Here is a 208,668-nt window from a genome sequence, read left to right on the forward strand (position 1 = left end):
AAGAGTCTGGCCAACTCCATCGTCATTTCCAGTTCCTGTGTCCAAGTTGTCATCTCCAGTCTCTGGCTGGGAGTGTCTCCCCCTTTCCCAGAATCTGACATGCACTCCCAGCCTGGAGAGATCATCCTGCAATGTAATGAAGGATCTGCTGCCATGTTTTATGGTTCCCTTGGCTACATGGGCTTCTTGGCTGCCATCTGCTTCACAGTGGCTTTCCTAGCCAGGAATCTGCCTGGGGCCTTCAATGAAGCCAAGCTGATCACCTTCAGCATGCTGGTCTTCTGCAGTGTTTGGGTGTCCTTTGTGCCCACCTACCTGAGCACCAAGGGGAAGTACATGGTAGCCGTGCAGGTCTTCTCTATGTTGGCCTCCAGTGCTGGGCTCCTGGGCTGCATCTTCCTTCCCAAGTGCTACATTATTGTACTGAAGCCTCATCTGAACACAAAGGAGCATCTCACAATGAAGACAAAAGCTTCTATCTGATCTTTCCACTAGCGTTAGGGAAATAAGGCCCATAAGCAACGTACAGCGAATGTGAGGATAGCCATTTAAGAAAACAATGCTCAAGGTTATGTGTAATCATATTCCTCTAGGCTGCTACAGCCTCGGCAGAGGCCAGTCATCATATTCTGTTTATAGAAGTCCACTGTAGCATTGATGTATTTGAACCCGCAGCCACATAACACCCATCCCACATTTTTAAGAACTCAATATTTTAGGTTGGAGCAGCTACATTTCAGAACTTCTTGCCAACTGATATCAAGCAGGTCCCTTCACTGTACGGTTTTTGGCTCCTACTAAAACCATTTTTCTTTAGAGGAGGCTACCCAGCTGTTCAGAAAGCTGATGGAAGTTTTAATCTGTTTTTAATCTGCTGTTATATTAACTTCTTGAAAGTCTTAAATTATGGATATTGGTTTTTCTTGTTGATAATTTTCTTGTTTCATCTTTTTTTGCAAATAGCTTTGAGTTTTTTAAAACAACCATGTGGTGTATATGTTTTATTAAATAAATAAATAAATAAATAAATAAATAAATAAATATCAAACCGTGGCTGTTAAATTTACATCCTGCTCTTCATCCGAAAGGATCCCAGGATAACAGATGCATAAGTGATTGTCAGGGAACTGACATCAGAGCGAGAGGCGAAGGGGAGGCTCCCAGATTCTGCAGGCGAAGGACCCAGCACCAGGGGGAGAAGCACTCGGTAGAGGAGGAAGGAAATCAGCGCAACACCAGGGATAAAGGGGGGCAAATGGGGGAAGCGGAGGGAGAGCTCCGGGATTCTTCTCTGGACATCAGTGAGGAGAGCACAGGTCCTCCACTACCCACGCCCTCCCTGCACAGAAGACTGCCGCGCAGTGAGAGGAGGAGGCGACTGGGAGTCAGACAGTTTCTATGCTGGAAACGCCCACAGACAGATTCTGCTAGCGACTGAGGCAGCCACGTGGAGATGGGCTGTGCAGTCAGAACGGTTTAACCAAGGCAATTAAGCCTAGAAAGGCGGCAGTTTACGCACGAGTAACTCATACCCATTACAGTGATAAAACCATTAAAAACTTTATGACTTAACTCAGTTTTTGCCTTGGCTACTTTTTCTGGTATAGATAGATAGATAGATAGATAGATAGATAGATAGATAGATAGTCTGCCAGTTCTGCGACGCACACCAAGGTTTGACTTGCTAGCCAAGAGATTTTCCATGGCGGGGGGCTGGGTTCCTTTGTGCTCCCCCCGGCCTGCTTTTCTTTGCGAATTCCTTTGTTCAGTTGGAATCCCATGGAAAGGAGTGCCTTCGGAAGCAGCAGTTTTCTTCTTGTAGTTCTGATAATCTTTGGTTTCCATGCTCACTGCTTCTCTCCCCCTTTCACTTTCTCTCCAGCCACCTGCTGGAATAAAGAGAAGGATGATGAGTAGGAGACTCAGATCGAGAACCAACCCTAATTAATTAAGGTAAAGGTAAAGGACCCCCGGACGGTTAAGTCCAGTCAAGGGCGGCTATGGGGTTGCGGCGCTCATCTCACTTTCAGGCCAAGGGAGCCGGTATTTGTCCACAGACAGCTTTCCGGGTCATGTGGCCAGCATGACTGGACTGCTTCTGGCGCAAGGGAGGACAGTGACGGAAGCCAGAGTACATGGAAAAGCTGTTTAACCTTGCCATCACAGCAGTACCTATTAATTCACTTGCAATGGTATGCTTTTGAACTGCTAGGTTGACAGAAGCTGGGACAGAGCAATGGGAGCTCACCCCAACGCAAGAATTTGAACCACCGACCTTCTGATTGGCACACCCAAGAGGCTCAATAGATCACAGCACTGCCCACATTCCTAGAGCTGTGTGTTATTGGCATACTGGAGACCCCTTGATCTAAAACTCCTCAGGAGCACACCCCATGACTTCATATAGATGTTACATAGTGTATTGATCTTAAATAGCTCTGGGGAGAAAATAGCATGTTGCAGAACCCCATAGCACAAAAACTGGGGGGTGAGGAACAATAATCCAGCTTTACTTTCTGGACACGACATTGAAGATACAAACATAATCAACAACGGCAGCAAGAGTACTATTGGCACAGAAATGGAAACAAGAAGAACTATTGACCAAAGAAGAATGGCAGATGAAATTAATGGACTATGCAGAATTAGATAAAATGACAGGAAGGATTCGAATCCTGTGCGATCAGAGATTCTCAGAGGACTGGAATAAATATGTGAACGATTTGAAAAGCAATTGTAATCAACAGATTATGCTAGTAGGACTACACTACAAGAAGTTTTGTAAGGAGGGCTTACAGAGAAAAGCATGAAGAGAATTATTAGTGAAGGACTATTAAAAGTAATAGTGAAACTAATGAAATGCAGATTAAGTGATAAAGACTGAAAAATCTTCAGACCTGGTTGATGGAAGTCCAAAACATTGTATAAGATAAGAAAATATGTTGCATGTTTTTTTGGAAAACTTTACGTAAAAAATAATAAAAATATATTTTAAAAAAGAAGAAGATACGAAGAGAATCATTGTAATACAATGCCTCTGACACCCACCTCACTAAGCCAGTCCGGTAGGATACCGTGATTGATGGCATCAAAATAATAAATTATCATTCTTATGGATTTCTGAAAAATAAGTCATGTCAGACTAACCTGATCTCGTTTTTTGACAGAATTACAAGCCTGGTAGATGAAGGGAACGCAGTGGATGTAGCCTACCTTGATTTCAGCAAGGCATTTGACAAGGTGCCCCATGATATTCTTGTAAAGAAGCTGGTAAAATGCGGTCTTGACTATGCTACCACTCAGTGGATTTGTAACTGGCTGACTGACCGAACCCAAAGGGTGCTCATCAATGGTTCCTCTTCATCCTGGAGAAGAGTGACTAGTGGGGTGCCACAGGGTTCTGTCTTGGGCCCGGTCTTATTCAACATCTTTATCAACGACTTGGATGATGGACTCAAGGGCATCCTGATCAAATTTGCAGATGACACCAAACTGGGAGGGGTGGCTAACACCCCAGAGGACAGGATCACACTTCAAAACGACCTTGACAGATTAGAGAACTGGGCAAAAACAAACAAGATGAATTTTAACAGGGAGAAATGTAAAGTATTGCACTTGGGCAAAAAAAATGAGAGGCACAAATACAAGATGGGTGACACCTGGCTTGAGAGCAGTACATGTGAAAAGGATCTAGGAGTCTTGGTTGACCACAAACTTGACATGAGCCAACAGTGTGACGCGGCAGCTAAAAAAGCCAATGCAATTCTGGGCTGCATCAATAGGAGTATAGCATCTAGATCAAGGGAAGTAATAGTGCCACTGTATTCTGCTCTGGTCCGACCACACCTGGAGTACTGTGTCCAGTTCTGGGCACCACAATTCAAGAAGGACACTGACAAACTGGAACGTGTCCAGAGGAGGGCAACCAAAATGGTCAAAGGCCTGGAAACGATGCCTTATGAGGAACGGCTAAGGGAGCTGGGCATGTTTAGCCTGGAGAAGAGGAGGTTAAGGGGTGATATGATAGCCATGTTCAAATATATAAAAGGATGTCACATAGAGGAGGGAGAAAGGTTGTTTTCTGCTGCTCCAGAGAAGCGGACACGGAGCAATGGATCCAAACTACAAGAAAGAAGATTCCACCTAAACATTAGGAAGAACTTCCTGACAGTAAGAGCTGTTCGACAGTGGAATTTGCTGCCAAGGAGTGTGGTGGAGTCTCCTACTTTGGAGGTCTTTAAGCAGAGGTTTGACAACCATATGTCAGGAGTGCTCTGATGGTGTTTCCTGCTTGGCAGGGGGTTGGACTCGATGGCCCTTGTGGTCTCTTCCAACTCTATGATTCTATGATTCTATGATTCTATGATTCTATAAAAATAATAAATTATTACCTCCGCACCAGCCCCCTCCCAAGGCCCTTGGCGCACGTGGGAAGCCAACATGTCCGAAATGTCCAATTCCCCATATACCAGATGAAGAGCTCCGTGGGGAAGAGGAGTAAACGCAGCTATGCTGGAGCTGGAAAGGTGGGGAAAGTTTAGCATCCACACAGAACTAGGAGGGAGAGGGTGTTTTCTTTCCATGGGAACCAGCGGGAGGGGGGAGAGAGAGGAGGGGCATCATTCTCTCTCATGTGCCCCCCTTCCTGTGGCTCCCTCCACGCACCTCATCTTGACCCCCTCTCCGCCTCCCTGCCCCGGGGCTGCAGCTTGCAAGGGGTGGAGACAGGCACTTCACACCTTTCTGGGCCTGGCCAGCTGTCTTGTTACAAAAGAATTTCAGAAATAGACTGGAAAGAGAAGTTGCTGAATTGCAACTGGTTGTTGTTTAGTCGTGTCCGACTCTTTGTGACCCCCTGGACCAGAGCACGCCAGGCACTCCTGTCTTCCACTGCCTCCCACAGTTTGGTCAAACTCGTGCTGGTAGCTTCGAGAACACTGTCCAACCATCTCGTCCTCTGTCGTCCTCTTCTCCTTGTGCCCTCCATCTTACCCAACATCAGGGTCTTTTCCGGGGAGTCTTCTCTTCTCATGAGATGGCCAAAGTATTGGAGCCTCAGCTTCAACTTATTACCAAACTTAAAACCATGGAGAGACCTGGTCTGAATAGAGACATTGGATTCTTATCTCATTATACATGATATAGCTATTTTTTGCCATCTCACCCCTTGCTTTTTCCTGTAAGACCAATTGCAGTCGTTAACTGTCGTCAACAGATTTACCACACCTATCAGCCAATCTCCCATTTCCACCACCCTTCTGAGTAATACCCCTCCCCACCCTCTCACTATATATAAGGCTCTGGTGACTTCTGTTTCAGTGTATCTGAAGAAGTGTGCATGCACACGAAAGCTCATACCAATAACAGACTTAGTTGGTCTCTAAGCTGCTACTGGAAGGAAATTTTTTTATTTTGTTTCGACTAAAGGATATTGTTGAATTTAAAAAGGGGCAACCCAAATTATCACGACATCACTCTTCCCCCCCTCCCACTTCCTCTACTTCTCATGAAAACTCAAAGGATTTGTCCAAAGTTCTCCTTTGAGTTCACAAAAAATGGAGCCCATTTTTGAGAGGAATGTGAAGTGACAACCTGCTTCTGAACCAGGAAGGACTGGTGCATTTATAACTCATAATCTTTTGAAGTAACAAAGTCATGCTCTGGTGGGCCATACACCCAGATCCAGGATTGTATGATGGTGTTTCTATAAATAAAGTTTTCCCCTTTTCCTCTCGCTGCTCCTGGCTCTGGTGAGTTCTCACAAACATGTTTTTCTCCAACTCTGCCCCAAGAGCCACACAAGAGATCCCATGAAGTTGCAGGTGTGAACTTGCTTCCCCTTATAATTCTCCAAATCACAGTGATTTATTTCTCCTCACTCAAGGGATGAGTCCAACGGCATAAGCACCAGAATCTAGGGCACCATGAGGCAATTTCTTGCATGAGCCTGAAAAATCTAATGCATAAAGACTTTCTCTTGTGCCACTGAGAAAGTGAGCTGGGATATAGGACAGGCTCTACGTGTGTTGCTCGTGGGTGGCTGCATGGAACCTCTGACAGAGCACTGTTTGCTATCACTTCCTTCATCTCTCAAGCCCTGGCCGGACTCTGCAAATGCTTGCAAAGTCACTGCAGCTTGAGTCTATGGTTTTCTGGAGCTGAGGTTAAGAGGAGCAGCTATAAGGGAGATGATTGTGGCAAGCAGACTCAGAATAAGACATCTATTCACATTTTTCTTGCTGGGCTGTATAACCTTTGGGATGTTGAAGGGGAAATGTTTACTGAATTTCATAAGGGATCAAAATAAGCCACCAAGCTACTACAAACCAGGAGACCACCTCATCAGTGGGCTCACATCTGTAATACCTGTCCGATTTCTACCATTCAACTTCTCCAAGCCTCCCTACACAAGACTTAACTTGTGAGTAATTACATGGTATAAAGAGCTTAATGCTTTTTGTGTTTTTAACTTATATTTTTATGCGCTGAACCACCTTGAGATCTACAGATGAAGGGCGGTATACAAATTCAATCAATCAATCATGCTCTCTGACTGATTGAAGGCTTCTCCAGGCCCCCTCCTGATTCAGCATTCATCCTGATTTTCTTGATTATGTGGTCATCTTTACTGAGCATTTGTTGTGATTTGTGGGCAGGGAGATCCTACAACAATGAATATTCATTGAGCATCCATTTGCATATGAGGAGTTCACATGCCTTCCTCCTAATCATGTGATCATTCTACGCTTTTCTATGCATTTCTGGGTAACTTTCAAAATTGCAAAGCATTTTTAAAAGTTGCAATTCTTGCACTATGGCAGAAACCTTTAACTGCAGGAAAACAAAGTTCTGCCATGTGCTGGAATCCCTCCTGCAAAATATTGACTCTCTGGAGGCACACTCTGATTTCATAGGTTCCAGTTGCCCCCATAGGCCAGGACCATGAACTTAGGTGCTTCTCAGTTGAAGGTGCAGAAGCAGCCGATGCTGAAGTCCTGACTGAAAATGAATCTGCTGCAACTGAGAATGTTATGATTGTGCAAACTGGCATTTAAAAACCCAAACCTACACGGGGGTAAATAATGCAGCTGACTGTAAACACAGCTGAAACGCAATCTCATGAAATGTTCATGATGGTGAAAGTTGTGGTCACAGTTTCACTATGGTGTCAGTCCACTTTCAGTGATGGGCCTTTGCTCTCTCCTACAGGTTGCTAATGGAAGGTAGTTAAGCATCTCAGGGTGGACTCGTTTTATTTTCTGTGCTGGAAACAGCTGAGAGTTTAGATGCAGAAAGAATTAGAAATGTTTTCATTCAATGTAGGGCACTTTTTCATTCCAGTGGCTCTCGTGGGAAATTCTGGAATATCCTGTCCTTCCTGGCTGCCATTCGTGAAATCAATCAGGACCCCAGGCTCTTACCCAACGTCACCGTCGGCTATGTCATCTATGACCATTATTCTAATGCAAGGATGACTTCTGACGCCCTGCTAGACCTGCTCTCTACTGGGCACGCAGACATTCCAAACTATGACTGTGGGAAGAGGAATAACCTGTTGGCTGTTCTTGAAGATGCTGAAGCTGATATTTCTAGATATGTGTCAACTGTGTTAAGCATCTACAAAATCCCACAGGTATGGCTGGTTTGGTGTTAAGACGGAATTGTGCCTCTGCCATGGGCTTTCCTTTTTTTCTTTTTTGGAATCTCCCAAAGGTGAGGGTGGGATGGAACCTGGAAGCAGGAGCACTCAACACTGGTGTCAGATGCTTGCTGCTTTTTACCCTTTGCCACCCCATCACTGCTTTTTAAAACCATGTTGCGTTTTTATAATGCATTCAAAACACGGTTTTTTGAGTAATGTAGCTGAGTCCCTAGTCTAATGTTCTGGGATGTGATTCAACCCTACAAAATATTGAGAGTCTGGCGGTATTCCTGGAAGACCTCCTTCCATTCAACAGGATTAGCATTTTTTCTTGTTCTCTCTCTCTCTCTCTCTCTCTCTCTCTCTCTCTCTCTCTGTGTGTGTGTGTGTGAGAGAGAGAGAGAGAGAGAGAGAGAGAGAGAGAGAGAGAGAGAGACTGTAGTTGGTCAACTGTCTGAGATTTGTCCTAGAACCAGATCAAAGCACTCACCTCTTCCTTTCATTTCCTAGGCGAGTTATGGATACACTGTTCCTGCTCTTCATGATAGAACCCAGTCCCCCTTTTTCTACCAGATGGCCCCCAAAGTAGACCCCCAGAATCTGGGGATTGTCCAACTGCTCCTACACTTCAGATGGACGTGGATTGGTCTCTTTGCTCTAGAGAATGACAACGGAGAAAGGTTCCTGAGTATTCTGACTGCTCGGATGATCAAGAGGAGTATTTGTGTTGCCTTCTCAGAAAGCATCCCAAGGCAGACCACCGCAATGTTTGCCATCCCTGCCACTTCACTTTTCATGTGGGCACAAGTCAACGTATATGTCTATTATGGGGAGATGCGCTCCTTTCTTCCTCCACTAGATATTATACAACAGATAGTTGTACAGTTGATGAAACCCATTGTGGGGAAAGTCTGGATCACAACAGCTATATGGGACATTGCCTTGTCTATGGCTTACAGCAGTGTGAATTTCCGGCACATCCAAGGGTTTTTTTCCTTCTTAGTCAGGAACCAAAGAAAGGCAAAATGGGGCAAGTATGAAGCCCTTGTTTCTGCTATCAGAAAAACTGTGGAGGTAGCCTTTCCCTGTGTCTACTTAAAACCAGCGTTGTCTGTGAGAGGGCGTACGAGGTGCAAGGAAAAGAAGGATCTGGAGACCCTGGACCAGGATGCATTGAAAGAAAGCCTGTCTTTTGAAAGCTACAACATTTACAACACTATCCAAGTTGTGGCCCATGCCTTAAATACTGCTTATTCATCTGGATCCAGGTGGAGGAGGCTGATGGGTGGAGAGAGGCTAGAATTTCAAAGGCCAAAGGCCTGGCAGGTACTAGCTTTTCTTTTTACACTTGTAGCTCTGTCCATCACCATCCCGTCAGGAGTAGGGGTTGCTTTCTCCTCGATTCACACAGGAAGGGAAGATGAGCTTGCATGATGGCTTTATATTTCAAATGTGCCATATGTAGACCTTTTTCTTCTGTTAGAATTAGGCCCCTCTTACCAAGCGCTCTTCTTCTGGCAAAAAAGGTGCCAGTACTGCACCCTTGAGTAACCTCCCCCCCCCCCAGAAAAAATCACAGTTCATACTCTTAATCTAGGGACTTAACTACATAAGTAAAGAAAAAAATGTTTTATATGCGTTATAACACTGTGACACCAGGTGGTGGTGTTCCATCTTTCACCAACGTGATTTCCCAATATGAGGTTTACAACGTGTTTTCCTGAAATGATTTTTTTGGTGTGTCTCGATCCAGCCTACATGTGCGTCTGTGTAAGAATGCGTAACCACACCAGTGCAAATGATGTGCAGACTGCAGCTGCGTGCACACTGTAGATTCAAAGCACATTGCTTCCTCCAGAGAACTGAGGGAACTATGTATAGTTTACCCCTCACAGAGCTACTATTCATGCCGGGGCCAATAAATCAGGACTCAAAAGAAGCAGGGCTGAGATACCCAACTTATTTTCCTATTTTCTTAATGCTGGCATTTGCTTCCCATCATTCTAGCTCCACACTTTCTTGAGTAACCTCCAGGTTTACAATACCTCCAGAGATGGCATGTATTTTGATGAGGACGGCAACCCAACAGCGGACTTTGATATTATGAACTGGGTGAAGCTTCCCAATAACTCTGTTCTTGGACAGAAAGTTGGGGCTGTGGAGAGGCAGGCATCCTTAGGCAGGAAAGTTTCCATCGAAGCAGCATGGCCTGGACTATTTAACAAGGTGGGGAATGACCATTTGCTGTCCTCCCCTCCTGTACTTTCATATTTATGTCTAATAAAATTAATATTTGGGTTGTGGGTTTGTAGGTAAAGTGATGACATCCTGCTCTGTAAAGATGAAAGAGAGAAAATACTTAGCAAAAATGTTCAAAGACCCAAGAGATGCTTGAAAATTACTGAGGGTCTTAGTGGAATTACTCTTCTGCTGGTTATAGCAATTGTGCTGCGCTAGACGGTGTATGATTATTAATTCTATTTTACTGCTTCTTTAATTTCTTACCTATTGTATTTTATTGTATGACAAGTTTATCACAAATGGATTTAAAAATCAATATAAATATTCAATGTAAAAGGTGCTGTATCTCCCACCTTTCGCCACCGATCCAAAGAAATATCAATCCCCAGAAGGAACATTTTGTATGCCTTGGAAGTTTCTGAACATTTCACAAGGGTAGCCCCACGCAGAGCATGTTATAGTAGCTATTCTCTATAGCAGTGTTTCCCAACCAGTGTTCCGCGGCACACTAGTGTGCCGCGAGATGTTGCCTGGTGTGCCGCGAGATGTTGCCTGGAGGGAGGCGGGCGAGTCCAAAAAAGGTTGGGAAACACTGACTTAAGTTTCTCTTTCAAAAAGGAAACGTGGGTTAAAGCGGCGCCGCCGCCTCCCACTCACTTTCCTGCTCTGGCTTCCCTAACAGTTTTCCGAGTTGCGTCACTGGATCCAGCCCCCTTTTCCACATGTGACACGGGGCTGGAGGGAGGGAAAGAGGGCTTTACGTCGCGCACAAAGGCAGCCTCCTAGAAGCGCTCTGGGCCGGCACCGTTTCGCCGAAGGCGCCGGAGGACCCCCACCCTCAGCTCCTTCTGAAAGGAAGCCCCGCCCCTCGGCTCCCTACGCCACCAGGCAGCTCAGCTGACTGACGAGGACATTCTGCGGCGGCCGCCGCCACACAACCACCGCAGTTGCTGGCAGCGTCCGCAGCGCAATAAGTAACAGCGCCTGGTGCTGCCAACTCTTTCTCTCTCTCTCCCGCCCCCCCCGCCCCCAAGCTCTCGCATGCCCCGCGTCAACATCGCCGTGCGCAGCTTCCCGAGCTCGAGGCCAGCCGCTGCACGCATGCGCCGGCTCGTCATCGGCTCCGGTTGTTGCCTTTCTCCGCCGAGGTCGGTGGACCCCGAGCCTAGGCTTCCTTCCCGCACCCCGCTTTCCGAAGACCGCACACCAGTTGGGCCAGTACATATTCCCCTCCCGTGACTGGAGCGGAATAGCCCTTTCTCTTCTTCCCCAACCCTTGTCGTTGGAGGAGTCCTTCAGTCCCTCGCTTTGCTGCCTCCTCCCCCCCCCCACCCCCAAAGCTTGGAGGTTCCCCGGCAAGGGGGAGGAAAAAAATTGAAACTTACACTTTCGTGCGTCCCTCCCGGCGTGACGCTGCGCGCTGACGTCACGGGGCTGTAATGGTGGTGTGCCTCGAGATTTTTTTCATCAAACAAGTGTGCCTTTGCCCAAAAAAGGTTGGGAAACACTGCTCTATAGCTCTCCATCAAAAGAACTACTTCTGGAAATGTTAATGTCCCCCTGGGTCTGTTCAAACCATATGAGTCATTTGCATGACTCCTAACATGTTTTGCTTGATTGTCCTTGTCTATGCGATTTAGACACTTCCTCAGGCAAGGTGCACTGAAATCTGTCACCAGGGATATTCCATGGAGGTTCGGGAAGGAGAGCCAATTTGCTGCTATAATTGTGTTGCCTGTGCAGAAGGGACCATCTCCTTTCAAGAAGGTAAGCCTCTTTAGAGGTACCGTATTTTTCGCTCCATTAGACGCGCCGGGACCATAGGACGCACCGGACCATAGGAGGGGGAGAACAGGGAAAATTTTTTTTCTTGTTCTCCCCCTCTAAAACAAGGTGCGTTCAAGGTAAATTCACCAGAGCTTGTGGGGCTGGCGGTGGGGGGAAGCGCTGCTTTCCCCCACCACCAGCCTCAAAGATCCCTGAAGCCTTTGGAGCGCAGCGCCCCGCTGCCCTGCAGAGGTTTGCGCGCAGCAGTCCCCAAGCTAGAGCAGCGAGACGGAGCCCTCCGTCTCGCTGTTCTGGCTTGGGAACAGCCTTGCTAGCTTCTGCAGGACTGCGGGGTGAAGGCACCGTCCCCAAGCTAGAGCAGCGAGACGGAGCGCTCCGCAGTGCTCCGTCTTCCTGTTCTGGCTTTGGACTTAGCGGCGCAGCCTGCATTCGCTCTATAGGACACACACACATTTCCCCTTAATTTTTGGAGGGGGAAATGTGCGTCCTATAGAACGAAAAATACGGTAACCCTTAGTGGGGAATAAAGTTTCATTCATTCATTCATTCACTGAGTCGCTAAGAGGCTGTAGCTCCATGGTGGAGCAATTGCTTTGCAAAATATCCCGAGCGCACTTCCTACAAATCCTGGGATCTTCCATAATGAATTGGGATTTCGCAGCCAACAGTCAGGATTTCCTTGATGGATGTGGTGACATGATGGAAATGATTCACCTAAGTCAGAGTACACAGCACTAGGCTGGATGGACCAATGGTCTGAGCCAATGAGGAAATGGTACTTTGCTACTCTAAAATAGGACAAATTTATATGCTAAAAACCACTGGTCACCACAAAGGTACAATCATGCTGCGGTAGAATGATTTGGCCAGGAGAAGAAAGTATATTGTCTTTCCAGTGGGTGTTTAAATCTCCAAATGTCAATTAAATTAAAACTTTCCACCAAATTAAAAAAAGGAGTTGGTAGTTTTATATGCTAAAAACCACAAAGGTACGATCAAGTTCACAAATGTTTTTTAATATACACGATTCCCAGCATATTATGTACATCATCTTGCCTACTCTGTTGTTTGCAGATGCAGAACACTGCAGCAAATGTCCAGAAGACCAGTATCCAAACAAGGATCAGTTTCAATGTCTTCCCAAATTGATCACCTTTCTGGCCTTTGAAGGCTCTTTGGGAATAGTCCTGGCGTCCATTGCTCTATTCTTGTCCTTAACCACTGGTTTTGTGTTAAGAGTCTTTATTAAATACAAACACACTCCCATCGTCAAAGCCAACAACCAGGATCTCTCCTACATCCTCCTGGTCTCCCTCCTGCTCTCCTTCTTGTCCTCCTTCCTGTTCCTTGGGCAGCCAAGAAAAGTCACCTGCCTTCTCCAGCAAATAGCTTTCTGTGTGATCTTCACAGTTGCAGTTTCTTCTGTGTTGGCCAAAACCATCACTGTGGTGCTGGCCTTTCTGGCTACAAAGCCAGGGAACAGGGTAAGGAGATGGCTGGGGAGGAGTCTGGCCAACTCCATTGTCACTTCCTGTTCCAGTGTCCAAGTAATCATCTGTACCATCTGGTTGGGATTCTCACCCCCATTTCCAGACTCCGACATGCACTCCCACATGGGAGAAATTGTTCTGCAATGTAATGTAGGGTCTGCTGCCATGTTTTATGGTGCCCTTGGCTACATGGGTTTCCTGGCTGCCATCTGCTTCACGGTGGCTTTCCTAGCCAGGAAGCTGCCTGGGGCCTTCAATGAAGCCAAGCTGATCACCTTCAGCATGCTGGTCTTCTGCAGTGTTTGGGTGTCCTTTGTGCCCACCTACCTGAGCACCAAGGGGAAATACATGGTAGCCGTGCAGGTCTTCTCTATGTTGGCCTCCAGTGCTGGGCTCCTGGGCTGCATCTTTCTCCCCAAGTGCTACATTATTTTACTGAGGCCTGATCTGAATACAAAGGAGCACTTGACAACAAATGCTTAGGATAGCATCTGAATCTTGAAACATTCCATTTTTACAACAGATGTGCACCACAACAGCTTTGAAACCCATATACATGTCATGAGCATATAGCTTCTTAGATGTAAACATTTCTTCCATTTACATAAATCATGAATGATGAAAGTAAGTTCAGAATTATTGTGTAGGTGGCCACATACAGCGAGCCTTGTAGTCAAAGTAGAGATTGCTATTGACAACAGTCCCAAGGGAGCTAGACTGTCCAATAACTAAACACAGGTTCAGGTCCAATGAACTGAGAAAGGTTCAAAGTCAAATGGACATTCGAAACCTTTGATAAAGATCCAGGATTGGAGTTCTAGGGTCGGTTCCAAAACGACAGTCAAGTGGAGCTCCTGAAAGAACCATACCATCGTCCATCAACAGAGACAGTTGAGCAGACACTGAGTCTCTGCCTTGCTTCCCTCCCAGTCTTAGTTGATGGTGTCAGTATTTTCATCCCTTCCATTGCAAGGATCACCAGATCATGTTTGTTTTACTTTCTGTCTGTGAGAAAGGAGGGGGTGGAAGCTACTCTTCCAGACTTCCGTCTCCAGTACTATGTGCTTTTCCTTTGACCTGGCAGCATGAAAGCTGCTTCTCTCGTGCATGTCTGTTATGTTCTTTTAGTTGTTTAATCAGCAGAAATAAATTAGGTACGCTACAAAACCTCCACAGCTTTGCTTCCGTTACTCTGCTGTATTTGAGGTGCTCACATGAGCGAGTCCACAGCACCAGGACCTATTCCTCAGGAATGCTGTGCTGCTGTTCCCGCGTTCCTGCGATCGGAAGGTCGGAGAAGGTGCTTCCGTCACCCAGCCCATGCAGGCACTGAAGACGTGGGCTGAACATGGGTGTACGGAAAGACGGACCTGAGCTTGCCCTAGCTGTCTCTCTCCTCTTAAGAAAACATGTGATTGTCACCTGCCCTGAACTCACAGAGAAGGGGGCACCTCCGGTTCTGGTGATGTGTCCACTTCCCTTGGCTCCTGTGAACTGTTGGCTGCCCCTTCAATGTCCTCTGAGGTCCAAACAGTACCTCCTAAGTTGCCAACCTCCCCTTCCTCTTCTTCGGCTTGCTTCTGTGAGTACCAATTACAGCTATACCCCTCACTGGGACCCTCTTTCCCTTCCTTGATGTCCTGCCAGTTCATGACACTAATGAACCCTACTGATCTTTAGGCAGCTAGTGCCTCTCTGAGGTCAGTGTGACTGCTTTTGCAAATAATGTGCAGTTGAGGTATGATTGTACACCCACAGATATTTTTTCAAAGGGCCAGTCAAACAACATCTAGTCCAACTGTTGTTAGGCAAACATCTTCCTCTGCTTCTTCAAATCAAATCAAATCAAATACATTTATTGGTATCATAGTATAAAACGTTTCAGGTCACTGGAATAATTAAAAGGACAAGGGTGAAACCCCAGAAAGCTTCGGTAGCTGAACCATTACATAGACTGTTGCAGAAAAAGAATGTGTGGCGATGGGGGCAGGGGCAGCAGAAGGCTTTTGACTCCTTGCGAGGAATGCTGAGTAGCAGGATCGTCCTTGCTCATTATGATGAGTCAAAGCCGCTGGTCCTGGCATGTGATGCCTCTCAATACGGCCTGGGGGCGGTGCTGAGTCATAGGGAACCGGATGGGTCGGAAAAGCCCATCTCTTTCTTAAATGAACCAATAGTAGCTGTACCCTTTGAAACCAAAAGGCAGTTACTTTACCCTAATGCAAATACGGACAATAATAATACAGATATAGAATCCTTTGACTCAATACACAACAATAAGGTCACGCCATAATTGTGTGCACTTAGATATTCTGCTACACCCTAATTCCCAAAAGGATGGTTTGTTGGGAACCCTTTCAGGTAAAATTGTGGTAAAAAAAGAAGCGACTGGAGCAGTGATATCTTTGTCCTGATCTGCCAGGAGAAACTTCATTTGAATTCTTCTGTGTGCCGGAGGTCCAACATTTTGCTCAGCATCAGTTGGCGACGTCTGCTGTGTAAAGAGCAATCTAAAAGAATGTGGTCCATTGAATCAGGTACTTCTTGGTTGCAGGCACACAAACAGGCTTGATATGTGTAATGGGAATTGGGGTTGCTTGTGCGTAAACTGCAAACTGCTCCAAGCTAGCCGTGTAGCTAAAACTTTCCCCGGTCGACAGCCCTTGAAACGCGACTGTCTTAGTCACTGGCAGAATCCGTCAGTGGGCAGGACCTAAATTTGCGCCAACATAGGAGTTGTTTGACTCCAAGTCTCCTCCTAGATTCTCTGCGTGGAAGCCTTCTGCGCAGCGTGGGCGTGCCAAGCGGAGGTCCTGTGCTCTCTCCGCTGATTTCACTGGAAGAGTCTCTGAGCCTCCCCTCCGCCTTGCTCTCAGCTTCCCCTTTCTCCCTGGTGTCCCCTGGATTTCTTTCCCCCGTGGGAACCCTCTCTCTCTCCTTGCTAGTTCCCTCCCCTGCATCACTGGAGCGACTTTCCTCTCCTCTTCCCTCTGATGGCAGTTCCCTGACAATATGGAATATGTGAGAATCTGCCTTTAGTCACTGCAGAAGGGAAAGCATTTAATCTCGCGAGCATAAAGGTTCTTCGATGGGAAGGGAGTAGTAGATCCTTTAGATATTTGGCACAGGTTCCGTAGGATGTTGGAATACCTAAGGCCTCCGGAAAGCAAGATCTCAGGTTCTGAGGTAACAAGTGCCGTCTTTCGTGGCCGTAAAGCCACTGCTTGATTAATTGTAAGTTTCGTCACATGCTTCAAGGCTCTCGAGAGAAATGGCCAGACTATGAATTTTATCTTGAATTGCCCTATACCAGGCAAAGGCAAACTCGGCCCTCCAGATGTTTTGGGACTACAACTCCAATGATTCCTAGCTAACAGGACTGGTGGTCAGGGATGATGGGAACTGTAGTCCCAAAACCTCTTCCCTTGGAGACTTCTTCCCTTGGAGTTTTTCCCCAGCTGGTTCCTCCCAACATTCCTCTGCCTCAAAACCAGTCCATGGCACTTAACTTGCAGGAAAAAGCACATACACAAGAGTCACGGTCAAGGTTTCCTTTTTGGGCAGTGGCGGGAACTTCCAGCCCATGAGCCACCTTAGGTAAAAGGTAAAGGACCCCTGGGCAGTTAAGTCCAGTCAAAGGCGACTATGGGGTTGTGGCACTCATCTCGCTTTCAGGCCGACGGAGCCGGCGTTTGTCCACAGACAGTTTTCCAGGTCATGTGGCCAGCAGGACTAAACCGCTTTGGGGGCAACGGAACACCGTGACGGAAACCAGAGCGCACGGAAGCGCCGTTTACCTTCCTGCCGCAGCGGTAACCTATTTACCTACTTGCACATTGACGTGCTTTTGAACTGCTAGGTGGGCAGGAGCTGAGACAGAGCAACAAGAGGTCATCCCGTTGCGGGGATTCGAACTGCCAATCTTCTGATCGGCAAGCCCAAGAGGCTCAGTGGTTTAGACCACAGCACCACCCGTGTCCTTGTAGCCACCTTAGTGTTGGGAAACTGCCAGGGAGATAGTGTCCATCATGAGCCCCCAAGCCGGAGTTCTGGACGTCCATCGGCCTCCCGTACTCACGCAGATCCAACAGTTAGGGGCACAAAGCCTTTGGAAATTCTTGGCCACATTCCTAGGCTGGTGCACCCTCTTTATCAGCAGAAACGCAGCCGAAAGCTTGCATCACAGAAGAGCAGAAAAGCATAATTTACAGACTTTATTTAGCGTTTAACAGAACAAAAGAAAACACGTCCATTCTGTCAGCGTGTCTGAGCCGACTGAGAAAACGAAAGGAATCAGCAAACATAAACATCCTGTGAATAGGACATGCGCAGACTCTGTGATTCTCAAAGCCTGCTCCCTTTTAAGGTGGAACGGAAATATCCTAACATCCTCCCCCTTTCCGTGTAACCTGTTGTACCTGTGGTTCACCCAATTGCAACTTTTGTACATAAACCTTAAGTTGTTCTTTGTTAACAACCTTCGACAACAGATCAGCAGGAATTTCATTTCCTGGCATGTAGGACACCTGAATCAGTCCTTTCTGAATACACTCTCTTGCACGATGTAGCTTAATCTGCAAGTACTTGGTTCTCTGCTTGCAACTCTCGGAGTTCAGCAAAGCCAAACACGATCTATTGTCTTGATACACTTGTATAGGACATTTCACAGACACCCTGATGTCCTTAAACAGTTGCATCAACCATTCACAATCCATGAGTGAAAATGACAGAGCATTGAGTTCTGCTTCACAGGAACTTAGGCTCACTGTTGTCTGCTTCTTGCACAACCAGTCAAACAGGCAGTGGTTGTACATGTAGCATACTCCAGAAGTGCTTGTACCATCTGTGGTGTCACTTCCAAAACTTGCATCTGCAAAGATTTCAAGACCTCCAGTCTTCTGACTGGTGAACCTCAGCCTGTAGTGCATAGTCCCTTTCAAATAGCGGGCTATGCGCTTCAGAGCTTTCCAATCCTGAACCGTAGGATTGTTGGCATGTCTGCTAAGCAGATTACAGCTTACAGCTATGTCAGGTCTTGAACATCTGGCAATGAAATTCAGCTTGCCTAGAATGCATCTGTATAGCGTTGTGTCAGAAAACGCTTCAGCAGTACTGTCTACCTGGTAACCTGTCACCATCGGTGTGTCTGCTGGGTTTGCATCAACCAAATTCAACCTGGTTAACACATCAGCAATTTTCTGTGTTTGGTGTACCAGAAAATTACCTGCTTGGTCCTTCTCCACCTGCAGAGAAAGATAGTTGGATACCTCACCAAGATCCTTCATGTCAAAGTTCTCCTTCAGCTGAGCTAGGGTGCTTTGGTAAAAAGCCTGATTCTTCCAAAACATCAGAAGATCATCAACAAAACATAAACAATACAGTTTGTTTTGCCCCTCCTCCTTGACAAACACACATGGATCAGCTTTGCCCTGGTGAAAACCTAGAGAAAGCAATGTCTCAGTGAGTTTTGTGTTCCAACACCTGGCACTCTGCTTAAGACCATATAAGGATTTCCGCAGTTTACAGACCATACCCTTCTGTATCTCCATCCCATCAGGTGGAAGCATGAACAGCTCCTCCCCCAAAACCCCGTACAAAAAAGCTGTATTAATGTCGTGGTGGGAAACATGCAGTTTCTCCTCCGCAGCGACCTTGAGCATCAGCCGAATGCTCTCATATTTGACTGTGGGTGAGTAGGTCTCGTGGTAATCCTGTCCTGGTACCTGTGAAAAACCTCTGGCAACCAATCTGGCTTTGTGTCTGACTACCTTGCCATTCTGGTCTGTCTTGGCCTTGAAGACCCATTTGCTGCCAACCAGTCTCATTCCTGGGACTACCGGTACCAGTTCCCAAGTTTGGTTCCTGTTCAAGGAATCAACTTCAGCCTTCATGGCATTAAGCCAAGGCTCAGCATCTTTAGAGGTTAACTCCTGAACCTCTTTGAAGCTTGAAGGTTCCCATACCTTCTCTGAGCTACTAAGAACAGCAGTTGCTGTCTTAGCAAACTCATCAGCATACCTCTTTGGAGGTCTGCCTTTGGTCGCCCTTTCAGATCTGCGTACTAGACGCAAGTCTTCTGGACTCATCTCCTCTTTCTTAGGAGAAAAGTGACCAATGGTGAACAGTGGTTCTTCCAGTTCATTGTCAGACGCATCAGATGGTCTGACTGAGGCCTTTGCGCTTTGGTAGTCTGCTGTGTCATCACTTTCACTGACATCAGCAGCAGCGCCGCCCACTGAACTGGAATCCGAACTCTGATCATCATCATCATCATCATCATCCTCATCATCATCAGCAGCTTCCTCAGCTTTAGCTGCTTGCTTGACATCACCTTCATCCTCCTCTGGGTAACTCTGGAAAATTCCCACATTTTCCCCCCACTTAGGATTGTACTCAACACTCCTTGTGAACTTTATGGATTTAGAGTCAGTCATCCATACCCTGTATGCACCTTTTTCGTACCCCATGAACAAACCATGTGCCCCACGCTTCCCAAGCTTGTTGGTTTGTTGTGTGCGTACCCACATGTCAGAACCAAAAATTCTCATGTGTTTGGTGTTGGGTTTCTTGCCAAACATCTTCTCATAGGGGGTACAACCAATGGGTGATGACAATCTGCGATTATAACTGTAAACCAAATTCCCCAAAGCCTCCCCCCAAAACTTATCAGGGAGATTGGCATCATGCAACAAGGTTTAGATTCCTTGCAGCAATGTTTGATTTGCTCTCTCCGCAAGCCCATTCATCCATGGCGATCTGGGCGTTGACATGTCATGCTGGATTCCCTTCTCAGTCAGGAAAGCTTCAAACTGCTGAGAAGTAAACTCCCCGCCCCGATCAGTAAACAAACAAGAAATACGTTTACTGTGCACATTCTCCAACCAAGCACAGAATTCCTTAAACTTTGGAAACGCTTGCGATTTCTGTTCGAGCAAATACACATGAATGTACCTGGAAAAAGAATCAATCAGAATCATGAAGTACCTTGCTCCTCCTAAAGAGGGCGCAAGTGGACCAACCAGGTCCGCATGCACTAGCTGGTAGGGTTTGGAAGCCTGCCTGCTAGACTCCTTGCCTTTTGGAGCAACCTTCACCTTGTTCTCTGCACAAGATACACATTTCATGTGAAATTTACAAGGTTTGATGTTCAAACCTTCAACCACCTCTGGCATTTTGGCCAGTGCCTTCCAAGAGAGGTGACAAAACCTTCGATGCGCATCATGAATGCAACCTGCATGAAGAACTTTGTTAGTTTGTGCAACACAACAAGAATCAGCATTAGATACAGCAACAGTGTCATCATAAGTTATATGGAACAAACCATCCATAAACTTTGCATGCAAATAGTCCTCTTTGCCTTTACTGATGACACAGACGCTCCTCTTGAAGGAAATCTGAAAACCACGCCCAGTAAGCTGCGGGACGCTCAACAAGTTGCTTGCAGCGCCTGGAACATATAGTACACCACTGATGGTTGTGTGCAAACTTGCAAGTTTCACAGTCCCTTCTCCTGCAATTTGCAACGTCCTTCCATCAGCCAGGTGGATCTCACCTTCCTGTGGCTTGAAGGAGATAAAGAGATGCCTGTCCTTGGAAACGTGGCGGCTGGCACCTGAGTCCACAATAAACCTGCCTTTGGCAGTTGGAGCAGTCTTTACAGCAAGCAAACCCTTTTGCAGCTTGCCCCCCTGCTGCTCCTGGCCACCAGACGTGCCTTTAGCCTTTGGTGAAGCTGTGCCAGCAAGCAAAACCTTGCTTTCCACTGGCGTGGGCTTTTGCAGCTTGCCCCCCTGCTTCTGGTCAGCAGACGTGCCTTTAGCCTTTGGTGAAGCTGTGCCAGCAAACATCGCTTTGTTTTTCCCTGGCGCCGCGGGCTCTTCACCCTCCCTCTGCTCCTGGCCATCTGTAGGCATCTGTTTACCTTTGCCTTTCCGGCCTCTGCAAAGGCGATGACCTTGGTTCTCACGAGAACCAGAGCTCTCAGCTGCCGACTCCTTGGCTCCCCCTGGATGCTGGAATGCTGCCTGGGATGACGTGACGGTCAGCTCCCCCTGCAGCTTGCAACCGGTGCCCTCAGCATCCCTGGATTCATTCGCATTCTGGGAAACAGCTAGGACCTCCGATGCAGTCAAACTCTGGGCTGGGATTATTGGCTTGTGAGCTTTCAACAAAGCAGACCACATTGCACGTGCAGTGGTGTTGCCAGCCAGCGTCTTAATTTCCTCAAGAGATACGGATAGGACTATTATGTCAACCGCTTTCGAATCAGCTGATCTCCATTTCTCTGTCAGAGGAACTGGGGGGGCTTCAAAAACAACATGCCACACCCCAAACTGACGCAGTAAACTCTCACACCATTTTGCCCAGGGTTCATAATTCTGCCCATCCAACTTAGGACACGGAGCAGTTTCTGAGGTCTGTAAGAGATCCATCTCAGCCTTTTACTTGAGCCGCGAGTCTATTTTAACTTGAAAGACTCCTTATCTTGGCAGCCATTAATCACGAAGCCTTTTTGGCTCAGCTCCCAGGCCAATTAAGCCTTGCCGGAGATCAAAGAGGTAAAACAGAAAAGCCAAATGCCTCCCTCATTTCTTTCGCTTTTCCCACCATACCTCTTTAACGCAGTCTGTTGCAGCTTTACTCTCCTGTAGGTGCCGTGAATCTGGGCCCGAAACCTGTTGTTGGGAAACTGCCAGGGAGATAGTGTCCATCATGAGCCCCCAAGCCGGAGTTCTGGACGTCCATCGGCCTCCCGTACTCACGCAGATCCAACAGTTAGGGGCACAAAGCCTTTGGAAATTCTTGGCCACATTCCTAGGCTGGTGCACCCTCTTTATCAGCAGAAACGCAGCCGAAAGCTTGCATCACAGAAGAGCAGAAAAGCATAATTTACAGACTTTATTTAGCGTTTAACAGAACAAAAGAAAACACGTCCATTCTGTCAGCGTGTCTGAGCCGACTGAGAAAACGAAAGGAATCAGCAAACATAAACATCCTGTGAATAGGACATGCGCAGACTCTGTGATTCTCAAAGCCTGCTCCCTTTTAAGGTGGAACGGAAATATCCTAACACTTAGGGCTGCCAGGAACTTCCCATTTGACCCACAGGGCTGCTGTTTTGATCAATCCATACACACCTGCTTTATACTTGACACGCTTTTAGGGTTTGGATGCCATCTCAGAGCAGTCCAAACTCACTGCCAAAGGTTTGCTTCTATACCACAACCCTCACCATGCATGTACAGTGGTACCTCTGGCTGGAAAACAGGATCCATTCCGGAGGCCTGTTTGCAACATAAAAAGAGTGCAACCCACAGCAGCACGTCTGCGCACACGCGGATTGCGATTTGCCACTTCTGCGCATGTGTGAGCGGTGAAACCCGGAAGTAACCCTTTCCGGTACTTCCGGGTCGCTGTGGGACATAACCTGAAATAATATAACATGAAGCAGACGTAACATGAGGTATGACTGTAGATTCCCCTCCCCCATATTTGTTGACCTCTGGAGATGAAAATGCAGGGAAACCTGTTCTCTGGCAGTGACAAAACAGAGAGCCAATGGGATGGAGCAGAGGGGAGAGAGCCAATCGGGGAGGTGGACCCTAAGGCCTACCTTCCATGCTCTGAGGAAATTTCGGAAGGAATATCCAGATGGAAGATATGAATACAGCTGATGGAAAGAAAAGGGGGGAAAGTGACTGCTGAACCCGTTTTTAAATTCAAAACTTAGCTGCACAAGGAAACATTTTATGTGGAAATTTGTGCTCCAAGCTTGCCCTCTGGAAGTGTGTGTTTTGAAGCACCCTCCACTCATGGCATGTCATGGTCCGGTTCATGGGCGATCAAAGTCCTGGCTGGGGACATTGGGACCGGGGGCAAGATGGCGGGGTGGAAGCAGGAACGGGAGTCCAGAAGCCAGGAGTCACAAAGCCAAGGGTCCGAGGATCAAGAAGCAAGGAGCAAAACACAGCAAGACAGGAAACGTTGCTGCGGCAAAGAGCCGAAGGGAAATGCTGACCTTATATCCCTTCCCAGCTCTTCCCACCAGGTGCTGTGAGTTACCAATTGGCCTCACCTGTGCGGCCGCGCCTTGCCTCTTCAGAACTTAGGAAGGCCCCAGTTCTGGTCACAGGGCCTGGCTCCTGCACGCACTCCTGACACGGCAGGTATCAAGTGAGGCAAAGGCCAACAGGGGCTCTGCCTGGGACCCATGTTCCCTCAGCCTTACCGTACACACAGGATTATCTGCACCTGTGCCTCTTTATGCAATTTCTATCAGAATGCTTCAAAGCCTCCCAGTATGGCGTTTATTAGGCTTGGACATGGAGTAACTTAAACTGGTTTATTAAGTGGATTCTTTATATATAACTCAAAGGTGAGTTTGGGCAGTTTCCATGGGCTCACCTATTTATTTGATTTGTTACCTGCCCCTCACAATAAGGTCCCAAGGCAAATTCCAATGGCATAGGTAAAGGTAAAGGGACCCCTGACCATTAGGTCCAGTCATGACAGACTCTGGGGTTGCGGCGCTCATCTCGCTTTATTGGCCAAGGGAGCCGGCGTACAGCTTCCGGGTAATGTGGCCAGCATGACTAAGCCGCTTCTGGCGAACCAGAGCAGCGCACGGAAAAGCCGTTTACCTTCCTGCTGGAGTGGTACTTATTTATCTACTTGCACTTTGACGTGCTTTCGAACTGCTAGGTTGGCAGGAGCTGGGACAGAGCAACGGGAGCTCACCCCGTCACGGGGATTCGAACCGCCAACCTTCTGATCGGCAAGTCCTAGGCTCTGTGGTTTAACCCACAGTGCCACCCGCGTCCCTTGTTATTTGGCAAATCTCCAGTGTCACTCTTAAGTAACTCTTAGCCTTCTCCCTTCGTGTAACTACTTGTTGGAACTGGTTCCATGGGGTGGAAGCGTTGCCCCTCGCCCGTTCTGCTACAGCCAGCAAAAACAGTAGGACTTATCTGCCCTGTTCCTCCCCAGCCAAGGCTAAGACCGCTCAGCCCAGTCGTTCGGTCTTCTGCCTTCCCACCAAAGGAAATATCACCAGCACCCATATAGCACAATGTATACATTTCATCATAAAGACGATCTCCCTAAGCTGGTTTGTCCCAAGGAAGGATATGGTGGATTTGCAGGGACAAGAATGGCGTGGGGGTTGCCTGTTGCAAAGATCCCCGAGACAAAAACACCTTGCAGCATTTGAGGAACTTCAGCAATAGTTGCAAGGTAGATATAAGAAATAGATATATCAAGGAAAAGTTTAATTATGATAAAAGTGTGTATGGCAATAAGTAATATGAAATCAAAATATGGAATAGATGGGAGGTTGGGTCTTTAGTGTTAAGACCAATTTATGCTTTATTGTCTGTTAAGAAAATTATGTTTCTATGGTTATTCCTGTGTGTAATTTGGTATTCGTGTTTTTTCTTTTTTCTTGCTGCATCAAAAAAAGAAAAAGGGGGGGGGGAGGAGGAAAGAGTTGGGCATGTTTAGCCTGGAAAGGAGGAGCCTGAGAGGAGATAGGGTAGTCATCTTCAAATATCTCCAGGGCTGTCACATGGAAGAGGGAACATGCTTCTTATCTCCTGCTCTGGAGGGTAGGACTCGAACCCATGGCTTCAAGGAGATTCCAGCTAAACATCAGGAAGAACGTTCTGACAATAAGAACTGTTCCAACAGTGAAACGGACTCCCTTGGGAGGTTGTGGACTTGCTTTCCTTGGAGGTTTTTAAGCAGAGGCTGGATGGCCATCTGTCACGGATGCTTTAGCTGAGATCCCCCCTGCATTGCAGGGGGTTAGACTAAATGACCCCAGGGGGTCCCTTCCAACTCTAAGATTCTATGATGTCCTCCAACCACTAGCCATTCTTTTGCACCAGGTTCCACTTGGTGGACCTGGGGGTTCAAGCAAACAAAGAAGATCCTGCAAGCCTGCAGTCTGCTCAATTCTGACGTTCTGTTTATTTGACTGCTTCCCTACCCTTCACCACAAGTTCCCAGGGCAAGATACAACAATATAAACGTACAAAATTATATATATATAAAAAACAAGCAAAACCTTTCATACAATTATAAAAAAGTAAAGCAATAGAGCAGTTCTAAGCAGAAGCAGAGCTGCATAGATTAAACAAAACAGAAAAGGGAGTGGGTCCCAACAAAACATACTTTTAACTCTCCAGACGCAACCGTGAAGAGAAGGAATTCCACAATTTATGGCTAACTACAACTACCACTATTTACGGGACCGCCTCTCCTGGTCTGCCCCACAGAGGACCTTAAGGTCCACGAATAACCATAGCTTAGAGGTCCCGGGCCACAAGGAAGTCAGATTATCCTCCACCAGGGCCTTCTCAGTGATGGCTCCGACCTGGTGGAATGCTCTGTCCCAGGAGACCAGGGCCCTGCAGGATTTAACCTCCTTCCGCAGGGCCTGTAAGACAGAGCTATTCCGCCTGGCTTTCAACTTGAACTTAGCCTGATCTTTTATTCCCCTTCCTTCCCTCCCCCTCCCCTTTTTATGAAGATTACCCGCTCTGGGATCCCACAGCTAATTCTCCCCTGGTCTCCTCGCTGGCCCATATGGGACTAATTTAGCCAGCTAGCCCTGATGATCATCTAATGTTTATTGGATGGATTTCCCCCCTAAATTGATTTTTGAATTCTGAATTTATTGTTATTCACGTTTTATACTGTATGTTATGCTGTTTTTTGTTGCACCAATTAAGTGTTTTAAATTTGTTGTTCGCTGCCCTGAGCCCGGTTTTCTGAACCGGGAAAGGCGGGGTATAAATAAAAAAATGTTTTTTCATTTATCCCTGAAAACAGGTCCTGTAGTCCAACACCACCTGGTGAGAAAGGTTGCTTTAGGAGCTACCCCAGAGAAAAAACTCCTCTGAGCCGTCTCCATAACTAAAGTCTTCAAACTGAGCTATTTCTTAACATGGCCGTTGCATTGATGACACTTTACGTCCCTTCCAACTCTTCAATTCTATGACTCTATGAACCAGTTAGCCACTGTAAGCCAGCGCTACTCTAAAATAGCAAGGCTTCTTTAGCCAACTGCTCAGGTGGGATGGGTCCTGCTTGCACCTGAGCAACAAGCGGGGTCTGCCGAGTAGCACATCTGCACTTACTGTTTCCAGATGTGAATATTTACAGTTATTTATTTAAGGCTGAGGTGGGAGACATTTTTCTAGCCCAAGAGCCACATTTCCCTCTGGGCAAACTTTCAGAGGTGAGAGACCAGTGATGGAGGAAGAAGAAGAGGAGGAGTTTGGATTTGATATCCCGCTTTATCACTACCCTAAAGAGTCTCAAAGCGGCTGACATTCTCCTTTCCCTTCCTCTCCCACAACAAACACTCTGTGAGGTGAGTGGGGCTGAGAGACTTCAGAGTAGTGTGACTAGCCCAAGGTCACCCAGCAGCTGCATGTGGAGGAGCGGGGAAGCAAACCTGGTTCACCAGATTACGAGTCTACTGCTCTTAACCACTGCGCCACACTGGCCATGTGGCCAGAGGTGAAAGTGGGAAGATCAGGAAATGAACATTTTACCTTTTGTACAGTAGGCTAGTTTCTGCACAGCCCTGCTCTGCCTTTAATCCAAGCCAAGAGGTGGCATTATCAGAGTTCAAGGATACACCCACGTGTGGCAAAAACACTCAAGGAAGAGTGTGAAACAGGAGCATGGGCTGATGGGAGTTTCCCACAGGTCAGACAGTGCTCTGATGGTGTTTCCTGCTTGGCAGGGGGTTGGACTCGATGGCCCTTGTGGTCTCTTCCAACTCTATGATTCTAAGAGACAGAGTGCTTTCAGCTCTTGTACCAGAGGTTCCCACTCCTAATTTAAGGGATCTTGGGACAGGCTACATCAAATATAAAATCAAACTAATAACGAAATAATAATAATAATAAACATTAAAACCGTATAAAATCAATCTCCATAACCTCCTTCCTACAAAAATAAAGAGCGGAGCTCATCGCCTGAAACTTCTACCTTCTCAGAAAAGAAATGTCACAATGTCATCATGAAGTTATCAGATTAAAATGGCACAGGACAGTATAGGAACCATCTTTGCAACTGCAGATATCCAGCGGGATCTTTCTCCATGGTAGAGGGGTGGTCACTTGGAAGAATTAGGAAAGTTTATTCTGCCCAGGTGGCCAGAGGAGCCTTTAATCAGAAGATGTCATGGATGATGTTGGCTCCTGTAGATGCTTGCTCACCATAGTCATCCTCTCATTAGCAATCTTGGGGAGCCAACATACAATTTGTCAGATCGTGAATATTTATACGGTTTCTCTGTATTTCCTCTCAAGGATCGCAGATTTGATTAGACAGATAAGCGCTTAAGTCATTTAGATTCCATATCCGATGTACGGATCCTCTACTTTGAAGGCCTGTTCCGTAACCGAAATTCTTTCCACATTACAGGCATCGGCAGAATTGACAGCAATCACCCCTTTATGAATTCTTTCGTGTACGTTAAGGTTTGACCTCTGGCTGCAGCTTTTCCCGCACACCGAGCACGTATATGGTTTCTCCCCCGTGTGGATTCTTCGGTGTACATTAAGGCTCGAGCTCTGGCTGAATCGCTTTCCACATTCCGAACATTTATATGGTTTCTCTCCTGTATGGGTTCTTTGATGGCTTGTAAGGTGTAGTCTCCGGATGAAAGTCTTCCCGCACTCTGAGCATATATATGGCCTCACCCCCGTGTGGATTTTCTGATGTTCGGTAAGGCTAGAGTTGTGACTGAAACTCTTCCCACACTCTGAGCATGTGTACGGCTTCTCTCCGGTGTGCACACTTTGATGACGTATGCAGCTGATGTGGTTACGGAAGCTCCTTCCACATTCGGAGCACTTATATGGCTTCATCCCCATGTGGATCTTCTGATGCGAAGTAAACGAGGTCCTCCAGCTGAAGCTCTTCCCGCACTCCAAGCACTCATACGGCTTCTCCCCTGTATGGATTCTCTGATGTAACTTAAGGTTCATGCTGTGGTTGAAGCTCTTTCCACACTCTGAGCATTTGTAGGGCTTCTCGCCTGTGTGGATGGTGAGGAGATGCCGTGTGAGGCTTTTGCAGTGAGTGAAGCACTTTCCACACTCGGAGCATTTGTGTGGCTTCTCCCCTGTGTGGATTATCTGATGTGAGCTAAGGTGTATCCGCTGCCTGAAGCTCTTTCCGCACTCCAAACATTTGTAAGTCTTTTCCTCGGTGTGGATTCTCTGATGCGACCGAAGGTGTGCACTGCTAACAAAACTCTTCCCACACTTTGAGCAGTCATATGGTCTATCTCCTGTATGGAGTTTCTGATGTGAAGTAAGATACGCCCTCAGGCGGAAGCTCTTTCCACACTCGGAGCAGTTATGCGGTTTCACCCCAGTGTGGATCGTCAAGTGCCGTGTAAAACTCGTGCTGTGCTGGAAGCTCTGTCCACAGTCCCAGCACTGATATGGCTTCTCTGCTATGTGGACTGTTAGATGTTCACGAACATGTGCACTACAGCTGAAGCTCTTCTCACAGACCGGGCATTTATAGGCTTTCTCCTCCATGTGGATTCTCATGTGAGTATTAAGGCTTGATTCACAACTAAAGCTTTCCTCGCACACACTGCACTGAATACTTTTCTTCTCTTGGTCTTCGGCTGGGATTTCACACAAGTCACTACACTGAGAAGCAAAGGAGTTGTCCTTCTCTTCTGGTTCCATTTGCCTTCTCTGAGCTTTCCCGTCTATACAGCCAGCTCCTTCCAAGAACGTGCCGTGTGCTTCGCCCTCAATCTCACTTGCCCATTCAGCACCTGCTATAACAAAGAGAGGAAAGTAGACATAAAGCAGAGGTGCTAATAATAATAATAATATTTGTATCCTGTCCATCTGACTAGGTTGCCCCAGCCACTTTGAGCGGCTTCCAACATATATAGAAACAAAACAAGACATTGGACGGCCTCAGTCCAGTATTATCTAATGGAGCGTCTCCACACCCATCGTTCTACCTGGACACTGAGGTCCAGGGCCAAGGGGCTTCTGGTGGTTCCCTTACTGCGAGAAGCCATGTTACAGGCAGAGGGCCTTCTCAGTAGTGGCACCCGCCCTGTGGAACACCCTCCCACCAGATGTCAAAGAGAACGACAACTACCAGACTTTTTAGAAGACATCTGAAGGCAGCCCTGTTTAGGGAAGCTTTTAATGTTTGATGCATTGCTGTATTTTAGTATTTTGTTGGAAGCTGCCCAGAGTGGCTGCGCGGGGTATAAATAATACATTATTATTATTATTACTATTATTACTATTACTATTATTATTACTACACATTGAAAAGCTTCCCTCAGATGTCTTCTAAAGGTTATTATCACCTCTTTGACTTCTATTCTATTCTATTCTATTCTATTCTATTCTATTCTATTCTATTCTATTCTATTCTATTCTATCTGATGGAAGGGCGTTCCACAGGGCGACTACTGAGAAGGTCCTCTGCCTGGTTCCCTGTACTTGGTTCCTTCCCTGAAGGAACAAGATGGTCTAGATACATTTCAGTCTGGTTTTAGGCCCAGTGTTGGCTCTGACACAGCCTTGGTTGCCTGAGGAAGAACCTTTCTTGGGATTGAAGGATGGGTGGAACCCTGTTGGCTTTCCTTGACCCACCAATGACTTTTGAAACCACTGACCGTGGTGTTCTTCTGGAGTGGCTCAAGAGGGTGCCAGATGGAGGCCCTGTCTTATAATGGTTTCACTCCTACCTGCAGGGTGCCTACCAGGAAATAACACTAGGAGACTGTTGCTATGCTCCATGGTTTGGGGGCTGCAGGGTCCCACAATGACTCATTCTGCCTCCTATGCCGTTTAACACCTATATGAAACTGTTGGGAGTGGTCATCTGGCAATTTGGAGCATGATGCAGCTCAGTCTTCCAATTCCTTTGGAATTGGGAGAGGCTGTGAAGATGTTGGACAGGTATCTGTGTGGGAAGAATTTACTTCTCAACCACTTGGTTCATCTCCCAGGCAAGGGGAAACAACTGAAACAAAACATGAAGCCAAGGAATAAAAGAGAGTTCAGTATCCAGTTAGGGATACAAGTAATAATAATAATAATAATAATAATAATAATAATAATAATAAAATTATTTATACCCCACCCATCTGGCTGGGCTTCCCCAGCCACTCTGGGTGGCTTCCAACAAAATATTAAAATACAGTAATGCATCAAACATTAAAAGCTTCCCTAAACAGGGCTGCCTTCAGATGTCTTTTAAAGACAAGATAGCTACTTATTTCCTTCACATCTGAAGGGAGGGCGTTCCACAGGGTGGGTGCCACTACCGAGAAGGCATTCTGCCTGGTTCCCTGTAACTTGGCTTCTCGCAGTGAGGGAACCGCCAGAAGGCCCACGGCACTGGACCTCAGTGTCCAGGCAGAACGATGGGGGTGGAGATGCTCCTTCAGGTATACTGGGCCGAGGCTGTTTAGGACTTTAAAGGTCAGCACCAACACTTTGAACTGTGCTGGAGGTTTGCAGAACCTCCAGTTAAGCCAAAAGTCTGCTCTGAGCAGAATTCGAAGGCATGTTACATAGGCGCACAAAGAGCCATAAAATATCAATTCTCTAGACTTAAAAAGGTACGTCTGGAGGAATCTCTGACTCCCTCAGAGGGAACCCCGGAAAAGAAGAGGATATCTTTCAATAAAAGGACCTCAATCAAAATTTCAACCTCCAACATCCGCCACACAAGGCAGAGAGGGAGCCTTACCGACAGACTCCAGGTTCCCCCAGTTCTCCTCCATGACTTCCCCGTGCAAAGCTCTCTGGGCCGGATCCAGCAGATCCCACTCCTTCTCTGTGAAGTAGACACCCACCTCGTCAAAGCTCACCGGAGCCTAGAATAAAGAAGAGAAGACAGCTTGTCCGTCTAGGTAATCCAAAAAGGAGGACCCAACAAGAAAGAGAAGGCAACATGTCTGACGGTTCTCCTGGAGCGTGAAAAGCATTCAAATAATAATAATCATAAATAATAAATTTTATTTATATCCCGCCCTCCCCAGCCAAAGCCAAGCTCAGAGCGGCTAACAACAGTAAAACGATAAAACATTCTAAAACCATTCCATGATCAAATTAATTCCAATCAAATTAATGGCAACCATTGGGCTAGACGTTCTGTGAAGATTGCCAAAGGAGGGAGTCAGGCTGTGCCCTGGCCAAAGGCCTGGTGGAACAGCTCTGTCTTGCAGGCCCTGAGGAAAGATGTCAAGTCCCGCAGGGCCCTAGTCTCTTGGGACAGAGCGTTCCACCTGATCGGAGCTACAGCCTAAAAAGCCCTGGCTCTGGTTGAGGCCAGCCTAACCTCTCTGTGGCCTGGGACCTTCAAGATGTTTTTGTCTGAAGACCGTAAATTCCTCTGTGGGACATACCAGGAGAGGCGGTCCCATAGGTACGAGGGTCCTAGGCCGTATAGGGCTTTGAAGGTTAAAACCAGCACCTTAAACCTGATCCTGTACTCCACCGGGAGCCAGTGCAGCTGGTATAGCACTGGGTGAATGTGATCTCGCAGTGAGGACCCCGTAAGGAGTCTCACCGTGGCATTCTGCACCCGCTGGAGTTTCTGGGTCAGTCTCAAGGGCAGCCCCACGTAGAGCGAGTTACAATAATCCAGTCTGGAGGTGACCGTCGCGTGGATCACAGTGGCTAGGTCAGGGCAAGAGAGGTAAGGAGCCAACTGCTTAGCTTGGCGGAGATGGAAAAATGCTGCCTTTGTTGTAGCTGCAATCTGCGCCTCCATGGAGAGGGAGGTGTCGAAGATTACACCCAAACCCTTAACAGACGGTGCTGGCACTAATTGCACCCCCGCAAGAGATGGGAGTTGCTCCCCCAATTCCATATCGTCCCGCCCCAGCCAAAGGACCTCTGTCTTCGAAGGATTTAACTTCAACCGGCTCCCACGTAACCATCCGGCCACAGCTTCAAAACATCTGATTAGTGTGTCAGGGGCCGAGTCAGGATGGCCATCCATCAACAGACAGAGTTGGGTGTCATCAAAGCCCACCTAGCTAACAATATTGGTTAGAACAGTAGCCAAACAGACGCCCAGTATAAAAAGCAGAGAAGCAACGAGGACTCGAGAGCAACAGGAGAAGCAACACTCTTCCCTCCTGGCAATTGGGATTATTCAGAGGCATCTGAATTGCTTGGACTGAGAAGGCAGAACAAAGGTATCGTGGCTGGAGGCCAAGGAAAGCCTTCTCCCTCCATGAGTCTGTCTAACCCCCTTTTAAAGTTGGCAGCCATCACAGCAACTCGTTGGAGCGAATCCCGTAACTCAGGCATAGGCAAACTCGGCCCTCCAGATGTTTTGGGACTACAACTCCCATCATCCCTAACTAACAGGACCAGTGGTCAGGGATGATGGGAACTGTAGTCCCAAAACATCTGGAGGGCCGAGTTTGCTTACGCCTGCTGTAACTATATGCTGGTGCCTAAGCACTTTTTTTCGCCACTTCGGGAATTCCCAGCATTATTACCTTATTCGACTGGACAGCAACTCCTTCTCCTCCACCAACCGCGGGAGAAATTGCCAGGGTTGTGCCACTTCCTGGGAGGGAGAAAAGGAGACGTGGAGATGCTTAATCCTGTTACCTTCTTGCCAATTAATTGTTACTGAATTTCACATTTTAAAAAACAAAGTAAAATCATATTTTATACACATTTAAAAGTTGACTTCCCACCCTTCTTGCTTAGTGTTTTCATTCCCACCTTTCCATGATATGTTTTATCTATTCCACATTTTTTCCATTACAATCACAACCATTTCCCTTCTGCTGCATTTATTTTAATCCTACTGCAATTCCATTTAATATATGATATTTTCTAAATTGTCTGACTAAGGCTCTCATTCTTCCATATAAAATTCATTACTTGATCACTTCCTTTGCTATCATCCTTGCCATTTCCACATAGTCCATTGGTTTTTAAAACCCTTCCCTTTTTTGTTCATAATTCTTTCTGTTCCCTGTTCCCTTCTTGACCCAATTCAAGGCCCTCCCCTAGCCTGGGACTTGCACACCCCAAAGAGTCGCTTTCTCCCCAATGCCCCTTGCCACTCCCTAAAGCCACCTGAAAAGACCTTCCTTCATGTCCACCATTTATGGTAGGTCAAAGGGCCTCCTCTGTTATGGTTTTCTCCACCCTTCTAGGGTCAAGCACACCAGCCTGCTACCTCTGCTGAAGGTGAACATTTGGCTTCCCATATGCTGCTGAGCAGCAACTTAAAAAGTAGAGAGATCACGTTGCCGACAAAGGTCTGTATAGTAAAAGCCATGGTTTTCCCAGTAGTGATGTATGGAAGAGAGAGCTGGACCATAAAGAAGGCTGATCGCTGAAGAATGGATGCTTTTGAATTCTGGTGCTGGAGGAGACTCTTGAGAGTCCCATGGACTGCAAGAAGATCAAACCTCTCCATTCTGAAGGAAATCAGCCCTGAGCGCTCATTGGAAGGACAGATCCTGAAGCTGAGGCTCCAATACTCTGGCCACCTCATGAGAAGAGAAGACTTCCTGGAAAAGACCCTGATGTTGGGAAAGATGGAGGGCACAAGGAGAAGGGGACAGCAGAGGACGAGATGGTGGGACAGTGTTCTCAAAGCTACCAGCATGAGTTTGACCAAACTGCGGGAGGCAGTGGAAGACAGAAGTGCCTGGTGCTCTGGTCCATGGGGTCATGAAGAGTTGGACACAACTAAACGAATAAACAACAACATGCTGCTGAACTACAGCTCCCATGAGGCCCAGCAGTAAGCATGGCCAATGGGCAGGGGTCGATGAAAGTTCACCAACATCTGGAGGCCTGAAGGTTCCTTACACCTCCAATAGTCATCTGGAAACCATTTTCTTTGCTTGTTGGTGTCCAATTTCTTCGCACACCGAAAAGTCCTAACAACTTAAGAAGAGCTTCCTGGACCAGGCTACTGTCCCGTCTAGTCCAGCAAAAGAACACTCTCCCTTCCTGTGGTTTCCAGCAATTGATATTCAGAAGCATTTCTGCCTCTGATTGTGGAGGCAGGGCAAAGCTATCCTGGCTAGTAGCCATTGATGGCCCTTTCCCCCTAATTGTCTAATCCTCTTTGAAAGCCATCAGAGTTGGTCGCCATCACGGTTTCCTGTGGGACCGAGTTCCATAGTTTAGCTAAGAAATATTTTCTTTTATGTGTCCTGAATCTTCGAACATTCACCTCCACTGAGCGTCCAACGCAGGCTGAGACCCTACCTGCCCGCAGACTGTCTCGCCAGAGTGGTACATGCTCTCGTCATCTCCCGCTTGGACTACTGCAACATGTTCTACGTGGGGCTACCTTTGAAGGTGACCCGGAAACTGTAACTAATCCAGAACGCGGCAGCTAGACTGGTGCCTGGGAGTGGCTGCTGGGACCATATAACACTGGTCCTAAAGGATCTTCACTGGCTCCTCTTCAAAGAGGAGCTGATCTGCCTGAGAATGCATCCCCCAATCCTCTGATTCAGACCATACCCTGACACAGTAGAATGAAAGCAACCAAGGCGGAAGAGGAGGCCAAGTTGAACTGGGCCCCGCCATGGACAAACTGGAACGTGTCCAGAGGAGGGCAACCAAAATGGTCAAAGGCCTGGAAACGATGCCTTATGAGGAACGGCTAAGGGAGCTGGGCATGTTTAGCCTGGAGAAGAGGAGGTTAAGGGGTGATATGACAGCCATGTTCAAATATATAAAAGGATGTCACATAGAGGAGGGAGAAAGGTTGTTTTCTGCTGCTCCAGAGAAGCGGACACGGAGCAATGGATCCAAACTACAAGAAAGAAGATTCCACCTAAGCATTAGGAAGAACTTCCTGACAGTAAGAGCTGTTCGACAGTGGAATTTGCTGCCAAGGAGTGTGGTGGAGTCTCCTTCTTTGGAGGTCTTTAAGCAGAGGCTTGACAACCATATGTCAGGAGTGCTCTGATGGTGTTTCCTGCTTGGCAGGGGGTTGGACTCATGGCCCTTGTGGTCTCTTCCAACTCTATGATTCTATGATTCTATGGTCCTTACCCAGCAAGGTGGCACCTCCACTGCCCTCCTGCACGATCCACCTGTAAGGCGGCCTCAGTGTTGTGGCCGAAGGGGCTGCCTCTGCCAAGTTGGTAGCTGGGTCTGCCACCATTTCTTCCACCTGAAACGGAATTATAAGGATCCCAGACAAGGGACAGAGAAAGGGATTAAGAAACGGTTTATGTGAAGGCCATCACTGTCTGGCCTGTGAATTACCATATTTTTCACTCTGTAAGACGCACCAGACCACAAGACGCACCTAGTTTTTGGAGGAGGAAAACAAGAAAAAAAATATTCTGAATCTCAGAAGCAGTGAAAGCAGCAATCCCTCTTGCTGTTCTGGCTTCTGTGACAGCTGCGCAGCCTGCATTCGCTCCATAAGACGCACACACATTTCCCCTTACTTTTTAGGAGGGAAAAAGTGAGTCTTATAGAGTAAAAAATACGGTAACCCACAGTACTAAGACAGCCTCTCCTCTCATTTTTAAAAATAGTTTTAAAAATGCCCGCAGGTCTCAGGGTGGTTCACAACATAAAAACACAAAATACATAATAAAAACAAGAACAACCCAATAATCTCCCCAACACAATTTTTAAAGGGCGCTGGATGTCAATCAGCCAAACAGGAATGTTTTTGCCTGGTGCCTAAAAGTGCATTATGATATATTGGTGATTTAAAGGGAATTGGGGTTGCTTGTGCATAGATGTAGCTGATGCTCTAGGCAACGTTCCCTGGCTAAACCTTTCCCTGGCTGGACAGTCCTGATTCCGCGTCTGTCTCAGTCACTGGCAGAATTTGTCAGTGGGCGTTTCCTGAACTTCCTCCAACATAAAAACTCCTTGACACCAAGTCTCCGCCTAGACTCCCTGCGCGGAAGTCTCCTGCGCAGAGTGGGCGTGGCCAGCGGAGGTCCTGGACTCTCCCCGCTGGTTTCTGTGGAAGAGTCCTGGAGCCCTCTCTCCAAAGTCCTTCCCTGCTCCCCTTTCTCCCAGGTGTCACGCTGATTTCCTTCCCCAAAGGAAGTGTTCTCTCTCCCTCTGCTGGTCCCTTCTCCCGCATCATTGGGGAGCCTTACCTCCACTCTTGGCTCCGATGGCAGTTCCCTAACAGGTGATATAGGTGAAACTCGAAAAATTAGAATATCGTGGAAAATTTCATTTATTTCAGTAATTCAATTTACAGCTGATGAAAACCCCAAATTAACAATCTCAGAAAATGAGAATATTAAATGAAATCAGCAAAACAAGGATTGCAAATAGAGCAATATTGGACCTCTGAGAAGTAGAAGCATGCATATGTACTCAGGACTTGGTTTGGGCCCCTTTTGCATCAATTACTGCCTCTGAACCAGACTGAGAGACCATTGAAAGGCTCAGGAACTCATTGCAGGTGTTATGGATTGAATAGCTACTGCACCTTTCCACAATATTCTAATCTTCTGAGATTGTTAATTTGGGGTTTTCATCAGCTGTATGCTATAATCATCACAATTATAACAAATAAAGGCTTGACGTATCTCGCTTTGCATGTCATGAGTCTATCTTATATATTAGTTTCACCTTTTAAGTTGAATTACTGAAATAAATGAACTTTTCCACGATATTCTAATTTTTCGAGTTTCTTTTTAAAAAAATAATAATGTTTTATTAGGTTTTATCAATAGAAAAGTTTAGAAAAATACAAAAAACGAAAAAGATACAAAATTACAAAATACAAAAATACAGACATTAGACACAAAAAAAGAAAAGAAAAAAGCACATATAAAAAGACAAAAATTCCCTCTTTCTTAATTTCTCCTCTTTGATTAACTTATTTTCCTGACTCCCTCGCGTCTCCCATTTTTGTATCCCTTTTAAAAATTAGTTCAGCAAATTCATGTCCTGTTAGTCTATCTATTTATTAATCCAATCTTGCATTTTCTAATTTTTCGAGTTTCACCTGTATATCACCAGCTAAACACCATGATATAACACGGATATATCACAATGTCTGAAATAAGGATGGAGCTATGTAGAGACATCACCTGGCTTCAACTTTCCCCCACGTCATGGTTTTTGCATAGCACACACACACATCGTGAATGTTGTGATGTATTGCCAGGTCAAAAAAAACCAGTTTTGGGTGATATATCGCTGTATCGCCCATGTTGCGTATTTAGCAGATTAATTGCACTGCGAAAAGCGTGCTGGGGAGACCGCATGTTCAGGAAACAATGAAAAATGCAAAAATATATTTTGCTTGGCTTTAATTACAAAAACAAAAACTCCTGTTACGTTAAATCTATTAAGTATGACCCATTCACCAGGGGACTGAGAGAGGTACATGCTGCTCTTAATATACTATACCCAACTGCTGACACAGCTTAATTAACACAACTTAACAGCACCTGCTATACTGCTCCACAGCTGTAAAACTAGGTCTGTCCTTTAAAGAGATACACATCTTGTGAAACAATAATGAACCTTAATATTAAGAAACCATTCAACAGCCCAGCCCTATGAAGAGCTGGAAAGGACTCCCTGCCTGAAATCACTGCCTGCCAGTGTCGACAATACTAGGCTAGACACATCAATGAACTGACCAGCCTAAGGCATTCCTGTGTTTCCGTTGTACAACTAGGATGAAACACACTCTTACCTGTTTCCGCTTCTTCCCCTCCTCTTGGCTCAGGAGGAAGCCTTCGGCCAGGGCCACCGCCTGGGAGCTGGTCTCCGCTCCGCACTCCCTGACCCAGTTCTCCATCTCCGGGGGAAGGACAGCCAGGAACTGCTCCAGGATCACCAAGTCCAGCATCTGGGCCTTAGTGAACCTTTCCGGCTTCAGCCACCGACGGCAGAGACTGTGGAGTTGGCTGCAAACCTCTCGGGGTCCCTTGGCCTCTTGGTAGCCAAACTCCCTGAAGCGCTGACAGTCAGCGCCTGAGCTGGTGTTGTCATTGCCCGGAATCTTCTGCATGGTTCTTTCCCAGAATCCTCCACGGTTCCTGATCTTGTGGCCCCTTTGTGTTTCAGGACTTCCCTTTAATCCGTGCTCTGCATCTTGTTCCAAAAAGGCCAAAGGCAAACAGCTGGGGTGTGCAGTATTGAAAGCCAAGAAGCTGCAAAAGGTGGGGGTGGGGTTAGAGAGAGGCAAAGCAGTGGTTCCCAAACCTTTTCGGGCTCCCACTCTCCCGGTTCCAATTATAAAGTCTCAAACTGGCCATCCAGCGCCGAGGGCCTTCTGGAGGTTCCCTCATTGTGAGAAGCAAAGCTACAGGGAACCAGGCACAGGGCCTTCTCGGCACCTGCCCTGTGGAACGCCCTCCCATCAGATGTCAAAGAGATAAACAACTACAGTCATACATCGGGTTACAGCCGCTTCAGGTTGCGTTTTTTCGGGTTACAGACTGCCGAAACCCGGAAGTACTGAAATGGGTTACTTCCGGGTTTCGGCAGTCGCGCATGCACAGATCCGCTGGATTGCAACCTGCACGTGCGCAGACGTGGATTGCAAACGTGCATCCCGCACGTGAGTTTGCTGGAAATCATTTAAGGTTTATAATGTTCTCTTAAATAGGGCTATGTTTAAAATTTGTCATTGAGGTTTTTATACTTTTTTTGTAAACTCAAGGAAGTGTTTCAGCCCTGCTCTTGAGTTTGTTTGATATCACTTAAAATCATTTAAGGTTTATAATTTCTTTATTTCCTTCTGAGGAAACTAATTAGCTCAGTGAAACGAGTTTTGTAGCCGGCATCTCATTTGTTTAATTCTAGGTTAACTTTTCCTTAATTTTTTAAATTTTTGTTATTTAATTCGATTCTATAGATTACTTCTCGTTTCAAGGATTTCCATGGCAATTCTTTTGTTTTGTGTAATTTCTTGGTTCCATGACTGTCTTTTTTTCACTGAGTCCAAACCAAAGGCCAGGCAGAACAGCTCTGTCTTACAGGCCCTGAGGAAAGATGTCAACTCTCGCAGGGCCCTAGTCTCTTGTGACAGAGCGTTCCACCACGTCGGGGCCAGTACTGAAAAGGCCCTGGCCCTAGGTGAGACCAATCTAACCACCTTGCGACTTGGGACCTCCAAAATGTTGTCATTTGTGGACCTTAAGGCCCTCCGTGGGGCAGACCAGGAGAGGCGGTCCCGTGGGTCCTGGGCCGCATACCTTATACCTCCAGTGTTCCCTTTCCTCTTAGTGCCCCCCCAGGTGGCACTATTGCCCACCAGGGGGGCGGGCAGTGCCACCTACCTTGGGAACCACTGGTGTAAAAGGTTGGGGGGTTTCAGACCAACTTGCTCTGTTGCCTTTTGCTTACCTGTTTTTCTTAAGGATGCCATTTGCATCGGCACAGAAAGTTACTGCATTTATTTAATAAAATCAATATGTATTCTGATTTTAAGAAAACCACCCTACCCCACGGGCATAAAAATAGCTGAGAACTGTCAGGTACCACAAGTCTATGCAAGCATCTTGATTCAGTACAGCTCAAGGCTATTTTTCTTTTCTTTACAAAAAAGGGGGGGCAGTTGTTTTAATTTAGACCTTGGAACCCTTTGTAATTACCGTATATACTAAGCATCCCTCTCCCCTTGGTATATTATATTATTGACTCAGAAAATTGCATAGCTGGATCTTATGCTTCTTTATTTGCCATTGTGACAACTGACATAATTTTGTTAAAAAAATAAAAACAACTATTTTTTCTTTCATTTCTTTTTTCTGCAACTGGTTTGTTGTCTATAAAAATAAATAAAAACATATACGAGGGGAACCCCTCTATGTGGTTTTCAGAAATATAAAATAAAGTGGGGGGGATTTGATTTAAATCACGATTTAAATATCTAGTCAGTAAGACTTGGTTTAAATCATTTTTTTACAGACAGACTCATTCTTGCTGGTATAATCTTAATATTTACAACCAGATGAAGGTTTCATTTTTGGAATAATAAATTTTCAGGAGTTTTTACGGTTATATCAAAAATTTCTGATTTGGTAATACATACGTTATGAAACTATTGTGAGGTTTAATAAGTTAATTGTTTATATTTGGACAACTTTTCTGCTGTACTTTATTGGAAGGAGAAAAAAAATAATTTCCTTAATAACAATTTAAACAATTTATTAAACTTAAACAATAACATTATAGCATATGTATCCATGTTTGTTAGTTAACCGATGTAGTTAAACAATTTTTTTAAAAAAACAAGAACCATAGACTGCGTTTTAGCACACATGAAAAACTTAAACAAATCCTTATTTCCTGATGAATAGCCTTTGGAATATAATGTAACTTATATTCAATTATTTGAATATGATTTTTTTTTAAATCAGGTTATTAAAATTTGAATTGGATTTTTAAAATAAAATGCCTTTGGAGGAAAAATCATTCTAGAGGTAGTTTTCTATTTAACTATCTTTAGAATGATTTTTCCTCCAAAAGCATTTTATTTTAAAAATACAATTTAAAATTTAAAAATCTGATATATATTTTATTAAAAAAACACATTGATTTTTTTTATCCACCCTTAAATAAAGCATTAAAATTATGAATAGAAAATTAAAATAAAGTAGAGTCAGTAAGCATTTTTCACATGCGCAGTTGATGTGCGACCGGGATCGTTTTGAACCCAGAAGAGGGCAGAATGGGGATGGAACAGGGTGGGCTTCGGTGCGCTCTGCTGATGCGCACAGGAGCCAAGAATGTAATCCCCCCAATAGGGGCCTGCCTGTATTTAGAACATATTCAGAAAATTAAAATCAACAGTAGAGATAAAGCACATGTGTTTGGGTAGGGCTTGCTTAAACGAAAAATGTTTTAATCAGGCACTGGAAAGCCTGGGTGTCACCACACTAAAACAGCAGCTCCACAGCGACCTGCAGAAAGTAAGGTTTCCCCCCAGGAGGTGCCTCAAAGCTGCCCCCTCTTTTCCCACCAGGAGAAAGTGCAGAAACGAGCAATATGCGGGCACAGTGCCAGTCCCGCAGACTGGAGTGGTCAAGCAGGCACATAAAGGGGGTATGGCGATTCTGTAAGTCAACTGGTCCCAAGCTGTTAAGGGAAGAGAACGCGTGTGTTTCAAAAGGTGTTTCCCCCCTGAATATTTTGTTATATTTATTCATTTTTTATCTATAAAAGGTAAAGGTACCCCTGACCGTTAGGTCCAGTCACAGACGACTCTGAGGTTGCGGCGCTCATCTCGCTTTATTGGCCGAGGGAGCCGGTGTACAGCTTCCGGGTCATGTGGCCAGCAGGACTAAGCCGCTTCTGGCGAACCAGAGCAGCACACGGAAACGCCGTTTACCTTCCCGCCGGAGCGGTACCTATTCATCTTCTTGCACTTTGACATGCTTTCGAACTGCTAGGTTGGCAGGAGCCGGGACCCAGCAACGGGAGCTCAACCCATCGCAGGGATTCGAACCGCCGACCTTCCGATCGGCAAGTCCTAGGCTTTTTTTATTTATAAAAATATTTATATGCCCTCCATGTCGTAAAAGAAAATATTAAAGAGGTTTAGAGCAACAAAACATAAAACCGTACAATAAAAATAAAAAACAGGCATCAATTACCGTAGTTTTCTCTCCATAACACACGTTTTTTTCCTCCTAGAAAGTAAGGGGAAATGTCTGTGCGTGTTACGGAGCGAGTGGTTTCCAGCGGGAGAAGAGCCGCTGAATGGGGAGTAGAGAGTGACAGAGTGCCTGCTTCTTTAAAGGAGCAAAGTGGGAGGGGAGGGGAGCCGCTTACACAAGTGTAAGCGGCTCCTGTCCAGTAGGCTCCTTTAAAGCAAGCAGGCTCTCTGTCCCTCCAGCAAAGTTTTTCAGCTTGCTAAGGGGGGGGGGGGAGGGAGAGAAGCAGAGCCTGCTCCATGCGTGTTCCTTGTCCCTTGAGTGCTTTTCCTTCCCTCCCCGCTCAAAACGTGGTTACAAAGCACAGATCCACATGGATCCTCAGGATTTTTGCACTGGGTCACCCCAAATTCACCATCAGATCACATAGCATGTCCATGGCTACAGTTTGCACCCAAAAAATCACGCACCCACTGTTGCCTGGGGCCGCAGTGGTGCAAAAACGTGGTTACAAACATGGATCCTCAGGATTTTTGCATTGGGCTACCCCAAACTCATCATCAGATCACATGTCTGTGGCCACAGCATGAACCACAAAAATCATACACCCACTGTTTCGTGTAGAATATTTTTTTTCTTGTTTCCCTCCTCTAAAAACTACATGTGTGTTATGGTCGGGTGCGTGTTATCGAGCGAAAAATACGGTAACTATGGGTTCTTAACTGCATGCATTGTGAGATTTCTGATGGCAATTCCCGAAGGTTCTCGGTTTCAGAGTTTTGAAACTTGCCTAATAAGGAGTTATCAAACAGAAAGGCAGAAAAAGTGGGATGCGCACACACAACACACACACATTTCGGCATTGCAGGGGGTTGGACTGGACGACCCTCAGGGTCACCACTATGGTTCTGTGAAATTAATATCCATTCATAATAATAATAATAATAAATTTTTATTTGTACCCTGGCCAGAGCCAGGCTCAGGGCGGCTAACATCCTAAAACCAACACAGTGTACAAAGAACATAAAAACATAAAAACAGGCAATCAATTAATTAAAATACATCTGAAAATTAGTTCAGAGCAAATTAAAATCTGGACAGATGGCAGTCCAGGGGTAAAATTGAGAGTGGTTAATATTCTCCCGGGCCAAATGTTATCACTGGTCTTATAAAGGACCTGTGAGCGGGCCAGGAGGCCTCTTCAATGCTTGTTCTTATACAGAAAGAGAAGGGGCCTGCCTGTACAGTATTTAGAACATATTCAGAAAATTAAGATCAACAGTAGCTAACAAGAGCTACTGTAACAAGAGCACATGTAACTTCTATGTGTTTGGCCTGGCGGAACAGCTCCGTCTTGCAGTCCCTGCGCAAAGATATCAAATCCCGCAGAGCCCTGGTCTCTTGTGGGAGAGCATTCCACCAGGCTGGGGCCACGGCCGAAAAGGCCCTGGCTCTGGTCAAGGTCAGTCTAATCTCCTTGGGACCTGGGATCTACATATATCGCTTTAATGTGTAAAGAGGCTTCCAAGCAGTTTGCGAAACACAGGCATTTAAGATGCAAGCTTATCCATGAGTAAAATACACAATAAGACAACAGGATCTAAGTATTAAACTACTGAGACGTCCATAAATAAACAGCAGAGCGTTTGTGACCCGCTCCTTGCATTCCTGCCTTGCTTTCCCCTCCTGCCACTGTACTCTGAGATAGTTCAGCTGGGAGAATATGAGACTCTCCATTTCTTGGGCAAAAGATTCCTGCATTTCAGGGGGGTTGGACTAGATGACCGCCAGGGGTCCCTTCCTTCCAACTCTACGATTCTGATCTAATGACCTCTTTCCTCTTGGTGCCTGCAGACCTGCACAAAAATCCCTTGGGAGTCCACTGATGCCGAACCCCCCATTTTATTCACTCATTGCATTTAGATCCCATTCTCCCCCTTTGCACACAGGGTACCCCCAAAACTGCATCATGCCGTGGGGGTGGGGGGAGAGACATGGCCTGGGGGAAAAACCCTTTCTCCCCACCTTAGGGCCCGGGTGCGAATCCTGTCTTCAAACAGGGGAGTTCAGCCCCCACCGGAAAAACTCAACCCCACCCCCACCAAAAAAGAGCAAAGGAACCACCCCCCTGCGCGTGCAATGGACCTGAATCCCCAAATGTCCTCGCATCTCTTTCTTTCTTTTTATCCATCCATCCATCCACTTACCTGCGCGGAGGATGGGAAGCAGGGACCAGCCGCGGAAACCTGCGCGCGGAAAAAGAGGACCTTCAGCCAATGGGGAAAAGACGCCCTTTGGCCCGCGTCAGCAGTTGCTAGGCAGGGCGGGGGTTTCGCGCGGAAAAGGAAGGAGGTTTTTGCAGGAAATGGGAGGGGAGAGCCACGTGTCAGTCTTTCTTGCACCCCGTGGGCTGGTGGGAGTTGTAGTCTCGATGCATCTCGCGGGGGGGAGGAGGGAGGGGTGGAACGCCAGGCTGGCAAAGCGTCCTGCGTTCAGGAGCTGCGCCTTGGAGACGAATGAAACCCCATTTAAGGCTTGGAGCCTCTGCAAAATGCATAATTTCTCCACCCCCCACGCCACAATTGCATCCTTGCAGGGATCTCTCCTCCGTGGGATCCTCCTTATTAGAGCACAAAGGGATCAGTGCTCCCCCCGCCCCCGCAAGTCATAGCTATGAATCAAAGGAGCGTGGGGGAAATGAATTAGGATGCGGTGGGGGCAGGCTGTAATGGGAATAATAATAATAATAATTTATTAAAATAAAAAATTCCTTCCAGTAGCACCTTAAAGACCAACTAAGTTAGTTCTTGGTATGAGCTTTCGTGTGCATGCACACTTCTTCAGATACACTTCTTCTTCAGTGTGCATGCACACGAAAGCTCATACCAAGAACTAACTTAGTTGGTCTTTAAGGTGCTACTGGAAAGAATAATTTATTAGTTATACCCCACCCATCTGGCTGGGTTTCCCCAGCCACTCTGGGCGGCTTGCAGCAGAGCATTAAAATGCAATAATCTATTAAACATTAATAGCTTCCCTAAACAGAAGGGGTGGATGGTAAAAAAAAAAACCCCAGTCATTTATTGCATTAATATTACCCCCCCCCCCTCCAATGAGCTCCAGGTGGCATGCCTAATTCTCTCCCCTGCCCATCCATTGCAGCCTCACAACAACCGGGGGGGGGGGGTAGGCTAGGCTGAGAGATCGTTCCTGTTCCTCAAGCTCTTCCAGGGAGCTTTCTGGCCAAGGGGGGATTTGAACCCTTGTCCCTCCCAGGTCCTAGTACAGTGGTTCTCAAACTTTTTCCCCCTCTGGGCCACACTTTTCAGAATAAAAACTTGCTTGCGCCATACCGAATTTGTTTTTACTGATAATAAACGCGTCGGAAAACAACAAAGAAACGACTTCTAGATTGTGAAAATCTATCCATATTCTGCAAATAAAATTTAAAAAACCATTTTGATACTATACTATGGTTACCAGATTTTTTCCCATGAATCCGAGGACACTTTTTTTTTTTTAAAGCTGAGTAGCAACAGGGAGTCAGTAGTGGGGATGGTGAGGCAAAAGACCCTGGGCCCAAGCACACAGGCATATTGTATAAAGGGGCAAAGCCCTTCTTTCGCACCCTGTGGAACATAAATGCACAGAGTTTTTTAAAAACTGGGCAACGGCACGCCACCCGCCCACGACTCCCGAGCCACCCCCAATCAGTCAAAACAAAGGGGGAAGGGGGCAGGAGATCGCACGAGACACATGATATGCGCACAAGACACATCGTATGGGGACTTCCGGCGAGGAAAAATGGCGGGCACTACAGCAGCGGGCAGCTCCTGAACCCAGCTGGAGCCAACTGCACTACCAGGCTGGCTCCTGGCTGCTGAGGCTGCCACTGCCACATTTCCCAGGGACAGATTTGCAAATCTGGGGACATTCCGGGGACGGAATTTGTCCGGGGACAGATTTGCAAATCCGGGGACTGTCCCTGGGAACCGGGGACGTCTGGTAAGAAGCAGAAGAAGAAGAGTTTGGATTTGATATCCCGCCTTTCACTTCCTTTAAGGAGTCTCAAAGCGGCTAACATTCTCCTTTCCCTTCCTCCCCCACAACAAACACTCTGTGAGGTGAGTGGGGCTGAGAGACTTCAAAGAAGCGTGACTGGCCCAAGGTCACCCAGCAGCTGCTTGTGGAGGAGCAGGGACGCGAACCCGGTTCCCCAGATTACGAGTCTATTGCTCTTAACCACTACACACACTACACCACACTACACCCTATACTATAGTACACTGAGGTGCTTAAATGTCTCTTTGATTGTCCCTGAACCTTCCTGCCACACCAGGGTGGCGTGTCACAGTCTTTTGAGGGCCACTGCTCTAGTCTGGTACTCCAACCCCTAAACCACAAATGGCTCCCTAGGGACAGGGGACAAAGAGGAATAGGTTTGGGGGGATTCAGCAAGGAAGGAGACGTGAAAAGAAGATCAGGCCAAAGGCCCATTTAGTTTGGCCCCCTGTTCTCACAGTGAGCAACCTCGTGGGAAACCTGCAAGCGAGAGCAACTCTCCCCTCTCCTGCAGCTTCTAGCGACTGCCACTCAGACGTGTGGCTTCAGTTTATTTTGCTCCTTGAGACTTTAGCTTCAGGAGGCAGGAAGGAACTTCAGTTTACCCACAGGAGAACCACAGGAAGGGGAGAGGAGTTGCTCCTGTGCTCAGGTCCTGAAGTGGATGGTATAATAATATAATATAATAATAATAATTTATTATTTATACCCCGCCCATCTGGCTGAGTTTCCCCAGCCACTCTGGGCGGCTCCCAATCGAGTGTTAAAATCAGTATAGCGTTAAATATTAAAAACTTCCCTGAACAGGGCTGCCTTCAGATGTCTTTTAAAAATAGGATAGCTGCTTATTCCCTTGACATCTGATGGGAGGGTGTTCCACAGGGCGGGCGCCACTACCGAGAAGGCCCTCTGTCTGGTTCCCTGTAACCTCACTTCTCGCAATGAGGGAACCGCCAGAAGGCCCTCGGCGCTGGACCTCACCGTCTGGGCTGGATGATGGGGGTGGAGATGCTCCTTCAGGTATACAGGACCGAGGCCGTTTATAATAGATTGACCATTAGCCTCATCTAGCATGCGCTTCTTATGCTCAGGCATTCAAACAAACAGAACAGAAAAAGACGATGCCCATTAGAATAATAATAAGAAGAAGAGTTTGGATTTGATATCCCGCTTTATCACTACCCAAAGGAGTCTCAAAGCGGCTAACATTCTCCTTTCCCTTCCTCCTCCACAACAAACACTCTGTGAGGTGAGTGGGGCTGAGAGACTTCAGAGAAGTGTGACTAGCCCAAGGTCACGCAGCAGCTGCATGTGGAGGAGCGGGGAAGCGAACCCGGTTCACCAGATTACGAGTCTACCGCTCTTAACCACTACACCACACTGGCTCTCCAGAGGGCGATAAATATGAATAAGGACATAGGAAGAGGCCAATGAACTGCCTAGGCCAGCATCCTTTTCCCCACAGTGTCCAACCCCTGAAAAGGAATAAAATGCTTTCACAGAGATTCCTGCATTGTAGCGGGTTGGGCTAGATGGCCTTTGGGGTCGCTTCCAACTCTGCAATTCTATGAAAAGAAACGCCCCCCACAATGTACCACTGTAGCCGGTTTGAAAGAGGACTTTGTGTATGTGTGTGCTCTCTGTTCTGATTTTTGGAGCACAAGAAAAGCACTGCTGGATCAGGCCAAGGTCTCCTCTGGTACAGCATCCTGTTCTCACAGTTAGCTGCCCAAATACCCCAGTAATAAGATCATTAAGTTTGCAGATGATAGAACGGTGGTTGGTTTAATCATGGCTGGAGAGGGGGAGGCGGCCTATAGGAAGGAAGTTGAGCAGTTGGGGGAGCGGTGCAAGAAAAACAACTTACTCCTTAACTTAAAGAAAACAAGAAAGATTATTGTGGACTTTAGGAAATGTAAATTGAATATTCAGCCACTCATTATTGAGGGGAAGTGTGTGGAACAAGTCTCGGTGTTTTGATTTCTGGGAATGGAGTTGAGAGATGACCTAACCTGGGGAGAAAATAGCAAAAACCTGATGAAGAGAGCACAGCAGAGGTTATATTTTCTGAGAATCCTCCGGAAAAATAATCTCTCAAAGGACCTGTTGATGGCATTTTACCATTGTACTACGGAGAGTGCATTAACTTATGGTGTGTGTGTGGTTTGGGAGCTGCACAGTCAGGGAAAAAACAATGCTGTCCAGGGTTGTAAAGACTGCGGAGAGAATAATTGGGTGCACTCTTCCCACCTTGGATCAAATCTACGCTTCCAGGTGCCATAAGAAAGCTGCAGAGATAGCGTAGGATAGTGCGCACCCCAGAAATGATCTCTTTCAGCTTCTGCCTTCTAGAAGAAGGTCCAGGGTTATAAAGACTAGGACTAGCCGCATGAGAAACAGTTTCTACCCTAATGTGATTTTGGTTTTAAACACATTGTAAGGAGTCTGTAGAGGGACACGGGTGGCGCTGTGGGTTAAACCACAGAGCCTAGGACTTGACTGGTCGGCGGTTCGAACCCCCGCGACGGGGTGAGCTCCCGTTGCTCGGTCCCTGCTCCTGCCAACCTAGCAGTTCGAAAGCACGTCAAAGTGCAAGTAGATAAATAGGTACCGCCCTGGCGGGAAGGTAAACGGCGTTTCCATGCTCTGCTCTGGTTCGCCAGAAGCGGCTTCGTCATGCTGGCCACATGACCCGGAAGCTGCACGCCGGCTCCCTCGGCCAATAAAGCGAGATGAGCGCCGCAGCCCCAGAGTTGGCAATGACTGGACCGAATGGGCAGGAGTCCCTTTACCTTACCTAAGGGAGTATATTGTATTTAATTATGGGGTATCAGAGTTTTTAGGGGGCTAACCAGGCTGGGATAGCAGGCTTTTGAATGTCTGATGTAGATTTTTTTCAATTTCGTTGTTCTGTGTGGGACAATGACACTAAAGATTATCATATCATATCTCAGCTGCGCCCCAAGGAAACGCGCCAGCAGGATCCGAGCGCAGGAGCGAGTCTCCGTTCCCACTCTGGTTTCCAGCAACTGGGATTCAGAAGACTTGCTGGCTGCCTCCAGTTGTGGGGCCAGAGCAACGTGGTGGCCATTTATCCTGGCTACTAGCAGCCTCTGACAGCCTTAATATCCATGAATTCTTGGGCTGCATAACCCTTTTTGGGTCCTTTCCAACTCTAAAATTCAACGATCCAGCTCTATGGATTGGTCCAGTCCTCTTTCAAAGACACACACGCAGCCAGGCCTGACTTGCAGGGGTGTCGCACAATGCAAAACAATGCAAGCCCCACATGGGAGACAGGAGCCCCCCACCCCCACCCAAATCACCCCATTGACATTTTTGGGCACCTTGAATTCTGGCCTCCTTCCTGCAGCTCCTCCTCTCCGAGCAAAACTCTGGCGGCGGCTGGTTTTGCAAAGGGCATTCTCACGATGGAGCATAGAGATAAGCCTCAAAAGCAGGAACAAAACACACACACAACAACAACACACCTCCCACATACGCACAGGGCAAACACTTCCGGTTCTCATTCCTCTAAAAGGAGCTTGGGGGAAGAGGAGAGAAAGGTGGCTCTGAAACTTCCTCTTCGCAAGCTCTATGGCCTCGTTCGAAAGGGAACCTGAAGTGTCAGTTGCGGGCGTTTTAGAGGGGTGCACAATGATGAGAGTTTTGAAAGAGCTTTGCAGGGACATTTTACGGAGAAACTGGATAGAGATTTCTGTCTTACATGTTAGAAGCATGGGCGAAGCCAGGATTTATGTTGGGGGTGGGGGGGTGGGGAAGGACACCCACCTGCCACCTTCTTCTGCCTGCCTCTGTCCGTAGCTGTCAATTTCCCCCTTTTCTTGCGAGGAATCTCTATAACAAGCATTTCTATCTCACTTTTCACTGCACACAATTTAAAACACAATATACCAGCGTATAAACACCTTGTCTGGTGTGGTTGAGGGGCAAAGGACATGGTAGACCGCTCCTCTGGGTGGAGGCTCTGTGCCCAGGTTTACCAGTACAGGCTAGGCTGCCAGTATCAGAGATGGGAGTTGTGCGAGCAAAGTCAATGTAGTGTGAGATCATAGAATCATAGAGTTGGAAAAGACCACAAGGGCCATCGAGTCCAACCCCCTGCCAAGCAGGAAACACCATCAGAGCACTCCTGACATATGGTTGTCAAGCCTCTGCTTAAAGACCTCCAAAGTAGGAGACTCCACCACACTCCTTGGCAGCAAATTCCACTGTCAAACAGCTCTTACTGTCAGGAAGTTCTTCCTAATGTTTAGGTGGAATCTTCTTTCTTGTAGTTTGGATCCATTGCTCCGTGTCCGCTTCTCTGGAGCAGCAGAAAACAACCTTTCTCCCTCCTCTATGTGACATCCTTTTATATATTTGAACATGGCTATCATATCACCCCTTAACCTCCTCTTCTCCAGGCTAAACATGCCCAGCTCCCTTAGCCGTTCCTCATAAGGCATCGTTTCCAGGCCTTTGACCATTTTGGTTGCCCTCCTCTGGACACGTTCCAGTTTGTCAGTGTCCTTCTTGAACTGTGGTGCCCAGAACTGGACACAGTACTCCAGGTGAGGTCTGACCAGAGCAGAATACAGTGGCACTATTACTTCCCTTGATCTAGATGCTATACTCCTATTGATGCAGCCCAGAATTGCATTGGCTTTTTGAGCTGCCGCTAAAAAAACCTCCTCTTCACAAATTGATGTTCTGAGACATTTTTTGTATATTTCCCCCAATGCTTATTTTATTATTATTCATAATGAAAGCAGGAATTTATATACCACTCAGTGCCAAAATAGGCTTGGCACTTTGATAGAAACTAGTTACACAAACTAGTTACACAAATATTATTAATATTATTATTACTATAAATCACTTGGGGCCCCAAAGGGTGCTTGGCTAAGTGGCTGGAATCATCTCAGGCATGAGACTGTGTGGGAAGGAAGGGAAACATGTTGTGGTTCAGAAGAGACTACAGAAGTCTCCATCAGGAGCTTCTCTCTTCCACGTGCTTCTATTATTCCATGGTTAGAGGCTTCCTCTGCCAAGGACATTGTGTGAGTTCGATTGCAGCTGCCTTCCCATCTTCTAAAATTTGTGTACTGATTTACTCAGAAGAAAGGGGACACTTTTTGTTATGTACTGAAGTTCTCACCCTGGGCCGGCTGGGGGATACTGTAGATAGTTCAGGTCCACATAGGCAAACAAGGGATCGAAAGTGATGTTCAGTGATTGGATAGTTACAGAAAGTTGTTACAGTTACATTGTACTGGAGCTCTATATAAGCAGGCTGGCTGAACCCTTCAGTTCAGTTCTGTTCTGACCTGTGAATAAACAAGAGCTGTTTGGAGAATCGCTGTGTCGTCTGATATGTTCACCCACAGCTTAACACTTTTAACTGGACATTGGTTAGCTCAAATGAACACGTTCTTTAGAAGTCTGCATCACCACATCTTTCAGAGTGACAGGGGCCACTGTCTTACACAATGAGGTGCTATAACCATGCTCTGGAACCAACCAGTAAAACCTCTCTGCTTGATCAAATAAGTCAAGAGAGATGGGGTTCAAGAGGACATGTGGTTAGGCTGCTCTTATTTCTTCTCTACTCCTCCCCCTTTTAAAACCTTTTTCTTCACAGATTCTCTGCACTTCCCCATTTCAGGGTCTCCTAACAGGGGATTAAGCTCTCGATCGTACAAGATGTAGAGACAATAAATACAACCCAGGTGGTTAAGAAAGCCCAGCGGAGACTCCATCTCCTCAGAGTATTGCGGAAGAACAATGTCAATCAACATTTGATGATCTCCTTCTACTGGTCCACAATAGAAAGTGCCCTTTCATATTGCATCACGGTGTGGTACGCTAGTTTGACATCAACTGATAGGAAGTGCCTACAGAGGGTGGTGAACACAGCACAAGATATTATGGGCTGTCCTGTGAATCCGCTGGATGAAATAGCGGAAGAACATTGCCTCAGGAGAGTGAGGAAAATTCTCAGGGATGATTCACACCTTGGCCGGCACTTTCTTGATCTCCTGCCCTTGGGCAGAAGATATAGAAGCATTATTAGTCACACCAACAGAGTAAAGAACAGCTTCTATCCCTGGGCTGTTAGGCTGCTGAATGAAAAGATAACAACAGGGCAACTGACTTTCGGGTTTGGTGGGTGTGCGTCAGTAAATGAGAAGAAGAAGAAGAAGAAGAAGAAGAAGAGGAGGAGGAGTTTGGATTTGATATCCCGCCTTTCACTCCCTTTAAGGAGTCTCAAAGCGGCTCACAATCTCCTTTCCCTCCCCCCCCCCCACAACAAACACTCTGTGAGGTGAGTGAGGCTGAGAGACTTCAAAGAAGTGTGACTGGCCCAAGGTCACCCAGCAGCTGCATGTGGAGGAGCGGAGACGCGAACCCGGTTCCCCAGATTACATGACTACCGCTCTTAACCACTACACCACACTGGCGAAATAAGGGAAATAAGACTAAGAGAGCTGAGTGGAGGGTGCTCGTGTAATCTCACTGTATACAAATTGCACAAGTGACAATAAAGTATTTCAGTTTCAAACACAGATGCTGACAGCTTTGCATCACCAGGAACACATTGCCCAGTATGATCTAGCATGTCCATTTTCTTCCTAAATTGTAGCATGCTGCCCTAGTGGTTTGACCTTAACAACAACTATGCAGCTTGGGCACTACACAATGTCTTGTCCTCCACCATCTTCTTATGCCACCTTGAAGTTTCTAATAGCCACTTCCGATGGTTCACCTTCAAATATCTTAAGGGCTGTCATATGGAAGATGGAGCAAGCTTGTTTTCTCCTGCTCTGGAGGGTAGGAACCATATCGATGGATTCAAGTTGCAAGAAAGGAGATTTGGACTAAACATTAAAAGCAGGGTGGGAGACTATATTAAAACATTCCATCTACTCATCCCACATGTATGGATGCAGAGGTGGTGAGGAGCAGAATCCTCTGACATAATCTGAAGTTTGATGCTGTACTTGCTGAACAACACATCTGAAAAACAGTTTCAAGAAGAATCAGTTTTCTAATTTAGTTTTTGTGGATAGATATGCCTTTGTATTTAGATCTGGCCTCAATATAATAATGTAGCACTTGGGCATGAAGATGCAGCCCAGGAGTCCAGCACTGGAGGCCAGCATGGAGAAGACTTGCACAGCTACCATATATTTTCCCTTGGTGCTCAGGTAGGTGGGCACAAAGGACACCCAAACACTGCAGAAGACCAGCATGCTGAAGGTGATCAGCTTGGCTTCATTGAAGGCTGCCGGCAGATTCCTTGCTAAGAAAGCCACCGTGAAGCAGATGGCAGCCAGGAAGCCCATGTAGCCAAGGGCACCATAGAACATGGCCACAGACCCTTCATTGCATTGCAGGATGATCTCTTTAACCTGGGAGCTTGTGTCAAAGTCCTCGAATGGAGGAGAGATCCCCAGCCAGATGCTGCAGACGACCACTTGGACAGTGGAACAGAAAATGACAATGGTGTTTGCCAAACTCTTCCCCAGCCATCTCCTCACTGAGTTCCCTGGCTTGGTGGCCAGGAAGGCCAGAACCACAGTGATGGTTTTTGCCAACACAGAAGAAACAGCAACTGAGAAAATGATGCTGAAGGCTGTTTGTCGGAGAAGGCAGGTCACTTTCCTTGGCCTTCCAATGAACAGGAAGGAGGATAAAAAGGAAAGCAGGAGGGAGACAAGGAGGATGCAGGAGAGGTCCCAGTTGTTGGCTTTGACTATGGGAGTGTCTTTATAGTCAACAAAGATTCCCAGCACTAAACCTGTGGTTAAAGTTAAGAAGGCGGCAAAGGAAGCTAGGAGGATTCCCAATTGTTCTTCATAAGCCAAGAAGGTGACAATCTTGGGTACACATTGATCTCGGTCCTGGTTTGGATGATGATCTTCAGCACACCTTGAGCAATGCTCTGCATCTGCAAAGACAATACAAATATGGGTTTTTATTTGCAAAAGATAAACCGAAAGTGGTCTCTACTATTTGTTTTTGTCTTTGTTCGCATCCATCAGGGGTGTGCCATCGGGGGTAAACTTGAACTGCCCTACTTTTTAAAAAATGTATTCCATAAAAATCATTGCACATGACCAAGGAGGTTGGGACTGGAGAACTGCCTTGACCAAAGGCGTCATGGGCTTTGAAGACACTCCAACATGCTAAGAAGAAACATGCTAAGAGGAAGGCACGCTTGGCAAATCCACACCGTGATCAACTCTCACCCGGAAACCAATGTCCCCACTGTGGAAGGACGTGTAGATCCAGAATTGGCCCCCACAGTCACTTACGGACTCAATGTTAAAACAGTGTTCATGGAAGACAATCTTACTCGGCTACGAGTGATCGCCAAATAAGAACACCACAATGAAGAAAGCCTTCCTTCAAGGTAGTAAAAAACTATGTCACATGGTTTGGGGAGAGAAAAATGAACCGGCCAGAGGTCCTCTAGTCATTCCTGTTCCTGGGGTGACAGGTATTCATTTATTTATTGTCCATACAACTTTTTAAACAATATTGAAACCCCTTATCCTGACAACAGTTTTACAGGTGAAACTCGAAAAATTATAATATAGTGGAAAAGTTCATTTATTTCAGTAATTCAACTTAAAAGGTTTGTTATAATTACGATGATTATGGTGTACAGCTAATGAAAACCCCAAATTAACAATCTCAGAAAATTATAATATTGTGAAAAGGTGCAGTAGCTATTCAATCCATAACACCTGCAATCGGTTCCTGAGCCTTTAAATGTCTCTCAGTCTGGTTCAGTAGGAAGCACAATCATGGGGAAGACTGCTGACCTCACAGTTGTGCAGAAAGCCATCATTGAGACCCTCCATAAGGAGGGAAAGCCTCAAAAGGTAATTGCAGAAGAAGTTGGATAGTCCCAAAGTGCTGTATCGAAGCACATTAATGGAAAGTTATGCGGAAGGGGAAAGTGTGGAAGAAAAAGGTGCACAAGCAGCAGGGACGACCATTTAAAGGCTCAGGAACCCATTGCAGGTGTTATGGATTGAATAGCTACTGCACCTTTTCACAATATTCTAATCTTCTGAGATTGTTAATTTGGGGTTTTCATCAGCTGTACGCCATAATCATCACAATTATAACAAATAAAGGCTTGACATATCTCGCTTTGCATGTCATGAGTCTATCTCATATATTAGTTTCACCTTTTAAGTTGAGTTCCTGAAATAAATGAACTTCTCCACGATATTCTAATTTTTTGAGTTTCACCTGTAAATTTGGAACAGTTATGAAATAATGAATCTTAGGGCAGAACTCAGGCATCCTGGGTTGCAGATCACTGCTTTATATCTCACAGACTGGGCTTTTTTCAACCGGAACTCAGTTCCTGCACCTCTCAGGTGGGCACCATTGCTATCCTAAGAGAACGAGGGAGATGTTCGTGGTGAGCTCTGTCACTTCTTTTTCTAGAAAAATAGCACTGCTCACAGACTTCACACCTACTCTCCACAAAATATTCAACCATGTTTCTATTACTAAAGAAATGATTCTACAACATGGAGACCCCTTTCCTGAGAATATTGCTACATGTCGGAGTTCATCCCACCTTCGTGAGTGGAGATGGTCCCCTCCGCACAGGGAAGGCAGTCATAGCAGCAGAGTGGCTTTGCTTCCTGAACCACCTTGGCAGATCCAGGGCTGCAGCTTTCCGTGCACCTGGAAGGAGGCAGGGTCTAAGCATAAAGACAAGGGGGCGCCAAGGAAAATAGGTTAGGCTTATTTTGTCATGGAAATGAGGCCACAGAATAGCAACAACAACAACAACAACAACAACAACAATTTATTTATACCCCGCCCATCTGGCTGGGTTTCCCCAGCCACTCTGGGCGGCTTCCAACAATTAAAATACAGTGGTCTGTTAAACATTAAAAGCTTCCCTAAACAGGGCTGCCTTCTGATGTCTTCTAAACGTCCGGTAGTTGTTGTTCTCTTTGACAGCTGGTGGGAGGGCATTCCACAGGGTGGGTGCCACTACCGAGAAGGCCCTCTGCCTGGTTCCCTGTAGCTTTGCTTCTCGCAATGAGGGAACCGCCAGAAGGCCCTCGGTGCTGAACCTCAGTGTCCGGGCAGAACGATGGGGGTGGAGACGCCCCTTCAGGTATAGGCCTTATTTTGGCATGGAAATGAGGCACAAGGTATTGGCACAAAAATGGAAGCAAGAGGAATTACCGACGAAAAAAGAAGGGCAGATGAAATTGATGGACTATGCAGAATTAGATAAATTAACAGGAAGGATTCGAAACCTGCAGAACCAGAGATTCTTAGAAGACTGGAGCAAATATATGAACTATTTGAAAAGCAATTGTAATCATAGAATCATAGAATCATAGAGTTGGAAGAGACCACAAGGGCCATCGAGTCTAACTCCCTGCCAAGCAGGAAACACCATCGGAGCACTCCTGACATATGGTTGTCAAGCCTTTGCTTAAAGACCTCCAAAGGAGGAGACTCCACCTTCTGTAATGAACAGAATACGCTAGTAGGACTGCAATAAGAGAGTTTGTGTACTGGTCCAGTAAACACTTCCGCTGCGCCACCAGCAACAGCTCTCTTTGCAGAGCATTAATTAAGTCCAGTGCAGAGATTCTTGTTGCAGTACAAGCTTCAGAGTCTCAGCAGCAAAGAAATAACGACACAGGGAAGCCTGTCTTTCCAAAGACAGGTTTATTGCAGAAAGATAACAGAAACACCTCCGGAGCTTTCGGACATTTTTGCTTCACGCCCCACAGGCAGAGAAAACAAACACTCTTTATATACTGAGCAACTTAACAACTTAACGAGCTTGACTACTTAAAGTCACATCACATTGCTAACTTGCCAGCGTCTTAGGTTTCACACCCTAACACCCCCTCTCGCTGGCAATACAAAAAACAAAAATTACTTCAGACCCATTTCTTCACAAAAGTTTTCATGCCGCTGAAACCCAAGCGGTTTTGTAAAACCATCAGCTTGATTTTCATGACTGGGACAGTAATTTAATTTAACAATTCCTGCTTTTACAGTTTGACAAACATTTTGAAAGCGGATATCCAAATGTTTTGTACGACCTTTAAACTGCCCATTTTGTGCTAACTTAAGACACGGTTGATTATCACCCCATACAGTGATTGGAGTGATAGCCTTTTCATACATCTCTTGTGCCAAGCATTTGTAAAATTCTAGATCTCTACATAACTCAGATAAGGCACAGAACTCAGCTTCTGTTGACGACAAAGCAATCAGGTTTTGTTTCTTGGATCTCCACCCAATCAGAGAGTTACCAAATTTTATTACACAGCCAGACACTGATTTTCTATCCTTTAAATTTGCCCAATCACTATCTGCCCAACAAGTAATCTGTGCTTGTCCTTCCGAAGATAATTCAAGGCAAAAATCTTTGGTGTATTGTAAATATCTTAACACTCTTTGAATTCCTTTCCATGCATTTACACTAGGTTTCGAAGCTTCTCTGCTGAGTAAGTTAACAGCATAAGCAATATCAGGTCTACTCCATTGCGAAAGATGAAGTAAGCTTCCCAGTGCTGACTGAAAGATTTCAGCACGCTTGAATTCAGCACTATCCTTGAACTCATTGTCTTTTACAAAACCCATTTCCATTGGTGTTCTAACACCTGCACACTCCGTCATGTTAAACTTTTTCAACATTTGCAATATCTTGCCTTTTTGATTCAGTAGAAAACTGCCATTTTTGGTCCTATCTATCTGAACACCAAGATAGACCTTCACATCACCAAGATTCTTAACTTTGAAGTGTTTGTTTAACTCTTTGGCTAGTTTTTTTACTTGTTCTTGTGTCTTTGAAGTATAAATCAGGTCATCTACATAAACAAGCAAAGATTCTTGAGCATCTCCTGAATTTCTGAAATATAAGCAATTGTCAGCCTTGCTCCTGCTAAAACCAATGCCTACCAAAACGTCATTCAAACACTCATTCCAATTATGAGCAGATTGCTTGAGTCCATAAATAGATTTATGTAGTTTCCATACCTGATTTGATTTACCAACTTTCAATCCTGGCGGTAGCTCCATATAGAGCTCTTCAGCCAAGTCTGAATGAAGATAAGCTGTAGAGACATCAAATTGATTCACTTTGAACCCTTTCTGAGCAGCAACTGCTAATAGTGCCCGTAGAGTTTCACTCCTTGAAGTGGGTGCATAGACTTCGGAATAATGTAACCCCTTTCTTTGCGTAAAACCTCGAGCTACAAGCCTTGCTTTGTACTCTGGTTTCCCCATCGCTGTTGTCTTTATCCTGTACACCCACCTACAACTTACTGCCTTGGTACCTTCTGGCAGTTTGGTGATGGAAAACACACCCAGTTCTTTCATAGAATTCAACTCCTTTTGCATGGCCTCACGCCACCTACTGGCCTCCTCCTGGGGTAATTGCTCAACCTCCTCAAAACTTTCAGGTTCGCAATTTGCCAAACCAGCCCAAACACTAATAGCTTGGTACCTTTCAGGAGGTTTACCTTTGTTGGTACGCTGAGAACGCCTTAACGGTTCCTGCGATGTTCCTTCACTTTCCCCCTCTGACCCAGAATCACTAGTCGTCACCTGTTTGTCACTAGTAGTTGAAGAACTTTCTGATTCTGACTTTACACGTCTCTCTTGCTGTACAGGTGAACTTTTAGAGCTAGAAGATTCTGACTTTACAGACTTGGGTGAACTAGGCGATTTCTCACCCTTGTCCTCAGACTCAAATTCCTCAGTCTGTTCTGGAACTAATACCTGCCCTGGGGCCTGAGTTTCATTGCTACTGTTCACCACATCAAATAGTATGTCAGGATTCCCATGAATCTTATTCCAACCATCCTGTTCACAAAATTCCGCACTTCTGCTGATTGTGACTTTCGTTTGATTGCCTTCTACATTCACAAATCTCCAACCTTTTGTGTTTGCTTGATAACCACAGAAAAACATTTCTTTAGACCTAGGATCGCCTTTCCTACGTTGTGCCCTAGGCACCAGCACATAAGCACGACATCCAAAAACTCTTAGATGATCAATTTTTGGTTTTTTTCCAAACAGCATGAAGTAAGGAGTGTTGCCTACTGTGCTATTGTACACTCTATTAAAAGTATAATTCGCATACAGTGCAGCCTCAGCCCAAAAACGCTGTGGAAGACCAGAATCAAACAGCAAAGCAGCAATGGCTTCCTGTAAAGTTCGAAATTTTCTTTCGGCAACTGCATTCTCCTGTGGTGAATAGGGATTGGTAAGTCTATGAACTATACCTTTCCTTTTTAACCACGTCTCCAGCGTGTGGTTCACATATTCCCCACCACGATCTGATTGTATTTTACGTACCCTGGTGTCAAATTTACATTCAACTTCTTCAATCCAGTCCATCAGGATGGAAGCTGCTTGTGATTTTTCTTTCAGAAAGAAAACCCAACTAGCCCTTGAAAAGTCATCCACCAAAATTTGCATAAATCTCGCACCTCCAAGCGATTTGACTGGCATAGGGCCACACACGTCTGTGTGCACAAGTTCAAAGGGTTTCTTGCTTACTCTATCAGATCTAGGATAGTTACATGTCTTAACCTTAGCATGTTTACAAGCACAACAATCCAGAAAATTTGGACAGGGTTTAATGTTACACTCCTCAGCTAAATCTGGCATCTTGCTTACATACTTAAAGCATATATGAGCTAACCTTCTGTGTAGTAGATGTGCACAACCTGTATGAGGAGCCTTATTTACACACTTAGCTTGCGCTTCACCTGTTGAACATCTACCTGCTGCTAACTGCTCTTCATCCAAAACAAAAAGCCCATCCTCACAGGGAATTTTAACTAGCTCCTTTCCCTGTTTCAAAATGGTGCACACATCATTTTCAAACTCAACCTTAAAACCAATTTTTACCAGGCATGACACACTCAAAAGTCCATTCTTCATTCCTGGAAGAACAAAAACAGGAAGGTTAGTTTGCAAACAGTTAACATAAATTGTGCCTTTAAGGTTCATTTCTCGTTTACTATTGTCTGCTATAGTCACGGTTTTTGCAACTGGCAATGTCTTGCAGTTCATCAAGCGGCCCCTAGATGTCGCTGGAACTAAACTGTGACTTGCTCCACTGTCAATTATCCACTTCAAAGTTTGTTGACTCCTTTTAGGACTCTGTTGTGCTGCCATTGCAGATAGTCCCTTATCAGCACCTGCTCCCCCTCTGGATCGTTGATTCTTGTAGTTCTCATGTCGTCTTCCCCTGTAACTCCGGAAACTGGCCTTGGACTGTTGAAATTCCTGTTGCTTTTCTGGACACTTTGCTATCAAATGAAACCTGCTGCCACATCGAAAACATGACTTGCTGGCCATAGCAGACACTTGTGAGGCTTCCTTACAGCTCTGCCTGCTAGTTTCCCCACGCTGGGAATTATCTGAACATCCAACCCTTGGGGTATTTGAATTATCAATACGTTTTCGATGATGTTGATATTCTTGCTCACACAATCTACCAGTCACATAATTCATGTTCAGCTGGTCCTCTGGCAAAACTTGTAAAGTTAGTACTAAGTTTTCAAACCCTGCATGCAGGCTGCTAAGCAGAGTATAAACTTTAATATTTTCAGGAAAATTCACACCTAAAGATGACAGTTGGTTGAAATACTCAGTCATCTGTGACGTGTGTTCAACCACACTATCCCCTGGCTTCAGTTTCAACTCATACAAAGCACGTATAATGTTCACCTTCTCTCCGGGCGTGGCTCTATGGTGAATTCGCCTAAGAGCTTCCCAAATTTCAAATGCAGACCTTAAATTTTCCACATGAGGTAATTGGGAATCGTCTATCGATACCATCAACATGCATCTAGCTTTAGTGTCCATTTTATCATGTTCCCTGTTCTGAGCATGTGCAGCAGCCTGTTGCTCTGCTGTGGCATCTGCTGCAACAGCCACAAAGGGCTTTCGCCTCTGGACATAGTCAGCCCACACTTCTTTGGCTTCCAACCAGACTTGAGCCCTCTTAGACCACTGCACGTAATTAGCAGAGTTCAACTTTGTAAAGGGAACCTGGAAATTTTCCACTGCCATTCTTGGGGTCTGCTGCTACTCCCTCTGTGTGCCCTTTCTTCTCTTTCCCCTTGGGATTTGTCTTACTCACTTTTCAGACGCCTCCAGCCTCCTCTGAAGCCTTTTAAGAGCTGGATTTACGACCAAGCCGGTCTTCTCTCATCCGAAAGCTGCTTTCACTTTCTCTGCACACAATACAGCCGTAGAAACGTAGAAGGATCCATCCATAACCTAAGAGAGTTTGTGTACTGGTCCAGTAAACACTTCCGCTGCGCCACCAGCAACAGCTCTCTTTGCAGAGCATTAATTAAGTCCAGTGCAGAGATTCTTGTTGCAGTACAAGCTTCAGAGTCTCAGCAGCAAAGAAATAACGACACAGGGAAGCCTGTCTTTCCAAAGACAGGTTTATTGCAGAAAGATAACAGAAACACCTCCGGAGCTTTCGGACATTTTTGCTTCACGCCCCACAGGCAGAGAAAACAAACACTCTTTATATACTGAGCAACTTAACAACTTAACGAGCTTGACTACTTAAAGTCACATCACATTGCTAACTTGCCAGCGTCTTAGGTTTCACACCCTAACATGCAAGAAGTTTTGTAAGGAGGACTATTTGAAATATTGCAAGAAAGAGTAATAGAGAAATTAAGAAATTAAGTGATAAAGAATGAAAAATCATCAGAGGTGTTGACAGAAGTCTAAAACATTGTATAAGATAAGAAGTTATGTTATATGTTTGTTGGAAATATGTTTTTAAAAACCAATAAAAATGTGTGTGTGTGTGTATGGCAATGAGGTACAAGGTTGGGGAGGGCCACAATATTAATCAATTCTTCTAGCTATTCTAGCCTTATGTTTAGTTAAAAGCATCAATTAAAGTTGTGGCGCTCCGCAACACATAGCTGCTAGCGGTCCAAGTGAATTCAGTGACGTTCAGTGGCTATTTCCAGCTCCTGCAGGTCCACTAGCTGTGATAGTTCCTAAGACAGGGTTAGTCTGGACGCAGTTTTCTATGCTCTGATAACCTCCTGGCTGTACTCTTGTTGAGCTTGTTGGGAATCAAGCCTTTATCAGGAGAAACTAGCCACTCTCTCCAGGCACCCGGCTTGATCTCCGGTTGACCTCCCTGTCTGCATTCCCCGGCAGGATAAAGGCTAGGTCGCGATAGGCGATCCTTCTCAGCGTGAGAAGAACACACCCCCTCTTTCCTGCCCCCCCGGGCAGGGGAAAGAGATAAACAGAAACGTATTTACATGCCTTTATTTCTTTCTTTGCAGCGTTACAAAAACCATGTCTGCTCTCTTCAAACTCCAACAGCCGAGACACTAACTCCTCCTGTACTTCCTGTACAGCTCATATTACACTCTGAGCTAATTCCGGTGCTTCGCACTGTGAATAGACTGTCCCTCTGTTTCCCATGGAACAGTCCCAACATTCCCATTATGTTTTGCTTTCAAGCTACCAGCTCGCGGCCGCATTGCTTCTATATCGTAACAGAGCTACCCTTCAAAACCATCCAGAGGCTGCAGCAGGTGGAAACTGTAGCTACCAGGTTGTTCATTGTGGGGAAAGCCAAATGGAACGACATTTCACCAGTTCTCTGAGAATTTTTGGTATTGGAAAAAAAGAGTGAGTGTTAAAAGAAATTTGTACTAAACTGGCAATCAGGACATTAATTTTTTTTAATGTCAGTCTGATGCAGAATTGTGGGGAGCTGAACTCAAGACTGGAATAATGAAAATCTGAAATATATGAAAATTGAGAGTGTCACTGAAATTTGCATAGTACCAAACCTCCAGTAACTACACAGGCTCCATGTTTGCTACTGAAGACAAATTATCAAATGGGAACATATGATAACTGGATCAGAACCAAAGTTCTCAGAAGACTTCAAGGTAAACACTGAGAGCCATAGGATATGATCCAATTACAGACTCATTGATTAGTGTAGAATATTTCCCAGCAATGTGAAACAGAGCCTTCACTGTTGCAGCACTGTAGATAAGGGAATTCATATGCCTATTTTCTCTGTACTCTGCCCTGGGCATTTAATGAATGAAGGGAATAATAATGGCATAATAAATTATTAATAATAAATTATTATTAATAAGCGTTTCCAGTTTAATTAGGGCAGGGGTTGGAGGAAATGTGGGCCACTTCATCTGGTTACTAAAAAAGCAACCTCCTTACACCACAAACATCTGAATGCTACATGTACAATTTAATAGGGACCTACTACTAAATGGGGACGTGGGTGGCGCTGTGGGTTAAACCACAGAGCCTAGGACCTGCCAATCAGAAGGTCGGCGGTTTGAATCCCTGCGACGGGGTGAGCTCCCGTTGCTCGGTCCCTGCTCCTGCCAACCTAGCAGTTTGAAAGCAAGTCAAAGTGCAAGTAGATAAAGAGGTACCGCTCCGGCGCGAAGGCAAACGGCGTTTCCGTGCGCTGCTCTGGTTCGCCAGAAGTGGCTTAGTCATGCTGGCCACACGACCCGGAAGCTGTACGCCGGCTCTCTCGGCCAATAAAGTGAGATGAGCGCCGCAACCCCAGAGTCAGTCACAACTGGACCTAATTGTCGGGGGTCCCTTTACCTTTACCTTTACTACTAAATGAAAAGAAATCCTGGATGCTGATGTTGAAAATATGAATCCTTATGACTCACATGTGTGGAGTAAATAACATGTGTGTGGGGGGGGGATAAACTCACTCTCTAGTAGCCCCCAGTTGCAGAGTTTAAACCCACAATGTGAAACAGCATAGTGAAGTGTTAGGAATGTAGGCTGCTAATACTGTTAAGTAAGTTTAAAAAGCTTTACTTACGAAACATTCCAAAGTTCAGATTCATGCATTTATCCAAGCAGCAGCAAGGAGAACAAAGGCAAAATACCGTATTTTTCGCTCTATAAGACGCACCAGACCACAAGACGCACCTAGTTTTTGGAGAAGGAAAACAAGAAAAAAAGTATTCTGAATCTCAGAAGCCAGAACAGCAAGAGGGATCGCTGCACAGTGAAAGCAGCGATCCCTCTTGCTGTTCTGACTTCTGTGATAGCTGCGCAGCCTGCATTCGCTCCATAAGACGCACACACATTTCCCCTTACTTTTTAGGAGGGAAAAAGTGAGTCTTATAGAGCAAAAAATACGGTACTCAAGTAGAAAATACAGTATATCATTCCAAACTTGTATGCTAAGCTTGGAGCTTGCTTAGGCACATCCTCCTTGGTCATTTACATGACATGTAGAGAGCAACATGGCAAGAAGAGAAGGCTTCACTTCCTCTTTCATTGGAAAAGAGGGGGCTCGAGTTAGCTATGCTCTGGTTGTAGTATTGTTGAGCTATCCTTCAATACAATACAGAACAGGGGTTGTCTTCATGCACAAATTAGCACTCAATCATAGTTATGTTTGACTGCAATCTCCCACAGATGTTGACAGGCATGTGGAGGTAGACCATAATTAGAGCTGTTGAGGTGGGAAATACCATAGAAAAATAGATGAATTCTCTCACCTGTTTGAGCCCTTTGGGCCATGCACCGGCATCCTGGTCAGTGGAGAACTGTAGATCTTGGGATCCCTGTCTGTTGATACTCCCCAACTTCAATCTAAGGATGGACTTGTTGGGAAACTTCACCCAATTCACAATGTCCAAGTCAGCTGCCAGTTCCCCATTCTCATCCAAATATACTCCATCCATGGAAGAATTGTAAAACTGGGAGTTTCCCAAGAAAGGGTGGAGCTAGAATGGCAGAGAAAAGAGTATCATCTGGAATAAGGGGAAATTATACTGGCTATCCAATTCTGCTGAGAAGAGAAGACTCCCTGGAAAAGACCCTGATGTTGGGAAAGATGGAGGGCGCAAGGAGAAGGGGACGACAGAGGACAAGATGGTTGGACAGTGTTATCGAAGCTACCAGCATGAGCTTGACCAAACTGCGGGAGGCAGTGGAAGACAGGAGTGCCTGGCGTGCTCTGGTCCATGGGGTCACGAAGAATCGGACATGACTAAGCAACTAAACAACAACAACAATCCAATTCTGCCCATTTCATGCTTAGATCTCCTTTGACCTGGGGCTGGGTGCAGACTCAAGTAGCTGTGTCTTTAAGCTTCTGCTTGGGAAAGTGATATTTTGTAGACCCATTTCTGAAGTGACCTGAATTGGTCCCTAAAATTTTTACCTCCCCACACTACACATGTTCTCAGACAAATCCAAGGAAATGGTTCTGGAATGGTATAACTGATTCTCACGAATGAAATACCTGCCATGCCTGTAGCCTTTGAACTTCCAGTTTGTACTTTGCCCTCTGCTTAGATCTGGATGAATATGCAGCATTTAAGGCACGAGCCACGGCTTGCAGAGTGTTGTAGATCCTGTAGCTGTCTAGAGAGAGGATCCTTTCCAGATCGTCTTGGGGAAGCATCTCCAGTTTCTCCCTCTCTCTGCATCTTCTCCAGCCTTTCACTGAGAATGCATGCTTTGAATAGGAGCAATTAAAAGCTCCCTCCCAAAACTTTTTAATACCAGCGAGGAAGGGTAGAAAACCACCGTATTTTGCCCGTTTATTTGTCTCCAAAAAGAAAGAAAGAATGCCGTGGATGTGTTGGAAAGATAAGCCACTGTAATTTAACTCCAAGGAGATGTCCCACATAGCCGTGGTGATCAAGACTTTCCCTGTCTTGGGTTTTAAGAGGTTGAATGTTTTTTCTATAATTATGATTCCCAGGGATAAATAATTAGTTTCTACATAGTAAAGAAATACATTGACTTGTCTCCACCTTTGGAATGGTAGGAAACTGATATTCACAGGTTGATTGTCAACTAGGGGGATGCTCTGTGAGATGGGAACACAAATGTCATTCTCAGTGAGTAGAGGCAGCAACATCTTTAAGAATCTCTCTCCGTTGTCGGTGTCTGGAGCAAAGAGACCAACGAACGTCCATCTGAAGTGTTGGAGCAGCTTGACAATCCCTGAATATTGGGCTTCTTCTTTGGGGACCATTCGATAGAAAAAAGGGAACTGTCTCTTATCACTGAGAACTTGGGAGACAAATGCATAACTGACCTAGCAAGAGAAGTTAGATGGTTGACTTGTTTCGGATCAAAGCCTTTTATTATTATTACTCCAAATAAAAACTATTTACCTTGTAAATGCAAATCTTTGTGCTGAGGCAATGACTTGACACGTAAGATCAGATGGGATTTTAATCTCTAGGAATTCCCTGGGTCCCTGTTTTTATTTGTTCTTAATAGGCTTTAATACTACGATTTTACTACTCTTTGTTACTTTATTTGCATATATAGTTTATTAATTTCATAAAATGCATGCACTGCTTGAAACAACAGCTCTCAAAGCAGTTTATGAAAAGTAAAAAAATCAAGAAAAATTATAGCAATACTTTAAAATATATGAAGGTTAAAATAGTAAAACAGGTTAAAATTACCTCAAACTTTAAAGCATCTGAGTAGGCTTCTTGTTGTCGTATGCCACTTAGACACTTTCAAAATGTTATGCTATCTATATCTATATCTATCTATCTATCTATCTATCTATCTATCTATCTATCTATCTATCTATCTATCTCTATCATCTATCTCTATCATGTTTAATGTGATTTGAGAGCCAGTGTGGTGTAGTGGTTAAGAGTGGTAGACTCGTAATCTGGTGAACCGGGTTTGCGTCTCCGCTCCTCCACATGCAGCTGCTGGGTGACCTTGGGCCAGTCACACTTCTTTGAAGTCTCTCAGCCCCACTCACCTCACAGAGTGTTTGTTGTGGGGGAGGAAGGGAAAGGAGAATGTTAGCCGCTTTGAGACTCCTTTGGGTAGTGATAAAGCGGGATATCAAATCCAAACTCTTCTTCTTCTTCGTCTTCTTCTTCTTCTTCTTCTTCAAAACATATCTACTTTCCCAAATATTTAGTGGCATGTCCACCTATACTAGAGACCTCGTTTATTCCCCTTTATTCCCCATATAGAGAGCGCTGAGAACCACCATTTGACATGAAGATGACTTCAAAGAGTGAAGCTTCCCAGCTGAACATTCCCACTCTTCCGCTGTTTTTGCCTAAAACGACAGCCCATCTGTTTACTGGCATTCATTCCCCCATCTTTTCCTCTTACAATTAATTAAATAGAAAAAAGAAAGAAGCTTAAGCCTGCGATCCAAAACACACTGTCCGCTATCATCCTAAATCTTCTTTCCCTGTCAGTGGCTATTGGTTTTGTCCCCATATGTGTTTATGTGGTCTGAACCAGCATTGATCAGGAGCAAGACTCTGGAGTAGGAGTGGATTGCTCATGTCGACCTGGGATGCTACAGTAGTGAAATAGGTTAATCCAATACTTGGGACATTAGAAAAATTCCAATATTTGTCACTGAGGGTCCCCCCCCCATTTAATGTATTCATCATAGTCAGTTCATCAGTATCATTTAATTCCAATAACCCCCCCCCCCCGAAAAAACCCACAATTGTTTGTGACAGCTTTTAAAAATAAAAACCCTAACATCCCAGGTCTTCCTCATTCTGAAGAGGAAGATATTATGTTAACACTATGCAAATTATACATAGCTTTTGTGTTCTCTAGAATTAGACTCAGACAGAAAATGCCACACCTCTCTCCATTCCTACCTGTGGGATGTTATAGATACTCAGAATCCTGGAAATCTGGATGGAGTTGTGAGACTCAGCTCCTTCAAGAACAGCAACCAAGTTATTCTGTCCTCCGCAGTTGTAGTTTGGAACGTTCACCTGCCCAGAAGAGAGCTGGTCTACCAAGGCTTCGTACGTCACCCTTCCATGAAAAAAGTTATCATGGATATTATAGCCCAGAGTGGTGTTGGCTAAGAGCCTGGAGTTCTGATTGATCTCCTCAATGGCAAACAAGAGAGACAGAAGTTTCCAGTACTTTGTGGCTGCTTTACTGCCAAAATAAAATGATCAAAAATAGTTGCAATAATTGTAGGCCAGAGACAATAAACACACTTCCAAGAAGAATAAAGTGTGATAGAAAAGTGCATTTAGGCATTGTCATAGTACACAGATCAAACCTATCCATTCTTGAGGAAATCAGCCCTGAGTGCTCACTGGAAGGACAGATCATGAAGCTGAGGCTCCAATACTATGGCCACCTCATGAGAAGAGAAGACTCCCTGGAAAAGACCCTGATGCTAGGAAAGATGGAGGGCACAAGGAGAAGGGGATGACAGAGGACAAAATGGTTGGATACTGTTCTCAAAGCTACCAGCATGAGTTTGACCAAACTGCGGGAGGCAGTGGAAGACAGGAGGGCCTGGCGTGCTCTGGTCTAGGGGGTCATGAAGAGGCGGACACGACTAAATGACTAAACAACAACAACATAGTACACAACCCAATCAGTATGAATGCTCATGAAATAGCAAGTGTCATATACTTCCCCACTAAACATTGTGGAAACAGATCAGAATGAATACTCAGTCAAGAGGTAATCTGGAAGTGACTCTCCAGTGTTCCCCTAGCTGAAAACTTATGGACAGCTGATATGTTGCTAAAAGGTCATAGTGCATTTGGTCCTACGTTCCAACAGAAAACATGGCATTGGGCAACATTTGCTTATTTAATAAGCAGCTATCGGGATCACCCGGAAAGAGTGCCCTGCCCTTTTCCACTTTCAAAACCAAGAAAGAACTGCTTTGTCGCACATTTCTATACTTTACCGTTGGAAGGGGACCTTGCTAATGACAACATCTGAAAAGACAAGCCATGCAGTCAATGGTGCCTCAGCGCTGATGCATTGCTGAATCTCTCCCCAAAGACAAAACAGGACAAGGATTAACAGGAGCACAAAAGAGCCCCGTCATTGGGAATATTTGGGGTTCATTCAACTGTCAGCTTGTGGAGCAGCAGTAACCAGGTTGACTTACAGTCTGAAGCTGGTAGAGGGAGACTTATTGAAGATGTATGAATGAAATAAAGCTCTTGTCGCAGAAATGACCGCACTGATGAGGTGATCTCCTGGCTTGTAATAATTGAATGGGTCAATCCATTCTCTCTCTAAAGTCAGGGGGCATTTCACTTCCACCATGCCAAAATCTGCGTAGGGCTGAAGGAGCAAAAGGAGCAAAAATGGTATCATTTCTTGTCTGCATTGAACATTCCTCTCCCATGGAACTGCTCCTCTCAGTTGGAAGATTGTAGATGAAGCCAAACTAGACGATTTAGCTGAGATTCCTGCACTGCAGTGGGTTGGGCTCGATGACCCGTGGGTCCTTTTCAACCTTACTATTCTATGATTCTTTAAGCAAAGTTCAGTGGCTTTCCTAACATTGATGGAGCCCAACCAAGACTTACAATATGAAGGGGATGGAAGTCAACCTCACACCTGTGTAGTCTGTACAAAACTCTCACCCAAGCTCTCAATAGTAAGGGAGATACTTATGCACTAGCCCTTTGCAGCTCAGATACAAGATATTACATCATGGGGCTCTTGAATCAGATGTTTACTTCAATGGGCTCCAAGGCAATATTTTGACAAATCCCTGGAGCTTTGTTGAGAAGATTAAAAAAAAAACTGCTATGATTTTGATAATTATAAGGGAAAGAAAAACTGACTCCGCAACCTCCTGATTTTTCAATGTGGCTCCATATTTTTCAGGGGGAAAACAATGCTCTCCAGGGTTGTAAAGACTATTGAGAGAATATCTGGGTGCACTCTTCCCACTTTGGATCAAATCTATGCTTCCAGGTGCCATAAGAAAGCTGCAGAGATAGTGCAGGATAGTGCACACCCCAGAAATGATCTCTTTCAGCTGCCGCCTTCTGGAAGAAGGTACAGGGTTATAAAGACTAGGACTAGCTGCCTGAGAAACAGTTTTTATCCAAATGCGATTTTGGTTTTAAATGCAGTGTAAGGTAGTCTCTGTGAGAGTATATTGTATTTAATTATGGGGTATCAGAGTTTTTAGGGGGTTAACCAGGCTGGGATAGCTGGGATAGCAGGCTTCTTGGTTTTTGAATGTCTGGTGTAGATTTTTTCAATTTCGTTGTTCTGTATGGGACAATGACAATAAAGAGTATAATAATAATAATAATAATAATAATAATAATAATAATAATAATAATAATATATTATTTATACCCCGCCCATCTGGCTGGGTTTCCCCAGCCACTCTGGGCGGCTTCCAAAAGAATATTAAAATACTATGATACATCAAACATTAAAAGCTTCCCTAAAGAGGGCTGCCTTCAGATGTCTTCTAAAAGTCTGGTAGTTGTTGTTCTCTTTGACATCTGGTGGGAGGGTGTTCCACAGGGAGGGCGCCACTACCGAGAAGGCCCTCTGCCTGGTTCCCTGTAACTTGGCTTCTCGCAGTGAGGGAACCGCCAGAAGGCCCTCGGTGCTGGACCTCAGTGTCCGGGTAGAACGATGGGGGTGGAGACGCTCCTTCAGGTATACTGGACCGAGGCCGTTTAGGGCTTTAAAGGTCAGCACCAACACTTTGAATTGTGCTCGGAAACGTACTGGGAGCCAATGTAGGTCTTTCAAGACTGGTGTTATATGGTCTCGGCGGCCGTTCCCAGTCACCAGTCTGGCTGCTGCATTCTGGATTAGTTGTAGTTTCCGGGTCACCTTCAAAGGTAGCCCCACGTAGAGCGCATTGCAGTAGTCCAAGTGGGAGATAACCAGAGCATGCACCACTCTGGCGAGGCAGTCTGCAGGCAGATAGGGTCTCAACCTACGTACCAGATGGAGCTGGTACATATCGTATATCATATGCAGTTGCAGGGCTACTGTAAAACATGTTGCAGAAACCACCAGATGTAGCGCCAGACTCTGAGGATATCAGAGAGGTCAGCTGAGCAGGTCAAACCTTGGGGAAAAACACATTCACAAGAGTCCAGATCAAGGGTTCCTTCTAGGACAGAGGTGGGAACATCTGGTTCATGGGCCAGTTTACACCTGCCAGGTCCTCCCCACTTGGCCTGCCAGACTGTTTTGGTCAAGCCATGCCCACCTGCTTTAAATGAGCCTTTTACAAGGAAAGGAAGTTTGGAATTAACTTTCAGAGCAATCCAAGGAAACTGCCAATGGTTTGCCAAAGTTTGCCTCTATACCGCAACATCTAGAGACAGTGGCGTAGCGTGTGGGGTGCCAGGGGTGCCGGCCGCACTGGGCGCAACATTGGGGGGGGGGGTCCATAGGGAAATCTCCGGGACAGCGGGGAAGCGCAGCGCGTCTTCCCCACTGTCCTCGGACCTCCTCCGAAGCCTGGCGGTGGGGCAGAGAGACCTCCTCCTGCCGCCAGGCTTCGGAAGGCTGCTCCGAAGCCTGGCGGCGGGAGGAGGGCTCTCCGCCCCACCGCCAGCCTTCGGAAGGCTGCTCCGAAGCCTGGCGGCGGGAGGAGGGCTCTCCGCCCCACCGCCAGCCTTCGGAAGGCTGCTCCGAAGCCTGGCGGCGGGAGGAGGGCTCTCCGCCCCACCGCCAGCCTTCGGAAGGCTGCTCCGAAGCCTGGCGGCGGGAGGAGGGCTCTCCGCCCCACCGCCAGCCTTCGGAAGGCTGCTCCGAAGCCTGGCGGTGGGGCGGAGAGACCTTCTCCCCGCGCCAGCCTTCGGATGGCTGTCCTGAAGACTTGTGGTGGGAGCAGTGGCGTAGCGTGGGGGGTGCAGGGGGGGCCTGCCGCACCTGGCGCAACATCTGGGGGGGGCGCGGTGCTAAAATCCACGGGTTAGGGGGCGCAAATTACTTGCCTTGCCCCGGGTGCTGAGAACCCACTCTACGCCACTGTCTAGAGAGGCTCCAAAGCACACTTCCATAAGAACACATAAAAATTTTTGCAGGGCATTGCCATTCAAATGGTATGTCCCACATCATGTGACCAATTATGTGGGCTGGGGCTTACCTGGAACCAATATTTTATTCAAGTCGGCACCCCTGTGTCCTGAGAATAGTGAGTTACTATGGCTTTATTAAATTGTATCAGGTGTTTTGATACATTTGTTCCCATTGTTTGCTTCATTTATATGCCATTGCGTTTCATATTATAGTGATTGCAATGGGTTTTTTTAATACTATTGTGATCATCCTGAGTGCTATGATTTTTGTAAACCCATAATTAAAACTCAAACCTTGAAATGCTTGTGTGAACTAAACCTTTCTTCATAATAAGAAGTATGAAAATTTTAAAACATTACTGGTGAAATAGAAAATTTAAGGATATATATATATATATATATATATATATATATATATATATATATGCAGGTTTTGGTGTCTTCGGGTGTCTTCCCGTGTAAGAGTTGGGGTGTCTAGGCGACGTTTCGACGAGGTCTCACTCGTCATCTTCAGGCTGGTGCTTTCGGCTTCTTGTTACTGGAACAGAGCAGGATCTCAGTGTTTGAGTTCCTATAAATACTGTTGAGGGGGTGTGGTGTATAGCCTCCAACGTTCTGGGCAGAGAGGAAGTTCCCAGGTTAGTGTGCCTTTTCTTCTTTTGTTCCTTAATTACTTGAGGGATATCTTGAGTGATTTCTTGAGTGATATTCTGAGTACCACTTAGGTGGGTCATTAAGTGTGGATTAGTTGCTAAAGCTTTCGTGTCTTGACCTCTTGAGCTTGTGAAGAGTTTTTCTGAGAAGATGGCTGTACTGCACTTAGTTGTGCTCTGGCTTGGCTTCGTGTATAGGGGCGAGCTGTGGTTTTGTGCCCTGTGCCCGCCAGATCTGTGTCGGGATTGCAGGGGGGTGCAGCATCTGGAGGTGCCACTATGGTTTGGCTACTGGATGGTGTCTGTAATTTATCTGTGGAGAGGGTCTGGGTTTGGGTCTGGTGTGGTTGATTGGTGATGGTGTTCTGTGTGCCTCTGGTTCTGGTGTCGGTTTTTGTGGGGAGGGCTAATTTCCAGATGTCTGGCAGGCGGGACGTGTCGTCACGCTTGTTCATGTTGTGAGGGTGTTTCTCTATCTCGATGGCTTCCATGATTATTCTCTTGTGGTGATGTTCCATGTTAAAGAGCAATTTGGAATCTGCAAAATTAATTTCGTGTCCTGTTTCTTTCATGTGTTGGAAAAGAGAGGAAGTTTTTTCTTCTTTTTTGACGGCATTCTTGTGTTCTGCGATACGTGCATTTATTCGTCTGTTTGTTTGTCCAATGTACGTGGCTGGGCAGACTTTGCAGGGTATTTCATAGACCCCTTGGTTTTCCAACTGGATTTTATCTTTGGGGTTTCTGAGGATATTGGCTATTTTTTGGTTGGTGCAAAAGGCTGTTTTGATATTGTGTTTATGGAGGATTTTGCTAATTTTATCTGTAGTGCCCTTGATATAAGGAAGGAGGGCCATGCCATTGTTTTCTTCTGTGTCTTGGTTTTTGGGGGGTGTTTCTTTTTGGATTAGCTTCGTAACCCTATTTTGCTGGTATCCATTGGCGATTAACACATTTGAGAGATTCTGTAACTCAGTTGTCAAGTGGTCTTTGTCAGCCAGGCGTTTGGTTCTGGAGATGAGAGTCTTGGCTACGGAGTTTATTTGTGCAGGGTGGTGGTGTGATTGTGCATGTAAGTAGCGGTTGGTGTGTGTTTTTTTCCGGTAGATAGTGTGTCCTAGGGAGCCATCAGGTTTTTTGTAGATTAGGACGTCAAGGAAGGGAAGTTGGTTGTTGGCTTCTATTTCCATAGTGAATTGTATTTTGGGGTGTAGGCTGTTGAGATGTGTGAGGAAGCTATCTAGTTTTTCTTTCCCGTGTGGCCAAATTACAAAGGTGTCGTCAACATATCTGAGCCAAAGTTTGGGTTTGTGTTCTGACTTGTCTAAAGCATTGGTTTCAAAGTGTTCCATGTACAAATTTGCGATGACCGGTGAGAGGGGTGATCCCATAGGTGCTCCTTCTATCTGTTTGTATCTTTGTCCGTTGTGGATGAAGTACGTGTTGGTTAGGCAGTGGTTGGTCAGGTCCAGGATGTATTCGGGGGGATTGTATTTGTTTTGAATGGCTGTCAAGGCTTCATTAATGGGCACTTGTGTGAAGAGAGATACAACATCGAAGCTCACAAGTAGGTCATCGGGATGTAGGTTTTGCTTCTTTATTGTTTCTATGAACTGGAAGGAGTTAGTAACGTGTGAAGCGATGGATTCCGCATAGGGCTGAAGTTGCTTAGCGAGAAATTTAGCGAGATTTTGTAGAGGTGAGCCTATGGAGCTGACTATTGGTCTGAGTGGTGTTCCTTCTTTGTGTATCTTGGGGAGACCGTAGAGTTTGGGGCATCTGGATGATTTTTCTCTGGGGATGATTCTTAGCTGGATTTCTTCACTGATAGGAGAGGCTTTTATTTTGGATTTGGTGGTTTTTTCCAGATAGGTGGTGGGATCTGTTTTTATAGGTTGGTAGGTAGGGTCTTGGAGTAGATTTGATAGTTTTGCTTGGTAGTCCGATGTGTTCATCACAACAGTGGCATTACCTTTGTCTGCTGGGAGAATGATTATGTTGTTGTCTTTCCTCAGGTTGGTGAGTGCTTTCTGTTCTTCTTTGTGTAAATTGCTTCTGGGTGGTTTGCTGGAGCAGAGGATGTTGGTGACTTCAAGTCTGATTTTATTGGCTTCATCTGGGTTGATTTTGGTTAGGCTAGCTTCGACTCCGCATATGATGTTTTCCGTGGGGATGCGTCTCGGGGCGACTGCAAAGTTGAAACCTTTGGAGAGTACTTTGGTTTCAGTTGAGGTGAGGATCCTGTCTGATATGTTATGTACTGTTTGTTTCATGGGTTGTTGTGGAGGGTGGCTGGGCTTCTGGCGTTTCTCTAGTTTGTGGAGTTTGTTGGTGTGAAACAAACTAGAGAAACGCCAGAAGCCCAGCCACCCTCCACAACAACCCATGAAACAAACAGTACATAACATATCAGACAGGATCCTCACCTCAACTGAAACCAAAGTACTCTCCAAAGGTTTCAACTTTGCAGTCGCCCCGAGACGCATCCCCACGGAAAACATCATATGCGGAGTCGAAGCTAGCCTAACCAAAATCAACCCAGATGAAGCCAATAAAATCAGACTTGAAGTCACCAACATCCTCTGCTCCAGCAAACCACCCAGAAGCAATTTACACAAAGAAGAACAGAAAGCACTCACCAACCTGAGGAAAGACAACAACATAATCATTCTCCCAGCAGACAAAGGTAATGCCACTGTTGTGATGAACACATCGGACTACCAAGCAAAACTAGATAGCTTCGGGAAAGAAAAACTAGATAGCTTCCTCACACATCTCAACAGCCTACACCCCAAAATACAATTCACTATGGAAATAGAAGCCAACAACCAACTTCCCTTCCTTGACGTCCTAATCTACAAAAAACCTGATGGCTCCCTAGGACACACTATCTACCGGAAAAAAACACACACCAACCGCTACTTACATGCACAATCACACCACCACCCTGCACAAATAAACTCCGTAGCCAAGACTCTCATCTCCAGAACCAAACGCCTGGCTGACAAAGACCACTTGACAACTGAGTTACAGAATCTCTCAAATGTGTTAATCGCCAATGGATACCAGCAAAATAGGGTTACGAAGCTAATCCAAAAAGAAACACCCCCCAAAAACCAAGACACAGAAGAAAACAATGGCATGGCCCTCCTTCCTTATATCAAGGGCACTACAGATAAAATTAGCAAAATCCTCCATAAACACAATATCAAAACAGCCTTTTGCACCAACCAAAAAATAGCCAATATCCTCAGAAACCCCAAAGATAAAATCCAGTTGGAAAACCAAGGGGTCTATGAAATACCCTGCAAAGTCTGCCCAGCCACGTACATTGGACAAACAAACAGACGAATAAATGCACGTATCGCAGAACACAAGAATGCCGTCAAAAAAGAAGAAAAAACTTCCTCTCTTTTCCAACACATGAAAGAAACAGGACACGAAATTAATTTTGCAGATTCCAAATTGCTCTTTAACATGGAACATCACCACAAGAGAATAATCATGGAAGCCATCGAGATAGAGAAACACCCTCACAACATGAACAAGCGTGACGACACGTCCCGCCTGCCAGACATCTGGAAATTAGCCCTCCCCACAAAAACCGACACCAGAACCAGAGGCACACAGAACACCATCACCAATCAACCACACCAGACCCAAACCCAGACCCTCTCCACAGATAAATTACAGACACCATCCAGTAGCCAAACCATAGTGGCACCTCCAGATGCTGCACCCCCCTGCAATCCCGACACAGATCTGGCGGGCACAGGGCACAAAACCACAGCTCGCCCCTATACACGAAGCCAAGCCAGAGCACAACTAAGTGCAGTACAGCCATCTTCTCAGAAAAACTCTTCACAAGCTCAAGAGGTCAAGACACGAAAGCTTTAGCAACTAATCCACACTTAATGACCCACCTAAGTGGTACTCAGAATATCACTCAAGAAATCACTCAAGATATCCCTCAAGTAATTAAGGAACAAAAGAAGAAAAGGCACACTAACCTGGGAACTTCCTCTCTGCCCAGAACGTTGGAGGCTACACACCACACCCCCTCAACAGTATTTATAGGAACTCAAACACTGAGATCCTGCTCTGTTCCAGTAACAAGAAGCCGAAAGCACCAGCCTGAAGATGACGAGTGAGACCTCGTCGAAACGTCGCCTAGACACCCCAACTCTTACACGGGAAGACACCCGAAGACACCAAAACCTGCATATATATATATATATATATATGCTTTCGTAGATTTTCACGGGTACAGGAATGCAGGTTTTGGTGTCTTCGGGTGTCTTCCCGTGTAAGAGTTGGGGTGTCTAGGCGACGTTTCGACGAGGTCTCACTCGTCATCTTCAGGCTGGTGCTTTCGGCTTCTTGTTACTGGAACAGAGCAGGATCTCAGTGTTTGAGTTCCTATAAATACTGTTGAGGGGGTGTGGTATATAGCCTCCAACGTTCTGGGCAGAGGGGAAGTTCCCAGGTTAGTGTGTCTTTTCTTCTTTTGTTCCTTAATTACTATATATAATGTTCATAAATGTACTAACCAAGCGCATACATAGATGTGTGGACATGTCTGGCGCAGCACAGGAGGACAGCCCTGAAACCATTTTGACTCCTGAAGTGACCAAATGTTTTCTCTGCAAGGAGGGAGGGGGTGGGGGAGCCTACCCATTGTCTTTTCGTTCACAAATCCTGTCTTAAGGGTATGTCTGTGTATGAATAGGGTGAACCCGTGACCTGGCTCAGGAACTAAGTATTTGTCTTTACAAAAGACTGGCCAGGCTCCCCAGGGTATCCAGTCAAGTAACCATTAACAGGTAACCTGTCAGATGAGATAAACAATGCACTCAGATTTCTGCTGTAGAACACCTCTTCTGTGATGTAGGTATGATCTTTCTGGGGATGGTCTTGGACTCCAGGGCGGGTAATATAAAATGTCTATATAAGGGCAGACACACCTTGGTTCTGGGTCCTCCTCCTTTCTCCTGCGTGTGAGGGGAGCACCCTGTTGCAACAGTACAATAAAGATCAGGCTTACGAGCTGCTTTGTTCTCAATATTCTCTGGTTGGCCTCTGTTATTTTCTCCGACTGATGGAGAACCTACAAAGGACTCTATAAGGGCTCTTGTGCCCCCCATAAGGGAATAAGGGCGGATTTTTGTTTGTTACACTGGGAAAGGCCAGAGTACAACATAACTCCCCAAAACAAAAACAAACAAACAACCCCCCCAACCCCCCCCAAACCACCTTAAAACCCTTCAGGAATGTAATTTTAAAAATTATTTAAAATTATTTAAATATTTTTTTCAAGAAACAGGATATAAGCATAACATTATCACAACAATTGGTTCTGTACCTCCCGCAGAGCAGAAGACTAATACAACAATTTCTTCCATACATTATTGTAGTGGTTGGGAGTTACTCGTGCGTAAACCTGCCCCGTTTGGGCATTAGATTGCCTGGTTAAACCCTCCGGACTGCACAGCCCATCTCAGCGTGGCTGCCCTTAGTCACTCGTAGAATCTGTCTGTGGGCGTTTCTTAAAGCGCTGCCAACATAAGAGCTGTTTGACGCCCAAGCGTCTCCACCTCTCACTGTGCGGGAGTCTCCTACGCAGGGTGGGCGTGGGCAGCGGGGTGCCTGGGCTCTCCTCACTAACTTCCAGCGAAGAGTCCTGGAGCCCCTGCACCTCCTCGTCCCGTTGCTCTCCTGGATCCCTGGTGTTACACTTATTCCCTTCCCCTTCTTCCCAGCTGAGTCTCCCCCTAGCGCTGGGACCTTCTCCTGCAGAATCAGAGACCCTCTCCTTCTCCCGTGCCTCAGATGTCAGTTCCCTGACAATTATCATCATCAACAACATAATAAAACATCACACATTAAAAACTTCCCGATACAGAAGATCAGCACCCAAACAAGAACAGAGACCGATGTGTCCCCAAAGTTATCGGCTTCCTGATAAACGCACAGTTTGTGCATGCCAGTAATAAGCGTGTTCATTTGAATACTTTATAAAGGTATGCCTTTTTTTTCTTTTGCTGTGAGCAATTGTGCTACTACCCAAAGAAAAGTGGTAATTTCCTTGTGCCATAAGGAGACTGTACTTGTTCATGACCTACTTATGATCACAGGACTCATAGACTGGATGACGATCACTTTAAAACAATTCTCTCCATATTCTTGCTTGGAGAAAAGTGCCGTTTTATCATTAATTATTTGATTGGTTCCATTTTGCGCTCATATTTTGCTTCTATATATCTTAAGAGGATGATAAATAAATTCCTATCTGTAATTACCAACTTTTCAGATTTTTGTAATTCCCCTCAATTTGGCTGATTTGAAGTACGTCAGTTAGGTTGTTTTATTTGGTTTTTTTAGAAAATGAATGTAATAAAAATGTAAACTGTTCAGATAAAATATTATAAAATAGTTATATAAAATATTATAGTTATATGAAAATACCAATAAAACTGATTTTCAAAAACAGCAGTGCTAATAAGGTTATCAAAGAAAAAATGTGCAGAGTTTAAGAACAAATATGTACAATAAAATCACCTTTCCAGATAGCTTTGTCTATAAATTGTTCAGAAGTTAGGTGCTGCCATGCTAAAACATCAATTCCTTTTTTTATATATAATAATGTTTATTAAGGTTTCACAAACAATAAAAAATTCCAAAATTTAAACATAAGAAAAACTACAAAAATATAAAAATACAAACACAAAACACATAAAAAATACACAATAGAAAACAGTTAACAAAAGAAGGGAAGAAAAAAGAAAAGATAAGAACAAAAAAAACCCAAAAGACAAAACAGAAAATAGATTAGTATTTTCAAATCTTATGCTTCATTCACTAGTTTCCCAACCTCCTCACACCTCCCATTTTGTATTCCAGTTCAGATATTAAGTTCAGCAAATCCTTACCCTGATAGATTTTTGCAAGCTTGACTGGGGTCATGTACCACCTGTATATCATTTTTATAATATTCTCTCTTAAGGCATTACATGCCGTAAACTTCATACCTGTGGTCCATAACTGTTCCCAGTCAGCAAACATAATATTATGTCCAACATCCTGTGCCCATTTGATCATAGCAGATTTTACCGTTTCATCCTGAGTATTCCATTTTAACAGCAAGTTATACATTCTTGAAAGTATCTTAGTATTGGGATCTAGCAATTCTGTTTCCAACATTGATTTTTCTACCCGGAAGCCATTTTTTTTGCCTAAGTTGCATACCTCTCTTATTTGGTAATAATGAAGCCAATCTCGCACTCTATCTTTTAATTTCTCAAAACTCTGCAATTTCAATTTGTCTCCTTCTTGCTCTAAAATCTCCCAATATTTTGGCCACTTGGCCTCCATATTGAGCCTTTTTTGAGTTTTTGCCTCCATTGGTGACAACCACCTTGGGGTTTTATTTTCAAGTAGGTCTTTGTATCGTATCCAGACATTAAACAGTGCTTTCCTGACAATATGGTTTTTAAATGCCTTATGTGCTTTAACCTTGTCGTACCATAAATATGCATGCCACCCAAAAACATTGTTGAAACCTTCTAAATCCAAAATGTCTGTGTTCTCAAGAAGCAGCCAGTCCTTCAACCAGCAGAAAGCTGCTGATTCATAATAGAGTTTAAGATCTGGCAGGGCAAATCCCCCTCTTTCTTTTGCATCAGTTAGTATTTTAAATTTTATTCTGGGTTTCTTGCCCTGCCAGACAAATTTGGAAATGTCTCTCTGCCACTTCTTGAAACAGTCCATTTTATCCAAAATTTGTAGCGATTAAAACAAAAACAGCATTCTTGGCAATACATTCATCTTAATAACAGCAATTCGGCCCAACAAGGACAGCTTCAAGTTTGACCATATTTCTAAGTCCTTCTTAATGTCCGACCAACATTTTTCATAATTGTCCTTAAATAAGTTCCCGTTTTTAGCTGTCATGTTAATCCCCAAATATTTCACCTTCTTAACCACTGTTAAACCTGTCTCATTCTGAAACCTCTCTCTTTCAGTCATTGTTATTTTTTTCTCAAGAACTTTGGTTTTTAACTTATTCAACTTAAATCCTGCCACATGACCAAACTCCTGGATCAGTTCTAATACCCTTTTAGTGCTAGATTCTGGCTCCTGTAATGTCAGTACTAGGTCATCTGCAAAAGCTTTCAATTTATATTGTTTAGCTCTGACCGTTACACCTTTAATCAGATGGTCCCTTCTTATCATGTTTAACAAAACCTCCAGGACGGAAATAAAAAGTAATGGGGAAATTGGGCAACCTTGTTGTGTCCCTTTCTCTATCTTAAATTCCTCTGTTACCACGTTATTAACTATTAATTTAGCCTTTTGTTCTGAATAAATTGCACTTATACCATTTTCAAACCCTTGACCGACCCCCATCCCCTGAAGATTTTTCTTCATAAAACTCCAAGAAATATTGTCAAAGGCTTTCTCGGCATCCACAAAAATTAAAACTGCTTTAGTATTGATATCCTCTTGCATGCTAAAACATCAATTCCATGCCATGGAACATTCCATGCTAAAACATCAATGGACATTCCTTTAAGGAATGTGATCCTTAAAGTGGCTCCCCAAAATTTCTCTTTTGAAACTATTTATAGGGGGAACCTACATGGAAGACTTTTGTATCTCAAAGAAATAGACAGTGGTTTGTATTATTTTTCCTCCCTTACTGGCACTTCGGCGATTAGCAAGGGATTTTGGCTTAATTTGGTGCTTACCTGAGACATGCCGGAATTGAGTTCCGGCTAAAAGAAGCCCCGAGTCTCTCCATTATCGATCCCTGGAGTTCCCAATAACTGAAGGGGGAAGTTCGGTTCATGCTCTGTAATTTTGCTAAAAGACTTTTTGTGTATGCTGTCTATTAAATGAAAACACTGACTTCCCTCCACTTGTGTTGTGATTGCCACTGAACCCTTGCATGTGGCAAAACAGTATTCAACCCACAATGGACCTTCACCATTCCATCTCTTTTTGATTTTCACTGCAAATGTAAACTTCAGAGGTAGAGCGTCTGCTTGGCGTGTAAAAGGTTCCAGCATCAATCCTCAGCATTTCTAGGCATGGCAACCAGTCACTGCAGACAGTACTTAAAAGTTTGATGGACCAAAGCTCTGATTCAGCTTCCTGTGTCCTTATGAAGCTTGTATAATTTGCAGGCAGAAGCTCTGGAGGAGCACTGAAGATTCACAGCAGGCTTTTGGGCACCTTCCTCAGCTCTCTGGCACACCAGCAGAATATCTTGCTGCAGAAATGTAAATGAAAGACTGTCGTTAAGCTGGCATGGTGGAATTGTCAGCATGAAGGCCTTAAGGAACTGGAAGGATCTAAGGAGCCATCAAGTCTAGCCTATTCTTCTGAGGTAGGACCAACTGAACATCTGCATCAACCCACCACAGCTCAAGTCACATGCAAGGGGCGCTACAATGAGGGGGAAAGTGTGTAATGGAGAGAGAATTGCAGGGCTCCAAATGAGGACTCATACAAGGAAATGGAGTCACATATTTTCCTTCCTGATCCCTGTAAATGGCCTTCAGGCAGACATTGAAATTCTACCAGCGGGTAACAAAGGAAGCAAATTCTCCATGGAGACAGAAGATAGACAAATCAAATAGGGAGGCATAGGGTGAAAGTAGTCAGCCACTATTATTAATTAATTTATACACCACTTAATGCAAAATAAGAGGTAAAACATGTTTACAAAGTATTTAAACCTTAATCAGGTATCATTGTTCTGCACCAAGATACTTCGTCTCCTTGCCAGCGCTGCTTCTCAGAGTCCCTCCCACATACATATTTTGGACCAGAAGAGTCTTTGCACAAAGACCAGGCTGGAGACTCATTTCCCCCAGAACATGTCAAGGATGGGGTGGAGAGAGATGTCATGAGTCTTCTGCAGCTTGAGGACCAGTCTAAGACCTGAGCACCACAATTCTCTCCCTGTCCCACCCCAGAGATTGGCTCTGTGTTGGAGAAGCATTTCAAAGAGGGCATCACTCACCTGAAGTTGCTCTGGAGCCACCCTCTCGCTGGTTTCCTGAAGAAGCAGAAGCAGATCATTGGAAGTGGAAGAGACCCCCACCCAACCCAAGCCAATCCCATTCCATTTGGCCTCCCTGAGGCTTGGCAACACTAAACCCTCCCCAGCACAGGCTCCATTAGTTTTTAGCAGCCTCAAGTGCCTTACAAGAAGAAGAAGGGTTTGGATTTGATATCCCGATTTATCACTACCCAAAGGAGTCTCAAAGTGGCTAACATTCTCCCTTCCCTTCCTCCCCCACAACAAACACTCTGTGAGGTGAGTGGGGCTGAGAGACTTCAGAGAAGTGTGACTAGCCCAAGGTCACCCAGCAGCTGCATGTGGAGGAGACGCGAACCCGGTTCACCAGATTACGACTCTATCACTCTTAACCACTACACCACACTGGCTCTCTTGCTTATCTTGCAGGAAATCAGTCCTTGTGCGGATGCAGCCATGGCCACTTTCTTCGGTCTTGGTACTAAAACACCATTCACATAGTTTCTGGGCACATCAGGGGAGATGTTTATGGGTACCACCAGATTTTGATGGGCCACCAGCTATCAAGTCTTCGGCTCATCCTCAAAGTCTAAAACAGTATGATCTCCTCCCTCCCTGCGTATGAATTCACAGTTTATACTCACTGATGTATAGTGTGATCCCTGCTACCATCAACACCATAAGAACAGCCCCAGGCACCAAGATGATCCATAGATAGACTACTTTTGAGGCTGAAATGGGGTAAAAAGAGAGAATGATTAATGGGAACCCCAACAAAAAATACTTCTTCATGCAATATATAGTAGAACTATAGAATTTGCCCCCCATCGAAAGGCAGTGAGGGCCACCAATGTGAATGGCTTTAAAAGACAAATTCATGGAGGAGAGGGCTATCAATGCCTACGAGCCACAATGGCTATGCTCTGCCACCACACTTGGAGGCGGTATGCCCATGAACGATACCAGCAGCTGGAAATTGGAGGCGAGGAGAATGCTGCTTTGTTCAGGTCCTGCTTGGACTTCCCACTGGGGCAACTAGTCACCACAGCCAGCCTTCCTCCCCTCCTCATCACTCACCAGGCTCCTCCCAGGCCAAGTCCAGAGGCTCCGGAAGTCCATCATGTTCCACATGGCACCGGAAGTGGTCCCTATCCTTGGGGTCAACCTTGATGCTGAGCCAGGCGTAATAGGTCCCATCTGAGTTGGGGACCACATCCCTGCGGAAGGTGTCCTGCTCCCAGACCTCCCCATCCTTCATCCACTTGGCGTTGATCTCTCTGGGATAGAATCCGTAGGCCTGGCAGATAAGGGTTTCCAGCCCATCATAACCTGCCATGCGTGTAACTTTCACCGTCGGAGGCTCTGCGAAAAGGACAAAGTTGTTGCTAAAGCACATCTAACAGCACCCTTCCAGCCACTGAGAGGATGGATGCGCTCCTTTAAAGTGGGTGGAGCACTTAATGTAAATTTGACATTCACAGGTCTATAGAAAGTGGGTGTTCAGGAAGAAGAATTATCAGGACACATTCTAGCCAAGCAAAAATACTAAGTGGGTGTAAAGTCTTGGAAGGAGACATTCGGGTGTCCTGGACCTGAGGTTTTCTATCTGTGTTGTAATAAGTTAGCAAAATATCCCACCAGCTGAAGGATCGCCAAGAGATTAGGAGCTCCCGAGAATGGGATTCCGTTGCTACAAAAGGCAGTAATTGGCATTTCTGCACCTTGCATAGTGAGCCTTCTTAGGGCTTCAGGGAACAGCATCACTGGGTCTCCATAGCAAAACCGGAGTCAGATCTCTCTGAACCAGTAGACTTATCTGTGAGGAGCAATGTTAATCTTAAACCACCCCAGAGTTCCCGATACTTCCACTTACTGCATGCAGAAGATCCCTGGTTCCATGTCCCCTGCCTGAAACTCTGCAAAGCCACTGCCAGTCAGTGTTGATCAGGAGTTGCCAGTGCAGTGTTTGTGGAAACTTTGTGTGCCTGCCAATACCTCAGATAGTGCCCATGAAAGGGCTCCATTCTGGGTTACGCCACATACCCCATGGTAGCCATTTTGTTTCAGAAACCAAACTACTACTTCTAAATTCCTAATGTGCCCATTGGTCCCCAAAGGCTGGCAAACCTCGGCTTAGACCAGGGGTCAGCAAACTTTTTCAGCAGGGGGCCGGTCCACTGTCCCTCAGACCTTGTGGGGAGCCAGACTATATTTATTGGGGGGGGGGGATGAATGAATTCCTATGCCCCACAAATAACCCAGAGATGCATTTTAAATAAAAGGGCATGTTCTACTCATGTAATTCCCAGACCATCTGTGGGCCGGATTTAGAAGGCCATTGGGCCAGATCCTGCCACCGGGCTTTAGTCTGCCTACCCATGGCTTAGACCAAATTTTTTTAGCAGGGAGCCGGTCCACTGTCCCTCAGACGTTGTTGGGGCTCAGACTATATTTTTTTGGGGGGGAATGAATGAATTCCTATGCCCCACAAATAACCCAGAGATGCATTTTAAATAAAAGGACACATTCTACTCATGTAAAGACACGCTGATTCCCAGACCATCCATGGGCTGGAATTAGAAGGCAATTGGGCTGGATTCGGCCCCCGGGCCTTAGGTTGCCTACCCCTGGATTAGACAATAGGGAGTTAGATGGACCATCACTGGTGGAAAACAGGATGGTGGTGGACCTAGTTCAGGGAACTCGTGGCCCTGCAGATGTTGCCGCACTACAACTGCCCTCACCCTTGACCATTGGTCATGTCGACCAGGGTTGATGTAAGTTGTGGGTCAAACAACATCCATTCCACAAAGGGAGCTAACAGTTAAGTCTGCTTTCCCATCTGCACCTTTCCTCAGCAAAACCTCCTTTCCACACTCCAAGAGTTTCGGCAGTCGGCCAGGGCACTCCTTTTCCAGGTAGAACTTGAGGCGTTGAGACCAGGCCAAGTCTATCTCCCACTTCCTCTTGGTAAACTGGGCCGGAACATCCGTCGCTGTCCAGGTGAGGGTCTCCTTGTCAAAGCTGAGGAAGTCTTCCCCATCATAGCCATATTGGGCATAGCCTGCTCTGTGGCCATCCTCACTCACCTCACAGCCATACGTCATCTGCCAAGTGTGGAAGCCTGAAAGAGAAACATCAGGGTCACAGTAGAATATGCTCTTCCAATTTTCAGGATTAAAAATCCTTCTGATTTATGCTGGAAAATGTGGGAAAGGAAGAGTTCTTTGTTTCTGCTAAAAGTTTCGGCAAGCAAAAAGAAAACACTGTTAATTTGGATAAAAGACTGCACCTTTATCCCAAAACTTTCAGAGGGGACTCTCTTGAACGCTGCTCACCTCCACTTTGGTTGTAGTGCTTTTGCAGGTTCTCCACATCGTTGCGGAACCTCAGTTCAGCATTCTGTGCTCTCCAAGTGTTTATATTCCATATATGAGGATCATGATTTACAGCATCTTTCATCCATGGGACGCCAGGCACTGCCTGCCTGCTCTGGCTGTCATAGTAAGTAGCTCTCTGGTCATCCACGTATACCACCCCAGTGAACTCGAAAAGTCCTCTGCTGGGCTCCCAAACTGCAGTGAACCAGACACGCATGGTGTGAGAGGAGAAGCCTGGAAAGGAAGAAAGGCAGGCAAAGTTAGCAGGTCACAGAATCACAGAATTGTTGAGTTGGCAGGGACCTTCATGGTAGCCAACAGTTGCAGGGGGAAAGTCAGGCTGGCTAAAGCTCAGAATGAACTCAGGCTTGCAAGAGAGGTTAAAAATAGTAAAAAAAGGTTTCTTTGGCTGTGTCTGAAGTAAGAGGAAGAACAAGCAAGTGGTAGGTCCTCTGCGTGGGGAACACAGAGAAATGTTATTGGGTGACAGAGAAAAGGTGGAACTACTCAAGACCTACTTTGCCTCTGTCTTGACCCAAAAGGAACGTGATGTGCAATCTGCTGATAACAGAGTAAATGATGTAAGGAGGGAGCTGTAGCCCAAGACAGGAAAAGAGGTAGTAAGGGAACACCTAGCGACTTGAAACGAATTCAAATCTCCAGGGCCGGATGAACTGCATCCAAGGATACTAAAGGGTACTAAAGGAGCTTGCGGATGTAATTTCAGAGCCTTTGTCTATTATCTTTGAGAATTCTTGGAGACCAGGTGAGGTCACTACAGACTGGAGGTGGGCAAATGTCCAAAGCAGCGCACGGAAACGTTGTTTACTTTCCCGCCAGAGTGGTACCTATTTATCTACTTGCACTTGGCGTGCTTTTGAACTGCTAGGTGGGCAGGAGCAGGGACCGAACAACAGGAGCTCACCCCGTTGCGGGGATTCAAACTGCAGGCCTTCCAATCGGCAAGCCCTAGGCTCTGTGGTTTATACCACAGCGCCACCCGTGTCCCTTGAATAAAAGGTAAGAGCATAAAAAACGGTATCAACCACCAGTGACATATTGGGGGGGGGGGTTATTGCCCTAGGTGGCGCCTCCAGAGGAGCGCCATTAAGCCTTCCTGCCTGTGTGTGTATGCTAAAGCGCATGATGTGTGTGTGCCAAATTTGCTCTTTCACCCGGGCAAAACAAAGCCTAGTTTTCCCCTTGTTCTATCACCACATCCTTATGATGATCCATAGGGTGGTCAGGTGTGCAGAATACTTTTCAGAAAGATCAGCGTTTAGGGGATCAACCGGGGAGGTGGGAGGATTGAGGCTCAGTAGCACCCCCCCCCCCCAAATTAAAAACTTCCCTTGCATTTCTAACAGCAGAGCCGTATGTCTGAAATTTCCCGGACATACAGTGGTACCTCGGGTTACAGGTGCTTCAGGTTACAGATGCTTCAGGTTACAGACTCCACTAACCCAGAAATTGTACCTCAGGTTAACAACTTTGCTTCACGATGAGAACAGAAATCGTGTGGCAGCAGCAGGAGGCCCCATTAGCTAAAGTGGTGCTTCAGGTTAAGAACAGTTTCAGGTTAAGAACGGACCTCCAGAACCAATTAATTTCTTAACCCAAGGCACCACTGTACTATATATTTGGAGGCTGGGACAGAAATCCCCTAAATGTCCAGGAAATCCCAAAAGTATGGTAAGTGGCAATTTTGACCATTTCGGGGTGGGGTGGGGGGAGCTCAAGAAGCTCAATTTTTAAAGCGATTTTGCAAAAAGAAAAACCTCAACAACTTTGGCCGAAAACGCTCAAGAACTTTTCTGTCCGAATGCACATTTTCTGAACTACGGCAACCCTGGGTACACGCGGATGATTTTAAGCAGGGCGGGCAGAAGACTATTTAATGCAGCAAAAAGAGGAAAGAGACATTTCGTTGCTGTGAACGCCTTCAAAAGCTCTTGCTGGCTGTGCGCGGAGCCGCTGCTGAGTGTGAGGCTACTGACCGGTCGGGAAAATATATTCAGGGCTCAAAATGAGTTAAGGCTGCTGCTTAGGGATGGGGCAAGCAGGGCCACCACCCCGGCAATCTTCCTCCCTTCTTTTTTTTGCAAGCCAAGGTGCGGAAATCCTTTGCATGGGTCTGGGGAACGGTACTCACCTGAGCAGCTTCCCAGCAGGACGACAACAGCCAGGATCAGGAGCTGCCGCATCTTGGATGGATTGCTGTCGCAAACAGCCCCGTCCGTGCAATCTAGAGCAGCGGCTGATCTAGAGCAAGCCCCGGGATTGGCCCACAGCAACACATCCGACCAATTAGAAAAAGGAGCTCAGGTTTCGGCAGCGGTTGCTGGGCGGACGTCGCAGCGGGAGCCTGCGCGCGGGGCTGCGAAGCGAAAGTGAACTTTTTGGCGATTATGCAAATTACGGGAAACGCAGAGTAAGGCGGGGGGGCGGCGGGGGGGGGGCGGCGCTTGCAATTTTCGGTGTGTGTACGCACATCATTCTTGGCGATCATGTGCAATTGCTGGAGAGGCAAGTCCGGAGTCAGCGTGGCAAGAAAAGGTGGGAAACATTTAGGGAAGTTTTGAATGTTTAATAATAATAATAATAATATTTTTTTATTTATACCCCTCCCTTCCCGTTTCAGAAAACCGGGCTCAGGGCGGCTAACAACAAGTTTAAAACACATAATTGATGCAACAAAAAACAGCACAAAATACAATATAAAAAGTGAATAACAATAAGTTCAGAATTCAAAAATCAATTTAGGGGGAAATGTTTTATTCTGTTTTTAATCTGTTGGGAGCCGCCCAGAGTGGCTGGGGAAACCCAGCCGGATGGGCGGCGTATTATTATTATTATTATTATTATTATTATTATTATTATTATTATTATTATTATTATTTACAACTACAACAATTACCACCCCTGCCAGGTAAAGAGGAGGCGGCTGGGATTGACTCAGCAGGGCCCTCCAGTGTCCCACCTGTGCAACTTCCAGGAAAGGCGCTTGTTGGCCAAAGCAGAGAGAATTGGAAAAAAAGGGGGAGAGCAAGCGACGGTCCAGCAGCTTTTCTGGGCTCTGTTTGGCTGCTGCTCATAGGAAAGATAGCTTTTTTAAAATTGCTTTTTAAACTGACATTCTTGACCACTCCGAAGTGCAGTGACAGCGTATTGCACCATATCAAATACCAAGCAAAAGGGTAATACAGTGGTACCTCTGGTTAAGAACTTAATTCGTTCTGGAGGTCCGTTCTTAACCTGAAACTGTTCTTAACCTGAGGTACCACTTTAGCCTATGGGGCCTCCTGCTGCTGCCGTGTGGCCACCACACAATTTTTGTTCTCATCCTGAAGCAAAGTTCTTAACCCGAGGTATTACAGTATTTCCGGGTTAGCGGAGTCTGTAACCTGAAGCGTCTGTAACCTGAGGTACCACTGTAAATAACAAGAAAGGGAAAAGACGAGCCACAAGTATAAATCAAAACATCTCGGTTCGAAGTGTAAGAAATCCCACCAGTTGTCATAGCAACGTTCTGGATCCTCCATCACCCAAGAAAAACACAGTTTATTTGTATCCCCCCCCCCAAACAATAGCCAAAATCCACAAGTTCTTTTTCCACACAGCCAAAAGCAGATAAGGAAGAAAAAACCTGCAGGGCTGAGCTCCAATGCATAAACATGCCCTGAGTGCACCTTTGCAATGATGTCGAAGCTAGCCTCCGCCTTGCTAGGAAACTAAGCCCTCAAAAGAAAGAAGCGCTTTCTGAAGCTCCTTTCCCTCCCAGGCTTGGTGAAGGCTTTTTCTTGCAGGAAGCCCTTGCAGAGCCTCATGCCCCGCTCCACCCCAGAGGTAATATGGGGCATTTTGCCTCAGGTGCTGAAACAATGGGCCTCTCCTTCTTCGGTGTTAGGTGCACCTGCTCCATAAACTCAGGGTTGTCGTGTTGGCATCCACCTGTCTCAGGAGACAATGGTATGCTTTCATGTGAGGTCAGGCTGTTTGGATGGTTGCAGTGCTTGCTGTGGCTGTAGAGACCGACACAGGAGAGACATGTTTTGTTGCAGCTGGGGCAGATGAGGGTGTCTGGTTGTGCTGCTGCAGAGGCACCGTGGTGTTTCTGCTCTCTGTGTTCCTCCCAGCAGTCATTCCTTCTCTGGTCATTGCTAGGGCTACTTCTTCTTTGGCGATCCCTCGTAGCCGAGTAAGATTGTCTTCCATAAATACGGTTTTAACAATGAGTCCGTAAGTGACTGTGGAGGCCAATTCTGGATCCAGACGTCCTTCCACAGTGGGGACATTGGTTTCTGGGCAGGAGCTGATCACGGTGTGGATTTGCCGAGCGTGCCTTCCTCTTAGCACATTTCTCCCTTGCGTCCTGAGTTGCAGTGTCTTCAAAGCCCATGACACCTTGGGTAAAGGCTGTTCTCCAACTGGAGGACTCTCAGGCCAGGGTTTCCCAATTGCTGGTGTTTATACTACATTTTAAAGGATTTGCCTTGAGGGAGTCTTTAAACCTCTTTTGTTGACCACCAGAACTACGCTTTCCATTTTTAGGTTCAGAATAGAGTAGTTGCTTTGGAAGACGATCATCAGGCAACCGTACAACATGACCAGTCCAACGAAGCTGATGTTGAAGAATCATTGCACAACCTGCCTGTCCCCAGGCCCTGCGGTTGTCTGCATCCCACACAACTGGGTTGATGTTGCTGGCCTTCATGTCTGTTTGCACACATCTTCGTAATGCAAAGTTGGTCTGCCAATGGGACTGGTGCCTGAAGCCAGCTTCTCATAGAGCATATCCTTGGGGGTCCTGCCATCTTCCACCCGCCCCAAATAACCCCACATGCACTATTTTGTTTAGATCTACTTGTTTGGGGAGAAATCTGTAAGGTTAAAATAACCTGGAAAAAACACGAGGCTTTTACAAATGAAGCTTCTGACTGGAAACTTTGGAAGTGAGCTGGAGACCAGGAGTTCCTCGCAACATGCTTGGTGACAGAGGACCTGCCTTGCTCTGAAACCCCCAGGTATAAGACGGTATATTAAATCAATCAATCAATCAATCAATCAATCAATAGCATGCAGGAGGCCCCATTTTCAATCTCCAATGGCATCTCCCTGCAAGGCTGTGTGAGATCACTACCTGGAATCCTGGAGAGCCACTGCCAGCGGTCAGATTCAGTATAAGGCAGCTCCCTTTATTCCTTCCTGGTTAACCCTTTATGCCTTTCCTTGTGTGTTGAGTTGCCCAGCATCACACACCCCATTTCCTTTTACCAAGCCAGCTTCAAAGCAGGGAGAGGCTCTGTGCTGCTAAAAAAAAAAGAAAGGAGGGGGTTTGTGTGTCTGCTCTGTCCTCCTGTTCCCTTTTTACATGCCTACACTACAAAGACAAAGGAATACCGTATTTTTCGTTCTATAACACGCACCCGACCATAACACGCACGTAGTTTTTAGAGGAGGAAAACAAGAACAAAAAAATTTTAAACGAAACAGTGGATGTATGATTTTTGTGGTTCATGCTGTGGCCACAGACATGTGATCTGACTGAGTTTGGAGTAGCCCAATGCAAAAATCCTGAGGATCCGTGTAGATCCGTGCTTTGTAACCACGTTTTAAGTGGGGAGAGAAGGGAAAGCACTCAAGGGACAAGGAGAAGGATGCTGCTAATAATGCAGAAGAGGGGTTTAAGGGGAGAAGAAGCATGCGTGGGGTGGGTGGAGAAGGATGCTGCTAATAATGAAGAAGAGGGGTATAAGGGGAGAAGGCTCCTCTCCTCTCCCACTTTGCTCCTTTAAAGCAAGCAGGCTCTCTGTCCCTCTCTCCTCCCCACTCAGCAGCTCTTCTCCCGCTTTGCTGTTTCAAAGTGAGCAACAGAGGAGGGAAGGAAGTGGAACCATGGATCCTCTGTTCACGACTGCAGTAATAATAATAATAATAATAATAATAATAATAATAATAATAATAATAATTTATTATTTGTACCCCGCCCATCTGGCTGGGTTTCCCCAGCCACTCTGGGCAGCTTCCATAGAAACAAAAAAACACTAAAATATCGTACATTAAAAACTTCCCTGAACAGGGCTGCCTTAAGAGTAGATCCCCCCCCACCCGTAGGCATTCCCTCCATAACACGCACAGACATTTCCCCTTTCTAGGAGGAAAAAAGTGAGTGTTAAGGTGCAAAAAATACGGTAATTCCTGTTCCATGCTTAACCTGGTTACACACCCATTGTACTCTACCCAACAACAGCAACCCAGATGAGGTACCATGGCTGCAAAACCCCTTCGCAGCTGGATTCACATGCCATAGCTATTTGATGCAATATATACTGTGTCTATAGGCACGGGGAGGGGGGGGAATCCTCCCCAGATGCCTCCCCTAGCCCTGAATTGGCTAAAAAGGGAAGAGTTGGCCAACAAGAAAAACTGTATTCTGGCAAATTTCCTGTGGCATAAGCCAGTCATTGCCAGCCTGGTGTCCTCTCTATGTTTTGGGCTACCCAGTTTAGCATATGCTCTCATAACACTGGGCTGCTGCTCACTTTGTCAGAGACCTACAGTGAAATCTTGGTTGGAACAGTTATGTAATGGGGAAGAGCTCTTTGTCTGCACTGGCTCCCAGTGGAGTACAGGGTCAGGTTTATGGTGCTGGTTTTGACCTTTAAAGCCCTATGCGGCCTAGGACCCACGTACCTACAGGACCACCTCTCTTGGTATGCCCCGCGGAGGACCTTAAGGTCCACAAATGACAACATTTTGGAGGTCCCAAGTCGCAAGGTGGTTAGATTGGTCTCAACTAGGGCCAGGACCTTTTCAGTACCGGCCCCGACTTGGTGGGACTCTCTGTCACAAGAGACTAGGGCCCTGCGGGATTTGACACCAAATGTGGAGGAATGTCCCCACCAAAAAATCCATTGAGAAAGAGTGACCAGTCCCATCAGGACCTACTTGCCCTACATGGAAGGCCACCAAAGTCCCACAGGATCTGAGGAAAGAGGGAGATAGAAAGGCCTATATTGGGCCCGACACTAATACATTTCCCCAAGAGTGTGCCAGTGAGAGTGTGGTGTAGAGTGAGCTTAAATAGAACTAATCCCCTATAGAGCTAATTGCCCCAAATCGTTGCTGACATTACCCCTACGGGAGGGTCCACCTCTCCTATTCTTGCAGGGTTAGGATTCCCATGTACAGAGAAGGAACAGAATTGTTCTGATTCAGTTGGAGGGCTTTTCTTAGGTTCTTGTGAGCACAGTCCAGGTCAAATGCCCCCCCCCCCCACTTTGAATCATGCCAAACTGTGGAGATGCTCTCTGCAAACATATTTTTCTCCAGGTTTGCACCTGCCCCTTGAATCAAACGAAGACTCTGGGAAGTTGCAGCGGCAAAACTTCCACCATTTGCAATTATGAAAATCATAGTGATTGCTTCTTCTGAAAGCTCAAGAGATGTTCCTGGAGATTGCCTAAACATCAGAACCAATAAAAGCATGGTGTTATTCATTGCACAGTTTCTGGAAAGAAAAGTTGGTGCAAATCATATTTCTCATGTCAGAGGCAGGCTGAGTCAAGGTTTAGAGCAGGTGAAAGGTTGGGGGAGTGGATATATATTTGCATGGCATTTAAAGGCTCCAAAGCCATTGCTGAAAACCAGCCAGATTGGGACAGTGCAGGATGCAGAGGCAGAATGAGATCCCTGCTGATTCTCTTGTTGCTTCTCTTGCTAATGCCCCATGGAGTCAGTGGCAACCTGAAGGCAAAATGCACATTGAAACTGATCAGGGATCAATCTGAAGCACCCAGTTATTACCAGCCTGGAGATTTTATGATCAGTGGGATCGTATCTCCAACATCTATTGACCAACAACATCCATATGTCTTTTCCGAGACCCCCTTCACAAGGATTAAGCCGTGAGTAATTTTTCTACCACCAAGGGAATGGTTCTTGTTTACCAGGAAAATGGCCTGTGGCTCTTCAGAGGCTGCTGGCCTATTTCCAAGGTGCCAGCAATTTATTAATCTTATTAGGACAAATAAATTACAATAATTTTGAGGAATGCAATAGTAGGCCAATGATAGATTCTGTAAAAATCCCTCTTAGCTAAATATATTCTTTTCCATTCCAGCCCCTTTCCCCCTTTGTGTCATGTATTTTTCAATTACAGTGGTACCTCGGGTTAAGTACTTAATTCGTCCCGGAGGTCTATTCTTAACCTTAACTGTTCTTAACCTGAAGCACCACTTTAGCTAATGGGGCGTCCTGCTGCTGCTGTGCCACCGGAGCACAATTTCTGTTCTCATCCTGAAGCAAAGTTCTTAACCTGAGGTAATATTTCTGGGTTAGCGGAGTCTGTAACCTGAAGCGTATGTAACCTGAAGTGTATGTAACCCGAGGTACCACTGTATAAGGTTTAGGACAGAATTCTCTTCTTGCTAAAGAGCAGGGAAAGCATGCTTTAAATGAAGCAATCTAGTCCTGGGGATCTTCCTCAGTAGAGGAGTCTCCAAACTATGAACTGTTCAAATTTATCACACAGGTTTCATTCCTAAATAAATATGTATTGATGAGCTTGGTGATTCTTCATCTGCACTCAAATTGCACCAAAGTGCCAGTCCTTTTTAAAGAACACTTGAGTAATTTTTCACACACTCACTTTGAAGTAGCCAAGGCCACTGAAAGAACAGCAGCTCTTGCATCAATTTCCTAGTATTTCATGAACTTTTAAATTGATTAATTTTTTGCAGGTGGATATTTAAGTCCTACTGGTACGTCTTGTCCTTCTTGTTCACCATCCAGGAGATCAACCAGGATCCCAGGCTCTTACCCAACATCACCCTGGGCTACAACCTCTATGAGAACTATTTGGATGAGAGGATGACTTCTGCTGCCATGCTAGACTTGCTTGGAGGCGGGAATAGCAATGTCCCAAACTATATCTGTGGAAGACAGAATAACCTGCTGGCTGTTCTTGAAGGGGTCAATTCTGTCATCTCAAAAGAGATTTCAGCCATGTCAGCCATCTACAAAATCCCACAGGTATGAAGGGAGGACAAGGGGGGATAGAAGATATTTGTCCTTTCAGCTTAATAAAGATGTTCCTTATCATGAAGGTACAGCAAAATACTAATCTCTTCTTTCTCTGACTAGATCAGCTATGGTTTCACTAGGCAAGTTCTTGAAGTTGACACCCAGTCCCCTTTTGTTTATCGGATGGTCCCCAAAGAAGAAGCTCAGTACCCAGGGATTGTCAAGTTGCTCTTGCATTTTGGATGGACGTGGGTTGGCCTCTTCGCTCCGGATGACGACAGTGGAGAATGTTTTGTGCGCACCTTGGTGCCTCTGATGATCAGCAAAGGGATTTGTGTTGCTTTCTCAAAAAAAGTAGCTCAGATAGATCTATATGACATGCTTTCCCCAAGCGAACCATTTTTCATCTGGAGACAAGTCAGCGTATTTGTTTACTATGTACCTGCTTACATGGGATTGGGACTAATCGTTGCACTACAGGTGCGACATGGGAAACAAATTGGGCCCAAAGTCTGGATCACGACCCCTTTTCAAGACATGAACTTGAACTTGTCTCTTCATCCTGATGACTTTCAGCATATCCATGGATCTTTGTCTTTTGTAATGAAGTTCAAGATAAGAAAGACACATCAAAACTACAAACCAGATTCCTACCTCCTTAGGCAGTTTTGGAAGGAAGCATTTCATTGTTTATATTCAAAGCATGTGTTGGCCGCGAAAGGTCGGGCAAGATGCACAGAGAAGAAGAAACTGGAAAAACTGCCTCAAGAGGAGCTGGAGAGAGCCATGTCTCAGGACAGCTCCACCACTTTCTTTAGTGTTCAAACTGTGGCACATGCCTTAAATGTTGCACATTCATCTAGATCAAAGCTGATGGCGCTGGTGGGTGAAAGAGACAAAAGGCTAGAGCCATGGCAGGTATTTCCTTCACCTTTTTGCAAATGGTAACCCCTTGTCCCAAATTTAGCAAATGTTTCCTATCAGGATTCAAGATTATGGCAACCATTATGAGGGCTCCCTTCAGATGTTTGTGCAAGGAAGAGGAGCTACTCAGCACAGTCAAATGTCCAACTCATGTGCTGATATTGAAAGTGGCTTACACCTGTGAAAGTCTTCTCTGCAGTGGCCCCCGTACTGTGGAAGAATATTCACTTGAGATAAATTGGACAACTGTGGCAATGGCATTATGTCAGCTGGTTAAAATATACGACATTCCCAATGACTTGTTTTTAGAACTGTTGGGCTTTCTGGATATCTGTTGTGTTTTTTATACTTCGTTGGAAAGCACTCAGAGTGGCTGGGGCACAAGTAATGAATTGTTGTTTTTGTTGTTAATGGTCTTTGCTTGAATTAACAGTTTTATCAGTAGAATAGAATGGATATGATTTGTGGCTGACATGAGATGTGCACTGGCCCTAATTAATAACAGCTGTTGTAGAATTAAAAAACAGCAACACCTCATTCACCAAAAGCTCTTCTATTTTGAGAGCTCAGGAGTTCATTTACTTGCGTGAGAGTCAGAATGGTCTCAGAGCTCATACAGTACAAGAATATGCATGTAAAATTTCAACACGCAGGGCACATGTAAACTTCCCCAATTTTGCAGTGGAAAAGTACAAGTTAGTTTTGACATGCAGCAGCACTTCTAAATAAAATTATTTGCACTTTAGTGTTAGTTTGCAAGCAACCAACTTGCAGTTACACGTGAAGGCATAACAATAGGAAGCTTTTGTTCCAAAAATTGCAGACAGCTTCACCCTTAGTTCAGGCCAACTTGCTTTTAATTTTAACTGTGGCAGAGTTCATACCTTTAAATCATGGGTAGGCAAACTAAGGCCTGGGGGCTGGATCCGGCCCAATCACCTTCTAAATCCGACCCGTGGATAGTATGGGAATCAGCGTGTTTTCACATGAGTAGAATGTGTGCTTTTATTTAAAATGCATCTCTGGGTTATTTGGGGGCATAGGAATTCATTCACCCCCCAAAAAATATACAGTGGTGCCCTGCAAGACGAACGCCTCGCAAGACGGAAAACCCGCTAGACGAAAGGGTTTTCCATTTTGGAGGCGCTTCGCAAAATGAATTTCCCTATGGGCTTCCTTCGCAAGACGAAAGCCCATAGGGAAATCTCCGGGACAGCGGGGGAAGCGCAGCGCGTCTTCCCCACTGTCCTCGGACCTCCTCCGAAGGCTGGCAGTGGGGCGGAGAGACCTCCTCCCGCCGCCAGGCTTCGGAAGGCTGCTCCGAAGCCTGGCGGTGGGGCAGAGAGACCTCCTCCTGTCGCCAGCCTTCGGAAGGCTGCTCCAAAGCCTGGCGGTGGGGCGGAGAGACCTCCTCCCGCCGCCAGGCTTCGGAAGGCTCCTCCGAAGGCTGGCGGTGGGGCGGAGAGACCTTCTCCCCGCGCCAGCCTTCGGATGGCTGTCCTGAAGACTTGCGGTGGGAGGAGGGTTTTCCTTCCCACCGCCAACATTCAGAATGCTGTTCTGAATGTTGGCGGTGGGGAGGAAAAACCCTCCTCCCACCGCAAGCCCCGGGAACAGAGGGGAAGCGCTGCGCCCCTTCCCCTCTGTTCCCGTACCTGTCCTGAAGGCTTGCGGTGGGGAGAAAAGCCCTTCTCCGCACCGCCAGCCCGGCAAGCGGTTTCCATAGGAACGCATTAATTGATTTTCAATGCATTCCTATGGGAAACCGTGCTTCGCAAGACGAAAAAATTGCAAGAAGAAAAAACTTGCGGAACGAATTAATTTCGTCTTGCGAGGCACCACTGTAGTCTGGCCTCCCACAAGGCCTGAGAGACAGTGGACCGGCCCCCTGCTGAAAAAGTTTGCTGACCCCTGCTTTAAATCCTGAACCAAACTTACTGATTTATCTGACAGAGTTGAAAGCGAGCAGGACTGAGATATCCAACACACTTTCGTATTTTCTTATTGCTGGTGTTTTCACTGTCATTGCAGCTTCACCCTTTCCTAAGAGAAATCCGAAGCTCAAACACTTCCATGGGCAGACTGTGTTTGGATGAGAATGGGGAGCAGGCAGGCAACTATGACATTGAGAACTGGGTGATGTTTCCCAATGCGTCTAGCACTCGAGTGAAAATTGGGAGTGTTGAGAGAGAGGCGTCCACTGGCATAAAATTCACCATTAACCCCGGAGCCATTGAGTGGCCCAAACAGTTCAACAAGGTAGTGAACGTTATAAGAGTGGAAAGCTAGGAAAGTTCATGCTCTTCTTTCGCACAACTGTTACAAAACAGCCTTGTAAGGTGGACCAATTCGACCAATTGTATCTTAACTACCCAGCAATAGTTGCCTCTACCAATCCCTCTTGCCACAGCCCAGATGGCAGGGGAATCCAAGATATTCAAAGAAATCCTAGAGTTTGGGGATCCTGAGAAAACACATCCTGTGTTTATCAGTTCACATGAGGTGTAATAATAATAATAATAATAATAATAATAATAATAATAATAATAGTTTATTATTTATACCCCGCCCATCCGGCTGGGTTTCCCCAGCCACTCTGGGCAGCTTGAAACAGAATACGAAAATACAATAACCTATTAAACATTAAAAGCTTCCCTAAACAGGGCTGTCTTCAGATGTCTTCTAAAAGTTTGGTATTTATTTTTCTCTTTCACATCTGGTGGGAGGGCGTTCCACAGGGCGGGTGCCACTACCGAGAAGGCCTGGTTCCCTGTAACTTGGCTTCTCACAGCGAGGGAACCGCCAGAAGGCCCTCGACACTGGACCTCAGTGTCTGGGCAGAATGATGGGGAATAGAGATGCTCCTTCAGGTATACTGGACTGAGGCCATTTAGGGCTTTAAAGGTCAGCACCAACACTTTGAATTGTGCTTGGAAATGTACTGGGAGCCAGTGAAGGTCTTTCAAGACCGGTGTTATATAGTCTCAGTGGCCGCTCCCAGTCACCAGTCTAGCTGCCGCATTCTGGATTAGTTGCAGTAGTCCAAGCGAGAGATAACTAGAGCATGCACCACCCTGATGAGAGAGTCTGCGGGCAGGTAGGGTCTCGGCCTGCAGCTCCTGGCTCTCTCTCCCAGAGATCAGAGCAGCTGGCTTTTCTCCATCTTTTTGTATGTTCTGTCTTCTGCCTTGAGCCTACATTTGTATTAAAAGGTGGAATAAAAATGCTGAAACAAGCAAGCAGGTACACCAAAGTGGTTTACCTCCGATGCTGTTTTGCATTAAAAGTGCTTCCTTGTTAAAAAAAGAAGAAGTGGGTGAGGTCAGTGGGTCCTTTCCAGACTATGAATGAATTCCATACACAAATGCTTCCAGCACTTTCCCCTTGATGTACCTTCTTCTCGTTATGCTTAGACTGTGCCTCGCTCCAGGTGTACCAAAAGCTGTCAGCCTGGATACGCCAAGGTGGTTCAGGAAGGAGAGCCGGTTTGCTGCTATGCTTGTGCTCCGTGTGCGGAAGGGACAATCTCCTCTCAGGAAGGTGGGTGACTTCAAGGGAGAGGGTGTTCCTTGAGATGATAGAAACAAGGTGGAGAATCACTCTGAGAAAGCTTATGCTCCACATATAACTCTGGAGGACAAGCAGTTATGAAATAATTGTTTTTAAAAACTCTTTCCCTATTACACAAACTCATTTCCTGACCTTTCCCACATCAGCATCTCCCCCCCCCCCAAAAGGTAGTACAGTGGTACCTCAGATTAAGAACTTAATTCGTTCTGGAGGTCTGTTCTTAACCTGAAACTGTTCTTAACCTGAGGTACCACTTTAGCTAATGGGGCCTCCTGCTGCTGTCACGCCGCGTGATTTCTGTTCTCATCCTGAAGGAAAGTTCTTAACCCGAGGTACTACCGTATTTCTGGGTTAGCGGAGTCTGTAACCTGAAGCGTCTGTAACCCGAGGTACCACTGTAGAACACAGATGGTTATGGATGGTTTTTCTCCTCCGCAGATGCAGAACTTTGCACCAAATGCCAAGAAGATCAGCATCCGAACAAAGGCCATGTTCAATGTATCCCTAAGATTATCTCTTTCCTGGCTTATGAAGAACAGTTGGGGATCATCTTAGTTTCCACTGCCCTGTTCTTATCTTTAACAACAGGCATTGTGTTTGGAATTTTCATTAAATACAAGGAAACTCCCCTAGTCAAAGCCAACAACAGGGACCTCTCCTACATCCTCCTCATCTCCCTCCTGCTCTCCTTTTTGTCCTCCTTCCTCTTCATTGGCCAGCCAAGGAAAGCAACCTGCCTTCTCCAACAAATGGCCTTCAGCATCATCTTCTCTATTGCTATTTCTTCTGTCTTGGCAAAAACCATCACTGTGGTGTTGGCCTTCTTGGCCACCAAGCCAGGGAACAGGATGAGGAGATGGCTGGGGAAGGGTCTGGCCAACCACATAGTCATTTCCTGTTTGAGTGTCCAAGTTGTCATCTGCACCCTGTGGCTGGGACGGTCTCCCCCATTTCCAGAGTATGACATGCACTCCCAGCCTAAAGACATCATCCTACAATGCAATGAAGGGTCTGTGGCCATGTTCTATGGTGCCCTTGGCTACATGGGCTTCCTGGCTGCCATCTGCTTCATGGTGGCTTTCCTAGCCAGGAAGCTACCTGGGGCCTTCAATGAAGCCAAGCTGATCACCTTCAGCATGCTGGTCTTCTGCAGTGTTTGGGTGTCCTTTGTGTCCACCTACCTGAGCACAAAGGGGAAATACATGGTAGCCGTGCAGGTCTTCTCCATCTTGTCCTCCAGTGCTGGGCTTCTGGGATGTATCTTCATCCCAAAGTGCTATATTATCATGCTGAGGCCTGATCTGAATACAAAGGAGCACCTGGTAACAAAAACTTAGGATAGCTTCTGTTAGGATTGTAACAATCCTGTGTTATTCTAATTATGATCCTGGGGTGTTGTGTTTCATCATTGGACTTTTTGGGGTAAAACTGGGGACTTTTGAGCAAGTTTGTTTCATTTGGAGCTGGTATTTCTGGATTAACCCTGAACCTCTGAAAATGCAGTTCTTTCTCTTACTGATTGTTAGCTGCCTGAGAGTCACAGCCCCTTATCTGGTCCATAATCCCTTGTTATATGTTGAAGGCTGTGTGTGGCAGTATTATTTGTACCCACATGAATAAGAAGAAACATCTTTCAGCTGTCCCTGTCATGGCGTTCCATCTTCTGACTGAGTTCTGGAAAGTTAAAGCAACCCTGCCTTGAGATGGGCCTAGTGTAGACACTGCTTTCACTTTCAGGTACTGCAGTTGGTCAGTCTTTTGTGGCTGTTGCTCTTTGTCTACTGTGTGGTTCTTGATCTCATCCAGCCATTTCTCTGTTAGTTTATGTGTGTGTGTCTGTGACTTGGTGGCAGGGGTGGAGCTACCTACCTCGGCACCTGGAGCGGCGCGGAGCAGGGCTAGCTGGCCGCACAGCAAGCATTCCTAGCTGCCCGCCGCCCGTGCGGAGAGCATGGGGGTGCGCCGCTAGCCACCCACATGGAAAACGTTGGGAGGGACACAGTTAGCCGCCCGTGGCAGCACTGTCCCTAGCAGCCTGCTGCTAGTGCAGCGAGCGTGGGGTGGGGGTGGTGGCGTGGCGATGTCACCCACCCTCAGCGCTGACGCCCGGTGTGCACCACACCCCCTGCACTTGCCTTCCTCTGCCAGTGCTTGGTGGCAAAGTATCAATCCTAAATTCACCTTTATATCTGTGTGTGCACAACTAAACGTCCCTAAATTCTCAAATAAACTTTGATATATTTATTGGGTAACAGGATCTCTGTGTTGCTGCTCTTTTACTGTCTTAAGAAACCTATGTTAATAAACTGTATTGAGGATTAAAAAGAAGAGTGGACTGTGTTGCTGGCTCTTAAGGAAGGGGTGCATTAAACAAAGGTATGAAAGGTCATGGAACTGTAGAGTTGGAAGGGAACCCAGGGGCCATATAGTCCTACGCACTGCAATGCATAAATATTACAGTGCAGGCATTTTGCAGCAACAGCAGAAGCTTGTGTTAAGAAATGGGAAATTGCTCAGAGTTATTTCACGTGCAGAGCAACAGCTGAAAAGTTTTATCAAATAGTGGTGTCTCCAGAGGCTGGACATTAGATGCTCAAACTATCTCATGATCAGTCAGGACACTGAGGAATTGTGTGTGTGTGTGTGTGTGTGTGTGTGTGTGTGTGTAGGCTCTCAGCAGCGTAGTGCATATTTTCCCAACCACAGTGGTGCAAGAAATTACCTTGCCTTGCTCTTGATTCTGATGTTTAGTTGATTGGTTTCACAGGCAATCTTTGGTCAAATCTCTGGAGCTTTGGCAGGAATAAGAATAATTGTAAGGGAGAGACGTGTCACCTTGGCAATGGCCTGGAGTCTCTGTGTGGCTTGAGGGACATGTGCAGAGTTGGAGGAAAACATGTTTACAAGATCTTACAGAAGTGGCTCCCTGCTCTTAGCTTTGGTCAGAGCGGGGAGAAAAGTCTATGTGGCCTTCAACTGACGAGGACCTAAATATCATTTTAGGATGTATGCACATACAGACACCTCGCATGGTTATTTCTGAATATTGCGAACTTCTGAAATTACATTTTGTTGCAGGGGTTAGCAAAATTTTCAGACTGAAAGCCACATTTCCTTCTGGACAACCTTCAGGTGACCACATGGCAGCAGTGGGCAGGGAAAGAGGTGGGCAGAACAAGACATGAAAATTTCACCTTTCTTCAGTAGTCTAGTTTCCGCACACACACGGTTCTCTACCCTGTAGTCATCCACACAAGGAAGAGGCATTCTCAGAGTTCAAGGCTAAAACACTTTGGGAGGGAACAAAACAGGGCTAATAGGAGGCATGTCTAGAATGGGTGTGGGCTAGGGAGAGTACTGAGGGGCCAGATAAGAGACACTTGGAGACCATATTCAGCTTCTAGGCCTGAGATCTCAAGGGCAGGAGGATTTTATGCAGCCTCACTCCCATTCCTGACCTTGTCGATTGCACCTCTTGATCAGCTGCTTTTGTTGGTGAAGTAGGATGCCAGGGGGGGGAAATCCATTCTCCACCTAGTAGCATTACCTGTAGGCTCTTCACAAACAGCAATGGGAAAGACAACACACGAGGACCCCCAATGGATCAGACGCAAGGCCTAGCCTGTGCAGTATTCTGTTGTCACAAGGCATGAAGGCAATAGCATTCTCCCACTTCTCTTCCAAGCAACCAGGATTCATAAGCATATTGCCTCTGTCAGTGGAGGTAGATCACAGCTATCTTTACTCGAAGCCACCGATAGCCTAATCTCTCCATGAACTTGCCTAGTCACCCTTTAAAGTCATTGAAATAGTGGTCATTCCTTCTACACTTATTTCCCCCACACCTCTCCCGTGTTCCCAGGCCACCCTAATTGCCTTTTCTGTGAACTAAGGAGGTCAGAATGCAACTGTTCCTGATATTTATGTTTATATTTATTAAATTTGTATACTGCCCTATATTCGCAGGTCTCAGGGGGTTCACGAGATAAAATTGCAATATAAAAACACAGAACACACAATCAAAATCAAAACAGAGGCAACCGAATAACACCCCCCAACAAAAAGTTTTTAAAATATATATATATAGTTTTTATTTATTTTACTGATTTTCAAAGATTTTAATTTTCAAAGATTTTGAAAGAAAAAAAGGGAAAAAAGAATAGTTACATCATAATATATAAAAAAAAATTCCCCACATATCAAGATTACCCTGCATCACTTGACTCTTCCCCCGCATCACTTCCATGGGTCCTATTATTTCTATTTTCAACTACATATCAATACTTCTCCAATTTTTCATATTTCTAGATTATCTGTACTTTCTGTTACAATACAAGTGTCTTTAAAATCCTGCTAATGTCCTGTTTACAATGATTTTGTATATACATAATAAGCATTTCCCAATCTTTTTTTGAATTTCTTGTCTTCCTGATTCCTGAGCTTCCCAGTTAGTTTTGCCATTTCGGCATATTCCATCAGCTTGATTTGCCATTCTTCTTTACTTGGGTTTGTCTCTTTCTTCCACTTCTGGGCTAACAACGTCCGAGCAGCTGTTGTAGCATACATGGACAATTTCTTCTGATCTGATGGAATCTCGGTACCTATAATTCCTAGGTTGATTGTTTTAAAAGGGCATTAGGTGACAATCAACCATAGGCCTGGTTAAAGAAGAATGTTTTTCCCTGGCGCCTAAAGGTGTATAATGAAGGCACTAGGTGAAGCTCCCTGGGGAAAGTATTCCACAGACGAGGAGCCACTGCAAAAAGGGCCCATTCTCGTGTTGCCACCCTCCAGACCTCTCGAGGAGGGAGCACATGAAGAAGGGCCTCAGAAGACAATCTCAGGGTCCTGATAGGTTCATATGGGAAGAGGCAGTCCTTAAGGTATTGCGGTCCTGAGCCGTTTAAGGCTTTATAGGTCAATACCGATTGTCAGTAACCTAAATTGCCTCAAAGAATGGAAAAAAGATATCTCTAAATTTGTCTGGCAGGGGAAAAAGCCGCAGATTAAACATAAAATTCCAATTGATAAAAAAAGAAGAAGAGACTGCCCTGCTGGACTTGCAACTGTATTGTGATGCAGCTTGTGTATGCTGGTTAAAGGAATGGATTATCTTGGAAAATGCATATATTTTAGACTTGGAAGACCATGATTTAAAGTTTGGCTGGCAAGCATGTCTTTGGTATGGGAAAGCAAAGATTTATTGGTATAGGACCCCTGACAATTATGTCCAGTGGCGGACAACTCTGGGGTTGTGGCGCTCATCTCGCTTTGTTGGCCAAGGGAGCTGGTGTATAGCTTTCGGGTCATGTGGCCAGCATGACTAAGCCGCTTCTGGCAAACCAGAACAGTGCATGGAAACACCATTTACCTTCCTGTTGGAGTGGTACCCATTTATCTACTTACACTTTGATGTGCTTTCGAACTGCTAGGTTGGCAGGAGCTGGGACCGAGCAACTAGAGCCCATCCCATTGTGAGGATTCGAACCGCCAACCTTCTGATCGGCAACCCCTAGGCTCTGTGGTTTAGACCACAGCGCCACCCGTGTCCCAATAGAATAGGATGTGTCTATTTTCATCAGTGAAATGATGGAGGATATGTGGCAGGCTTAATTCTGTCTGCATATCAGAGTTTTCTCATCACTGTCCTAAAAAGAAATCTTGATCCTGACCCTTGTGAATGTGTTTTTGCACCAAACTTTAGACATGTTCAACTGCCCGCTCCATTATGCACCTGGAGTCTGGAGCCACATCTGTGAGCTTTTCTCCAGCCCTGCACCTGCGCATGGAGCCACACAGAGAGTTCATGATCTTTCACAGGGGGTGCTTCTTCCCCTTATAATTATGAAAATCATAGTGATTTTTCTCTTCTCCTCTGGAGCTTTGTCCAAAGATCTTCTTTAAGCTTACTGAAATAAGCATAAAAAATGAGAGCCAGGCAGGATGGGAGCATAAACATCTCCTGCCACACCAGCAGCTTGGGCTGAGACTGAGGGCAGTTGCGTAGAAATATCTTTGTGTGAGCTTGACTTACTACCACCCCCTTCTGATGGGAAATCTAGGCTGGGCTCCGTCACCGTTTGGAAAGACGTGCAAAAGCGTTAGGCTTCATCTACTAATTCTTTTGAGTTATCACAAGGTAGGAGGCCGTTCCAGGCAGACATAGGATGCTGGTGTTTCTTCTGCTGCTGTGGCTGCCTTATGCAGACTGTGAGATGCCAAAGGTGAAATGCCCCTTAACTTTGGAGAGGGATCAGATTGACCCATTTAATTATTACAAGCCAGGAGACCACCTCATTGGTGGGGTCATTTCTCCCACAAGAGCGTTTCTTAATCCACACACCTTCAATGAATCTCCTTCCACCAGCTTTTCCAGGTAAGTCATTTTGTGGGGGTGGGATTGGTGCTGCTCCATTTTGTATTGATTTTATGAAGTCAGATGACCCCCAACAACCAGGCTCTTTCTTGCTCCTACTAAATCCCTCTCCTCTTTAGCCTTTGGAGGGAGCCTTTGAGGGTGTATCAGTGCTGAAGTGCAATCGATTTCATAGCCTGCTTTTCATATGTATACGTAATATGTATACTAGGCAAGGTTACATAGAAAAATATATTTTAGGTTTGAAAGAAACCATAGGAAAGGGCCCGAGAGCTGTAGAATTTTTGCCAAGTTCTGATGAACCTGGGACACCTCTCCCTCTGAAACCGAATGGGGACCAAGGTCTGTGCCAGTGCTTTGAACCTTCCACTTAGGCTCAGCCTAAGGATGGACCAATCTGTCATTTCTGGTTTCTCTCAGTTTCTCATTCTTCCCATCTCAAATTCCATTTTCAGCATGTCCACAGTTCTTTATACACACACACACACACACACACACACACACACACACACCATCAAGGATGATTTGGCTGTTATGGTTGAGTGCTTTGGATCAGTGCTAGCATAAGTTAAATTCCAGAAATTAAATACAGTTCAACTTGTCAAAAAAGCAAGAAATTAAGTTTTTTAATATTCATTGAATGTAGGACATATTTCCATATATTTGCAGGAAACTAAAGACAAGATACTGGCAGATCCTCTCCTTCTCGTTTGCTATTCAGGATATCAACCAGAATCCAAAGCTTTTACAAAACATCACCCTTGGCTACAGCTTCTATGAGAACTTTTATAACAGCAGGGTGACGTATGATGCCATGTTAGACCTGCTTTCTATAGGGCAGGTGAACGTGCCCAACTACAACTGTGGAAGACAAAATGACATTCTGGCTATCCTTGAAGGGGCTGATTCTCAAAACTCCATCCAGATTTCAAGCTTGTTGGGCATCTATAAAATCCCACAGGTGCGGATGGAGAGGGGGGGACTTTCTGCAGCCTGAGCCTAATTCCCCTTTGCGATCTTTCCATAGAATCCAAAAACCAAGTGGGGTGGATATTAAGTGGAACTGGAGACAGGCATTCATTTTTAAAAGAATATTGCACAGACTTGAGAGAGTTTTAACTGCTTCTGGTGGACAATCACCCTTTCTTTCCTCACACAGCCATTTCTACTCAAATGTTTTTTTCAGGGTTTCAAAGCAATGGGACTCAGCTACACTAGTAAAGAAACAACGATTTGAATGTGTTATAAACATACAACAACAGATGGCACAAGAGAGCAGAACATTTTTCTACATGACTTTCCATAGGGTTTCCCCCCGTTTGTTATAATGATCTAATTTCTATAGCATATTTTTTTCATGTGTGTAGATCCACCCCAAGACAAAGGATTCTTCCATGCAGCAATTTATTGTGGAATTGGAAGTTCTGTGTCGTGTCAACAAATATCATCCTCATCAACATGAGGATGACCTGGAACACCAGGGCACAGAATAAAATCACTGGACACAAACAATTGTGGGTAGAAACCAATCAGAAAATGAATATCTTTCAGAAGCTACTGTTTATTATGTATAGGAATCAAAAAATATTGAGGAAATTAATGGATACATTAATATGAACGCAGATAATAGAAATTGGCATTTCTATTTTCAATCTCTTCAGCATGGAAATGGCTTTTTCCACAACAGCCATACATTTGTTGGCAACAAAAAATCAAATAAAAACCACCCCCTGATCTTCCTTCCCTTCCCAGGTCAGTTATGCTTTTGTTTCTCATGTTCTGAATGATAAGAGGCATTTCCCTTTTTTTTACCGGGTGGTACCCAAAGAAGAAGCCCTGTACCCAGGGATTGTCAAGCTGCTCCAGCACTTCCGATGGAGGCTCATTGGTCTCATTGCACCAGACACCGACAATGGAGAGAGGTTCCTGAAGAGCTTGACACCCGTGCTCATCAAGAGTGGCATTTGTATTGCCATCTCACAAATCTTCCCACAACTTAATACATTGAAAGAGAAGATCCATCATCTTCCATTCCTCAAGTGGAGACAAGTTCATGTATTTGTTTACTATGTAGAAAAATCTTATGTCTTAGAGGGAATATTACTTATACAAGGCTTATTTGACGAGGTGGTGAAACCCATTGTAGGGAACGTGTGGATCACAACAGCAATGTGGGACATTTACTTGGACGTAGTGTACTCTGACTTATCTTTCCAACACATCCACAGCATTTTCTCTTTCCTTTTGGAGACAAATAAACGGGCAAAATATGATGATTTTCTACCCTTTTCCTCTGCCGTTAAGAAGTTTTGTGAGGAAGCTTTTAATTGCTCCTATTCAAAGCATGCATTCTCAGTGAAAGGCTGGACAAGATGCAGAGAGAGAGAGAAACAGGAGGTGCTGCCTCAAGGCGTTCTGGAAGGAATCCTCTCTCTAGACAGCTACAGGATCTACAACACTGTCCAAGCTGTGGCACATGCCTTAAATGTTGCATATTCATCTAGATATAAGCAGATGGTGACTGACCGTATGGAAGTTCAAAGGCTGCATCCATGGCAGGTATTCATTAGAACAATGGTTCTTCTTCATGCCTACTTATAATATCCTTAGAGGTCACAGCCCCTCTGGTCACACCCACCATCTTTAGCATAACTCCTTCTGTCGTGGCCCATTTGGAGTAAGTCCTTCTACCTCCTGCATTGAGTTCCCTTCTGCAGGGAAGATGGTCTTGTGCAGGCTCTTCCTAAGCCTCCCTCCCTTCTCACTTGGGTGCTCCATTGGCACTGGCCTGGGCAAACTAAGCCCCAGCCTTTCTCCAAGGGTGTGTGTGTGTTTACGGGAGCCTTACTAAGTGTGTATGCATGCCACCAAGGAAACAAGGGCAATTGGCAGGTCCCCAGCTGTCTCCAGCCCACTGACCAGTGTGCCAGGCGAACTCCAGTCCTTGGCATGAATCTGTGACTCAAGCTTCAGAAGCTAGGGCACGCTACTCAGCAGAAGTGGCAGGAGAAGCTGTGTGAGCATGTTTACAAGCAGTTTATTCAGCATACATCAGGACAAAAGGAAACATGTCTGATCCCCTTCGTGTCCAAAGCACGACAGCTAAAGCAAAAGCTATACACAAACGGAAGTTTCCAGCAAGATGTGCTGGAGTGTAAACAGACATGTGACATACAACAATTCCACACGTCTGTTATTAAGGTGGAACAGAATATCCCAACAGGCTACACATAAGCTCATTAGTGTAGAGTTATGTATACATGTGTAACATTTCTTGTGCCTTAATATTCTTGCCCCAATAATTGGAATGATCATTTATATTTAGCAGAGTTTCTCGAATTTCTTTTTTATAGTCCACACTTGCATGTATTTGAATTTGTCTATGGCAGGCATGGCCAAACTTGGCCCTCCAGCTGTTTTGGGGCTACAATTCCCATCATCCCTGACCACTGGTCCTATTAGCTAGGGATGATGGGAGTTGTAGTCCCAAAACAACTGGAGGGCCAAGTTTGGCCATGCCTGGACTATGGAGAACAACGTTGGTCTTTCCTATTCACGCAGTAGACATTCCCCTTTGGGTTGCAGTCTAAATACCTCTGTTCAAAAGAACACTGGAAATAGTTAAAAGCATGGTGGGAATAGAAATGAAAGCAATTCCTCAGCACACACTTTTCAGCCTGGGGCACAACTTCCGGTGTAGAAATTTGAATGTAGTTTGCTTGTGCGGTTCTCTGGTTTTCTTTACAGCTGAGGGATCAAAAGAATGTATCACCGTTCAGAAGCATACCGGAAACAGGAGGAGGAAAAGAACTGAAAGTACTGAGGAAATAGTGGGTGTTCAAAGGAGAGTAACAGAACACCAAAACAAATGACTCTGTGTGGAGCTGTTTGAAGCCTGATTTCCCCCCAACTTATCTGATTATCCCCACATCCCCAAATTTACAGTGGAAAAACATTAGGTTTGGTGTTGTTTGTGGGTGGACTGTGCAGATTAAGTCTGAATTCAAACAGCACAGTAGACTCCACTATGGACAAACCTTCAATGTTTAGAAAGACTCCAACTCTGAGTCGGAGGAGCTCTAAGCACGAAATGGGCTGAACTGGATAGTAACGAAGTTTCCCATATTCTAAATGTTGCTGTTTTAATTTTAGCTCCACCCTTTCCTGAGATACTCACAGTTTTACAATTCTTCCATGGACGGAGTATACTTGGATGAGAACGGGGAACTGGCAGCTGACTTGGACATTGTGAACTGGGTGAAGTTTCCCAATCAGTCCATGCTAAGGGTGAAGTTTGGGAGTCTGGACAGACGGGGCTCCCCAAACCTACAGCTCACCATCAACCAGGATGCCATTGTGTGGCCCAAATGGCTCAATCAGGTGGGGGAGATCATCTCTTTGATTTAACTGGGTTCCCTATCCCATAAGTTCCAATAAGGGTGCCAGGCTCTGTGTGGAGCTGCCTTCAAATGCATGCCATGTCCAAGGGCCAACATTTCTTCAAGACCTTATGGTGGTCCCTTGAGAAGCTGTGTAAATTGAGGGTCCAGCTATTGGGAAGAAAGGCAAATTTCAAGGGTGTAAATAATTTTAGTTACTAAATGAGGTGGCCAAATTTAGAGTGTAAGGCCAAATTTAGTGTGTAAGAACACCCTCATATCTCTAGTATAGTGGGTTTCCAGCAATGCCCTGACTGGTTGCATTTTCTGAAATCCACCAGGAAACCAGTTAGGCCTCATGCAATTTCCTTAATGGTCTTTCTCTTTATGCTTAGACCTTGCCTTCTTCCAAGTGTGTGGAAAGTTGCCATCCCGGATTCATCAAGGTGGTTCAGGAAGGAAAACCACTCTGCTGCTATGACTGCATTCCCTGTTCAGAAGGGACCATCTCCACGCAGGAAGGTGGGTAACCATCTAGGAAAGGGACACCCTTGGGGAAGCAGACACAGATATCAAATACATTTTTAAAGTGAAATTTATAACTGCCCAGTGCTATGTGATTATAGTTCATGCACAAGGTGTACCTTGTTAGAGCACTCCTCTGCATTTCCTTATGTGTGCATAGATACTTTCTTTCTTAGAGTCAAATTCCATGACATCTGGAAGCAAACCTACGCAGCATGGGGGGAAATCCTCAGAACTCACATTAGAAATGTCGGTGACAGCTCTCTGGTTTTGGGCAACAAATCCCTTCCGACATGTCACTCAAGCGTCAAACTTTGATTCAGGAGACCGAAGTTTTGGCCTAAGTTTCATGTATTTTGTTATTGTTACATATTTTAAATTAACACTAGAATGGGGTGTTGCTTCTTGTAAAAAACTTCATGAAACAAGAGTAGATAAATGCATAAATCAATAAAATCCTGCCAAGTCAGAAGCCGGGATGACTGACTGATGATAGACCACTCAATTTTTTGCACCGTGGTGCCTACTGTGTGGAATGCTCTCCCAGATGAGATAATGATGTGCACCATCTGGGTGTTCTTTCATCACTATTGATGTATAGATAAATTTTGATTTGTTTAAACTGTTTTTTATATTTTGTTCTGGTTTTTGTAAGCTGCCCTGGGAATGTAGTGTGAATGGTAGAACAACAAAAACAGCAACAACAATAATTCTGTTCTTTGCAGATGCAAACCGTTGCATCAAATGTCCAGAAGATCAACATCCAAACAAGGACCGAGATCAATGTGTCCCCAAGATTATCACCTTCCTTGCCTATGAAGAACCTTTGGGGATCCTCCTGGCTTCATTTGCCCTCTTCATGTCCTTAACCACAGGCCTTGTGTTAGGAATCCTAATGAAATACACAGAAACTCCCATTGTCAAAGCCAACAACCGGGACCTCTCCTTCATCCTCCTCATCTCTCTCCTGCTTTCCTTTTTGTCCTCCTTCCTCTTCATTGGCCAGCCAAGGGGAGGGATCTGCCTCTTCCGACAAACAGCCTTTAGCATAATCTTCTCGGTTGCTGTCTCTTCTGTGTTGGCAAAAACCATCACTGTGGTGCTGGCCTTCCAGGCCACAAAGCCAGGGGAGAAGGTGAGGACATGGCTGGGGAAGAGTTTGGCCAATTACATTGTCATTTCGTGTTCCAGTTTCCAAGTTCTCATCTGCACCATCTGGCTCGGGACCTTTCCCCCATTCTCAGACTCTGACATGTGCTCCCTCCCTGGAGAGATCATCCTGCAATGCAACGAAGGGTCTGTGGCCATGTTCTATGGTGCCCTTGGCTACATGGGCTTCCTGGCTGCCATCTGCTTCACGGTGGCTTTCCTAGCCAGGAAGCTGCCTGGGGCCTTCAATGAGGCCAAGCTGATCACCTTCAGCATGTTGGTCTTCTGCAGTGTTTGGGTGTCCTTTGTGCCCACCTACCTGAGCACCAAGGGGAAGTATATGGTGGCCGTGCAGGTCTTCTCTATCTTGGTCTCCAGTGCTGGGCTTCTGGGCTGCATCTTTATTCCCAAATGCTACATTATTGTGCTGAGACCTGATCTGAACACAAAGGAGCATCTACAGCTAAAAATCAAATCAAAAGATGGTATGTGATAGTTCCTGTATATGAAAATGGTGTCACAACACTGCAATGGCTACAGACCTTTTGTTTTAGTGATTTACATGTTGGTTTAATTCTGCACAACCATATCCCTCTCTCTTCACCCCATTCACATACCAAAGCCTATGATATGAGAAGTGCTCTCTCTGTAATGTCAAAGCCACTGTCAGCTCCCATAAAAAATGTTGTCTGTCTCTTTCACTCTCTCTTTTTGTCAGATTAGTTTTCCAAATTTTAACCAATCAATACCAAATTACATCAGATTTAATACATTTCCTCCAAATAAACTGACTTCCCACTTTTTTTCCTAGGTGTGTCCTACGTTCCCCCATTTACTGCTTTATATTACAAATTTATATTCCAACTAACATTTCAAACCTTATATCAATCTTAATTTTCACATTTTACAATTTAATTTCTTCTTCTCTCTTTCCCCTTCTCCCTCAGCTGTCTAGTTTTCAATTCCAGCTCGTATACTTAACAATATCTTATTCCCTGATACAGCAAAAGCAGAAACAAATGAGGTCTCCCAGCTCCTTGCCTCTCCGTCTTAAATCCTTACTTCTTGTTTCTATACTAATTCTCTTTGTTTTCATCTTGTGTGTGTATAGATCTGGGTCCATCCTTTCCACTATTGTTCCTCTTTCTTTCTGTCTCTAGCCTGAGCTCCTTTTTGACTCCGGCTGAATTTGCCCCAGCTGTTGCCCTACCATGAGGAGTGGAGGGATTTTCTCACCCTTTGTCTGGGCTGACCCTAGCTTTCTCCTGACTTCTTTTTTTAACATGGCAGAACAGTTCTGGGCCCAACAGTGGCGAATCCAACCCAGAGCACACCTGGCAGGCCCTCTGACACATGTAAGGCAGGGGGATGTTAGGATATTTCCGTTCCACCTTAAAAGGGAGCAGGCTTTGTGAGTCACAGAGTCTGCGCATGTCCTATTCACAGGATGTTTACGTTTGCTGTTCCTTTCGATTTTGCAGTCGGTCGGAGACACTGACTCAGAACGGTCATGTTTTTCTTTGTTCTGTTCAACGCTAAATAAAGTCTGTAAATATGCTCTTCTGCGGTGCAGCTTTCTGGCTGTGTTTTCTGCTGATAAAAAGTGTGCACGAGCCCTAGAATGTGGCAGTCTATTTTTGAGGCTTCGTGTCGCTAATTGCTGGATCTGCGTGACTACGGGAGATCGATGGACGTCCGACAGCCGGCTTGGGGCCATGATGGACTATATCTCCCTGGCAGTATTCCCAACAGGGACAACTTTTAAATAAATACATGGATAGATATTTAATCTGCAAATAGCAGCTGGGGAAGAAGGCTGCACGGTGGAGGGCGGGGCCAAAGATACACTGTCTAGCTCACAAACCCTTGCAAGTGGGCCAAGGGAGATACACATTTGACCCCTGGCAAAGAGGAGAGGGAGATGGAGAGGCCCTTGTGAAGGGATCTGGAAAAGGGAATATTCCGAGGGTGGTAACTGAGGAATTCTTTATTGATTTCACAATTTTGTGATTCAGAAATAAGGCCAATATTGATAGGAATGCAAGAGTATGGCCTGATGCCAAAATTGGTAGGAACCACTTTAGGAGGAACCCGAGTGTATATTATAATAAAAACAACTAGCCATCAAGGTAAAAGGTGAGCTTCTGCATATACAGGAAGAAAATCTCGGGTTGAGTAACTGTTTTCAAGGACTGTGGCTGGGTGAAAAGATGGTGAGGTGCTGGGATAATAGAATGTGGCAGAAGATGGCACATATATCCTATATAGGGTGTGTGTTCATAGACATGCAGCTACAGAGTATTTTGTACTACAGTATGTCATGTGATGCATTACGGAATAAAGTCTGACCAGTTGGGAATTTGGTGTGAACCTTATTAATGAACCCCCAGTGGAGTTGTCTCCCACATATCCCACGATGGGGAACCAATTTTCCTGCAGAGAGCTCCATTCCCTTTGGGGATGCTCCACCTGTCAGCTCTAAGCCATGCTGAAGTTAGTCGTGGCCAGGGGCAGAGCCAGAAGTGAACAGACCACCCTTCCTTGCTCTTTTTGCAAACCACAGAAGAAGAAGAAGAAGAAGAAGAAGAGTTTGGATTTGATATCCCGCCTTTCACTCCCTTTAAGGAGTCTCAAAGCGGCTAACATTCTCCTTTCCCTTCCTTCCCCACAACAAACACTGTGTCAGGTGAGTGGGGCTGAGAGACTTCAAAGAAGTGTGACTAGCCCAAGGTCACCCAGCAGCTGCATGTGGAGGAGTGGAGGCACGAACCCAGTTCCCCAGATTACAGAGTACTGCTCCTAACCACTACACCACACTGGCCAGAGGAGAGCTTGTGTGAGTCGTGAGTTGCAGGAATTCCAAAGAAGGATGTCAAAAACTCCAGAGTGATCAGTTCTAGTGCCTTTATTAAGAAAAGTATAGGTTTACAGCGATGCAGCCTGCCAGTTCCTCTTCGCACTCACTTGTACGGAATGGACATCGCAAGCAAGAAGATGCACACCCAAGCTAAAGGTCAAAGCAGCATACCCCAGCCATCTGACCAGGAGGCTGGAGTTGGCAAATACCCAAACATTACAGTTTCCCTTTCTGGTCTCAGAGCTCAGCACCCCAAACTCTCAGATAAGGGTGACATCAAAGCAAGACAATTAGTATGCTTCAAAGCAAGTGACTATAAACACATAGGAGCTCAGTGCTACAACCACTACCAATTAATTGGGTCATGAGTATCAATATGGTGTTTGCAGAGCTTCCGGAACAATTTACCTTTGGTTCAGCACCGTTCTCTCTTCCTCTCAACCCAGGGCTGAACTGGGGATCAGAGAGGTATCTGAGATGTCTGGGGAGAACAAGGAGGTTGCCAAGTCTCTAGGCAGTGATGGGAAGGGGCATACCTAAGAACTGGCCATGTTGTTCCTTGACAAGGCTCTAGAAGGTGCAAAAATCATGTCTCTCTACTCTGGCTTGGAGCGGCTTGGTGCTTATGTGATCCCCACAGCATCTCTGCTGCTCTGGTTGGCCAGACAAGGTACACAGGGTGCAAGGGAGTCTAGGTACGCCTTGGGTGGTGGATGAGGGCTGAGGCTAGCAGTGGGCAGATAGAAAAACAGTTGAGTCACTCCTCTTCATTTTCACTTTCTCCCCCCCTCCTTTCTCCTTCTCCCTCTTCCTCACTACCCAGTATGCCTAGGGGGCGAGGCCCAGACTCACCAGGCATACTGAAGAGGCTCCTACTGACACCGGAGGAACATCACCCGGCTATTGTTTTATTGTTTTTATTTGCTGTAACCTGCTTTCAGATTTTTAATAAAAACATAAAGTGGTATAGAAATTTAAAAAATAAAAAATAAATATGCTGTCACCTGTAGGGGGCTTTTAAACTCAGGCTAAGGGCAGCAAACTTGGCAGCATCTTAAAAAGCAGAGACATCACCTTGCCAACAAAGGTCCGTATAGTTAAAGAAATGGTTTTCCTAGTAGTGATTTTTGGAAGTGAGAGCTGGACCATAAAGAAGGCTGATCGCCGAAGAATTGATGCTTTTGAATTATGGTGTTGGAGGAAACTCTTGAGAGTCCCGTGGACTGCAAGAAGATCAAACCTCTCCATTCTTAAGGAAATCAGCCCTGAGTGCTCAGTGGAAGGACAGATCCTGAAGCTGAGGCTCCAATACTTTGGCCACCTCATGAGAAGAGAAGACTCCCTGGAAAAGACCCTGATGTTGGGAAAAATTGAGGGCACAAGGGGAAGGGGACGACGGAGGACAAGATGGTTGGACAGTGTTCTCGAAGCTACCAGCATGAGTTTGACCAAACTGCGGGAGGCAGTGGAAGACAGGAGTGCCTGGCATGCTCTGGTCCATGGGGTCACGAAGAGTCGGACACAACTAAACGACTTAAAAACAAAAACAAAGGGCTGCATGCAATTAACTGGGGGCTGATGTGTTCACAGGCTGACCACCCCTGGTTGCAGGCTACCCCTAAACAGCCAAGGGCATGCCATCTCTGGAAGCTCCTCTGAGAGGATAGTGGTTTTGGTTTTTCCCAGTCGTGAGATTATTGATTATCTGTACGTGACACCATCCCTGCAGTTGCAGCAAAGAACAAGGGGTTAAAGTCCCATTACCCACCAATCAGGTTCTCAAACTAGTTTAGGCCCCAGTGTTGATCTGATATTTAAAGGGAAACAAAACAGAGGCAGGTTATAGCTACATCTGCAAGATAGCTGCTGGAAATTTAATCTGCCCAAGGATCAAGTTCCCAAGGATGGAGCTTTTGGTTCAGAATTCTGCTGATTCATCTTTGTTTCAAAACATATACAGGACTACAAAACCAATTTTCTTTCTTTCACTATCTTTATTGAATGAACAAAACTAAAAGAATCAGAAACGATACACAAGATTTGCAAGATTTTTCAGGAATAATAATAATAATAATAATAATAATAATTTATACCCCACCCATCTGGCTGGGTTTCCCCAGCCACTCTGGGCGGCTTTCAACAGAATATTAAAATACAATAGTCTATTAAACATTAAAAGCTTCCCTAAACAGAGCTGCCTTCAGATGTCTTGCAAAAGTCTGGTAGTTAAACCTGATCACATTAGCTAAAGAATAGTTCAACCAGCTTCTTTGTATAGGAAGCTATGAGTTATTTAGTTTTTTAAGCTCCTTGATATTTTTTTCTTATTAGATGCTCTCTGCTGTTGAGGTTGGGTCTCAGGAGAATAATGTAGCATTTGGGGAGAAAGATGCAACCCAAGAGACCAGCACCAGAGGCCAAGATGGAGAAGATCTCCACGGCCACCATGAACTTCCCTTTGGTGCTCAGGTAGGTTGGGACGAAGGAGACCCAAACGCTGCAAAAGACCATCATGCTGAAGGTGATAAATTTGGCTTCGTTAAAGCTGTCAGGCAACTTCCTAGCTAGGAAGGCTACTGTGAAACTGATGAGGGCCAGGAAGCCCATGTAACTCAGGACAGAGTAAAACATGGTGACGGAGCCTTCATTACATTCCACTACAACCTCCACAGCCATGGAGTAGAAATCCAGGTTTGGGAACGGGGGAGAGGTTGCCAGCCAGATGGCACAGATAACTGCTTGAATGAGGGAACAGACCAGGACAATGGTGCTTGCTAATTGTGTCTTCAAGAGTTTTCTGGCCACGTTTCCTGGCTTGGTGGCCATGAAGGCCAGAACTACCGTGACGGTTTTTGCCAAAATGGAAGAAATGGCAACAGAGAAGGTGATTCCAAAAGCCATTTGCCGGAGAAGACAGGTGACTTTTTCAGGTCGACCAATGAAGAGGAAGGAGCAGAGGAAGCAGAGCAGGAGGGAGACAAGGAGGATGTAAGTGAGGTCGCGGTTATTGGCTCTGACAATTGGGGTGTCCTTGTTTTTAACGAAGGTTACCAGGATTAGAGAGGCGATTAGAGAGAGGAAAAGAGCCAGAGAAGCTAAAACAAATCCCAAAGCCTCATGATACGAAAGGAAGTTGATTTTCTTGGCAATACACTGGTCTTGGTCCTTGCTTGGGTATTGATCTTTTGGGCACTGGGCACAGTTAGCAGCATCTGGAATTAGCAAGCACTATTTGAGTATCTCTAATATAGCTTTATTTTCACACACACACACACACACACACACACACACACACACACACCAGGCTGGTGTACATGGTAGGTGGGGATGGCAGGAGAAGAAATCAGAGGTGTAGAACCTAGTTATAAATATTCTTGTGTGTTGGCCTGCCCTATTCTCCTTCTTATTGCTCAAAATCTCTGAGATTCTGCTCTATTTTGACCTTTTATTGCAAAAGATCATAATCTTAAAAGTTACGAAACACATTTTTTGAGACAGAGAAGCAAGCTGCAAAGAAACTTAGAACTGCAAAGTTACTTAGAACTATAGCAAATCCCACACGTTGCATTTCTGGAATATGTTTTGAAAATTCTTCTAGTTACAGCGAAATTCAGGGGGATGTGGAGGCCAGCAGGGCTAAGCAGTAAAAGGACATAATGAAATAAGTCTGCACTCGCCTACTATGGTTACCTGATTTTTTCCAATGAATCCGGGGACATTTTTTATTTTTATTTTTAAGCTGAATAGCAACAGGGAGTCAGTAGTGGGGATGGTGAGGCAAAAGACCCTGGGCCCAAGCGCACATGCATATTGTGTAAAGGTGTGAAGCCCTTCTTTTGCACCCTGTGAAACATAAATGCCCCCTTCTCCCTTTGTTTTGACAGACCGGGGGAGGCTTGGAAGTCATGGGTGGGCGGCCGTTGCCCAGGAGGGGCGCAACGTGCACCGTTTCTCTGCCAGGCAAGGTGCAAAGCCCTTCTTTCACACCCTGTGAAACATAAATGTGCAGAGCTTTTTAAAAAACTGGGCAACGGCCGGCTGCCCACAACTCCCAAGCCTCCCCCAATCAGTCAAAACAAAGGGGGAAGGGAGCAGGAGATCTGTACTGCCGGACACCCCCGGTTCCCCTTCGGCAGTGGCGGCAGAAGTGGCAGTCAGTAGCCCTAAGCCAGCTTGGTAGAGCAGTTGGCTATGGCTGGCTTCAGGAGCTGCTCGCTGCTGTGGCGCCCACCATATTTCCTCGCCAGAAGTCCCCATATGATATGTTGCGCATAAGACACATCATATGGGGACTTCCGGTGAGGAAAAGTGGTGGGCGCCAAGGCAGCGAGCAGCTCCTGAAGCCAGCCAGAGCCAACTGCGCTACCCGGCTGGCTCCGGGCTGCTGAGGCTGCCACTGCCATGTTTCCCCAGGACAGATTTGCTAATCTGGGGACATTTCCAGGGATGGAATTTGTCCGGGGACAGATTTGCAAATCCGGGGATGGTCCCCGGGAACCGGGGACATCTGGTAACCCTACCTTAACCCTCCCTGGATACATGCAACTTCTGCACTGTAGAATAAGGTTGAAGGTTGGAACTACCTGTCTGGTTAGAAAAAGTCCCTTCTGGACAGCGAATGCACACGTTACAGCAAACCGGCTTCCCTTCTGGAATTTTTCTCCTTTGCCCTGGAGAGCAGATCTTTGCACAGCTTGCGGAAGGTGGGGTCTAAGAAAGGCAGATATAATGAAAGGTTTTCTGCATGGATAGAATTGTTTTAAGCAGGACTTGGAGGTCTTCAAAGGTGGCCCCCTCTTTGCATGCTGGAAATGACGATAAATGTAGGTAAGAGGGTCAAAGCTATTTTGAACCACTGCATGGAGCAAGGTTGGGGAACCTGTGCCTTCCCCCACCCGCCAAAATATTCCCAGATTACATCTCCCATCATCCCTAACCATTGGCCATGTGGGTTGGAGCTGACGGGCATTCATGCTCTAATTCTTTCACAAGCTCTGGGACATTCACTCCACCTTGCTAGACCACACAATTGTATCTGGGTTAATGATGAAGTCTTTGCCCCGTGGGGCTCCTGGATCCATCCTCCCAACTTTCACTAAAGCTGTTGACTCGTTTCGGAAATAGATCCAGTTGAGAAGATCATAGCCAGAAGATCCCACCACACTGTTGTCCGTGAAAGATACTTCATCTCCAACACTGTTGTTAAATCGGATGTTCCTCAAAAAGGAGAGAATCTGAAGAACAAAGGAGTGGAGAGGTTTAGATAACATAGTGACTCTGCTGAGCCTTGACCTATTGGAACGGTATTTGGAGGGGAGGGGGGTATTATTTCTTCTAGTATTTTGTTGAGTTTAAGACCATTTCCTCGAGGGACACAATTTTGCCTGATGAAGGGAGTCTGAGACAGGTGTATCCTCCGTATTCAACTAAGTCATTCTAGCAGAAGCCACAGGAAAGATTCCTACTAGCACCACAGGAGTTGCCCTCTCCTCCTCAGGCACCATTGCACCCTCCCCGAATCTGTTCTAAAGGGTCGCGAGAACCCCCAAAACAGTGTGCGGAGGAAGGAGCGGCAAGATCATTATTTTTGCCAAGCAGAAATGTGGTTGGGACACCCCTGTTCGAACCTTTCCCAGGATCCAGCTCCTGACTCTCCTGATCACTGGTCCCTTCCTCCTGTTCAGATATTCATTGAGGCCCTGATTTCACCTCCCTCATCCTGGCTCAGTTCCTTTTGCAGGAAGAGGAAGGGGTGGAGCCTGGGACTTTGGGAAGAGATCATGAAGTGCATTTTCCCTGACTGTGTGTTAGTCTCAACCCTGCCCTCTGTTGACTGGAGGTATGCAAGGTGGCTCACACAGAATAACAGAATAAACAATTTACATATCTAGAGGGTTGGTTTTTTTAAAAAACTTGCATATGCTTTTGTCTGAGATGAGGACCCCTGAATCTATCCCACCTGACCCTACTTGAAGGATAATGTTGTGTAAATTGGGCCGTTGGCACAATCCAACAGGCTCTTCTTACGTTTGAACTAAACACAGACCAAAGATTTTGGAATTACATCCATTGAGATAATTAACCATAGGATGGAATTAACTTTCAGCAGCAGCCACAAATAGCTGGAAAGTGCAAGTAATGGTTGCTTTTCATGGCTGGTGTCTACTTGCTATAACCACAACCCACATGCTTAGGTGGGAGCAGAATGCAGTTAGATTTGTAGCCCGGAAAAGGAAAAGATAACAGGCGATATCTGTCAGGAGTTCAGCCTACACTTGAGTCCCTGGACTGGCATGTTCTCTCCCTCCTGGTCTTTCGTTCGTGAGGTTCAAAAGCTTTCTTTAGCCTGAACATCACAGCGAGTTTGCGCATCATGCGCAGGACAGACCTCAGCAACTCAGCATTTTGGCTAATCTACTTTATTTACATATAAACACACACGGAGCACTGCAACATGGCTCCCTTTCTTTCTAGCATCCGACAGCAAAGAGAAAAAGAACAAAGGACGATAGTCCCACTTCATGGAACACAGTAACAAAAACATCCTGTCTCTGTCACTTCCCACTCTGTGGAGTCAAAACATACACTGTAATGTGATAGACAAAAATCCCATGACTGCAATCATAGATCAGGAATTCATAAACCTCCACTCTTCTCTCCTCACCCAGGAAACAACTATAGAATGTTGCAACATTCTTGAAAGGAAGAGAGTGAAGCTATCAAACAGAAGAAATTGAGATCTTTGGATGGTTTTAAAATACCAATCTGTCTCCATCTGTATTGCGACCCCTGACAAAACACTAGAGAATGAATGGATCCATTACTTTGGGAAAGAGAGAGATACATCTAAAGAACAATGTTACCTGCCATGGCTGGATAGCCAGAGGTTTCTTGCCCTCCTGCATCATGGCACGAGTGGGTCTCAATGAGTACATCGCATGTAAAGCGTGTGCCACGGAGTAGATGGCATTGTACATGGTATAGCTGTGGCCAGTCATTCTCGTTTCAAACACAGAGGGTGGCAGGTCTTCTAGTTTCTCCTTCCCTGTACACTTTCTCTTGCTAGAAGTTTGACCTGCTATCGGAAACCAGCAGTTAAATGCCATTTGCCACCAGTTTCGGAGAAAGACATCTCCCTCGGGCCGGGCTGGATTTAAAGCCAAGAGGAATTTATTAAACCCCTGGACATCACTTGTGTGGACTCTGAAGGACAGAGCACCGTGGAAGAATTTAAGTTCCTTCCAATGCATTTGTGCCCCCAGAGCAGCAAAATCCCAGCGGGCTGTCGCGATCCAAACCCTCACACGTGAGGGCCTGGAATCCCTTCTGAGAAATTCGAGTTTAAGTATTAGCACGGCTGCTTCCTTGTAGTCTACAGAGATAATCATGGCTTTACTCTGCCACTTAATAAGAGATTTCTTAAAAAGATTAGTTGCTAATCGCTTCATTAGCCGTTCATGTATCATTTCTACCGAGGACACACAAATATCATTCTTCGTGAGCATTGGCATCAGAGTCCGGATGAAATTTTCACCAGTGTCGTCATCGGAAGTGATGAGGCCAATCCAGTTCCATCGGAAATGTAGGAGCAGTCGCACCAACCCAACGTACTGCGGCACTTCGTTGGGATCGATTCGGAAGAAGGAAGGAAGCATCTCTCTCTCGACAGGGCTGAATGAACCATAACCAAGCTGAAGGAAAGAGAAAGCCTTTATTCAAAATGTATTTATTTATTTAGAATTTTTGAAATATTTCTAATACACTTTTCCTCCCGAGGATTCCAGGGCTGTGCAGGAGAGAGATAAAATTACTTGAAGTATCTTCATGCATTTGTTTCCCAGTTCAGGCTCCAAACTGAATTGGGCTCAGATGTGAACAGGCAACCAGCACAGTTCTCTCAAAACCGGAGTAATGTTATTATTGGGGTCCCCCCAAATATCATTTTTATTAAGTCTCCAGAAATGTTTCAAAGAATTTATCATCATATACTATCTTTTTTAACATCCAAAGTCTCTTCTTGACTTCCCTTCCTGATGTTTGCTTTTTTTTTTACTTCTTTTTATTAGCTGTTTTATCTAAACCCCACTACCGTTAAATCTTTCAGTAATCCACTGCTTATATTTCAAATCCTGCCCGTGACTACGTATATGGGTCATAATTTGATAGAGAGTCAATCAGTGGTCTCCGTTCTTCCTTAAACACTTCGCCATTATGCCCTCTTAGTTTGGCAGCTAATTTCGCCAGTTTCATAAACCATTTGCTCCTTCATTGGTAATCCACTTCTTTTGAATTCCGTTATTTCTGTTATTTATTTGATTATATACTGCTGTTTATCAAAAGATTACAGGGCAGTGTACCACATTAATAATATATTTTATGGAGCATCAAGTTAAGAACATAATACAGAGCATAGTAATAGACAGCATACTGTATACTATATGAATATAGATATTTATATATATCTATATTCTATATATATTTACCTTCCTGCCAAAGCGGTACCTATTTATCTACTTGCACTTTGCTGTGCTTTTGAACTGCTAGGTTGGCAGGGGACAGGGACCGAACAACGGGAGCTCACCCCATCACGGGGATTTGAACTGCCAACCTTCTGATCAGCAAGCCCTAGGCTCAGAGGTTTAGACCACAGTGCTACCCGGGTCCCCAGACAAATTCTCTTACCTGTGGAATCTTCAAGATGCCAAAGAGGTATGCCATCTGCATTGATGATTTGGAGCTGAGACCCCCGATGACGGAGAACAGCTTGTCCCGACTGTCGCATTGATAGTTGGGAGCCACGTCCCCCCTCGTGGAGAGCAGAGACAGGCTGGACTCATAAGTCGTCTTTGCATCGCTGTTATCACCATAGATACGGAAGCCCAATGTTGTGTTGGGTAGGAGCACGGGGTCCCTGTTGACCTCACTGACAGAGAATGCCAAGGCCAGGATGTGCTGGTAGGTCTTCAGGACTTGACTGTAAGGAGAGTTGTGTCAGAGGAGGACCAGGGAGAAGAGTCGGCAGAAGAAGATTGGAAAAAATTTAAGGACTATTTACAAAAATACTGTAAAATTAAGGAATGTTGAATGATGCTGGATTGAAATTAAGTGGTTTCAAGCTGTAACTATGATAAAACGACTTTCTTTCTGTAAGCAAGAATTTAAAGCTACAATAATATAAGATGTTGAGATAAGGATTTGCTGTACAAACAACTCAAACTGGGTATATAAGAAGGGGAGGTATGAGGAGGTTGGGGAAATAAGTCACAAGAAAATAAGTTGTGAAATTTAAGTGTTTTCAATATTTTTATGTTTGTTTTTTCTTTTGTTTGTAAAAAATTGGAAACTTTAATAAATATCTTTTTTAAAAAAAGAGAGAGTTGTGTCAGAGGAGGCGAGGAAATCCCGAAAGAGGACATGTCCCACTTACCTTCATCCGTTCTTTCCAGACGGAGGGAAACATGGTTTAAATTAAATTTAAATTAAATTTAAAGTTCCGTATCCACGCTCTGGATCTTTCCCCACGAAAACCAACTCTTTGAGGATCAACTGGAGCAAATGTCCATCTGTAGAAAACCCAAATTGACATTTGCCCCAATCCAGCTTTAAAGAGTGAGGGCTTTTTTGGTGGGGAAAGGTTGGGGCAAAAAATCCCCCAAAATGTTTGCACATAGAGCATTAAGTGCAGACTTCTGGCTGGAGCGAGAGGAGTGAAAGGTAAGTGTGGCTAATTGGCCTCAATCCAATTAACAACATTTTCACCCATTTACTGCTTGAATTTAGGCAATTAATCTACCCATATCACTTGCATAAGATTGCACAGTACATTTCTAATGAAATACTTTTTTAAAAAGGCATATTTTTCTTTCATTAGATGCCAGATGGCAAGATGCTGTGATTGATGCAGCCACAAAACTCCATCAAGTCACATTTTGTGGGATCAGTTTAATTTTTTTGCAGTAGCCTGGCGACTTTGATAGGATGCTTGTGTTTAATGGCATGCACACATTCTTCAACATCAACTTCGTTGGACTGGTCATGTTGTGCGGATGCCTGATGATCCTCTTCCAAAGCAACTACTCTATTCCGAAATTAAAAATGGAAAGCGTAATGCTGGTGGTCAACAAAAGACTCCCTCAAGGCAAATATTTAAAAAATGAAGCATAAACAGTGACAACTAGGTAACACTGGCCTGCGAGCGCTCCAATTGGAGAACAGCCTTTACCAAAGGTGTCATGGGCTTTGAAGACACTCGAACTCAGGATGCAAGGGAGAACCGTGCTAGGAGGAAGGCACGCTTAGCAAATCCACACAGTGATCGACTCCCACCCAGAAACCAGTGTCCCCACTGTGGAAGGACGTGTGGATCCAGAATTGGCCTCCACAGTCACTTACGGACTCATTGTTAAAACCGTGTTTATGGAAGAGAATCTTACTCGGCTACGAGGGATCGCCAAAGAAGAAGAAGAAACGGCATGGCTTTGTCCAGCCCATGGAGGGATCTCCCCTGAACTGGCCCAGGTGAGGTAAACTTTGCCGACCCCTGGTATAGAATAACTATAATAAGCAGCATTAGTTGGGAAGCTGGAGACACCATGGAGATGTGGAGGAGAAGTCCAAAGTTATTTGATTATTTACTGTAATTTGTTGTAAACCTTATCAAAATATAAAAATAAAAATTTTAAAACACAAAATTTATGACCTCTCTAGCCTCTTCTTTCTACATCCGCCCAGAGTGGCTGGGGAAACCCAGCCAGATGGTGTGGGGTATAAATTATTATTATTATTATTATTATTATTATTATTATTATTATTATTATTATTACAATCAGTGACCAGCCAGAATCATCTCTTTTACACACAATCACATTCCTCTCTCTCCCGCTTGCTATCTACAACAAAAGCAACCCAAACAAATAAAGGCTGTCTGTTGTTGCTCAACAGGAAAGGAGAAGAAAAGTAAGCAGCAGCCTTAAAATCTCTGCCTTTGATACCAGAAGTAGTGGACACAGCCGTCAAGATGAAGGGAACGCAGTGGATGTAGCCTACCTTGATTTCAGCAAGGCGGCAGCTAAAAAAGCCAATGCAATTCTGGGCTGCATCAATAGGAGCATAGCATCTAGATCAAGGGAAGTAATAGTGCCACTGTATTCTGCTCTGGTCAGACCTCACCTGGAGTACTGTGTCCAGTTCTGGGCACCACAATTCAAGAAGGACACTGACAAACTGGAACGTGTCCAGAGGAGGGCAACCAAAATGGTCAAAGGCCTGGAAACGCTGCCTTATGAGGAACGGCTAAGGGAGCTGGGCATGTTTAGCCTGGAGAAGAGGAGGTTAAGGGGTGATATGATAGCCATGTTCAAATATATAAAAGGATGTCACATAGAGGAGGGAGAAAGGTTGTTTTCTGCTGCTCCAGAGAAGCGGACCCGGAGCAATGGATCCAAACTACAAGAAAGAAGATTCCACCTAAACATTAGGAAGAACTTCCTGACAGTAAGAGCTGTTTGACAGTGGAATTTGCTGCCAAGGAGTGTGGTGGAGTCTCCTACTTTGGAGGTCTTTAAGCAGAGGCTTGACAACCATATGTCAGGAGTGCTCTGATGGTGTTTCCTGCTTGGCAGGGGGTTGGACTCGATGGCCCTTGTGGTCTCTTCCAACTCTATGATTCTATGATTCTATGATTCTAAGATTATCAGCCATTTATGACCTTGAACATGAATTTGTTCAATTCCCGTTAAAGCTGTCCAATCAGTACAACATGCATTTGAGAGTGCATGCAGGGGGGTGCCAATGCCTCAGGTGGGTCCATTCTCCCTCTCCCTGTAAGCTGCAGCTTTTGAGGGCAAAGGCATGTACACCAGGTGTAGACCATGCAGAACAGCACAGTTTGTCAGGCTTTCCACTGCCTGACTTCTGTGTAAGAGTGCAATTAAGCTGCACTGGGGAGGAGTTGGAGGAGAGATTTGGAAACCACTTGAAGCTGGTGTGCATTTAGCGCTTAGTACTTCCAAGTCTAGGGGTGTTCCTAAACCACTGAGCCTAGGGCTTGCCGATCAGAAGGTTGGCAGTTTGAATCCCCATGACGGGGTGAGCTCCCAGCTCCTGCCCACCTAGCAGTTCAAAAGCACAGCAAAGTGCAAGTAAATAAATAGGTACCGCTCCGGCAGGAAGGTAAACGGCGTTTCCATGCGCTGCTCTGGTTCTCCAGAAGCGGCTTAGTCATGCTGGCCACATGACCCAGAAGCTGTATGCTGGCTCCCTCGGCCAGTAAAGCGAGATGAACGCTGCAACCCCAGAGTCGTTCGTGACTGGACCTAACAGTCAGGGGTACCTTTACTTTTACCTTTATTGCTTTATTACAGCAAAGGTTCATTTTGTTCAAGTAGATTTCCCCTTAATTTTGGTATTCGAAGCAGACTGCTTTAATTATCTGCCCTGCTCCAGGTTCAGTTTAATGTTTGCCAATTTGTTTTACTGTACTTCTGAATGCTCTTGGCAACCTTAGGCAACACTTTGATCAGTGGAAAGGAGAAGATAGAATTGTTTTCCCGTATGTTTACATAGAATAAATAGTAATAATAGTAATAATAATAATAAATATTTTCTGTTGGCGAGCCTAGCAGCCTTCCCATCATGATTCATGGGGATGCTTTGGCATTACTTTCACCACCATAAACAGAAGCACCTGCCCGTATGGACAATTATTTGGAGATGCCATGGTTTGCTTTTCAGTAACCAGACAATTAAAACCCTGTGTTGCAAACAATTCTCAGTAATATCCAAGGCAACACGATGACCAAGTACAACAATGCTAAATCAATATAAACTCTTTATATAATCTATACGGAACATAGAATATGAAATATATGACATATGTACTCTCTGCAGACCCAATAAACAGAAATCTTATAAGTCTCTGAAAGTCACAAAACGTGCACTCCTGATGGATTCTCTTGAAGACATAGAGCGAAATAAACATAAGTCTTATAAGTCTCTGAAAGTCACAAAATAGGCACTCTTGATGGATTCTCTCGAAAACATAGAACCAAATAAACATAAGTCTTATAAGTCTCTGGAAGTCTTTGTAGACTATGCAAGTCTCTGAAAGAAGCAATGGGTCAGATTCTTATCTGGTGAAGACAAGCCGTAAAGCTTTGTTTTATGGTTTGTTTTTCATTCCGGGAAACAAGCAATATCGCTAATGCAGAAGAAGAGGAAGAGTTTGGATTTGATATCCCACTTTATCACTACCCGAAGGAGTCTCAAAGCGGCTAACATTCTCCCTTCCCTTCCTCCCCCACAACAAACACTCTGTGCGGTGAGTGAGGCTGAGAGACTTCAGAGAAGTGTGACTGGCCCAAGGTCACCCAGCAGCTGCATGTGGAGGAGCGGAGACGCGAACCCGGTTCACTAGATTACGAGTCTACCGCTCTTAACCCCTGCGCCACACTGGCTCCCTGGATGCAGATCCCTGGAACAAGCCCTCTAGTCTACAATGATATTAGAGCAACCCAAATCCCTCCCCAGAGTTTCCATGTACGTACTTAGAAATGTATATGTCCCGTTCTCGGGGTGACAAATTAAACATCTGATTTGTGTGTATGGCACTGCTGAAGCGTAAATGTCCCCCCACAATGAGATCTCCTGGCCTGTAATAGTCTTCCTGGAGTTCAAAAGGCCTGGTCAAGAGACACTTGGTCGTCAGGGACATCTTGGTGGCAGCCTGAGGAAGGAGCAAAAAAACTAAAACCCAAATCATGGACGGCAGAAAGAGACCCTCGCCCCACTTGAACTTTGTACAGAATTAAGGGACCACCAAATCCATAGGTCTCAGCCACGGATTCAGAACATTGGGGGAAATGACCAGACGTCGGGGTGTCTGTCCGGTATCTCACTCCCCCGCCTTGCAAGAGTTCAGGGCGTATTTATCACAATAATGTTTTGCTCTGGATTTCTTTGTTGCTGAGTTTCTGGGTGGAAATCCACTGGGATTCAGCAAGAATGACTGTTATTTTGTTAATTCCAGGAGAGAAAAACAATCCCAACTTCCGGAGAATCTCTTTGGAGCTTGATGGGAAGAAACACATGTTTTCTATTGCTCACTGGGATGCATGGGCTCGGGGATTTGGCCGTAATATATTGGGGGTGGGTGTTTTTCAATAATAATACTAAGAATTCCTCAGGAACACTGGACTATATTTCCTGCTTCATATATATAAAATTTATTATATGTATATAAAATTTATTATAGAATAATTTATTTTATGTAATATATAGTATGTATTATTATAGTGTGTGTGTGTGTGTGTGTGTATAACATCATGTGTGTGTGTGTGTGTGTGTGTGTTTGTATGTATGATAACTATCTAGTCTCTCTTTTTTCCTCTCTTTCTCTCTCCCTCCATATTTGACATCTGAGAAGATGGCATCTAAATGGGTAATGGAAAGCCACATTGGTTTCTCTTAGAGGCTCCCCTCAGAATTCTTTTAACCAGGCTTGCCATGTTTCAAAAAATAAAAACCAGCACACCCTGATGTCTGCAATTTTTTGATGCTTCTCTAAGATCCAGGACAAAGCGCCGCCTTTCAGAAATTCCCCCTGGATGTCAATTTCACCTCTGAAATCCCGGCAATGTCTGGGAAAATCCGGACTTTAGGTGTTTCAATTATACACCAATGTGTGTGTTGCCTTGGAATGTTACCCCACATACATGGGGGGCTGCCTGTAGTATAAAAAACAAACAAATCTACATAAATGAAACAAGGAAAAGAAAAGAAAAGAGTAAGATAGAAGAAAATACAAAGCCCTCTCTCAAAGGAGTCACACAGGGTCTTTCACACAGGCCAGCCATCACCTTCATGTGCCTCACTAAACCAGAGTAGAGGACGTAAACAAAAGAAAACAAAACATAAGCAAAAGCAAAGCAGAGAAAAAGAAATAAGAAGAAACTGGAAGAGAACAAGAATTTCAAAAGAAAAAGAAAAAAGAGGGAAGAGAGAAAGAAATAGAGTGGACTTCCTATTCTCCGTCCATCGATTATATCTTTAAAAGCTATTCAGAATATTTGAAGTGCTCACTCCAGGATGGTACCCATGTTCACTAGGCAATATTCCCCAATCTTCAGACAACTCAAGTTCATTCATTTCCCCTTCCACACAAAAAGTTAAAGGGGGCTCTCCAATTGTTATTATTGCTAAATGTCAATATTAGTCTCCGGTATGATGGAAAAGGGGATGACAGAGGATGAAATGGTTGGACAGTGTTCTCGAAGCTACCAGCATGAGTTTGATCAAACTGCAGGAGGCAGTGGAAGACAGAAGTGCCTGGCATGCTCTGGTCCATGGGGTCACGAAGAGTCAGACACGACTAAACGACTAAACAACAACAACAATGATGATTTTATTAGGAGTTTAAATTGTTTATAATTAAAAACATTGGGATCATGCCACTTACGGTCCTCAAATTTTCAACAATCAATAACTTGAATGCTTAACAGGCCGACCTATTCAATATCCCAAAGGAAGGAAGGAGAAAATCAACATGCACATTAAACACATTTAATCTGTAAAATGAACACAGTTCAAGTAATACAAACTTTTCAAGGATCTGCAAAACATTCATATAAGCTCTCCAATACAAGCTTGCCCAACCAGGCTCCCTCAAGATATTACTCAACTTCAACTCCCATCATTCCTGACCATAGGCTGCTGGGAGACCAGAGAATGTTGGAAGGGAGACAAAATACCAACTAAAATGGAGAGGCAGACAACATTATTTGACTTTGTAGAATTGGCAAAGATGCCAAAAAAGCCGCCCAGAGTGGCTGGGGTATAAATAACAAATTATTATTATTATTATTATTATTATTATTATTATTATTATTATTATTATTACAGGAAGAAATTAGAAACCAGACAAACCAAAAGTTTAACAAATAATGGGATACAGATAGATTATATTTAAAAGAACATTGTTCACATATGAAATCTCTGACATGCTTTGATTAACTTCTGCAATGTTATATGCTACAAAGATTATAGCTAATTTATGATAAGTTAAAGGTCATACAATATGCAGTCAACAAGGAAACCAAGGACCCATACTGAGGGCGATGGAAGTCTCAAGGTATGGAAGAACTTTATTTTATATGTAACATTATTATTTTTTTGCATTTGATGTGATTTTCTTTGGTTGTTTTTGTGGTGTGTGGATTCAATATTTTAAATCAATAAAGATTAAATTGCAGAGAATGTTGATTCAGGTGGTTGTTTCATGCTTACATTTGATCTAGCAAGAAACGTGGTCTCCCTACTTCCAGCAGAATTAAGTAAAATAATTACTCATCTTAGTCTTGGAGTGCTCCCCAAAGAATGGGACACAAACTTGAAGGAAGGGCTGGTGGTGGAGCCCATCTCATGACCAGGCCTAATAAAAAACACTACTAGGAGATTTTGAACTATTCTGGGGCAATTGGTGGCAGTGAATTAATTACAGAAATATAGGCATGTATATTTGTGTGTGGATGTATACTTGTGTTGGGATGCACACTGCAGTCTGAGGGAGGTGCTTGAGACACAAACATGCCTACTGGAGCCTTCTGAAAAATAATAAACCCAGTTATTAGTAAGTAGGCTGTGGTTCCAGTCCAGATACTGGTGAGACATTCTAGCATCAAGATTCAAATGCCATGCTTATTTTTTGTGGTCAAGTGCTCCTTCATATTCAGATCAGGCCTCAGTATAATAATATAGCACTTGGGAATGAAGATGCAGCCCAGAAGCCCAGCACTGGAGGCCAAGATAGAGAAGACTTGAACGGCTACCATGTATTTCCCCTTGGTGCTCAGGTAGGTGGGCACAAAGGACACCCAAACACTGCAGAAGACCAGCATGCTGAAGGTGATCAGCTTGGCTTCATTGAAGGCCCCAGGCAGCTTCCTGGCTAGGAAAGCCACCGTGAAGCAGGTGGCAGACAAGAAGCCCATGTAGCCAAGGGCACCATAATACATGGCAACAGACCCTTCATTGCATTGCAGGATAATCTCTCTAGGCTGGGAGAGCATGTCAGATTCTGGGAATGGGGGAGAGATGCCCAACCAGATGGTACAAATGAGAACCTGGACACTGGAGCAGGAAATGACTATGTAGTTGGCCAGACCCTTCCCCAGCCATCTCCTCACCCTGTTCCCTGGCTTAGTGGCCAGGAAGGCCAGAACCACAGTGATGGTTTTTGCTAAGACTGAAGAGACAGCAATTGAGAAGATGATGCTGAATGCAATTTGTCGGAAAAAGCAGGTTGCTTTCTTTGGCCAGCCAATGAAGAGGAAGGAGGACAAAAAGGAGAGCAAGAGGAAAATGAGGAGGATGTAGGAGAGGCCCCTGTTGTTGGCTTTGACTATGGGAGTTTCCTTGTATTTAATGAAAATTCCAAACACAATGCCTGTGGTTAAGGATAGGAAGAGGGTAAGGGATGTCAGGAGGATTCCCAAACATTCTTCATAGGACAGGAAGGTTATTGTTTTGGGGACACATTGATTCTGCTCCTTGTTTGGATGCTGATCTTCTGGACATCTGGTGCATTCATCAGCATCTGCATAGAGGAAAAGAGACTTCAGTATCCTGACATCAGTCACCTACAATGGTCTGGGTGCTGTTACAATTGAGGGGGAATGGTGGACATGTGGGAGAGAGTATGAAAAACACTGTTTTATTGGCAAGGAATAAAGCAAATGTCCCAGTCCTTGACCTTATCACCAAGAAAAGATCTTGTGGAGCATGACTAAAGAAACTTTCTCCATGAGATGTTTAAAAGCTGCTTCTGTTAAGATTAGACCAGGGATGGGAACTTGTAGCTGTTGGGTCAAACTTGGCCCAGTTGGTCTCCACCTTTGGTGATGTCGTTTTTGTCAATTGTCTGGTGGGTAAGGGAGTTTAAGCAAGGCAGTTTAAGCTGCCTGTGGAGTTTAAGCAAGGCAGGCTGTAATCTGCCAATCAGCTGATGGGTGATATCCTGTCCTACCTTCCTGAGTGGAGATTGTCCCTTCTAAGCACGGAGCACAATCATAGCAGCATGGAGGCCTCCCTTCTTGAATCTTCCTGGCATTTCCAGGGTGACAGCTCTGTGTGCATCTTGCACGAGGCATGGTCTAGACATGAAGAGAAAGTGTTAGGAGCATTTGTACCTTTGGAAACAGATGAAAGTATTTTGGAAGGGTCCTGTAAAAAGGCATCTTTGCTTCCAATGGCCCCAACTGGCCTCAGGCCCTATTTTGGAGAGATTACTTTCTTTTCTTCAAAGCAACATGACAGACAAACTTTTTGGTTTATCTGATTCTTTCCCTCAGCACTGCTCTGTCACTTTTCTATGCATACACGCAATCAAGATAAACAAGATTAATTTCATTTCACTTTTAATTTGTATACCGCCTTTCTATAGGCCAGCTGAAAACAACAACAAAATAGAAAGCAAAGATCACACACATAATAACAGTGTGATCCAATGCACAAAGGTCACAATAACTTTAAAATAAACAACTTGCATCTAATAAGACTTTAGGGGAATTTAGGGGAATCTGGCCTCCTGCAAACGCATAACTGTATGTTTGCCAGCCTCTGAATTTTTAAATCCCTTTGTGCCTAGATGCTTGGCATTCAGGCTACTGGTAGTTTAGAAATGGAGCTGAAAGTGACCAGCATGCTCTTCTGAGGTCTGCGAGATACTCAGAGAGAGTGTGGGCTTCTTTGACAGTAAATCACAAAGGTGTAGGTTGAACTCAGTAAGCCTTGCATCACATTATGGTTGGGCTGTTATGTATCTTTATATTAAAGACAACATAATTTACATATTTATTATAACAATATCAGACCTGAAAATACTTAGAAACCTGTTCAGCCTTATATTCTTGAACACTGTAGTGGCATTGGTCATACCGAAAACTAAACTCTCACATAAGGTTGTTTACAACATTTGATCAGAGTGTTTCCATAAGATACTTGTCATGTAGGTTGAGTGCTGGGGGCTCTGGCTTGGAAGCTTTTCTAAAAAATAACTGCTATGGTGCACCCCAGGTTCCCTCCCACCTAGGGCTGCAGGAGTAAGAAGAAAGGTCGTGGCAGTAACTACCGGAGGGTAAGACCCACTGGCCTCACTGCAGGGCTGTTGTGTTGCTGTTGGGCAACGAAGCGAGTGTGGGAGGCCCTCTTAAACACTCCCTTCCCCACTTCATTTGAGAGAGCACCAAGTTGGGGCAAGCTCTTCTACTCTGCTTTGAAAAGTCTCCTGTTCTCTGCGACATTGTATACAGTCTTACTCAAGATTGTACTCCATTAAGCACAGTGGTACTTAGTTCCAGGGAAGTGTTCGTAAGCATACACTCAAAGCCTCATACTGTATGTATTATGCATTATTGTTATTATGATTTATTGAATATGTATACCGCCTTATACCTGCAGGTCTCAGGGCAGTGCACAGGATAAAATAACAGTATAAAAACACAAAAAGACATAATCAAAATAAAAATATAAACAACCCAATAACCCCCCCCCCCCGCCGCCAATTGAACATGCTATTAGTGTCAGGAGCTCAGCCTACACTTGAGTAGGACCCTGGCAAAGACACATGCCTGACTGGCGAGTTCTCTCCCTCCTGGTCGATCGTTTGGGAGCTTCAAAAGCTTTCTTCAGTCCGAACATCACAGCGATCTGCAGAGTCTTCACAGCTTGCATAACAGACCCCAGCAACTCAGCATTTTGGCTAATCTACTTTATTTACATATAAACACACACGGAGCACTGCAACATGGCTCCCTCTCTCTCTAGCACCAGACAGCAAAGAGGAAAAGAACAACCACTTCACGGAACACAGTATCACAAACATCCTGTCTCCGTCACTTCCCACTCTGTGGAGTCAAAACATACACCGTCATGTCATATACAAAAATCCCATGACTGCAATCATGGAGCAGGAATTCTAACAATTAGCGCATAGTAAAATGACAAATATAATTTATGCCACCTTCTCAAACAGCTTGGGCCATACAATTGCTTCCTTGTTAATGGTGATCTTTTGATTTGAAGCTGTCTGTCTCTCTATTTTCCCAATTTTCACTCTACCACGAGAATTGTTAGGAAAGAGCACCCAATTCACGATATCGAAGTCAACGGCCAGTGCCCCATTTTCATCCAAGTACTGTCCATCAGCTGAAGTATTAGAATAGAGATGCACTTCTTTCAAGAATGGATGAAGCTACGACGACAGAGGAAACTGTGATCTGGACTCATAGAGACTGTGGTTTATTTTTAGGTCCCCTCATTCTGCTTCAACATTTAGGGGAGACCAAAATCATCATTATTACATATATCAGGAAATGTTAAGTAAGAGTTTTGGAATAAATGTAAAGATTAATCAAGATGGATTTATTAAAGGAATCTGTATAAAGAGGCCTATCCGGTGGCGCTGGTCACCGTGCAAGTCAGAGATTATAAGGAAGGTTAGAGTGGGAAAGCACTGATTAGAGATTTCTTCCATTTGTCTTAGTTTTGGAGTTGTGCAGTTGAAACTGCAAGCTGCAAGGGGATAGATACAGATATATAGATATAGATATAGATATAGATATAGATATAGATATAGATATAGATATAGATATAGATATAGATATAGATATAGATATAGATATAGATGATATAGATATAGATATAGATATAGATGATATAGATGATATAGATATAGATATAGATATAGATATAGATATAGATATAGATATAGATATAGATATAGATATAGATATAGATATAGATATACTAGAATAGTAGTGTTTGCATCCATAAAGTAATTCATTCATGTTTTTTGGAGTTAGGTCAATTCCTGGTCTTCTAATTAAAGCCTGAAGAAAAAAAATCTGCCCCTATATTCTTATTATATGCATATTTGACACATTTTGCCCTTTCAAAGCTGCACTGATTTGGGGACCGTTTCTGTTGTGCTGCTCCTGTGACTCTGGTATTCCCTTGCCCTAGATGGCAGAAACTCCGATGGATTTCTGCCAGTACTTGAAAACAATGCTATTGGATTATTTTAACACTCATTCATATTTTCTGCTCCTATGAGGGGTACCAGTGGTACCTTGGTTCTCAAACTTAATCCTTTCTGGAAGTCCATTCAACTCCTGAAACAGTTCAGAAACCAAGGCGCGGCTACCGACTGGCTGCAGGAGCTTCCTGAATTCAAGTGGAAGCTGCATCAGATGTTCAGCTTCCGAAAAACGTTCACAAACCAGAACACTTACTTCTGGGTTTGCAGCGTTCATGAGCCAATTTGTTCAGCAACTAAGCCGTTCGGGAGCCAAGGTACCACTGTATTCCTCAAAATCTCTCTCAGATCCTGCTGATGTGATGAAGAGTGGATTATACATCTCTGAATACATGATACTGGGGAAAGGGGCATAGCTCAGTTGCTAGAGCATCTGCCTTATATGTCAAAGGTCCCAGGTTCAACCCCCAATTTCACTTCCAGGTACCGCTGGGAAAGATAACCATCCAGAAAAAGTGGAGGACCACTGCCCATCAATCAACAAGATACAATACTAAGCAAGAGAGAGAGCCACTTAGAGTAAGAGTAGAGTACAGTTCTGACTTAGAGTAAGGCAGCTTCCTATGTTTCTGCAGCTAGTCGTTGTAGACAGGACTGAACTAGATGGATCATGACTTGGTATAATGCAACTTCTTAGACTCATATCATGGTGATTCTAGGGCTGGGTTTGCAAAAGGGAATGGACATACCTTCCATGGTTGTAGCCTTAGAAGTTCCAACCTGTCTCCTCCACCCACCACTGGAATCTGCTTTGATGTGGACAAATACGCTTTGTTTAAGGCCTGAGCCACGACTTGGACACTATAGTAATTGATGTAGCTGTCTTGGGACTGGATTCTTTCAATCTCCTCCTGGGGCAACACCCCTGGATTCTCCCTCTCCCTGCATCTTTTCCAATCCCTCACAGACAACACATGCTTTGAATATGAACAATCGAATCCTTTCCCCCAAGCAGTAGAATACACTGGCTCATAGTAGTCATATTTTGTCCTTTTTTTGGTCTTCATTACAAAGGACAAAGAACCATGGGCATACCGGAAGGCTTCAGTCTCATATAAGAATATTGTGTTTGGAATAGCTGTGGTTATCCAGACTTTCCCCCCAGTCTGTAACCTTTCAAGGAAGGATTCTACCTCTATGATTATATAAAGTCCATCTTGAAAGTCTGCATAGTAAACAAAGACATTGACTTGTCTCCACATGGCAGGTGCTTCATGGGGCATCCACAGCCAAGTTTGGAGTTGTACTTTTTTTGAGAAGGCAATACAAATCTCGTTGCTGGTCATCAGAGGTGCCAAGGTGCTCAGGAACATTTCTCCATTATCATTGTCTGGAGCAAAGAGTCCAATCCATGTCCACCTGAAAAGCAGGAGGAGTTGGACTATCCCCACGTACTGAGTTTCTTCATTTGGGGCCATTTGATAAACAAAAGGAAATTTGGCTTTGTCGGGAAGAACAAAGCCATAACTGAGCTGTTAAGGAAAGGAAAAGAGACTGAGCTTTTGTTCTTCAAGAGAACCTTTGGGTACTCCTATGTGAAAGATGATGATCAATTTAATTAGCAGTAACTTCAAGGATTTTAGAAATAATAGAATAATATAACTTTTTTATTTAAACGTTTTCTATACTGCTTAACTGCAATAGCCTCTGAACATTTTACAAAGATGCAATACAAAAATTAATACTAACACTATTAATAATAGTCTGTCCCCATCAATGGTGTAGCCACAATGGAGCTTCCAGACTAGGTCCAAATAAATTGCATTGCAATAATCAAGACTCGAGGATTCCAATGCAATGATCACCATGTCCATACTATACATTAGTGTCACAATGAACGGTAGATTCTTATCTGCTGCAGCCTTCATCCACCTTCACAGCCGTTGTAACATACCACTTGTTATCTTGAAATTGAAATACTTTATTGTCACTTGTACAACTTGTATACAGTGAGATTACACGAGCACCCCCCACTCAGCTCTCTTAGTCTTAATAGTCCTCGTTTGCTGATGCACACCCACCAAACCCGAAAGTCAGTTGCCCTGTTGTTATCTTTTCATTCAGCAGCCTAACAGCCCATGGATAGAAGCTGTTCTTTACCCTGTTGGTGCGACTAATCATGCTTCTATATCTTCTGCCTGAGGGCAGGAGATCAAGAAATGCCGGCCAGGGTGTGAATCATCCCTGAGAATTTTCCTCACTCTCCTGAGGCAATGTTCTTCCGCTATTTCATCCACCTGCTCTTCCATTAAGGACTTCTTGGATCATTCTTTGTCTAGCTCCTCCCCACGGTCCTTACCCAGTGGCGTAGCGTGGGGGCTGCCAGGGGTGCCGGCCGCACCGGGCGCAACATCTGGGGGGGGCGCGAGTCCAGAGGGCCCAGCCCCGTCGTGCCCCCCGGCCCGCCCCTATTGTCAGAGCGGCCGGCCAGCCTCCGCCTGCTCCTACCTTGCCCACCTGAGGACTGCGGCAGCTCCCACCCCCGTGGCCACCTACCCCCGCCTCGCCCATTGGCTTGCCTCCCTCGGCCCCGCCTCTCTCCGATGGCTGCGGGGGTGTCCTGCCTTTTTACAGGAAGTAGGGAGGCTGGAGCTTGTAGCCAAAAGGGCTGCACCGGCTGGCAAAGGGCCGGGGAAAGTTTGGAGAGGAGAAACGCACCGTCATGATTTCCCGGTGGAAGCGGCAGGATTAGGGATGGCGAAGCGTAATTACGCACGAATTTCGCTGGGTGAGAGCTTTGGGGATCGATCGGCAGAAATGGGAATCAATTGGAATATGAGAAAGAGAGAGAGAGAGGGACCATCATTCATAGGCATAGATTTGTAGGGTTAGGGGGTGCAAATTACTTGCCTTGCCCTGGGTTAGGGGGCGCAAATTACTTGCCTTGCCCCGGGTGCTGACAACCCACACTACGCCGCTGTCCTTACCACCTTAGGTGACCCTAGTGGGAGTATGAAACTCCTGATGGCTTCGCTCACAAGGGTGATGGGAATGTGCAAGCCCACTCACCACGACAAGGTGATGATCCAGCAAGTGAGCCAACTCTTCACACACCTGATCCATCAGGGTGACCAGGGCTGATTCAATCCTAGCACTGCACCTGAACCCAGACTGAAACGGATCCTTGAAAGTAATATCCTCCAGAAACCCACAAGCATGATTTGAGCACAAGAGCATTCTCTCCTCATGTGGTTTCCAGAAACTGGTATTAAGAAGAATCCCTGCCTCTAAGTGTAGAGGCAGAGCACAGCCATCAGGGCCTTTCCTCCATGAATTTCTTTGATCCTTTTTTTAAAGCTATCCAAGTTGGTGGCCACCACTGCTTCCTGTGGGAGCAAGGTCCATCATTTAACTACGCTTTCACTTCATGAAAAGCAGTGTTTGTACAATGATGTGATGTACAAAGCAACGTGAGCAGTAAAATCAGTTACATTATCCTAAGTATAACATATTGTTGGGTGTGTTTGACTTGAACCTACTTCTTACCTGTGGGATTTTGTAGATGCCCAGCATGTTTGCAATGTGCATGGAGATGTCGGATTTCCCCCCTTCAAGAATAGCCAGCAGATTTTTCCATCTTCCACAGCTATAGTTTGGAATGTTGATTTCCCCACCCGCAAGGAGATTGGTCAAGCCATCAGAAGTTGTTCTTCCATCAAAAAAGGTATCATAGATGCTGTAGCCAAGGGTGATGTTGGTTAAGAGCTGGGGGTTATGATTTATCTCCTGAACGGCAAGTGGGAAGGAAAGAATGTACCAATCTCTCCCAGTCACCCAACTGCAAAAAAGTGTGTCACATTGTCACCCTCAATTCAGTGAAAATGAAAGTCACATTGCTCTGGGACTGCTCATATAGCACAGCATGAGACTCCTAATCTCAAGGTTTCCAGAACCTTAATCAGCCCTTTTCCATAGACCTCCTTGGCTGCTACACCAGAACCAGTGGTTGATAGCTATCAGTTTATCAAAGGACCACTCCAGGCATTATTTATCTCACAAAAACTGGTCACCAAATAATGTTTTACATGTCTGTAGTGGGGCTCTGGGAAGAGCATAGCCTCACAAAATCCAAGGAGTTTTAGGGGTGCTGTGCTATGCTGAGCACCTGAGAAAAAGTCCATGAAGTCAAATTGAACCCCCAGGCTGCTTTGCACCTGCCTAAGCATAGTAGACTATACAGTTGGGTAGATTACATTGTGCCTAGGGGGAAAGGAGTCATGCAATTCTCTCCAACTGCCGTTGCACCCAGTTATAAAGGAGGAGCCTGCCTTTCATTGTGGAAGGAGAGTTGCCTTATCATTTGCTGTTTTCCATGAGCGAAGCAGCCTCTCCTCTATCTCCCAACAAGGGCAGTGAGTCAATCCTGGGACACTAATTCTGTGAATAAACTTCCAGGAGATTATTTTAGATTGAAAGTGGGGAAACTCTCCACTTTTCATGCCAAGGAACATGGACTGAGCATTCAACCTTCCCCAAGGGTCCATGATACACACTGAGAAAATTAATTTCACTTTACTCACTATGGAAAAACCACAATTCAAACATGCCCCACAGTATTTGCTACATCATCATCATCATCATCATTTGAAAAAGTTAAGTTTAGGGTACTGTCAATGAATTTATTACTTAAATAACATTGTAAAACACGCTGAAACGCTGCTTTTCACCAAATGAAAAGACTTATAGAAATCTAAGAAGCAACGTTCCATTGATGTTTAGAGCCCAAGAAAGTCCCATCCTAGCTTCCAAAAATTTCATATCAGAGGTCAGAAAGCAAGGAGGGCACTTGTTGCTTTTGTTTAAAATTATACTCCTACCCAGATTTTCCAAATATTTGAACTCCTCAGTGGTCATGGTGCTCAGAATTAAAGGGAAACAAGCCAACAAACAAGGGATAGTGATCTGTCAGGGGTACCAGAAATGACCCTGATATAAGAGGAGAATTGGAGAGTAGGTAGGAAGCAGAAATAAATCAGTACATCATTACTTACGACTCAAGCCTGCTTAAGGGGGTGCTGGAAAAGGAGAAGGGATATTGACCTCCAATTAATCCTGAAGATACGACTCCGGCAATGAGGTGGTCTCCTGGCCGGTAATAATTCACAGCAAGATTTTTATCCCGGATGAGATTCAGCGGGCATTTTGCCTTCTGCTGCATCCCAGAGGTTGCAAGAGGCAGCAGCAGGAGCAGCATTATCATTCTTGGTCTCTCTGCTACACTTCCCTCCTGACTGGTCCTCCCAAATCCATAGCCAGTTGATCAGAAGAAACCCCAAACACTTGAACGACAGAGGTTGCAGTGACGTGACAAATGCAGCTCTGGCTTCAGGGCCAAAGGGAACGGACCATAGCTCAGAGGTAGAGCATCTATTTTGCACTCAGAATGTGTCAGTTTCAATCCCTGCTAACTTCTCTAGGTAGGGTAGGAACAGAACCATAGAACTGTAGAGTCATCTAGTCCAACCCCCTGCAATGCAGGAATCTCAACTAAAGCATCCATGACAGATGGCCATCCAAACGCTGCTTAAAAACCTCCAGGAAAGGAGACTCCACAACTTAGAACACAGATTCCTATTTTCCGATTAAGCTTCACAGAGACCCATCTTTCTCCTTCACCTGCTCCATATCTTGGCCCCGAGGACTCTGTAGCACACGAGATATTTTATGCATGAAACTTTTCAGGCACAGTGGAGTAAATTACCTCCTGCTGCCCTTGATTGTGATGTTTACATAATTGTTACCAAAGGCAATATTTGAAGGGTGGACTCTGGGGACGGTGGTTCTGATAACTGTAAAAAGAAGAAAAATCTCATCCAGAACTTTATGGGAGCAGAAGAAAAATATGTTTACTCAAAATTCTGTATTTACTCAAATATAATGCACACATGTTTGGGGGAAATTACGTCGTGAAATTAGGGTGCACATTAGATTTTATGGCACATCTACATTTGCCAACAATCCTTTTTTTTTTGTTTCAAGGTTTTGAAAATTGAGGTGCACATGAGATTTGATGGCATATTAAGGTAAAGGGACCCCTGACCATTAGGTCCAGTTGTGGCCGACTCTGGGGTTGCGGCGCTCATCTCGCTTTATTGGTCGAGGGAGCCGGCGTACAGCTTCCGGGTCATGTGGCCAGCATGACTAAGCCACTTCTGGCGAACCAGAGCAGCACACGGAAACACCATTATCTTCCTGCCGGAGAGGTACCTATTTATCTACTTGCACTTTGACGTGCTTTCGAACTGCTAGATTGGCAGGAGCAGGGGCAGAGCAACGGGCGCTCACCCTGTTGTGGGGATTTGAACCGCTGACCTTCTGATCAGCAAGTCTTAGGCTCTGTGGTTTAACCCACAGTGCCACCCACATCCCTGATGGCATATTAGATTCGCGGACATATGGTACTGACATGGTTCATGGAGGGAGAAAGGTTGTTGTTGTTGTTTTTTTAAAAAAACTTTATTAATTTCCACATAAACAAATATACATGAATTACATAACATACATAACAAAAAACACTACAAATGAATAAAAACAATAAAGTAAGAAAGGATAAAGAAACAGACATAAACAAATACAATATATATTACACTTACATGACAGATTGCGTGGCTATTCCCCCCCCCCCCACGGTTGAACAAATAAAGACACCGGACACAAAGATTTAGGTTAATGGGCGTAAATGGCCACAACTTTATTGATTACAGGTAAGAAGGGTATTGGCTTTAGGCATTGGCCCCTAACCGACTATCCGGTCTAACCGGGAAGGGTTAAACACCAACAGGGGGAGCCACCCGAGATGCATATCCCTAGGCGCTCCCCGAGGGGTTACCGCTCGGGGGCGCGCTTTAGGCCCTAGCCTCCGTAGGTTTCGGACGAGGCGTCGCCCCTCGGAGTCCTTTAGCGAACTACCCTTCAAGCCTTGGGGGAGGTGATGGCGTTCCTCCCCCCCAACCTCATTTGCATGACAATACCCCGGCCAATGCCTACCGCCACCTGAGCCGCATCCGCCGGCTCACCGCCAATACCCTCAGACCTGTAACCAATCCCTAACACCTTGAAAAATATCTGCCAACCAAATATCATTGCCAGCATCAGATAGATGCACGCCATCCCAGCGATAGAGCATTTCCTTGTCATACCGTATGCTTGGGTGCTGTATAACCCATCCGCCCAACGCGGACGCCCTACGCGCTACCGTACGCTCCACGATCCTCCTTGCTTTATTCACAGCCACGGGGTTCTCAGCGTCCCGCCAACATCGCCTTTCCAGTAAAGATGACCAAATTATTACAGTGTTTGCATGGGATGCCCTCAACAATTCTAAGTCATTGATAATGTTCCACATCAGGTCCACCCCTTTCCTATAAGCCAGGTCGTTTTCGCCCAGTTGGATGACCAAGGCGCTGGGTGGGCCCTCAGCAGCAATTTTCCTGGTTATGGCTGGGAAAAACTCTTCCCAACGCATCCCCCGCCTAGTGATCCATGACACTTCAACCTTGCTAGGTAGCTGTAGTTCGGCATCCCAGCCCCTGTGTTCTGCGTGCCGTTTTGCCCAATATACGATGCTGTGGCCGATAATCCACAGTCGCACCACATCGATACCTGAAATGAGAGAATCGGAGAGCCCGGTCAGGAGGAATGCCCGGAGGAGATGGGAAAAACGAAGGGCAATTGCAAAGGCTTCCGAATGTAACCCCGATAGGCGTTGGATTTCCATCGACCCATGTCCATAATCCTTTCGGCCGGTAAACCCATGTGGGCAGCGGTGGTCGCCGCCCCGATGCGAAAGGAGTGCGTGGCGTACTCTTCTGGCGGAAGCCCGATGGCAGCTATCGCTTTGCGCATGACCCTCGTGAACTGATGTTTTGAAAGGAGGGAACCATCGGAATGTAAGAAAAAGGGGCCGTTAGAATTTGGTCTTACGCAAAGGTATTTCCTGGCATCTTTTACGGGGCAAGGGCCAGCCCTCTGGGTCGCCTGGAGGCGAACCAAGGCTCCCCTGCCGAGCTGATCAGTCTTGGAGCTACGGATTTTTAATATCACATGGGAACTGGCTACAGTCACGTCCTCCAACAATAGACCCCTACTAGCAGCGCGATCCTCACAGACCACCTCGCCTATGCGCAAGGCACCGAAAAATGCGAAGGAAAATGCTGCGGAGAATAACCTGGCTTCATATCTTGACCCTACGGATTTGGGTGAGTATATCAAGCGTTATGGGCCTTCTACTGTCCAGGCCATGAGGTCTGGACCTGCGCCAGCCTTCAAGCATTTTACGCACCACGAAATGTGAACAGGGATCAACAGAGAACAAGGCTTTAGAAAAGAAGGATATTGCTGCTGAATGGATATTGAGGGTTTTGGGGGCCCGGCCTAGATCTCGCAGGTGAACCATATACTGTATGACTTCCGACTTGGACGGTGGCCTGCCTGGCTTAAACCGCTCCTTTTTCCTGCGGAAAGATGTAAAGTCTAGCCATGCCTTATTATATGATCTTAGAGTAGAAGGTGCCAGCGCAGACAATACTCCCTTTATTGCTTCTCGTTGCCAATACTCCAGAGGTGCTCCGGAAATGGTTGCGGCTGCTGCTGCGCATCCGGCGCCAATGAGCGAAAGCGTTCCATCTGGAAACGAGACAGAGCATCCGCAATGTTATTGTCTATACTCGGGACGAACTTGGCTGAGGCGTGAAGGTTCAACCGCAGGCATGAAAGGACAAAGTACCGCAAAAGGGACGCTACTCTAGGTGAATGTGACGACTGTTTATTCAAAACTGAAACAACCGCTAGGTTGTCAGTCCAGAAACAGACCCTGTGGTTTTTGAACTGGGCCTCCCATAAGTGGATTGCCACTACAATGGGGAAGAATTCCAAGAATGTCAAATCACGTAGTATTGGTTTTCCTTGCCAGGAGGGGGGCCACCGTTGAGCACACCACTGGCCCCTGAAGTAAACGCCAAAACCCAAGGACCCAGCCGCATCTGAATGTACCTGGAAATCTGACTGCAGGGCCAAACTATCCTGCCAAAGCGATATGCCGTTGAAACCATCCAAGAATTGCAGCCAAACTAGAAGGTCTGCCTTTACTGCCTTGGAAAGGTGTATCCTATGATGAGGTGACCGTAGACCCGCAGACAGCTTTGCCAGTTGGCCGCAGAAAGGACGGCCGGGTGAGACCACGCGGCATGTGAAGTTGAGGTGCCCCAGGAGGGATTGAATTTGCCTCAGGGTGACCTTCTTTAAAGGCAGCATTTGGCAGATAAGCTCTCTTAGGGCAACCAACTTATCGGCTGGTAAGCGCGAGGTTTGGGCCACAGTGTCAAGTTCAATACCCAGGTAAGTCATAGTCGTGACTGGACCCTCAGTCTTCTCGCTTGCCAGTGGGACCCCAAGGTCTCTGGCTAAGGACTCAAAAGCAAGGAGGAGTGTCCTGCACTCCTCTGCGTTATTTGCCACTAAAATAAAATCATCCAGATAGTGACCCACCCCTTCAGCGCCAGTTCTGAATTTTAGGGCCCATTCCAAGAATGTGCTGAAGGTCTCAAACGCAGCACAGGCGATAGAACAACCCATGGCCATTGCTTTGTCTATGAAGTAAGCTCCCTGGAATTTGAAACCCAACCAACGATAGTCATCCGGGTGAACCGGGAGAAGGCGGAATGCCGACTCAATGTCGCATTTCGCCAAAAAGGCGCCCCTGCCAAAGCTCCGTACCAACCGCACGGCTTGATCGAAATACGAATACTTCAACGTGCACATTTCTTGGGGAATGGCGTCATTAACTGAGGCTCCCTTGGGATAAGACAGGTTATGTATCATTCTAAATTCACCGGGAGCCTTCTTTGGGACAATACCGAGCGGGGAGATATGAAGCTCTTTGATAGGCGGTGTTGTGAATGGGCCGGCCACCCTCCCGGCTGTAATCTCCTTCTGGATCTTTTTTGTAGCAATGTCAGGTCTTTCTAGAACTGATTTCTGGTTAGGGGGGCAACCGGAATTGGGGGTGAAAGCAACCGGAATTCTAAAACCTTGTGAAAACCCTTCATCTAGTAGACGGGCAGCTTGTCTATTTGGGTACAACTTCAACAGTGCTCTCAATGGCCGCAATTTATCGGGGAGTACGCTAGGCTTAGGGAAACGTTAGTATCGAGCCCCAGCTGGCCCTTGGGCGGGTCCTGAAGGTCCAGCAGGGGCACCCCGATTTCCCCAGGTGAGGTGACCCCTGCCTCCTCGAAAGGGCTGCTGCCTCCCTTTGTAGCAGTTGATTGCGGGGTGGCTGCCTAAGCACTTATCGCATTCATGCAAGTACTTACAAGCTACGCGCTGACAGGTACCCTTGTTGAAGTCCCAGCACTGTCTACGGTGTTGAGCTTCCACCTTACCAGATTTCAGCTGATCAGTGGTTTTCTTCTCGATGTTGGGCCCCACATGCTCAAACCAGCAATTGTTGTCCTTTTGGTCCCAGCGCGTTGAAGACAGTAGCGAGGCATTCCTCCGAAAGTCTTCATCATACGCCAAGGCAGCCTCAGCTCCCGCCAGCTCCCACGCCCTCCTGACGTGTGCCAGGTAGGACGCGAGGTGCATGCCTCGTTTGGGATAGCATCCCAACACTACTGCCATAAAAACTTGATACCCATTAAGCCAATTCTCAAACGTTCGCTCTACCCGGGGTGCCCTGTACCTCTTTTTCCCATAGTACCTCCTTTTCTCCCCTTTCCCTTTTACCTGAGCTGGGGGTAGCAAGGAAAACATGTCAACGTAATTGCCATTCAATATCTTATTCCTTTTCCTCTTAGAGAGGTGGTTCCCCAAAATAAAGTCAGTGGCGGAGTTGGTTGAGACTTTCACGTCTGGAACCAGAGCCCCATCCTTCCAATCAAGTGTGCCATTAAATGTCTTCCTGTGTGAGTTGGCCCTCCTTTCATGTACCCACTGGGGTGCTCCTGTGTCCTCCCCCTCCCCCCAATATGTCTCCATTGGAGCGTCACTATCCCCATCTGATGAAGAGGTACCTGTTTCGTCCTCGGAGTCAGAAGTGTCTCTCTTCTTGCTTTTCTTGGACCGGTGCTTCTTCTTCGCCTTCCGCTTTCCGCCCCGTGATGCGTCGTCACCCGGGGCCGGGTCATTGGCTGGGGCCACCTGCTGAGGGGGCAGCTCCTCCTCAGACGATGACCCCTCCGAGGTGCTCTACTGCCTTGGGTTGTCCTGGAAAACACTAGGAACATCAATTACCTCTTGACGCGGGGCTGACGTGGAAGCCACAGGAGTCCTGGCCTTTTGCGCATTTGCCCTAGGCTTTTGAGCAGGCGCCTTGCCCTTCAGCGGACCTGACTTAGATTTTTGAGTCCGAGCAGCTTGCAAGCGTGTCCGTGGCCTGCTGGGGGCCTGCTTATCCACGTTAGCTGAACTAGTGGAGGGACCATCCTGACCTTGCTGACTGGGGGGGGTGTCCGGTATGCAATCTTGTGACACCTCGACTATGTTCGGAGAGGGAGTGATAGGTGTCCTGCACTGCGCATAGAATGATTGCAGCGCGGAAAAGAGCTGCGCCAGAGCCTGAGGGTTACATGGGCCTGTTGGTAGCAGGGCATTACCATGCTGAGGTTGTTGGGGATTGCCGTTGCTCTCCATGCTGAAGCCAAAAGCAGAAACTTGGGGAGGGGGCGCAAGTCAAGTTTATGCGAGTCGCGTATTTTTTAACTCCCTGATCACGCTACCCGGATTGCTTTATACTAGACTAAGATGATTATTTATCTCTGAAATTGTTTAATTTTTTTATGTATGTATATATATCTTTATTTTATTATTAATTTTAATATATATTATTATTTTTTAAAAAATATTTATTTATTTATTTATTTATTTATTTTTATTGCTTGTATTTCTATCTATCTATCTATCTATTTATTTATTTCTTTAATTACTTGTTTATATATTTATTTGTTTATCTGACTATCTATCTATCTATCCTGCTATAGTTATCTAGAAATCTACCAACTGTTAATTATTCACGGCCAGGAATCAAAATCAAGCACTTAGTTGTTTGGCCACTAGCTAAAAATTATCTGCAGCTAAATGCAATCTGCAGCGCAGTCCCCCCTCACTTGGGGAAACCGACTACCAGGGAGTGGTCCCGGAAAATAAAATAAAGAAATAAGGGAAGAGGCAGCAGTCCACGGTCAGGTACACAGCTATAGCAATTGCGGCGTCAGATCCCGGAGGAAAAATTGCTATTCGCAGCCGCGGTTGTAGCAGAAATGGATGCCAAAAGATTACGAAGCAGCGTAAACGCTAAGGCTAATTACGGCCAATTGAGGAGGAAAGGCCGTCTCCTGAAGGGGAAAACCGCAGAAAGCAACAAGCAACCACCAAATAAAAGGGGCTAATCCTCCCCGGCAAGGGGCAAAGGGGGGCGGCAAGCCTCTGAGCGTTCCCTACCAAAACTGCCTGTCCTAAGATGGCCGCCGCGAGAGCCACGTGGTGCGATCAAAATGGCGGCTGGCCGGGTTGTTGCCTAGGCAACCGGGACGCTGCGATTAAGAACGGCCGCCGCGAAAGCCCCAGAGCAACCCCCGCTTTTCGCTTGCCGCTTTTTTCTTGCCACTGAGGTGACCCCTTAGTGCCTCGCGACAAAGACTGGAGACAATCACTGGACGGCTGTACCCAAGCCGGAGGCCGAAGGGGGGCTAAGCAAACAAACCAGAGCGCGTACCCTCAGCTAACCGGAGCACGCTCGCAAGAGCGCCCTGGCCCTGCAAGTCAGAGCCTGCTGGCTCTCGCAGAGCTCACCCTTAAACCACCCGCTCCCGCCTTGCGACCTTAAGTGAGCGCTGCAGCAGCTCACTAGCGACGATCCTTCCGGGAAGCCTTCCAAAGCGAGGCAGCAGGCGACGTAAAGGCGGCAGAAAAGCGGCGATCCCACAACTCGCTCTCTCCGAGCGCGGCGTCCGCTCGCGTTCGCGAGTTCGTTGCAGCGGGCGGCTCAGAGGGCTAAAGATTCCTGCTCAAGGTGCGCCAAAGGCCCGAAGCAAAACAACAAAACCCAGAGACAAAAAACAAAAAACGGCACGAAGCAGACGATCCAACCGGGTCAGCTGCAGGGAGAAAAGGGGGCGAGCCGAGGGCTGCCCTGACCTTAAGTGGCCTCAGGAAGGCCCGCCCCTGCCGCCAGCCGATTGGCTGGCACAGCAGGGGAGTGGAAACTAAGGGGAATCCCGGCTTCCCGCGAGGCTGGCGCCAGCCTCGCGGGAGAGAGAGTGGGCGAGGTCGTGAGCCCGCAACCCCACCTCCTCCTGAAGATCGGTAGTGGTATTAAAATATATAACTTCCAATAATTCTCATTATACTACTTATATTATCTGTATTCTTTGCACAGATTCATATTATTTTGTTTTGTGTGTGTGTGTGTATATATATATATATATATATATATATATATAATCCAATATAATATTTTATGTATTTCTTTCTTACCAGTATCACTCTACTTCTGCAAGTATCTTACTGTTCGTACAGTACGATTTTAGATATTCTTGTAATGTTTTCCATTCCCTATATACCTTCTGGTTTGACACTCCTCTAATTTTTCCGGTCAGTTTTGCTAGTTGCAGGTATTCTATCATAAGAGTTCAGCATTCTGTTTCCATAATGGGCACCAGGTGCCTCAATGGGAAGCTCACAAGAAGGAGGTGAAGGCAGTGGCCCTTTCTATACTTGTGATTTCTCCAATCCTGTACTCAGAGGCAACCTACCTCCAACAGTGGAGGGATAACATATCCATAAGGACTAGTAGCTGACGACAGTCATACCCGCTTCCATGAATTTGTCTAAATCTTTGCTTTAATTTTAAACAAAATTAATACAGCACTTTATTATAGATAGACCTTCTGAGTTGCTTACAAAAACCAACTAAAAAATTAAAACTCAATGAAAGACAAAGCTGCTAACATATATTTTGAAGATTCGAAGTATAGTTCAAATAAACAGTTATGCTTGATGTAGATTAAAGAACATGCAAATTTCTAAAAATCCCTTCATTAAACCAAAATGGTTTTGTCAGGTGCTGAAAAGAATTCAGCTAAAGAGTCAAAAGGCAAGGAGTTCCAAAGTACATGTGTTGCCACACTTAAGGATCAACAACTTACAAGGGCAGAATGAGTATGATTTAGCCCTTGTAACAATGCCAGTTTGAAGCAGATGAGAGAATAAAGATTGGGTAAGGCGATACCTAGAATCATAGAATCATAGAGTTGGAAGAGACCACAAGGGCCATCGAGTCCAACCCCCTGCCAAGCAGGAAACACCATCAGAGCACTCCTGACATATGGTTGTCAAGCCTCTGCTAAAAGACCTCCAAAGTAGGAGACTCCACCACACTCCTTGGCAGCAAATTCCACTGTCAAACAGCTCTTACTGTCAGGAAGTTCTTCCTAATGTTTAGGTGGAATCTTCTTTCTTGTAGTTTGGATCCATTGCTCCGTGTCCGCTTCTCTGGAGCAGCAGAAAACAACCTTTCTCCCTCCTCTATGTGACATCCTTTTATATATTTGAACATGGCTATCATATCACCCCTTAACCTCCTCTTCTCCAGGCTAAACATGCCCAGCTCCCTTAGCCGTTCCTCATAAGGCATCGTTTGCAGACCTCACATAAAATGGCCCAAAGCTCTTAAGGGCTTTGGTGACACATTGAATATCAGACCGCTAACAAAAGAGCAAGCAGTGAAGTTCTCTCAGCAGAGCTGTTATGTACTATAGAGTTGATAGACCACCAGCATTCCCTGTCTGTTCATCAACCCCAACAAACCCTCTTAACCCACCCCAAGGTTTTTTTTGTTAAAGCAGGTGATGCTTTTATGGACAATAGCAACAACACACCGCCCTTTGACCCCACTGGCAGGCCTGTGCTGACTATCCAGTTGATCTGAATATGGTCCTGTCCACCCAGCTAACACATCCAAGTTTCAGCAATACAGCCCAGGTCAGCCCCTGCACCTAGGATTACGGTGTGGATGTCTATGGTCTTACTTTGGACTGGACTGGCATTGAAGAACAGCATCACCAGACCAAATATATCTGAGGGGTGGCCTAACAACTTTCAGGATCTTTAAAAAACTATAGTTCTCATTATTATTATTTTTTGGGGGGGAGCCAAAAGTGTTGGTATAAGAGTGTTTTCAGTGTATTATGTGGAAGTAACTCTGTCATTGGGACGCGGGTGGCGCTGTGGGTAAAACCTCAGCGCCTAGGGCTTGCCGATCGCATGGTCGGCGGTTCGAATCCCCGTGGCGGGGTGAGCTCCCGTCTTTCGGTCCCAGCTCCTGCCCACCTAGCAGTTCGAAAGTACCCCTAAGTGCAAGTAGATAAATAGGGACCGCTTACTAGCGGGAAGGTAAACGGCGTTTCCGTGTGCTGCAGTGGTGCTGGCTCGCCAGAGCAGCTTCGTCACGCTGGCCATGTGACCCGGAAGTGTCTCCGGACAGCGCTGGCCCCCGGCCTCTTAAGTGAGGTGGGCGCACAACCCTAGAGTCGGACATGACTGGCCCGTACGGGCAGGGGTACCTTTACCTTTACCTAACTCTGTCATGTGCCAAGGTGAAGCTTTGGGAAACACACAATGGTGAGCTCTCTAGTGCAAGAGGTTCACGTACATGATTTGGCACGGCCTGATTTTTAGTTTTGTTGTGGAAATCAATAATCACACTCAGATTCACCTCAAAAGCTCTTTTTATTCAAGCACATGGAGATTCTCCAAACATTATCGGCATCATGGAGACTCTGAGGACCCAGCAAATATTTATGCATAAATTGACACACAAGTACCACTGGAAATGAAAAAGTACAAGCAAGTTTCAACATGTATTAACATTTCTAAATAAAACTGTTCGTCCCTTAGTTCAGCTTTGTACAATATTACTTTCTTGTTCTAAACTGCATGGACACATGGAAGCAGAATTTTAGCAAACCATTTATTCTTGCAGGCTAGGTCATGTAGTAATGTTTCTCTTTTTTTCACTAGGGCAGTTTAAATCCTAAATCCTAAAAAAATGATTTCTAAGGCAGAATCCTCATGTGGTTCCCTCTCTCTCTCTCTCTCTCTCTCTCTCTCTCTCTGTGTGTGTGTGTGTGTGTGTGTGAGAGAGAGAGAGAGAGAGAGAGAGAGAGAGAGCGCGCTCTGGGGTGAAAATGAATTGAAGAAGGTTCAGTTAAAACAATGGATTTGAATGGAAAGAAATATGAATCTGAAAGGAGACAGGTCTGTTGGTTATAAATATATATTATTTGGAGTAGCTCAAAACTTATTTTGGGTTGCAGTGGCATATAAAAACAGAACATTATTGGGGCTGCTCATCCAGATGTTGGGAGTCCAATGAAGCCTTCACACCTACAGTGTAATCATCCTTATCTAGGGGTCCAGTCCATATTCTAGTGCAGAATTTGTCCATACCTCTAGTACTAAGAATTAAATGCTATGCTTAGTTTTTTGGCCATCATCTGTTCCTTTGTGTTCAGATCAGGCCTGAGTATGATAATGTAGCACTTTGGCATGAAGATGCAGCCCAGAAGCCCAGCACTGGAGGCCAAGATGGAGAAAACCTGAGCGGCTACCATGTATTTCCCCTTGGCGCTCAGGTAGGTGGGCACAAAGGACACCCAAACACTGCAGAAGACCAGCATGCTGAAGGTGATCAGCTTGGCTTCATTGAAGGCCCCAGGCAGCTTCCTGGCTAAGAAAGCCACAATGAAGCAGATGGCAGCCAAGAATCCCATGTAGCTGAGGGCACCATAGAACATGGCAACAGACCCTTCATTGCATTGCAAGATAATCTCTCCAAGTTGGGAGTGCATGTCAGATTCTGGGAATGGGGGAGACAGACCCAGCCATAGGGTGCAGATGACAACTTGGAGACTGGAACAGGAAATGACAATAGAGTTGGCCAAACCTTTCCCCAGCCATTTCCTCATGCTGCTTCCTGGCTTTGAGGCCAGGAAAGCCAACACCACCATGATGGTTTTGGCCAAGACAGAAGAAACAGCAACTGAGAAGATGATGCTGAAGGCCATCTGTCGGAAAAGGCAGGTCACTTTCCTTGGCTGGCCGATGAAGATAAAAGAGGACAAAAAGGAGAGCAGAAGGGAGATGAGGAGGATGTAGGAAAGGTCTCGGTTGTTGGCTTTGACTAAAGGCGTGTCAAGAAATTTAATGAAGATTCCTAACACAATGCCTGTGGTTAAGGAAAAGAAGAGGGCAAAGGAAATCAGGAATCTTCCCAAAGATTCTTCATAGGAGAGGAAGGTGGTGACTTTGGGGACACATCGAGTTCGGTCCTTGTTTGGATGCTGATATTCTGGGCATTTGGTGCATTTATTGGCATCTGCATAGAGAAAAAGAGACTTTGTAAGATGTGTCAGAGCCTCTTCCAGTTAATGTAGACCAGGGAAGAGCAACCTCCAGCCCACGGGTGATACGTGGCCCACTTGGACTCTCCATTTGACCTGCAAATCCAATTTTGGGAAGTGACCCTCATGTACACTACACCTGACATCAGGGTAGGGCTTGAAAGGAACTATTGGGAGCTCAAAGATTGCTCCCTCGTTTTCCATTACTGGGTGGCAGCATGCATTGCTCTAGGAAGGGAAGCCACTTCTCTGTTTCCACTGCTGTTCTTTCAACACTCAAAAACCAGAGGTACAAACCACAGCATGTGGCAGTTAGAAAGCCCCTTGTAAACATCACTGTGTTGCATTTTGGACACCCAAAAATCAGACGTTAGTGGAACAGTGCTGGGCTGCCTCCAAACAATTTTCAGCAAAGCCTACACTGTACTCTGAAATGCAATTGGGGCTTTAAAGCACGGAAATTACCTGACATTTTTATTGCAACAGGTGATTGACAGGTTGTGAGCAGCACCCAGCTGCTAAATTTGGCCTGGCCTGCCAAGATTTGGGGAAATTAATATCTGGACCACCAGTAAGAAAAGTTAGATCATTGGAATGACTCTGTATACAGGCAGATTCCAGTGTATTATGGCTAAACCTTAATGTTATGAGTTTGTGGCTGCCAGATACTTACTGTATTTTTTGCACCATAACACTCACTTTTTTCCTCCTAAAAAGTAAGGGGAAATGTCTGTGCGTGTTATGGAGGGAATGCCTACGGGTGGCATGCCTACGGATTTTCCTCCTCTAAAAACTACGTGCGTGTTATCGTCGGGTGCGTGTTATAGAGCGAAAAATACTGTAATCCCCAGACCCAGGAAGTATGAACATCTTTAATAAGCCAGGCTACTTTCCTCATTAAGTAATCACCTGGGAGATGAACCATTAGAAGAACAAAAGAAAGGTGGTGAGCCATTATGAAAACCAAGGAAAAGGGGCTCTGTGGCTGGGGGGAATTGGTGTGCCTCCAGCTCCTAGATAGTTTGAAGACAAAGCCAGAGTTTGAAGACACTTTAGAGTTTGGACCACAATTCCCGTCATCCCTGACTACTGGTCCCACTAGTTAGGGATGATGGGAGTTGTAGTCCTAAGTTTGGGAAACACTGCCTTAAACTGATAGAGGCCACAGTGAAATAGCTGGGCCCTCTCATTGGCCCTATGGGACGTGGGTGGTGCTGTGATCTAAACCACAGAGCCTAGGGCTTGCCAATCAGAAGATCTGTGGTTCGAATCCCCGTGACGGGGTGAGCTCCCGTTGCTCTGTCCCAGCTCCTGCCAACCTAGCAGTTCGAAAGCACGTCAAAGTGCAAGTAGATAAATAGGTACTGCTCCGGCGGGAAGATAAATGGCGTTTCCGTGCGCTGCTCTGGCTCACCAGAAGCGGCTTAGTCATGCTGGCCACATGACTCGGAAGCTGTCTGTGGACAAACGCTGGCTCCCTCAGCCTATAGAGCAAGATGAGCACGCAACCCCTGAGTCCTTTGTGACTGGACCTAATGGTCAGGGGTACCTTTACCTTTACCTCATTGGCCCTAGGACTGACTGGGCCCCAGAGCAAGACAATACCTCCTATGAAATCACTGTCTGGAAGATGGCCCATTTTAAAAGGCCACAGGTTTGGTGAAACCAATACACCCTGATTTATCTTTTCCACTTTCTCTCAACCTACCTAGATAGCCCAGCAACATCAGATTCAAATATGTGTACTACCTGCAATATTACTGGTAGAAGTTAAAAATCATGGAATAAAATGCTGTAGAGTGGATCATTAAATCCAGATTCTACATGATGGAGTGAGTGAGTAAATAAAGGCTTCTTCTCCTGGTGCCAGAAGGACCATGCAGTTGGCAACAGAATAGCCCTCCTTGGGAAGGCCATTCCATTCATAGGAAGCAATAACAAAAAGCTACACCGTGCCCAGTGAAACAGTGGTGGGAGCTGTAAGCTAAACTCGAATTACAAATGTCTTGTTTGGGCTAGCTCAACTTTTTGCTTCATCCTCCCAGGAAAGGTCCTTTCCTCTGACGTCCTCTCCTACCTTCCTGAGTGGAGATGGTCCCTTCGGAGCAGGGAGCACAATCGTAGCAACATGGTGGCTTCCCTTCCTGCACCTTCTTGGCATATCCAGGGCGACAGCTCTCTGTGCATCTAGAACACGGCACATTGTAAGCAGAAGAAGAAGACTCACGACTCACACATGCTCTCCTCTGGCTCTGTGGTTTGCAACAAGAAGAGAAGAAGAAGAGTTTGGATTTGATATCCCGCTTTATCACTACCTGAAGGAGTCTCAAAGCGGCTAGCATTTTCGTTTCCCTTCTTCCCCCACAACAAACACTCTGTGAGGTGAGTGGGGCTGAGAGACTTCAAAGAAGTGTGACTAGCCCAAGGTCACCCAACAGCTGCATGTGGAGGAGCGGAAACGCGAACCCGGTTCACCAGTTTATGAGTCTACCGCTCTTAACCACTACACCACACAGGAACATCGAGGAGAAAGTGTTAGGGGCATTTGTGTCTATGGAATCAGGTCACAGCTTTTGAGAAGAGCACAGTGGGATATTTACCTCTAAAGGTAGGGATTCAACACCTCAGTTTTTGGATTGTGCCTTCAATACAAGCATTTCTGCCCACCAGATGGAGCAATACCCACTCTCCTGCTCCTGTGAGCTGTTCTATAGGTTGCATTGACCCAGGGGTCAGCAAACTTTTTCAGCAGGGGGCCGGTCCACTGTCCCTCAGACCTTGTGGGGGGCCAGACTATATTTTTAAAAATAATAATGAATGAATTCCTATGCCCCACAAATAACCCAGAGATGCATTTTAAATAAAATAACACATTCTACTCATGTAAAAACACGCTGATTCCTGGACCGTCCGCGGGCCGGATTGAGAAGGTGATTGGGCTGCATCCGGCCCCCGGGCCTTAGTTTGCCTACCCATGAGACGCTTCAGGGTAAATTTGGGGGATATATCACCAGTAGGGTTGCTGCCTTTGTTCTAAAAATACAGAATAGTGTGAGACAGGGCGGTTTGGGGTCATTTTTTTCTTTTCATCTGGTGCTGAATGACTTTAAAGCAATCCATTACAATCTATTGCAGCCTGAATGAATTTATTTATTTCGGTCACTGACCAGAAATAACAAGTCCTAATTGTAATATTCAACAAACTATGTCTTGGTTAATTAAATGGCACAAATAATTTTGCCTACCTTGTTAAAGCAGAAGGGCCATGCAATTGCTTCTGGGTTGATGGTGAACTTTAGATCTGAAGACCTTTTCAGATAATAGACGCCATAGGGAATAGCATAATTTCTCCTACCTTCTTAAACAGCTTGGGCCACACAATTGCTTCTGGGTTAATGGTGAACTTCGGATTTGAGGACTTCTGTCTCTTTATGCTTCCAATTTTCACTCTACCACGAGAATCATTAGGAAACAGCACCCAATTCACAATATCAAAGTCAATGGCCACTGCCCCATTCTCATCCCAGTATTGTCCAGCATCTGAAGTATTTGAAGAGAGCTGCACTTCTTTCAAGAAAGGATGAAGCTAATATGACATGGAAAACGCCAGCATTTAGTGTGTGTTCTTATGCATCCCTGCAAAATGGCCTGGGATCATGCTCATGTGTTAAAGGGTCCCTTATAAATTTGTATAAAAAAATTCCTTCCAGTAGCACCTTAAAGACCAACTAAGTTAGTTCTTGGTATGAGCTTTCGTGTGCATGCACACTTCTTCAGATACACATGTGTGCATGCACACGAAAGCTCATACCAAGAACTAACTTAGTTGGTCTTTAAGGTGCTACTGGAAGGAATTTTTTTATTTTGACTATGGCAGACCAACACGGCTACCTATCTGTAACTGGAATTATAAATTTGTAGCAATAAATGAAATGCTATGCTTGACCCTGGATGCAAGAAAGGATTCAGCGGAGAATGCACCTGCTCTGGATGCAGACGGTATTAGCTTCATTTCCCAATGGCATCTCTGAGGGAGTGCTGGGAAAGATTCCCTAGGTAGAACAATGATCTAATTCGGTGTAAGGCAGCTTATGGAATTGCTATCATGTTAATTCTACACAATGAATTATAGTTTGCAAAAAGAAAATGGTGTACCTGCCATGGATGTAGCCTTGGAGGTTCAACAATGTCTCCTCCACCCACCATCTGCCTCTTCTTGGATCCAGATGTATATGCTGTTTTTAAGGCCCGAGCCACAGCTTGAACACTATAGTAATTGATGTAGCTATCTTGTGACAGAATCCTTTCAATCTCCTCCTCGGGCGGCATCTCCACATTCTCCCTCTCCCTGCATCTTTTCCAACCCCTCACAGACAATACATGCTTTGAATATGAACAATCGAATCCTTTCCACCAAGTAGGAGAATACACTGGCTCATAGTAGTCATACTTTGTCCTTTTTTTGGTCTTCATTACAAAGGACAAAGAACCATGGGCATACTGAAAGGCGCCAGTCTCATATGTCAAGATTTTATTTGGAAGCGCTGTTGTTATCCAGACTTTCCCCCCAGTCTGTATCCTTTCAAGGAAGGATTCTACCTCCATGATTATAAAAAGTCCATCTTGATAGTCTGCATAGTAAACAAAGACATTGACTTTTCTCCACATGGCAGGTGGTTCATGGGGTATCCACAGCCAGGTTTGTAGTAGTACTTTTTTTGAGAAGGCAACACAAATCTCATTGCTGGTCATCAGAGCGGTCAAGGTGCTCAGGAACATTTCTCCATTATCGTTGTCTGGAGCAAAGAGGCCGACCCATGTCCATTTGAAATACAGGAGGAGTTGGACCATCCCGTGGTACTGAGTTTCTTCATTGGGGGCCACTCTATAGACAAAAGGGGAATGGACTTTATCCTTAAGAACAAAGCCATAACTGAGCTGGTAAGGAAAGGTAGACAAACTGGTGTTTTGTTTCTTAGGACAAAGCTTTGATACTTCTTTGTGAAAGATGATGACAAATTTAATTAAGGTAAAACTCAAATATTATTTAAATAACAACAATTTCTATATACCGTAACTGCAGTAGTCTCTAAACACCTTAGAAAGATGGACCAGAAAGAAAAAACAGAATAATTAGGTGCACTCTTCCCACCTTGGATCAAATCTATGTTTCCAGGTGCCATAAGAAAGCTGCAGAGATAGTGCAGGATAGTGCGCACCCTAGAAATGATCTCTTTCAGCTTTGTGCTCTTGATGGGATTACACTTCCTCTGAAGGAGCAGGTTTGTAGCTTGGGGGTACTCCTGAATCCTTTGCTGTTGCTCAAGGCTCAGGTGGCCTCAGTGGCCAGGAGTGCCTTCCATCAGCTTTGACTGGTGGCCCAGCTATGCCCCTATCTGAACAGGGATAGCCTAGCTATTGTCTATGCTTTGGTAACCCCAAGGTTAAATTACTGCAATGTGTTATACATAGGGCTGCCTCTGAAGACGGTTTGGAAACTTATTTAGTGCAGAATTCAGCAGCCAGGTTGTTCATACATTTGTAGCATTTTTGCCTAATTCAAATGTTGCTATCTATTCACAGGTTTAGATAACAAATCTGCTGGATACAGATAGGTAGCCGTGTTGGTCTGCCATAGTCAAAATAAAAAAATTCCTTCCAGTAGCACCTTAAAGACCAACTAAGTTAGTTCTTGGTATGAGCTTTCGTGTGCATGCACACTTCTTCAGATACACTACAATAATTTTTTTATTTAAATCTGCTGGAATGTCTTTTCCTGCCAAAATAAAACATTCATCAATGCATTCACCCAGCCACCGGCCGGCAGCTGGGTGAACTCCAGTTCTCGGAACAGCATCAATCAGCAACTCGAGCCTCAGAAACCTTTAGAGACTGAGCACGCTCTTATCAGCAGAGTGAATAACTTCTCACAACGGAAGTGGCGGACAGAGACATGTGTAAGCATTATTTACAGGCGTTTATTCAGCATAGTTCAGGAACAACGGAAAAACATGTCTGCTACCCTTCATGTCCAAGCAAACAGCAGTATACAAGCGGAAGTTCCCAGCAGACTGTGCTGGAAGTAAACAGACATGTGACATACAACAATCCACACATCTGTTCTAAAGGTGGAATGGAACTATCCTAACATGCTTGACATGAACCCAGTTCTTACCTGTGGGATCTTGTAGGTACCCAACATGCTTGCAATGTGTGTGGAGATGTCTGATTCGCCACCTTCAAGAACCGCCAGCAGTTCTCCCCGTCTTCCACAGCTGTAGTTTGGAATGTTGATTTTCCCACCGGCAAGGAGGTCTGTCAGGGCATCAGAAGTCGTTCTTCCATCAAAATAGGTATCATAGATGCTGTAGCCCAGGGTAATGTTGGTAATGTTGGGTAAGAGCCTGGGGTTATGATTGATCTCCTGAATGGCAAGTGAGAAAGAAAGAAAGTGCCAGTTCCTTCCACCAATCCATCTGTCAAATAAAATGCATCGCATAGTCATCCCTGGACCAAATATGAAATGAGACCAGTAAGTATGGCGAAGTGGGACATAGGTCTACCAGTACCCATGTCTGCAGCACTTTTTTTGCAAAGGAGAAGGATGGAGGGAAAACCAGAAATCAGCCCTTTTTTGTTTACCACCAGGATCAGCGGTTAGCAGCTGCCACTGTATCAAATGACCTCTCTAGGCATTGTGTATCTCACAAAAATTGTTTATCAAATAATGGTTTGCATGTTTGTAATGGGCTTATGAGAAGAACAGCCCTTAATGCAGCCAAGATGAACTGCCCTGAGATCTTTTGATGAAGGGTGGTTTATAAATTTAATAATAAATAATACTAATAAATAAAAGAAGTCTTAGGGATATGGGGCTCTGCTGAGCACTAGATAAAAAGTTATCTGAGTCATACTCTCTGAACTGCAATTCCTTAAACATAGTACTCATTTATATTTTGCAATTGTGTGTATTTTGTTGTGCCGGGAGGAGAAAGAAATGAGTTGCTCCCCCTTGAAAATGGTTCTCTCCACCTGCTATCTAATTTTCATGTCTAGGAACATGGTCTGAGTATTCAATCTTCCCCAATGTTCCATGGGAGACAAATAAGGGAATGAATGTTATTTTGGTTACTTCAGAAAAGCACACCTCACAGCATTTGCTACCTTATAGGAAACAAGTCATGCTCTGTAGGGCCTCACTCAATTTATTACTTAATTTAAAAAGCACACACACACACATTGAAACATGTAAAAGACATACAGAAATCTTTCAATCACTCAATGAATGAATGAGGGCATTCTTCTTTAGACATTCCAAGAAAACACAACCTAGATTCAATCATCTTCATATCACAGGTTTGCAAGAAAAAAGAGTTTGTTGTTTTCGTTTAAAACTATACTCCATATTTTTCCGTTGTATTTGATCCCACTGAATGATATAATTCCTCAATCACGATGCCCATGAGAAAAAGGGAACAAAAAAAACAACAACCAAAAAACAAGGGACAGCAATTTACCAGGAGTACCAGAAAGAATGGGACAGGGAGTTGGTAGGAAGCAGAATCAATACATCACTACTTACGACTCAAGACTGCTTAAGGGGGTTCTGGAAAAGGTGAAGGGATATTGACCTCCAATGAATCTTGGAGATATGACTCCACTAATCAGGTGGTCTCCTGGCCTGTAAAAATTCAGTGCGCCGTTTTGATCCCAAATCAGATTCAGTGGGCATTTTGCCCTCTGCTGAATCCCACAAATTGCAAGAGGCAGCAAGAGAAGGAGTGTTGCCATTTTGGGTCTGCCTGCTACACTTCCCTTGTGATTGTTCTTCCCAATTCCATTAGTAGTTCATTGGAAGACAACCCAAATACTTGCAAGACAGTTCCCAGCTTCAGGGCTAAAGACAAAGGGCCATAGCTCACTGCTAAAGCATCTGTTTCGCACCAGAAGGTGCCAAGTTCAGTCTCTGCTCACTGTTCCAGGTAGGGCTGAGGAGTTGCTGCCTGCCAGTATTGAGCTAGAAGGCAGCTTCCTGTTAAGAGTCACACAGACTTCTCTCCCCCAGCTCTTCACCTGCCAGATGCCCTGGTCCCAGAGACTCTGTGTCATGCAACATATTTTATACATTGAACTTTTCTGGCACAATGGAATAAATAAACCGCTGGCACCCTTGATTGTGTTGTTTACCGTAATGTTCCCAAAGGCAATATTTGAATGATGTGTGAGGGCATCCCTCAGACTCCGGAAAAAAATAAGTGTAGATCACTGTGGTTCTGATAATTGTAAGTGGGGGGGGGGGATTTCCTTTGAGACCTTATGAGAGCAGGTGCCGAGCAGGAGAAAAACATGTTTACCTTGGTTCTCAAACTTAATCCGTTCCGGAAGTCTGTTCCAAAACCAAGGTGCGCTTTCCCATAGAGAGTAATGCAAAATGGAGTAATCCATCCCAGACTTTTAAAAACAACCCCTAAAACAGCAATTTAACATGGATTTGACTATCTAACAAGACCATTGATCCATAAAATGAAAGCAATAAACAATGTACTGAAGTCACACAATCAATCAATCAATCAATCAGTAGCTGAACTGGGTTCCACACAGTCAAAGAAACAAAACAAAAAAGCCGCAAAAAAGACAGACCTCAGCGTAACACTCAAAACGGAAGCACATTCGGCATCCAGAAAAAGTTTGCAAACCAGAACACTTACTTCCGGGTTTGCAGTGTTTGGGTTCCAAGTGGTTTGAGAACCAAGGTACCGCTGTACTCCCTTCAAGGCTGGTGGACTCTCCTTCACTGGAGGTTTCTAAGTGGATGGTCATCTGCCATGGATGCTTTAGTCATTGCAGGGGTTTGGACTAGATGACCCTAGGGGTCCTTTCCAACTCCACAATTTTATTTTATTTTTAAGATAATCTTTATTGATTTTATGATTACATACTATACATATACACATTAGTTTACATTTACTCCTAAGAGTTGATTTCCCTCCTTCCTTCTTCTGGCTTTTTTATGTTGTCTCTAAGTTTTGCGCATTGTCTTTATTGATTTTGTATATTGTTGTTCTTCTTTCAACTTTATCCGTACAGTGTCTATATACAAATAAATCTTTCTGTATATACACGTCTTGTTGTTTGTCTATATTCATTTACAGATACAATTAGTTACCTTGATTGTACTTTACATTTTAATTCATATTGTCATTCACATCCAAAAAAGTTTCTTTGAATTTCCCATTATGAGGTTAATTTCCATTCTACTGATTTCACTATTTCACCTTATCCTATGTATAACATAAATTTTCCCATTCTTTTTGAAATGTTTCATCGCCCTGTTGTCGAATTTCCCCCGTTAATTTGGCTATTTCCACATATTCCGTGACCTTGAACTTCCACTCTTCTACTGTTGGCATTTGCTGTTGTTTCCACACCTGAGCCAGCAGTAACCTCGCCGCTGTTGTTGCATATAGGAACAATTTCTGATCCTTATCAATATCCTCTCCCACCATTCCCAACAAGAATGCCTCTGGTTTTAAGAAATGTGTACCTAAAGATCTTCTTTAATTCATTGTATATACCGTACTTTCCCAAAAGGTTTTTACCTTATCACATGACACGTGGAAAAAAATCACCTTCTTTCACCCCACACTTCCAGCAATTCATGTTTCCTGTTTTATACATATTTGACAAGTTAGTTGGTGTGAGGTATCATCTATACATCATTTTTAACAGATTTCCTTTTAACGATGTACATGCTGTAAATTTTAACTCCACAATTCTATGATTCTGTTATTCTATTAAGTACTCCTTGCGGCAGCGTAGGCAATGGAAGATGTCCCAAAAGAAGCTAGTAAGCAAAGAGGACCTGATTTCTAGAGAACTCTCACCACATGTAATTCAGAGCTAAGCTAAGCATTCTGCCTAGCCCATATTCAGATAAGGAATTCATGTTTAGCACCAGAACATGAGTTTATATCGCTGTCACACCAAATTCAGCTCCTAGTCACCCTCGATGTTTATTCATCAAAGCATCCTAATTTAGGGATAGGCTGGCAGAGGATCTTTGTTGTTGTGAAAGATTTTAATTTTACACACACATTCCTTTTTATGGTCCAAAGACACACAAAAGCGGTTTTGAAAGCAACATGCAGAGAAAACTTCCCAAGGCAGTCACTATGTTTTATCCAGAGAGTGTTGATTTCTAATTCTTAATACATCCAAGAAATTTTTTGCCATGGCCAGGGTAATATCATTTGTCTTATCTTCTATAATATTCTTGAGATGGAAGGTTTCAGAATTTCCAGGTAAATTTACCAATAAGGGTTTAATTAATTGACCCCTGGCTTGTTTATACAGATCACAGTGTAGTAAGATATGCTTCACACAATTGACAGCCTGAGAACATAAGCAGAGTCTATTCTGATAAGTTATACCGGTCAGTCTGCTTTTTAGAATTTCACATGGAAATACATTTAATCTGGCTTTGCAAAACAGTTGTTGATAATTGGTTACTGATAAATTTGTAAGACACAAGGGTAATTGATATTCTTTATTTTCATGGTTTTTTTTAATTTAGTGTCACCACTCTTAACAAGTTTATTTTAATTAAACTGAGATGTATGGCTGCAGACAAAAAGGGACGTGGGTGGCGCTGTGGGTTAAACCACAGAGCCTAGGACTTGCCGATCAGAAGGTCAGCGGTTCGAATCCCCGCGAGGGGGGAGATCCTGTTGCTCGGTCACTGCTCCTGCCAACCTAGCAGTTTGAAAGCGCATCAAAGTGCAAGTAGATAAATAGGTACCGCTCTGGCGGGAAGGTAAACGGCATTTCCGTGCGCTGCTCCGGTTCGCCAGAAGTGGCTTAGTCATGCTGGCCACATGACCCGGAAGCTGTATGCTGGCTCCCTCAGCCAATAAAGTGAGATGGGACTTTTATCCAGAGCCAACAGTTTCTGAAGGGGAGACAACCGCTTGGTCTTTAAACACCTGGTTTCATAATTTCAATTTGCCTATGTCAAGCATCATTTGTGATGTCAAACTGCTTACATTCCCTTTGGTTAGCATAGATGGCAGGACATACCTACATGGGGTCATGATCACAGGCATCCCAAATTCTGTAGATGGCACATAACTTGCCAAGTTGCCCTTTCTTCATGTCTGGGTCCAACGACTTCTGCTAAGAACAGTCACATTCTTTCTGACCACCTAAAATAAATGCCCATGTCATGTCCAAAACCACAGTCTTCATTCAAATCCTTAATGTACCAAGCTTTCTCCCAGCTTTGCAGTTTAGAGCCTCATCAGGATCCATTTGACGAAAATATTTCCGTTCCATAAGCTTTTTTAAAAAGTGCCTATACTTTTCAGATTTCTCCAAAAATACCATTTCTTTTCGAGCGTTCAAATTGTTGGTAATTGGGAACTTTGGGACTGTTCCACATATAGCCCATGAAATTTCAGCAATCAAGAATTTGAACCCTTAGCAGAAAAACAGATGAATATCGCCCTGGCAAGAGGGGGGGGGGATCATTTCTACTATGAATGTATTTAATCTGCAAAGTGAACACAGTTCAAGCCATACAAGTTCTTCAGTGATCTGCACAATCAATGCCCCACAATACAAGCTCTCTCAATATGTTAACACAACTCCACCCCCATCCCTCCCAATCCTTGGCCATAGTGGCTGCTGGGAACTAGATACAGTTGATTCAGATGGCTGCTTAATTTTTGTCATTTGATCTGGCAAGAAACATGTTCCGCTTCCTTGCAGCAGAATTGAACCAATGAATGGTTCATCTTTGAGACATGATGGTTATGTGACACATACTTGGGCTATTGGTCTCCTCGCCCCTTGCTGGAGGAAAAGGATCAGCTTTTCAGTTTACATCAATTGCCCGGTCTGAGGAGCCAGGTCACAGTCAACGGCTTTAAAGGGTCAGAGAGCGGAGAACTGCACAAGAAATGCATGATTTCATTTGTTTCGAAGAAGGAAATATTCATTTCTATGACAGCCATTGGGACATATATTTTTATAATAGGATGAGATTGTATGGGAGTGGTTGCAAGGGGACAGGTTTCAGCAGAGGAGAGAGAGACTGTTTTAGCATTTTGTAGGTGGGGACAGGAAAACAGCAGAGCAGGCAAATCTGTCTGATTGGCTGGATGTTCCAATTCAGTTGAACAGTGAACAATCAGTTTGGGTTAACAGCCACTGAGGGATGGTCAACTAGGAATTGCTTGGAGAAAGGAGGAGTGGAAAACATTGTCTGGAGTAAGAGAAGATTAACTTAATTGTACAGAAACTGACCACAGTCACCTCTGTGCAAATCTGGTTCCTCTAACAGATATAACCCCCCCCCTAAATGAACCAGTTTAAATTTCTACTGTCACTAGTGGTAGACTCATCTCATGTCCAAGCTAAGAAACATGCTACCATGAGCACATAAATTAAAATAAGAAGCATGTGTGTGTGTAGAAACAAGTGACGTGAAGGAAACAGAGAGTGTTGACAATGATCTTTTCAGATCTCTGACTTACCTTATACCTGGTGAGCGGTACATTGCAGTAGTAGGAAGGCATTTGGACACACATACATAAATAATTATAGAGTATATTGGCACCTTCTGAAGAATGACAGGCCTAGGATCTAGAAAAACAAACAAACTCACTCCCCACTATAAGCCTATCAAGTCAAGATTCTAGTGGGGGATTTTCACATATCCCAAATGCCATGTTTAATTCTTGTTCCTCAGATGTTCCTTCATATTAAGATCAGGCCTCAATATTATAATATAGCACTTGGGGAGGAAGATGCATCCCAGAAGCCCAGCACTGGAGGCCAAGATGGAGAAGACCTGCACGGCTACCATGTATTTCCCCTTGGTGCTCAGGTAGGTGGGCACAAAGGACACCCAAACACTGCAGAAGACCAGCATGCTGAAGGTGATCAGCTTGGCTTCATTGAAGGCCCCAGGCAGCTTCCTGGCTAGGAAAGCCACTGTGAGGCAGATGGCAGCAAGGAAGCCCATGTAGCCAAGGGCACCATAGAACATGGCAGCAGACCCTTCGTTGCATTGCAGGATGATCTCGCTAGGTTGGGAGTGCATGTCAGAGTCTGGGAATGGGGAAAAGACCCCAAGCCAGATGGTACAGATGAGAACTTGGACACTGGAGCAGGAAATGACAACAGAGTGCGCAAAACCCTTCCCCAGCCATCTCCTTCCCCTGTTCCCTGGCTTAGCGGCCAGGAAGGCCAGAACCACAGTGATGGTTTTGGCCAAGATAGAAGAGACAGCAACTGAGAAGATGGTGCTAAAGGCCACTTGTTGCATAAGGCAGGTTGCTTTTGTAGGTTGTCCAATGAAGAGGAAGGAGGACAAAAAGGAGAGCAGGAGAAAGATGAGGAGGATGTAGGACAGGTCTCGGTTGTTGGCTTTGACAATGGGAGTCTTCCTGGATTTAATAAAGATTCCAAACACAATGCCTGTGATTAAGGACAAGAAGACGGCAGAAGAAGCCAAGAGGATCCCCAAAGATTCTTCATAGGATAAGAAGGTGATTAATTTAGGGACACATTGATGCCGGTCCTCATTTGGATGCTGATCTTCTGGACATTTAAAACATTCATCAGCATCTGCATAGAGAAAACAACAATCCTAATTTGTTGCATTTGTGGGGAAAGGTGGGCCCCTAGGAGAGGTCAGGAAAGAAAATTGTGTTGTTGGGAAGGAGGGAGTAAAATTGAATACCATTACAAGTATCAGCCTGAGCCTGGCTGAAATATTTGCCCCATCTTCCCATTGAAGGCCCTTTCCCCTGAGGTGCTGTCCTACCTTCCTGTGTTGAGATTGTGCCTTCTGAGCACGGAGAGCAATCATAGCAGCAATGTGGCCTCCCTTCCTGAATTTTCTTGGCATATCCAGGCTGACAGCTCTCTGTGCATCTTGAGCGAGGAATAGTCTAGACATAAACAGAAGGCATGTCTTTAATGAAGGCCCTCTTTAATGAAAATGAATGTTTTTGTTTTCTTTTGCAGAGCAGCTCGTCAAGTAAACAAACCTCTTTGTTGTTTCTACTTATTTAACAACCTGCTTCATTTCTGTATACAAGGTAGCATGAAAAATACAATAAACAATAACCTAGCTAAATAAATGAATGGTAGTATATCAGAACCATGCACACACTCCTATGACCAGCAGCAATAACAAAAGTCCTTAGACTGCTGCCATTGTATCTTCTGCTAGGTTGCACAGCTGTGAATAAGGACTGTCTGTTTCCTATTTTACTCCCAAGACTCCACAGTGTCATTGAGGTTGGCACCAAAGGCTGCTCCTAGTGCAGAACATGGTGCCTAGTTTGCTTGTATGTCATATCTGCACTTATTGGAATCAACTGCAGAAAATCTTGTTTTGAGAAACCTTTTTCAACTGGATGAAAAAGTCTTGACCTCTGCTGTTCAATTAGAATTTTTTTATTTGAATGTGTGTTCAACTACACAGACCACCCTGAGCTCCACTGTTTTCCTTCTGTTTTCTTGATCTAATAAACAGATGGAGCAGAATTTACTCCAGTTTTACCCAACCTGTTGCCCTCAGATATATTTGCCCAACGTCGGCCTTGGCAGATGGGAGTTGTAGTCCACAATATCTGGAGAGCACCAAGTTGGGGGGAAGGTCTTCTGCTCTGCTTCTGAAAGTCTCCTACTCACTGTGAAATCTTATACACGTTTTCTCAAGACAGACTCCATTAAACTCAATGGGACTAAGCTCCAGAGAAGGATGTCTAAGATTGCAATCAATCACCTGTACTATTCAACATGTTATTAGACAATTACAGATGTCGTAGGGAATAACAATTCCTCTTACCTTCTTAAACAGCTTGGGCCACACAATTGCTTCTAGGTTAATGGTGAACTTCAGTTTTGAGGACTTCTGTCTCTCTATGCTCCCAATTTTCACTCTACCCCGAGAGTTATTAGGAAACAGCACCCAGTTCACAATATCGAAGTCAATGGCCAGTGCCCCATTCTCATCCAAGTACTGTCCTTCAGATGAAGTATTAGAATAGAGGTGAACCTCTTTCAAGAATGAATGAAGCTACAACAGAAGAAACTCCAGCATTGAGAGAACATGAAACCATGATGCATCCCGATAGCCTCTTAATAAGGACCAGAGAACTAGGACTCAAAGGTGCTCATTAGGTCTTCTCATTCTGCGTCAACATTGCAGGGTGACCAAAGTGAACCAAAGTGAGTAATATTACCTTTATCCTGCTACGTCTCTGAAAGAGTGGCCTATTCTGCCGTTTCACGAGAAATGTTTCTAGGGATGATAAATTTAATTCTACAGGGGAGAAAACTCTTATATGATAAAGTGCCTGTTTTTATTAATTCCTTTAACTGTGTAACACATTTTATTCCATCTTCTTTTCTGTAATGGCTTTGGCTACTGCTAATAGTCAGTGTAGACAGTGCTGAACTACGTGGTCCATTGGTCTGATTTGGGATTAAGGCTGCTTCCTAAATTCCTATCATGGTGATTCCATATAGCTGGGATAATGAATTTCAGTTTGCAAAAGAAAAGGATATACCTGCCATGGCTGTAGCCTTGGAAGTTCCAACCTGCCTCCTTTGCCCACAATCGACATCCTCTTTGAGCTGAATGAATAAGCTGCATTCAAGGCTTGAGCGACAACCTGGATGCTCAAGTAATTCACATAGCTGTCTTGGGATTGGATTCCTTCAATCTTTTCCTGGGGCAGCATCCTTAGCCACTTCTTCTTCTCCCTGCATTTTTCCCAACCCTTCACAGACAAGGCATGCTTTGAATATGAACAAACATATGCTTTTCCCCAAACGTTTAGACTATAAAATGAAATTGGCTTATAGTATTTATATTTTGTCATTTTTTTGGTCTTCATTACAAAGGAGAAAGATCCATGGGCATAGCAGAAAGATTTAATATCACCAAATAAGATTGTGTTCTGAAGAGCAGTGATTATCCAGATTTTTCCTCCAGTTTCTATCCTTTCAAGTAAAGACTGTACTTCCATGATTATAAAAAGTCCATATTGAGAGTCTGCAGAGTAAACAAATACATTGACTTGTCTCCACAAGGCAGGGGCTTCGTGAGGTAACCACAGCCAAGTTTGTAGTAGTACTCTTTTTGTGAAGGCAACACAGATTTCGTTGCTGGTCATCAGGGGTGTCAAAGTACTCAGGAACTTTTCTCCATTGTCATTGTCTGGAGCAAAGAGACCAACCCACGTCCACTTGAAATGCAGGAGGAGTTGGACCATCCCCTCGTATTGAGTCTCTTGCTTTAGTGTCATTTGGTAGACAAAAGGAGACTGGACTTTATCATGAGGAACAAAGCCATAACTGAGCTGGTGAGGAAAGGAGAAGAGACTGGGGTTTTGTTTTTCAGGGCAATGATTGAATACTTTACTTCTATGTGAAAGATTATGACATATTTAATTTTTAATTAGCATAAATATCAGATATTTTTAAAATAAACTTTTTTTATTTAAGCTATTTATGCAGTGGTACCTCGGGTTACAGACTCCGCTAACCCAGAAGTAGTACCTCGGGTTAAGAACTTTACCTCAGGATGAGAATGGACTCTAAGCAGTTTTCAAAGGTTCGATTTAAAAAAGACAAAAGTTAAAACTACAAGATCATATTTCATTGGAACTGGCTACTGCATGCAGTGAAAAATGAAGGTCTTCATTAGGCTCTGGAAGGTTTTTAAGTAACCTTGTCTGACCTCAGCTGGAAGAGAGTTCTGTGAAATGAGTTCCACAATTGTGGCTCTTGTTGGAAACGAGCTGTCCATCTGAGCCACTAAGAGTGACTCCTCCCAAGAGTTCAGTGATTGGGTACATGTATAAGTCTTATGCCATTCTTGAGATGTCCTGGACCAAAATAATTAAGGGCCTTATGAATCTGGTTTTGATTCTGCTAACACAGTGAATTGACTTCGCTTCGAAGGTGCACTCCCTTTTATACTTAGCCAGACAGATGCCAACAGTGTCTCCAACTCTGCAATAGGCATCCCGGCTAGTAGCCATCAGTAGCCCTCTCCTCCATGAAGTTGTCCAATCCACTTTTTTCCTAATGATCCAGAAACTGAAATATCTTTGTATGGCTTCCCATTGCATGAAAAGCAATGTTTCAAAGCAACGTACAATGTAGAGTAAGCAATAAATTCATTATCATAAGAAAAACTTGGTTTTTGTATTGTTTTTCACAAGATGGCAAATGTTGCCAGCTGTGTTTGACTTGAACCCAATTCTTACTTGTGGGATCTTGTAGATTCCTGAAATGCTTGCAATGTGCATGGAGATGTCGGATTCGCCCCCTTCAAGAACAGCTAGTGGTGTCTTCCGTTTTCCACAGATGTAGTTTGGAATGTTGATCTTCCCACCAGCAAAGAGGTCTGTCAGAGCATCAGAAGTTGTTCTTGCCTCGAAAAAGGTATCGTAGATGCTGTAGCCCAGGGTGATGTTGGACAAGAGCCTGGGGTTAAGATTGATCTCCTGAGTGGCAAGTGCAGAGGAAAGAATGTGCCAGTCCTTCCCACCCATCCAGCTGTGGAGGAAAGTATGTCACATAGTCACCCTTGATTCAGAGAAAATGGAAGTCACATCCAGTTACATAGATTATGTTGTGCCTTGGGGGAAGAATTGTGCGCTTCCCACTGAAAATTGTGTTTTCCATCTTCCATTGCACCCAGCTATAAAGGAGGAGCCTGCCTTATACAGGGGAAGCATTCAACCTTCCCCAAGGGTCCATGAGACACAATGAGAGAATGAATTTCATATTGCTTATTACTGAAAAGCTGCCACTCAAACATACCTCACAGCTTCTTAGAGAAGGCAAGTTCCTCATAGGGAGCATGACTGAATGTTTTTAACTTAACTTAAATTGTAATGTAAAACACATTGAAATACTGCTTTTCACCAAGTGAAAAGACATAGGTTTTTTTAAAAAAAATTATTCAAATGTTACAATACAGCTTTCTCCACTGCCATAATATCACAGAATATCCTGTCCTCAGTTCCACATCTCTGTCATTTTGGCTTGCCACATACGCTTAATAAAACACGACTATATATCTGGTTTAGTTCTTTCTCTTTTACTGGAGAAGAATGATATATTTTAAGGCCATCATCATCACAGGGGTGTCTGTGGAGAGGTTATATTGATGAAAAATGTCTAGAAATGTTTTAATAAATGAATGAATTAACAAAGACACAGCATAGTTTCAGTGAATTTTCACTGATTTAAAACAAAAGGAGGTGCTTCTTGCTTTTAAAAAACATTATACCCAATTCAGATTTTCCCATTGCATTTGATCTCACTGAACAAGATGCTTCCTCTTTCTTCAAACAAGAAAAAAAGAAGAAGGAGATATTGATTTACCAGGAGTACCAGAAAATAGAGCTGATTCAGATACATCAAAGCATACAGACCACAAAGTTTGGTAAAAAAGAAGTTGAAAGGCAAAATCAAGAGGGTCAATCACTCCCAAACACTTGGGAGTTACCGTATTTTTCGCTCTATAACACGCACCCGACCATAACACACACATAGTTTTTAGAGGAGGAAAATCCGTAGGCATGCCACCCGTAGGCATTCCCTCCATAACACGCACAGACATTTCCCCTTACTTTCTAGGAGGAAAAAAGTGAGTGTTATGGTGCAAAAAATACGGTATTTTAGAACACTGTATTAGAGACTCAAGTTGAGTATTTACAGCAAATAAGGAAAGATACCATTAGGGCCAAGAGGATATCAGCTTGGTTAATGAGTACAGCCAAAGAAGCTATTCGAAGCAGGAAGACTTCTTTCGAAAAACTGAAAATTTGTCGGGTGATCCTGTTGACAAACTGTACATAGACTTTCAAAAAGCTTTTGACAAAGTATGTCACCAAAGACTCATATGCAAGATTAGAAGTCAAGGAATAAGAAGAGAGGTTCTCTTGTGAATCAGGAACTGGTTAAGTTGCAGGAAGCAAAATGTAGGAATAAATGGACAATTCTCCAAATGAAGAGGAGTAGAAAGTGGAGTCCCCTGAAGATCGGTATTGGGACCTGTGCTTTTTATCTTGTTCATAAATGATCTAGAGTTACATGTTCATGGATTCTGAACTGGGAGGGAAGGACCAGGAGCGAGACCTTGGGATCATGCTTGTCAGATCCATGTTAAAAAGTAAAGGGACCCCTGACCATTAGGTCCAGTTGCGGACAACTCTTGGGTTGCGGCGCTCATCTCGCTTTATTGGCCGAGGGAGCCGCCTTACAGCTTCCGGGTCATGTGGCCAGCATGACTAAGCCACTTCTGGCGAACCAGAGCAGCGCATAGAAATGCCGTTTACCTTCCCGCTGGAGCGGTACCTATTTATCTACTTGCACTTTGATGTGCTTTTGAACTGCTAGGTTGGCAGGAGCAGGGACCGAGCAATGGGAGCTCACCCCATAGCGGGGATTCAAACCACTGACCTTCTGATCGGCAAGTCCTAGGCTCTGTGGTTTAACCCACAGCGCCACCCGTGTCCCCAAATCCATGTTAGGTGGCTGTAAAAAAGGGAATTTCTGAGCTATGGATCATTAGGAAAGGAATTGAAAATACCGGTAAATGAGGACACATTGCAGTGTTCTGTTCTTTTTAGTTGAGAAACGGTGAGCAAGAGAGGACAGGACATGATTTTTAAAAATTATGCATATTGTTTAGAAAACGGATAAACAATCTTCTACTTCTCTAAAAACACTAAAACTTGAGATTATTCAAGAAAGATGCAAACTGACTTCTTTGCACAGTGCTGTGGAACTTGTTCCCCAGAAGACAGTGATGGTGGCCAAGTTAGCTTTAAAGGAAGATAAGGCAAATTCATGAAAATGCTTCTTAACATCAGTTCTGGAAGGCACAGGAGGAGAGAGTGTGTTTGTGGTCATGTTCTGCTCCCTGCTTTTGCAGCAGCAGCAGCAGCAGCAGCAGCAGCAGAAGAAGAAGAAGAAGAAGAAGAAGAAGAAGAAGAAGAAGACTATTCTGCTCCCTGTTTTTCCACAAGCTCCTGATAGGGCACTGTGGGAAAAGGATGTTTCAATAAATACGCCATTGATCAGATGCAGCAGGCAATTCTTTTGTTTGTTTGTAAAAGAATTGGAGCGTAGATAGGAATACATTAATACACCATTACTTACTACTCAAATTTGGTTAAGGGAGTGCGGGTAAAGGAGAACGGATATTGACCTCCAATAACCTTTGAAGATATGAATCCACTAATGAGCTGGTCTCCTGGCCTGTAAAAATTCATAGCCCAATTTTGATCCCTGGTCAGATTCAGTGGGCATTTAGTCCTCTGCTGCATCCCATAGGTTGCAAGAGGCAGCAGAAGAAGCAGTGTTGTCATTCCGGGTCTACTTGCTACACTTCCCTATTGATTGTTCCTCCTGACTTCATAGCCAGCTATTCAGAAGAAATCCCGTCTCTTGAAAGAATGATGTTTCAGGGACTTGACAAATATGAGGGTGGGGTGAGAGTGGGGTTACTGGATCAGGCTTCAGAGACAAAGGGGAGGGGAAGGATCATGGCTCAGTCGAAGAGCATCTGTTTTGCACCCAGGAGGTGTTTTATACATCAGACCTTTCAGGAACAGTGGAATAAACAACCCCCTGTTGCCCTTGATTGTGATGTTCAACTAATTGGTCCCAAATGCAAATTCTCCCCTGAAAATTCTAAAATTCTCCCCTGGAACTACAGGAGCAGGTGCAGAGCAGGAAGTAAACATCTTTACTAAGTAGACTGATGTGGTTGAAGGAAAAAGGTGAGTTTGGCTGAACGTTATTGACGTCTCAATAGCCCTGAGGTTGGATCAGACCAAGAGCCATGAAGTCAACGATCCTGTTCTTACAGTGGCCAAGCAGATGTCCCCAAATGAACCCCAGAAGCAGAAGATGAGGGCAGAAGCACTTTCCCTACATGTTATTCCCCAAAGGCACCCTCTCTCCAACAGTGGAAAGAGAAGATAGCAGTCAGGCCTAGGAGCCTTTGACAGCCCTTTCTGCTTCTGTAAATTTGTCTAAACACCTGCTTTTATTTTAAGCAAACTTAATTATAAGTAGACCCTCTTAGGAGTATTCAAAAAAAACCCAAAAAATTAAGATTCTTAATAAATAAATGCAAAATATACTTAAAATAAGCAGTTAAGCTATAAATAGATTAAAAGACACGTTTGCTTCTACATATCTGAAAAGGTTTCCCTGAATAAATATGGTTTTCCCAGACACCAAAAAACAATAAAGGGATGATGTCAAAAGACAAGGAATGCCAAACTATATGTTCTGCTACTCTAAATGATGGGTATATTACCAGGACAGAACGAGTATCATATGGCACCAATACCTCTGCTGGTTCTGCAAATTGAATCAGTTGAGTGGCCATATAGAGAGTAAGGCAAGCTGTTAAGAGCTTTGGTAAGTCCTCCAGCCGGGCTGTAATACGGATTCTTAATTTGTGAGGAGATAGCCAGCTATAAGGACCATACAAGAAGACACAGGAAATGGGTTATACAAGAGGTTTATTGTAAGAATCAGAGTCCCCAGAACCAAGAAGAAATCCAGACCGAAGAGCAACAGAGATCAAGATAAACTGAAGCATGCAAAGAGCAAAGATGTTTCCAGAGAATGGGACTTTAATCTAGAGCCAACAATTTCTGAAGAGGAGACAGCCGCTTGGGCTATAACAACCTGGTTTCCTAACATCAAGCGTCATTTGTGATGTCAAACTGCTCCCATTCCCTTTTGGTTGGCATAGACAGCAAGACATACCTACATGGGGCCATGAACACGTGGATTCCAAATTCTGTAGATGGCACAAAACCTTTGCCAAGTTGCCCTTTCTTATTGTCTGAGTCCAACTACTTTACTTCTGCTAAGACCAGTCACATTCTTTCTGACCACCTAAAATAAATGTCCATGCCATGTCCAAAACCACAGTCTTCATTCAAAACCTTAAATGTACCAAGCTTTCTCCCAGCTTTGTAGTTTAAGCTTCATAAAGATCAGTTTGCCCAATATATTTTCGTTCCAAAAGCTTTCTTAAAAAATGTCTATTCATTCTAGGCATTTCAAATATTACAGTCTTCATGTAGTTGTTAGTGTACTTTTTCATTATATGTTAATAACACATGTCAGTGGCACAAATTACTGATTTCTGAATTTTTTAATTATTCATTAAATTTGTACAACGTCCTTTATCAAAAGATCACAGGGTTGTTCACTACAGAAAACTACAAAATGAGAATAACAAACCAATAACACCCCTCCTACAAAAAATTTAGAACGTCAAATGCCTGGTTGAAGAGAAACATTTTCACCTGACACCAGGAGATGTGTAAGGAAGGTGCAAGGACAGTCTACTTGGGGAAAGCATCCCACAAAGAGGGGGCCACTGCAGAAAAGACCCGTTGTCACGTTGCCTCTTCGTAATGGCAGAGTCTGCAAGTTTCCAGCAACCTCACCAAACCTATATATAGCATGTATGCTCCTGCCTGAACATCCTCCTAGTAATCAGTACTATCCATACAACCTCTTCATCAATCTGCATAACCAATAAAAGCTCTCTCAATATGTTACACAACTCCACCTCCCATCACTCCTCATCCTTAACCATAGTGGCTGCTGGGAACTGGATACAGTTGATTCACATGGCTGCTGGATGTTTGTCATTTGATCTACCATGAAACATGTTCCGCCTCCTTCTAGTAGAATGGGACATGCATTTTTATAATGGAATTAGAATGTATGGGAGTGGTTGCAAGGTGTCCGGTTCCAGCAGAGGAGAGGGAGACTGCTTTAGCATTTCATAAGTGGGGACAGGCAAACAGAAGAGCAGGCAAATCTCTGTCTGGTTGGCTGGACATTCCATTTAGTTGGAATGTCAATCAGGTCAACTAGGAATCGCTTGAAGAATGGAGGAGTGGAAATCATTGTCTGGAGTAAGCGACTAACTTAGTTGTACAGCAATGGACCACAGTCACCTCTGTGTCACCAGTAGGTTTATCTGGTTCCTCTAACATATATAACCACCCTCCTCAAATGAACCAGTTTAAATTTTTACTGTCACAAGAAACATGCTACTAGGAGGTTTTTTTGAAGCATGCTGAGGAAACGGAGGCAGCAAATAAATAAAAGAAAGAGGCATGTGTGTGTAGTAACAGATGAGGTGAAGGCAACAGGGAAAGCTGACAATGATCCTGGTAAGCTGTACATTGCAGGAGGAGTAAAGCACTTGGACACACATACAGAAATAATTCTAAAGTCTACTGGCACCTTCTGGAGAACAATGGGCCTGGGATCTAGACAAACAAACAAAACAAGCTAACAAACTCACTCCTCACTATAAGTTGTGGTCAAGTCCAGATTCTAGTGGGGGATTTTCCCATATCACCAGTACTAGGAATCAAATGCTATGTTAATTTTTTATTCTTAAGTGCTCCTTTGTGTTCAGATCAGGCCTCAATATTATAATGTAGCACTTGGGGAGGAAGATGCAGCCCAGAAGCCCAGCACTGGAGGCCAACATAGAGAAGACCTGAACAGCTACCATGTATTTCCCCTTGGTGCTCAGGTAGGTGGGAACAAAGGACACCCAAACACTGCAGAAGACCAGCATGCTGAAGGTGATCAGCTTGGCTTCATTGAAGGCCCCAGGCAGCTTCCTGGCTAGGAAAGCCACTGCAAGGCAGATGGCAGCCAGGAAGCCCATGTAGCCAAGGGATCCATAAAACATGGCCACAGATCCTTCATTGCATTGCAGGATGATCTCTCCAGGTTGGGAGTGCATGTTTGAGTCTGGGAATGGAGGAGAGATCCCCAGCCAGATGGTACAGATGAGAACTTGGACACTGGAGCAGGAAATGACAACAGAGTGTGCAAAACCCTTCCCCAGCCATCTCCTCACCCTGTTTCCTGGCTTAGCGGCCAGGAAGGCCAGAACCACAGTGATGGTTTTGGCCAAGACAGAAGACACAGCAACTGAGAAAATGATGCTAAAGGCCACTTGTTGCATAAGGCAGGTTGCTTTTGTAGGTTGTCCAATGAAGGGGAAAGAGGACAAAAAGGAGAGCAGGAGAAAGATGAGGAGGATGTAGGAAAGGTCCCGGTTGTTGGCTTTGACAATGGGAGTCTTCCTGGATTTAATAAAGATTCCAAACACAATGCCTGTGATTAAGGACAAGAAGACGGCAGAAGAAGCCAGGAGGATCCCCAAATATTCTTCATAGCACAGGAAGGTAATTAATTTAGGGATACATTGATGCCGGTCCTCATTTGGATGCTGATCTTCTGGACATTTAAAACATTCATTAGCATCTGCATAGAGAAAATGAGAATCCTAACTTGTTACATTTGTGGGGAAAGGTGGGCCCATAGGTGAGCTCAAGAAAGGATGTAGTCAAAATGGAGTACCATTACAAGTATCAGCCTGAGCCTGGCTGAAATATTTGCCCCATCTTCCCATTGAAGGCCCTTTCCCCCGAGGTGCTGTCCTACCTTCCTGTGTTGAGATTGTGCCTTCTGAGCAGGGAGAACAATCATAGCAGCAATGTGGCCTCCCTTCCTGAATTTTCTTGGCACATCCAGGCTGACAGCTCTCTGTGCATCTTGAGCGAGGAATAGTCTAGGCATAAACAGAAGGCATATCTGTTTCCAATGGCCTAAAGGCCCTACTCTGTGAAAATTATTATTATTTTTCTTTTGCAGAGCAGCTTGTCAGGGAAACATACCTCTTTGATATTTCTACTTATTTAACACCCCCTGCCTCATTTTTGTATACAAGGTAACATGAAAAATACAATAAACAATAGCCTAAATAAATAAATGCCAGCATCTCAGAACCATGCAAACAGCTGTAATAAAACACTCCTATGACCAGCAGCAATAACAAAAGTCCTCAGATTGCTGCCATTGTATCTGCTCCTAGGTTTTTTATTTGAATGTGTATTCAGCTACACAGGCCACCTTGAGCTCCACTGTTTTCATTTTGTTTTCTTGATCTACCAGACAGATGGAGCAGAACTTACTCCGTTCCAGTCTTACCCAACCCTTTGCCCCTCAGATATATTTGCCCAATTCTGACTGAGGCAGATGCTAGTTGTAGTCCACACTATCTGGAGGGTACCACGTTTGGGTGGGAAAATGTTCTGCTCTGCTTTGGAAAGTCTCTGTATTCACTGTAAAATCTTATACATGCTTAATCAAGAACAGACTCCATTAAGCTCAATGAGACTGAGCTCCAGAGAAGTATCTATAAGATAGCAATTAAAGTCTTATATGTTCTAGTCATCAAGCTGTCAGAGTTTGGCAGATGTCACAGGTAATAAAATTACACATATAACTTCTCCCACCTTCTTAAATGCCTTGGCCCACACAATTGGTTCCGGGTTAATGGTGAACTTTGGATCTGAGGATGTCTGTCTCTCTATGCTCCCAATTTTCACTCTACCACGAGAGTTGTTAGGAAACATCAGCCAATTCACAATATCAAAGTCTACGGCCAGCGCCCCATTCTCATCCAAGTACTGTTCATCAGCTGAAGTATTAGAATTGAACTGGACTTCTTTCAAGAAAGGATGAAGCTGTAATGAAAGAGGAAACTCCAGCATTGAGAGAATAAGAAACTATTTTGGGTTATTTGGCTGGACTTGCGCTGCATCCTAATCTCCCCTGAATAAGCATCACAGCTTCTCTCATCAGGGCATATAGTCACCATGTTGATTTTTTAGGTTCCCTCATTCTACTTTGGGGAAACATGTAGTGATGCCCTTCCATGACTCTCAGAGGATTCCCTTGCCTCAGGAGCATGGGTGTCAGTCATGGTTTTTTGCCAGCAGGTGAAAATTATGGGATAGTTTCTGTCTTGACCCTTCATGTGCATGAAAGGGGTAAGCTGAACAGGCAGCTTAAGCAAGTCCCCTGGTTTTGAGCTCATTCTTGGGCAGCGTGAGGGGACTCAGAAGCACAAAACAGTCTTTGTTCTCTCTCAGGTTAGTCCACTCCGTTCTTTCGGAAAATGATGTTTTAATAGCAAAGACCTACACTGGCTTCCAACTCTAAAAACTCCACGTAGTGAATCTTCACACAGCCTCAACATCTTTTTAGGGAAACCACAGTGGAATCACATCAATGTGATGAAGGGCATCTTAAAAAAAAAAATCTAAATAAAACATCTCATCCAATATATATATACAAAATGCTTCTTAAAGAAATTACTTTATTGGTTTGAATAGGCAGCTTTCTAAGTTCCTGTCATGATGATTCCATATACAATGGTACCTTGGGTTACATACGCTTCAGGTTACATATGCTTCAGGTTACATACGCTTCAGGTTACAGACTCCGCTAACCCAGAAATATTGCTTCAGGTTAAGAACTTTGCTTCAGGATGAGAACAGAAATTGTGCTCCGGCGGCGCAGCAGCAGCAGGAGGCCCCATTAGCTAAAGTGGTGCTTCAGGTTAAGAACAGTTTCAGGTTAAGTACGGACCTCCGGAACGAATTAAGTACTTAACCCGAGGTACCACTGTAGCTGTGATAAAGGGAAGGGACATACCTGCCACGGCTGTAGCCTTGGAAGTTCCAGCCTTTCCACCGTCAACACTTGATTTGATCTGGATAAATATGCTGCATTCAAGGCCTGGGCCACAACATGGATACTCAAGTAATTAACATAGCTGTCTTGGGATTGGATTCTTTCATTCGTTTCCCGGGGCAGCATCTTCAGATTCTCCTTCTCCCTGCATCTTTTCCAACCCCTCACAGACAAGGCAAGCTTTGAATATGAACAATCAAATTCAAGGTTCCAAGCGGGTCGAGTAGGAAAGTCTACTGGCTCATAGTATTTATATGTTTTCATTTTTTTGGTCTTCATTACAAAGGAGAAAGATCCATGAGCATACCAGAAGGATTCGGTATCATGAAACAAGATTGTGTTCTGAAGAGCTGTGATTATCCAGACTTTCCCTCCAGTTTCTACTCTTTCAAGTAAGGACTGTACCTCCATGATTATAAGAAGTCCATATTGAGAGTCTGGACAGTAAACAAACACATTGACTTGTCTCCACATGGCAGGGGCTTCCTGGGGTAACCACAGCCAAGTTTGTAGTAGTACTCTTTTTGTGAAGGCAACACAGATTTCTTTTTTGATCATCAGGGGCGTCAAAGTACTCAGGAACTTTTCTCCATTGTCATTGTCTGGAGCAAAGAGCCCGATCCATGTCCACCTGAAATGCAGGAGGAATTGGACCATCCCCTGGTACTGAGTCTCTTGCTTTGGTGTCATTTGGTAGACAAAAGGGGACTGGACTTTATCATGAAGAACGAAGCCATAACTAAGCTGGTGAGGAAAGGAGAAGAGACTGGGGTTTTGTTTTTCAGGGCAATGACTGAATACGGTACTTCTATATACTTCATTTAAGCTATTTATACAACTGCTTAACGGCAACAGTTTTCAGAGATGCATACAAAAAATTGAGAAAGTAAAACTGCTGCAATTTTTTTTGAAAAAGTCTTCTTTAGGCCCTCGTGCAGCCAGCAAAAATATTGCTTTTCCTGGCCAATGAGACACAGGAGATGAGGAGAAGAGAGAATCCAGTATTTATTGGTTTGTGTAAAACCAACAGATTCAGCGGGATGTTTTCCCCAAAGGCTGAACCCTGGGGTGTTATCCACCTAGACTTTTTATAGGGTTTTCAGACAAAGAATTCATATAAAATCCAGTCAAAAAGACCCAGATATCTGCAGAGGGTAGCTGGCAAAACACTCACTGGATACAACTCTTTGCCATGCCTAGTCTGCACCTTGGCGTGGCAGACCTTTGAGGGCCCTTGCTTCTTACTAAAGTTCTGAAGCCTATATACTAAAAGAGAGAATTGTAGCCTGAGATTTATGTTTACATAGATAACAAGTCTACATAAGGGTGTGTTGTCTTTGGTAAGCTGGCACAGCCAGACTCACAACGGCCAGACTCCCAAAAACTTACTTCTCCTGATGTTTACTCCACAAATGCCATTCTTATCTGGTGTCTCCAGCAGCCAAGCAGCAATTGGACTATGTGTCTTTTCTGAACAAAAGGGAACTAATATGAACCAAGGATTCTAACATTATGAACCAAGGATTTTAACAAAACCCCAATGTCTCACTCATTTGGGGCTTTTACAAACCCCCAGACCCCAAGTGCCTCACTGGAAGTTTATGTGGGGCTCTATCTGATGTCAGCTGGAAGGGGGTTCCCTAAAATGGGCCCCATGGTACTAAACACACAACTCCTGTTTGATACGAGCTGCACATCTGAGCATTCTTTGCTCCTTCAAGGCATGTCCATAACAAATATCAAACCAGTGAATACTATTGTTCTTGGCGGTTATTGTTGTTGCTTTCAGTCCACATTCCGTATGAAATTCATGCCCTGCCATTTGCACTGCATTTTTTCTGCACCGAAATGAATGGGGTGGAATAACATAATGATAATTTATCATAGGTTATATTGTTTTGCTAATGGGGAAAAGAAAACAAACTTGCATTTTTATGAGGTGGCAAATGTTGCCGGGCATGTTTGACATCAACCCAGTTCTTACCTGTGGGATCTTGTAGATACCTGACATGCTTGCAATATGTGTGGAGGTGTCAGATTCGGCCCTTTCAAGAACAGCCAGTGGCATCTTCCATCTTCCACAGCTGTAGTTGGGAATGTTGATTTTCCCTCCAGAAAAGAGGTCTGTCAGGGCATCAGAAGTCGTTCTTGCCTCGAAAAAGGTATCATAGATGCTGTAGCCCAGGGTGATGTTAGCTAAGAGTCTGGGGTTATGATTGATCTCCTGAATGGCAGGTGGAAAAGAATAAACATGCCAGACTCCCCCATCAAACCAACTTGGGGGGAGGGGACTGTGTCAGTTCAATTTTTCTTATTTATTAAATTTGTTGAACACATTTCATGCAAACATCACAGGGTGGTTCACAGCATAAAAACACAAAATGAGAATCCAAAATACATAATAGTTGCATTATTGTTGTTGTTGTTGTTCAATTTTATCCATGAGAGAACCAGTTTTTCTTCCAACTCCGAGCAAGGGCAATGACTCAAACCAAAGACACTAATTCTATGCACTTCTAGAAAATAATTTCAAATTGAGAGTGTGAAACTCCCTGATTTTCATGCTATGGATCTTGACCACAGTATCCAGCCTTTCCCGATATTCTGAGAGAGGCAATGAGGGAATGAGGTTTTTTCCTTTTTGACTGTTCTTATTGGGATTTTTAAAAAAATATTTTCATTACTTTTCCAAAGTATTACAAATCAAACCAAATTACTTTAATTGAATACAATTTCTTCTAATCAGGTGTCCTGCTCCTGTTTCAAACATATGTTTGAATTACATTTTGCTTATGAATGAAAATCTGCAACTCAAATACATCTCACAGTTTCTTCTACCTTTGAGAAAACAAGTTCTGCTTTGGGGAGCATGGCTGAATTTTAAAACTTAAATCGCAATGCAAAATGCATTGAAACGCTGCTTTTCACCAAATGAAAAGAAATATAGAAATATTTTAATAAATAAATGAAATAAATCACAGGTCCCCTCACATTGACATTCTGGTTTACAGCCCGAGAAAAGACCCATCCTAGTTTCAATCAATTTCATCTCCCAGTTTTAATAGCAAAGGTGGTGTTTGTTGCTTTTTTAAAACGTTATGCTCCTATCCAGAGTTTCCTGTTGTATTTGATCCCAATGAATGAGACACTCCCTCAGTCTGGAGACATAAGATAGGAGATATTTATTTATTAGGGGTACAATAAAATAGGGGCTGAACCAGCGACAACAAATCATGCAGTCTGCAAGATGAATTTCTAGGTAGGATAGATAGGTAGATAGTGCTGGGGCATGTGGATAAGAATGAAAAGGGGAAATGTAGTCTCAACTTCCTGGAAGTCAAATATGGATTGATGGGTTGGATGCTGAAAGCCTCCAAGCCAAGAGGGTGAACTGAAGTTCTTGGTCTTAGAGGACAACATGGATATACTGAGCACAAGGGAAATTGGGTGGAATGGAGAGAACCAGTGGGTCATGGTTATCTCTGGATATAAACCAGAAGGGCATTCCAGAGGTGGTATTACTCTGTATTTCAAAGAAAGCCTTGAGCCCAGGAAACTAGAAATATTGAAAGCATTGTACACCTTCACAGAATCTTTGTAGATGGTGATATAGGCCCCCAAAAGTGATAAAAATGCTCAATGGGACCTTCAGATGATGAATGAATCAGTGTAGCATCAAAAAGGGGAGAGACGTTGTGATAACTGGTCACTTCAACTACCCTTACGTAGACTGGCTACATACAGTATGTTTTCCAGTCATGGCAAAGAGGTGACATTTCTAGACACCCCAAATGACTGTGTACTTGATGTTGGAACTGACAAGAAGGGCAGTGACCTTGGACTTAATATTGAGTAGTGCCCGAAACATTAGTGGTGAGTTCTGGCACCTCTTTTTCTAGAAAAATAGCACTGACTGTATGAATGTATTGCTACCTACTCTCCAATTCTCTTAAAAAAGGTAAAGGGACCCCTGAACATTAGGTCCAGTTGTGACCGACTCTGGGGTTGCGGCACTCATCTCACTTTACTGGCCAAGGGAGCTGACATACAGCTTCCAGGTCATGTGGCCAGCATGACTAAGCCACTTCTGGCAAACCAGAGCAGTGCACGTAAATGCCGTTTACCTTCCCGCCAGAGCGGTACCTATTTATCTACTTTCACTTTGACGTGCTTTTGAACTGCTAGGTTGGCAGGAGCAGGGACCGAGCAACGGGAGCTCACCCCGTCACGGGAATTCGAACCGCCGATCTTCTGAAGAATAGCCTGCCTGATCAGACCAATGACTCATTTATTCATATATCATTTTCTACCAGGTGCTTGAGGAAAACCAGGGAGGTGTCGGAACTGAGTCTTGATTACCTCCTGCAGAAAAAACATTCCTGAAGGCAGCATTACTTACTACTCAAATTGTGTTGAGGGAGTGCTGGTAAAGGTGAATGGATATTGACCTCCAATCATTTGTGAAGATACAATTCCACTAATGAGGTGGTCTCCTGCCTTGTAAAAATTCACAGCCAAATCTTGATCGCTGATCAGATTCAGTGGGCATTTAGTCCTTTGCTGCATCCCATAGGTTGCAAGAGGCAGCAGAAGAAGCAGTGTTGTCATTCCGGGTCTACTTGCTACACTTCCCTATTGATTATTCCTCCTGACTTCATAGCCAGCTATTCAGAAGAAATCCCGTCTCTTGAAAGAATGATGTTTCAGGGACTTGACAAATATGAGGGTGGAGTTACTGGATCAGGCTTCAGAGACAAAGGGGAAGGGAAGGATCATGGCTCAGTTGAAGAGCATCTGTTTTGCACCCAGAAGGTGTTTTATACATTAGACCTTTCAGGCACAGTGGAATAAACAACCCCCTGTTGCCCTTGATTGTGATGCTTAGCTTATTGGTCCCAAATGCAGTATTTCAGGTGGGGTTGGGGAGTAACGTGGACTCAGGAAAGAATAAAAATAGATTACTGTGATTCTGATGGTTGTAAAGGGAAGAAAGATCTCCCCTGAAACTACAGGAGCAGGTGCAGAGCAGGAAGTAAACATCTTTACTAAGTAGACTGACGTGGTTGAAGGAGAAAGTTGAGTTTGGCTGAACATTATTGACATCACAATAGCCCTGAGATTGGATCAGGCCAAGGGCCCATGAAGTCAACAATCCTGTTCTTACAATGACCAAGCAGATGTCCCCAAATGAACCCTACAAGCAGAAGATGAGGGCAGAAGCACTTTCCCTACATGTTATTCCCCAAAGGCACCCTCTCTCCAACGGTGGAAAGAGAAGATATCAGTAAGGCCTAGGAGCCTTTGATAGCCCTTTCTGCTTCTGTAAATTTGTCTAAACACCTGCTTTTCTTTTAAGCACACTTAACTATAAGTAGACTCTCTTAGGAGTATACAAGAACAAAACAAAAATCAAAAATTCTTAATAAATTAATGCTTAAAATAATCAGTTAAGCTATAAATAGGTTTAAAAAGATATCTGCTTATATATATCTGAACAGGCTTCCCTGAATAAATATGGTTTTCCCAGGCACCAAAAAATAATAAAGGGATGATGTCAAAAGACAAGGAATGCCAAACGGCACCTTCTGGGAAATAATAGGTCTGGATTCTAGGGTTTTTAAACTAACTAACTAACTAACTCACTCACTCACTCACTCACTCACTCACCCCCCCACTCTTCACTATAAGCTGTGGTCAAGTCCAACATCTGGTGGAGGATTTTCCCATATCCCAAGTGCTAGAAACCCCTTCATGGATCACTGCCTTGCCATGGCGAAGGGGCTTGAATAACTCAGAGAAGCTATGAGCTATGCCGTGCAGGGCCACCCAAGATGGACAGGTCATAGTGGAGAGTTTTGACCAAACGTGATCCACCTGGAGCAGGAACCGGCAAGCCACTCCAGTATCCCTGCCAAGAAAACTCCATGGACAAATACAAGAGGCATACAAAAGTTATGAAGTTGGAAGATGAGCCCCTCAGGTCGGAAGGCGTCCAACATGCTACTGAGGAAGAGCGGAGGACAAGTACAAGTAGATTCAGAGCTGATGAAGCGGCTGGGCCAAAGCCGAAAGGACGCTCAGTTGCGGATATGCCTGGAAGCGAAAGGAAAGTCCAATGCTGTAAAGAAAAATATTGCATAGGAACCTGGAATGTAAGAACCATGAACCTGGGTAAGTTGGATGTGGTCAAAAATGAGATGGCAAGAATAAATATTGACATCCTGGGCATCAGTGAACTAAAGTGGACGGGAATGGGCGAATTCAGTTCGGATGACCATCATATCTACTACTGTGGGCAAGAATCCCGTAAAAGAAATGGAGTGGCCCTCATAGTGAACAAAAGAGTGGCGAAAGCTGTACTGGGATGCAATCTCAAAAATGACAGAATGATCTCGATACGGATCCAAGGCAGACATTTTAACATCAAATTAATCCAAGTTTATGCACCAACCACTGGTGCTGAAGAAACTGAAATTGAGCAATTGTATGAAGACTTACAACACCTTATAGAAATGACACCAAAGAAGGATGTTCTTCTCATTATAGGGGATTGGAATGCTAAAGTAGGGAGTCAAGAGATAAAAGGAACAACTGGCAAGTTTGGCCTTGGAGTTCAAAACGAAGCAGGGCAAAGGCTAATAGAGTTCTGCCAAGAGAACAAGCTGGTCATCACAAACACTCTTTTCCAACAACACAAGAGACGACTCTACACATGGACATCACCAGATGGGCAGCATCGAAATCAGATTGATTATATTCTCTGCAGCCAAAGATGGAGAAGCTCTATACAGTCAGCAAAAACAAGACCTGGAGCGGACTGTGGCTCAGATCATCAGCTTCTTATAGCAAAATTCAAGCTTAAACTGAAGAAAGTAGGAAAAACCACTGGGCCGGTAAGATACAATCTAAGTCAAATCCCTTATGGATACACAGTGGAAGTGAGGAACAGGTTTAAGGATTTAGATTTGGTGGACAGAGTGCCTGAAGAACTATGGATGGAGGCTCGTAACATTATACAGGAGGCAGCAACAAAAACCATCCCAATGAAAAGGAAATGCAAGAAAGTAAAGTGTCTGTCCAACGAGGCCTTACAAATAGCGGGGGAGAGAAGGCAAGCAAAATGCGAGGGAGATAGTGAAAGATACAGGAAATTGAATGCAGATTTCCAAAAAATAGCAAAGAGAGACAAGAAGGCTTTCTTAAACGAGCAATGCAAAGAAATAGAGGAAAACAATAGAATGGGAAAAACCAGAAATCTGTTAAAGAAAATTGGAGATATGAAAGGAACATTTCGTACAAAGATTACCATAATAAAAGGTAAAAGTGGAAAGGACCTAACAGAAGCAGAAGACATCAAGAAGAGGTGGCAAGAATACACAGAGGAACTATACCAGAAAGAAATGGATGTCTCGTATACCCCAGGTAGTGTGGTTGCTGACCTTGAGCCAGACATCCTGGAGAGTGAAGTCAAATGGGCCATAGAAAGCACTGCAAATAACAAGGCCAATGGAAGTGATGATATTCCAACTGAACTATTTAAAATTTTAAAAGATGATGCTGTTAAGGTGCTACACTCAATATGCCAGGAAATTTGGAAAACTCAGCAGTGGCCTGAGGATTGGAGAAGATCAGTCTACATCCCAATCCCCAAGAAGGGCAGTGTCAAAGAATGCTCTAACTACCACACAATTGCACTCATTTCACACGCTAGCAAGGTTATGCTTAAAATTCTACAAGGCAGGCTTAAGCAGTATGTGGACCGAGAACTCCCAGAAGTGCAAGCTGGATTTCGAAGGTGCAGAGGAACCAGAGACCAAATTGCAAACATGCGCTGGATTATGGAGAGAGTTCCAGAAAGACATCTACTTCTGCTTCATTGACTATGCAAAAGCCTTTGACTGTGTCAACCACAGCAAACTATGGCAAGTTCTTAAAGAAATGGGAGTGCCTGATCACCTCATCTGTCTTCTGAGAAATCTGTGGGACAAGAAGCTACAGTTAGAACTGGATATGGGACAACTGATTGGTTCAAAATTGGGAAAGGAGTACGACAAGGCTGTATATTGTCTCCCTGCTTATTTAACTTATATGCAGAATTCATCATGCGAAAGGCTGGGCTGGATGAATCCCAAGCCAGAATTAAGATTGCCGGAAGAAATATCAACAACCTCAGATATGCAGATGACACAACCTTGATGGCAGAAAGTGAGGAGGAATTAAAGAACCTTTTAATGAGGGTGAAAGAGGAGAGCGCAAAATATGGTCTGAAGCTCAACATCAAAAAAACGAAGATCATGGCCACTGGGCCCATCACCTCCTGGCAAATAGAAGGGAAAGAAATGGAGGCAGTGAGAGATTTTACTTTCTTGGGCTCCATGATCACTGCAGATGGTGACAGCAGTCACAAAATTAAGAGACACCTGCTCCTTGGGAGAAAGGCGATGGCAAACCTAGACAGCATCCTAAAAAGCAGAGACATCACCTTGCCAACAAAGGTCCGTATAGTTAAAGCCATGGTTTTCCCAGTAGTGATGTATGGAAGTGAGAGCTGGACCATCAAGAAGGCTGATTGCCGAAGAATCGATGCTTTTGAATTATGGTGCTGGTGGAGACTTTTGAGAGTCCCATGGACTGCAAGAAGATCAAACCTCTCCATTCTGAAGGAAATCAGCCCTGAGTGCTCACTGGAAGGACAGATCCTGAAGCTGAGACTCCAATACTTTGGCCACCTCATGAAAAGAGAAGACTCCCTGGAAAAGACCCTGATGTTGGGAAAGATTGAGGGAACAAGGAGAAGGGGACGACAGAGGACAAGATGGTTGGACAGTGTTCTCGAAGCCACAAACATGAGTCTGACCAAACTGCAGGAGGCAGTGGAAGACAGGAGTGCCTGGCGTGCTCTGGTCCATGGGGTCACGAAGAGTCGGACACGACTAAACGACTAAACAAAGTGCTAGAAATCAAATGCCATGTTTATTTTTTGTGTGTGTTCAGGTGGTCCTCCATATTCAGATCAGGCCTCATTATAATAATGTAGCACTTGGGAATGAAGATTCAGAAGTCCATCACTAGAGGCCAAGATAGAGAGGACTTGCACAGCTACCATGTATTTCCCTTTGGTGCTCAGGTATGTGGGCACAAAAGGACACCCAAACACTGCAGAAGACCAGCATGCTGAAGGTGATCAGCTTGGCTTCATTGAAGGCCCCAGGCAGCTTCCTGGCTAGGAAAGCCACCGTGAAGCAGATGGCAGCCAAGAAGCCCATGTAGCCAGGGGCAACATAAAACATGGCCACAAACCACTTGGAGGGTGTATTTACAATAAAGTGATATATTAATCTTGTTAAAAATAAAAACAGAGGTTCAGACAAATTCATGGAGGTGGATATATTCCCCCTCCACAGTGGGAGGTAGGATTGTACAGGTTTAGGGGAATCACATATCTGGAATTGCCACTGTCCTCATTTCCTGCTTGTTGGTTTCCCTTTGGGGCACCTGATTGGTCACTGTAAGAATTGGAAGCTGGAATTCATGGGGCCTTGGTTCTATCCAGTTTCAGAACTATTCTGATGTCAATAAAAGTTAGCCAAACTCAGCTTTCTCCCTCCATGATCCACTTCAGGGTATTGAGTAAACATGTTTTTCCCCTACTCTGCACCTGCTCCCATAAAGTTCAGAAGAGATCTTTCTCGCTTAATAATTATCAGAACTACAGTTATCTATGCTTATTCTTTCCAGAGTCCAAATGACTCCCTCACACCCCTTTCAATGTTACCTATGGGAACAATAATGTAAATATCACAGTCAGGCTCAGAAGGATGTTATTTATTCCACTATGCCCGATGCATAAAATACCTCGTGTGCCATAGAATATTTGGGGCCAAGATTTGGGGTGAAGGAGTGAGATAAGTGTGCGTGAAGCTTACTCAGAATACAGGAAGCTGAGCTATGTAGCTCAGTACTATCTACTGAGTGAGAGCTCTCCAGATAGAGAACATTCCCAGCTCTACGTGCAGAGTTTAGTGGGATTGAACCTAGCATCAGAGCTGTATTTCTCAAGGCCTGTATTTCTCAAAAGAGTTTGGGGTTTCTTCATATTAGCTGGCTATGGAGTTGGGAGGAAGTCATAAGGGACGTGTAGCAGGGAGACCCAGGATGATAGCTCTGCCTCTGCTTCTGCCTCTTGCCACCTACGGAATGCAGCAGAAGGCCAAATGTCCACTGAATCTGATCAGGGATGAAAATTCTGTTATGAATTTCTACAGATCAGGAGACTACCTCATTAGTGGAGTCACACCTTTGAAATATATTAAAGATCTCTCTCCATTCACCTTTTCAAGCACCCCGTATAGCAAGCTTCAGTCGTAAGTAATAAGGCATTGACACTCTCCAATTCTCTTGATGTACCCAGGTCAGCCTCTATTTCCTCATGAAGCAGTTCTATTTTTCCTGATGAATCGCTATCTCCTGTTTTTTGTTTGAAGACTGATGGAGCATTTCATTCTGTGGGATCACTTACAATTGGAAAATGTGGGTAGGATTACAGTGTTATACAAAAGCAACAAACATCCTCCTTGCTTTAAAATCTGTAATATGAAAGGGATGGAACTATCCTGGGCTGCTTTTCCCATGCTCCCACTAGAAATATGCAAACCATTATTTGGGAACCAATTTTTGTGCAATATACCATGGCTGGAGAGGTTCTCAGATACAGTGGCAGCTGCTAACCACTGGACCTGATGGGGTGGCCAAGGAGGTCATAGGAGAGTAGAATTGTAGAGTTATAAGGGACCCTGAGGACAATCTAGTCCAGACTTCCTCAAACTCAGCCCTCCAGATGTTTTTGGCCTACAACTCCCATGATCCCTAGCTAGCAGGACCAGTGGTCAGGGGTGATGGGAACTCTAGTTTCAAAACATCTGGAGGGCCGAGTTTGAGGAAGCCTGATCTAGTCCAACCCCCTGCAACACAGGAATCTCAACGAAAGCATCCAAGGCTGGTCACCAGGAAAAGGACTGATTCATGTTCTGTTTCACCCACCCCATCCTTCTCTCTTTCTAAGATACTTCTGGTGTCCTTTCATTTTTATTTCAGTTAGTAAAAAGAGAAGCAATTGACTTTCATTTTCAGTGAATTGAGGATGACTATGTGACGTGCTTTTTTTGCAGCCGGATGAATGGGAGGGACTGGCACATTCTTTCCTTCCTTCTTGCTGTTCAGGAGATCAATCATAACCCCATGCTCTTACCCAACATCACCCTGGGCTACAGTATTTATGATACTTATTTTGATGGAAGAACAACTTCTGATGCCCTGACAGACCTCCTTGCTGGTGGGAAAATCAACATTCCAAACTACAGCTGTGGAAGACGGGAAAAACTGCTGGCATTTCTTGAAGGGGGTGAATCCGACATCTCCACATACATTGCAAGCATGCTGGGCACCTACAAGATCCCACAGGTAAGAACCGGGTTCATAACAAACACATCTGGCAACATTTGCTACCTCGTGAAAGAACAAGTTATGCAACTGATTTTACTGCTTACTTTACATTCTACATCACTTTGAAACATTGCTTTTCAGGAGGTGAAGAGCCATATAGAAATATTTCAATAACTAAATTGACGCTAGTTCTTCTGCATGGAAAACGGATGCTCTTCAGCATGGCTCTTCGGCAATTTTATTGTGTGGTGTGTTAAGTAGAATTGGTTTAATTGACACTGAAATGGGAGTGGCTATGTGTATTGGTGAAAGGGTTTAACTGGAAGATGCCACTGATGCAAAATTAAGAGCAAAAGGGAACTTGGGAGTTCTAACTGAGTTGATAATTAACTGTTGTTATTCTCTGCTAGCTAACACGTGAGTGTTTAACCTTAGATCAGGTGATTAATATATAGAAATTCACCAGATTAGAAGGGTAGTGGCTGAGTCTTTGTTCCCAGACTCTTTGAGAGGGAGGAAGTCAATGAATCTTTCACACAGAAGTGTCCAATCTTTGTCCTGAAAAACAATGCATGAGTCTCTTTTCATTTCAACAGCTCAGCTACGGCTTAGTTCAGGATGATGTCCAATCCCCTTTTGTCTATCGCATGGTTCCAAAGCAAGAAACTCAGCATCTGGGGATGGTCCAACTCCTGCTGCATTTCAGGTGGACGTGGGTCGGTCTCTTTGCTCCAGACAATGACAATGGAGAAAAGTTCCTGAGTACCTTGACACCCTTGATGACCAGCAACGAAATCTGTGTTGCCTTCACAAAAAGAGTACTACTACATACTTGGCTATGGTTACCCCATGAACAGCCTGCAGTGTGGAGACAAGTCAATGTATTTGTTTACTACACAGGCTCTCAATATGGACTTCATATAATCATTGAGGTACAATCCTTCCTTGAAAGGTTACAAACTGGGGGTAAAGTCTGGATAACCACAGCTCTACAGAACACAATCTTGTTCTATGATACCGAATCCTTCCGTTATGCCCATGGCTCTTTGTCCTTTATACTGAAGACCAAAAGAAGGGCAAAAAAGGACTACTATAAGCCAATGTCTGGTACTAGTCTAAACATTTGGGCAGAAAATTTTGATTGTTCATATTCAAAGCATGCCTTGTCTGTGAGGGGTTGGACAAGGTGCAGGGAGAAGGAGAATCTGAAGATGCTGCCCCAGGAGGAGATTGAAAAAATTCAGTCCCAAGACAATTATGTCAATTACTACAGTGTCCAAGTCGTGGCTGAGGCCTTGAATGCTGCATATTCATCCAGCTCAAAACGGATGTTGACGGTGGGTGCTGGAAACAAGTTGGAACTTGAAAGGCTACAGCCATGGCAGGTACGTCTTTTGCCTTCTGCAAACTTCCATTCATTATCACAGCTCCAGAATCATCAAGATATGAGCCTAGGAAGCTCATTATATTGTGTCAAACCAATGATCCACCTAGTTTAACATATTCCACACTGACTAGCAGCAAAGACAGAGGAAGCTGTCTTACAATGAGTCAGACACAGCAGTGGTACATTTTATTTCCACAAATTTATAAGCCACCCTCCATCACATCAATATGACCCCAGGGAAGTTTCCCTAAAAATGCAGTGAACAAGTGAACAGTATATGTGAACAAATATTAAAATAATCCAACAGCATTGTGTTTGTTGTGAGAAAGGTTTGTGGAGAAAGATGTTGGGGAATTATCTGATATATTTCACTCCCTTTTTCAAAGCTGCATTCCACAGGGCGGGCACAACTACCGAGAAGGCCCTCTGCCTGGTTCCCTGTAACCTCACTTCTCACAAGGAGAGAACTGTCAGAAGGCCCTCAGAGCTGGATCTCAGTGTCCAGGCTGGACGATGGGGGTGGAGACACCTTTCAGGTATTCAGGGCCAAAGCTGTTCAGGGCTTTGAAGGTCAGCACCAAAAATTGGTCTTGTGCTCAGAAATGTACTGGGAGCCACTGTAGGTTTTATTCAGAGGAGATCAGGATGCAGTGTAAGCGGGGCTGAATTATCCAACATGGTTTTGGTTTCATGTTCTCTCAATGTTGGAGTTTCCTTTGTCATTATAGCTTCATCCTTACTTGAAAGAAGTCCGGTTCTCTTCTAATACTTCAGCTGGTGGACAGAACTTGGATGAGACTGGAGCATTGGCCATTGGATTTGATATCGTGAATTGGGTGATGTTTCCTAATAATTCTCGTGCTAGAGTGAAGATCGGGAGCATAGAGAGACAAACTTCCCCAGATCTAAAGTTCACCATAAACCCGGAAGCAATTGTATGGTCCAAGCCTTTTAACAAGGTAGGAAAATTATGTGTCATTTTATTACCTGTGACAGGTGCTAAGCTCTAGATACCTCCCTGGAGCTAAGTCCCATTGAGCTTAATGGAGCTCAATGGGTATGCATGAATAAGATTTTGCGGTGGGATAGGCGTCTTTCCAAAGAGGTGCCCTCCAGAATTTTTGCATCTGCCCTAGCCAGCATTGGCTGAAGGCATCTGAAGGGCATCAGATTGTGTGAGGCTGAAGTATAGTAAGGGCTTCCTCATCTATTTGGTCGATCAAGAGGGCAGCATGAAAACAGTTAACCTCAGAGTGGCAGAAATCAGCCAGCCAGCCATTCCTTATTTCAAAACTCTGTAATCCAGTAGCAGATGTGATGGCAACAGCTTGAGGACTTGTTTTATTGCTGCTGTTCTTTTTAAGGTGGTTTATTTCATGCTCCTCTTTGTTGTTACCTGTTAACCTAGCACTGTAGATTAGTTACTTAAGTTCTTGTTCTTTGTATTTTTCATGCTGCCTTTTATAGAAAAGCGAGATTATCAGTGTTAAAATAAAAGAGAAGAAACGCCACAAGAGTTTCTCTGCCATGCTGGTCTGCAAAAACCAAAGGAAAATGTAACTGCCCCCAAATAGGGATTTGAAGTAAATATATCTTCTCTGATATCCTTCCAAAATTCTATTATCTGTGTCCAAAGGCACAAATACACCTATCACTTTCTCCTTAGTGCTCAATTTCTCTTTATGCCTAGAAGGTGCCTCGTTCAAGATGCACAGAAAGCTGTCTCCCTGGATACTCCAGAAAAGTTCAGGAAGGGAAGCCGCCCTGCTGCTATGATTGTTCTCCCTGCTCAGAAGGGACAATCTCCACTCAGGAAGGTAGGAGAAGATCTCGGAGAAAATGGCCTTTGATGGGAGGATGGGGGTAATTTCCGAGCCAGGCTGAACATAATGTTTGCATGGAATGTCATTCCCAGAGAGGGCTCAGCTGTTGTTAGTCCGCAATGTCCTCCCAGCACCAGAAAATTTTATTTGCCCACTAGCTCACACGTGAACAATAAATCTGGATTTAATGGTAGCTGCTCTGCAGAACTCTGGTTTATGATTTTTATACAGTCATACCTCATGTTACGTCCGCTTCATGTTAAGTTCTTTCAGGTTACGTCCCGCGGCAACCCGGAAGTACCGGAAAGGGTTACTTCCGGATTTCACCGCTCGTGCGTGCACAGAAGCGCAGAATGACATTAGGAGACAAGAAGTTGCCTTTATACCTAGTCAACTCATTAAGCCAGGAAGCCTACTATTGTCTAATCCAGGGGTCCATAATTTTTTTCCCCTGACCTTTCCACTAGATCTTAATTTCCCAAGCGAAAATTGGCAGCTGGGAGCTGCTGACAACTTGTCAATCACCTAATGCAGTAGTGATTTCAGCTGATTTCACCCTTCAGAAGGGGCTGAACACTGCTCCAAAAACCTCTGGTGTTTCAGGGTCCAAAAAGCAGCACAGCTGTATTTACCAGGAACTCTCTAACAGCCCCACACTAGTATTTGAACCTGTGGTTTTGGAAGGTTGAAATAAGTCCGCTCACCCCTCTTGGTGCAGCAGCGTTGCAGGACGGCAGAGGCTTCACTGGAGCCTCAACAAGAGAACTTGAACTTTGGTGCCCTTCCTGATAGGCGGTGAGGGCGTAAGCCCCCACTGCCTATCAGGAACCGGATCCTAGCCTGCACCCTCCTTTGGCAAATGGGGATGCAGGCTGGGACTTGGGCGGTGCCAGGGGGCTTCCTTCGGATCCACAATAACACCACTGAAAAAGAGAATTGGTTTCTATGGAATGGAAACCACTTCTGCCTCCTTGATCATTGCAATATATAAGCTGATGGGTGGATGATAGTGTACCTTACTTAAGGTGCCAATTGTTCTTTCGAAGCCTCACTTTTACTCATGTGACAACTACAGAAATTGTGGCAACCTTCATAGAGACAGCTCTGAAGTATCTCACAAAGGGTGTGTTTCCAGCCACACTGCACAATATCTTTTTGGGGGACTAAGTCAGTGGACTGAGACTTATCAAGCAGTGAATGTTTGCTTCTCTCCTTTCCAACACAACAGTGTTCTTTCCTGATCTCTCCCATAGACCCACCTTTCCCCACAACTGAAACAGCATTCAGACCATTGTAGGCCTGTGACTGATGTTAGGAGGCTGAAGTATGTTTTCCTCTATGCAGATGCTGATGAATGCACCAAATGTCCAGAGGATCAGCATCCAAATGAGGACCGAGACCAATGTGTCCCCAAAGTAATAACCTTCCTGTCCTATGAAGAATGTTTGGGGAGCCTCCTGGCTTCCCTTGCTCTGTCCTTAGCCTTAGCCACATGTTTTGTGTTAGGAATATTCATTAAATACAAGGAAACACCAATAGTCAAGGCCAACAACAGAGACCTCTCCTACATCCTCCTCATCTCTCTACTGCTCTCCTTTTTGTCCTCCTTCCTCTTCATTGGGAAGCCAAGGAACGTGACCTGCCTTCTCAGACAGACAACCTTCATCATCATCTTCTCAGTTGCTGTCTCTTCTATCTTGGCAAAAACCATCACTGTGGTTCTGGCTTTCCTGGCAACTAAGCCAGGAAACAGGGTGAGGAGGTGGCTAGGGAAGTGTTTGGCCAACTCCATTGTCATTTCCAGTTCCAGTGTCCAAGTTATCATATGCAGCACCTGGCTGGGGATCTCTCACCCTTTTCCAGAATCTGAGATGCACTCGCAGCCTGGAAAGATTATCTTGCAATGCAACGAAGGGTCTGTGGCCATGTTCTATGGTGCCCTTGGCTACATGGGCTTCCTGGCTGCCATCTGCTTCACAGTGGCTTTCCTGGCCAGGAAGCTGCCTGGGGCCTTCAATGAAGCCAAGCTGATCACCTTCAGCATGCTGGTCTTCTGCAGTGTTTGGGTGTCCTTTGTGCCCACCTACCTGAGCACCAAGGGGAAGTACATGGTAGCCGTGCAGGTCCTCTCTATTTTGGCCTCCAGTGCTGGACTTCTGGGCTGCATCTTCATTCCCAAATGCTACATTATTATACTGAGGCCTGATCTGAACATGAAGGAGCACCTGACAATAAAAAACTAAATGTGACATTTAGCTTGTTGTGGGGATCTTTAAGAAGAAATCTGGATCCTGGACACATTTGTGATGGGAAAGAGACAGAAAAAGATCTACTGGTAGATATCTGGACGATTTGCAGTAGACTTCAAAGAGTTTCTGACTCCCAGTTCTTCAGCAATGGCAACTGTGGAGACCAGGGGACCCCGTTATTTCTTTAAATCATTCCTGTACCAGGCTCTTGTATCTTGAGTTAAACTGCTCATTACTCATAGATGAATTTCAGAAGCTGCTTAAGATGTTGCAAACATAGCTGGCTAAATAAAAAAATTCCTTCCAGTAGCACCTTAAAGATCAACTAAGTTAGTTCTTGGTATGAGCTTTCGTGTGCATGCACACTTCTTCAGATACACTGAAACAGAAGTTGCCAGATCCTTCTATATAGTGAGAAGGTGGGGAGGGGTGTTACTCAGAAGGGTGGTGGGAATGGGAGATAGGCAGATAGCTGAGAGAGCTATCTGCCTATCTCCCATTCCCACCACCCTTCTGAGTAACACCCCTCCCCACCTTCTCACTATATAGAAGGATCTGGCAACTTCTGTTTCAGTGTATCTGAAGAAGTGTGCATGCACACGAAAGCTCATACCAAGAACTAACTTAGTTGGTCTTTAAGGTGCTACTGGAAGGAATTTTTTTATTTTGACTATGGCAGACCAACACGGCTACCTATCTATAGCTGGCTAAGTATAAAATGAATATAGCTAAATTAGGAGAAAGGTAACATGAAACCTGCTACATCATGGAAATAGGTAAAAGGTATGATGGGAATCTACAAAGTTGACACACATTTACCAAACAATAAAATAAACATTTTAGGCAAATGAGTCTTGAGGATATAAAGGGCTTCCTCCTGGGATTCTGGTGGCTCATCTGAGTTGGGTTTCCCCTCAATAAGAGGCCAGAACTGATCTAACCTATCTCAGATACTGGCATTTTTTGTTTAATTCTTTTTTTATTAAATATTCTATTGAGTCACAAAAGTATATACTGTCGCATCAGTGCCAGAGGAGAAAAAAACTTGAACACGTAGCAGAATTTCCAAAAAATAGACCCGAGGCAATTGTACTTCATCCAGCAGAGCTTTACTGGTACTGAAGCCAAATGGGCATAAATGGTCACAAATCCAATACAATCAGGCGCAGTCCATAAAAATCCAGTTGAAGCACTTACAATAAAACTTACAAAACTTATACTAAGTCTAAACCTTAACACCACAGCATACAGAAACAGAACACTAGAACAAAGAGACAGAAAACAGAAAGTGAGTGAGAACCCAGGCTCCTCCTGGTCTTACTATTATAGTCAGCATGACCTTACAGAACAGATAACAGAACCAGTTTAAACAGCAGTAGAAGAAGAAGAGTTTGGATTTGATATCCTGCCTTTCACTCCCCTTCAGGAGTCTCAAAGCGGCTAACATTCTCATTTCCCTTCCTCCCCCACAACAAACACTCTGTGAGGTGAATGGGGCTGAGAGACTTCAGAGAAGTGTGACTGGCCCAAGGTCACCCAGCAGCTGCATGTGGAGGAGCGGAGACACGAACCCGGTTCACCAGATTACGAGACTACCACTCTTAACCACTACACCACACTGGCTCTCAGCTTCCCAGAGAAATAACCAATAATGAACCTTCTTCCTGCTTCTCTCACATAGAAATAAACCTTTTTTCACACAGAGAAGCTTCCTGAACCTTCTTGAACTAATCAGAACGGTAAAGATATCTACACATCAGATTAATAATAATAATAATAATAATAATTTATTTATACCCTACCCATCTGTCTGGGTTTCCCCAGCCACTCTGGGTGGCTTTCAACAGAACATTATAAACAGAATAAAACTTCAAATGCTGAAAACTTCCCTGAACAGGGCTGTCTTCAGATGTCTTCTAAATGTCAGATAGTTGTTTATTTCCTTGACATCTGGTGGGAGGGTGTTCCATAGGGTGGGCGCCACCACCGAGAAGGCCCTCTGCCTGATTCCCTGGAACCTCACTTCTCGCAGTGAGGGAACCACCAGAAGGCCCTTGGCACTAGACCTCAGTGTCCGGGCAGAATGATGGGGGTGGAGACGCTCCTTCAGGTATACAGGCCCAAGGTCGTTTAGGGCTTTAAAGGTCAGCACCAACACTTTGAATTGTGCTCGGAAACGTACCTAAGCTATAGCTTGTTTAGCTTCTACATGTTTAGCCAATGACCCGGCCCCTCGTGACGACACGTCTCGGGGTGGGAAGCGGAAGGCGAAGAAGAAGCACCGGTCCAAGAAAAGCAAGAAGAGAGACACTTCGGACTCCGAGGATGAAACAGGTACCTCCTCATCTGATGGGGATAGTGACGCTCCAATGGAGACATATTGGGGTGAGGGGGAGGACACAGGAGCACCTCTGTGGGTGCATGAAAGGAGGGCCAACTCACACAGGAAGACATTTAATGGCACCCTTGATTGGAAGGATGGGGCGCTGGTTCCAGATGTAAAAGTCTCAACCAACTCCGCCACTGACTTCATTCTAGGGAACCACCTCTCTAAGAGGAAAAGGAATAAGATATTGAATGGTAATTACGTGGATATGTTTTCCTTGCTGCCCCCAGCGCAGGTTAAAGGGAAAGGGGAGAAAACGAAGTACTATGGGAAAAGGAGGTACAGGGCACCCCGGGTAGAGCAAACTTTTGAGAATTGGCTTAATGGGTATCAAGTTTTTATGGCAGTAGTGTCGGGTTGCTATCCCAAGCGAGGCATGCACCTCGCGTCCTACCTGGCACACGTCAGGAGGGCGCGGGAGCAGGCAGGAGATGAAGCTGCTTTGGCGTATGATGAAGACTTTCGGAGGAATGCCTCGCTACTGTCTTCAACGCGCTGGGACCAAAAGGACAACAATTGCTGGTTTGAGCATGTGGGGCCCAACATCGAAAAGAAAACCGCTCAGCAGCCAAAATCTGGTAAGGTGGAGGTTCAACGCCGTAGACAGTGCTGGGACTTCAACAAGGGTACCTGTCAGCGCGTAGCCTGTAAGTACTTACATGAATGCGATAAGTGCTCAGGCAGCCACCCCACAATCAACTGCTACAAAGGGAGGCAGCAGCCCTTTCGGGGGGGCAGGGGTCACCTCTCCCGGGGAAACAGGGGTGCCCCCACCGGACCTTCAGCCCCCGCCCAAGGGCCAGCTGGGGCTCGATACTAACATTTCCCTAAGCCTAGCGTGCTCCCCAATAAAATTGGAGCCCTTAAGAGCACTGTTAAAGTTGTATCCTAATAAACGAGCAGCCTGTCTACTGGATGAGGGGTTTTCTCAAGGTTTCAGAATTCCGGTTGCCTTCACACCCAATTCCAGTTGCCCCCCTAACCAGAAATCAGTTCTAGAAAGGCCTGACATTGCCACAAAAAAGATACAGAAGGAGATTACAGCCGGGAGGGTGGCCGGTCCATTCGCAACTCCACCTATCAAAGACCTTCATATCTCCCCGCTCGGTATTGTCCCAAAGAAGGCCCCCGGTGAATTTAGAATGATACATAACTTGTCCTATCCTAAGGGATCCTCGGTTAATGACGCCATTCCCCAAGAAATGTGCTCGGTGAGGTATTCGTCTTTCGATCAAGCCGTGCGGTTGGTACGGAGCTTTGGCAGGGGTGCCTTTATGGCAAAATGCGACATTGAAGAAGAAGAAGAAGAAGAGTTTGGATTTGATATCCCGCCTTTCACTCCCCTTCAGGAGTCTCAAAGCGGCTAACATTCTCCTTTCCCTTCCTCCCCCACAACAAACACTCTGTGAGGTGAGTGAGGCTGAGAGACTTCATAGAAGTGTGACTGGCCCAAGGTCACCCAGCAGCTGCATGTGGAGGAGCGGAGACGCGAACCCGGTTACCCAGATTATGTGACTACCGCTCTTAACCACTACACCACACTGGCTCTCCAATTGAGTCAGCATTCCGCCTCCTCCGGTTCATCCGGAGGACTACCGCTGGTTGGGTTTCAAATTCCAGGGAGCTTACTTCATTGACAAAGCAATTCTATTGCCTGTGCTGCGTTTGAGACTTTCAGCACATTCTTGGAGTGGGCCCTAAAGTTTAGAACCGGTACTCAAGGGGTGGGTCATTATCTCGATGATTTTATTTTGGTGGCAAGTGACGCTGGGGAGTGCAGGTCCCTCCTCCTGGCTTTCGAGTCCTTAGCCAGGGAGTTGGGGGTCCCTCTGGCAAGCGAGAAGACTGAGAGTCCGGTCACGACCATGACCTACCTGGGGATTGAACTTGATACCGTAGCCCAAACCTCGCGCTTGCCAGCTGACAAATTGGTTGCCCTAAGAGAGCTTATCGGCCAAATGCTGTCTTTAAAGAAGGTCACCTTGAGGCAAATTCAATCCCTCCTGGGGCACCTCAACTTCGCCTGCCGCGTGGTTTCCCCCGGCCGTCCCTTCTGCGACCGCCTAGCAAAGCTGTCCACGGGTTTACAGTCACCCCATCATAGGGTACGCCTTTCCAAGGCAGTAAAGGCGGACCTCCTCGTCTGGTTGCAATTCTTGGATGGTTTCAATGGCATATCGCTTTGGCAGGATACTTTGGCGCTGCAGTCAGATTTCCAAGTACATTCGGATGCGGCTGGGTCCTTGGGTTTTGGGGTTTACTTCAGGGGCCAGTGGTGCGCTCAGCGTTGGCCTCCCTCCTGGCAAGGTAAACCTATACTGCGTGACTTGACATTCTTAGAATTCTTTCCCATTGTAGTGGCAATCCACTTATGGGAGGACCAGTTCAAAAACCATAGGGTCTGTTTCTGGACGGACAATCTAGCGGTCGTTTCAGTTTTGAATAAACAGTCGTCACATTCACCTAGGGTAGCGTCCCTTTTACGGTACTTTGTCCTTTCTTGCCTGCGGTTGAACCTTCATGCTTCAGCCAAGTTCGTCCCTGGCATTGATAATAACATTGCGGATGCTCTATCTCGTTTCCAGATGGAACGCTTTCGCTCATTGGCGCCGGATGCGCAGCAGCAGCCGCAACCATTCCCGGAGCATCTCTGGAGTATTGGCAACGAGAAGCAATAAAGGGAGTATTGTCTGCGCTAGCGCCCTCTACCCTGAGATCGTATAATAAGGCATGGCTAGACTTTACATCCTTCCGCATCAAAAAGGAGCGGTTCAAGCCAGGCAGGCCACCGGCCAAATCGGAAGTCATAGAGTATTTGGTTCATCTTAGAGATCTTGGCCGGGCCCCCAAAACCCTCAACATTCACTCAGCAGCGATATCCTTCTTTTCTAAAACCTTATTTTCCGTTGATCCCTGTTCGCATTTCGTGGTGCGGAAGATGCTCGAAGGCTGGCGCAGGTCCAGGCCTCACGGCCAGGACAGGAGAAGGCCCATAACACTAGATATACTCACCCAAATCCGTAGGAAGCTGAGGGTCCTGTGTTGGTCAAGATATGAAGCCAGATTATTCTCCGCAGCATTTTCTTTCGCATTCTTTGGCGCCCTACGCATAGGCGAGGTGGTCTGTGAGGACCGCTCAGCCTCTAGGGGGTTATTGCTGGAGGACGTAACTGTGGCCAGTGCGCATGTGTTATTAAAAATCCGTAGCTCGAAGACTGATCAGCTCGGTAAGGGAGCCTTGGTTCGTCTTCAGGCGACTCAGAAGGCGGGCCCTTGCCCCGTTAAGGATGCCAGGAAATATCTTTGCATAATACCAAATTCTAGTGCCCCCTTTTTCTTACATTCGGACGGTTCCTTCCTCTCCAAACAACAGTTCACGAGGGTCATGCGGAAAGCAATTGCTGCCATCGGGCTTCCCCAAGAGGAGTACGCTGCGCACTCCTTTCGCATAGGGGCGGCGACCACCGCCGCCCATATGGGTTTACCGGCTGAAAGAATTATGGACATGGGGCGTTGGAAATCTAACGCATACCGGGGTTATATACGGAAGCCCTTCTAAATTCCCCTCACTCTTTCCCCCCTGGCATTCCTCCTGATCCGGTTCTTCGATTTTCTCATTTCAGGTACTGATGTGGTTCGACTATGGGTTGTCGGCCACAGCATCGGATATTGGGCAAAACGGCGCGCAGAACACAGGGGCTGGGATGCTGAGCTACGACTACCCAGCAGGGTCAAAGTGTCATGGATCACTAGGAGGGGTATGCGTTGGGAAGAGTTTTTCCCAGCCGTATCCAGAAAAATCGCTGCCGAGGGCCCTCCCAGCGCCCTGGTCATCCAGCTGGGCGAGAACGACCTGCCTTATAGAAAAGGGGTGGACTTGATGTGGAACATTATCAATGACTTGGAATTGTTGAGGGCATCGCATGAAAACATTGCAATAATTTGGTCTTCTTTGCTGGAAAGACGATGTTGGCGGGACGCGGAGAATCCCGTTGCCGTGAATAAGGCAAGGAGGATTGTGGAGCGCACGGTGGCACGTAGGGTGGCCGCGTGGGTCATCCAACACCCATGCATATGGTTTGACAAGGAAATGCTTTATCGCTGGGATGGCGTGCATCTATCTGATGCTGGTAATGATATTTGGTTGGCAGATATTTTTCAAGGCGTTAGGGATTGGTTACAGGTTTGAGGGTATTGGCGGCGAGCCGGCTTACGGCTCGGGTGGCGGTAGGCGGTAGGGTATTGTTATGCAAATGAGGTTGGGGGGAGGAACGCCATCACCTCCCCCAATGCTTGAAGGGTAGTTCGTTAAAGGACTCCGAGGGGCTTCGCCTCGTCCGAAACCTACGGAGGCTAGGGCCTAAAGCGCGCCCCCGAGCGGTAACCCCTCGGGGAGCGCCTAGGGATATGCATCTCGGGTGGCTCCCCCTGTTGGTGTTTAACCCTTCCCGGTTAGACCGGATAGTCGGTTAGGGGCCAATGCCTAAAGCCAATACCCTTCTTACCTGTAATCAATAAAGTTGTGGCCATTTACGCCCATTAACCTAAATTTCTGTGTCCGTTGTCTTTATTTATTCCACCTGTGGGGGGGAGGGAATAGCCACGCAATGCCCATTCCGAGCTTCAGGAGGAGGGGGGGTTGCGGGCTCACGACCCCGCCCACACACACTCCCGCGAGGCTGGAGCCAGCCTCGCGGGAGGCAGGGAATTCCCTTAATTTGCATCCCCTGCAGCGCCAGCCAATCAGCTGGCGGCAGGGGCGGGCCTCCCAGAGGCCACTTAAGGTCAGGGCAGCCCTCGGCTCGCCCCTTTTCCTTTCTAGCAGCTGACGCGGTTTCCCACCCACCCGCCCTTTAGGTTTTGCCACTGACATTGCTATGGGCTTCGGCTGGTCGCCGCAAGGGGCCTGGTAGGAGTTTTTCCATTTGGCGAATTGGCTGGTTTTTGGAGCCACTTGGTTTTTTCGCCTACCTCGTAGCAAATCGTCACAACTCCCTCGGTTTTGGCGGTAGGCATTGGCCGGGGTATTGTTATGCAAATGAGTTTGGGGAGGAGGAACGCCATCACCTCCCCCAATGCTTGAAGGGTAGTTCGTTAAAGGACTCCGAGGGGCGACGCCTCGTCTGAAACCTACGGAGGCTAGGGCCTAAAGCGCGCCCCCCAGCGGTAACCCCTCGGGGAGCGCCTAGGGATATGCATCTCGGGTGGCTCCCCCGTTGGTGTTTAACCCTTCCCGGTTAGACCGGATAGTCGGTTAGGGGCCAATGCCTAAAGCCAATACCCTTCTTACCTGTAATCAATAAAGTTGTGGCCATTTACGCAATCCCCAGCAATCTCAGCGTGGTAACGCCCTGATACCAACAGGCCCTTGTAACCCGCAGGCCCTGGCCCAGCTCTTTTCCGCGCTGCAATCATTCTACGCACAGTGCAGGACACCTATCACTCCCTCTCCAAACATCGTCGAGGTGTCGCAAGATTGCATACCGGACACCCCCCCCCCCCAGGCAGCAGGGTCAGGGTGGTCCTTCCACTAGTTCAGCTAACGTGGTCGAGCAGGCCCCCAGCAGGCCACGGACACGCTTGCAAGCTGCTCGAACGCAAAAATCTAAGTCAGGTCCGCTGAAAGGCAAGGCGCCCGCTAAAAAACCTAGGGCGAACGCGCAAAAGGCCAGGGCGGCGGTGGCCTCCACGTCAGCCACGCGCCAGGAGGTAATTGATGTTCCCAGTGTTTTCCAGGACAACCCAAGGCAACCGAGCACCTCGGAGGAGTCATCGTCTGAGGAGGAGCTGCCCCCTCAGCATGTGGCCGCAGCCAATGACCCGGCCCCTCGTGACGACACGTCTTGGGGTGGGAAGCGGAAGGCGAAGAAGAAGCACCGGTCCAAGAAAAGCAAGAAGAGAGACACTTCGGACTCCGAGGATGAAACAGGTACCTCCTCATCTGATGGGGATAGTGACGCTCCAATGGAGACATATTGGGGTGAGGGGGAGGACACAGGAGCACCTCTGTGGGTGCATGAAAGGAGGGCCAACTCACACAGGAAGACATTTAATGGCACCCTTGATTGGAAGGATGGGGCGCTGGTTCCAGATGTAAAAGTCTCAACCAACTCCGCCACTGACTTCATTCTAGGGAACCACCTCTCTAAGAGGAAAAGGAATAAGATATTGAATGGTAATTACGTGGATATGTTTTCCTTGCTGCCCCCAGCGCAGGTTAAAGGGAAAAAAACGAAGTACTATGGGAAAAGGAGGTACAGGGCACCCCGAGTAGAGCGAACTTTTGAGAATTGGCTTAATGGGTATCAAGTTTTTATGGCAGTAGTGTCGGGTTGCTATCCCAAGCGAGGCATGCACCTCGCGTCCTACCTGGCACACGTCAGGAGGGCGCGGGAGCAGGCAGGAGATGAAGCTGCTTTGGCGTATGATGAAGACTTTCGGAGGAATGCCTCGCTACTGTCTTCAATGCGCTGGGACCAAAAGGACAACAATTGCTGGTTTGAGCATGTGGGGCCCAACATCGAAAAGAAAACCGCTCAGCAGCCAAAATCTGGTAAGGTGGAGGTTCAACGCCGTAGACAGTGCTGAGACTTCAACAAGGGTACCTGTCAGCGTGTAGCCTGTAAGTACTAACATGAATGCGATAAGTGCTTAGGCAGCCACCCCGCAATCAACTGCTACAAAGGGAGGCAGCAGCCCTTTCGGGGGGGCAGGGGTCACCTCTCCCGGGGAAACTGTCTTTCGATCAAGCCGTGCGGTTGGTACGGAGCTTTGGCAGGGGTGCCTTTATGGCAAAATGCGACATTGTGTCAGCATTCCGCCTCCTCCCGGTTCATCCGGAGGACTACCGCTGGTTGGGTTTCAAATTCCAGGGAGCTTACTTCATTGACAAAGCAATGCCCATGGGTTGTTCTATTGCCTGTGCTGCGTTCGAGACCTTCAGCACATTCTTGGAGTGGGCCCTAAAGTTTAGAACCGGTACTCAAGGGGTGGGTCATTATCTCGATGATTTTATTTTGGTGGCAAGTGACGCTGGGGAGTGCAGGTCCCTCCTCCTGGCTTTCGAGTCCTTAGCCAGGGAGTTGGGGGTCCCTCTGGCAAGCGAGAAGACTGAGGGTCCGGTCACAACCATGACCTACCTGGGGATTGAACTTGATACCGTAGCCCAAACCTCGCGCTTGCCAGCTGACAAATTGGTTGCCCTAAGAGAGCTTATCGGCCAAATGCTGTCTTTAAAGAAGGTCACCTTGAGGCAAATTCAATCCCTCCTGGGGCACCTCAACTTCGCCTGCCGCGTGGTTTCCCCCGGCCGTCCCTTCTGCGACCGCCTAGCAAAGCTGTCCACGGGTTTACGGTCACCCCATCATAGGGTACGCCTTTCCAAGGCAGTAAAGGCGGACCTCCTTGTCTGGTTGCAATTCTTGGATGGTTTCAATGGCATATCGCTTTGGCAGGATACTTTGGCGCTGCAGTCAGATTTCCAAGTACATTCGGATGCGGCTGGGTCCTTGGGTTTTGGGGTTTACTTCAGGGGCCAGTGGTGCGCTCAGCGTTGGCCTCCCTCCTGGCAAGGTAAACCTATACTGCGTGACTTGACATTCTTAGAATTCTTTCCCATTGTAGTGGCAATCCACTTATGGGAGGACCAGTTCAAAAACCATAGGGTCTGTTTCTGGACGGACAATCTAGCGGTCGTTTCAGTTTTGAATAAACAGTCGTCACATTCACCTAGGGTAGCGTCCCTTTTACGGTACTTTGTCCTTTCTTGCCTGCGGTTGAACCTTCACGCTTCAGCCAAGTTCGTCCCTGGCATTGATAATAACATTGCGGATGCTCTATCTCGTTTCCAGATGGAACGCTTTCGCTCATTGGCGCCGGATGCACAGCAGCAGCCGCAACCATTCCCGGAGCACCTCTGGAGTATTGGCAACGAGAAGCAATAAAGGGAGTATTGTCTGCGCTAGCGCCCTCTACCCTGAGATCGTATAATAAGGCATGGCTAGACTTTACATCCTTCCGCATCAAAAAGGAGCGGTTCAAGCCAGGCAGGCCACCGGCCAAATCGGAAGTCATAGAGTATTTGGTTCATCTTAGAGATCTTGGCCGGGCCCCCAAAACCCTCAACATTCACTCAGCAGCGATATCCTTCTTTTCTAAAACCTTATTTTCCGTTGATCCCTGTTCGCATTTCGTGGTGCGGAAGATGCTCGAGGGCTGGCGCAGGTCCAGGCCTCACGGCCAGGACAGGAGAAGGCCCATAACACTAGATATACTCACCCAAATCCGTAGGAAGCTGAGGGTCCTGTGTTGGTCAAGATATGAAGCCAGATTATTCTCCGCAGCATTTTCTTTCGCATTCTTTGGCGCCCTACGCATAGGCAAGGTGGTCTGTGAGGACCGCTCAGCCTCTAGGGGGTTATTGCTGGAGGACGTAACTGTGGCCAGTGCGCATGTGTTATTAAAAATCCGTAGCTCGAAGACTGATCAGCTCGGTAAGGGAGCCTTGGTTCGTCTTCAGGCGACTCAGAAGGCGGGCCCTTGCCCCGTTAAGGATGCCAGGAAATATCTTTGCGTAATACCAAATTCTAGTGCCCCCTTTTTCTTACATTCGGACGGTTCCTTCCTCTCCAAACAACAGTTCACGAGGGTCATGCGGAAAGCAATTGCTGCCATCGGGCTTCCCCAAGAGGAGTACGCTGCGCACTCCTTTCGCATAGGGGCGGCGACCACCGCCGCCCATATGGGTTTACCGGCTGAAAGAATTATGGACATGGGGCGTTGGAAATCTAACGCATACCGGGGTTATATACGGAAGCCCTTCTAAATTCCCCTCACTCTTTCCCCCCTGGCATTCCTCCTGATCCGGTTCTTCGATTTTCTCATTTCAGGTACTGATGTGGTTCGACTATGGGTTGTCGGCCACAGCATCGGATATTGGGCAAAACGGCGCGCAGAACACAGGGGCTGGGATGCTGAGCTACGACTACCCAGCAGGGTCAAAGTGTCATGGATCACTAGGAGGGGTATGCGTTGGGAAGAGTTTTTCCCAGCCGTATCCAGAAAAATCGCTGCCGAGGGCCCTCCCAGGGCCCTGGTCATCCAGCTGGGCGAGAACGACCTGCCTTATAGAAAAGGGGTGGACTTGATGTGGAACATTATCAATGACTTGGAATTGTTGAGGGCATCGCATGAAAACATTGCAATAATTTGGTCTTCTTTGCTGGAAAGACGATGTTGGCGGGACGCGGAGAATCCCGTTGCCGTGAATAAGGCAAGGAGGATTGTGGAGCGCACGGTGGCACGTAGGGTGGCCGCGTGGGTCATCCAACACCCATGCATATGGTTTGACAAGGAAATGCTTTATCGCTGGGATGGCGTGCATCTATCTGATGCTGGTAATGATATTTGGTTGGCAGATATTTTTCAAGGCGTTAGGGATTGGTTACAGGTTTGAGGGTATTGGCGGCGAGCCGGCTTACGGCTCGGGTGGCGGTAGGCGGTAGGGTATTGTTATGCAAATGAGGTTGGGGGGAGGAACGCCATCACCTCCCCCAATGCTTGAAGGGTAGTTCGTTAAAGGACTCCGAGGGGCTTCGCCTCGTCCGAAACCTACGGAGGCTAGGGCCTAAAGCGCGCCCCCGAGCG

The 208,668-nt window shown here is 45.3% G+C and overlaps 8 protein-coding genes across 10 annotated transcripts; 2 read left to right on the top strand and 6 right to left on the bottom strand.

Annotated features, from left to right (window-relative positions):
* Positions 1 to 25,104: 25,104 nt before the first annotated feature.
* Positions 25,105 to 49,374, bottom strand: LOC310701205 (uncharacterized protein). Of its 2 annotated transcripts, none has more exons than XM_083491716.1 (7): positions 49,186 to 49,374; positions 37,867 to 38,326; positions 35,229 to 35,349; positions 32,690 to 32,760; positions 30,925 to 31,051; positions 26,970 to 28,978; positions 25,105 to 26,890 (listed from the first exon to the last, which is right to left on the bottom strand). In XM_083491716.1, the coding sequence occupies exons 1-6, from the start codon at positions 49,260 to 49,262 to the stop codon at positions 27,525 to 27,527; spliced, it is 2,310 nt and encodes a 769-aa protein (XP_083347842.1). In that variant the 5' UTR covers positions 49,263 to 49,374; the 3' UTR covers positions 25,105 to 26,890; positions 26,970 to 27,524. The 2 variants fall into 2 exon arrangements, with proteins under 2 accessions (XP_083347842.1, XP_083347843.1); XM_083491717.1 differs by having other exon boundaries at positions 26,970 to 28,975; positions 49,186 to 49,348.
* A 3,353-nt stretch (positions 49,375 to 52,727) lies between these two features.
* LOC310699300 (vomeronasal type-2 receptor 26-like) lies at positions 52,728 to 70,654 on the bottom strand (the record flags this gene model as incomplete). The annotated part of the gene is made up of 6 exons (XM_083486947.1): positions 52,728 to 53,792; positions 55,446 to 55,572; positions 64,426 to 64,653; positions 67,546 to 67,708; positions 68,817 to 68,995; positions 70,637 to 70,654. The coding sequence occupies 6 exons, from the start codon at positions 70,652 to 70,654 to the stop codon at positions 52,882 to 52,884; spliced, it is 1,626 nt and encodes a 541-aa protein (XP_083343073.1). The 3' UTR covers positions 52,728 to 52,881.
* A 10,029-nt stretch (positions 70,655 to 80,683) lies between these two features.
* LOC310701798 (major histocompatibility complex class I-related gene protein-like) lies at positions 80,684 to 88,047 on the bottom strand. The gene is made up of 7 exons (XM_083493192.1): positions 87,952 to 88,047; positions 85,758 to 86,033; positions 85,268 to 85,543; positions 83,497 to 83,781; positions 83,064 to 83,150; positions 82,402 to 82,437; positions 80,684 to 81,645 (listed from the first exon to the last, which is right to left on the bottom strand). The coding sequence occupies exons 1-7, from the start codon at positions 88,001 to 88,003 to the stop codon at positions 81,614 to 81,616; spliced, it is 1,044 nt and encodes a 347-aa protein (XP_083349318.1). The 5' UTR covers positions 88,004 to 88,047; the 3' UTR covers positions 80,684 to 81,613.
* A 2,724-nt stretch (positions 88,048 to 90,771) lies between these two features.
* Positions 90,772 to 112,911, top strand: LOC310700985 (vomeronasal type-2 receptor 26-like; the record flags this gene model as incomplete). Its single annotated transcript, XM_083490941.1, has 6 exons — positions 90,772 to 90,833; positions 94,593 to 94,832; positions 94,944 to 95,741; positions 110,468 to 110,594; positions 111,323 to 112,231; positions 112,907 to 112,911. Exons 2-6 carry the CDS (start codon positions 94,671 to 94,673, stop codon positions 112,909 to 112,911), a joined length of 2,001 nt encoding a protein of 666 aa, XP_083347067.1. The 5' UTR covers positions 90,772 to 90,833; positions 94,593 to 94,670.
* A 3,864-nt stretch (positions 112,912 to 116,775) lies between these two features.
* LOC310700987 (vomeronasal type-2 receptor 26-like) lies at positions 116,776 to 143,536 on the bottom strand (the record flags this gene model as incomplete). Its single annotated transcript, XM_083490949.1, has 8 exons — positions 116,776 to 117,815; positions 119,187 to 119,313; positions 119,616 to 119,837; positions 121,467 to 122,294; positions 123,286 to 123,577; positions 141,393 to 141,480; positions 142,880 to 143,293; positions 143,386 to 143,536. 8 exons carry the CDS (start codon positions 143,534 to 143,536, stop codon positions 116,905 to 116,907), a joined length of 3,033 nt encoding a protein of 1,010 aa, XP_083347075.1. The 3' UTR covers positions 116,776 to 116,904.
* A 7,364-nt stretch (positions 143,537 to 150,900) lies between these two features.
* LOC310701184 (vomeronasal type-2 receptor 26-like) lies at positions 150,901 to 177,849 on the bottom strand. 2 transcript variants are annotated; one of them, XM_083491629.1, is made up of 7 exons: positions 177,640 to 177,849; positions 166,919 to 167,045; positions 159,266 to 159,514; positions 157,246 to 158,028; positions 156,446 to 156,676; positions 155,168 to 155,342; positions 150,901 to 153,065 (listed from the first exon to the last, which is right to left on the bottom strand). In XM_083491629.1, the coding sequence occupies exons 2-7, from the start codon at positions 167,000 to 167,002 to the stop codon at positions 152,146 to 152,148; spliced, it is 2,442 nt and encodes an 813-aa protein (XP_083347755.1). In that variant the 5' UTR covers positions 167,003 to 167,045; positions 177,640 to 177,849; the 3' UTR covers positions 150,901 to 152,145. The 2 variants fall into 2 exon arrangements, with proteins under 2 accessions (XP_083347755.1, XP_083347756.1); XM_083491630.1 differs by lacking the exons at positions 159,266 to 159,514; positions 166,919 to 167,045; positions 177,640 to 177,849 and having other exon boundaries at positions 156,446 to 156,657; positions 157,246 to 157,303.
* Positions 168,112 to 184,879, bottom strand: LOC310701754 (vomeronasal type-2 receptor 26-like). Its single transcript, XM_083493083.1, has 3 exons — positions 184,699 to 184,879; positions 170,382 to 170,673; positions 168,112 to 169,469 (listed from the first exon to the last, which is right to left on the bottom strand). The coding sequence occupies exons 2-3, from the start codon at positions 170,667 to 170,669 to the stop codon at positions 168,615 to 168,617; spliced, it is 1,143 nt and encodes a 380-aa protein (XP_083349209.1). The 5' UTR covers positions 170,670 to 170,673; positions 184,699 to 184,879; the 3' UTR covers positions 168,112 to 168,614.
* On the top strand, positions 176,603 to 196,616 carry LOC310699301 (vomeronasal type-2 receptor 26-like; the record flags this gene model as incomplete). Its single annotated transcript, XM_083486948.1, has 6 exons — positions 176,603 to 176,716; positions 190,905 to 191,196; positions 191,775 to 192,563; positions 193,294 to 193,524; positions 194,256 to 194,382; positions 195,733 to 196,616. Coding segments are annotated over exons 1-6 (2,346 nt in total), but the record flags the coding sequence as incomplete, so codon positions are not given.
* Between the last annotated feature and the right edge of the window lie 12,052 nt (positions 196,617 to 208,668).

Source organism: Podarcis liolepis (genome assembly GCF_965112155.1).
Source record: "Podarcis liolepis genome assembly, chromosome: 2".
Classification (NCBI taxonomy): Eukaryota; Metazoa; Chordata; class Lepidosauria; order Squamata; family Lacertidae; genus Podarcis; species Podarcis liolepis.

What these genes read in the sequence shown, in the direction of transcription:
- LOC310701205 (XM_083491716.1), bottom strand. Translation starts at nt 49,262, where the DNA reads ATGCCCTTTGCAAAACCAGCCGCCGCCAGAGTTTTGCTCGGAGAGGAG. An exon ending in AGGGGAAGAAGCGGAAACAG is followed by an intron (nt 35,350 to 37,866) that starts GTAAGAGTGTGT and finishes ATTCCGTTTCAG; the next exon opens with GTGGAAGAAATGGTGGCAGA. An exon ending in TGGAGGTGCCACCTTGCTGG is followed by an intron (nt 32,761 to 35,228) that starts GTAAGGACCATA and finishes TCTCCCTCCCAG; the next exon opens with GAAGTGGCACAACCCTGGCA.
- LOC310701798 (XM_083493192.1), bottom strand. Translation starts at nt 88,003, where the DNA reads ATGCGGCAGCTCCTGATCCTGGCTGTTGTCGTCCTGCTGGGAAGCTGC. An exon ending in CCTGCTGGGAAGCTGCTCAG is followed by an intron (nt 86,034 to 87,951) that starts GTGAGTACCGTT and finishes CTTCCTTTCCAG; the next exon opens with GCTTCTCCTCTCACACCATG. An exon ending in AGGGATCACACTATACATCA is followed by an intron (nt 82,438 to 83,063) that starts GTGAGTATAAAC and finishes CTGCTTCTTCAG; the next exon opens with GAAACCAGCGAGAGGGTGGC.
- LOC310701184 (XM_083491629.1), bottom strand. Translation starts at nt 167,002, where the DNA reads ATGCCAAGAAAATTCAGGAAGGGAGGCCACATTGCTGCTATGATTGCT. An exon ending in CAAGGCTACATCCATGGCAG is followed by an intron (nt 156,677 to 157,245) that starts GTACACCATTTT and finishes ATGTCATATTAG; the next exon opens with CTTCATCCTTTCTTGAAAGA. An exon ending in GGCCCAAGCTGTTTAAGAAG is followed by an intron (nt 155,343 to 156,445) that starts GTAGGAGAAATT and finishes TGCAAACCACAG; the next exon opens with AGCCAGAGGAGAGCATGTGT.
- LOC310701754 (XM_083493083.1), bottom strand. Translation starts at nt 170,669, where the DNA reads ATGGGTGGGAAGGACTGGCACATTCTTTCCTCTGCACTTGCCACTCAG. An exon ending in GAATCTACAAGATCCCACAA is followed by an intron (nt 169,470 to 170,381) that starts GTAAGAATTGGG and finishes TTTCCTCACCAG; the next exon opens with CTCAGTTATGGCTTTGTTCC.